Below are 246570 nucleotides of genomic sequence, written 5' to 3'. Positions count from 1 at the left end.
AAATCTTAAAAAAAAAAAATCCTTGTTTTGGGGCACCAGGGTGGTTCATTTGGTTAAGAATCCACATTTGGCTCAGGTCCTTATCCCAGGGTGCCTGCCTGGATTGAGCCCCACCCGCGTGGGGTTCTCTGCTCATCAGGGAGTCGTCTTCTGCCTCTCCCTCTGCCCTTCTCCCTGCTCAGGTGTGCATGCGCACTCTCAACTAAAATCTTTGGAAAAATATTAAAAATCCTTGTTTTTCTTTCCTCCCCCCCACCTTTTTTTTAAGATTTTATTTATTTGGGGCGCCTGGGTGGCTCAGTGGGTTAAAGCCTCTGCCTTCAGCACAGTTCATGATCCCAGGGTCCTGGGATCGAGCCCCACATCAGGCTCTGCTCAGCAGGGAGCCTGCTTCCCTTCTTCGCTCTCTGCCTGCCTCTCTGTGATCTCTGTTAAATAAATAAATAAAATCTTTAAAAAAAAAAAAAGATTTTATTTATTTGAGAGAGAGAGCACAGGCAGGGAGAGGAAGAAGCAGGCTCCCCATGGAGCAGAGAGCCTGTCATAGGGCTTGAACCCAGGGTCCTGGAATCATGACCCGGGTTAAAGACAGACGCTCAGTTGACTAAGCTCCGAGGCACCCCTACCCCTCCCTTCTTCTGTCAGCCTTGTTGTCGATACTGAGAATGTGCAGTACCAGGCATCATGGTGAACTAAAGATAAATACAGTTTATGTCTTTAAGAAGCCCCCACTCTGGGTGACTGGGTGGCTCAGTTGGTTGAGCGTCTGCCTTTGGCTCCGGTCATGATCCCAGGGTCCTAGGATCGGGGACCATGTTGGGCTCCCTGCTTAGTGGGGAGCCTGCTTCTCCCTCCCTTACTCCCCCGTGCGCATGAGTGCTCTCTCTCTGTCAAATGAATAAATCCTTTAAAAAAGCCCACAGTGTAATAGAAAACATACTGTGACAACTCTAATGTAATGTAAAGTGAGGGTGTTTTAGTAAAGAGGTGGGTTGTTTCAGGTGACTTTTATAAAAGAGTGTAGGAGCTCCTTTGTTTTCTCCCTCAAAGCAATGGGGAAAGAATTAAATTATTATCTATGTAATAGACTGATGGGATTATTATATTATTATTATTATTGTGAAATTAAAGTGCCTCAGGTGTCTTTTTATTTATTTACTTATTTTTATTTAGAGAGCAGGGTGAGGGGCAAAGGTTGAGGGAGGGAGAATATCAAACAGACTCCTCACTGAGCTCAGAGCCTGGCACTTGGCTCAATTTCATGACCCAAAGATCATGACTTGAGCCAAAATCAAGAGTCAGATGCTTAACCAACACAGCTATCCAGGCGCACATGTGCCCCCCCACACACTTCTTTTTAAGATTCTCTTTTTAGGGCACTTGGGTGACTCAGCCAGTTAAGTGTCTGCCTTTTTTTTTTTTTTTAAAGATTTTTATTTATTTATTTGACAGAGAGAAATCACAAGTAGGCAGAAAGGCAGGCAGAGAGAGAGAAGAGGAAGCAGGCTCCCTGCTGAGCAGAGAGCCCGATGCCGGGACTCGATCCCAGGACTCTGAGATCATGACCTGAGCCGAAAGCAGCAGCTTAACCACTGAGCCACCCAGGCGCCCAAGTGTCTGCCTTTGACTCAGGTCCTGATCCCCAGGGTTAGGGTCAGGGCTTGGGTTCCTTGTTCAGTGGAACCTCTTCTCCCTCTGCCTGTCACTCCCTGCTTGTGCACTCACTCACTCTGTCAAATAAATCTTTAAAAAAATAAAAATAAAAACCTTAATGATACAAGTAGAAAAATAGGGAACAAATTAAGATCATCTGAATCCTAATTTTAGCAAAGGAGGGGGGAGCCTTACCGATATCTGGAGGAACATGTTAAATATAGGGAACAGCAAATATAATGGCCTTACAGCACTAGAATACCTGAAATGTTGGAGAGAAGGGAGGCCTGAGAAGACAAAGCTAATAACCAAGGGCTGGATTTTGCTGGGGAAAGAGGAAGAGGTTGGGAAGTGTGGCTTCAGCAGTCAAGAGGTAAATGCCTTTATAGAAAGGGGAGCTGCTATCAGAAGTCGTATATTTGTAATGTTATGTATTAGATACTAGGATAGATATTAGGCTTAAGAACTTTAAAGACTAGATGTGTTAAATTGTGTGAATGTCCACACTAGGTGAGCCTATTTTAAAAAAAAGTTGTCTTTCGGCGTATGAATTTTCTATTTCCCACAGAAGTAATTCAAAATTAATTGGATTAAATAGTCAAAAACAGTGCATTTTTGTATTATGAAATACACATTGAAAGAAATATACCATAGATGGGAGTCATGAATACAGAAAACAAGGAAACTAACTTCCAAGAAAGCAAACATGGGCAAGTGGAATAACAAGTTTTGCCAATTTAACCTCCCACCAACAGTATAGGAGAGGGAGGTCTTTTCCTGAAACAAAAAGTGTTGCGATCTTAGTAAAGGAAAATAAGATATACTCTTCATTAGTTACAGCACAAAATTGTTTCAAGATGAAATTAAGGTAACAAAAACTGTATGACAAGATAAAAAGAACTAATGGAAGAACTTCTGGCTGACTCAGAATATGTGATTCTTTTTTTTTTTTTTTTTTTTAAGATTTTATTTATTAATTTGACAGAAATCACAAGTAGATGGAGAGGCAGCCAGAGAGAGAGAGGGAAGCAGGCTCTCTGCTGAGCAGAGAGCCCGATGTGGGACTCGATCCCAGAACTCTGAGATCATGACCTGAGCCGAAGGCAGCGGCTTAACCCACTGAGCCACCCAGGCGCCCAGAATATGTGATTCTAGATCTCAGGGCTGTGAGTTCGACCCCTGCGTTGGGTGTAGAGTTTACTTTTAAAAAGCTAATGGGACTGGGACGCCTGGGTGGCTCAGTTGGTTAAGCAGCTGCCTTCGGCTCAGGTCATGATCCCAGCGTCCTGGGATCGAGTCCCACATCGGGCTTCTTGCTCAGCAGGGAGCCTGCTTCTCCCTCTGCCTCTGCCTGCCATTCTGTCTGCCTGTGCTTGCTCTCTCCCCCTCTCTCTCTCTGATAAATAAAAAAAAAATAATAATAATAAAAAAAAAAAAAGCTAATGGAACTAAGGGGTAAAGTAAGACTATAAGATGTTAGTACAAAGATAGATACTGTGGAATCCTGTATACTTGAGATGATGCCCTAATTCTTGTGTATACTTGTAATTGATCCCTAAAAACTTGTCCACTTAAGAAATCCACACATGGTCATAAAAAGCTGTTGCTCAACAGTCATGAGTCCCCATCGTATACTGTGCTGTGGAATCCAACTTAATTCAGGGATAATTTTTCATGGCATAATTTTCAGATGCCTACAAATACTGTTTCTTTGTAAATTTGAGAGGATACTCCCTTGATGCAGGAAGTGTAACTGGCATTTTAATGAGTTGGGAATAAAATTGACAGATTTGGGGAAAATGAGACTATCCAAAAGAGGATCTAGGGGCACCTGATTGCTCAGTTGGTGGCGCCTGTTGACTCTTGATTGGCAGGATTGTGAGTTCAAGCCTCATGTTTGGCATGGAGCCTACTTTTTAGATTTTATTTGAGAGGGTGCAGGCAGGTGGCAGGAGCGGGGGCAGAGAAAGACTCTTGAGCCAGGAACTCCCCACACAGCTCCATCCCAGAACCCCAGAGATGGTGACTAGCCAAAGGCAGATGTTTAACTAATGGAGACATCCACACGCCCCTCTGACCACTCAATTTGAGAAAATTCAAAGTATGTATAGAGGAGAGAATGGGGTGTTTGTTGGGAGATGGATGGTAGTGAAGTTTGCACAGTGTGAATACTTAATGCCACAGATCCGTGCACAGTTAAAATGGTAAATATGTGTAATTCACCATACACAAAGGCATAATAAAAAATCAAACTCCCTAAAATAATATAGATCCACACATCTAATTTGGTATTATTTCTCTCTAGTGTATCCTGTCATTTGATGGTTGCCAAATGATTAGGTAACCAGTGAGGTAACTTGCTTCATGACTTGCTGTACCGTTGGTGCCTAGAACAGTGCCTGACATGGAGTAAATGGCCCAATACATGTTTGTACAAATGAATGAATGGGGATAGTAAAAGGAAAAAGATTGGTAGGGTCCATAACTAAATTCCCAATCAGAAAGTTACATCAAGTTAAACCAAAGAGCTAAAGTATTAAAGTATACAAAAGGTAAGGTATAAGCTGAAGTATGTTCAATCATGATGATCCTATAAAAGAATTAAGCATCACTTTTGTTACAAAACCCTCTAATAAAGGAAGAGAAGTGACTATAACAATTATGAAAGGATTGGGTCTTAACTCACCTTGAAAGTTCATTTATATGGAACACTGAGATCCCTGATGTCAGATAAGTGAAGCATTCTGATATTTACAAAATCAAGTGCAGAGAAGTCACAGTGGAAAATGTTCTTTTTTTGAAAGACATGAATTTTGTTTTCTGAGTACTGTACATTAAAAATTATTTTTGAGGGTGCCTGGGTGGCTCGGTAAGCCACTGCCTTCGGCTCAGGTCATGATCTCAGGGTCCTGCGATCGAGGCCCACATTGAGCTCTCTGCTCAGCAGGGAGCCTGCTTCCCTCTCTCTCTGCCTGCCTGCCTCTCTGTCTACTTGTGATCTCTCTCTGTCAAATAAAGAAATAAAATCTTATAAAAAAAACAAAAATTTTAAAATTCTTTTTGAGGGGGCACATGGCTGGCTCAGTTGATAGAACATGCAATTCTTGATCTCTGTGAGTTTGAAACCCAGGTTGTGTGTAGAAATGTGTCTTTGAAAAAATTATTTTCAGGGTCCCCTGGCTGGCCCGGTCGATAGACCATAGGATTCTCTTTTTTTGTTTTTAATTTTATTTACAGGGGCGCCGGGGTGGCTCATTTGGTTAAGCAACTGCATTCTGCTCAGGTCATGATTCTGGAGTCCCGGGATCAAGTCCCACATCAGGCTCCCTGCCCAGTAGGGAGTCTGCTGCTCCCTCTGACCTCTCCCCTCATTCTTCTGCTCAATCTCTCATCTCTCAAATTAAAAAAAAAAAAAAAAAAAAAAAATTTTAAGATTTTATTTGAGGGAGAGCATGAGCATGGGGCCGAGGGGGCAGGACTGACAGAGGGAGTGGGACATGCAGACTTCCTGCTGAGCAGGGCCTGATGAAGCACTGTTCCAGGATCCTGAGATCATGACCAAGCTGAAAGCAGACAAATAAGCCACCCAGCTGCCCCAGTAGAGCATGGGATTCTTGATTGTGGGGTTGTTAGTTTTAATCCCACATTGGGTATAGAGATTACTTACATAAAAATCTTTTGGGGGTGGGGGGGTGGGGAATCTTCTGGGGGTGCCTGCATGGCTCAGTGCTGAGCGTCTACCTTCAGCTCGGGTCGTGGTCCCAGGGTCCTGGGTTCAAGCCCATCATCGGGCTCTCTGCTTGGCAGGAGTCCTGCTTCTCCCTCTCCCACTCCCCCTGCTTGCATTCCCTCTTTTGTGTGTGTCTCTGTCAAATCTTAAAAAAAAAAAAGAATGGTTAAAACATTTAAAAAATAAATATATCTTTTAAAAGTTATTTTCAGCTCTTCCACAGGAGGCGTACACGCTGCCACTGGGGCCGCTGCCATGTCTCTAGTGATCCCTGAGAAGTTCAGCACATTTTGCGAGTACTCAACACTAGTATCGATGGGTGGTGGGAAATAGCCTCTGCCATCACTGCAATTAAGGGTGTGGGGCAAAGATAAGCTCATGTAGTGTTAAGGAAAGCAGACCTCAATCTCACTAAGAGGGCCGGCGAGCTCACTGAGGATGAGGTGGAACGTGTGATCACCATTATGCAGAATCCTCGCCAGTATAAGATCCCAGACTGGTTTTTGAACAGAAGGATGTGAAGGATGGAAAGTACAGCCAGGTCCTGGCCAATGGCCTGGACAGCAAACTTCGTGAAGACCTGGAGAGACTGAAGATCAGGGCCCAGAGAGGGCTGCACCACTTTGGGGGACTTCTTGTATGAGGCCAGCACACCATAGGGTTCTGGGGCCACACTGTGGGTGTGTCCAAGAAGAAATAAATCTGTAAACCTTGTCTGTTAATAAAATAGATTATACACCTAAAAAAAAAAAAATATTTTCACTAATCTCTTTGTAAAGGTTCAAGTGTAATTAAACTTTTTTTTTTTTTTAAGACTACTTATTTGACAGAGAATACATGCAGGGGTAATGGGAGGGAGAAGCAGGCTTCCTGCTGAGCAGGGAGCCCAATGTGGGACTCAATCTAGGACCTGAGATCATGACCTGAGCCAAAGGCAGATGCCTAATGACGGAGGCACCCATACAAATGTAATTAAACTTTTAATATAATTTTTAAATTTTAAATTATTGTTTCTATGTTCTGATTCCTCAAGATTATGGCTGTTTACACTTATTTTTTTATTTTTTTTTAAAGATTTTATTTGACAGATTACACGTAAGCCAAGAGGCAGGCAAAGAGGAAGCAGGCTTCCCACTGAGGAGAGAGCCCAATGTGGGGTTCAACCTCAGGACCCTGGGATCATGACCTGAGGCAAAGGCTTTGGCTCACCCAGGCGCCCCATGTTGTTTGTTTTTAAGTAATCTCCGTGCCCAATGTGGGGCTCAAACTCAGGACCATGAAATCAAGAGTTGAATTCAGAATGAGCCAGCCAGGCATCAATAATTAAGTACAAGACTCGAAGAAAATAAATACTTATCTTGTATACATGGATCCTGAATCCATTTGTACACCTCTGAATGAGAAGCCTAATATAAATATTCCAATCCATACCCTAACTTTGAAACTCAGTGGAGTTTGGGAATGCTCTACTACAACGATTAAGGTGTCTTCTTAAGTTCCAGCAAACAGGAGCACCTGGGTGGCTCAGTTAGTTAAGCGTTAGACTCAATTTTGTCTCAGGTTATGATCTCAGGGTCCTGGGATTGAGCCCCACATTGGGTTCTGTGCCCAGTGGAAAGTCTGCTATTCTCTCTGTTCCACCTATCCCCACTCATCCTCTCTCTCAAATCTTTTTTAAAAATTCCAACAACATTCAGGGATGCCTAGGTGGTGCATTCAGTTAAGCTCAGCTCATGATCTTTTGGGTGGTAGGATCAAGCCCCGCATCAGGCTGCCAGAAGTCGGCTTGAGATTCTCCTCTCCCTCAGGCCCTCCCGTGTGCTCTCTCTCTCAACTCTTTTTCTTTTCTTTTTTTTTTTTAATTCTAGCAAACATTCAGACATAGAAAATTATATTAGGGGGTGCCTGGGTGGCTCAGTCAGTTAGGCGTCTGACTTTAGCTCAGGTCGTGATCTCCGAGTCATGGGATCGAGCGCCGTGTGGGGCTCTGTGCTCAGCAGGGAGTTTAGAGATACTCCCTCCCTCTCCCTCTGCTCTTGCCCTGGCTTGTGCTCTCTCTCCGAAATAAAATTTTTTTTAAAGATTTTATTTATTTATTTGATAGAGATTACAAGTAGAGAGGCAGGCAGAGAGAGAGGAGGAAGCAGGCTCCCTGCTGAGCAGAGAGCGCGAAGTGGGGGCTCTATCCCAGTACCCTGAGATCATGACCTGAGCCGAAGGCAGAGGCTTTAACCCACTGAGCCACCCAGTTGCCCCATCTCTGAAATAAAATCTTTTTTTTTTTTTAAGATTTGTATTTATTTGACAGAAATCACAAGTAGGCAGAGAGAAGAGGAAGCAGGCTCCCCGTGAAGCAGAGAGCCCGATGTGGGGCTCGATCCCAGGACTCTGGGATCATGACCTGAGCCGAAGGCAGAGGCTTTAACCCACTGAACCACCCAGGCGTCCCTCTGAAATAAAATCTTAAAAAATAGTTCACATCTAGCATATTCACTTAGGAAAATATAGGGTGGGAAGCAACATGCAGTAGGGCAAGTTCAGGCATTCCACAAGTTTGTGTAGTAGTCCTCACCGCAGTACAACGTGTACAAAAATGATGAAATCTGCAGTGTGCAAGTGCAGGACTCTCCTGGAAGTTTTATGTTTCAGCACCCAGTATCTCTTGTAACAACTCTGTAGTATAGCTTCCAAAGTTCCTGGAAGAGCTACCCAGTTATGTTACTGCATTTGAAAGCTTCCAAGTATAGTGTCCCCACCAGATACAGTTTCTTCTGGTTCAGATGCATTTTACAAATCAGGTCACTTTTACCATATGCAAATGTAACAGAGATGACACCATAGTTATCAGGGTGCCAGAGAAACCAGTGTAATAAAAGGTCAAATTCTCATGCAGAAAGGGGCAGGGTTTTGTTAAAGGAATAGAGTCCAGAATGGAGCACCTGGGTGGCTCAGTGGATAAGCATCGGCTTGGGGCACAATCCCTGGATACCAGGGTCAGGCCCAGTATGGGGCTCCCTGCTCGGCAGGAAGCTTGCTTCTCCCTCTCCCACTCCCCCTGCTTGTGTTCCTTCTCTCGCTGGGTCTCTCTCTGTCAAATAAATAAAATCTTTAAAAAAATTTATTTCAGAGAGAGCACGAGAGGAGAGAGGGTCAGAACGAGAAGTAGACTCCCTGCTGAGCAGGGAGCCCAATAGCTCGCTCTCTCACTGTCTCTCTCCCCAACAAATGAATTAAATCTTTAAAAAATCTCCCCCAAGATATACTGGTAAAGTGAAAAAACATCAAGGTGTATAGTAGTATGTGTTCTATGCTGCCATTCAAATATTTATGTGTGGTGTGTACATGTACTTGCATAAAATGAAGATATGTTTATACTTCTGTAAATACTTCAGAAATACATGTGAGGGGCGCCTGGGTGGCTCAGTCGGTTAAGTAACCCACTCTTGGTTTTGGCTCAGGTCATGATCTTAGGGTTGTGGGATTGAGCCCCATATAGGGCTCCATTCTCTGTGGGAGCCTCTCCCATACTCTGATGGATTTTTTCCCTTTCTCTCTGCCCCTCCACCAACTCATGCTCTCTCTCCCCCTCAAAATAAGTAAATCTTTAAAAAAAAATAAAATACGGGCAACTGGGTTGCTCAGTGGGTTAAATCCTCTGCCTTCAGCTCAGGTCATGGTCCCAGGGTCCTGGGATCAAGCCCCTCATCACGCTCTCTACTCAGCAGGGAGCCTGCTTCCCCCTCTCTCTCTGCCTGCCTCTCTGCCAACTTGTGTTCTCTGTCTGTCAAATAAATAAAGGTCTTAAATAAATAAATAAAATACATGTGAAGTGGATATGATAGTTTCCTCTGGGGAGGGAAATTAGTTTACTGGAGGTTGTATATTGAAGGGAGACTTAATTTTCACAGTCCATTTTTTTTTAAAGATTTTATTTATTTGACAGAGATCACAAGCAGGCAGACAGCAGACAGAGGGTGGGGGTGGGGGTGGGGGGGAGCAGTCTACCTGCTGAGCAGAAAGCCTGATGAAGGGCTCCATCCCAGGACCCTGAGATCATGATCTGAGCCGAAGTCAGAGGTTTAACCCACTGAGCCCCTTCACAGTCCATTTTTTTTAACATATAATGTATTATTATTTTTTTAACATAATGTAGTATTATTTGTTTCAGGGGTACAGGTCTGTGAATCATCAGGCTTACACCTTTCACAGCACTCACTATAGCACATACCCTCCCCAATGTCCATAACCCAGCCACCCTATCCCTCCCCCACCACCTCCCAACAACCTTCAGTTTGTTTCCTGAGATTAAGAGTCTCTTATGGTTTGGGGCACCTGGGTGGCTCAGTGGGTTAAAGCCTCTGCCTTCGGGTCGGGTCATGATCCCAGGGTCCTGGGACGGAGCCCCGCATCGGGCTCTCTGCTCAACAGGGAGCCTGCTTCCTCCTCTCTCTCTCTCCTCCTTTCTCTCTCTCTCTACTTGTGATCTCTGTCAAATAAATAAAATCTTTAAAAAAAAAAAAAAGAGTCTCTTATGGTTTGTCTTTCTCCCATCTTGTTTCAATATTTTCCCTACCACCCCCCGTGATTCCCCTCCCTGCCTCTCAAATTCCTCATATCAAAGAGATCATATAATTGTCTTTATCTGATAGACTAATTTCACTTAGCATAATACCCTCTAGTTCCATCCACTTTGTTGCAAATGGCAAGATTTTACAGTCCATTCTTTAGCACTGTTCAAATTTTTTAAAAATCATATGTGTTTATTGTCTATTTAAAATAATTTAGGGGCGGGGCACCTAAGTGGCTCAGTGGGTTAAAATCTCTGCCTTTGGCTCAGATCATGATCCCAGGGTGCTGGGATTGAGCCCCGCATCGGGCTCTCTGCTCAGCAGGGAGCCCGCTTCCTCCTCTCTCTCTCTCTGCCTGTCTCTCGGCCTACTTGTGATCTGTCAAATAAATAAATAAAAATATTTTTAAAAAAATAATAATTTAGGGGCACCTGGGTGGCTCAGTGGATTAAAGTCTCTGTCTTCAGCTCAGGTCGTGATCCCAGAGTTCTGGGATCGAACCCCACATCGGGCTCTCTGCTCGGCGGGGAGCCTGCTTCTCTCTCTCTCTCTGCCTGCCTCTCTGCCTACTTGTGATCTCTGTCAAAAAAAATAAATAATTAATTAATTAAATAAAATAATTTAGGAGCACCTGGGTGGCACAGTTGAATGAGCATTCAACTCTTGGTTTCAGTTCAGGTCATGATCTTGGGGTTCTAGGAAAGAGCCCCACATCCGGCTCTTTGCTATGTACAGAGTCTGGGTGAGACTCTGGGTGGCCCCCCACCCTCCTCAAATAAATAAATCCTTAAGAAGAGATTTAATAAAATAAAATAGTCAAATTGTGATTTTCTTTTTAATTTCCAAAGATAAAATGTATAATTTTAAAACATGGAGTGATATTTGTCACCTAGTTTACTGGAAAATTATTCTCAGTGTATGAAAAATTATTCTCAGTGTATGAAAAACCACTGGGGTGCCTGGGTGGCTCAGTGGGTTAAGCCGCTGCCTTCGGCTCGGGTCGTGATCTCAGGGTCCAAGGATCGAGTCCCGAATCGGGCCCTCTGCTCAGCAGGGAGCCTGCTTCCTCATCTCTCTCTCTGTCTGCCTCTGCCTACTTGAGATCTCTCTCTGTCAAATAAATAAATAAAATCTTTAAAAAAAAAAACTGTAATTCTTAGAAATAATAATTTTTAAAAGTATTTATTTTTTTGGCAGCCAGAGATCACAAGTAGGCAGAGAGGCAGGCAGAGAGAGAGAGGAGGAAGCAGGCTCCCTGCTGAGCAGAGCCTGATGCGGGGCTCAATCCCAGGACCCTGGGATCATGACCGGAGCTGAAGGCAGAGGCTTTAACCCACTGAGCCACCCAGGCGCCCCTAGAAATAATTATTTTAACAAAATAATTAAGTGTCTGCCTTCAGCTCAGTCCCAGGACCTGGGAAGAGAGCCCCACATCAGGCTTCCTGCTCAGCAGGGAACCTGCTTCTCCCTCTCTGTGCCACTCCCCCAGCTTGTGCTCTCCCTCTGTTGAATGAATAAATAAAATCTTTTTTTTTTTCTGAAGATTTTATTTATTTATTTGACAGAGAGAGAGATCACAAGTAGGCAGAGAGGCTGACAGAGAGGGGGAAGCAGGCTCCCTGCAGAGCAGAGAGCCTGATGCGATGCGGGGCTGGATCCTCGGACTCTGAGATCCTGACCTGAGTCGAAAGCAGAGGCTTAACCCACTGAGCCACCCAGGTGTCTCAAATCTTTTTTTTTTTTTTTATGATTTTATTTATTTACTTATTTGTTGGGGGGGGGCACAAGCAGGCAGAGTGGCAGGCAGAGGCAGAGAGAGAAGCAGGCTCCCCACTAAGCAAGGAGCCCAATGGGGGGACTCGATCCCAAGACCCTGGAATCATGACTTGAGCCAAAGGCAGCAACCTAACCAACTAAGCCACCCAGGTGTCCCCAAATACATAAAATCTTAAAAGCAATAACAACGAGAAACTCTTACCTGGAAGAACCTCCTAGTTACCATTCTTGAATTCATCTAGCCCTTTTAAAATGGATTACTTGGATATGTGTACATACATGCTTGGTCAATCTTTTATGCCCATTATTTTTTTTTTCTTCTCCTCCTCCTCCTGATTTTTATTCTTTTTGTTTTTTAAATATTTTATTTATTTGACACACAGAGACACAATGAGAGAAGGAACACAAGCAGGGGGAGTGGGAGAGGGAGAAGCAGGCTCCCCATCAAATGGGAAGCCCAATGTGGGACTCGATCCCAAGACCCCAGGATCATGACCTGAGCCAAAGGTGACTGAGCCACCCAGGCGCCCCTGATTCTTATTCTTATTCTTCTCCTTTTCCCTCTTCTTCCTCTTCCCCTTCCCCTCCTTCTCCTTCTTCTTCTTCTTCCTCCTCTTCTTCCTCTTCTTCTTCCTATGCTGCTGCTGCTTCCTGCTTTTGCTTCTTCTCCTGCTGCTTCTTCTGCTGCTTCTCCTTCTGCTCTTTCTTCTGCTGCTGCTTCTGCTGCTTCTCCTTCTCCTGCTGCTGCTTCTCCTTCTGCTGCTGCTTCTGCTTCTTCTCCTGCTGCTGCTTCTTCTGCTTCTTCTCCTTCTGCTTCTTCTTTTGCTGCTGCTTCTGCTGCTTCTCCTTTTGCTTCTTCTGCTTCTGCTTCTTCTGCTGCTGCTGCTTCTGCTCCTTCTGCTGCTTCTTCTGCTGCTGCTTCTGCTTCTTCTCCTGCTGCCTCCTCTGCTGCTTCTCCTTCTGCTTCTTCTTCTTCTGATGCTTCTTCTGCTTCTTCTTTTGCTGCTACTTCTGCTGCTGCTGCTTCTGCTGCTTCTCCTTTTGCTTCTTCTGCTTCTGCTTCTTCTGCTGCTGCTGCTTCTGCTCCTTCTGCTGCTTCTGCTGCTGCTTCTGCTTCTTCTCCTGCTGCCTCCTCTGCTGCTTCTCCTTCTGCTTCTTCTTCTTCTGATGCTTCTTCTGCTTCTTCTTTTGCTGCTGCTGCTGCTTCTGCTGCTTCTCCTTTTGCTTCTTCTGCTGCTGCTGCTTCTGCTTCTTCTCCTTCTGCTGCTTCTTCTGCTGCTGCTTCTGCTTCTTCTCCTGCTGCTTCCTCTGCTGCTTCTCCTTCTGCTGCTTCTTCTTCTGATGCTTCTTCTGCTTCTGCTTCTTCTGCTTCCGCTTCTTTTGCTTCCCTTCTGCTTCCCTTTCTCCTCCTCCTCCTTCCTTCCTCTACCCCCTCCCCCTTCCCTGCACACCCCCTCCTCCTCTGCTCCTCCTCTTCCCCCTCCTCCCCCTCTTCTTCTTTCTCCCCTCCTCCTCCTCCTTCTTCTATGGTTTTATTTATTTGAGAAAGAGAGAGAAAAAGAAAACATGAGCAGGGAGTGGAACAGAGGGAGAGGGAGAAGCAGGAAGCCCAATGCAGGACTCAATCCCAGGACCCCAGGGTCATGACCTGCTCAAGGCACACACTTAACCAACTGAGCCAACCAGGAGCCCCATTCTTCCTCTTCTTTTTAAGATTGTGTTTATTTATTTGAGAGAGAGAGATCAGGGGGATGAGCAGAAGGAAATGGACAAGCAGACCCCTTGCTGAGTGTTGGAGCCCGACATGGGGCTTGATCCCACAACTCTGAGATCATGACCTAAACCAAAACCAAGAGTTGGATGCTTAACCAACTGAGCCACCTATGTGTCCCTTCTTATTCTTTTTTAACCATTTAGCTAAATATTCTAGTTTGAAATCTCAGAATTAAGTAAAGCTTTAGAATTATTTAATGCAGCTCTCTGTCTAATGATGGAATCCCCTCTAGAACAAGTTACTCCTTAGATTAGGTAGTTTAAGGAAATGAGTCTTTTTTTAAGATTTTTTTCTTTTGAGATTTTTTTTTTTTTAATTTGACAAAGAGAGAGATCACAAGTAGGCAGAGAGATAGGCAGAGAGAGAGGGAGAAGCAGGCTCCCCGCCGAGCAGAGAGCTTGATGCGGGGCTTAATCCCAGGACTCTGAGATCATGAACCGAGCTGAAGGCAGAGGCTTAACTCACTGAGCCACTCAGGTGCCCCAAGAAATGAGTCTTAAACTAGAGTCCATGGATAGGAGTAATGGATGAACTTTAAAGAGATCCTGAACCTTTGAATATATATTCAGAACTAGATGTGTTTGTATTTGTGTTTATTTTCTCTAAATACATTAATACTCCTATCAGATTCTAAAAAGTGTTCCAAACACTCCCCAAATAAAAAATCTTGGTCTTTTTAGGTTAACAGAATTGAAGCTATGTTTTGGTTTGAAAATCATGAGTGGAAATATGAACGTTGGGAACCCACATTTTTCACTATGAGAAAAGAAAATGGACTAAGAGAAGGTGAAGAAGATCTCTGTCAAGTAGGGTTTGAACTGTAGGTATTAGCTTGCACTTACTCATATTAAAATGTTTCCTTTTTGGGGCGTCTCAGTGGCTGAGTTGTTAAGTGTCTCCCTTCAGCTCAGGTCATGATCCCGGGGTCCTGGGGTCGAGCCCCGCATCAGGCTCCCTGCTTGGCAGGGAACCTGCTTCTCCCTCTGCCTCCTCCTTTGCTTCTGTTCCCTCTCGCTGTGTCTTTCTCTGTCAAATAAATAAAAATAAAATAATGAATAAATGTTTACACTCCCTCCATAGAGACAGAAAGCTTAAACAGACCAATATCTGGAAAAAGTAGATAAATTTACTAAAGAACTATCCCAGGAGAATACATTTATTCCTTTTTATATTCTTTAAAATCATCTGTAAGTATAAATTTATTTTTTTTTTAAAGATTTTATTTATTTATTTGACAGAGAGAGATCACAAGTAGGCAGAGAGGCAGGCAGAGAGGAGGAAGCAGGCTCCCTGCTGAGCAGAGAGCCCGATGTGGGACTTGATCCCAGGACTCCGAGATCATGACCCCAGCCGAAGGCAGCGGCTTAACCCACTGAGCCACCCAGGCGCCCCTGTAAGTATAAATTTATTTAAACAAAAACTGAAATGGGGGCACCTAGCTGGCTCAGTTGGCAGAGCATATGACTTTTTTTTTTTTTTTAAAGATTTTATTTATTTATTTGAAAGACAGAGATCACAAGTAGGCAGAGAGAGAGGGGGAAGCAGGTTCTCCGCTGAGCAGAGAGCCCGATGTGGAGCTCGATCCCAGGACCTTGAGACCATGACCCGAGCCGAAGGCAGAGGCTTAACCCACTGAGCCATCCAGGTGCCCCAAGATGAAACCATTTTGAATTTAGGGTGGGCCGAAGTCCAGTGAGCCGTGTCCTCAAAAGATGAAAGGTGCAAAGACACGTGGAAAAGCCACATGACTGACCACAGAGGGGCTGACTGGAGGGATGTGACAGAAGCCCAGGATGTCTGGAGCCACCAGAATTGGAAGAGGCAGGAAGGACCCTGCGCATATCTTGATTTTTGACTAGTGGCTTCTAGAGCTGAGAGAATAAATTTTGTTGTGTCTGAAGTCACTGTTTATGATAATGTTGATGGCCCGAAGAGAGGGACGCGCCTGCATGTACGGATCAGCTGTGTGTTCATGAGTTTGACCCCGGGGTGTGGATCTGTTCTTGATGAGGGCCATGTCCTGTGGGGTCTGCGGTGCTGAGGAGCACCGTCGGCTCGGGTGGGGAAGTCACCTGTCAAACAGAACTCCGGCAGCTGGGCCCGGGCCACCAGCTGCCAGCCACCTGCAGGTCTGTTTTGAAAATGTTTCATCCTGTAATATTGCAGGAGAGCATATGACTCTTGATCTTAGGGTCATGAGTTTTAGTCCCGTGTTGGGGTTGAGTTTACTTGAAGGAAGGAAGGAAAGGAAAGGAAGAAAAGGAGAAGAGAGGGAAGAAAGGAAGGGAAGGGGAAGGAAAGGAAAAAGGGCAAGGAAGACAGACTAAAATGTTTAAATGTTTCAAAACTACCATTTGAAAGAGGAGACAGACCACTGTGGTTAAAGTATATTCAATTATGATAAACAAAAAACTGGAAAAAAAATCTTAACCTTTAAGATAAGAATCATTCTGGGTTTCGACACCAAAAATCTCGTGGAGGCACATGTGTTATTTCCACTATTGGTAATGCTAGATTTGATGACGTTGTTAAAGTGGTGACTACCCCAAGCAGGGAAAAACAACTATCATATGATCTCCCTGATATGAGGAAGTGGTGATGCAACATGGGGGCTTAAGTGGATACAAGAAGAATCAATGAAACAAGATGGGATTGGGAGGGAGACAAACCATAAGTGACTCTTAATCTCACAAAACAAACTGAGGGTTGCTGGGGGGAGGGGGTTTGGGAGAAGGGGGTGGGATTATGGACATTGGGGAGGGTATGTGCTTTGGTGAGCGCTATGAAGTGTGTAAACCTGGTGATTCACAGACCTGTACCCCTGGGGATAAAAATATATGTTTATAAAAAATAAAAAATTTAAAAAAAAAAAGTGGTGACTACCAGACCTCTCCAATGTAAAAGAAAATTTCTGTTTTCTTTTAAAGAAAGAAATGAATGTCCCAATCTCCAAAAACATTTTTTTGTTTTTTAAACTGGCCATGGAGCATAATGCCTATTTGAACTCACAACCCTGAGGTCAAGCCCTGGGCTGAGATCAAGAGTTGGAAGCTTAAACAAACAAACAAAAGTATTGGATGTTTAACGGATTGAGCCCCTAGGTGCCCCTCAGAAACACTTCTTAAATGGGGTGGGCTGGCTGGCTCAGTCGATAAAGCATTTGACTCTTGATCTTGGGGTTGTGAGTTTAAGCCCCACCTTGGGTGTGGAGCCTACTTAAAACAAACAAACAAAAAGCATTTCTATAAATTACTACTCCTGGGCTTGTTGGCACATGGAATTTCACTTTTCTAGCTATAATACAAGTAGGCTTAGAATATTTTTCAGCAGATTAATCCTTTGGAAAACAAATCCTCGCCTCATACTATGAGAAAAATGCAACTAGTAGAATATTGTGTGGTTTATAAACAGAAAAGTTAAAAAGATTTTGAGGGGCACTGGGTGCTGCCATTGGTTAAGCCTCTGATACTTTTTTTTTTTTTTTTTTTAGATTTTATTTACTTATTTGATACAGAGAGAGAGACAGCAAGAGAGGGAACACAAGCAGGGGCAGTGGGAGAGGAAGAAGGAGACTCCCCGCCTAGCAGGGAGGCTGATGTAGTGCTCAAACCCAGGACCCTGGGATCATGACCTGAGCAGAAGGCAGAGGCTTAACACCCTGAGCCACCCACGCAACCCTTAAAAAAATTTTTTTTAAAGATTTTATTTATTTATCAGAGTTGGGGGGGGAGAGAGCGAGCATAGGCAGACAGAATGGCAGGCAGAGGCAGAGGGAGAAGCAGGCTGAGCAAGGAGCCCGATGTGGGACTCGATCCCAGGATGCTGGGATCATGGCCTGAGCCGAAGGCAGCTGCTTAACCAACTGGTTAAGCCACCCAGGGCATTAAGGGAGTTAAGCCACCCAGGCGTCCCACCCTTAAAATTTTTATTTTTAAATAATTTCTATACCCAGTGTGGGGCTCAAACTCACAACCCTGAGATCAAGAGTTTCATGCTCTACTGGCTAAGCCTGCCAGGTGTCCCTAATATGTACATTTTAGTATCACTAAAATGGTGAATTAAAAAAAAAAAAAAGATTTTATTTATTTATTTGAAAGGAGAGAGAGCATGAGTAGAGGGGTGAGATAGTGGGAGAGGCAGAAGCAGGCTCCCCGCTGAGCAGGAAGTCCAATGATGCGGGGCTCGATCCCAGGACCCTGGGATCATGACCTGAGCCAAAGGCAGACCCTCAACCACCCAGATGCCCCCACCACATGATGAATATTTGAGAAGAAATTCTTCTAAATAATATCTAAAGACTGGTGCCTAGAAACAAAAACCCACTCATTCCTTTTCTCACCCTTATTTGTAAGGGTTTTTTTTTTCTTTTAAAGATTTTATTTCAGAGAGAGATCACAAGTAGGCAGAGGCAAGCAGAGGAGGAGGGGGAAGCAGGCTCCCAGCTGAGCAGAGAGCCTGATGTGGGGCTCAATTCCAGGCCCTGAGATCATGACCTGAGTCGAAGACAGAGGCTTAACACCCTGAGCCACCCAGGTGCCCCGGGGATTTTGTTTTGTTTTGTTTTGTTTTTTAAGGAATTCTGCCACATTTATAATTCTAAATGGAAATGCATTACCCTCTTCCATACTCTGCACTTCTTCCTAGCAGAATTACCCAATTATGATCTATATCCCCATGTTAGCTGTAACATATGTTTCTTCAAACAATATTTAAATAGTAGATGACAGGAGTGCCTGGGTGGCTCAGTGGGTTAAAACCTCTGCCTTCGGGGCGCCTGGGTGGCTCAGTGGGTTAGGCCACTGCCTTCGGCTCAGGTCATGATCCCAGGGTCCTGGGATAGAGCCCCACGGCGGGCTCTCTGCTCGGCAAGGAGCCTGCTTCCTCCTCTCTCTCTCTCTGCCTGCCTCTCCGTCTACTTGTGATTTCTCTCTGTCAAATAAATAAATAAAATCTTAAAAAAAAAACAAAACCTCTGCCTTCAGTTCTGGTCATGATTCCAGGGTCCTGGGACCGAGCCCTGCAATGGGCTCTCTGCTCAGTAGAGAGCCTGCTCCCCCCGCCCCCACCTGCCTCTCTGCCTACTTGTAACCTCTGCCTGTCAAATATATAAATAAAATCTTTAATGACAAAAACTAAGTGTAAAGAAAATCATCCTGGGGTAGCAGTTTCCTGTTTCAGGAGAATCAGTAAAATTTCACAGCTGGAAAGGGCTTTAAAGATGTTTTAGTCCAGGGCACCTGGGTGGCTCAGTCAGTGAAGCATCTGCCTTCAGCTCAGGTCGAGATCTAGAGGTCCTGGGACCAAGCCCCACATCAGATTCCCTGCTTAGCAGGGAGTCATCTTCTCTCTCTGCCCCTACCTCTACTCATGCTCTCTTGCTCTCTGTGTCTCAAATAGATAAATACAATATTAAAAAACAAAAAACAAACAAAAAAACAGGGGTGCCTGGGTGGCTCAGTGGGTTAAAGCCTCTGCCTTTGGCTCAGGTCATGATCTCAGGGTCCTGGGATCAAGCCCTGCGTCAGGCTCTCTGCTCAGCAGAGAGCCTGCTTCCCTTCCTCTCTCTCTCTGCCTGCCTCTCTGCCTACTTGGGATCTCTGTCTGTCAAATGAATAAATAAAATCTTTAAAAACAAAAAAACAGATCACTTGGTCCAGCCCGTTCATTTTCAAACTAGGAAACAGCCAGATAAAATGTAAAAGGCTAAAAATGTCATTTAGGTGAATCTAATTTGTTTAATCATTAGTAGGCAGGAGTAGCCTACATCTGGCAATGTGACAGTGGGTTGATGTAACTTCTGCTTATTGTTTGAGCACACTGGTCAACAATTACCTGTTTTTTTTTTTTCCTCCATCCATTTGCTTAAGAACATGAAGAGTGCAAAATAAGCTTCAGCCTAGGTAAGAGTGAAGAGGAAAAATTAGGGGCTCTGCTCTGAGCCAAAACCCGATACCCTGGAAAGACATGGAGGAGTCATCATGTATAATTGCACTTAAATGGCAGCCAGAAATGCAGTTTCAAGAAGCCTGAAATTTACCATCCTGGGTGATACTCACAAATTACTGAAAAACTTTTAGAAACAGAGCTTTACGTGCACAAAATTATAGTGAATCCATGCCTGGACGTTGAATATTGCCCCCAAAACAATGAATGGATAGGAGTCTGGAAGAAGGCAATAAATGATCAATGGCATCTATCAGTGAATATTTTAAGACACAAGACTACGAGAAACAGGATACTGTAATCTAAGAAAGTCAGAATAAAAGGATATATGATTGAGTTTCAAGAATTGGCTGAAAGGGACGCCTGGCTAGCTTGGTTGGTAGAACATGGAACTCAGTCTCAGGGTGGTGAGTTTGAGCCCCACACTGGGTATAGAGAGTACTTAACAAAACTTTGTTTAAAAGATTTTATTTCTTTATTTGACAGAGAAAAGTGAGAGAGGGAACACAAACTGGAGGAGTGGGAGAGGGAGAAGCAGGCTTCCCATGGAGCAGGGAGCCTGATGTGGGGCTCAGTCCCAGGACTCTGGGATCTTGACATGAGCTGAAGTCAGACATTTAACAACTGAGTCAGTAAGGTGCCCCTTAAATAAACTAAAAAAAAAAAAAAAAAAAAAAAATTGCTGAAAGGAACTGGTAGGATGAATGTGAACTTGTTAACCAAATCCTGGTATTTAGAATGAGAAAGCATGCTTTCCATCTTGAGAGATGCTTGCAGGGGATGGTTCTTTGAACAACAGATAGTGAGCTTCTTGTGGCCCCTTCCCCCCAATTTCTGTTAGGACAAGAAAAACCAAGAAACCTCTGGGTGACAACAAAAAAATGTTTTATTTGATACAAGTGTTGTTGTACGGGATACCTGCCTGACTCACCTCATGCAGCATGCAACTCTTGATCATGAGTTCTTGGTCATGAGTTCAAGTCCCACATTGGGCATAGAGTTTACTTAAAAAAAAAAAAGTGTTTTATGAGGCACTTTTATTTTATTTCTTTTAAAAGATTTTATTTATTTGACATATCACGAGTAGGCAGAGAGGCAGGCAGAGGGAGAGGAGGAAGCAGGCTCCCAGCTGAGCAGAGAGCCCGATGTGGGGCTCGATCCCAGGACCCTGGGATCATGACCTGAGCCGAAGGCAGAGGCTTTAACCCACTGAGCCAACCAGGCGCCCCAAGGCACTTTCATTTTTATAAAGGCACTTGAATATTTTCATATCATTTAGATACGTCCAAGAAGGGTTTATACAAATTCCCAAATAAAGGCTTTAAAATGGGCCATAAAGGGGCTACCTGGGTGACTCAGTGGGTTGAGCCTCTGCCTTCGGCTCAGGTCATGATCTCAGGGACCTGGGATCGAGTCCCACATCAGGCTCTCTGCTCAGTGGGGAGCCTTCTTCCCCCTCCCCCTCTGCCTGCTGCTCTGGCTACTTGTGATCTCTCCCTCTCTCTGTCAAATCTATTAATTAATTAAATAAAAATAAACAAATAAATAAATAAAATGGGCCATTAAGGAAAATTAAGGACATTTTGGATAAATCACTGATATTTTTAAGGATCACATGATTGGTGTTTATATGCTGCCTCTTAAAGCGTGGCAGGCAAGGACCATGCTGTATGCATCAATCTCTATCCTCCACAGTGCCCTAAACCTTTTAGAGTCCAAATAGTTATTGAAAAAAATAAGTAAGCACTACTTCACCAAGCTTTTTATTTTTTGAGATTTTGTTGATTTTTTTAAATTATCATTTTTAAAGATTTTATTTATTTATTTGACAGAGAGAGATGACAAGCAGGCAGAAAGGCAGGCAGAGAGAGAGGAGGAAGCAAGCTCCCTGCTGAGCAGAGAGCCTGATGCTGCCTCAATCCTAGGACCCTGAGATCATGACCTGAGCGGAAGGCAGCGGCTTAACCCACTGAGCCACCCAGGCGCCCCCAGAGATTTTTCTTATTTTAGAGAGAGAGAGAGAGAGAGAGCATGCAGGCGCCAGAGAAGAGGGTCAGAGGGAGAGGGAAGAATCTCAGGTAGATTCCTTGCTGAGCGTGGAGCCTGACTTGCAAGGCTCTATCCCAAGACCCTGAGATCATGACCTGAGCCGAAATCAGGAGTCAGACACTTAACCGACTGAGTCACCCAGACACCCTCTACACCCAACGTGGGGCTCAAATTCAAAACCCCGAAATCAAGACCTGACTGCTCCACTGACTGGGCCAGCCAGGTGCCCTACCCCATGCATTTTAGAGAGTGAGGTAGCATATGCATTTGCACAAACATCCTAGCATTTGTGTGTTCAACAACTTTAATTGAGGACTTGCTTCATAGAAGACTGAAAGTTATATAGTATCATGCATTCACTCACAAATATTTATTGAGTATATATTACATGTCAGACAAAATTTCAAGTATTGGGAAATTAGCAGTAAGCAACATAGACCTTAAAAAAAAAATCTCTGACCTTGTGGAGTTTACTTACATACAAAGATAAAGCAGACCTTGCCAATTGGTTGACACTCTTAATAGAGGAGATAAGTAAAAATTTTTTCTGATGTCTTATTTTTTTCAAGGATTTTTATTTCTTAATTTATTTAAAAAATTATTTTTATTTTAAGAGAGAGCATGAGCAGGGCAAGGGCAGAGGAGAGGGGGAGAGAGAAACTTTAAGTAGAGTCCCCAGTGAATGTGGAGCCTGATGTGGATCTCCATCCCAGGACCCTGAGCTTACGATCTGAGCTGAAACCAAGAATTAGCCACTCAATCAGCTGAGCCACCGAGAAGCTCCAGGTTTTGTTCTGTTTTTGCTTGTTTTGTTTTAAAGTAATCACTACACCCAACCTGGGGCTTGAACTTACATCCCCAAGATCAAGAGTTGCATTCTCCATTGACAGAGCCAGCCAGGTGTCCCTAAAAATTTTTTTAAATGATAAATGTCTCGCAATATGTAGACAAAGTGCTATGTCAAATTCAGACTTTATTCTTATTTTTGCTTATGAAGCTATGAATAACTGAATCACAATTATTTTAAGTTCACTATATTACAAAATAAAAAGAACAAAGAAAAAGTTTCAAACATAAAGTGAACAATGGGTCTACTTTTGATTGTGTCATGGACATAAAACATTTTTAACCTGAAAAAAAACCAGCTTAGGAATTGAAAGGAAAAATCAACCCAAATTTGATTGTCTTGTTTTTCAAAGAACTATTAGTTCTGATTTAGACCATGGTGACTTTTCTCATTAAAAATATATTAAAATTTTGCAGTGGAATAAAAGTTTTACCAAATAAAAATCTCTTATCTCATATTGTATTATTAATAACTCCAAAGGAGCAGAACCAGATTAAAAGCTCTTATTTATTTTTTTTAAAGGCTTTTATTTTTATAAGACGTGGGAGCTATAAACTAAATAAATAATCTTTTCAACTAAGTTATCATTGGAAGTCTTCATTTATTTTCACATTATAAAATTTGTGTTAACGAAATATCCTTTCAATTTGCCTAGATTCTGAAAATTTTAGTCTCTGCAAAAATTTGCAATATCATAGGTGAAAGCACCACTCAAATCTGTTTCAATAAATTCCAATGAACTGCTTTTTTTTGGCATTAAATTTTATTATTTTAAGTAAGTGAGAAATAAGAAATGTCTTCTGAATCACTAAGTTTGCTTCATCAAACTTCTCTCGCCTTCATTTTACAAGAACAAATTAAACACATAAAATGCACAGGGATATTGACATCACAGAGTATTAAAGTCTGAGTCCTATAACTGTGCTTATTTTTAATATTTAAAATAAAGATTCATTGGCAGGATTTTTTTTTCTTAGAGCGCTGCTATTGCCATTATTTTTGCTAGTTTTTCAAGTGCATCACTGCTAAAGCTATTTTGCAAGGAACAACTATGCTGAAGTTCTTTAATTCTATTTCTATGGAAAAGTTCCTTCTGAATGTTGCTCAAATGAATGTTTCAACTCTAGAGGGGAAAACCTCAAGTCAGAGATAGTCACTGCAGCTGAAAAGAGAGTTTTATGCCTTTTTAAAATAATCCTTACAGATTTTTCCAGAAACCACCTAGAATCGAAGTAGAATAGAAGTAAATATAAATATTTACCTAGAAGTAAATATAAATATTTAAACTGAGCCCTTTAAATTCTTTAAATTCAGTACATATGTTTTAAATCTAACGATATTTTGTTTCCCTTTAGTTTGAGCTAGAGTAACTTCCAATTGGTCTCAAGAAGCTCCAGGTTTTGTTTTTTTTTTTTAAGTTTTAATTTTTTTTTCTTTTTTGTAATCTCTACATACAACATGGAACTTGAACTCATGGTCCTGAGATCAAGAGTCACATGAAGAGGCTTCAGTTTTTGTTCTAATTATCCTTAATTTGTTTTTATAAAATTAAGGTATCTAAATTGATATATTCTTCAGAAATCTAAGGGAAACAGAAAATTAATTTAGAGACAATTATTAATAAACATTCATATTGATTGATCATCTAATTTGACATTTAACTCATCAGTTTTTAAATTCTTGACATTTTTGTTTTCCTTTTATATGTTCTTTACCCCATAAATTCTGTATAATGGTAATAATTTCTTACCTAATTTCATACGAAGCATGAGGATCCAATTCTAAAAGAAGGAAACCCTTTGATGAAAACAAATTGTGGGAGCACCTGGCTAGCTCAGCTAGCTGAGTCATCCAATGTGGGGCTCGAATTCACAACCCTAAAATCAAGAGTCACAGGCTCCACTGAGGCAGCTGGCTACCACAAATCAAAATTTTTTAAAAAATGATGTATATATTACATGCCGGACAAAATTTTAGGTATTGGGAAATTAGCTGTAAGGTTTTTTTTTTTTTTTTTTAATTTGTATATCTTTTGGTCAGGACATTGGCTCATGTTAAGTGGTTGGACTCAATAAAGGATTCCTTTATAGGGAAGATTTTTGTTTTTATTCTATAAAACAAAGATATTTGTTTTATTCTCCTCTCACTGTTACTGATCTGTGGTATTTAAATAAGCTTTCTTATTTAAAGAATATCCTTCCTTGGGGCACCTGGGTGGCTCAGTGGGTTAAAGCCTCTGCCTTCAGCTCAGGTCATGATCCCAGAGCCCTGCATTGGGCTCTCTGCTCGGGGAGCCTACTTCCTTCTCTCTCTCTCTGCCTGCCTCTCTGCCTACTTGTGATCTCTGTCTGTCAAATAAATAAAATCTTTAGGAAAAAATAAAAGAATATCTTTCTTTGCATCATTTTCCAGTTCCAAGCAGTAATCTCTTCCCCTCGTGCATTTTTTTTTTAAGATTTTATTTATCTATTTGACAGACAGAGATCACAGTAGGCAGAGAGGCAGGCAGAGAGAGAGAGAGAGGAGGAGGAAGCAGGATCCCTGCAGAGCAGAGAGCCAGATGTGGGGCTCGATCCCAGGACCCTGGATCATGACCCGAGCCGAAGGCAGAGGCTTTAACCCACTGAGCCACCCAGGTGCCCCCCCCTCATGCATTTTATAGAACTTTCTGAAGTTGTCCAATCATTTCAATGATATTCCTAGTCCTCCTCCTTTTTCTGAAACGAAATTCCACTAATATTTGTAGAAAGTCTACTCAGTACTCTGTTGTGAAAAAGGTAAAGAATGGTGTAAGTAGTTTAAACTCTCTTTACAGCTGTGGAAACAAAGGCCAAGGAGGTTAAAAACAACAACAACCGACTGACTCAGGGTCACAGGAGGGTCAGCGGCATACATAGGAAACAGGTGTCTGCCGTTGTAGCATCCACAGTTTATGAAGACCAAAAGATCTCCAGGTAAACAAAATGATGTAAGGGCAGCTTTTAATTCAAAGGTGCAGCCAAGGACTTTGAGCTCTTAGGTTCATGTATCTAGTTAGGGATGGGAAGCCAGGATTTATGGCCAGTGACCACCACTCCACACTGGCATGAGCAAACAAACGCTGGTGGCATGTGAGCCTCTGCCAAATGTTTAACAATCCAATAGGTGGGAGAGGAGGGAAGAGTCTGAATTACTCCACTGGGAGATATGTGTGTGTGTTTGTGTGTGTGGTAATACACAGCTCTTCCCACTCCTAAAATCTCATTAAAGCATAAAGAAAAGAAAACCCAAGCCCACTGTTAAACTGCTGTTATATGGAGTAAATTTGAACATCCCATTTTTGAAGTTTGATACAAGGAGGAATTTCTTAGGGGACCACTAAGAGTGTGTCAGGTGCTTATTAATGCAGATTTCATGGCCTCTAGAGGTCCTGATGTAGCTGGGCCTTGACTCTTCAAGATTTTGAGAGACAAAAAACAGAAATCCTGGGTGAAAGAAATAATGGGCTCTTCTTCCATACCAGCCTTTTACATTGAATTGCTTTTATCATTTTGGGATAGTTTAAATGAGATTCTGAGCAGAGTTAATGAAATGAACCCCTTCTTTCCTCCCCAAGGTCTCTTCTACCTCAAGGCTTTTGCCTTTAGCTTTCAAGGACTCACAGAACCATGCATTAGCATAATTGTAGGTGTGTGTGGTTTTTTTTTTTTTTTTTAAATAATGGTATTAAGTCTAGGCAAACATCACCTTGGGTCTGTTTCCTTATTACCAAAAAAAGGGAAAAAAGTATTTGTTGTATCTCCCGCTGAAGACGGGCACATGGTTTCCTTCAGTGATAAGCAATTCTCAGCCTTGCCACTGAACCTGCACTGTACCTTCCCTGACCTCAATTTCCTCAACTGTAAAATGGAAAACAACCAGATCCCTAATAATCCTTCCAGTCTGCAAATTATAGAACTGTTTCATTATGAAACAGGTTCTTCTGCAAATCATATGAAAGAGAAGATACTCTGTACAATTCCCTGAACATATTTATAAAGGTATCCAAGAATTTAGAATATATATACAAAGGGGGAGATGTTTTCCCACATGGAGTCTTTTAGACCGCGTCTCTAACATACTTTGCCTCAATCTCTTTCTCTTTCCATTAAACAAAAAGTGCTAACAGTATATGCTTCCAAACACAAAATATTCACTACCAAAACCACATTTTAGAGAAATTTTAACTATTTACTGTAGTGAATCTAGATATCTTCCGGTTCACACAGCCTTTTCCTGTCACAAGTGCTTTAAACACTTTGACTTCCCTTTACACCAGACTCTGCTTTCTTGACTTTATCCACTCAAGTCTGGATTTTTGAAAATAATAATTTATTTGCATATTTATATTGGTATATCCACGCTGAATTCAAAATTCAGAGCCCTATAACTTCGTATTACATTGCATAATCACTTGGATAATGCCACTCTGAGGCAATCTGCCTGAATTGTATTGCTTTCAAAATGAATTTATTTGAATATTCAACCTAATCAGTTTTATACACATAAAATCAAATTCTCTGATATACCTAATTTACTTGTAAGATTATTTTTAAAAAATTAGCAAAACCTGTTTCATGGACTTATAAATGCCATTAAGTCTGTTGGCTTTTAATAGGTTATGTTTCAAGCTTTCATGCAAAAATTAAAAGGAAAAGAACAATATTTTAGTCCATAGATAACAGATATTTAACTAAATAATAGTCTTTAGCTTAACTTTTGGGCTTTTTAATTTTCTGCAAGGAAACATGAAAAAAACCTTTAAAAAACAAAGTAATTGTTTTTATATCACATATAAAGTTACATTAAACCAAACTACAAACTGTTCAAGAGATTCTTCCCAAGTTCTTTAGTAAGTAATGTCTGCATACTATCCATACATTCAAATTTTAACTATTAATAATAAAAACTAGAAACCTGATCACTAGATTTGGTTGTGGGAAGATACTTTCAGTTTTGGCTTAATCAAGAGTTCCACAAGAAACAAAAACAAAAACAAAAACAAGTTCCACATGATTTTAATATTTTTTCCTTGCTTAACCATCTTCTCTGTGCTTGGCTATATGTTGCCATTAGCTGCCACATCTGAGAGTAATTCAGCTTATTATTAGCAAAACAATGGTATAGATAAGAAAATATATGCAATACTTATTGTAGACTAAATCATAATAAACTGATTTATTTATCTGTTTAAAAGCTCAGGATCTTAAAACATATGGATATTCTAATACAACATGACCCCATCCCACCTCCTTGGTAATGAAATAATTTAGGGATATTTAAAATTCAAGGAAAAAGAATATTTTGCACAAATAGTAATAGGAGGGGCTATCATTGGTTGAAACAACATTCTTCATTTATAGCGCCTAAAAGCTTTACTTGTGATCAGTTCTGAAACAGCATTGCAGTTTAATCCATTTCTCCATCCCTCAATAAATATGAAAAAGGCAGTAAATAACATGACCCAGCTTTCACTTAAAATCTGTTTCCTTTCCACATTTAGGTTTCAAAACAGCAACAGACCATATCTTTGGCTCTTTTTATTGTAGAGACATTTTCTCAAACAATGCTACTTACTTTGACTAAAAAAAATTATCAACGTACAGATCATGTGCACAAACAAGTGGTAGAACAATCCAACAGAAAGGATTTGTGATAATTTCGTATTTTGTAAATAAATTCAACACTATTTAAAAAAAATAGGTGATCATGTTATTGTGACTTTTTACATTGATCCCATGTATGTTTTAATAATGCTACTGGATATTTTATGGGTATAATAAGTCTTTTACAAACAGAACACAAGGCACAGAAAGAGAAAAATTAAAACATTTTGAATTACTTAAATTTTAATGTTGATGTACTAATAGCATCCTAATTCCAGTTCAGTCTGTATTGTTACTCTGTATTGTTTGTTTGGTGAAGAAACAAACTTTAAAAATTGTGCTTACATTGCCTGTTTTACCCTGCAACCTCAGAATTTGAATACAAGTTCTGTCTTGCTTTATTCCTTTGCAAATCTCCACAAGACTTCTCAACAGGAATATGTGTATATATTCTCCTGTCCAATTGCACACATTGACTGCATTCCATACCCAACAAAACTGCCCTCAACCGGATCTGTTGCTCTTGAGGGGAAAGACTAATGTTACCTATAATTCTGTTACCTCTTTCACTAGATGAACACACTCAATATTTTGTTGTTTATTAATATTTCAAACAAAATTCAATGTAATGTTTTGTAAAGTTTACAATACTGGCTCCAAATTAAAATAAAATTTGAATAGAACTATGGTTGCCAGGGGGAAGCACCAATAATGCATTACACCAAAATTTTAGATTTCTTAGTTTTTCTATTTGGCTTTGTAGAGATGGCCATTCACTTAAATCAAAGCTAAAAATGTCATTTTGTTCTTGGTAGTAAAGAAATATAAGATGAAAGAAATAACCGTTAAGAGATACGGTAATAAAATTAAGGAGCAAAATCCCAGCAGTTTTCAACAAACGAAAACAAAACATGGAGACATCATTATGTATTTAATTGTCCCAGAATGAAATGTCATCAACATAACAGAGACTATACCTATTTCTGATGCAACAGAATTGGTATTTTTTCTTTTTTTTATGTCCTTTGTTAGTGTCATTTTATGAATTAGATTTTTAGTAGCTAGATTAGAATTAGGGTGTATTAGAATTAGAAAGAAGGAAAATAGAGTTATGTTAGCTTAATGGAAAATATTCAATATGTTTCCTACTTGTTTGTAGGAAACTATACACATTTTAAAAAGTCTTTACTAGTATTTTGGGCGGTAGATATAGTTACGTCTAAATTATTCCCCAAGTCTTGGAAAGTGCAAGGAAAAAACATTTTCAGATTACAACAAATACAATATAAATAGTTAACAAAGAAAAATAACTTAAAAAAAGAAAACTTACTTTAATGATTGGCACAGGACACCCTCCCTGCCAAAATTAAATAAGGGGAAACTACCAAATAGGTTTAATTGATATTAAACCAGTTCAAATAAAACTTTGCCTTAGAGAAGGCACTAGCACTGTCATTTTAAAAATAATTGATCAGTAAATTTGTCACTTGAGAAAAGCAACAAAAATACCACCAACTTTTACATTTTTGAGCAATCTACCACAAAAAAAGAGGTAAATGTTTCAAAAGAACCATTAGGCACAAATTCTACGACAGTACTTCATAGTGTCAATTTTGATAAAGATTTCAGATTAGTTTTGTTTTCTTTCCTGCTATGTCTTATGTTCTCGGATTCTTATGAACTTCAGCTGAGATGTTTTGAAATAATAATGCTCACCTAGCCTGCTGCTCCCGTCTTTAACATTGGTATCATCATACTAAGAGAAGTTCAGGACCCAAATGTAAACTGAACTTAAGGAGAAATGAATCTTAATGAGCCAAAGTGGAAATGGTAATGATCTACTATTACTCCTGCAAGTAAGGAATTTACAAATATATTCTGCCTTATTAAAATCAAAAAATATATTACTTACAGACAGCATGTGAAATTCCTCAGTTTATCACTAAAATCACCTAGGAGCTGATTTGTATCTACATGTCACAGAATCTATTTCATGAAGGGGACTTACTTCCTGAGTGTTTTGGAATGGGATTCTGGAAGAGAAATGGTCAGGAAAAGAAAGGATCCCAACAAGAAAATAGGACCTTAAAACGTGTCTTTTAAATGTACTTGTTAGCAAATGCTAAAAACTAGCTATGACCTCAGCCTGTGCTTTACTTTCCGATCATTTGAGTGAGGACAGTATGTTCTTATTGCTCTTTCCAGTGGGATTTCATGCCTGGATTACTGTCCCATTTTACTCCATTAGGTAATACATTCTCTCTACCACCTTCCCTCCACCTTTAGCAAGGAAACCTGAAGGATAAAAGAGTTACAACCAAGAAACAAGTTCAAATGCCCACCTCTTCTCAGCCTCTCCACACCCCTCCCCCCACAGACAAATGCCTATCTTCTTTGTTTTCTGTGGTCCCTCAGCAAATAGTTATGTACACACACCAATTACCAAAGACTCTTTCCACTAAAGGTCTCATTCCTCCCTCCTCCCAGAAGAATGGTAAAAATAAAGGAATATTTTTAGTTTCACTCAAGTGAAGCAATAATATAAAGGATATAACTGCAATAAGAGGAATCATGTTTATCTACTACTTTAACAATCATGTATAAAGTTTACCAGATAGATTAAGATTCTTAATCCTGACTTACTTGAAAATTTAATGAATCAATTTCTCCCAAACAGAACAAAGTTTTTTTTAAGAAAAATATTGGTTCTATAAATCTCAGAATTTCAGAAAACATTTGAAAATATCTCAGGTTTTAGAGTTTTTGCTCATTCAGATTAATTTTGGAACTTTTTTATTCAATTGAAATCTACTCTAAAAATTCTTTATTTTTTCTACTATATCATTTTCAAAAAATACAAGTTAAAGATCATGTAAATCCCAACCTAGAATCACTCTACAAATATCATCTTCGCATTTTAAATTTTTTAAGGTGTTTAAGGGTTAGCTAAATTATTAACTCTATAATCTTCAGCATTACACTATAAATTTAGTTTCTAAGATTTAATTTGTTCAACTCAAATCATTTGTAAGTTACTCTGTTTCTGAGAAATAATTTTACACGAAAATTTCAAAAACACCTATTAACCACATTACTAAAATATACTTGAAATATATATACAAAAACAAAATCTGTCTGTATTTAAAAAATTTTTCCTTACTAATGTAGTCAGTTTTAAAAATTTGTTTTAAAGAGCTGCTCAAATAGCTTGTAGTATTATGATAGGTGGTAATTTATCTTACTTCAATTAGTTGGCTTTTGTAGATTAAAACGAAAAAACTAAATAGCTTTTTCAAAAGGCTTAGGAGGGTGATGTAACATCATTACTACCTAAGAGTTAACAATATAGAAAAAAATTTGAACTCACAGATTTAAGCCGACTTTCTTAAAGTTTTTAATACAATTTTTGTTTTACTGTTTTTTAACTAAACGAGGTATTTTGTCAAGACTTAAGAGAATGAACAATTATATTATCTGGGAACAATTTATTAAGTTGTATTTCTAACTGGCACATTTCATTTTCTTCAGATAATGAAAAAAATTTGAGTCTGTTATGAAATTAGATATACCAAACAAATTTACACTTCCCTCTTTTCTGTTATGGCTAGAGTTCTGATCTTTATTTTTGAGAAGAACAATAGCAACGTATGTATATAAATACAAACCCACCAAAGACACCACTGCTTAGAATACAGCACTATAGCTGTTAGCTTTTTCAGTTAACCAAATTAAATATGATTATTCGTTTGTTTTGTCCTTTTCCAAGCCAAACTCTTATTTATTTTTTCTCACCGTCTCCACCAAACGTCAGTAAAATTTGAACATTTCTGTTAACAGAAATCGCTAATCCTTCAAGGTCGGTCTCGGCTTCTTTTGGTCTTAGGGCAGCTTCAACGAAAACGTGGTCTCGGCATAGTTGATTTTACCCGGAATTTTTCGTTTGCTTTTTTTGAAGGGGTTGTTTAGTTTTGCTTAAAACAACCCTGTGGACCACAAAAGGGGGTTAGAAAGGGAGGGGGCAGAATGAGTCGCTTTCTCTAGAAGCCCAGGAAAAATCAGGCATCTGAAAACCTCTTCTGTGGTTTTAACTAAAAAAGAAGTATAAATTCTAAGATGTTGGAAACGAGCAGGGAAAGATGTGACTCCGGCTGCTGAGCATGGCGTAAACCGAGGACCTCCGGGTGCTGGACGTTGGGGGAAGGGAGGGGACTCTGCGGGCACCACGCGGTCAGCCCAAGGGGCGGGCTCCACACGCACTCCAACTATTTTTTACTCTTCCTCTCTCTTTCCTCCTTGGGGGTTGGGGCTGGGGGCTCGCAGTTAAAGGGCAGGAAAAATGAGAAGACGAGAATTCAATCCCACCCTCAACAACAAAACCAATGAGAGGGAGCAAAGGGTTATTTTCGCGCCACAAAAGATGGAAATCCAGGGGCGGCTCAGGGTCCAATGAATGGAAACCAGCAAACGGCTCTGGCGGCGGCAGCCGACGGTGATAGGCTCCCTCCATCCACCAATCGGGTGAGAGAAGAAGCCCCCCCCGCCCCCTCCCCAGCCAGGGGCGGTGTCTCACTCCACGCCGGTTGCTCAACTTGGTCTCGGCGAGTCGGCCCCGCGGAGCGCGAAACCCCGCCCCGAGGCCGCGTTTGCGCGCCGTGTGCGCCCGTCTCGCGGCCCCGCCCCGCCCCGGACCCGCGCTCCTTGCGGTCTTTCTCCGTGGGTACCAAACATCCCCCAGCGCCATGTAGCCCCTCGCACCGTCGACAAAGGCCTGAAGTGCGGGAGGGTCGCCAAACACACGCTGCCCGGTTCGTCTCCGCCGCCCGCGGGCGGACGCGCGCTGGAGAAGAACCTCAGGTGGTGTCGTGTGGCGAGGGGAACCGTAGAGGGTCTCCCGACCCCTACATCTAACTCATGCACAGCTCCGCGCGGAGGCACAGAATCCGCGGCGGAGCCAGAAAGCGCCTGTCCAGCGGCAGGGCCAGGACGGTTCAGTGGTCGAGAGCCTCCGAGGGAGCTGCAAGAATCCCGCCCTCTTTTTCCGGGCAGAGCCAGGGGAAAAAGGAAACAACCCCATCTTCTCGTCTCCTAGGGTACTATTTTTGATTTTAAACAAAAATTACTGAAGGCAGATTCCAGAGTGGGCAGAGTCAAGTTACCACTTATCACGCATCGGGTTTAAACACAGGAGTCCGGGAGAGCTGTTTGAAGGAGCAAGAATATGATAAAAAATACCTCCTATGGGGCCCAGACGACGCGGCGGGCATTGCGTGCCCACCCGCGGTAAGGACTTCGGCTCTCCGGTGCTCTCAGGAGTGGCCGGGGGTTAGGGGTAGCAGCAAGAACGCCCTTTCCTTCGCTTCTACCTGCTCAGCCTTCGCTCAGAACCTGTGGATACAGCAACGGTAACCGACCTTCCAAACATAGTTTTTCCTCTTTAAATAGTACACTGAACCATAAGAAACATTTTTATTTTCCTCAGGAGATACGGAGTAGGTGCAGCTGTCCAAAGCGTAAACAGACTGCAGTTGGGTGACACTCAGCCGCATCAGAGCACACACAATGGGTGGGATTCTCTCGTGGGGTTAACATTAATTAGGAGCTGCAACTGCTTCGGGAAGAACTCGGAAGTAGCCCATATGCAGGGTTAATTTCTGTGAGACTCCCTGAAAGGCTGGAAGTTAGGGTGACCTTATATTCATTTTTTGAAAATCCACCAAAGATGTTTTTGCATTTGAAATGCCAGTAAAAAGACAATTACCCGTGCTCTTTTTACTCAGCCAGTGAGTATAAACTTATCCCTCAAGTGGTTGGATGACTGGAAGTGGAGTGGACTCTACCTACCACCCTTCTATGTCTCAGTTTATTTAACTCCTGTATGTTTTTAAGGTCCTAGACGGAGTATCCAGTTTGTTACAATAATACACAGATTAAGTTCTCAAGTCCCAGAAACATATTTCATCAAAACAGCACACACTTGTCTTAAATTCCAGGTGTTAGATGTGTTTGATAGTGGCAGACAAGCATGGTCTAGTATTTATGGAAAATAAACAATTTATCCCATGCTTTAGAAAGAGATACTAACTTAGGTCTCAGTTTTAATACGAGCAAATACACTGAACAATCCAGAAAGTACCATTAAGTGACTCTGGAAGCAAGCTGAATATATATAAATTGTTCTTAATGAAAAATTACTAAAAGTTAAATGATGAAAAGACTAGTTTTTATAAAGACATACTTAGAAAAGCAAATACTGCTAAATGAATGAAAAGCACATTTCTCCAAATAGCTTTTGATCATATGCAACAGGTACATGGAAAATAGTTCATAATTTTTGATATTTACATTTTAAATACCACAGAAGTTAAAGAATACATATTTTTTTAGAACCATGATTTCATTTTTAAAAACATGAAAAGTAAAAATAAGTAAGCTCTCTTAAAAAGTTAAGCCTAACTATAAACTTAAAACCTCACCCCGAAATGTTCTTTAAAGATAGAGCTCCTAATATGGTTCTGAACATTATTACACAAGAGTACATTTGTGTCCTCGACCTCATAAAGTACATTTCACTAAGTAAAATGTCAATGAAAATATTGTGAAAGTGAGTTTACATTTAAAAAGTTGGATTTGCTTAGCAGAAAAAGAAAAACCTGTTAGAACAGTTGCATTTAAAATGGATGATCTGACACCTTCCGGTTCAACACAAAACTATAAAATAAGTTCCTTTTAAAAGAAAAAAATGCAAATACTCTATATCGTGCAATAGTTCCTACATGTAGAAAAAGTAATTTGTCATTCATCTTTTAATTGTAAAATATACACTTTTAAATGCCATATACGGATTTGACAAAGAGAAACGAACTCTATCAATTTTAATTACTAAATGTTTCAATGTAAATCACAATATTTTCTCTGTCGCACAATACATTTTCTACTACTAGCAGTACCAGATCATTAAAGATTCCTGTTTATATTTCCATGCTACATAGAATTTCATTGACTTTAAAAATAAACATTTTTCATCTTTTCCACGGAATACCTGTTAAAAAATGTCACAAGTAACTGGTGCAAATGAAGCTTTCGAATGGAGTACACAATCAATAAACACTTGCAGACTTCCACAAGAAACTCAGCACTATGTTCATTTCCGTATTCCTCTTCTCCAGTTTACATTTTGTTGGCCCAGTAAAGGCTTCACCGGGCCCAGACCCTCCCCCACACACCCACCATTGTACTTCTTACATACAGGGGAAATTATGAATGGCTCTCATGGCCAAATGCGGGCAGAAAAGAGGCAGAAAGGGACTCGGACAATTTTCAAGTGCGAATATCACCTTGGGGTAACGCAGAACGGTCTTCCTGTTTTAAGAGTCCCAAGTTCTCCAACTAAAATTCTTTAAAGAAAAGTACCAGCCTACCCCACTCCTTCTCCTCTGGAAACTACAGGAAGAAATGGTTTCTGTTTAGATACCGACTTTTCCCACTCTGACTTCTCTTCTCCGGCCTCCGAGGTTGCGGACGCCCCCATCCCCACGCCAAATACCTCTGCCTCTACGCTCCCCTCCCCCACCGGTGGCCAAGCCCGCCCCCGGCCTCATTTATCTCTGAGCCTTTTCTGAATCGCTCAACCAATCGCAAACGCGAAGCCGAGAGCCAACGCGAGCGCAGGCGGAGGAGGTGTCGCCCAGACACCCGCCCAGGACGCCGCGGGCTCCCATCCCCCACCGCCCCCGGCTCCGGCCGCCCCACTTCCCCCGTGCCCAGGCCCGTGGAGGGTGCACCGGGTGGGGTGCGTCTGCCCGCCTCTCCCGCTTCCTCCCACCCCACCCGCTCGCTGCGTTTCCGCCCCTGCCAGTTCTGGAAACGTGCTTGCGGCTTTGCCGGGGTTACACTTCAAATGTCATCAAAGCCACAAGGCGGGTTCGAAATTGGGACTCTTTGGTTTTGTTAATTACCTATTTTAAAAAATCGAATATTTGAAACTCCGGTAACTAAAGCTGAGAAATTGCCTAGTTAGCACCTCCACCCATATCTCATTAAAAAAAAAAAAAAACAACCTCCCTTTTTTCCCTCCCCTCCCCCTCAGGATCCGCCCCGACCAGATAACCCTTTCTAAACTCTGTTGTGACAATCAGGGCCGCCAGCCGCGCTCCCCTCCGCACCCCGGCTGAGGCTCCTTTAGCATTTTTCGCCTTCTGCCTCCTCCCCCTCTCAGGGTCCCTCGCTCAGGCTCATTTCCCCTCCCCCTCTTCCTCCTCTCGCTTTTTTTCCCCCGAAACCCACTCTAATTGAGGCGCTGGGATTCCTCACGTGAGACGTTGATTTGTAGTTTGAACACGTGGCTCATTCAAAAAGCCGGACACTCGGAGCGGATTTTTTCCGCCTCCTGCGCCTTCCTCCCTCCACCCCTTCCCCCCTCCCTCCTGCCAGTCACCCTTCTGGGTTTTTTTATGGGGAGGCGGCGCCTGTCTTCACGTAGTGTGATATTTTCACAGTCCGCTGGCCGATGCCAAAGGGGTTGGGGAGGAAGAGACAAAAAGTAGTTCTTCCCCCCTCCTCCTCCTCTCCTTTTTCTCGCTAATCCCGCCTCCTCCTCAGAGTTAGGAAGACTCGTTGATACGTTTGGGTTGCTGCAAGGCTTTTCTTTTCTTTCTTTCTTTTTTTTAATACCCAGAAAAGGAAAAACAAGAACCTTCGGATTTGATTTTTCGCTCCTCGTTCTTGTCCTTGGTTCTGACTGTGTTTGTGTGTTTTCACGGCGAGAAGACGAGGGGAACAAAACCCGCCGAAGCCCTCCATCACTGTGGGTGGTTTTAATTTTTCGTTTTTCTCCGAATTTTAAAAAAACAACCACTCTTCACAATGAACAAACTGTATATCGGAAACCTAAGCGAGAATGCCGTCCCTACGGACCTGGAAAGTATCTTCAAGGACGCCAAGATCCCAGTGTCGGGACCCTTCCTAGTGAAGACGGGCTACGCGTTCGTGGACTGTCCGGACGAGAGCTGGGCCCTCAAGGCCATCGAGGCGCTTTCAGGTGGGCCCGCCCCAGCCCCGCCGGCGCGCCTGCCCCAGCCCTGCGCCGCCGGCCCGGGCCTGCCGGGGTTGGGGACCCGGAGCCAGGCCCGCGGCTGCCGCCGGGGGCGTCCACGCAGGGCAGGGCCCCAGGCCCGGGGGAGGGCGGCGGGGAGGTGGGGCGAGGCCCGGGCGCCCACACGCGTGAGGTCTGGGGTGCTCTCTTCAGCTTGGGCTCCAACCCGGCCCCCCGCGGCTCCCCTCCTCCCGCCGGAGCTTTGCAGGCGGACGGCGGACGCGCTGTCAGAAAGCCGCCGCGCGGGCTCCGAGGGGAGCGGGGCAGGGGGAGGCGCGACCGCGAGCGCCGGACCTTCCCCGCTCGCCCCGCCCGGGCCGGGCCCAGGCGCGGGCTCCAGTCCCTGGCACGCCGGGCCTTGGGGGCCGAGCGGGTTCTCCCGCTTCTCTCCCCGCCTCCTTTCTCTCTCTGCACATTATTATTTATAGTGTTGGTTTCTCAGTCTCCCCCGGTTCGCTTTAGACCCCAGGCGTGGGAGAATGCAAAGTGGCCTCGACCCTGCTGCGGAGTGAGGACGCGGGCTGGTTGGTGCCTAGCACCGGCGGCCCGGCGCTTCCTCTGGATCCTGAGGGACGCAGGCCAGTGCGACCCGGGTTCCACGCTCACCGTCCCCGCGTCCTACAAGCCAGGGGGCAGGTGGGCGAGAGCGGCCAGTGGTCGCCGGCAAGGGAGCCCCAGCCGCCGCGCCCGGTCCCCCGTTGCTCTCTTCGTCCTGGCCGTGGCTCCGAGGTTGGCGGGGCAAGCTCGGCGCGGCGGGGAACCGTGAGTGGCGAGGCATGCTCGAGTCCCCCTAACCCCCCGCCCCCCGGCAGCCCGTGTGGCAGGCGTCGCGCACTCCTTCGCGCCTTGTTCGTTCTGTGCTGAGATGCGTCTGGCCGTGCACTCTTGTCTGCGCCAACCCTGCGGTCCTCCAGCCTCTCCACCCTGTTCCTGGAGGGCCTGGGCTAGAAGCCGGGAGAAGGGTTCGGGGTCCCCTCCCGAAAAAAAAGCCAGTGTAGCCCCCTCCCCAGAGTTTGTCTTACGGGAGTGCGGGGGGAAGGTGGGTGGAAGGGCCGCGTCAGTCCTGCGGCTGCGTAGAGTTGGGTGAACCCTGAGCTGGGCCTGGGGCTAGAATGTTACCCAAGTGGTAGGCCAGCCAATGGACCCTACTCCTCACCCACCTGTAAGCTATACACAGCTCTGAGGGGTCAGCTTCCCTCCCGCGCGTGGCCGGGCTGCCCTCCCTGCCTGAGACGCGGGCGGGGGGGGGTATCAGGAAATCACTTGGGTCCTTCGGGAAGAGCCGCTACACCCGGCCAACTGTCTTGCACCTCTTGTGTATCTGCAGGTAAAGTGGAACTGCACGGGAAATTAATGGAAGTTGAGCACTCTGTCCCAAAAAGACAAAGGTGAGCTTATTTATCGCATTTTCATTAATTCTGTTCTCCCTTATTGGGAAGAGAGATTTCAACACAGCTGAAAACAACTTCTTTTCCTCTGACGCTTTTTGGATTACTGTATGTTGAACGGCTTGGCTTTTCCGTCGTTTATTCCTTGCATTGAAGTTTATGGCAGGTGTGTGTGCGTGCGCTGGTAGGGAATAAAGGTCTCGTCCGTGGCTCCTGCCACGGGGTTATTGGTATAGAAGCTCTCACACCTATACGTTCTCTAAGTGGCTACAATAGGAAATCAAAGTCTTGAAGAGCAGTTTTGGGAATCTGTAGGAATTAGGAAGTAGTGGGTGACCCTAGCCCACTTCTCACCTGTAAGTTCATGGTAGAGGAAAGCAGCTGCAGACACGCGTGGGTGTGGAGTGTCTTTTCTTCGCTGTCCAGAGTTGGCGGCGATGAGTCTGAGAGGCCTGGGAGGCCGTCTGTATATCTGAGAAGAGGAATTTGCTGATTGGAACACGTGAGTGAACGACTGGGCTTCTCCTGCCCAGAAGTGCCTTTCAGTCACTCCAGAGTTACACAGGTTGCTGCAAACCAGCCTTTGTCTTACATCCCCTTCACGCTTCTCCCCGCGTCGTGGTCCCCCAGCCCCCCATATACTTGCTTACAAATAACCACCAAGATATCGTGAGGACTAAAGACTTGTACTACTTAAGCAAGGGAATTGCACTTTTTGGAGTGCAAGTGTAGTGTGTCACTTTACAGAATGTTTGCAGACTGTTTTAACCGCTGGTGTATTTTGAAGAAATGGCTCCTCTTCTCTTCAAGAGCAGGCCGGATCCCTTCTCTGTAACTAACTGGAGAGGCACGGTTTCCTTACAGTTGGGCTGGGTTTAGTTTGTGCTTTTCTGAGTTGTGCAAGGTGGGGTTAGGGTTTCTGCCTTTCTCTCCCTTATCCCTCCTCCTAACTCGGGCTAAGTAGTAAGCTGAAAGTTAATCTTAAGTAGGGCTGCCTGTGTCTGTATCTGGTTAGGTGTTTGGTGAGTGGTGTGCTAGAGGGCGGGAGAGGTGTGCTGTGCATTTTCCTGGTGCTCTGCAGAGAGGTGGCTACACAAAATGTCATCCTGGGCCTATTTCTATATTGAGCTCTGTTTCAGGTAAAGCGTTTTCACAAACCTTGTTTTTGTGAAGAGAGATGGATTTTTGAGGATTTCTCTTGTTCATGTGCTTAGTTTTTATTAGGATAGTTGAGAAAGGATTTGTGTGATGAGACAGATTTAGTTCTAGTTGGGAATTTTGGTGAGGTCAAGTTATTTCACATAGTAGAAGGGAATTATTTTTTAAGAGCTTTTAAAATAATAGAACATGTCCTAAAAAGTATCTAAACTGGTCTCCATTTAATAGGAAGTGGAAGATTGAGGAAAAAGGCACATCTCCTTAAAAATTTAAAGGCATAGTCTGAGTTGTATATCTAGGGTGGGAAAAATGTAGGTACATTCTGCAAATTCTAATTGGTTTCATGTTTAGCCCCTGTGTCCTAATTTTCTTCAAATGTTGAATAAAAAAGAGGCACATGGTTGCGTCGAAGGACTGGCATTTTAACATTTGAGAGTTTCTGATAAATTTAAACATTTAATGTCTGGCATTTTTCAAATACAATTTATGGACCTGCATGAAAATGTAGATTGCTTTGCTTTGCTCTCCTGATTTTCTTTTCCAGCCTGGTGTGAATTTCCCTCCACCTGGAGGGAATGAAATTAAAAACATCTGGTAACCTCTTGTTTTACTCTTAATGTCTTTTGCCCAACCTAAAAACATACTTACTTGTTACTTTATAATGAATAGGAGTTTGTTTTAGGAAAGCATATAAGGTACCATGCCACCAGGGGCAGCAAGTATTTATCAATGGGAGTTTTTTTGTTTTAACAATGTAAATTAAAATTTCAGGCTGATTTTGCTTACATTGAAACACTTAGGATTTTAAATGAGATGTTACTAACAAATAGAAATGAGGACATAGGAGACAACTTTCTACTGATAGGGAGAACAAGTAAGTCCTTTTCTAGGATTGAATTGGCAAAAAAGGAAAGTAGAGGTTTCTTTTCCCTGCCCAGGGAAATCTAATTATATTACAACTTTGTTTTAACTGAAACTTGAAACTGGGATGCAGTTCCCTTATCTGGACTGTTGAACTGTGTGAATAGGCTTTGGGAGCGGGCTGAGAAGATCACTTTGGTGAGCCATGCCTAGCTCCTATAGAAAGGTCAAGAAGTGTTATATCGGTGACAGTGAAGCTGAATGCTGTAGACCAGTCTTTGCCAAGTGAGCCTGCTGGACTTCTGGGTGGAGTTCTTTTGTGCTTAACAGTCACTGCATTCCATCCCATCATCATATGGGCATCTGAGACAGTCACACCCACATGTGCAGCAGTGACCTTTATACCTGCTGTGCAAGGCATGTTGGGAGCCTGGTGCTGAAGAATGCTTATGGCAGCACTCTGAGATGGATGAATGGGCTTGCAGCAACTAAATAGGGGAGCAGGCCCACGAGGCGATTTGATGCTTGGTATGCTGGCCCAACTGTGACTGGGAGCTGAGCTGGGCACAGAACCTTTCAGGAAGGGGCACTGTGGAGCTTGGTTCTGACCAAGCTTAGCTCCTGAATACCGAAGTCTCACGGGAATGTGGAAGGAATGTTGCTTTTCTGCATTCAGATACCCCTCAGTTGGGGGAAGATTATAGCATTATTTTACCCAGCTTGAGATCCCCTGTGTCCAGAATGAAGAGAAGATTGAGGTGAATATCTGTGATAGTCTTGCACTCTCTGTTGCTAAGGTAAAGAATACAGCACATGAGTACTTGGCGTCACTCTTTTTTTTTTTTTTTTTAAGATTTTATTTATTTATTTATTTATTTGACAGAGAGAGAAATCACAAGCAGGCAGAGAGGCAGGCAGAGAAAGAGAGGGGGGAAGCAGGCTCCCTGCTGAGCAGAGAGCCCGATGCGGGGCTGGATCCCAGGACCCTGGGACCATGACCTGAGCCGAAGGCAGCGGCCCAACCCACTGAGCCACCCAGGCGCCCCTTGGCGTCACTCTGAAGTATAACTTTTTTTTTTTTTTTTGGCCGAAGGCAGACATTTAATGACCGAGCCATCCAGGCACCCCATGAGGTATAATCTTAAATACTCACCCCACTCCCCACCCTGCCTTGGGGGCAAGGGTGACCTTGAAAATTGTGATTTTTGAAGAATACAGCTCAGTTTGGTTGGAAGAGCCACTGGTATCTTGTGGGACTGCATATGTGCCCCTATGCGATTATGTAAATAGCACCGATTTCCTTTTTTGTTATGTTGTGGGCTGTTGGGCATGGGAGAGAGAATGGGAAAGTCGCTGACACTGGGGAACTGACAGGATGGTGGTTTTAGTTTGTTTTCCATTACTTTTTTAAGTTATGAAAAATTTTCACATTTTTTGTTTTTTATGGTTTAAACTTGCTCATGATTTAGCTTTCAGCATTGAGTAAGATTATATGAATCCAAAACATATTTCAATGAAGGATAAACAAAAAGGTAGGATATCGTTGTTAATATTTTTCCAGGAAGGCTCCATTAAAAACAGACTGGTTTCTAAGCTCACATGATTTTGTTCTTTGTTTCCTCAAAAAAGAAAATAAAGCCAACAACTTATTTCAGTATTAGAATAATGTTTTAACAGTTAAATTAGATAGACATAGCATGTATAAAAGTTACTAGGATTTTAAATGTATCTTAATTTAAATGTCTATTTAAAAGTGCTGCCCTTTTTTTTTTAATTTATTTATTTGACAGAGCGAGAGAGGGAACACAAGCAGGGGGAGTGGGAGAGGGAGAACAGGCTTCCCACGGAGCAGGGAGACGGGATCATGAGCTGAGCAGAGGGCAGATGCCTAACTACCAGGCGCCCTAAAAGTGCTACATTTTAACAGCTGCTGTATATGGAGTAGGAAGATGGTGCCACAACCAGCAATGTGTCCATTAGCCAGGCACATGATCCTGTTGGCTCAGGCCAATAAAAGCTGTTTTTTGTTTTGTTTTGTTTTTTAAGATTTTATTTATTTATTTGACAGAGATCACAAGTAGGCAGAGAGAGAGGAGGAAGCAGGCTCCCTGCTGAGCAGAGAGCCCCATGCTGGACTCCATCCCAGGACCCTGAGATCATGACCCGAGCCAAAGGCAGCGGCTTAACACACTGAGCCTCCCAGTCGCCCATAAAAGCTGTTTTTAATGCTGAACATTTAAACATAGGCACGAATAGCTGTGCTGCTTCTTGCTTATCAGTTTGGGACTGGTGAATCTTGTGAATTAGAGCAGTTTCTCACACATACAGAGACTTGAGGTTCTGACTGTTAGGATTCTTTACCAGCCATGAAAGTTTCCTAAGCAGTGTCGTTGGAACGCTCAGTTTAAGGTCAGTAATGCATGACTGCTTAAGTAATTGTAGCCAACAAGATTTTTCTTGATTTCATGTTGTTCTTTTAGTACAGCTTGAGAGAGAGTAGATTTCTTAACTTTGGCATTATTTGAATTAAGAAAATATATATGTATAAATGAATGTTGATAAGTCGCTTCTGTGGGACTGTCCACAGTAACAAGGAAGACATTATGGAAACATGACATGTGCCTGGAGCCAGTGGGAATTGAGAATCTTGGCTTCTGTTTCTGGCTTCTCTTGATTTGTGTGATCACTTGCATTCTCTGTTCATGCCAAATGCCACTATAATAAACTAACAGGGGGCATATTTTGTTCTGAGTTTTGCCATTCTGCTTGAAATGAGTTACCAGCTGGGGCTTAAAAATACCTTTTGGAATTAGAGAGATGTGGGGACTTCCCTGTATGGAACTTGTATTTTCTGTAGCATGGCAGTTCAGTTGCTTGTGCACATGTACTTCTTTCTGGCAGTCAGCAAGAGCGAAATGATCTTTGTCATACTTTGAAATCCTTTAATGAGCCATACCATTGCAGTTAATGTGTTGTTATATAGGTCTTGGATTTTCTATTAAAGTGAAGCTGTTGAGCTTCCTGGATATTTATTTAAATAAACAGTTCTATTGTAATTGTCTTTAGCAGTCACTTTCCCTAGAAATAACTAATTTTTGAATTGTATGATTTATCCATTTATTATGGTATGATTTATTTATCCACCAGCTTTGGTGGTGGGTTTGTTCTGGGAGGATGGAGAATGGCTGTGCTATTCTTAGCCAAGTTTCCTTTATTGACTCTTGCCTCTGATTCAAGCTTCTAGAGTCACAAGACAGGAGGTGGCAGTGTGGTAGCGGTGACCAAGGGATGGGATTGGCGTTTTTAGTTAGGAACTCTGCCCCATAAATCTGATGTTTTAAAAACTGGCTTGGTCTTGCAGGGTTTTGCTTGAAAGCTGGTGGCAAATATAGTTTCCAGTGCTCCATTAAAACTGAGGGTGTAATTTATCATGGTCTGAAAGTGCTGTTTGGCAAGTATTGGTAAATAAACAGTTATAAATATTAATATAGTATGTGGACTTTGTTGCCCTGAAAGGGAATACATAGTACATAAATTATGCATTTTAGAGAATTATCATGAGACCATTTAACTTGACTAGGAAGTAGTTTGATATTATTATAGATGTATTCTTTGAGGAATCTAATGAAACAATGTTTTGTTTTGTGTTGTTTTTATTTTTAAGTGACCTCAGGGCAGGGCTCAAACTCACAACCTTGAGATCGGTAGTTTCATGCTCCACTAGCTGAGCTTACCAGGCACTCCAAGTGGAGCTATAAATTGAGAGTGGTCTTAAGTCTTTAGCTGGCATTATCAGTTAGTTGTTTAGAAGTTGAGTCCATTGCTATCATGGTGTTTCAGTAATTTCTTGCTTCATAGTAAACTACCCCAAAACCTAGTGACTCAAAACAACTTATTCTTCCTCATGATTCTGTGGGTCTGCTTGGTGGTTCTGTTCTACATGGTGTCATGTTCGGTCCTTGGCAGAGCTGGTCTAAAAGGTCCAAGAAGGCTTCATTCACATGGCTGGCCTCTTCGTGCTGATGCACATGACTTCTCCCCACATGGTATCTCAGTGCTCTGTAGTAGCCCTTGGCTACCAAGTGAGAGTAGGTAGAAGCTGTTAGACTTCTTAAAGGCTAGGCCCAGAATTGGCACATTATCCTATCCATTTTGTCAATCAGGGCAAGTCACAAGGCCAGCATGGATTCAAGGAAGTATGGAGATAGTCTCCATCTCTTGATGGTAAAGTGGCATGAATGTATGGAGAGGAAGGAACTGATGGTGACCATCTTTGTAAATTCTCTTACATAAATGGAAGGAGAGCAGGACTAGTTTCCTCAAAGTGATTGGAACCTAAAATATCTGCAAAATACATTTAACACTAGAAATGGGGAGGCAGTTCTCATTGTAATATCCTGGCAGGAGATCATATTAATTAGCTTTGGATGTGATGAATAGTGGTCAGTGTCTGTATATTTCTAAGAAAGAACTAAGAGGATTTGCTGATGGATTAGATGAGAATTAGGAGAAGAGTAAAGCAGGACAAGAAGATTTTTTTTGGTGAGAAAAACTAGATGGAATGGAAGGTAGTGCCATTTACCAGAATGGAGAGTATTGGGGAAGAAACAAATTCTTGGGTAGAAATCAGGAGCTTCACTTTTGGCATATTATGTCTCTAATTCTTGTTGGGTTTTTTTCTTTTTGTTTTTCCGTTTAAGATTTTACTTATTTTACAGAGAGAGAGAGAGGGAACACAAGCAGGGGGAGTGGGAAAGGGAGAAGCACGCTTTCCACTGAGCAGATAGCCTGATGTGGGGCTCGATCCCAGAACCCTGGGATCATGACCTGAGCCAAAGGCAGATGCTTAACCGACTGAGCCACCTAGGCACCCCCACTTGTTAGAAAGTTGAGTGAAGAAATCAATAGGTAGTTGGAAATACCAATTTGGAGGGTAGGAATTGGAGGTGAAAATTGGAGATGTCACTAGTTTGTGATGTTTAAAATCATGGGATCAGACAAGATTACAAAGGGACTGAGTATGGGGCTTTAGGAGGAAGGAAAGGCCAGCAAAAGAGAATGAGAGAGGCCATTAAGGTAAAGGAAAGCAAGCAGAGTGAACGGTTTCTGGGAGATTCGTGGGAAAAAAAAAAAAAAAGAAAAAGCCTGTGGATAAGGAAGGTGTCATCAGCTATATAGAATACCACTGAAAGTGTGTGATTTAGATGGGTTCATGTGAATGGGGTTGGTAAGTTGCAGCCTTTGGGTTTGACATTAGATAGATGGAGAGTGATTTATGAATTTTGGAGCAACCTGGAATATAGCCTTTCTTTCAGGATTCATTTATTAGTATCTCATTTTTTTTTTTAACTTTCTAGAAATATCTGTGAGCATGTTCTATTTATAACTGCTAGAGATGGAAGAGTCCTAAGTTTAGTAGATCCTCTTGCCAGTGGACAAGACTTGTTTCAGTTGACCTGCTTTCTGGCATCTGTTTCAACATTTCTGGTGACTGAGCTTACTTTCTAGGTTACCTATTCTACTTTTTATTAAATATACATTTGGAAACTCCTTTGAGGCTGTCTTAGGTTTCAAGGCAGTGTAGATCAGGTGCAGTGCTTTTCTGTGGTTATCTAAAGACTTGTTTTTAGGGGTGCCTGGTTGGCTCAGTTGGTTAAACGTCTGCCTTTGGCTCTGGTCATGATCCAGGGTCCTGGGATCCAGTCCTGAGTCAGGCTCTCTGCTCAGTGGAGAACATGCTTCTCCCTCTTTCTCTGTTGCTTCCTCTACTTGAGCACACACTCTCTCTCTGTCAGAAAAAAAAAAAAAGGGGGGGGGGTGCCTGGGTGGCTCAGTGGGTTGAGTCTCTGCCTTTGGCTCTGGTCATGATGCCAGGGTCCTGGGATTGAGCCCCATTGGGCTCTCTGCTCAGTGGGGAACCTGCTTCCCCCTCTCTGCCTGTCTCTCTGCCTACTTGTGATCGCTCTCTCTGTCAGATAAATAAATAAAATCTTAAAAAAAAAAAAAAGGACCTGATTTGAGTATTTTAACTAACTGAAATTAAAAAGTTAAAGACTTGATTTGACAAACAAGGTTGAATCTATTGGCCAGTACATTTATGGATATCCTGGGCTAAGTTTAAAATACTTCAATCACTTTGTTATTTTAGGATGCTGGAATAAGTAAAGCATTCCTTCCATTTTATTCATAAAAATTTAGCTATAAGAAATGCAAGAAACCTTTTGTAAGTACCCTAAATTCCCTCATTTTTGCATATTGAAAAACCTGGTCTTTGGTAAAGCAGCTTTCTCCTCAAATTATGAATCCTGGTTTTGGCCTCAGTGGTCACCAAAACTAGGTGATCTGTTATAATCAGTTGATTTGAAACCAGTGACTGGATCTCAGTAACTCTTTTTAGGATTTGGTTTATGCAAGTCCTTTGATTAATCAAATACTACTTTCAAAATGTGTTAAATATTTGCTATTTTAAGAAAGGAATACCAATAAAAATGAGACACTGTAACATTTTTTTAGTACTGTTAGTTCTACCAAAGGATTCTCCATAAAGGCCTGAGAGAAGTGACTTGCCCAGGGCACTGCAGGTAATTAGTGGAACCCATTTTCCCCTTCCTTTGACTCTGCCCTGCCTTCATTCCTCTCATTTAAGTTGTCAAATCCTGAAAGTAGCTTACACAGCAGCCTGATCATGTTTGCAGCGTGGCAAGTTGGAGCAGAGATGTCCTGTTTCTTGCTTTCTCTGAAGAAAAAAAGAAGTCTTGTTTGGCTTCTTTGAAGGTTGATTTATTGTCTTCCTGTAGGAAAGAGACAAGTTCAGGTAGTCTGGAATCTGGGGCTTACTATAGAACAAAAAAAAAAGTATCTGGACATCCTATCGTAAGATGGAAAGGCAAACCACTTCTTCCTTGAAGGTATATATATTTTTAGCAGCATAATCTTAATACAAATGAATTGCAGAGAAGCTGGAGGGGGCCCTAAGGAGGTATGAGAGTAGAACAGAGGGCACGAGGAAGTAGATGCCAGGGCTTTATCTCAGGCATGTGATTGTGACTCACGGGGTATGTTTAAGATTGCAAAAGAGGTAGAAGTGTCTGGAGTGGAGTCCACCGTGCCTGGTTGTCCCCACCTCCTTAACAATTTTAGTAAGATCCTGGCTTGCAGAAGTCTTTTAAATTTGGAATATTGTTAAGGATTGAGAGAGAAGAAGAGGGAGAAATTGTGCTGGAACTTTTTGATGAGGAGCTCTGGTGCTTGTGCCATGGGCCTTTGTTGAACTGAAAGGTATTGCCAGAGAATGTGGGATGTGAGGTCTGAGATCTGGGTTGAATCCCAACTCCATTTTCTAAATACATGATGTTGATTAATGCTGAGGAAATTGAGGTCTGGGGAGGTTTGAATGGTGAATACTGCCTGATAGCATCCTGGGGACAACGTGTATAAAGCATCAATGCGGTATTATTCCATAGTAACTTCAGTGACAGCTGTTGTATTTTTGCCCTTGGGATTTAAGTATGAAGGCTGGATGTAGATGATATTTGGTGATAACAGAAATACAGAAAACTTTTGTTCTGGTTTTGGTTATGGACTCATGTAAGTAGAAATCTGTGGTGGTGTGTTTGTTTTTATTTCACTGGGTGTGTAATACCTTTTTTTTTTTTTAATTTATTTGACAGAAATCACAAGTAGGCAGAGAGAGAGAGGAGGATCAGGCTCCCTGCTGAGGAGAGATCCCTATGTGGGGCTCGATCCTGGAAGCCTGGGATCGTGACCTGAGCTGAAGGCAGAGGCTTTAACCCACTGAGCCACCCAGGTGCCCCTGTAATACCTTTTTTGAAATTACTGTATAACCTAGCTACAGTAGTATATATCTTAAGTAAACAACTTGAATTTTTATATATATATTCCATTCAAATGAATTCAAAACACAAGAAAATCATCTCCATGTATTTCCTTGGTCTTAGAGCTGGTAGTTTCATATATTCCAGAAATTCTTTTATGCATGTATCAACAAACTTTTTTTTTTTTTTTTAAGATTTTATTCATTTGACAGCACAGGCAGGGGGAGCGGCAGACAGAGGTGAGGGAGAAGCAGGCTCTGTACTGAGCAGGGAGCCCGATGTGGGGCCTGTATCCCAGGACCCTGAGATTGTGACCTGAGCTGAAGGCAGAGGCTTTAACCCACTGAGCCACCCAGGCGCCCCGGTATGCAACAGTTTAACTGTTCTTTTCATAGTAGTCTCAGTTGAGTGTTTTTATGTCATAGAACTCTTGGTTAGATATATATTTTTTTAATTTTTTAAAAATTTGACAGACAGAGATCACAAGTAGGCAGAGAGGCAGGCAGAGACAGAGGAGGAAGCAGGCTCCCCGCTGAACAGAGAGCCCGATGCGGGGTTACATCCCAGGACTCTGGGATCATGACCCAAGCCGAAAGCAGAGGCTTTAACCCACTGAGCCACCCCGGCGCCCCTTGGTTAGATATTTTTATAAGGTAAATTCTTAGATTGGGAATTGCTATGTCAGGAGACCCGCACATTTAAATTTGTAAGTGCTCTGCCAAAAACACTTAACTTATATTGACATGGTTAGTCATAAGACACCAAGAGAGCAGTTTTCTTTTTCTTTTTTGTTATGAAACTCTTTACAAAATTTGTGGGTCATCCTTGCACACGGGCCATGCTAATCTTCCCTGTATTGTTCCAGTTTTAGTATACATGCTGCCAAAGTGAGCTCAAGAGAGCAGTTTTCAATGAAGTATGCAATAAGACAGTTTGGTTAAAAATTGTCTTTTCAAGCATGGATGACTGTATGAATCTAGGTACATACATATTTATATCATGGGTATTGTGCTAATAACTCTGACAAGTCTAGGTCCTTATTCATTTGTGCCCTTTGTATGTGAAAATTAATCTAAAAACTGTAACAATTAAGTTCTGATAACTTCTAGCTCGAATACATAGGGTTTGTATTCTCCCATTCTTAGCACCTTGAATTTTAGATTGTACCTCAGGGACTAGTAATATTTTATTGCAGTGAGAACTCAGTATACTAAGTCATATTTTGAGGAAAAATTTGATTAAAAACTAGTTTCCAAAGCAGAGTGCTACTCAGCTTTCTTAGGCGGGCAGATGATAATTGGGGAGCTTAATTAAAAGAACCTGTGTGTTGGGGCGCCTGGGTGGCTCAGTGGGTTAAAGCCTCTGCTTTTGGCTCAGGTCATGATCCCAGGGTCCTGGGATCGAGACCCGCATCCCGCATCGGGCTCTCTGCTCGGCAGGGAGCCTGCTTCCTCCTCTCTCTCTGCCTGTCTCTCTGCCTACTTGTGATTTCTGTCTGTCAAATAAATGAATAAAATCTTTAAAAAAAAAAAAAAAAAAAAAAGAACCTGTGTGGCGTCCAGTTAGGGAATAAGTCATGGGGATGCAAGGAGGCCATAGGGAATGTAGTCCATGGTACTATAGTAGCCTTGTGTGCTGGGAGATGGCTACACTTGTGAGCAGAGCACAGCCTAGAGACTAGTTGAATTACCGGAAGCTAATGTAACGTTGCACATCAACGTTTAAAACATCGTTTAAAACAAAAGGAATCTATGATGGTAAAGCTGTTTGAAAAGTGATTGTGTTCTCCCCCGTGACTCCCAAATGTCTGTTTTAAGGGCACCTGGATGGCTCAGTCAGTTAAACATCGGGCTCTTCATTTCAGCTCCAGTCTGGATCTCAGGGTGGAGAGTTCAAGCACAGCATTGGGTTCCATGCTGGATGTGGAACCTACTTTAAAAAAAAAAAAAGTGATTACCAAATGTTTTTTTTTTTTTTTTTTAAAGATTTTATTTATTTGACAGAGAGAGATCATAAGTAGGCAGAGAGGCAGGCAGAGAGAGAGAGAGAGATGAGGAAGCAGGCTCCCTGCTGAGCAGAGAGCCCGATGCGGGATGCGGGTCTCGATCCCAGGACCCTGAGATCATGACCTGAGCTGAAGGCAGTGGCTTAACCCACTGAGCCACCCAGGCGCCCACCAAATGTTTGTTTTAAAAGTTAGCTGCTCTTGGAAAAATGTTGAAGCTCTTGTATTTTGTTTTTTGAGAGAGAAAAGTGTGGTTGAAATTTTTAATTTAATTTTTTATAGATTTTATTTATTTATTTGGCAGAGAGAGGTCACAAGTTGGCAGAGAGGCAGGCAGAGAGAGGGGGAAGCAGGCTCCGCCCTGAGCAGAGAGCAGATATGGGGCTTGATTCCAGGACCCCGAGATCATGACCTGAGCTGAAGGCAGAGGGTAACACACTGAGCCACCCAGGTGCCCTGAAAATTTTAATTTTAAAATAATCTTAGAATTTTTGGGGTGCTAATTTACCAACTTCTGCATTTTTGGGTTTCAGAAATGAATTTATTTCCCATGGCAGATGTAAATTTTTAGTTTAACAAGCACAATTTGAGCACTTATACTCTAGGTCAGTTGAATGCTAGATTTCAGAAGCTAGAAAGAAGAATAAGATACTTGTTCTGAAAAAAAGTACATGGAGTATAGTGGCTCTCACTTTGTTCTCCTTCAATGCCTGGGTGATATTTTTATCTTGAACACCAGCAGTGGCTCACTGTGGCATTGATCCAGAGGGTGGATGAATATCTCTGCAGGGAAAGAGAAGGTGTAAATATGTGATGAGTATGTATGGTATGCCCCAGAAACACAGGTTGGGGGGCACTAGGCTTAGGTGAGTATTGGTACAGTCAGCCATGCATAGGTTCAGAAGAGGGATGTGAAGGTAGATGGAGGCTCTGTGCAGTGGGAATGGAAAAGGCAGGAGGGACAGCAGGAGCCAAGGCTTATGAGTGTGAAATATCCTGGTGTGTGCGGGGGAACTACAAGCTGTTTGGGATTAGAGACACTCAATGGTGAGGCTAGATAGTGGTTGAGGCTGAGCCTAGAAGGGGGGTGAGAACAGCCTGGGTGCTTGAGGAGTGACTATTACTTTAATTCTTGATGTGTTTAACTTTCAGAGGTCAGTTTAGTTACTGCCATTTAGTAGATGGTTACTTGGGATCATCATTCAAGACTTGATACCTACATTACTTCGGGGTTCTGCTCCCCAGAGATCATTTTGAAATGTTTTTACCTTTGAAGTACTCCATGAGAATTACTGTGCCCCAATAAACTGTGGGATTTAAGGCTGTTCTTAGGACACCCTCTGACAGGGTAATTAACGGTAAATCGTGATATAAGGAACCCTGTAGTAAGACTGACTGAGCCTTTGTTATATTACCTTTTTTAGGTTGTGTATGACAAGACAGTCATCAGTAGTGATGATTAAAACACCTGGCATTCTGATATTTATTTGTTAAGGCATTTCAAATGATAGAATGAACCGTTGGAGAAAAATGAGACACTTCTGTGTGCACACACGATTAACTGAGCAAAATTAGGGGCCGCAGGAAAGCACAGCAGGAGGGAGGGCCAGTGACATTTTGCTTCAGTTAGAATCCTTGTTCAGCTCTGTGATCCTGGGCACACGGATTAAACTTGCCACACCTCTCAGTTTATCTAGAAATGGGGGCAATAAAACTTAATACACAAGGTTGCCAGGAATTAAATTATGTTTGTAAAGGATTCCTTGGAGTATCTGATACCTAAGTGGTATTGTCTCCTATTAATAAGCTTGTGTATTTACATGTGGCAATTGAAAATAAAATATAATTATACCGGCATTGCTGGGTGGCTCAGTTAGTTAAGCGGCTGCCTTTGGCTCAGGTCATGATCTGGTCCGGAGATTGAGCTCTGCATCGGGCTCCTTGCTCAGCTGGGAGCCTACTTCTCCCTCTGCTGCTCCCCCTGCTTGTGCATGTTCTCTCTCTCTCTCTCTGTCAAATAAATAAATCTTTTTAAAAAAGGTAATTATTCCTGCATAAACCCGTGGTTTGTGTCTCATATGCACATAAAAAGTTTCACATTTCTTCTTAGAATATGAGTGTGTTGTGAATACTTTGTATTTTGGGTCTAGATTGGTAGCTTTTAGGATCCCTAAAATCTATCTAGTTGTGAAATTGACTTGGGATTCTGTTTTTAAAAAAATAGATTAGGGAGGGCCACCTGGGTCAGTCAGTTAAGCATCTGCCTTCAGCTCAGGTCATGATCCCAGGGTCCTGGGATCAAGCTCTGCATCACATGGTGCTCCCTACTGTGGGGAGCCTGCTTCTCCCTCTGACCGCCCCTCCCACCTCATGTGCGTATGTGCTCCCACTCACAAAAATAAGTAAAATCTTAAGAAAAATAGGAGATAAATAACTATTAATTTCAAAGAGGGAGAAAACACAATACAAAAAGGTACAGAAAATAAATGTAAAATATTCAAAAAAAGTGGGAGTTCAGAAGGAAATATCTGAAAGGCCAATGTACTTAGGAAAAGATGCTTAGTTTTACTAGTTAATAGATAAATGACAATTGTAATGGCAATTTTTGCCAATTATGTTGGGAAAAATGAGTAAGATTGATAATATCTGGCGTTGGCAAGAGTGTGAAGGAATGGGCACTCATAAGCTAGAGAGTAAATTGGCAGACTTCTGACCTTGGTAGGTCAGTATCTGGTAGAACTTAACATGTAACTGACTACCACTCAAACAAGTGTATGAAGTGTATGAAGAAAATCCAGCCTCCCACAGATGTATAGATGGAAAAGGAAAGGGATATTTTAAACATCTTTTTAGATAATTGTGGGTATTCTTTGCTCCCACATCAAAACTCAACAAGTGGTAGTTCTTTAAAGGCTAGTTGAAATGTGGGATATGGTATCAGTGTGAAATCCTATCAGTGAATTCTATACTAATAGGTTGGAGTCCACTCTACTCTCTTGCACTCTGTATGGCTCCTTTATCCTTAAATATTGGGAAACTGTCAAAGCTTACAGTTGGCCAAAATTTTGATTTTTTTTACTTAAAATCCCCATCTTAGTCACTGGCAACAAATACTGTCAGTTTTTCTTGAAGTGACTGCTTGACCTTACTCTCTTTTGAGAAAAGGTCCGCCGGATATGCAAGCTTAAATAAACATAATTTGTCTGTAGCTCTTTCAAGCAAAAATGGTGCTCCATGAAGAAAAGAGGCCAATTCAGTCTTGCATCTCAAACCACACTGCAAGGTGCTTTTTCTCCAGGAAACGCTGTGAGAGATAGCAGGAGCACTTTATGCATACTGTTTGACAAGATGTGTACCTAAGGGTTACTGAAGAAAATCAATAGTTTTTACTGCTTCATCAAGGACATTTAAAAATGAAACTTGGATGGTATTTTACTGTGAATGCTTGTGAAGAATGTAACGATGACTACAGCTGAGTGCCGCTGCCTTGATTCTTGCCAAGCCGCCAGCAGTTTACCAACCGTTGTTTTTGCCCCGTTTGCTTCAGTGCAAATGTCAACAGTGAAAAGGGCAAATAACATCTTAGTGTTATAAAAATAGTTTTGACGGGATGCCTGGGTGGCTGTCAGTTAAGCATCTGCCTTCAGCTCAGGTCATGGTCCCAGGGTCCTGGGATGGAGCCCTGCATCTGGCTTCTTGCTCAGAGGGGCGTCTACTTCTTCCTCTGCCTGCTGCCCCCATGCTTGTGCTCTCTCTCTGACAAATAAAATCTTGGAAAAAAAAAAATGCTTTTGATTCCTTCCCTCTTGACAGTCTCAGGGGCCCCCAGGAGTCCACATAATATATAATGAGAATTGCTGCTCTACACTAATGTGATATTTGAAATTATTTGGATTAGGTTCTCCTGTGGATATGTATTTACATCATCACACAACAGATGGCAAGAACAAGTGAGGATTTTCTGCAATTCCATGGCATGTTAGTCTCCATAGGGAGTTTTATACAAGTTGGTTTGTGAAAAACAGGTGGGGGGAGAGAAAACAAAACAAAAAAAAGAAAATAAGCACAAAGGAAAAATCTAGGTGTTTGTAGGATAAAATAATTAGAATAAATAGTTGAGGAGTACTTAAAACAAATGCACATGAGTGAAATGAAATGAGTTTGGAGATTTAGGGACCCACAGTCATGCTTGAAGTTGCTTAAACCGAAGCGAACCTCACATGCTGTTGGCTACATGTCTTGCCTCAGGAAATGAAAAGTCTTCAGTACCTTTGTTATTCATAGGACTTTGAAATCTAATCAGAATCCCCATGCATCATCAGTTTCTTTTGACAGTTGAGGTGTTTTGAGGCTGGTAGTTGGGGACTCACTGTGTTTATAATGATGACCAAGTGAAGAGTCCTACCTTTGACCTATGTCAGCCAGCCTTCCTTGCCCTAAGTAACTGTTGGTTAAATATAGAAAATAACTGGGGCTCCTGGGTGGTTCAGTGGGTTAAGCCTCTGCCTTCGGCTCAGGTCATGATCCCGGGGTCCTGAGATTGAGTCCCGCATCGGGCTCTCTGCTCAGCAGGGAGCCTGCTCCCTCGCCCCCCAGCCTCTGCCTGTCTCTCTGCCTGCTTGTGATCTCTCTGTCAAATAAATAAATAAAATCTTAAAAAAAGAAAAAAGAAAAGAACTACCTTTGTTCGTATCACAGGAGGGATACTTTTCTTGTCTTAGATAATTTTTTTTCTTTAAGGATTATAATACAACGAATGACCTTTCATGTTATTTCACCAAGTCTTTTCCGTTCTGTATATTTTTCTGGTTTGAGAAAGCTTGGTAACTTGCCATTATGTTCTGTTTTTTGCAAATGGTTCTGTTTTGCTGATCTTAGATCTTAGCAGTTTTTATTTTTTATTTTTTTAAGATTTATTTTGAGAGAGAGCCTAGCCTGTGTGTGTGTGTTTGAGTGTGCCTGACTTAGGGGAAGGGCAGAAGGAGAGATTCTCAAGCAGACTCCCTGCTGAGTGTGGGCCTGTGGTGAGCCTCCATCTTACAACTAGATCATGACTTGAACCAAAAATCAGGAGCTGAACACTTAATCAAATGGGCCACCAGCTACCCCTGATCTTGGCAGTTTTTAAATGACTGATTTAACAGATTTTTAAATGTTTACTACTAAGGAGTGCTTTAGGTTCTTGGAGAGAGAATTAAATGGAAGGTAGGAACTTAGTCCTGAAGCATAGGCTGTAGAGTGACACTGCCCATTAGAGCAGCCACTGTCCACAAAGTGCCTCTCTGAGCAATTGAAATGTGGCTAGTCCAAGGTCAGTTGTTGGGTATGTATAAAATATACACTGGATCTTGAAGACTCTTGAAAAAGAATATAAAATAGCTCATGGATAATTTTTATGTTGATTTCACCTATTTCTTTTTACTTTAAGTTGCTACAGGAAAATATTATATATGTAGCTTGTATTTGTATCTTGTGTTATTTCTGTTGGACAACACAGATACAGAGAGGAGATATGGACAAAATAAATAAGTAATTGAGGCATATTGAAGACCACGGAGAAAGATAGGGTGAGGAAGAATGAGACAACTGGCAGAGGGTTGGTTTTGATTTTTTTCACATTGGATGATTGGGAAAGTCCTCACTTATATGGTGCTGCATGAGCAGAGGCTTACAGGAGGTAAGGGAATGAGATGACCAGGCAAGTAGGTGCCAAGTGGGGATGAGTGACCCAAGCAGAGGGGGACAGCCAAAGTCCATGCATGCTCACTGCCTTTCTAGTCAATAGGGAGGCCATCATGGCTGGAATAGAGCAGGAGGAGAGCCACAAAAGTTGTAGGTTGGAACAGAATGAGAGAAAGCCATGGATAGTTTTTTTTTTTTTTTTTTTTTTAAGATTTTATTTTATTTATTTTACAGATCACAAGCAGGCAGAGAGAGAGGGGGGACCCAGGCTCCCCGCTGAGCAGATCGGGACCTGAGCCAAGGCAGAGGCTTTAAATCACTGAGCCACCCAGGCACCCCCACGGATAGGCTTTTCTTTCTTTCTTCCTTTCTTTCTTTCTTCGTTCCTTAAAGATTTTACTTACTTATTTGGGAGCGAGCACGTACACACGCAGTAGCCAGGGAGGAGCAGAAGGAGAGGGACAACCAGACTCTGCTTAGAGCAGAGAACCATGCAGAGCTCATACTCATGACCCTGAGATCATGACCTGAGCTGTAATCAAGAGTTGGACCCTCAACCAACTGATCCACCCAGGTCTCCTGGAAGGGTTTTTAGAAGGGACAGTTGTGATGAGATTTATCTTTGAAAGGGAAATCTCTCAGATTAGACCAAGGTGAGCTGGTGAGATGGGATCAGGGAGACTAGTTAGGAGAAGATTATAACTGTAGGTAGAGATGGCAATAGGGGACCAGAGCTATTGTGGTGTTTGTGGTAGTGGTGATGAATGGTTAGAATCTATTTTTCTTTCTTTTCTTTTCTTTTTTTTTTTTTAAAGATTTACTTATTTATTAATCTGAGAGAGGGGCAGCGATAGCGTGAGTGGGGAGGAGCAGAGGGAGAGAATCTTTCAAGCAGACTTCACGTTGAATGTGGAGCCCAGTATGGGGCCAGAGCCCAGTGTGGGGCTTGATCCCATGACCCATGAAATTGTGATCTGAACTGAAACCAAGAGTCAGAGGGTTAACTGAACCACCCAGCCAGCCCTAGACTCTTCTATTTTGAGCAAAGATGGAAGAACTGGGTGTAGGAAGTGATGAAGGAACCAAGGATACCTTCACAGTTTATACATCTGTAGCAACTGGAAAAATGAAGTTTCCACTGATTGTGATGAACAAGATTATGGAGTGCTATGACGAGGGATAGGGGAGACCATGAGTTCAGTTTGGCCAGGTTAAGTTTGAGATCCCTATTAGACGTGTAGAGATAGTGGACAGTGAATGGATAGTAAATGGAGGAGGGGGAACCAGTGATGGATGGAGCCCAAGGACAGGTCCAAGAGGTAGGAGGAGAATCTTGAAAAAGTACCTGGAGGTCAGATACTTGTTGACTATGTTTAGTAGAAAGAGTCATCAGCTGTGACAATTAATGTAGAATAGGGTGAGAATGGAGTTGGCAACATTATCTTATTGGTGTTTTGATAGGTGAGCAGTAGGACTGAAACCCTGAATTGTGTGGGTTGGTGAGCAGACAGAAGGAGAAGAGGTAGAGACTGTGAGCCTGGATAGGCATTCAAGTAGATTGCTGCAAAGACATGAGAGAAATGGGATGGTAGTTGGAGGGGTTGTGGTCTAAAGGGAGAGCTGTAAAAGCTTTTTACTTTAATGTATAGTACAGTTGTAAATACAGTACAGATAATCCATACTCCCTCTATCTACCTGTCCCACCTTAGTTTGGGCTACTGGGTTTTTTCTGGAAATTTTGAGGGTGAGTTGCAGAACTGCCATTCACCTCTAAATACTTCAATACGTTTCCTAAAAACAAGAACATTCTATTACATGACTATAGTAAAATTACCAAAACTAAAAGGTTAACACTGATAGGATAGATTTTAATCTACAGATGTTTAGATTTTGCCTATTGTCCCACTGTCTTTTTTTTTTTTTTTTAATCCAAGATTATATATTGCATTTAGTTGTGATGTTTCTTTGGTTTTATTTATTTATTTGACAGAAAGTAAGAGGGAACACAAGCAAGGAGGAGTAGGAAAGGGAGAAGCAGGGTTCTGGCTGAGCAGGGAGCCCGATGCAGGGTTTGATCCCAAGACCCTGTAGTCATGACTTGACCGTTAACTGAGCCACCCAGACACACCTCAAATAAAATCTTATATAAAAAAAAAAGTGTCTTGGACGTTGGGAGGGAGGAAATTGTGGTAATATAGTATGTTCAATACTATTAAGAATAGTGGAGTCTTTCTTTTTTTTTGTAAGTAAACTGTGTCCAGTGTGGGGCTTGAACTGATAACCCGGGATCTAAGAGTCACATGATTCAAGGACTGAGCCAGCCAGGTGCCTCCAAAATAGTGAAGTCTTGATTGAGGAGTAAAGTATGTTTTCTTATATCTGGGCTGATAATACATTAAAACTTGTTTATTTTAAATTTTAATTAATGTATTTATTATTATTATTTTTTTAAAGATTTATTTGAGCAAGAATGTACATGGCAGACGGCATGAGCAGAGGACGGGCAAAGGGAGAGGGAGAAGCAGGCTCCCTGGTGAGCAGGGAGCCTGACCCTGGGGTTTGATCTCAGGACCCCAGGATCACAAATGTCTTTGTTATTAATAAGATATTAACACTGTTTCATTTCCTTATTAGTGCTTGTTACAGATTAACATAATTTTCTGCAAATTCCAGCATGTGCTTTATTCCCATCATTAGTTATGGGAACAAGAAATGTTTTGTGCAGTATTGACCCAAAATAAAAAAACTAAACCCCCAAACCTGGGGTGCCTGGGTTGCTCAGTTGGCTAAGCATCTATCTTTGTCTCTAGTCATGATCCCAGGGTCCTGGGATTGAGCCCTGCTCAATGGTGCTCCTGGCTCGGCAGGGAGCCTGCTTCTCCCTCTTCATTTCCCTCTGCTCATGGCATCCCTCTCTTTCTCAAATAAATCTTAAAAAAAAAAAAAACCAAAAAAACAACCCAATCCTATGAAAATTTTAGATCAGTCCATTTAAAGGGCATGCACATAATTACATTAACTGGAATTAGTTCAGTGCTCTAAATTTAATTCTTAGTGTTCTTTTTCCCCCAGCTTCTTTGTTTTTAAGATATTACTTTTAAAAAAAAATAATTTATTTATTTGACAGACAGAGACCACAAGCAGGCAGAGAGGCAGGCAGAGAGAGAGAGGGAAGCAGGCTCCTTGTTGAGCAGAGAGCCCAATGTGGAACTTGATCCCAGGACCCTGAGATCATGACCTGAGCCGAAGGCAGTGGTTTAACCCACTGAGCCCCCCAGGTGCCCCTAAGATACTACTTTTAAGCAAATCTGTACACCCGATTTGGGACTTGAACTCAGAACCCTAAGATCAAGAGATGCATGCTGTAATGACTGAGCCAGCTGGGTGCCCCTCAACTTTTTTTTAAGATTTATTTTTTTATTTATTTGAGAGAGAGCGAGAGAGAGACCCCAAGTAGGCAGAGGCAGGCAGAGAGAGGTGGGAAGCAGGCTCCCCGCTGAGCAGAGAACCCGATGTGGGGCTCCATCCCAGGACCCTGAGTGAGATCATGACCTGAGCTGAAGGCAGAGGCTTACCCAACTGAGCCACCCAGGCTCAGTTAAGTTAAGTACACTCTATACCCAACATGCAGCCCAACACAGGGATTGAATTCATGATCCTGAGATTAAGACTTCAGCTCAGATTATGATCTGGGTGCCCAACTGATTGAGCCATCCAGACACCCCTTTAAAAAAAAATTTCTTTGAAAATGGGGTGCCTGGGTGGCTCAGTCAGTTAAGCAGCTGCCATTAGCTCACATTCCTGGGATTGAGCCCCGTGTGGAGCTCCCTCCCTGCTCAGCAGAGAGCCTGCTTCTCTCTCTCTCATGCCTGCAGCCTCTTTCTCTTTTTCTGTCAAATAAAGAAATAAAATATTAAAAAAAATAGGGACGCCAGGATGGCTTAGCGGTTGAGCGTCAGCCTGCAGCTCAGGTCATGATCTCAGGGCCCTAGGATGGAGCCCCACATCTGCCTCCCTGCTCAACAGGGAGACTTATCAAATGAATAGATAAAAATCTTAAAAAATAATAATAAAAATTTCTTTAAAAATTTCTTTGGGGCACCTGGGTGGCACAGTGGGTTAAGCCTCTGCCTTCAGCTTGGGTCATGATCTCAGGGTCCTGGGATCGAGCCCCGCATGGGGCTCTCTGCTCAGCAGGGAGCCTGCTTCCCCCCTCTCTCTGCTTGCCTCTCTGCCTGCTTGTGATCTCTCTCTCTCTCTCTGTCTGTCAAATGAATAAATAAAATATTAATACACACACACACACACACACACACACACACACACACTTTTCTTGGGTACCTGGGTGACTTGGTTGAGCTCTGCCTTCAGCTCAGGTCATGATTCCAGGATCCTGGGCTTGAGCCCTGGTCGTGTTCCCTGCTCAGAAACTGCTGCTTCCAATCCCACTCCCCCTGCTTGTGTTCCCTCTCTTCCTGTCTCTCTGTCAAATAAATAAATAAAATTAATATTTTAGAAAATTTTAAAAAGTTGTTTTAGAAAATTTTAGAAAGAGTTGGAGGCTTAGCCAGCTAAGCCATGCAGATACCCCTAACAGTATTTAAAATATCTTACTTTAAATGTTTATTTTTCTAATGGTGTTCTTAAAATTGCTTTTTTGGGTTCCCAACCTGCTGTTCTGTTTTTAAAATTAGAATTTTTGTTGAAAAATCTTTCTAAAACAGTCGAGAAAAGACTGAAATTTGATTTGTAAACTTTAAAGAAATAGTTCAGGATTTTAAAGAAAAAAATTTTTTAAAAGATTTTATTTATTTATTTGACAGACAGAGATCATAAGTAGGCAGAGAAGCAGGCAGAGAGAAGGAAGCAGACTCCCCGCTGAGCAGAGAACCCTACACGGGGCTCGATCCCAGGACCCTGGGATCATGACCTGAGCTGAAGGCAGAGGCTTTAACCCACCGAGCCACCAAGTCACCCCAGAAATTTTTTTTAATAGATTTTATTTAATTGAGAGTGCTTGAGCATGAGTGGGGTAGAGGGGAAGAGGGAGAAGCAGACTTCCCACTGAGCAGGGAGCCTAAGGTGGGGATCATCCCAGAACCTGGAGATCATGACCCAAGCCAAAGGCAGATGCTTAACCAACTGAGCCACCCAGGTGCCACTTTTTTCTTTTTTTTTTTTCTTTTTTTTAAAGATTTTAAGTGATCTCTACACTTAACATGGAACTTGAACTCAGCCCTGAGAGATCAAGGGTCAACACTGAGCCAGCTAGGCACCTCTATTTTTAGCTTTTAAGCTGTTAACAGAAATGATATAAAGTGAAATTTACATTAATTAATTTTTAAGAAATGAAATCTAGTGTGATTTCGTTCCAGGTAGAAATTTAAAACATTTAGTTTACATCGGTCTGGCTGATTCTGAATTTATAGACTTGTTTCAAGTGATAACTTTTATATAAACTACATAATTAAATGTTATTAAATGTAATGAAATTACAGCTAGTAATTTGATGCTGTGTAATATATCTGATTAGTTATGTGTCTTCAACTTAAACAAGTTTATTTTATTTATTTATTTATTTATTTTTCAAGATTTTATTTATTTATTTGTCAGAGGGACAGCGAGCGAGATCGAGCACAGGCAGACAGGGAGGCAGGCAGAGTCAGAGGGAGAAGCAGGCTCCCTGCGGAGCAAGGAGCCCGATGTGGGACTCGATCCCAGGATGCTGGGATCATGACCTGAGCCAAAGGCAGCCGCTTAACCAACTGAGCCACCCAGGCATCCCAAACAAGTTTATTTTAAAAATAACACTGTTTATACTGTTAAAATACATAGATCTGACATTTGAGGTTCGGTTGTGTTTGATTTATTTGTGTGAATGTTTAACTTTTTCAGAGTAAGTTCTAAATTTTATAATAGTGCAGGGCTCCTGGCTGGGTCATTGAGTAGAGTGTGCAACTCTTGATCCTCAGGGTCATGAGTTGGAGCCCCACAGGGGTAGAGATTATATTTAAAAAATTTATTTTGGTGGCTCAGACCTCTGGCTCCTTATTGCCTCTCATGATCTCAGAGTTGAGGAATCCAGCCCTGCACTGGCCTTGGACTCAATGGGGAGTCTACTTTGGGATTCTTTCTCTTCCACTCCCTCTACTGCCCCTCAATAATAAATTAATCTTAAAAAAATTTTTTTATAACAGTGCAATCTTAAAAATGTTAAATTTTACTAAAATGTTAAAATCTTACTAAAATGCTTTCTAATGGCTTGGTTCATCATAAAATTTTGGTAACTAGTTTTAATTTGATTTAAATAGTGCTATCCTTCATCTAAATTTCTCAGTAGGCTAAGGTGGATGTTTTTATAAAATAACCTCAAAATACCTAAAACCTAAAATAGATACTTAAATTTTTAAAGAAGATTTTGTTCTTTTATAGTAATCTCTATACCAAACATGGGGCTCAAACTTAGAATCCCAAGATTGAGAGTCCCATGCTCTTCTGACTGAACCAGCCAGATACTGCAGGACTGAAACTTTTTTTTTTTTTTTTAAAGATTTTATTTATTTATTTGACAGAGAGAGAGATCACAAGTCGGCGGAGAGTCAGGCAGAGAGAGAGAGAGAGAAGCAGGCTCCCGCTGAGCAGAGAGCCCGATGCGGGGCTCGATCCCAGGACATTGAGATCATGACCTGAGCCGAAGGCAGCGGCTTAATCCACTGAGCCACCCAGGCACCCCAGGACTGAAACTTTTGATTAACTTTGAAACCTTATATAACTTCTTGAAATCTGGGGTTGGTCTCAGCAAAGTTTGAGTATGTATTAATTTTTGTTACTCCAGTAATGAAGCAAACACAAAAATGGCGAATTAATAATTTCAAAAATAATAGTTCTTCATTATTAGAACAAAACTTTAAAATTCCCAAGATGCCATGAATCTATAGCCAACTGATAATAAATCTGTTTCAAGAGACTGTTTTAAAGCTATTGGTATTTGCAGTTTGACTTCTTGGCTTATTTGCAGTTCGATTTTTCTTTCATCTTAACTATTGAGCCAGTGATAACCCATATGCCCAGGTGGTAGGAAGACAGAAAAGCATTATTTTCTCTTTTGAAGGACAAAGACTAACATTTTATGGTAATTTTATTCAGTTAAAACAGATTTATACAAAACGTGCATTAGCTTCTTTTTAGCGGTTGTCTTAATTGGTAGTAACTTTAAATGCAGTGCTGCACTTAATCTTTCAGACTGATCATTTACAGTTTCTGGAGGAGGTGGGAGCTGTTAAGATTCTGTAGTCTTTTCTGTCTGTAGAATTTTAAGATGCCTGTGTGTTATAAGTAAATTAGATTTGGTTGTTTGGTTGTTTTGATCCTATTTGTTTGGTCTCCTAACTGTCAAGACTCTGAATTTACAGGCTTTTAAAGAGATAAACCAAATTACAAGATAGCATTTTTTTCTGTTGCTTTCTCTTCTTGTATCAAAGTGAAAATAGAATTGTGATAGTTTCTGGTTTCCCACTTTCTATATTTAAAGCCTTCCCAGGTCCTGAAATACTTAAGTTCTAAACATAGGAGTAAATAAATACTTAAAGGCTGTCCCAACAGATAAATCTGTATGGAAAGGAATCTGAGTCCTATATATTTGTAAATGACATCGTAGTCTCAAATTTAAGATGAGTTCTGGTTTTAATCATCAGTATAGTATGCTAAATGTAAGTGTATGTAAGACCTCTTTGAAACTCTTTTTAACTCCGAAAAAAAAGTTAAAACTTTGACTTAGGTCCTTTCCCAGCCCTTCAGAAGCCTGGGTGAGAATTAAAATGACCTGGTAAAGTAGACAAATGGTGATTAAGGGTGTGTTTGTGTGCTGCCCCCTGGTGGACGGCCTGTTCTGATTTACATTTTGCATTTGTCTCTACCAGTCTGTCTTAAGGCAATTAATTAAAGTGCTTTACCACTTAACACGTTCTTAAGTGTCTTGAAAATGCATAAGCTTTTTTTCCCCCCTAAGATTTTATTCATTTATTTGACAGAGACCGAGAGAGAGGGAACACAAGCAGGGGGAGTGGGAGAGGGAGAAGCAGGCTTCCTGCTGAGCAGGGAGCCCGATACCCAGCTTAGGGCTCCATCCCAGGACCCTGGGATCATGACCTGACCCAAAGGCAGACACTTGATTACTGAACCACCCAGGTGCCCCGAAAATGTATAAGCTTTTATTCCAACGTCTTTATAAGGTGTTAAAGTTTAAAGCCCAGCCCACTAAAATTTTAATGCCCTGTACAGATTGTTAATGACAGATTTAGTTTGTGATAGTTTTTCTAACAGTAAAGCTAAGGATTAGAACAAATATTTAGGAAAGGGCTGGACGGCAGGATAGAAAGGACCATTTTAAACTCTTGGTGTCATTATTATAGAGAATGCCTGAGGGCAGGTAGATGTGCTGTGGGTACACTTGAGGCTATGTACTGTATGTACTGTGCAAAGGTGAGAGCCTTGTATAGTTGTATACCTTTGGTGCTCAGTGCCCCACCTCATTTTGGCTTATGCTAAACTTTTTGGCTAGTTACATTAACATGGTAAAGAAGACTGAGAGTTTCTTCCTTTGAGAGCCTGTCTTTGAGAGCCTGTCATTCATGGTTTTAGAGATGTGAGTCATAGATAGTGTGTGTTTGGGTATAATTTTACTGATTATTATTATTTTTTTTTTTAGATTTTATTTATTTATTTGACAGAGAGAGATCACAAGTAGGCAGAGAGGCAGGCAGAGAGAGAGAGGAGGAAGCAGGCTCAGAGCCTGATGCGGGACTCGATCCCAGCACCCTGAGATCATGACCTGAGCCGAAGGCAGTGGCTTAACGCACTGAGCCACCCAGGCGCCCCTGATTTTTTTTTAATTATTATTATTTTAAGTAATCTCTGTGCCTGACTTGAGGCTTGAACTCAGGACCTCGGGATCAAGAATTGTGTGCTCCACCAACTGAGCCAACCCAGGTGCCCCAATCAAACGGATTATAAGCATGATACTATCTTTTTTTTTTTTTAAGATTTTATTTATTTATTTGACAGACAGAGATCACAAGTAGGCAGAGAGGCAGGCAGAGAGAGAGAGAGGAGGAAGCAGGCTCCCTGCTGAGCAGAGAGCCCAAAGTGGGGCTCTATCCCAGGACCCTGGGATCATGACCTGAGCTGAAGGCAGAGGCTTTAACCCACTGAGCCACCCAGGTGCCCCATGATACTACCTTTTAGATTGTGTTGACTGAGCCAGCCAGGCACCCATGATAGGCAGTTTTAACATGTCCCCTTCTAAACACTGCAGAAAGTGGAGCTGTTGCATTTTCTAGCATCTGGATTCTTTAAGTTTATTTAGATTTTACCATCGCTGCTTGGAAATTTGTCACCTCCCCCCCCCCCCAGATTGTAATTGGATGTAAGAGTATAATTTGGAAATGTGAAATATAGTTACTGAAGTCCTAAAGAAAAAACACAGATTATCATAAAGCTTTTTTTTTTTAAGTTTTATTTAAGTAATCTCTGCACCCAAAGTGGGGTTCAAAGAGTTGCGTGCTCTTCCAACTGAGCCAGCCAGTGCCCCTTTTATAAAGCTTTCTTAATTAAAAGGCTAATGCCTAATACTTCTAAGATTATTTTACTAAACAGCTGTTACATCTAAGCATATTTGGCTCTTGAAAGGACTTCCTAGTAGAAGAGAACTTCATGAAATATATGCATTGGGTATTTTATTGTCAGAGTTATTTGTCTTATTCATGTCTCATAAGCTCCTGGGTGAAGCTGGATATTTTGGTTACTTTGAAATGATCCACTCTGTTTTGATGTGACTTCTTTGATGATCCTCTATGAGATATGGATATAAACTAGCTAATTTCAGGGGTGCCTGGGTGGCTCAGTGGGTTAAGCCTCTGCCTTCGGCTCAGGTCATGATCTCGGGGTCCTGGGATGGAGACCCCTGTTAGGCTCTTTGCTCAGCAGGGAGCCTGCTTCCCCCCTCTCTCTGCCTGCCTTTCTGTCTTCTTGTGATCTCTCTCTGTGTCAAATAAATAAATAAATAAATAACAATCTTAAAAAAACAAAACTAAATAATTTCTAGAATTTTCTCCAGGAGATTGGGATTGATACTATAATTATATTGGACTGTTTTCTTGAACATCTGAGTAAATGGTTTTTTTTCTTACATAAAAGTCAAATAATAGGCACTTACAGTTAAGATAGAAATAGCGTGGAAATTGGAATGAGAAGTTTGAATTTGGATTTTCATTTACCTGCTTTTGACTTTGGTTAAAAGAATCTCATGAGGGCGCCTGGGTGGCTCAGTGGGTTAAGCCGATGCCTTCGGCTCAGGTCATGATCTCAGGGTCCTGGGATCGAGGCCCGCATTGGGCTCTCTGCTCAGCGGGGAGCCTGCTTCCCTCTCTCTCTCTCTCTTTGCCTGCCTCTCTGTCTACTTGTGATCTCTCTCTGTCAAATAAATAAATAAATAATCTTTAAAAAAAAAAAGAATCTCATGAGACTGTTTCCTTAATCTATGTAGTGGGAATATTAATGCCTACTTGGCTTGGTTGTTGGTGAAAGGCCACAGCGAAAATACATTTCAAGTGCCTGGCATGATCTTTTGCCCTTTAGAAGTCACTGAATAAATGATAACTCTTATTTTAATTCTCAGGATCACTGAAATTTAAAAACTGATTAAATTGTAATTGTGGCAGAAATAATCTGAAAATGATTACTCTCCCTGGATGTTGCTGACTTTAATATTAATACCAGTAGAAAATGCAACTTTTCATTGCAGCATCTTTTGTTGTATAAATGCAAGTTGTATAGAATTGTTGGACCATGTAACAAAGAATTCTTTTTGTTTATTTTTTAAAAATTTTATTTGAGAGAGCATGTACACTGTGTACATGAACAGGGGAAGGGGCAGAGGGAGAAGCAGGCTCCTAGGCACCCCCAAAGAATTCTTTTTAAATGAATGATACAAATAATTTCATTAATATACATTGTTACAAGAAAGTTTTTTGTGAATATTCCATATTTGAAGTTACATTGTAGTTATTATAGCAAAAGGAATCTTGTGCTATCTACCCCAGGCAAGAGACTGTTGTCTAAAGCAATCTGAAGGGGCGCCTGGGTGGCTCAGTCAGGTAAGCATCTGCCTTTGACTCAGGTCATGATCCTGGAGTTCTGGAATATGAGATCCACATCAGGGAGTCTGCCTCTCCCTCTGCCCTTCACCCTGCTCTTCACCCTGCTCCTGCTCACTCTCTTTCTCTCAAATAAATGGGTAGAATCTTTAAAAATAAATAAAGCAATCTTAGGACCTTTTAGTGTTTCTGCAGTAGAGGAAATGCGGATGTGATTGAAGGTTATGTGAGTGAAAAGTACTTAGGCTTCTTCACTATCAGACAATTTAGATAAACTTAAATCCTATTTTTCTTCTGAAACTTCCTTTCTCATGTGATAAGTCCTAACAACCCCAGGGCTGGATTTTGATGGAATTTGTCATTTGTGAAGATGGTGACTTCTAAATACTAGAGAGCAAAAAAATGGGGAAATTTCAAAAGTACTAGAGTACAGATGATAATCCAATTTTAACATTTTATATAAACAAGCAAATAAAATAAGCAAACAACTGTTAATTGCTCACAAGACAATCAGTATGAAAATTCTCAGTTTCACATAAGTCAAGACTTCCTGGGGTGCCTGGGTTGACTGAGTCAATTAACTGTCTGACTCGACTTCAGTTCAAATCATGATCAGCCAGGAATCTGCTTCTATTCCTCTCCCTCTCCCACTGACTCTCCTCCAAGTCACACCCTCTGTCTCTCTCCGTCTCAAATAAATTTTAAAAAGTAGTAATTATGTCTTTAAGAATTCTTATGTATCAAGAAAACAAAGAAGGTAGATAAGTTTGGTTCAAACATCTTGGTCTAACATACCTTGTACCTAGGCAACCCAACTCTTGCTTTTCCCTAAGATAGAACCATAAATCATATACAACCCACGTGGATTGTATAACTCTACTTCTTAGAAACAAGGCATCTATACTTTTCTTTCTTCAGACTTTCAGTGGGATAATTGTAGTTTCTAGAGTTCATGAGTTGTGATAGAACTTAATGGTAAATATCAACCTTTCCACTTAAAAAATAAAAATAAAACAACCCCCTTCCCCCAACAACAAAACCAAACTCCATGAATTTTGGATTGTCTTTAGGTAAGAACCACATCTAGTTAGTAGTAGCTTAAAAAGCATTAATGTGGGGCACCTGGGTGGCTCAGTGGGTTAAGCTCCTGCCTTTGGCTCGGGTCCTGATCCCAGGATTGAACCCCAAATCGGGTTCTCTGCTCAGTGGGGAGCCTGCTTCCCTTCATCTCTCTCTGCCTACTTGTGATCTTTGTCTGTCAAATAAATAAATAAAAATCTTAAAAAAAAAAAAGCATTAATGTAGGGGTGCCTGGGTGGCTCAGTGGGTTAAGCCTCTGCCTTTGGCTCAGGTCATGATCCCCGGGTCCTGGGATTGAGCCCCGCATCGGACTCTCTGCTCAGTAGGGAGCCTGCTTCCCTTCCTCTCTCTGCCTGCCTCTCTGCCTACTTGTGGTCTCTCTCTCTGTCAAATAAATCTTTAAAAAAAAAATTAATGTAGAGATACCCCTATATTCAAAACAGAGCACTTCTAAAAATTTAGTCACCTTGGCTTAGTCAGTGGATCCATGTGGCTTCTTCATCTGGGGTCTTGATTTCGTGTTCCACATTGAGGATAGAGTGTACTTAAAAAAGTAATTTAGTCACTTTAAAATACTTCTTCTTGGAGGTACAATTATAATTTTCTTAGTGATGGTGAATTTTAAGGGAGAATAATTATTTCCTACGAAGCTTTTTTCCTTGATTTTAAAATTCCATTGAAAGCAAATAAAATTTGATTAGTTAGTTTTGTCTTTGAATGTCAGGTTTTAAACAGCTCTCTCTGTCCAGCTGGAAGATGTGACCTGTATATGTATGCAATGTTAACTTTTCTAGTAGCCACAGTAGGAAATAAAAAGTAACAGATAAAAGTAATAGTAGTACTTTATACAATTCAATATATCTAAAATTTTAATCTTTTAACTTGTGATCAGTATTAAGTTGTTGAGAAATCTTTTTTTTTAAGATTGTGTTTATTTTAGAGTGAACACAAGAAGGGGGAGGAGCAGAGGGAAAGTGACAGACTCCGCCCTGAGCACAGACCCTGATATAGGGCTTGATCCCATGACTCCAGGATCATGACCTGAGCTGAAATCAAGTGGACACTTAACTAACTGAGCCATCCCGGCACCCCATTTGAGAGATTTTATACTTTTTTGGCATGAAGTCTTCAATATCTGTTAAATTTTAATACTCCCAGAACAAATCAATTCAGACTGGACTGGCCACATTTCCAGCCTCATGCAGCTAGTGGTTATTCCATTGGACAGAATTGTTTTAATTCAGACAGCTTTTAAAATCACTTTTTAAAAATGAGTCTTGCTGGAAAAAATGTATCGGTATTTATAAAATTAACTGGAAAAGTATGGGAATGAGTAATTTGCTTTTTGTTGGGGGGAATGTTTAATTTTCAGTGTGACTCAAACATATTAGACATTTTGTATCTGAGTATTTCCTTATGATCTCCTTAATTTTCAAGGAAGATATGTGTAATTTGGTATATTGTGTTAATGCTGTACTTTTGAGTTTTCCAGGTAGTGAGCTTTTTATTTAAATAGTAACTCCCTAATGTTCAACTGCGTGTGTTTCTGTGGCTGGTTGAAATACTGGCGGTGACTTTTTTGTTTAAAGTTAAGTTTCAGATTCAGATTGAAGACTACAGAAATCTTTACTCAGGAATTTGTGCCCTATTAAGTCAACCATTTTAGAACACTGTTCTGGGGGCTCCATCGTTAAGCATCTGCCTTCAGCACAAGTCATGATCTCAGGGTCCTGGGATCGAGTTCTGCATCTGGCCCCCTGTTTGGCGGGAAGCCTGCTTCTCCCTCTCCCTCTTCTCCTGCTTGTGTTGTCTCTCTCTGTGTGTCTCTCTGTCCAGGAAATAAATAAAATCTTAAGAAAACAACAACAGCAAACACTGTTCTGTTGTATTGCCTTGCACTTTATCCTAAGGAAGTGTAAGGATTTTGACTATATTCCTTCATTGATGGGACATTGTCTCCTACAAGAGAGGTAGGAGTGTATCTAGCTAGCAAACATTAGTAATAGGAACAGCACACAGAAAAACATTTAGCCTTTCTTGGACTCTACCAGCCTATACCCTTGGCTTTGGTCAAGTTTTCATCCATACAGTTATGGCTGTGAGACTATAATACATAGATGAAGATAGGGTGTGCAACTTTAAAACATAAGTACACTTGTTTTATTTAAGGGGACTGCAACACGATGTGGTTCCCATGGGAATCTGGGAGTTAGGAGATGACGAAAGAAAACGCTTAAGATTTTCACTTGTGACTTTTATTCATTTATTCCTTATTTAAACAATATAGCTTAAATTGCTCATTATGAGCCAGGCAATTTGCTAAGCACTTGTTTATACAATAGTGAATAAGATAGAAATAATTTAGCCCTCACGGGACTTGACCTGTAAAATAGACATTAGTGGTCCCCAGACTTAAGTGTGTGTGAAACCATATTTCTCCAGCCCACCTCAGAGAGATTCTGATTTAGGAGGTCTGCACTGGGACTCCGAAATTCTCATTTTATTTTATTTTTATTTATTTATTTTAAAAAGATTTTATTTATTTATTTGACAGACAGAGATCACAAGTAGGCAGAGAGGCAGGCAGAGAGAGAGAGGAGGACGCAGGCTCCATGCTGAGCAGAGAGCCCGATGTGGGGCTCGAGCTCAGGACCCTGAGACCATGACCTGAGCCTAAGTTCCATCTCAGGACCCTGAGACCATGACCTGAGCCTAAAGCAGGGGCTTAACTCACTGAGCCACCCAGGCGCCCGTTGTTTTTGTTTTGTTTTTAAAAGATTTTATTTATTTGACAGAGATCACAAGTAGGCAGAGAGAGAGGAGGAAGCAGGCTCCCTGCAGAGCAGAGAGCCCGATGGGGGACTCGATCCCAGGACCCTGAGATCATGACCTGAGCCGAAGGCAGCGGCTTAACCCACTGAGCCACCCAGGCGCCCTGTTTTTTTTTTTTTTTTTTTTTTAAACAGTACTTGTGGGGCGCCTGGGTGGCTCAGTGAGTTAAGCCGCTGCCTTTGGCTCAGGTCATGATCTCAGGGTCCTGGGATCGAGTCCCCCATCGGGCTCTCTGCTCTGCAGGGAGCCTGCTTCCTCCTCTCTCTCTCTCTCTCTCTCTCCCTCTCTCTCTCTCTCTGCCTGCCTCTTTGCCTACTTGTGATCTCTGTCAAATAAATAAAACCTTTAAAAAAAAAAAAAAACAAAAACAGTACTTGTGACCCTTGTCAATCCAAAAAATGGGATTCAGTTTTTAAGTTGTTTTTAAAGATTTCATTAATTTTTAAAAATTTTTGTTTTCATTAAATTTTTTTTTAAAAGATACTTTTTTATTTATTTGACAGAGAGAGACACAGCAAGAGAGAGGGAACACAAGCAGTGGGAGTGGGAGAGGGAGAAGCAGGTTTCCCGCTGAGCAGAGGGCCCGATGCGGGGCTCCATCCCAGGATCCTGGGATCATGACCTGAACCGAAGGCAGATGTTTAATGACTCAGCCACCCAGGTGCCCCATTTCATCAATTTATCTGACAGAGCAAATGAGAGTACAATTAGGGGGAAGCAAAATAGGGAGATGCAGACTCCCTGCTAAGCAGAGAGCCCTGTGCAGGACTTGATCCCAGGATCAAAGTCAGGCTTTTTTAACTGAGTCATGCAGGCACCCCTTTAACGGATTCTTAGTTCTACTTGATTTACTCCTAAATTTTCATGTTGCTCCCTCCTTTCTGTTTTTACTGACACTTCTTTAAGACTGCCCTAAAATGTCTGTTTCTTCTGCTAGACTGTAAAATCTGGCGGAGAGAGCACTGATGTTACAGAGTTAGTTAGAACTGTTGAAATTTAGAACTGGTTTCTCTTGCTTTATCTTGGGTTCTATACTTCAGGTTGGAAATAAGGCTGATTTCCCCCTCAACAATAAGGAAGTTTTATTTTATTTGTAAAACAAAACCAACAAATCAAAAGCCACCTGTGATTCTTCCAGCCAGAGTGTGTAATGGTCCCTTTTACTTGGGTTTCTGGGTGCTTCGTAGTTTTCTCTATTTACAAATTTAAGGCTAGGTCTTTGAGCATGCTACAGCTTTATATGAGGAAACATAAGAGAATCCTTCATAGACCTGTATCTCTGGGGCATATAATACATTATATGTTAATAAAAACAAATAAAAAGAATCCTTGAGTTAGAGGCTTTGGTAAGAGACTGTCAAGTCAGTGATGAGGCAAGGTTAATGCTGGTTGCTACTTTTAACCTGCGATGTGTATTAAACTCTTTAAAACTTGAGATAGACCTTTAAAAAGTCTACTTCTTTAAAAAAAATCTTAATTCATAACTGTATAAAATAAAATTATATATATATATCACATTGAATGCTATTATTATTATTTTTTTAAAGATTTTATTTATTTATTTGACAGAGATCACAAGTAGGCAGAGAAGCAGGCAGAGGGAGAGGAGGAAGCTGGCTCCCTGCTGAGCAGAGAGCCTGATGCGGGCTCGATCCCCGCCAGGATCCTGGGATCATGACCTGAGCTGAAGGCAGAGGCCCTAACCCACTGAGCCACCCAGGCGCCCCTGAATGCTATTATTAATATAAGTAATTAGCAATATTAAATTTGGCCAGGTTGAACAAATTCCTTTTAGGGTTGAATTGGTTGGCCCAGCTGGAGTGATAGTGTGCGGTTGGTACAGAGTGCCTCCAAGTGGTGGGTCAAAGAGGCCACACTGTACTGCTCTAAACCTACAGGCTTGGCTTCTTTTTGGAAAATGACTGGTCCAAACGTGGACCGTGTATCCCACTTCGTTGCCTAAAGAAACAAGGCGGAGGGAAACCTGTTACAAGGTACACTTGGTTTTTCTCTTCCCGCCTTCTGGTGTTAGCCTGTTAGATTGTCATAGTCTTACTATGAAGTGAGAAATCAGTGAATTCCTTAATTTGTATAAGTGTTGGTAGAAAGAAGGGAGTGCAACAGAGCCTTTTGGGGGAAGTAAGATGAACAAAATGTACATTCAGGATTTGTAGGTCATTTGGACAGAATGTTGCAAGTTTAATACATTTTTATTTCTTGCATTAGGACTTACCTGTGAAATGTCTGGCTTCCTAAATGCCTGGGTGCCTGTGTATGCAGTTGTCCTGCTATCTTGAGGCAGTTGAGTTATGTTTTTAGCACTGCTGTCTTCCTTGTTATAATATGTAACTTTGTCCATTTAATGTCAGTATTGAGTCTTGATATGTAATGATCATTGTTTGGTTAAAGCAGTGGGATAAAGTGAAGATTTTGCATAGGGTTAGCCTATATTTGACCTTGAGAATGTAATAAAAATTACATCCTTTTAATCTTTCTGAAATCATTCGATATGGTTACATTGTTGGTTGGATTATAAGTGAAATCAGTGATTGAATATAGTGTAGTTAAGAGAGTAGTCTCTGGAGCCAGAAAGTGTGGGGATTGGTACTGATCCTGCTACACTTGAGCGGTTAGTATTTGGGCAGGTTAAACTTAGGCTTTGTTTCCTAATCGATAAAGTGCTGACTGTGAAGATTGAGTGAGATAGACACTGTCTTAGGCAGTGTGGCTGCTATCGCAAAGTACCACAGACAGGGTAGTTTAAACAGCAGACATTTATTTCTTAAGCACCTTTCTGGAGGCTGGGAAGTCCAAGATCAAAGTGCAGTCAGATGCTTCGGTTCTTGGTGTAAGAGCCCTTTCTTCGTGGCCTGTGGAGAGATGCCTTCTTGCCTTGGTGCCGTGGCTCACATGGCTTCACCTCAGCATGTACCAGTGAAAGAGCCGTGGTCTGTCTTCTCACAAAGATAGTGATCCTGGGGTGCCTGGCTGGCTTAGTAGAGTATGCACCTCTTGATCTTGGGGCTGTGAGTTGGAGCCCCATGTTCAGCATAGAGATTGCTCTAAAAAAACTCTTCAAGAAAAAAAAAAAAGATAGTAATCCTCTGGGGACTTCATCCTCATGACATCATCTAACTAAGCCTGAGTATTTTCCCAAAGGCCCAGCTTTGTAATACCGTCATGTTGGAGGTTAGGGCTGTAATGTAGGAATTTGGGGAGGCTTGGGGGACACAAGCATTCCATCTGTAACAGCATTTCCTTGTTTATATTCTTAGCTGCTATCAAACTTTACAGTGAAGTAAAGACACAAATAAGAAAGACACTTGGCAACAACCTAGTAATCTGAAATTTGAATTGGAAATAATCTGCGAGAATACATGGTTTATTTCTCTTGGAAACAAAATGCCTGTTTTCCAGCTGTGGCCTAAGAGCAATGAGCAACTTAATGAGCACTCTAGTGACTAGATTGTGTCTCTGTGTATTATTTCTGACTAATAATAAGGACTAGCGGTTTATGTAGAAAAAGCTGATTGTAGAGGGACTAGGAGATGTACCAGTTGAACCCGGATTATCATGCCATAACAGAAAGCAGAGGCGCAGTCAGAGATGACTGGAGTCTTGTCACAAGGTGCCGGAGTGAGTATGACTAGCCAAAGATGGGGCAATTTGAGCATCAGGAGGAATTAATGCAATGGATTGATACACTCCAAATACCCAGGACTCTGTGAATTTATGATGATACAGAAAAGAAATAAACATTTGGTTATCTTAGGACAATGCCAGAGCACCAACTCATTATTCTGAAAAGTTTGAAATAGCCATGTCTTTGAACTCCTGGGAGAAGAGATGGAGATGAAGATTTGCATGAAGCTGATTTATTTTGGACAGGATTCCAGGAAGCAAGAGTGAGGGAATGGGGAGAGTGTAATGGAAAGTCAAGAAAAACCAACGAAAGGTGCTTTACTGAGATTGCCATAAGGAAGGCAGACCTTAGAGGAATGTATAGAATCCCTCCTAGCTGAAGATGGGCATTTATCTGCTGCTTAGTTCCCTTCCCTTGTAAACTGGATTGTCTTGAGGGTTTCATCTCTCCGTTGCTTCCAGACTCCTCCTGTACTCTTCTGAGGCTTTGGAGAAAGCCCTGAGGTAAAACAGAGATGTGTAAGATGTGTGCCTCGGGGTGGAGGGAGGCAGGGCAGCCTCATGGTACATGGGTCTGTCCACTACAGCTGTGGATGCAATCAGAGGTGAGTGAGGGGATGTGATAAAGAGCGCAAAGCCATCTGCAGAAGGGCAAGAATCGAGGATTTATCCTGTCTTCACTGTACTGACTCTGTTCAGAGTATCCAGGTATTCAACAGGGGAAAGTTGTTCTTCATGGAAGAACTCAAGCTGAATAAAGTCACAGAAGACATAAATGAGAAAACCACTTTCAATCCTGAATGAAATAATGGATTTTGGCAGTGATCGTTGGTGATTGCAACATCACAGGAGGATAGCTAGAGACAGATATCTCTTCCTAGAAGCACAAGTCACTTTCTCTTTCTTTCCTTTTTTTTTTTTTTTAATTTTATTTATTTATTTGACAGAGTGTGAGAGAGAGCACAAGCAGGCAGAGGGAGAGGGAGAAGCAGGCACCTTGCCAAGCAAGGAGCCCGACATGGGGTTTGATCCTAGGACCCTGGGATCATGACCTGAGCCGAAGGCAGTTGCCTAACCAACTGAGCCACCCAGGCACCCCCCCCCCTTTTTAAAAAAAGTTTCATTTATTTAATCTTTACTCCCAACATGGGGCTTGAACTCAGGACCCCAAGTTCAAGAGTTGGATGTTCCTCTGACTGAGCCAGCCACGTACCCCCAGTATAAGACACCTCTTGTGGTATATTATTGTCTCTCCCCCAAACAAGCAGCAATAAAAAAAACAAATGGAGGGGTGCCTGGGTGGCTCAGTGGATTAAGCAGCTGCCTTCGGCTCAGGTCATGATCTCAGGGTCCTGGGATCGAGTCCCGCATTGGGCTCTCTGCTCAGCAGGGAGTCTGCTTCTCTCTCTCTCTCTCTGCCTGCCTCTCTGTCTACTTGCGATCTCTCTCTCTGTCAAATAAATAAATAAAATCTTAAAAAAAAAACCACACACACAAATGGAATCTTCAGCTCTAATTACAGAGGGGATGGAGGAGAATATGAAACACCATCATAGGGCTATAATTAGCAAAATCCAGGCAGTGAGGAACTATAGGACAAATGACAGGTTTGCACCCCCCACCCCGTAAGTTGCAAGGGGGGAAAAAAAAAAAGGAAACCATGTAGATTATGAGACTAGAATCATAATCAACCAAATGCAGTATATGGCTGTCTTGGGTTACTGATGGACTTCCCTACTGAGCAGGGAGCCCAGCGTGGGGCCTGATCCCAGGACCCTGGTACCATGACCTGAAAGCAGCCGCTTAACTCAACCAACTGAGCCACCCAGAGTCTCTTTAAGATTCATTTTGAAAGAGCTACAAATATTGATGTACATTCCAGGAGGCAGGCATTTGGGGTGGGAGAGAAGCATGGGTAGCTTTGATTGTCTTGCTCTAATTATTTGGGTAGGTAGATTGGTAGATGTGTAATATTTTTATATTACAAAAGATAAAATGTATATCAAATTCAATATAGTACATAGTTTATTGAAAATGACACAAAAAGGATACTATGGATAAAATCCACAATGAGTAATGATGCAGGATTTGTGACCTTTCCACCAAATAAATGGCAAAAAGAGTGAAGACCTAAGAGAGATCAAGTCCACACATGTCTATCTTTTGGGGGTGTTTTTTGGTTATTTTTAATTTTATTTTTAAAAAAGTTTATTGGACAGAGAGAGACACAGCTAGAGAGGGAACACAAGCAGGGGGAATGGGAGAGGGAGAAGCAGACCTCTCACTGAGCAGGGAGCCTGATCTGTGGCTCTATCCTAGGACTTTGGGATCCTGACCTCAGCTGAAGGCAGATGCTTAAGGACTGAGCCACCCAGGTCCTCCTTGTTTTGTTTTTAAATGTAAGCTCTATGTCCAGGGTGGGGCCTGAACTCCCAAAGCCAAGATCACAAGAAGGAAGCTCTACTGACTGAGCCACCCAGGCTCTCCTTCTTAGTACCTTGATAGGAATAAACCAGTTGTACAAGGATATTTATTGAGAAGTTGGAAATAGAATAGATATCTGATACCAAGGAATTTCTGTAAATCACTCTGAGGAGCAATGATGGTTTTATACTTTCTTTTCCTGTTTAGAGAGAACACATGCTGGTGCTGTTCTCAGTCTTAAGAGCCGTAGGAAAATCATTGGAAATGCTAGTAGTTTCTGATTGGCAGATCTGTGAGTCTTGTGTTTTTCTCCCCCAAGTGTAGATTGTAACAAATTTTAATGTAACTCTCAGTGGCGTGCTTCTTAGGTGCCAAGCACTGTTCAGGTTCTGAGCACAACAGAGAATGAGGTGGCCTAATTAATTAGTTTTTGTGCTACGGTGTGTAATCCTGATGTTACTTAGGTGTACTTTAGGTGGAATAGAACACCAGCTCACTTTGCTGAGAGTTAAACTGAATTTGAGTAATTATATAATCATGTGGTAGAAATATGTTCGTATTGATTTTCTCGATTCTTAACTATTTAGAATCAAAGCTAAATATAACCTAATTTTAAAAGCTGGGATGGGAGATCAGTAAAGCAGGTAATAGTCTTTTTTTCTTTTTTTAAATATGAATGAACTTGATTTACTTCTATCATTTTTTCTTAATAGAATTTAAACTTGTTTTATTTATTTGTTTAAAGTAATCTCTAGGGACCTCTGGGTGGCTGAGTGGGTTAAGCCTCTGCTTTCAGCTCAGGTCATGATCTCAGGGTCCTGGCATCTTGCTTTCAGCTAGGAAGGGGCCTGCCCCCCCCCCCATTTGTGATCTCTCTGTCAAATAAATAAATAAAATCTTTAAAAAAAAAAGATTAAAGTAATCTCTACACAATGTGGGGCTCAAACTCCTGACCTTGGGATGCAGAGTCACACAGTCTGTCACCTGAGCCAGCCAGGCACCCCTGGATTTAATTGTATTATTAGGGAAAATCTAAAAACATAATACTGAGCACGAAAAACAAAAAACCAAGGAAAATTTATATACAATAAACTTATAAAAGTATGGAATACAGGGTGCCTGGGTCACTCAGTCGATTGAGCATCCAGCTCTTGATTTCTGCTCAGGTCATGAATTCAGGGTGGTGAGGCTGAGCCCCACATCATCCTCGCTCTCAGTGGGGAGTCTGCTGGAGGTGCTTGTGCACTCTCTCTCTTCCTCTGCCCCCCTTCCCACTCCTAGGCACACGTGAGCACACAAGCTCTCTCTCTCTCTTCTCTCTCTCAAATTCTTAAAAATATGGAATGCTTCGTGAATTTTGTGTGTCATCCTTGCTCAGGATCTAGGCTGATCTTTTCTGTACTGCTTCAATTTCAGTGGATATACTGTGGAAGGGAGCATGCAGGTAATATAGTGCTTTAGTTGTGCATGGCTAACTCGGTGAGTGCAGCAGAGGGATGGATATTCTCAAGGACTTCTCAGGTCAAAAGTTTGTGTTTATGTGCTGGATGGTCAGAATTCATGCCTTTGCTTGGTTTCTTTTAGTGTTGAGCCTTTTGGCTTTTGGACTGTTGAGGAAGGAGCATGGGGTTAGGAGCAGGGGAGAAACTGCAGAGGTTAAGATAACTTTACTGTACGTGGGAAAGAACAACTCTAGATGTGAAAACACTATATGAAAATAATCCCAATGTTTGTCTAAAATGAAACTTGAGAGAATCAGATAATGGAAATTGGATAGCCATTCAAGGGAAATAATTATTTTGGAGTAACTTCCAATAAGTAAATGGGCGTTGGATGTACATTTTGAAGAATGTGTTGGGAGAACATGGGTAATGGATTACTTCCAATGTACAAAAGATGGTATTGTATTTAAAGAATTTCTTGGGAGCCCTGTGAAGTGGTATTTATTTTTGTGATATGAATAATCACCTGCTAGTTGACCTAAACTCTGTATATTCTCTTAAATGTCTAGTTTTTGGGGAAATTTCTATAATAGATATATATGCCCAGGAAAGAGTGAGTGGGCATGAATACTTAGTTTCTTAATACTGTGCTGCTGATTCTTACTGACGGGTGTTTGAATAAAACTTAGTACTTGCAGGGATGCCTGAGTGGTTCAGTCAGTTAATGGTCTGCCTTTGGCTCAGGTCCTGGGATCTTGTCCTTGATTTCAGGGTCCTGGGATTGAGCCCCGCATGAGCTTCCCGCTCATTGGGGAGCCTGCTTCTCCCTCTCCCTTTGCGGGGCAGGGGGTGCCCCCCCCCCGCCCCACTTCTGCTCTCTTTCTTGCTTTGCTCTTTGGCTCTGCCTTTTGGACTTGCGCTCTCGCTCTCACTCTGCCCTCTCGCTGTCGCTCTGCTCTCTCTTGGTCTCTCAAATAAAATCTTAAACAAAAAAAAAAAAAGACTTAGTACTTGCGTATGTGTATTTACATGTATGTAGTAAATCTTACTTCCTTGGTTACGCAGGGTAAATATTACACAATGTTGAGCAACTTTTCTGCTAGCTAAAGCAATATACAGCAATTGTGTAACTTGTGTATTAGACCTCTTAGAGGAGAGAGAGAGTGTTTAAATTTGGGTGTGGAGCTCAACTCCTGGCCCAAATTCATGACCCCAATATCAAGACCTGAGCTGATGTCTAGAGTCTGATGCCTTACTGAGCCACCCGGGTGCCCCAGTAGAGTATATTTTTAAAGGCTTTTATGGGAAATTGAGCATTATATAATGACTGTAGAAACTATCAGTTTAGGTGTACTCAGTAAGTAATACCGAGCTAAATACATTCATTAAAGATCTTTCATATAACTACTAATTAGAAAATTCAAACTATCTGTTTTAAATTTTTATCTTAATTTGAGTTAGTTAAGATACAATGTTAGTAAGGTTAGTCAGGGATTTTTAATGTTTTCTGTACTTGGTATCCTGAAACTTACGGACCTCATAGGATGTTTTTCAATGCATAACGTCAAGTACATAGGATTATGAAGGAAATCACTTATTTTGAAATACAGTTAACAAAATGTTAAAACTTGTAGTAAATATGTACTGCTTTACATAGTAAGTTCTGGCAACACATCTGAACTTCAGCGATGGGTGTAGATGATAAACATCTGCAGCAAGTTAATGTGATATGAAACTATCTGATGTATATTAATGTCAAAATTACAAGTAGTATGATTCTACTGTGGTTTAATGCAACATTCACAATTAAAGGAGGTACTAAATTTCAGTTAAGGGGTGCCTGGGTGGCTCAATCATTGGGCTTCTGCCTTGGGCACAGGTCATTGTCCCAGGGTCCTGGGATTGAGCACCACATGGGGCTCCCCACTCAGTGGGAAGCCTGCTTCTCTCTCTCTCTCCTCTCTGTCTTTCTCTCTCCCCCTGCTTGTGTTCTCTCTCTGGCTGTCTCTCTCTGTCAAATAAATAAAATCTTGGAAAAAAAAATTTTTTTTTTTCAGTTAGGGGATAGTGGAAAATAAATAGGTGATCTTTATTGCCCCATCTAGGTTCCCTGTATCTATCTATGGACTCATTGGCTGTGATCTCAGATTAAGAACAAGTATTGTATGGATTTGTTTGTGTCCTGGTATGCTTAATTTGAGGCCTGAGGGTTTGAATTTAGAATATAGTCACCAGGTGAAGTGTTTATCAAATATTATAATTTTTTAAAAGATTTTATTTATTTATTTGACAGACAGAGATTACAAATAGGCAGAGAGGCAGTCAGAGAGAGGAGGAAGCAGGCTCCCTGCTGAGTAGAGAGCCTGATGTGGGCCTCAATCTCAAAGACTCTGGGATCATGACCTGAGCTGAAGGCAGAGGCTTTAACCCAGTGAGCCACCCAGGCGCCCCTCAAATATTATAATTTTGAAAAGCCAATTTTAGGGACACTGGCTGGCTCAGTAGAGCATGCAGCTCTTGAGCTTGGGGTTTTAAGTTTGAGCCCCACATTGGTTGTGGAGATTACTTTAAAAAAATAACCTTAAAAACTAATCTTAGTGGCTTTTAATTATATATATTTTAAAGATTTTATTTATTTATTTATTTATTTATTTGAGTGAGAGAGGAAGAGCACAAGTAGGGGGAAAGGCAGAGTGAGAGAAGCAAGGCTCCCTGCTGAGCAAGGGAGACTGATATGGGACTTGAGCCCAGGACCCTGGGATCATGACCTGAGCCAAAGGCAGATGTTTAACTCACTGAGCCACCCAGGTGTCCCTTAATAGCTTTTAAAATAAACTGTAATAATCCAATGATGCTGGATCTCCAAATAGTCTTAATGTGATCCTGTGACCAGCTTGGTCTCCTTTTTCCTCCTTGGGCTGCGTTTTCTTATTATACATTGGTTTGTATGTAGTTAATAAAAAGATTATATGTTAAGTAACTTCAAAAAATCTTTGTTGGCTATTAATGTCTTTTGCTTTCATATTTTTTTCTTTTATAAAACATTTTAATTCTTCTGCAGGATCCGGAAACTTCAGATACGGAATATCCCACCTCACTTACAGTGGGAGGTAAGAATTTACATATTTAAAGTTAAGATTTCTGTATTTAAGCTTACTGTTGTTAGTTTTTCCAAGCATTTCTCTCCTTTCCCCAACTCTGGGTTGTTCTGGAACACAAAATTCTTATGTATTGTCTGTCTTTCTATGGTCTTTTTTTTCAGGGTCATATAGTATCTTTGTTAAAAAATCTGCTCTTTGATGTACTTTAGGTAATTTCCCTCATTTGGTTCCATCCTAACAAAATCTTGTTTGAGATTTTTCTGATAAGTTCACCAGTTATATTTAAATATAAAGTTTCCTCCTTAGCAGCATTTTGAAAGACACATACTTGCTACTTATGCTTTATTTTACAATGTGAACTCTGCTTTCTTTTGCTCAGATGGTGGCACTGTAGCAACTGTGTATAAACAAACCGTTTAGCACAATTGAATAGCCATTGTCAGTAACTTCCAAAGCATAATAATGATGTCATGGTGAGAATTTGAGACACCAGTGGTTGAGAGATTAAAAAAAAAAAAAAGTTGAATCTTCCTGATGATGGAAACTGAAAATTCTTAAAACCTACCCTGGAGAGGTGGTACAGGGAAAACTGCTCAGCTTTTATATATTTTCTAATATAAAAATCAAGAGTAGCTAGCTTGGTGTGTTTCACATTAGTCTTCCGAAATGACATTTGATGAGACAGTCACTAAGCCCAAAACCTTCACCAAAATGCGAAGTATGGTTGAAGGTTTCTTTGGTGGTAAATTAAGGTAGGTTGGTCTGAGGTGTGATTCTCCCAAGGTCCCAGTTGGTAACAAATCATTTATGCTCATAATATTCTAGAGAACATTTATTTTCAGAACAGTGTAAGAGTTTAATCTTTGCTGGAGTAGTTGTTTCTTTGGTTTATGCTAAATATTTTCCAAGTTATAGGATGTATAAAAAGTATATTTTTGTAGATGAAAGACAGTGACTTTTAAGATTAAATGTAAGGCATTTTCCTGTTTCAGTTTAGGAAATTCACCAGCTTGGAGGATGGGTGCTGAAATCAAGTTCTGTGCTAGTCAAGGTTACTGATTTGGTTCCCCTATTGTATTTTTATTGATTGATTTATTTCTTTGATCCTCCTATTTTAACATGGGCCATGTTAAACATGATTTTTGTTTGAGAATTAAATCTTGTGTAATGTAACTTTCAGTAAAATAGTCAAATGGTAGCAGCCAGTTTTCAGTAAGTGAATTCCAGGAGTGCTAGCATTGATATGCTGATGCTGCAGGAAGCGGCGGTTCTCTAGTAATTCATAGCATCTTTTCAAGTTTGGATTGCACTAGCTTCTGAAGCATTTACTTTATTGTCTTTCAGTGGCTTCACAAGCTTTTTTAAGGTTTTTTTTTTTTGTCAGAGAGAGGGGTAGAGAGAGCGAGCACAGGCAGACAGAATGGCAGGCAGAGGGAGAAGCAGGCTCCCTGCTGAGTAAGGAGCCAGATGCGGGACTCAATCCCAGGATGCTGGGATCATGACCTGAGCCGAAGGCAGCCACTTAACCAACTGAGCCACCCAGGCGTCCCGGCTTCACAAGCTTTTAATTTACTTTATTCTTTCTCATTCTGGATAAAATTTAATTCATGAGAATAAATATTTGCTGTGTCCAACTTTTTCTTAACTTTCGTATTTCATTTTACCCTCCTCCCAAATCGTTTGAAGTAAAGTGGAATTGGGGACGTTATCTCTGTTTTCAGATGGGCAGGTATGCGCAGGATTCAAAAAAATAACTAATACTGAACTGTAAGATGCTTAAGATTGGACTCTGAAACTCTTGACCTTTGATCTTAAATTTCTTCATTTTTTTAGTCTTTTTTTTTTTTTTAAGATTTTATTTATTTATTTGACAGAGATCACAAGTAGGCAGAGAGGCAGGCAGAGAGAGGGGGGAAGCCGACTCCCCGCTGAGCAGAGAGCCCGATGTGTGGGGCTCTATCCCAGGACCCTGGGACCGTGACCTGAGCCGAAGGCAATGGTTTTAACCCACTGAGCACCCAGGCGCCCCTTACATTTCTTTAAATGTTTGAAATACTGAATAAAAAATGACTGAGGGCTTGTCAGGAGCAGAATGAGCTATTGGGATGTTTTCTTTTACTTGAAGACTTGAATAAACTCCATCTGTTATTTTCTATTTGAGATGAGTCAGTTTGTATAACATTGTATTTGTACACACTGAGTATATTGGCGGTGTTGTGCCAAAGCCTTATAGACAGTGATGATTTTGGATTTAAAGGTCCAAATTCCCTGTGTAATGGAGGGATTAAACTTTGAATCCACTCGTTAATCTTAGATTCACTGACAGTGGAGTGGCCAAGCATTTGTGCCTCTGTTTGGATGCAGTAAGGAAATAAACAGAAACACGGATGAAATATTCTTACCTTAAAATAAAATTAAAAAATGACAGAGATTTGGCTGCTTTCAATTTCAGTATAACTTTGAATCACCGAAAGTATAGACAGTGGAGGCACAACTTTAAATGATGCCATGAAGAAACCGCTAGTCAAATCCAGAATATGAGACATTCTCCAGGACATGTGATACTGTTCTAGTCAAACAAGGGCATGTTAAAAGGGAAAATAACTGTCAGGAACTAAGACCTAAAAGGGTAACAAACAAGCATCTGCTTACAGTAAGTTATTTGTGAATCATGTCAATAATCCTTCAAAGCAGCATGAAGTATTTTAAAACGCCTTAATTTTTTGCAGGTGGGCTTTTGGGGTTGGACCTGGAATGGTTTCCCAGCTCCACTACTTTCTAGTTGTGTGGTCTCTGAGCAGGTTTTAAAGCTTTTCTAGCCTCATTGTCTTTATTTCTAACATGCAGATGATGATCGCAGCTACCTCATTGGGTTTCTGTGAACATTAATATGATGATGTATGCTAAAGCCTATGAAAATGCGTACATGTAAGGTCACACTACATTTTAGCTGGGACATGAGCAACAACTCACCTCCTCTTTTTTTTTTTTTAATCAAAAAAATTTTGGGGGACCACTGGGTGGCTCAGTCAGTTAAGCCACTGCCTTCGGTTCAAGTCATGATCCCAGGGTCCTGGAATTGAGTCCCACATTGGGCTCCTTGCTTGGTGAGGAGCCTGCTTCTCTCTCCACCTCTGCCTGCTTGTGTGCTTGCTTTCTCTCTTCCCCCCCGACCCCGACAAATACATAAAGAAATAAAATTTAAAGGATTTTATTTGACAAAGAGAAAGAGAGATAGCACAAGCCAGGGGGAGAGGAAGAAACAGGCTCACCACTGAGCAGGAAGCCTGATGTGGGCCTCAATCCCAGAACCATGGGTTGTGACGTGAGCTGAAGACAGTCGCTTAACTGACTGAGCCACCCAGGTGCCCTCAAATTCATGTCCTCTTAACCCTATGTTCTGGGGTTTTTCTTAGTCAGGTCCCTCCTGGAGCTCAGAAAACACTAGGGTTTTCACCAGGGGAAATTGAGTATAAAGGATTACCTAGGTGCTAGGGCACTGAAAGGGCAAAAAGGGAATCCATAGGTGGTGACTGCAGGGAGTGTGGCTACTACTCTGAAGGCTAAGGGGTCAAATGGAAAGGCTGAGATTCCGATCTTCGAAACTTGGAGGGAGAGTCCTGAGTAGTTGAGACTCTGAGCAAGGGTTATGGCTGGTGCCTTCAATGGGGGAGAAGGGAGGTGATAAAGCTGGTTCTAGGAGTGCCCTTGGTAGCTGGAGACTGAAATGCACTGCTGATAGGAACAGCTAGTAAATGGGAAGGAGCCGGTCCTGTCTTCTCATTCCTGTTTTCCAGTCTCTGAAAGTAAAAGGGAACTGTGGCTAAAGGAGTGATAGAGGGTGTAGAGTTCTAGCACTGAAAAAGTTGAAAGGTAGATCTGGAACCAAGAGCTTAATATTCACTCACAGTTGTTTATTTTTGGAGTGTGTGTGTGTGTGTGTGTGTGTGTATGTTTTAATTCATTTGAGAGAGAGGAAGAGAGAAAGCATGAGCTTGGGGGGGGGCAGCAAGGGAGAAGGAAAAGCAGACTCCCTGTTCAGTAGTGAGCTTGGCTTGGGGCTTGATCCCAGAACCCCAAGGTTATGACCTGAGCTGAAGGCAGATGCTTAACTGACTGAGCCACCCAGGTACCCTTCAGTGAGAGTTCTAACCCAGAAGTGAAAATTCCTCCCCTGTTCTGCCAGTCAAGCCATTTTCTGTGAGGTCACTGAAGGGGTGACAAAATCTGGGACCAGGACGGAAACACGGAATGTGATGCTCTGTGGCATTTTATCAGATTTGTATCTGGATTGTTAATTATTCATTCCACTATGATATTTTTATTTTTTCCTTGTATTCATGTATTGTTTATATTTTCATTATGCCACCATATTTTGAACGATCAGAAGGGGATTCCATTCCGGTTCTGTGTAGTGTATCTTCCATGCTGCTTGTGCCAAGCAGGTATTGAAACGGTTTCTAACCATGTTGTTTTGGACGGTGATAAAGCATGTAGGGGTACTGGATTGGCCAACTGTTTCACCGAGGTGTTTTTTTTTTGGCCAATAAAAATACAAGGACACTAACTTTTTGAAGGACCTGCTGCTGGAGAATCAGGTAGTTTTTTCTCCAAGTATGTGGAATGTAGAAGGGAAATAGGAGAAATTGTTGCTTTTTTACCTTTCATTCCCTTGCCTGAGATACTTGGAGAGCAGACTTTTGGTGTGACCAGAAAGATAGAATGGCTACATCTGTACTCCTGATGTGTAGCAGACCTGTGTCCTCAGATGCCCTGAGGAGGTGAACATGGGTGCTAAGGATTTGCAGAGGCACCTTCTTAGACAGATAACACAGGAGTGACGGAGTAACAGAGTCCCAGCAGTATACTTCACTTTCAGCACCTTTAAGAACATGGTTTCTTCTTACTTAGTAGCTCAGATGGGCCACATTTCCTAAATTTAAGGACTGTCTTTCTGCATTTAACAAATAAATTGCCAACCCTTTAGGAAGGACTTGTTGAAGAGAGTTTTTCCTAATCTCATAGTCTACTACTCTCCAGTCTAAATAATCAGAATTCCTAAAAAGTATTTACAGACACTGAAAGGAGTACCTTCTCTGAAAGAAACAGAAGACTCATTACTTATGTAAATGAAATGTTGCAAAGGACATGTTAGGTTCTCATTTTGGGGTTGGGCAATAAAAGTAGAGTGATGTTTCCCCAGAGTTCACTGTCTGGGAGAATAATCTGAGCTAGTTATCTTCATCTGAGGGGTTGTACATGATGAGGCCCTGACATTGCCCAAGACTGAAGCCACCATTCCTTCCTTCCACCCATCCATCCATCCATCCATCCAGATTTTATTTATTTGAGAGTGAGAGAGCGTGAGAAAGAGCATGAGCTGGGGGGAGGTACAAAGGGAGAGCAAAAGCAGGTTTCTTCTGAGCACGCGGCCTGTCCTGGAGTTCTGTTTCAGCACTCTGAGATCATGACCTGAGCTGAAGACAGATACTTAACTAACTGAGCTACTCAGATGCCCTACTACTATGTTTTCTAAGGCAAAGATTTGAATATGCTTAGGAGGATTGCATACTTAGATATCACAGTCTCGGTGGAAAGTCCAGAATATATTTTGGCTTTACCTCAAGGATTGAATATCCAGTTTTTCCTGGACTTAACTGAGCTAGGAAGACAGGTATCTGGGAAGAAACTCTGAAGAGATTTCCACAGTGTAAGATCTGTTTCTGCCATGTGTGTAGTCTGGTGTGATAGAGTAGAGGAAGCAGAAGTGCTATCATGGGCTAAATATAAGGGAGGGGTAAAGGGAGGGTTTTGTTTGTTTGTTTGTTTTTAAGATTTTGTTTATTTGACACAGAGATCACAAGTAGGCAGAGAGGCAGGCAGAGAGAGATGAGGAAGCAGGCTCCCTGCTGAGCAGAGAGCCCGATGTGGGGCTCAATCCCAGGACCCTGAGATCATGACCTGAGCCGAAGGCAGAGGCTTAACCCACTGAGCCACCCAGGCGCCCTAAATAAAATCTTTAAAAAAAAAAAAGAATTTGGGGTGCCTGGGTGGCTCAGTGGTTTAAAGCCTTTGCTTTCAGCTCCGATTATGATCCCAGGGTCCTGGGATCAAGACCAGCATCGGGCTCTCTCTGCTCAACCTCTCTCTCTCTGCCTGCCTCTCTGCCTACTTGTGATCTCTGTCAAATAAATAAACAAACAAATAAATAAAATCTTAAAAAAGAATTAAAAATTTATCCATTTTAGAGAGAGAATGAGAGTGCAAGTAAGCGCATGAGTTGGGGGAGGGGCAGAGGGTGAGACTCTTCAAGCAGACTCTTTGCTGAGCTTGAAGCCTGACCTGTAGCTCTGTCCCGTAACCTGTGAGATCACAGCCTGATCCAAAACCAGGAGTCAGACACTCAACAGACTGAGCCACCCAGGTGCCTCTTAATAGTATTTTGGTGTTTTTGGTGCTTCCGTATGTGTTTGAAGCAATTTTTGGAAGTATGTCTTGTAGAAAGTTTTAGGAGACTCTTTAGAAAGAAACAGGGAAGTAAGCAAGAGAGTAGTGATTACCTAGTCTGGAAGGAGGAGAACAAAACTATAGCATAGTCACCTAAAGTAGTTCATAGAGAGCCTTCCTACTAAGCCTTGCATGAATGTGTGCTGAGAATTACGAGGCTGTGTTGGAGACTGGCGAAGTGGCAGGACTTCCCAGTAGAAAGATAGGCCAGGGCCATGGGGTCAGTTAGGTGAAGTCCCTGGTGGATGTGCAAAGTGGCAGAAACTCCTTTGTCTGTCCAAGTGCTGATTACTGTTTGGTGCTCTGGTCAGATGCTGTCTGGCCTATGGTGAATACATGAATTAATGATGAACAGAAGTTGGGCGTGACCAAACCATTTAAGTACAATTGGCAATGAAAAGCTATCAAGATGAGGTACTGAATAAAACAGAGGAAGACCTCTTTAGACGCAGTGGGGTTGACATTAACTGTGAACTGAATGAGAAATCACAGGAGGCGTTGATGTTGAGTATTAAAAATAACCCATTTAAAGGTTGGCTTTTGGAGGAGGTATCTTAGAGTTGTAAATAAAGTAGTAGCAGATAAACAGTGTTCTTGGTAGGTGATTTTCTGACTTTTCAAGGGACATGGTATGGCAGAAGCCTGGTAGGTGAATATAAATGCAGAGCTGTTTGACATAGGACCTTGTCTGCTGGTGCCCTCTTTGGCCCCTGGGGAAGTTTTGTGGGAGTCTTTGAAAATCACTATAACATCAGTTGTTAGAGCTACTTGATCTCTGACAGATCAATCTGAAGGACCATAACAGGCAAGTTGAGGAGACCATTGACACAGATGGGTGATCTTTCTTCACCATGACCTGACTCTGAGCACTGGCCCATAAATTGCTGACACTTAATGAGCAGTTGTATGGTAGGCCCCGAATGAACTCCTTTTATTTTCACAACAGTCCCATGTCCTCACTTTACAGATGAGGCAGCTGGGTTACTGAGAGGTGAAGTAACTTGCCCAGGGTCACACAACTGGAAAGTGGTAGTTTCTGCTCTTAATCAGGTAACTCAAACAAAACTTCCCCCAAAGGTACGTTTCTCTTTCTTAAAATTGTCTTTTATTTGCTTTCAACATACCCCTAAAATTTTGACGGTGAACCCAGTAGAAAAAGGATTCTACCCAGGTTTGGAGGAAATACATGCTTATGAGTGATGAATGGGGTTGAACAGATTATTTGGCTAAGTCAAGTCACTGGTAGACCCTTCCTTTTAGAGAACGGGACAGTAGTGTTCTTTGTGCACCATTGCTCTGGGATGGGTTACATGTGGTCTCATTAGAAATGGTTTGGTGAAAGATATGCAGGGGAATGAATACCAGAGTTATTCTTTGACCTGTATGTAAACAGTATATGTGAAGTATTTTTGGTCCCAAGCTGCTACCTCCATGTGTTTAAAATGCCCTTGCATGGCGCCTGGGTGGCTCAGTGGGTTAAAGCCTCTGCCTTTGGCGCAGGTAATGATCCCAGGGTCCTGGGATCGAGCCCCATGTCGGACTCTCTGCTCAGTGGGGAGCCTGCTTCTCCCTCTCTCCGTCTGCCTGCCTCTCTGCCTACTTGTGTTCTCTGTCTGTCAAATAAATAAATAAATAAAATCTTAAAAAAAAAAAAATAAAATGGCCTTGCACCATTATCCTGGACTTACATCCTGTGTTTCTGTCGTTCTTCTGAGATGGTTATCTCCAAGGTCTCCAGGCCCTTCATTTAAACCTTTTATTACAAAAAATATCAAACATAGAAATAGGTTAATATAATGTTAATATAATATCCACTTCCAACTGTTTTAAATACATGGTGAGCCAGTCTTGTTTTGTTTATAGTTCACCCTCTTACCCTTTTCCAGATTATTTTGAAGCAGATCCTAGACATCCTATTCATTTTGTTTAGTAAATAACGACAATATATATCTCTAAAAAATGGTATCTCTGAATTACTTTGCCAGGGCTGCTATAACAAAATACTGCAAGGTGGATGGCTTAAACAACAGGAACTTTTTAATCTCCTAGCTTTGGAGGCTAGTATGATAACAAGCTGTTACTACATTTGTATTCTCCTGAAGGCTATGAGGGAAGCATCTGTTCTAGACTTCTCTCTTGTGGTAGTTCCCTGGCTTGTGGCAGTGAAACTCCAATCTTTGTGTGCTGTTCTTGCCGTGTGTATGTGTGTGTCCAAATTTCTCCTTTTTATATGGACATCCGTTCTATTGCATCAGGATCCACCCTAATGCCTTTCACCCTAATTGTCTTTTCCTTCTTTTTCTTTCTTTTTTGAGGGTGGTGGTGGTGGTAAGCTCTACATGCAACATGGGGCTGGAACTCCTAACCCGGGAGATCAAGAGTCACATGCTCTATTGACTGAGCCAGCCAGGCGCCCCCTAGTGAACTCATTTTAACTATTTCTGTAAAAACCTGATCACCAAATACGGTTGCAGTCTTAGGTACTGGGAGTTAACACTTCATCATACAAATTTTGAGGATACACGTTTCAATCCATAACTGTCTCTTTTAAAAATTCACCACTGGGTGGCTCAGTTGGTTAAGCGTCTGACTCTTGAACTCAGCTCTGGCCTCCATCTCAGGGACATGAGTTCAAGCCCTGCACTGGGCTCCATGCTGATTGTGGAACCTACTTAAAAAAATTCACATTATTAAATTGATAGTAACTCAGATACCTAATCATTTGTATTTCCTTGATTATCTCAACATATGAATTTTGTTTGAATCAGGATCTAATTTTTCTTTTTTTTTTAAAGATTTTATCTACCTATCTGACAGAGATCACAAGTAGGCAGAGAGGCAGATAGACAGAGAGAGAGGAGGAAGCAGGCTCCCCGCTGAGCAGAGAGCCTGACATGGGGCTCGATCCCAGGACCCTGGGATCATGACCTGAGCCGAAGGCAGAGGCTTTAACCCACTGAGCCACCCAGGCGCCCCTTGAATCAGGACCTAAACGAGATCTTTTTTAAGACATTTAATCAGTAGGGAACCCCCCTGCCCCCCACCAGCATGCCCATCTACTGTTTTGGTGCTGTGTGTTTGAAGTTGGTTTATTCTGTAGAATGTTCTGCATTATTATTTTGCTGAACTACATTCATGTATGATCCCTTAACATGTTCCTCTGACCCTTGTGGACTTGGATGATATGTAAATTCAGTTTTTGTTTGGACAAAACAAAGTAATACATTGTTCTAGGAGGAGGTTTATAATGTCTGTATGAGGTGAAGTGCCATTGATTGTTGCTTAGATTCTTGTGCAGTTATAGGATGGTAATTTGGGGGGGTAATATTTAATTCTACAGTTTTTTCATTCAGTAATTGGGATGCATTTGTAGACTTGTTCTCATCACTTATTTGATAACCCTGAGGTAAAGTCTGTGTAAGAGAGAAAGGAAAATTGCTGAATCGCTCATTTTCTATCTTTTATAAATAGGGGAGTCTTGGCATCCTACCAATGAGTTTTTGTGTATGTAATTATAAGCTCATGGATTTAAACAGCTTTGGGTTTCAAAGTTATTGGAATCATTCATATATTTTTTTAAGATTTTATTTATTTATTTGATAGAGATGACAAGTAGGCAGAGAGACAGGCAGAGAGACAGGAGGAAGCAGGCTCTCCAATGAGCAGAGAGCCCAATGCGGGGCTCGATCCCAGGACCCTGGGATCATGACCTGAGCCGAAGGCAGAGGCTTTAACCCACTGAGCCACCCAGGCGCCCCTGGAATCATTCATATTAATGCTCAAATAATTCTAATCCTGAGAGACTTGTGAAAACTTAAAAGACCATGCCCGTGTCCTTTTCATGCTATCTCAGTAGTTGAGATCTTCCTTGGTTTGGGGTTCAAGAAGTCCCAGGTTCATCTTGTATGTTTTTTGCTCCAAGGATCAGGATCAGCCCTTTCTCTCAGGAGCCTAGCCCCTTGTGAAATGGGGTAGAGAGATCACAGAGTGATCATGCCTCTCTTGGGACCAAATCCATCGGCCTTCTCTTGGTTGTTCATTTTGCTTGCAACAGTTACGTCCTCAGTTTCTCTGCCTAATGGTTTTAGTCTTGGCCACTCTTCTGTGCCCTTACATGTGCTTTGCCATTCCTAAATGTGAACGTTTCTGTTACTCACTCCTTTGTTTTTTCTCTTAGAAATTCCACTTTTGCTATCTGTTTTTTGCTTCTTGCTTGGGAACAAATGTTCTGTGAACTATTCTTTGAATTTAAGGTGTCCAAAACAGAGTTTCTTTCCCTCTCAAATCATTTCTTTGCTTTCCCTGTGAATTTAAATAATGCTTACATCATATGGGCTTGGCCTTGAGGTCACCCTTCACTCTCTCCTATTTGCTTTTTGGCCACAGGATACTAGGTGTCCTGTCCACCCACACCCCACTGCCTCCCACCATGCTTCCTTTGGTGTGTTTTTCTATACCTGTGGCCACCACCCTGTAGAAGATTCAGTCGTAAGTCAGCTATTATAAACATCTTATCATGTGTAAATGGAGAAAACAGAATGTGAGCACAGTCATCATCTGAGGGCTGACCATGAGAGCTCTTGCTTTGTGGTCTCAAGCTTTAAAACTAACTTTAGAAAGGCCTGAGCACTAATTTTAGGATTCTGTGTTAGTGCCAAGTTGTGAAATAGCTCTTTCAGTTTCATAATCTGCAAATGAATCGTATAACTCTTCAGATGAAAACAATTGGTCTTTTCTGTTCGAGTTATATGAAACTACCAACAACGACAAACGGATCGCTCACGGTTGTAAACAGGAATGTTGTAAAGAGAGTCTTTGGTTTCAGGTCTGTTCACTCGCAGTCCTGGCAGATCCATGAAGAAATAATTACTAAATAAATCTCTTTCATTTGTATTTCAGGCAGAGCTTTCTGGAGGATTCCCATACTGCTTCCCAGTTCAGATTGGTGGTTTAGGAATAAGTGTGATCCTATGAATAAAGACTGAGAGGAAAGGAAGTTAACTAACTACTTGGGGTGGGAAACAAGGCAATAGTGACTTTAATGCTTCATGACCAAACAGCCAATAAGCAAAGTAACTTTTACAAAGCCTATTTAAAAACTGTAATCTTTTTTTCTGCAGTGGGGTTGATAGATCTTCATGTTCTAAAGTCTCAGGAGCCCTCAAAACACCCTTATCCTTGCTGGTTTTTTGTGCCAGATGGTACCCTAAGCATGAGGGAAGAGTTTTGTCAGCTTGATTGAGAATGTTGAGAGGGGGTGATCTGTGTCGTTATTACTTAGAACACTTCTTACACCAAGTACATGGTATCTCTTCCAGCACCATTCTCCCAGCTCTTTCACACAGAGTGTCTTAGAACTTAATTCAGTTTGGACACTAACTGTTGGATTTAGTATCAGACTCCAGGTTAAGGGCTCCATCTCACAAGACTGTCTGGACCTCAGATGCCACGTGCAGTGGGATGCCCAGGTTACTCATTTGGAGGGTCGCCCAGTGGCATGTTCCTCCCTTCTCCCCTTGGACCAGTAAATCACTAAAATGGCTCACAGTTACCAATTTATGATAAAGGACATAACTCGGGAACAGCCAGATGGAGGAAGTGCACAGGGCAAGGTGAGGGGAGAGGGCTGCAGAGCTCCCACATCCTCTCCAGATGCACCGTTCTCGCCGCATCTGCGTGTGTTCACCAGTCTGGAAGCTCTTCGAACCCATTCTTTTTGGGATTTTATGAAGGCTTCATTACGTAGGCATGAATGATTCAATCATTGGCTTTGGTGATTCAGTCTCCAGCACTCCTCCTCCAGTTTGGGAAGTGGGGCTGTAAGTTCTAAGTCTCTAGTCATGCCTTGGGCTCTTGGGTGACCAGCCCCCAACATGAAGCTGTCTAGGACACAGCAAGAGTCGGCTCATCAGAACGGAAGACATTCCTGTCACCCTTAGCAGTTAGGAAACTCTAAGGGATTTAGGAGCTCTGTGTCAGTTTTTTTAAAGTTTACTTTAAAAAAAAAAGAGTAGATTTTACCCCCTAGATATCAGATGAGGTTTGAGAGCTAGCCTATAATGCTATAATGATATCTGACTTTTGCTCATTTAATAAAGTGAGCAATACAGAACACCTGTGAAAATTTTAAGGAAAAAATGAATATTTTAAAATGTTGAAAAAGTTTAGAATGTTCAATTTACTCATATAAACCATTTAAGAAAACATGAAAAGGGACAAGCCCAGAAGACCCAAAGTCAAAACACTAGCAAGTGGTGGTAGGCTTGTTATTTTTGTACCTTATTCAGAGGATAGCATGTTTTCACCAATGCATTCCTTTATTTTGTTTGTAAGGGGATTTAACTTAAATACTTTGTTTAGAAACTCAGATTGAGTATATTATAGGGATGAATATGGGGCTCTTTTTTATTTTTAAAATAGGCCCCATGCCCAACATAGGGCTTGAACTCATGACCTTGTGATCAGGATAGACAAAAAAATCTCACAACATCCTTCATCATAAATGAGTATTGAAATCCATTGAAGGTGGCATGTCATTCAGATAAATGGGGGGCTCCTAGATTGTAAGGTCTAGCAGGAGAGCATGTGACAAAGGCTGGGGGCAGTAGTGCTCCGGAGAAGATGTTAGTCTTACTGACTTTCTTTATGACTCTGTTGTTCTTGATGTCTTCATGCCCATTCACTTGTTAATAATAAAATATAGGACTAAATTTGTTTGAAATTAACATACATTAAAACTAACCCTTTTGTGGCATTACAGTTCTTTAAATTGTAACATGTATGTATGTGTGTGATACAGTTGCCATCAGGATTTAGGATCTCTCATGCCAAAAAGACAGCCTAATGATACTCTTGTGTAGTCTTGTTCCCCTCACCTACATCTAACAACTAGTGATTTTTGTGTCATATGGTAAATATGTTTGTAAGAAACCGACAAACCGATCTCCAAAGTGTCTATATCATTTTGGCTTTCCCACCCGTAATTTTTTTTTTTTTAAGATATTACTTACTTATTTGACAGAGATCACAAGTAGGCAGAGAGACAGGCTGAGAGAGGGGGGAAGCAGGCTCCCTGCTCAGCAAAGCGCCCGATGTGGGGCTCGATCCCAGGGATCATGACCTGAGCTGAAGGCAGAGGCTTTAACCCACTGAGCCACCCAGGTGCCCCTCCTACCCGTAATTTTTGAGTGATCCAGTTGGTCACCGTCCTCACTAGCATTTGGTTTTGTCAATAGTTTTTATTTTAGCTACTCTAATATATATGTAGTGGTATCTTATTTGTGCTTTATTTACCTTTCTCTGTTGGGTAATGATGTTGAGCATCTTTTCGTGTACCTAATTACCTTCTGCATATTCTCTTTGAAGTGTCTGGTTAGTCTTCTGCTATTTAATTGGGTGGTTTTCTTACCATTGGGTTTTCCGAGTTCTTCATGTATTATGGATACAAATCCTTAGTCAATTATGTGATGTGCAGATATTTTCTCCTAGTGAGTAACCGTCTTTCCATTCTTTCACAATTGTTTTACCAATAAAAGTTTAAAATTTTAGTGAAGTCTAATTTATTTCACTCCCCCTTTTATGGATAGTACTTTTGGTGTCTTATCTAAAGACTCATCATCTAAATCCAGGTTATGAAAGTTTTCTCCTGTGGTAAAGTGTTATAGTCTTAAGTTTTACATTTATTTATTTATTTATTTTAAATTTTGAGAATATGTGCACATGCACAGGTGGCAGGGCAGAAGGAAAAGGAGAAGCAGGCTCTCCGCTGAGCACAAAGCCCCACTCCTGTTGATCCCAGGACCCTGAGATCATGACGTAAACCAAAGGCAGACCTTTAACCTACTGAGGCTTAATTTTTTTGGTGTATAGATGTCCAGTTAATCCAACATGATGTGTTGAAAAGACTGTTATTTCTCCATTAAATTGCCTTTTCATTTTGTCACAAATTGGCCATATTTGTGTGGGTCAGTTTCTGGATTATATTCTATTCCATTGATATGTCTATCGCTTTGCCAATACTGTACTTTCTTGGCAACTGTGACTTATATAGTAAGTCTTAAAATTGGGTAGTGTGGTTTCTTTGATGTAATTCTTTTTCAGAGGAGTTGTAGCTGTGCTAGTTACTTTGCCTTTAGATATGTATTTTTATTTTTTAATTTAGATTTTATTTATTTGAATGAGAGAGTGGGGGCATGTAGGGGGAGGAACAGAGAGTGAGGGACAGGCAGATGCTGCTTGAAGAGTGGAGCCTAGTGAGCCCAGTGCAGGGTTTGATCTCACGACCCAGAGATCATGACCCCAGCCAAAACCAAGAGTCGGACCCTTAACCACTAAGCCTACAGGCACCCTTACATAAATATTTTAGAACCAGAATGGATATTTATCTATACAACATCCTGCTGGGAGCAAATAGGTCCTATGTATTTTGTGAGAGTCCTAAATATTTCAACTTTGAGGGGAGGGGTTATGCTATTGTAAATGGATTTAATTTTTAATTGTAGTAGAAAACACAAATTTATATTAACCATTTTTAAGTAGATAGTTAAGTAGATAGTTGTATATTTACATTGTGGTGCAACCAAGCTCCAGAGCTTTTTCATCTTGGGAAACTGGAACTCATACCCATTAAACAACAACTCCCAGTTTCCCCCTTCCTTATTAGCCCCTGGCAATCACCTTTCTTTCTCTTTCTGTGAATTTGACTATTTTAGATATGTGAGTGGAACCATACAGTATTTATCCTCTTGTGACTGGCTTCATTTTACTTAGCATACTTTCAGGTTTCATGCAGGTTGTAGAATGTGTCAGACTTTCCTTTTGAAGTCCAAGAGAAAGACAAAGACCATGTGATTTCACTCATATGTGGAATTTAAGAAATAAAACAGATGAACACAGGAGAAGGGAAGGAAAAATAAAATAAAAACAGGGAGGCAAACCATAGACAGTTAATCGTAGGAAACAAACTGAAAGTTACTAGAGGGGAGTTGGGGGGGTGGAGTAACTGGGTGATGGGCATTAAGGATGGCACTTGATGTAATGAGCACTGGGTGTTATATGCAAGTGGGGAATCCCTAAATGCTACCCCCAAAACTAATAATACCCTGTATGTTAACTAACTAGAATTTAAACTTAAGAATTTTTTAAAGATTTTATGTATTTATTTGACAGAGGATGAGCAGGGAGGGGCGGAGGAAGAAACAGACTCCCTGTTGAGCAGGGAGCCCATCCTGGGTCTTAATCCCAGGACCCCGGGATCATGATCTGAGCTGTAAGACAGACACTTAACTGACTGAGCCATGCAGGCTTCCCTTAAATAAAATTTTGAAAGAAAAAAAAAAAAGAATTCCCTTTTGAAGTCTAAATAACATTCTATTTTATAGTATATACCACATTTTATTTATTCCTTCATCTGTTGATGGATACTTGGGTTGCTTCCACTTTTTGTCTATTTTGAATACTGCTATGAACATGGGTGTACAAATAATCTCTTTGAGACTGTGCTTTCGTGTGTGTGTGTGTGTGTGTGTGTGTGTGTGCGTGCGCGCGTGCGCGCCCTTAAGTAGACTTGCTGGATGATAAAGCAATTCTATTTTTAATTTTTTGAGGAGCTGCCATACTGTATTCCGTAGCAGCTGTACCATTTTACATTTCTACCAGCATTGCTCAAGTGTTGTACATCCTTGCCAACACTTGTTATTTATTGATTTATTTAAAAAAAAAAAAAGGTTCCCTCTACAGTGGGATTTCTATTTTATTTATGCAATCTCCACATCCAGTGCAGGGCTTGAACTCACAACCCCAAGATCAAGAGTTGCATGCTCTACCAACTGAGCCAGCCAGACGTGCCTAAATTTTACTGTTTTTGCTTTTTTTTAAAAGCATTGGTTTCTATTTAGTTGTTTTTAATATGTAGAAATGTGTTTAAATATTGGGTGTTGACCTTATATCTTGTAACACTGCTAAATGACGAGTTCTAAAAGTTTGGTTTTTTAAATTTTTTTAATAGATTGCTTGGGATTTACTACCTAACCAATCATGTCATTGCAAAATGCAGAGTTATACTTATTTTCCAATTTATGCCTATTACTTCCTTTTCATGCCTGTTCCATTGCTTAGGACTTTGAATGAAAGTAGACATACTTTGCTTTTTCTCAGTGTTTGTGAGAAAATACTAACATTTTGACCATTAAGTTAAATGTTAGCTGTAGGTGTTTTGTAGATGGTCTTTGTCAGGTTGAGGACTTTTTTTTTTTTTCTTTCAAAGTTAGTTATTTAGGTAATTTCTACAACCAACATGGGGCTTGAGCTTGTGACCCCAAGATCACAATTTGCTTGCTCTTCTGATGGACCCAGCCAGGTGTCTTGAATATGTTTTCTTCTATTCCTAATTTGTTAACAGTCTCTTCACTTGTATGAATGTTGGATTGTGTCAGATGCTTTTTCTGTATAAATAAGATCATTTTTTTTAAGGTTTTATTTATTTGACAGAGAGAGATCACAAGTAGGTAGAGAGGCAGGCAGAGGGGGAGGGGGAAGCAGGTTCCCCACCAAGCAGAGAGCCCGAAGCGGGGCTTGATTCCAGGTCCCTGAGATCATGACCTGAGCCGAAGGCAGAGGCTTAACCCACTGAGCCACCCAGGTACCCCAGTTTATCCATTTTGTTGTCCCCTCTCCCCAGAGAATCAGCATTTGGTTTCATTGACGGCTTTTTCAGTTTTACTGATTTTGCTTTTTGTTATTTCTTTAATTCTGCTTGTTGTGGGTTTATTTTGTGCTTCCTTTTCTAGTTTTTGAAAGGTGGAAGTATGGATCATTAATCTGAGAGCCTTCTCCTTTTCTTTCTTTCCCCCCTGCCCAAAGATGTTATTTATTTATTTGACAGAGAGAGACAGTGAGAGAGGGAACACAAGCAGGGAAAGTGGGGGAGGGAGAGAAGCAGGCTTCCTGCTGAGCAGGAATCCTGATGCGGGGGTTGATCCTAGGACCCTGGGATTATGACCTGAGCCAAAGGCAGCACTTAACTGACTGAGCCACCCAGGGCCCTCCTTTTTTTTTTTTTAAGTTTTTTTTAATTTTAGAAAGAAATAAAAAAGGGATGGCTGGTCAGGGAGGGGCTGAAGGAGGGAGAGAATCTCAAGCAGACTTCCTGCTGATTGTGAAGCCTGGTGCCAGACTTGATCCCAGGTTCCTGAGGTCATGATCGGAGCTGAAATCAAGAGTTGGATGCTAAGCTGACTGAGCCATCCAGTTGCCTCCTTTATCCTTTTCTTTTAAAAAAAAATTTTATTTAAAAATGAACTATTGGGATTTCATCAAGATCAAAAGCTTTTGCACAGCAAAGGAAACAGTTAAGAAAATCAAAAGACAACTGACAGAATGGGAGAAGATATTTGCAAACGACATATCAGATAAAGGACTAGTGTCCAAAATCTATAAAGAACTTAGCAAACTCAACACCCAAAGAACAAATAATCCAATCAAGAAATAGGCAGAGGACATGAACAGACATTTCTGCAAAGAAGACATCCAGATGGCCAACAGACACATGAAAAAGTGCTCCATATCACTCGGCATCAGGGAAATACAAATCAAAACCACAATGAGATATCACCTCACACCAGTCAGAATGGCTAAAATCAACAAGTCAGGAAATGACAGATGCTGGTGAGGATGCGGAGAAAGGGGAACCCTCCTACACTGTTGGTGGGAATGCAAGCTGGTGCAGCCACTCTGGAAAACAGCATGGAGGTTCCTCAAAATGTTGAAAATAGAACTGCCCTATGACCCAGCAATTGCAGTACTGGGTATTACAAACGTAGTGATCCAAAGGGGCACGTGCACCCGAATATTTATAGCAGCAATGTCCACAATAGCCAAACTATGGAAAGAACCTAGATGTCCATCAACAGATGAATGGATAAAGAAGATGTGGTATATATACACAATGGAATACTATGCAGCCATCAAAAGAAATGAAATCTTGCCATTTGCGACAACATGGATGGAACTAGAGCGTATCATGCTTAGCGAAATAAGTCAAGCAGAGAAAGACAACTATCATATGATCTCCCTGATATGAGGAAGTGGTGATGCAGCATGGGGGCTTAAGTGGGTAGGAGAAGAATCAATGAAACAAGATGGGATTGGGAGGGAGGCAAACCATAAGTGACTCTTTTTTTTTTTTTTTTAAGATTTTTATTTATTTATTTGTCAGAGAGTGAGCGAGCGAAAGCGAGCACAGGCAGACAGAGTGGAAGGCAGAGTCAGAGGGAGAAGCAGGCTCCCTGCGGAGCAAGGAGCCTGATGTGGGACTCGATCCCAGGACGCCGGGATCATGACCTGAGCCGAAGGCAGCTGCTTAACCAACTGAGCCACCCAGGCGTCCCCATAAGTGACTCTTAATCTTACAAAACAAACTGAGGGTTGCTGGGGGGAGGGTGGTTGGGAGAAGTGGGGGTGGGGTTATGGACATTGGGGAGGGTATGTTCTTTGGTGAGTGCTGTGAAGTGTGTAAACCTGGCGATTCACAGGCCTGTACCCCTGGGGATAAAAACACATGTTTATAAAAAAAAGAAAAAAGAAAAAAATTTTTATTTAAATTCAGTTAATTAATATATAATTTATTATTGGTTTCAGAGTTAGAGGTCAGTGATTCATGAGTTTTATATAATACCCAGTACTCATTACATCACATGCCCTCCTTCATATATATCACTCAGTTACCCTATCCTCCTACTTGCCTCCCCTCTGCAACCCTCAGTTTGTTTTCTATGATTAAGAGTCTCTTATAATAAGTGCCTGGGTGGCTGAGTTGGTTAAGTGTCTGCCTTGAGCTCAGGTTATGATCCCAAGGTCCTCGGATCCAAGCCTGTGTCCAGCTCCCTGTTCAGTGGGGAGACTGCTTCTCCCTCTCCCTCTGCCTGCTGCTCGCCCTGCTTGTGCTCTTTCTCTAAGAAATGAATAAAATTTTAAAGCCTCTTATGGTTTGTCTCCCTCTCTGGTTTTTGTCTTAATTGTCCTCCCTTCCCTTATGATTCTCTGTTTTGTTTCTTCAGTTCTACATATGAGTGAAGTCATGTAGTATTTGTCTTTCTCTGACTGACCTATTTCACTTAGCATAATACCCTCTAGTTCCATATACGTTATTTGCAAATGGTAAGGTTTTTTGTTATTGTTTGTGGCTGAGTAATATTCCATTGTGCATATATACCACATCATCTTTATCCATTCATCTGGCGATGGACATCTGGGCTCTTTCCATATTTTGGTTATTATGGGCATTGCTGCTATAAACACTGAGTTGCTTGTGCTCCTTTGGACCACATTTGTATCTTTGGCCTTAATCTCTAGTAGTACAATTGCTGGGTCGTGGGGTAGCTCTGTTTTCAACTTTTTGAGGACCCTCCGTACTGTTTTCCAGAGTGGCTGGAAAAGTTGGGAGTTGCATTCCCATCAACAGTGGAGGAGGGTTCCCCTTTCTCCACATCCTCATCAACATTTGTTGTTCCCTGACTTGTTCATTTTAGCCATTCTGACTGGTGTGTGATGGTATCTCATTATGATTGTGGTTTGTATTTCCCTGATGCCAAGTGATGTTGAGCGTTTTTTCATGTGTCTGTTGGACATTTGTATGTGTGTCATCTTTGCCTTTTCTCCTTTTCTAATACAAGCATGTGATGCTGTGAATTTCCTTATAAACACTGAATCCCCTAAATCTTGGTATGTTTAAAATTTTTCATTCAGTTCAAAATATTTTCTTATTTCTCTCGAGACTTTTCCTCTTTGACCCATGGTTTTTGTTGTTGTTATTTTTGTTGTTTTTATTTAGTTATGGTATGTAGTTTAAATTTCCAAATGATTGGAGGTTTACCTGTTACCTTTTCGTTACAGACTTCTAGTTTCATTCCGTTATGGCTAGTGAATATACCTTGTATGTGTATACTTCTTTAAAATCTGTTCCTTTTTATTTTATGTCTGAGTTTCAGGACAGATACAGTGTATCTTGGCAAGTGTTTCATGCTGTTGTTGGGTGGAATGTTTTATAAATGTCATATAGTTCTGGTTGGTTAATGCAAAGCAGTTTTGTATATGAAGTTATTTTTGTGTGTCTTTATTCCATCCGTTCCTAAGAGTGAAGTATTGAAATCTCTCAGTATAATGATGGATTTTTCTATTTCTCTTACAGTTGTGTCACCTTTTCATGTGTTTTGATGCTCTGTTGTTAGGACTTTATATATTTAGGATTGCTTTGTCTTCAAAGTGAATTGACTCTTATCCTGATGTTATGTTTTTTTTTTAATCCCTGATGGCTTTCTTTGCTCTGAAGTCTGCTTCAAGATTAAATACCACCCCAGCTTTCTTTCAAGTACCTTTGCGTGATAGATGTTATTGTATCCTTTTGTGGCTACCTGTAACATTAGAGTTTTGAATTTCTTACAGATGGGTTTTGTAGGCTCATTAGTAGCACCCCATCTCTGTTAGATGTCAGCAGCCTCCCTGCCTTCCTACGTTGCGATCATCAGAAATGTCAACAGAGGATTAAATAGGTTGTGGGGATTAAGGAGGGCATTTGTGATGAGCACTGGGTGTTGTATGGAGTGTTGAATCACTATATTGTACACCTGAAACTCATATTACACTGTATGTTAACTGGGAGTTAAAACTGAAACCAATAATACATATTATTTAACTGAATTCAAATAAAATTTTTTAAAAAAGATAAGGATAGGGGCGCCTGGGTTGTTCAGTGGGTTAAAGCCTCTGCCTTCCGGCTCAGGTCATGATCCCGGGTTCTGGGATCGAGCCCCACATCAGGCTCTCTGCTCAGCGGGGAGCCTGCTTCTTCCTCTCTCTCTGCCTGCCTCTCTGCCTACGTGTGATCTCTCTGTGTCAAATAAATAAAATTCTTAAAAAAAAAAAAAAGGATAAAGGAGGCAACTGGGTGGCTCAGTCAGTTAAGCATCCAACTCTTGATTTCAGCTCAGATCATGACCTCAGGATCCTGGGATCAAGCCAGTAGACATCGGCAGATCCCCCCTTAGGGACAGCATAATCCCCGGCTGAGAACCACTACTCTAGAAGTAATGTATTTTTCTCTGGCTGCTTTCAGGGTTTTCCTTTGTCTTTCATTGTCAACAATTAGTTTATGATGTGTCTGGAGATAAATTTCTTTGGGTTCACTGTTTGAGGTTGTGGAAGGAAAACAGCCCAATTTTCTCCCTGTGTAGTGAAAAACCCAATTCTTCCCTCCTGTGTGTTTTTCTTTTCTGTATGTTCATTTTATTACATAGACTTCACTTCTGACATTACTCATCACCAGATGTGTAGCGTTTTGTCCCCACACACAGCTAGCAGTTCTCTGTGACACCAGCTGGGTATCCTATAATTTTAACTTAGTTCTAACACTGTCTACCTGGAGGTAGTGTCAGATCTCACAGGTTAAGGCTACCTCTCTTAAAGGTAAGGCTAAGACTGCTCTCCTGATCCTATCAGATGCCAGTTAGAAGCCCAGGTTATCACTGTGTTGTTTCTTCTTATTCTCTCTCTCTCTTTTTAAAGACTTATTTATTAATTTGGGGGGAGAGAGAATCTCAGGCCGACTCCCCACTGAGTGTGGAGCCTGATGCAGCTTGATCCCATGACCCTGAGATCATGACCTGAGCTGAAATCAAGAGTGCAATGCTTAGCTGACCAAGTCACCCAGGTGCCCTATCACCTGTGCTTCTGAGCAACTGTCTATAGGTAGGAGATTGAAGAGTCCCTCTTTGGATTCAATTAATTTGCTAGAGTGGCTCACAGGCCTCAGGGAAAGAAGCACTTAAGTGTTTACTAATTTCTTAAAGCATATGGTAAAGATTATGGATGAGCAGCCAGATAAAGAGATCCATATAGGGTGAAGTCTGGGAGGGTCCAAAGTACGGGATCTTCTGTCCCTGTGGAGTTGGGGTGTGTCACCCTCTTAGTGTGGGTTTGTTTACCAACTTGGAGGTTCTCTGAATCCCTAACACTTGGGATTTTATAGAGGATTCCTCATGTAGGTATGATCAATTATTAACCCCATTTTCAGGTTTACTCTCTGTGGAGGATGGGAGGTGGGGCTAAAAATTCCAAACTTCCAATCTTAGCGTAGTCTGTCATGATCAGCCCCCATCTAGGAGCTCATCCACAGATGCCTTAGTAGAACAAAAGGTACTCCTAGTCCTCTAATCACTTAGAAATTTACAAGGGCTTTAGAAGCTTGCGTCAAGGATCGCATCAAAGAACAAATATTAAAATAAGAGCTGCTCCTAGTGTTCTTATCACTGAGGAAACGGTAAGGGTTTTAGGGCTCCGTACCAGGGAGTAGAAGGCAGAGACCAATATATATTTTCCACTGTCTCACAAGGGTTCACTGCACTTTTCAGATAGGTTTATATCTTTTGCCAAATTTGGAAAATCTTCAGCCATCATTTATTCAAATATATTGTCAGCAAACACTTTTCTTGTCTTTCTAGGATACCAATAATGTGAAAGTGGGGCCTTTTGGTATTTTCCCACAGGTCTTTGAGCCTCTTGATTGTATTGAAGCTTTTTTCTCTCATTTTTTTCTGATTGACTAATTACTATTCACTGGTCTTCATGAGCAGCGACAGTTTCCTGTTTCCAATTGTCTGTTGAATATATCCAGTGAGTTGATTTTGGTGATTGTATTTAGGTTCTAAATTCTTATTTGTATTTCCTAGTTTTTGGACATTTTCTCTCTCTCTCTCTCTCTCTCTCTTAAAGTATTTATTTGACACAGAGAGTGTGCAAGTGTAGAAGCAGGGGGAGCAGTGAGGGAGGAGAAGCAGGCTCCCCACTGAGCAGAGAGCCCGATGCGGGGCTCCATCCAGGACCCTGGGATCATGACCTGAGCTGAAGACAGATCCTTAACCGACTGAGCCACCCAGGTGCCCCTTTTGGCCATTTTCTGTCCTTCTTTTACAAGAGTGCTCACACTTTGTGGAACACTTTTATAAATGTTTCTTTAAAGTCGGATAATTTCTGTGCCTGTGGATTTTTGGCATTTACATTTAATTGTCCTTTCCCATATGAGTTAAGGTTTTTGTATTTTCATATGCTAAGCAGTTCTGGATTATATCTTGGACATTTTGATTATAGCATTTATGAGACTCTGGGTCTCGTTCAGATCCTATGGAGAATGTTAATAATTTCATTTTAGGATGTAGTTGACCCAGTTGGCTTCAGGCTGAAAGTTGCAGCCAGCCTTTTGTGGATTATGGATCCAATTTCACTTCTATTTGTGAAGTCTTTAAAGTCCTCTTTGGATCAGTCTCATGTGTGCACCACCCAGTGGTAGCTAGTTTGGGACCTGCGTGGTTATCTTTCCTGGGTCTCCGCTCTCAAAGTCTGTTGAGGTTCAGAAGGCAAGAATGCATGTATTGAGACTAAACCCAGGACTTCCTGAACAGCTTCATGCTGTTGCTTTCCTGAGCTCTTCCCTTTCCATGGTCTAATTAGTACTTTCTTACTTCCAAGGGCTTCTTCCCTTTTTGGTTCTTCAGCCAGAAAAGCTGGGGCCTTTGTTGTGCACTTGTCTCTGCACCCATGTCTGGGGCTAAGTGGCTGGCAGATAGAAGAAAGAAGCAGTGGGATTCAGCCCATCCCCTTGGAACCCTAGCTCCTTCTCTCCAGAGTTCTGGGCACTGCCTTCCTGTTCTTGAGCCAGAGCTACGGGGCTTCTCTTAGAGTTCTGTCTTTGCGTTCGGAAACAGTGTCCAGGTTTTGAACTGTCCTGAGTCCAGGCTGTAGCCCACCGAGGGAAGCAGGAGGAGTGATAAATTACCTCAGGTGCACTGTTATTTCACATCGCCTTATCCATCTGCTGTCATTTACTTTTCAGTTTTAGGCAGTTGCTTCATACATTCTGTCCAGCTGTTTCACTGCATTTCATGAGAGAAGCAGGGTAGAATATGCCCACTCAATTTTTTCTGGATCTACTCAAGTTTGAATCGTTCCTTTGACTATAGTGTTTTGTTCCTTTTGAATTTCAAAAGCGGTGAGTTGAATCACTTATTTCTCAAGAGTAGAATAACTACTCACATACTTAGGACCAGGGTTGCCCTTGAATTGAATTAAAGCTGAACAAAACCTTTGCTGTCATTTAAAAAAAGAAATGTATTTAAACTGTCCATGCAGTTCAGCATTAAAGATGGGCTTGTAATGCTCAAAGAGAAAATTTCAGAATTATGTGTGTAAAAACCTCCTGTTGTTGCTCTTTTCCTGTTGCTTCCTACCTCTGATGTGAATGAACAAAACATTCAGGGTTAACACGGGGGAGGGAGAGGGGCCCAGGCACGGGTTTAGAACAGTAAACCAATTGGGAATGGCAGGGCACTCTTTTTTTTTTTTTTTAAAGATTTTATTTATTTATTTAACAGAGAGCGATCACAAGTAGGCAGAGAAGCAGGCAGAGAGGGGGAAGGAGACTCCCCACCGAGCAGAGAGCCTGATGCAGGGCTCCATCCCAGGACCCTGGGATCATGACCTGAGCCGAAGGCAGAGGCTTAACCCACTGAACCACCCAGGTGCCTCTTCTTTTTTTTTTTTTAATTTATTTTATTTTATTTTTTTAAGCGGGGCTCATATTTGATTCATTTGTTTTTACTCAGTGTTAGGCTTGCTATCACAATCCTAGCTGTCCCTTTCTTCTTCGTTTACTACTACTATGCTTAAAGTTTCATGTCAACTTAGCATTTGTGTGGGGGAGCCTAGATCATGGCCAAGGCAGTATGCTAATCACTTAAGATGGAGTGAGAAATGCAGAGACTTGACAAGGTCTTGCAGCTAGCATGGGCCGAGGGGGACTCCAGACTCCAGCCAGGCAGTCTGACTCTAAAGCCCCTGTTCTTAGCCAATGCTCTCCAGAAGCTATGTAGTTCTGTCATCTCTCATGTAAACATAAGCACGTTAAAACTTTGAACACTAGCTTCATCAGTATGTTTTTATTTAGATAAACGATGGTTTCTTCCCATGTTTGACTTGTAATGAGCACTTACATATTTATTTAAATAGACTTGCTGCATTTTCAACCCTCAGAACTATACCCTTTTATTTATTTCTTTTTTTTTTAAAGATTTATATGGGGCAGAGTGAGCAAGAGAACATGAGCCAGGGGAAGGGGCAGAGGCAGAGGGAGCGGTGGACTCCCGGCTGAGGGAGCCTGATGCTGCAGGGCTTGATCTCAGGACCCATGAGATCATGACCGAGCCGGAGGCAGATGCTTATCTGACTGAGCCACCCAGGCGCCCCTTTTCCTTTTAACAAATACTTTCTAATGTTCCAATTATAGTCCTGAAATGAAATTCACAGAAAATAGGACCCATTTACATATATAATTTAAAAATCAATATAAGGTTGTAGTAATGCCAGAAAAGAGAAATTTAAAAAAGGGAAATAGTTTATACAGAATAATATTTCAGTGCATAAATGCTTGGGCATGACTGGAACTTAAGGCATAATGAAGTAATCGTGTGCTCATACCACACACAGAATAAACCTCAGTGAACCACTAATGGACACTAACATATGGGTAGGATATATAGGCTACTACAAGTTACGTTGCTCTTAGCTAAGTGATTTTCTTTTTTCTTTCTTCTTCTTCTTCTTCTTTTTTTTTTTTTTTTTTTTTTTTTTGGCTAAGTGATTTTTGTATTGTGGTTATAAGCAGATCAGAATACAAGTGCATCTTGATTTACGTGATAGTTGCAGTTTTGGAAAATAGAATATAAAAACTGGGGCACCTGGGTGGCCCAATGGGTTAAGGCTCTGCCTTCGGCTTAGGTAATGATCTCAGGGTCTGGGATTGAGCCCTGCATTGGGCTCTCTGCTCAGCGGGGAGCCTGGTTTCCGCCCCCAGCCCCTGCCTGCCTCTCTGCCTACTTGTGATCTCTGTCAAATAAGTAAATAAAATCTTTAAAAAAAGAATATAAAAACTGAGCAGTAAATACTTAATTAGGTTATACGCTCAGGTAAATAGGCTTTTTTCATATGTGAATGTCAAGAATTCTTCCAAAGCAGGGCTTGGGGTATATCTGCAGGTGTGAGACTGTCCTGCACACTTCAGAATGTTTGACATCTCTGGTCTCTGACATTCAAGAGTCCATGAAACTCCCTTCCCCACCCCAGTGGACTCAAAGATTTCTAAAACCACTCCCTAAGTAGTGAAGTTTTCTCCAGTGAGAATTACTGCTCTAGATCATTGCTTCCACAGTTGTGTGGAAGGACTGTTTTTCTCCCCCCAGTCAGTCACTGACTTTGTAAAATATGACAGTTACTGGAGAAACAAAATTTTAAAGTCCATCAAAAAGACAAGCCCTGATTTTTATTAATAGAGCAGTCTGGCAGTCTGTAAAAATTTCTAAATGCTTAATCTCCATTTCTGAACTTACCTTGTCACTGTGTGGTCTCTTCATTTTCCTCTCTATCTCCTCAGAAGAATTCTTCCTCTTGGAAGATTTTAGTCTCATTCTCCTAGCCAAATGCTCTATTCCCAACACCTCCTTTGTTGTCCATAAATATTACTTTCAAAAAATGTTTATTTTTTAAACAGATTTTTATTTTGCTATTTCAGAGAGAAAAAAAAATGAAGTTTTTCTTTTTTAAGATCTTAAAAATTCATTTATTTGGGGCACCTGGGTGGCTCAGTGGGTTAAGGCCTCTGCTTTAGGCTCAGGTCATGATCCCAGGATCCTGGGATCGAGCCTGGCATCGGGCTCTCTGCTCAGCAGGAAGCCTGCTTCCCTTCCTCTCTCTCTGCCTGCCTCTCTGCCTACTTGTGATCTCTGTCAAATAAATAAATAAATAAATCTTAAAAAAAATTCATTTATTTGACAGACACAGTGAGAGACGGAACACAGGAAAGGGGAGTGGCAGAGGGGGAAGCAGGCTCCCCTCTGAGCAGGGAGCCCAGTGCAGGGCGTGATCCCAGGACCCTGGGATCATGACCTGAGCTGAAGGCAGACGCTTAATGAATGAGCCACCCAGGTGCCCCGGGTTTTGTTTTTGTTTTTTACGATTTTTATTTATTTTAGAGCACGTGAGCATGAGTGAAGAGGGGAGGGGCAGAGGGAGAGAGTCCTTCAAACAGACTCATCGCTTTGCAGGGGTGGATCCCACTACCCATGAGATCAAGATTTGAGCCGAAACAAGAGTTAGATGCCCAACTGACTGAGCCATCGAGGCACCCCCATAAATACTACATTTTACCAAACTGTTGTAGTGTGAAATCATGGAAATGAGTTTAACTGCCTTTGCTACTATGCTTTTTTTTATTCTGTGATACGAATTTGCGGTGTAGTTTAGCAGGCATAACTCAAACTGTTTTTGATTTCACTTTAGTTTTATATACTGAAAATCCACTGTTTTCTCCGTGCAAACCCAGAGGGGAGCAGTGACTTTTCTAACCTTAATTTCAGAAGACTTCCTGCTCTGTTTGTTCATACTGTGAGTGTCATAGTGATTGAAGATCATTCCCATTACAAGTCAGGAATGGTCCAGGATCATAAAAGTGCTTCAGCAGCTCATGTTGGTGGCACCGATGGCAGAACCCCTCAACGGCGGCCCGCAGCTGCTCCTCCTGCAGGGAGAAGGCGAGCACTGCTGGGGAGGTGAGCCAGTTTTGCCAAAGTGACTCCGTATTCTCCATGACCATCTTTGTTTTCTTAACCTTCTGGGTTCCTCTTGAATAGCAGAGCAATGATCTGGTTTTCATAGGGACCTTTCTTTCAAAGGTGGGTTACAAATCTGAGTTTGGTTTTAGTGTTTTGAATACCTCCCCTCTTCCAGCCGACTCCGTTCTGTGCCATCCTTCTGTGATGCATCGGGTTGGCTCTGGCGTGTTCATGGAAGTATTTTTGCAGTGAATCTAGGCAGAGTCCCAAGGTGGCTTTTACAGTTGTTCTTAAGTGAAATGGAGATGCTGGTGCATTTAGGTGGTGCATAGAACAAACACAATTCAGTTGAAGGATGTGATTTTATTACCTGCCCCCCCGCCTTGCTGGAATGGCTTCCTTTGGTTGTGCTATGTGTGTGACAGAGGTGATGGTGGTCTTTGAAGAAGCCCTGTTGCTCTCAGGATGTGGGCCCGGGAGGAGCAGGACAAAGCCAGTGATGGTTCTGAGGCCAAAACTTGGTTCAGATAGAGTGCAGAGGCTGTTTTGTTGTTCAGCTTCTATGGAGTTGAGCTGTGTTAGAAATGTGTTCATTTTAGTTGGATTTATGTATATGTGATGAGCAAAAAAAAAAAAATTTGGGTGGAGAATTCTTGTACATCGTTTTGTTCCATGATTCTCCATCCTAGAGAAATGGGTTATGGGAAGGAGGACTGTTTCTTCAGTTACTCAGCCTCTCTGTGGCCTCTCATACATACTGAGAGCATGTTTAAGGGTGTGTGCTTTTTAAATCGCGTGTATCCAGTGTGTGTTAAATACAGAAATAACCTCTTGATCCAGTGTTGGACGAACAGTTGGCTCATCTGGCCTTCGTGGGTGCTATGGACCGAATGTTTGGGTCTCCCCAGAATTCCTGTTGAATCCCCAATCCCTGTGAGGGTATTTGGAGGTGGAACCTTTGGGAGATGATGAGGTCATGAGAGTAGAGCCCTGGGAAGGGAATTAGTGCCCTTATGAGAAGAAACATAGCGGTGGTTGCTCTCTGCCACGTGAGGATGGAGCAAGAAGGGGACTGTCTGTAAACCGGGAGCAGGGTCCTCACCAAGGCCCCCACCATGCCGGGGTCTAGTCTTGGACTTCCAGCCTGTAGAACTGTGAAAAATAAATTTCGGTTGTTTAAGTCATGCAGGCTGTGGTCTTGATTAGAGCACCCCAGGATGTTGGGGAAGTTGTAAAATGTGGTACCTTCCTTAGGAATTTAAAAATGGCTTCTAAAATTCTGTATTTGGGGAGTTTTGAAATATACACACCTAGAGAAAATAACATAATGAACCTTCATGTATCTAGCTTTAAAGATGATCAGCGTCCTCATTCTAGTTTTATCTGTATTCCTTAACTTTGTTGTTATTATATTTTCTGGATTATTTTTAAGCAATTTGAGGTGACTGATGGCACAGAAAATTTCGTTTGACCTGCTACACATGAACATAGGTGTATTAGTTTCCTCTTGCTACTGTAATAAGTTACCACAAACTTGGTGGCTTAAAACAGCAGTCATTTATTTACTTACAGCTTTAGAAGCCAGGAGTCTGGAGTGAGCCTCACTGGGCTAAAGTCACGGTGTTGGCAGGGCTGATTCCTTCCGGAGACTCCAGAGGAGAATACATCTCCTTGCCTTTTGTAGCTTCTAGAGGCCACCTGTGCTCCCTGGCTTGCGGCCTCTTGCTCCGTCTTCAGACGGCATCACTCCGGTCTCTGCATCCTTTGTTACCTGACCTTCTCTCTGACTTTGGACTCCTCTTGTGCCCCTTTGATAATGATCCATGTGATCACTTGGATGTTCTCCTTGTCTCAAGACTTGTTAATTACGACTGCGAAGTCTCCTCTGCTATACGAGATAACATTCACAGGTTTCAGGGACTAGGAGGGATACACATTTCAGACCATTAATTCAGACTGCCACAGTAGGGCCTCCATGTGGTCAGCACTCGAGGTCAGGTAAGGGGTTGGGCTGCGATCCCAAGCATGGGGACTCTAATCACAGGGAAACACATCAAGACTAAGTTCTTCAAAACTAGAGGGACCTCTGATCAGAGCATAGCTTGTCATTTTGTGTAGAGGATGTGGCATTCCCTCAGATAACAAGGGAGAAGGGGACACATGTTTGTATCAGGCCAGTTAATAACTTGGTGCCTTTTGACGTCTAAGAGAAAAGACTGCAGCAGTCCAATGTGAGGTTCATGTGCCTCATCTCTGGTTTTGCCTTGGCCAGTTGACCAAACGGTGCTCTCCTGGGCCTAGTGCCATTTTGATCTCACTTCCCAGAGCTGCTGAGCCTTGCCTCCCATTCCTGGCTCCTCTGTGTTTTGTTTGTTTATTTAAGATTTTATTTATTTATTTGATAAAGAGAGACACAGTAAGAGAGGGAACACAAGCAGGGGGAGTAGGAGAGGGAGAAGCAGGCTCCCCATTGAGCAAGGAGCCCAATGAGGGTCTCCATCCAAAGATCCTGGGGTTATGACCTGAGTTGAAGGCAGATGCTTAAGGACTGAGCCACTCAGGCACCCCATGTTTTTTTGTTTTTTAAAGATTTTATTTATTTGAGAGCACAAGTGGAAGGAGAGAGGCAGAGGGATAGGGAGAGGGTAGAGCTGGAAGCCTGACATGGGACCGATCCCAGAACCCTGAGATCATGACCTAAGCCGAAATCAGACACTTAAATGACTGAGCCACCCAAGTTCCCCAAGTCTGTAATAGATTTTAAAAAATGATAATAATCCCACTGGATTTGGGGAAGCGGTAGAGAAGGTAGATATAAAAAAAAAATGTTATAAGGTAGGGGTGCCTGACAAGCTCATTCAGAGGAGAGTGTGGTCATGAGTTCAAGCCCCACATTGGGTGTAGAGATGACTTCAATAAACTTAAGAAAAAAAAGAAGAATGTGAATTTTTTGTCCCAGGTCATTGAGTCTTATTGAAGTACAGATCAGCTCACTGAAGTTTTGTTTTTGTTTCTTCTTTTTAATGATGTATTTGTGTATTTTGTGGGAATAAATTGAAATCTTGTTTCAATTTATTGAAGCTATGTTGGGCTCTTCACAAGCAGGTTGTGTTTGAGAGAGAAACCTTGCAGGTATTTTATCTTGCTTTGGCTACTTGTTTTCAGTAGTTGATGTTTTTGGCTAAACTTTCTGATAGAATTTACTTAAAATTTAACTTAATGTTTTGGAGGAAGCTTGTTTTTTTTTTTTTTTTTTCTCTCTTTTAAAGAAAAGCTTCAGACTTTAGTGTTGAAGAAATGAGTCACAATGAACTGAGAAGCATCACCCAGTGATGCTCACTATTGACTGTTACCGATTGGGCTGTGCCCCCAGATGCCGGCCTCATTAGGGTAGATTAATGCTAAGCCCTCCTGAATTAACACCCGTCATTACCTCTGTGCTCTCCTTTCTCAGCAAATCTGGTGCCCGTCAGCCTTGAACATGTTCTATGTTCTGCACACTTCCAGTATTCCAGTGTTGTTGAACAGGGCCTGAAGTTGCCCAGCTGAACAAGTATTTCTGATTTCAAGTAATCTTCATGATTTCTTTTCCATGAAAGACATGACTTAATCGTGTTGGTTTCTTGCCTAACTAAACACGGGCGAGTATTTCATCAGACACAGCTTTGTTTCTGTATGCTAGGAATTTTACTCTGACTTGCTGTTAGATTAATGTTTGTTTAATAAGAGGACCTATGCTCATATTCTTCCCTCTGCTGCAAGAGACAAAGCTTGGTAGTACATGATAGAGGCTTTCTGCTTGCAAGAGCTATTTTCTGCTGAGTGCGTTCTCAGCTTGCTGTGTTGTTTCTTCCTGCGTCTAAGGGTCACCTCTACCTTACAGTATAGAATTTTAACTTTACCACTGACTTCATACTAATCCTTTTTAACCCTGAATTTCCCCTGGCTTTATTTTTCCTTCACTGAAATTAAAAAAAAAAAAAAATCTTGTGTTAATTGTCTTTTGTAAATTGCTTTATCCTTTTGGTAAGTAGTTGTTAGTTGGAGCGCCTGGGTGGCTCAGTCATTAAGCATCCTCCTTCGGCTCAGGTCCTGATCCCAGATCAAGTCCCACATTGGGCTCCCTGCTCTGCGGCAAGCCTGCTTCTCCTTTTCCCACTCCCCTGCTTGTGGTCCCTCTCTCACTGTCTCTCATTCTGTTAAATAAATAAATAAAATTTGGGGGGGAAAAACGTAGTTGTTAGTCATGCAAGTTTTGGTATCTAAAAGATCTTGGTGTGTGAACTGGATTGACGGTTTCCTCCTTTCAGAAAATGAGACTCTCAGTAAGCCTAATTAGTTCCTAAAATCAGATACACCCCCAAAATTGTGGTATACACATGTGTAAGATTCATTGTTGTTCCGTTTATACCAAAAATTTATAAAAGTGTGTGTAGGTTTGTGTACCTGTTGCATGCAGTTACTGTGTGGCCTCTCTAGGATCCAGTCCACTGATAAGGATCAATGGTGGGAAGTCCAAGGTTGCCATGCCTCCTTCCTTCCATAGCGGGGGGACTCTAGCAGAAACTCTTTTCCCACTGAGCCTCGTTTAAGCCTCAGAATCCTCATTGTATGTTTTAATCTGAGAGCGCTATGTTTTTTTCTTTTTCTTTCTTTCTTTCTTTTTTTTTTTTTTTAAGTATTTATTTGTTTGAGAGAGGGTGTGTGGTGGGGAGGGCCGAGGAAGAGGCACAGAGAGAATCCAAAGCACACTCCCTGCTGAGGGCTTAGCCCTATTTGGGGATTAATCCCAAAACTCCAAGATCATGACCTGAGCTGAAACCAAGAATCAGAGGCTCAGTCGACTGAACCATCCAGGTGCCCCGGAGAGTATTGTATTTTATGCTGTAAAATCCTAGGATGCCTATTTTTAATTTTTTTTTGATTTATTTATTTATTTATTTATTTGACAGAGAACACAAGTAGGCAGAGAGGCAGGCAGAGAGAGAGAGAGAGAGAGAGAGAAGCAGGCTCTGCACTGAGCAGAGAGCCCGATGCGGGGCTCGATCCCAGGACCCTGAGATCATGACCTGAGCCGAAGGCAGCGGCTTAACCCACTGAGCCACCCAGGCGCCCCCCTAGGATGCCTATTAATGAGACTTACTGGGTTGTTCAATTTTTAGCTTTGTTTTCAGATGCTTAGCAATGAATGTACTTGCTTCTTGAACTAAATGCATTTACGAGTAAGGGCTAGAAGTGGTGGTCAGTGAACAGTCACATAAAAATAGTAAGGTTGGGGCGCCTGGGTGGCTCAGCGGGTTAAAGCCTCTGCCTTCGGCCCAGGTCATGATCCCAGGGTCCTGGGATCGAGCCCCCCATCGGGCTCTCTGCTCAGTGCAGAGCCTGCTTCTCTCTCTCTCTCTCTCTGCCTGCCTCTCTGCCTACTTGTGTTCTCTGTCAAATAAATAAATAAATAAATAAAAATCTTAAAAAAAAAAAAAAAGTAAAAAAGTAACGTTACTTTGTTCCTTCGTCCTTTACAGGTCCTTACTCCTCTTGATTTTATTCTACCTTGTGTGTGTTACAGTTTATCCAACAAGAGTATGTACTGGGCTTGTCTACAGACAACTGTTAGCTTTTATTTTATTTCTATGCACAGTGTGTATGTTGAAAATCATTTGGATGAAATATTCCTGTTATTTTGCCTTGGTTTGATGATACTTGATACTTCATTTCCTGAGTGTGTGTGTGTTGGGGGGAGGGGTGGGAGCTGGACAGAGGTAGAGAGAGAATCATAAGGGGCTTGATCTTACAACCCTGAGATTGTGACCTGAGCTGAAATCAAGAGTTGGAAGCTTAACCAACTGAGCCACCCAGGTGTCCCTCATGGTATCAGCTTCTAAGGAAGTAGTTCCTTGGTCACTGTTAACACAGTTCTCAGTTTTGTTTTTTGTTTGGGGCTCTACGAAGAAGGTAAAAAACAGATCCGCATGGGCTCCCAGTTATCCATCAGAATGTCTGAGTATCTTTAAAAGCCCATCACAGCCTTTGCATGCCCTGACAAACTGAGAGTGTTATGAAGGGAGTAAAGCTATTTCAGTAGCCACAAAATTGAGATTAAAGAAAGGCAAAGACCAAACCAAGGTGATTAGTTTTCTTTACAGAAGTGTGAGTGTTGTGTGCTATATTATTGTGACTCTGGGATCTGTGTGCCCACAAGGGAGGGAAAGGGATAAGGATGGTAGTGTACTTAAAGACTCTGTGTTTAGTTCTAGCTGACATATGAGAGATTTCATTTGTGTGCAAGAATGGGGATGTCATGGAGGGGTTGCCTGCCACCCAGATCTTCCAAGCAGCTCTGCCTGGTAGAGGTGTAGTAATTTACCGCAACCTAGTCGTATTCTTTGCTTGCCTTTGGCTCAGTTGCTTCATCTGTATCCTTTATGTGTTGGTCAGTCGAAGGGCAGGTCAGCTCTTAATCAGTTGGTATATTGGTTTTGAACAGCTTTCAGCTTTCAGCTTTTTTCCAGAGCTCTGATAAAAGGAATGACCTAAAATGTCCTCCCCCTCTTGTAAGGAATATAGATTCATTGGATAAAATTTGAGAAGTCAGTGATAAAAAAGGCTTGGTATATTCTCATTTTTATGCAGGTATACCATAATTGAAATAACATATTGGAGTGTGAACTTTTAGAATGTTTGCAGTTACAAAACTTTTGTATAAGTTGTATACTTTCTTAAAAAAGATTTTTTAAATTTGTTTATTAGAGAGAGTGTGAGAGAGAGCATAAGCAGGGGGAACAGCAGAGGGAGAGGGAGAAGCAGGCTCCCTGCTGAGCATGGAACCTGACTCTGACTTGTCTCAGGGCTCAATCCCAGGACCCTGGACTGTGACCTGAACTAAGGCAGACACTCAACTAGCTGAGCCACCAAGGCATCCCTAAATTCTGTACTTTTTTATACTTAAAGTCTTAGCCAATTTTATCTGCAAAAATCGGTAGTAGTATTTCATTTGACATGTTTACCTAACTTTGACCAGTAGTGAAACTTTCTAAATGCATACTGACCGTTTGTCTTGGGCTGTAATTTCTCTTTCTGGCCTCTACTCCAACAGTGTATGTCTGACAATACTTTCATACTAACTGGATAAACCGTATTTATAATGCAGATAGTAAAGATAGATCATCTAATTTCTTTTTCCACCTGTGTGAATTAACAATTTCATGAAACAGCACTGATCCAATTGCATGTGATTTCCTACATTTATTTTTCTCTCTTAAACCTTAGAGCCTTTTCTCATGTCAAACATTGGTAGCAATTCTCATTTTCTTAATGATTTGTAACAACTTAAACTATACTAGATCTTTTCTTAATAGTTTTATTGAGGTATGTTTGACAGACTAAATTACCCATTTTTAAAGCATACGACTTAAGTTTTGTTTTTGTTTTTTTGTTGTTGTTTTTTAAAAGATTTTATTTATTTGGAAGAGAGAAGGGATCATGAGCACAGGGCAAGGGAGAAGCAGGCTCTCTGCTGAGCAGGGAGTCGATTTGGTGCTGGATCCTAGGACTCTGGGATCATGACTAAGGCAGACACTTAACCAACTGAGCCACCCAGGTGTGCTCCTTAAAACATACAATTTAAATTTTGGTGTGAGTAGGGACGCCTGGGTGGCTCAGTTGGTTAAGCAGCTGCCTTCGGCTCAGGTCATGATCCCAGCGTCCTGGGATCGAGTCCCACATCGGGCTCCTTGCTCCACAGGGAGCCTGCTTCTCCCTCTGACTCTGCCTTCCACTCTGTCTGCCTGTGCTCGCTCTCACTCTCTCTCTCTTACAAATAAATAAATAAAATCTTTAAAATAAATTTTGGTGTGAGTATTTACCTGTGAAACCACCATCATAAATGATAATGAACATAGTTATTGCCCAAAGCTTCCTTGTGCCCTTTTGTATCGCATCCTTCCTCTCAAGCACCTACTATTCTACTTTCTATCGCTATAAGTTAGTTTGCTGGTTGTCTAGAGTTTTAGTAAGAGTCTTATGTACTCTTTAGGTCTGGCTTCTTTCAGTCAGCATAATTGGAAATCTGCCCATACTGTATGAATCAGTAGCGGATTCTTCTTCTTCTTTTTTAATTTAAAGATTTTATTTATTTGACAGAGATCACAAGTAGGCAGAGAGGCAGGCAGAGAGAGAGGGGGGAAGCAGGCTCCCCACTGAGCAGAGTCCAATGCAGGACTCAATCTCAGAATCCTGGGATCATGACCCAAGCCGAAGACAAAGGTCTTAACCCACTGAGCCACCCAGGCACCCCGGAGCGCATTCCTTTTTATAGCTAAGTTAGGATTCCATTGTGTGGATATACTATAATTTGTCCATCTGTCCATTGATGGACATTTGGGTTGTTTTCTACTATTACAAATGTGGTGTGACAATTTATGTATAGGTCTGTGTATGGATGTTTACTTTTCTGGGGACATAGTTGCACTTTGAAAGTTGGTATGAAGATTATTTTAAGCTTTAAGACATTTGAGATTCAGCAGATTTCAAAAGAAGCCTATTGAAAGCCTTATCTGACTAAGGGCAGAGACTTCTGGAGACTAACATAAATCCGTTTCCAGGGGAGTCTTACTGGCATGAAAAAAGATGGAAAAGACCATTTGCCTCTTTAAAAATGGACATTGTCACAAACCTTAGCTCCCATTGGTTCTAATATGAAGCCTTTTCTCTTCCCCCTCGCTTACTCTTCATCACCAGTGCCAATTTTTTAGCTAGTTAGAGAAACACTCCTTTTGTTTCATATACCACATGGGTATATGAATAAACTTTGTAATTTTTTTTCTTGTTAAATCTGTCTGTTGTCAGTTAAATTCACAGGCTCCCCAATCATGGCACTTAAATTGGTAGAGGAAAAATGTTTTTTCTCCCAACACTTGTTATTTCTCTTGGGTGAATTTTGGGCTGGAGTTACTAGGTCATAAGACAGGTATATGTTAATATTTAAGAAACTGCCAAACTATTTTCTGAAGTTACTATTCCATTTTATGTTCCCATCATTAAGTTCTGAGAGCTTTAGTCCTGAAGTGTAGAGCGTAGAGGGTTTTAATGTATTCTTTGAGTTATGGAACATCACCACTATGTAATTTTAGGCATTTTCATCACCCCCAAATCAACCCTGTACCCTTAAGATTCAGTTCCCTTTCACACCTCTCGCCAGTCCCTGGCAACCGCTAATCTATTTTGTGTCTTTGGATTTGCTTATTCTTGACATTTCAAATACACAGAATCATACAGTATGCAGCCTTTTGTGACTGTCTTCTTCCACCTAATAAAATTATTCAATGTTCATGTTATTGTGGGATGTATCAGTGCCGTGTGTGTGTGTGTGTGTGTGTGTGTGTGTGTGTTTAGGCTCCATGTGGGTCCAATGTGGGGTTAAACTCATGACCCTGAGTTGTGTGCTCTATCGAATGAGCCAGCCAGATGCCTACTTCTTCTTCTTCTTCTCTCTTTTTTTTTTTAAGCAAACTTGTAATTTTAGAATAGTTGGTAGGTTTATAGAAAAATTACAAAGGTAGTACAGAAAGTTCCCATATATATGTCCCACAGCCAGTCCTCCCCTGTTACTAACATCTTTCATTAGCATGGTACATTTGTCACAATTAATGAACCAACCTTTTTGGGTCCTAGTTTATAATAAACTGAAGTTAATACTTCATTCAGATGTTACTCATCTGTTCCTGGGTCCTGTCCAGGATACCACATTACATTTAGTTGTCATGTCTTCTTAGTCTCCTCTTGGCTGTGATAGTTTCTGGGTTTTTCTTATTTTTGATGACCTTGACAATTTTGAGGAGTACTGGTGGGTATTCTGCAAAATGTCTCTAGGGGACTTACCTGAAGCTTTTCTCATGATTAGACTAGATTGGTTCTGGGAGGGGGGGAGGCCACAGAGGTAAAATGCCACATATACTTGATAGTATATGTCAAGAGTATATACTATCAACATGACTTATCACTGTTGATGCTAAGCTTGATCACCTGGATAAAATAGTGTATGTCAGATTGTTTTACCGTAAAGCTGCTCCTCCACCTGTCCCCAGTCCCAGTCCCCTTTCCATACTATACTCAATGGAAGGAAGCCACTGTGTATAACCCACACTCCAGGAATGGGGAGTTATGCTTTACCTCCTTGAGGGCAGAATACCTAACATAAATTATTTGGAATTTTTCTCAATGGACATTTGTTTATTCTCCCTCATTGATTTATTCCGTCATTTAGATTTATGGATATTTATTTTGTATCTTGAGTTATAACCCAATATTTATTTTGTTGATACTGTTCCAGCTTTGGCTGCCAGGAGCTTTCAGTTGGTACCTGTCTCCCTGTGGTACTCTAACCGGTGTGTGTGTGTGTGTGTGTGTGTTTGAGAAATTTTTTTTTTTTTTACTGTCTGATAGCACACAGTATTCACAATCACCTTGTATAATTCTTGCTCTAGTCCTAGAATCTGCCATTTCTTTAGGGAGCTGTGGCTCTTTATATTGGAGAATGGAATTAGAAACCAAGAAACCTGGGCAGTGGGAATGACCATTACCACTGGGGTGTCATGGCTTCTGGGTTCTCCCAGCTGACAGCAAGGAAATACATTTGTATATACTACCCGGTGTATATACACTTCTATAAATATATTTCTGTGTAATTATATCAAATTAAATATTACTGGTACTTCATTCTTTCTTATTGCTGAATAGTATTCCATTACATAGCTACAGCATTTTGTTCATTCATCAGTTGATGGACATTTGGATGGTTTCCACTTTTCAAATATTGTGAATAATGCTACTGTGAACATTTGTATATGGGTTTTTATGTGGGCATATGCTGTTTCTTTGATAAAGACCTGTGGTTACCCTATGCTTAATGTTTTGAGCCTGCCAAACTGTTTTCCAAAGTGATTGCATCATTTTATATTCCCACTGGCTATTAATAATGATTCCAACTTCTTTACATTTTTACCATCCTTATTTTAGCCACCTTAAAGGGTATGAAGTGTTATCTCATTGTGGGTTTTTAAAAACTTTTACTTTTTAAAAATTCTAAACTTATTAGAGAGTGCTTGTGTGTGAGGGGGGAGGGGCAGAGGGATAGGGAGAAGCAGACTCCCTGCTGAGCAAGTCCCAGGACCTTGGGATCACTACCGGAGCCCAAGGGAGATACTTAACTGACTGAGCCACCCAGGTGTCCTTCTCATTGTGGTTTTAATTTGCATTTCCCTCATTACTAAAAAACCCATTTTTTTTCATGTAGCTGCTATTCATAGATTTTTTTGGAGTGTTCTATTTCAGTCTTTTGAACATTTGGGACACCTGAGTATGTCAGTCGGTTGAGCTCCAACTCTTGATTTTGGCTCAGGTCATGTTCTCAGGGTGATGGGTTCGAGCCTTGCATTGGGCTCTGCACTCAGTGGGGAGTCTACTTGAGATTCTCTCCCTCTCCTGCCCCTCCCCCCACGTGCATGCACACCTACACGCACTCTCTCTCGCTCTCTCTGAAATAAATATTTAAATCTTTTGGACATTTAAAAATTAGTTTTCTTATTGAGTTTTGAGATTTGTGAGATTCGCACACACACACCGAGATACAAGCTTTTTAGCAGAGGTGTGCTTTGCAATTAATTGCTTCCAGTCATCTCATTTGTTGGTTTTCTCATTTTCTTAAAAGTGTCTTTTAAAAAATATTGGAAGCAATTTTCATTTTCTTACTGATTTGTATGAACTATATGCTTATTCTTCAGCCATATTAGATCTTCAAAAAATGTTTCAGATTCTTAAAGCTTTCTAAAGTGGATAGTTTCAAGCAGATACAAATGTACAGAGTATGTGATGTGATAGACCCATGAGCCTATCACCGCACTTCAACAATGATCAGTTTATGGCCAATCTCATTTCCTCTGTATATCACCCCTCCAACATTATATCCAAGTAAGGTCCATATTTCACAGTTGGTTGATTTCTCTTAAGCCTTTTTTTTTTCCTTTTTTAAAAAGTAATCTCTACACTCACTGTGGGGGTCAGACTCACATTACCAAAGTCAAGAGTTGCATTTTCTACAGACTGAGCCAGGTACACCCCCCCCCTTTTTTTAAAGATTTAGTTTTTTTTAATTTTACAAAGCACAGACTGGGAACGTGGCAGACAGACGGAAAGGGAGAGGTGGACTCCCTGCTCGGGTCACTTGATCCAAGGATCCTGGGATCGTGACCTGAGCCAAGGGCAGATGCTTAACTGAGCCACCAGGGGTCCCCAAGTGCCCCACTCTTAAATCTCTCTCTCTCTCTCTCTCTTTTTTTTAAGATTTTATTTATTTATTTGACAGAGAGAGATCACAAGTAGAGAGGCAGACAGAGAGAGAGAGAAGGAAGCAGGCTCCCTGCTGAGCAGAGAGCCCGATGCGGGGCTCGATCCCAGGACCCTGAGATCATGACCTGAGCCGAAGGCAGTGGCTTAACCCACTGAGCCACCCAGGCGCCCCACTCTTAAATCTCTTAATCTTTGGGTTCTAACTCCATTTTCTTAACTTAGTTATATGTTGAATAAACTGGTTTCTTTAGGGCGCCTGGGTGGCTCAGTGGGTTAAGCCGCTGCCTTCGGCTCGGGTCATGATCTCAGGGTCCTGGGATCGAGTCCCGCATCGGGCTCTCTGCTCAGCAGGGAGCCCTCTTCCCTCTCTCTCTCTCTCTGCCTGCCTCTCCATCTACTTGTGATTTCTCTCTACCAAATAAATAAATAAAATCTTAAAAAAAAAAAAACTGGATTCTTTATTGTTCTGTCATAATAGATTAGTTGATTCTACCCTCATAGTTTGTAGTTTTGTTTCTTAGTTCTTTATATACCAGTGAATTGGTGGTTAAGTCTAGAGCAGGGATCTTCGCCATTGCTGCTTCTTAGAACCACCTGGGGAGTTTCATAAAAAATTTTAATGTCCAGGCTGTATTTTTGACTAATTAAATCATAACTCTAGGGTTAGGGCCCAGGCTTTCGTATTATAAGCTCTTCATGTGATGCAGCTGTGTTGCCAAGGTTGAGACCACAAAAGGCTTGGCCATATTCAGATTTTCTACCCATCCCCCACCTCCCCAACTTCTCTTTAAGCGAGAATACTTCATAGGTACAGACGTCTGTCAGGAGGCATGCATTTGATTTCCTTTTGTAGTTTAACATCCATAGTTTTTAAGAAATCTGTTTTATGAAGGGAAGCAAAAAGGGTGACTTTTCAGTTCTTTTCTTCTCATTTATTAATTGCAACACTTTTATAAAGAAAAACTTCTGCAGATATACTATTTGGTTACTCTGAGATTAATTATAAGAAAAGTAGCGTTTGATTTTTCTTATTTACCAGACTTGGTTTTCCAGCAGTAACAGATAGTTTTAAATATTTGAGTTTATATACTCGATACTTGAGTTTATAATACTAATTTGTGTCTCAAGTCTATTTTTGTTTTACTGATAGTCAGTTTGTCCCATTTTTAGCTGGTAGGAACTCTTTCTTGTTGGCTTCTGAGTCCTTCTGCCGGTACAGCTGTGTGAAGAAAGCAAAGAAGCTAGCTAGCATGTAAAAGTGTGAACTGAAAGTTCTCATTTCTGTAAACCAAAACACATGCTGCTTATGTAAAAAGCCAGACAAAGTCAAAGTGAAAATTTCCATTGACGAGGACATTTAAAATGTTAAAAACTTTCCATCAGTTAAAAACTTTCTGAACATGCTTTATTTTTTGGCTTTATACATGTGGTTATTGACATACGTGGAATGATACCATGAGTGCTGTTTTGCAGGCCTAGGTTTTAGTATTTAGCAGCTGTGTTTTACGGATCTGTTCATGGCCTTTTTTTTTTTTTTTTTAAAGATTTTATTTATTTATTTGAGAGAGAGAATGAGAGAAAGCACAAGTAGGGTCAGAGGGAGAAGCAGACTTCTCACAGAGCAGAGAGCTTGTTGCGGGACTTTTTTTTTTTTCTTTTTTTGAAGATTTTATTTATTTATTTGACAGAAATCACAAGTAGGCAGAGAGAGAGAGAAAGAGAGGAGGAAGCAGGCTCCCTGCTGAGCAGAGAACCTGATGTGGGGCTTGATCCTAGGACCCTGGGATCATGACCCGAGCTGAAGGTAGGCTTTAACCCACTGAGCCACCCAGGCGCCCCTCAGCTAACCCTTCTTATCCCCCACCTTCCCCTTAGCCCTAACCAACCACTAATCTTTTAGTCTGTATAGATTTGCCTATTCTGGGCATTTCATAGAAATACAAATCATTATGGTCTTTGTGTCTGGCTTTTTTTCGCTTAGCAAAATGTTTTCTCTGTGTTGTTGCATGTATCAGTATGTTTTCCCGTCTGTGGCCAAATTACAGTCCGTTATATGGATATGTCACCTTTTGTTTCCCTCTTCTTCTGTTGAAGGACATGTTGGTTGTTTCCACTGGTTTTGGCTGTTGTGAATAACGCTGCTGTGAGCATTCATGTACAGTTTTTTGGTGTGAATATGTTTTTATTGTTTTGGGGAGTGTACGTAAATTGTTGAGTCCTAAAGTAACTATTTAAGGTTTTGAGGAACTGCCATGGTATTCTAGAGTGGCTGTACCACTCTGAAATTGATGCTCTTTTTTTTTTTTTTTTTAAAGATTTTATTTATTTATTTGACAGAGAGAAATCACAAGTAGACGGAGAGGCAGGCAGAGAGAGAGAGAGAGGGAAGCAGGCTCCCTGCTGAGCAGAGAGCCCAATGCAGGACTTGATCCCAGGACCCTGAGATCATGACCCGAGCCGAAGGCAGCAGCTTAACCCACTGAGCCACTCAGGTGCCCCTGAAATTGATGCTCTTAGCAGTAGTATATGAGAGCTCTGCTTCCTCCACATGCTTTGTCCATTATCTTTGTGATTATCTAACCTTAGATTTTTTTTTTAAAGATTTTATTTATTTTATTATTTTACAGAGAGAAATCACAAGTAGGCAGAGAGCCAGGCAGAGAGAGAAAGAGGAGGAAGCAGGCTCCCTGCTGAGCAGAGAGCCGGATGTGGGACTCGATCCCAGGACCCTGAGATCATGACCTGAGCCGAAGGCAGCGGCTTAACCCACTGAGCCACCCAGGGGCCCCATAACCTTAGATTTTTTTAAAAAGATTTTATTATTTATTTGACAGACAGAGATCACAAGTAGGCAGAGCAGCAGGCAGAGAGAGGGGGGGATGCAGGCTCCCTGCTGAACAGAGAGCCGGATGCGGGGCTCGATCCGAGGACCCTGGGGTCAGGACCTGAGCGGAAGGCAAAGACAACCCACTGAGCCACCCAGGTGCCCCCGACCTTGTGATTATCTGACCTGGTGGTTATAGCCATTCTAGTAGATTTATTTTTTTTTATTTTTTTTTAAGACATTTATTTATTTGCAGAGAGAGATCACAAGTAGGCAGAGAGGCAGTCAGAGAGAGAGAGGGAAGCAGGCTCCCCACTGAGCAGAGAGCCCGATGCGGGGCTCGATCCCAGGACCCTAAGAGCATGACCTGTGCCGAATGCAGAGGCTTAACCCACGGAGCCACCCAGGCACCCCTATTCTAGTGGATTTAAAGTGACAGATCATCATGGTTTCGTTTGCACTTTACCTGATGAGTAATGTGGATGCCAAGCATCCTTTCATGTGCTTTTGGTAATTTGTATATCTTCTTTGGGGGACATGTCTTTTCAAGTCCTCTGCCCAGTTTTATTTTTTAAGTTTTTATTCTCGTTAATATATAATGTAATGTTAATTTCAGGTGCACAATATAGTGGTTCCACAGCTCCATACGTCCAGTGCTCATTGCAACAAGCACACTTCTTAATCCCCATCACCTCTGTCACCTACCCCACCACCCTCTAACCCATTTTCTTTTTTAAAGATTTATTTATTTTAAATAAATACACATACAAACACGAGGCGCAGGGGGCGGAAGGAGGAGAGAGAAACTTAAGCAGACTATGTGCTGAGCAGGTAGTCTGACTTGGGGTTCAGTCTCGCCACCCTGAGATCATGACCTTCGCCGAAACCAAGCGTCGCATGCTTAACTGACTGCACTATTACCCAGGTGCTCTTCTACCTGCTTTTAAATCGGGTTGTCTTTATTATTGATTTGTAAATGTTCTTTATATATTCTAGATATAAGGCACCAGATATGATTTGCACATTACCCTGAATGTAAGCATATAAATCTTTCCACTTACCTTTCCTGATTTTCGCCTTATACCTCCATCAGTGTTCGTTGTATGTGTGAATAATTAGTGCTAAAGATCTGTTGATCAGAACAACCTGTGTACCTAATGTTTCCACACATGGCTTTGGTCAGGGAAAATGAGTCCGTTTATTATGCGGTTCTGAATTTTGATTTTTATACTTGTTTGAGGTGTCATTAATGAGCAGGGCCATTAATGAGCAGAGATAATAATACAACAAGGACATAAACGGCGGTGGGAGGATAATTACTGGGGTGGCAGATGATGCACTCGTGAAATAAGTGAGTTTGTGTTTAGCTTAACTTTTGATTATAAATGAAATTCTGACAGATACATTGCTTGAGTTTAATTTCAGAGAAACTGCTAAAAAATAAAAACTTGGTTTTTGTTTCTAAAATATAAGAACATTTTTAAAGAAAGATTTGAGAGAGTGTGTGTGAGCACACACAAGAGCACAGGCGGGAGGGGTAGGAGGGACAGATGGAGAAGGAGAGAAGCAAGCTCTCTGCTGAGCATGGAGCCCTGTGCAGGGCTCCATCCCAGGACCCCAGGATTGTGACCCGAGCTAAAGGCAGAAGTTTAACCAACTGAGCCACCCAGGCACCCTAAAAGCTTTAAAATTACTTGAGCATTCCCATTTCTGGTCCCAATTCTTCAGTAATAGGTGCTATACAAGTTGGAAATCAAATATTTTCTAAATGGCACATAGCAGGATTATGTTACAGTCTGAGGGGTGAAAAGCTTGTGCAATAGAATTTTGGAGCAAAAGCAGTGCTCTGGAGCTAATGGGTGGCTTTTAAGTATAGCACATACATGGCTGGGCTCCAGGTTAGGCCTTGATCTTGAATAATACACTGCTGGTGACAGAATGGTGGGTGGGTGTGAGGGAAACCCTGGTTTGCCCTGTGGACACTCCTGCCCCACTGGACCCAAGAATTGCAGAATGAGGAAATTCCAGGAGCATTTGTAGGGGCACCTTGTATCATCAGTAGCTTGGCAGTATTGCCATGATTTGTCCACCCCACTGTTGAGAAGTGCTAAGGAAATGCAGGTCTGTCACAGGAAACAAATAGCAATGGAGAGAAGTATTCCACTTGACTTTTCTCCCGCCTTCTTGTCCTTTCCAGCACTGTGTCTTAGCAGGGTTCAGGTCTGTTATAGTGGGTTGGTATGGTGAGCATCTTTCCTCTGCCCCCAAAATTCATGCATTTGGCTCTGCCCTTTGTTCATTTCTTTCTCTAGAACTTTCTCCAAGTGAGAGCCCTAAGAATAGGAAGGGGAGACACACTATTTTCTTGGCATCTTTTTTTTTTTTTTAAACAATTTAAAGGTTAGTATAATCCAGTTTGATGTTCTCATTTTTTTCTTTCTTTTCTTTTTTTTTAAAGATTTTATTTATTTATTAGACAGAGATCACAAGTAGGCAGAGAGGCAGGCAGAGAGAGAGGGAGAAGCAGGCTCCCTGCTGAGCAAAGAGCCCAGTGCGGGGCTCAATCCCAGGACCCTGAGATCATGACCTGAGCCAAAGGCAGAGGCTTAACCCACTGAGCCATCAGGCGCCCCTCATTTTTTTCTTGATTGTAAAATTACATATTCATTGTACAAAATTTGGAAGGAGAAAAGAAAGAAGAAAAAGTCTTTCTCCCCAATGGCAATGTGGTTGAATTACTCATAGTTCACTTTGGTATGATACTCATTTTTCAACATGGTTGGATTGTGGGGTGTGTGTGTAAGCTGATATCCTGTTATGTTTTAAATGTGCTTTTTAAGAAAATTGAGCTGTAATTCATGTACCATAAAATTCATATTTTAAGCGTATAATTCAGCATTCTTTTTTTTTTTTTTTAAAGATTTTATTTATTTGTCAGAGAGAGAGCGAGAGCGAGCACAGGCAGACAGAGTGGAAGGCAGAGTCAGAGGGAGAAGCAGGCTCCCTGCGGAGCAAGGACTCCGATGTGGGACTCGATCCCAGGACGCTGGGATCATGACCTGTGCCGAAGGCAGCTGCTTAACCAACTGAGCCACCCAGGCGTCCCTAATTCAGCATTCTTTAGCATATTCACAAGGTGTAAGGAACAATCACTGCTATTTAATTCTTGAACATTTTTCATTATCTCAAAAAGTAACCCCATAGCCAGTAATAGTCCCCGCCTTTCCTCCCTGGTGGCCTCTTGCAGCTCCTGGCAACCAGGTCCTGCTTTGTCTCTATAGATATGCTTGTTCCGGACACTTCATATAAACGGTACTATACAATATATGGTCTCTTCCTCTTAACATTTTGAAGGTACATCCATATTGTACTATGTACTTCATTCCTTTTCGTGCCCAGACAATACTCCAGGGTATGATTATATACCATCCATTGTTACCCACTCATCACTTTCAGTATTTTATTATGAAGGCCCCATAAAGCCCAGGAGAATAACTAATGCACATCTGAAGGTCTAATTCTTAAGGGAGATACTCTCATCAATACTGACTTTGGAATCAAACTCTCTTCTGCAGCTGTTTTTATTTTTTCATTTTTAAATAAACTTCAGATAGGGGTAATGGATAAAATGTCAGCTTCTGGGATTGTTACCACTTTGGGAGGCCACTGTGATCTTGGGTATTTTTCACTTCAGTAGATGAGTCACTTTCTGGTTCGTGCCTTCACCCATAATAGTGTTGGAATTGTAATTAGGCTTTTGAACTGCTCTCTTTTCCTTTAGTCATTTGTAGCTCTTTGGCTAGATAATCCCTACCTTTCTGCTAAAGGAGTAAGTAAGTGAGTAACTGAGCCTTGTGTTTACTTCTAGGATTCCCTAGCTTTCCATGTTTGGTTGGGGAGTGGGGGGCCGAGGCCTGGGAGGAAGGCTGGGCAGTCACTGCTCTCAGTTTTCTGCTGGGCTCTCCCCAGACCCTGTGACATGTTGGGGTAGGTCACAGACAGCTTACGGTTCGAGGTTTGGAGGATGCTGTAATTGCAACTGAAGAAAAGACAGCAGCTTCATAGTTCGTACTGTGGAAATCCATCTTTAAAAAGAATAATGTAATTTTGTGTTTACCCGCATAGACTGGTCACCAAGATGACAGATTGGAGGGGGGAAAGGCAAGACAAGTAATATCCTACTTTAAATTACTTAGTCTGCCTCAGTTTATTCATCTTCAAAATGGGGAAAGTAGCCACATTGAGGAATAATTGAGAAAGTATATATGAGCTGTTTTAGAACTGTAATCAACAGTCTTTTTTTTTTTAAGATTTTTATTTATTTATTTGATAAAGAGAGATCACTAGTAGGTAGAGAGGCAGGCAGAGAGAGAGAGAGAGGGAAGCAGGCTCCCTGCTGAGCAGAGAGCCCAATATGGGATTCGATCCCAGGACCCTGGGATCATGACCTGAGCCGAAGGCAGCGGCTTAACCCACTGAGCTACCCAGGCGCCCTGTAATTGATAGTCTTTATGAAAATTAACTCAACAAAATCATCCTCTCTATGGGTGGATATGTGAATACATAAACATCTACACATACTTAACCAACTTGAGCCAAAATTCACATAATTGTGAAAGTAACTATGTTGGAGTGTACAGCTCAATGGGTTTCAGTATATTGACAAGATATACAACCCTCACTACAAATTCCAGAACATTTTTATCACTCCATAAAGAGTACCTCTGTCAGTAAGCTGTGACTCCCTATTTCTCCATCCTCCAGTCCCCGGCAACCACTAGTCTACTTTCTGTCTGTACAGATTGACCAATTCTGATAAATGGAGTTGTGTAATATGTGACTTTGTACGTCTGGCTTATTTTCCACTTCACGTAATGTTTCAAGGGTTTATCCACATTATAGCACATATCAGTACTCCAATTCCCTCTTTGGCTGAGTAGTAAATAGTCCATTTGTATGTATACAACACATTACCTTTCAGCAATGGTGAATGATGCTGTTAGGAACATAGGTGTACAAATATCTCTTTGGGTACCTGCTATCCGTTCTTTTGGGTATATATCCAGAAGTGCAATTGTTGGACCGTGTGGCAATTCTACTTTTAATTTTTTTGAGGAACTGCCATATTACTTTCCATAGAGACTGCTCTGTTTTACCTTTCTCCCAGCCAAGTATGAGAGTTTTAATTTTTTCACATCCTTGCCAAGACTTCTATTATTTTCTTTAAAAAAAAAAAAAATTATAGCCCTCTAGTGGGTGTGAAGCTATCTCAGTGTGGCTGTCATTTACGTTTCCTCAAATGCTGATGATAATGAACATCTCTTCATGGGACACATACTTCAAAAAACATTTCGGGGCACCATCACACTGACAGTGGCTTCTTTGAGAGTTTGGGGTCTGAAAGCAGGAAGTCAGAGGGCTCCTAACTGTATATTGTTTGGTGTGTTTTACAAGTGTTGCAGTTAGTAAAATGTAGAGTAAGTTAATCTGTTTGAGGTAATGGAAATACACAGTATTTAGTGCTTGGGACAAGGGCTAGGGAAGCTTGTTGACCTTAGAGTTGATACCAAGTTCTTCACCTACCAAAGGCTGCTTTTGGTCTTCCAGCAAAGAAAGGACTGACTGACTTCAGTCTGTATCATTATATTTTATTTTAATTGTGTGGGAAAATGAGGCAGCTTAGTTAGTTGACCAAGTGGTTAAAAGTGTGGGCACTGGAATCTGATAGCTGTGGTTTTAAATAATTTCTTTGTCATTTAACTATCCAAGTTAAAACAGTGTTAACTTCCCCATGCCATAATTTATGCATCTATAAAATGGGATATTCCTTTATGGGATTGTGTGGAATTAAATAAGTTAAAAACAGGTAAAATATTTAAGACAGCGCTTCTACTGGAAAGCACCCAAATGTTATCACCCATAATTCATGGGTAATGTAGTTGGAGAGGAGAGCTTGGCTTTAGATGATGAGCAGGTCACATGGGGCCTTTGGGGCACTTGTTAGGGATCTTGGATCCTTTCCCAAATACAAAGGGAAGCTCTTAGAGTTTGTCATAGGGTGTAAGTTGATTAGCTCAGCTTTTAAAAATCAGTCTAGGTTAGCATGGTCCAGTTGAAAGAAAACGCAGGCCACTTATACAATTAAGAATTTTCTAGTAGCTATGTTAAAGTGAAAAAGAAAACATGTGGGACACCTGGGTGGCTCAGTTGCTTAAGTGGCTGCCTTCAGCTCAGGTCATGATCCCAGGGTCCTGGGATCGAGTCCCACATCAGACTCCTTGCTCAGCGGGGAGCCTGCTTCTCCCTCTGCCTGCGCTCGCTCATTCTCTCTCTGTCTCTGACAAATAAATAAATAAAATCTTTAAAAAAGAAAAAAAACACGTGAAAATGAATTTTAATAGTACCCCTTTGCTTAACCTAATATATCCAAAATATTATAATTTTAACATGTAATCAGTATTTTAAAAATAGAATTTTATATATTTTGTACTAAGCCTTGAAAATCTGGTGTTTATTAACTGTTAAAGTAGATTCCACACCCTCTGTGGAGCCCAGTGCAGGGCTTGACCTCACCACCCTGAGATCAAGACCTGAGCTAAGATCAAGAGTCACACACTTAACTCCTTGAGCCACCCAGGCACCCCTGGTGTTTGTTTTACACTGAAGGACATAGCACATGTGGATTGGCCACATTTCGGGTGCCCAGTAGCCACATGTAGCCTGTGGCCAGCACACTGACAGTGTGAGTCTCGCTGTTTGAGAGTGAATAATTGGAAGCAGAAATGAATACGGGGAGACAGTTTAGGAGTATGTTGTGATAGTGCGGAGCGAGATGTTGGAGGCTGGTTCTACCATGGCAGATGAGAGAGCAGGGGGTAAGCCCAGAGCAATGTGGAGGTGGACTTTCATTAATGAGCTTCAGGGGGCTGAAGGTAAAATTTTCCAGGCTTGAATGAGCAAGGCTTCTTGCATTTGTGACTCTAGAAAGTATCACCACTGACTATAAAAAGCCATAAAGGGAGAAAAGAACACAGCGTTGGGTCTGGGCATGGATGTTGATCATAAGGTTTCTCCCAACAGGAGCTCCTGAGGCTTAGCTTCTGTGCCTTTTTTTTTTTTTTAACCCCCCAAACATTTTATTTATTTATTCGACAGAGATCACAAGTAGGCAGAGAAGCAGGCTCCCCGCCGAGCAGAGAGCCTGATGCGGGGCTCAATCCCAAGACTCTGGGCTCATGACCTGAGCCTAAGGCAGAGGCCTTAACCTGCTGAGCCACCCAGGCGCCCTGCCTTCTGTGACTTTTTGAGGTCTGTTTGTACTTGGTAACCTGGACCATTACCTATAGTTGCTCGATCACGTGATGTTGTAGAATCCTAAGTTATTCTCCTTCCCATGTTAGAGGATCTAATTTGTGGAAGTTGAGGGTGGCAAGAAAGTTGTGAGGCTTTGCTCTCTGTACCTCTGATGCTGAAACATTCATGGGGGGTGATGAAGGCTGAGATGCCCTCTGGGTGTTATCAGTGATAAAGACATGGGCCCTGTCTGTGCCTTATCAAAGATCTGATATGTGTATGTTGGCTTTCTTGAGTTGAAATTGTTTGCAGAGTTTGATGTGAGAAAATGGTTTGTTACTCAAATAATTATGGTAGTAACACTTTAAGGAAATCCTCGTTAAGGTGAATATTTCTTTAAATTTTTTTCTATCGGAGTTTTTTAACCAGTATTACAAATGCTTACTGGGGCCTGCAATGTAGAGTTGTTCTTGGTTAATGTAGCTAGTCCTCTCATAGATGATGTAAAAGAATTGAAACTTCTGGAATGATTTTTATCCATAAATATCAACAAGTGGGTTCTGTTTCTATGAAATGTGTTGAGCTGTATTTGAAGGATGTTTCTCACATACCTGACTCTCCAAAGTTGATTCTGTGGAGGTTTTTCTCCATGTTCTTGTTGACATGGGGATTAGTAAAAAATAGCTTCTTTCTTGGAGGGGTGCGGAGACGGGGTGATTGGGTGATGGACATTAGGAGGGAAAGTGATGTAATGAGCGCTGGATGTTATATACAACTGATGGATCTCTGAACTCTACTTCTGAAACCAATTACACATTATATGTTAATTAATTGGATTTAAATTAACACCCTCCCCCTCAAAAAAGAAAAAGGAAATTAGGTCTTTTTAGATGTAATCAAGTTAAGAGGTGTCCTATGGGATTAGGGTGGGCTCTGGGTCCAATGGCTGATGTCTTTATGTGAGAAAGGAGAGGCAGATTCAGCTGCAGAGACACAGAGGCCCAGACTTGGGGGAGAAGGGCCCTGTGCTGATGGGGGCAGAGAGTGGGAGGGTGGGGCTGTGCAGCTGCAGGCTCGCAAACAGCAGGGATTGCCAGCAGCGACCAGAAGCTGTTAGAGGCAGGGAAGGATTCTTGGGACCTAGAGAGGGAGCAGGGCCCTGCTGACGCCTTGATTTTGGACTTCCGGCCTCCAGAACTATGAGAGGAACACATTTCTGTTGTTAAACCTCCTGGTTTGTGGTATTTTGTAATGGCATTCCTGGGAAAGTCGTGAGTGCTCTTGACAGATACCGGAATAAAAGCGCTGAGAGAGTCAGTAACTTGCTTCCAAAGAAAAACCAGCTTCTTTCTGGGAATCTCTCTCCAGGGTCTGCGTGTGGTTTTGGTGTTTGGAATATTTATTATTGTGTGGGTGTGTTTGCATGTGTGTGTATTTTGGTGAAGTGTGTATGGGGCAAGAGAGCATTAAATATCCTGTTTTGAATTTTAATTTAACTGGTTTTTATATAATGCTTGTGACTGTAAACTTACATATCTTTTTGAATGAATTCATGATTAATACCTGTTCACTTATAACACTTTGGACTTGTAAAGGAGCCTGAAATTAGTTTCCTTTGCTTATAGGACAAAAACTATTTGGTGGCTTCCTTTTAGCCCTTTTATTTTTGTTGTTGTTCCTCATTGAGCTAAGTGTATGGTTCTCAGGTAACAAAGCTATGGTCTCTTTCCTTACAAGTTTAGAGACAAGCGGAGCTCTGTGGGGTGGAGGCTGATAAAGGTGGTGGGGCATTTCCAGAGGCATTTTAAGAAAAGAGTAACACACAAGATAGTAATATCCAGCATTGCCCTATCATCTTCTGAAACACATGCATGTAAGAAGGACTTGGATTCTATTATTGTAGATGTACTATGAGTTTTCTTAAGTGTGGAAGCCAGTATAACCATTAGGAATAGATTATTTGTGGCACACCTGACAATTACATTGCTGTGATTAATAATGGCTAGTCTAGTGGGAGAATAAAGATCAGTGAAGAGAGGATAAAATAACTTTGCTTTCATTTCTAGGATTAGGTGAGCTCAGGTGCTATGGAAACGAGGGTGCTTTACCCAAGTCTTGAGGGTGTGACTGGATGGGGCACTAGGTATGTGGGAAGTATAATGAAGAGGATGGAAGAGGAAGGCAGTACCAAATCATTGATGATCTCTTCCACCATGCTGAACTTGTGACAATTTCTGTCATAAATTTGAAGCCACCGAGGAGTAGTAACTTTAAGCAGAAGAGTGACAGGATATGGTGGTGGACTGGAGGCAAGATGTCAGTCGGACCCTCAGTTCAGCTAGTTCAGAGGTGATGGGACCTCATGAACTATGGGTGTAAAGAATCAGCAGTTAGCAGAAGGTTTATCTGCAGGGCATGCATTGCCCGTGAATGCCCACAGGGGAGCTGCTGAACTCCAGCTCGTCTGTTCAGGGGCAGGGGTGGTGGTGTTGAGGTGGTCTGCTGTGGCAGAGGAAGTCTGCTCTTGTCTGAGGCACAAAGATAGTTTTCCAGTTGTCTTTATCTCCGTGTTCTGTGTATGAATAAACCAGCCTACTGGGTTGAAGAGGGGCATGAAGAAACTTAGCTTGATAAGGGTGGGGGTCTCAGGAGAGTGTACATAATGGCAGAACTGATAAAATTTTGTGCAGTTCATTGCATTTCAGTAGCTCTTCAAGGCTAAAACATCCTAGACCATATATATATATATATATTTTTTTTTATATATAAAAAAGCAGGAGAAGGGAGAGGGAGAAGCAGGCTCCCTGCTGAGCAAAGAGCCCCATGTGGGACTCAATCCCAGGACTCTGGGATCATGACCTGAGCTGAAGGCTGATGCTTCATCGACTGAGCCACCCAGGCGCCATGATTTTAGTTACTCTTGACAGCTTTAATGACATTCAATTCACATAAAATTCACCCATTTACAGTTATGATTCATTGTTTTTTGGTGCAACAGATGCATGTACCCATCACCACAGCCAATGCTTATCAGCTTTCTTATCATCTCAGAAAGAAGCCTCTTCAGCTTCTACAGGTGAAGCCTCTTCACCCTCTACATTCCCACTCACCAGCCCTATGCAACCACTAATTTACTGTCAGTTTTTATAGATTTCCATTCTCTGGACATTGCCTACTAGCAGAATCACTTAACATGTTGTTTTTGGTTTTTGGTGATTGGCTTCTTTGACCTAACGTTTTCAACATTGATTCATGTGGCGTATGTTAGTAGTGAATTCTTTTTAATGGCCAAATAATATTCAGTTGTATGGTTGTACCACATTTGTCTCTCCATTCCTCACCTTAGATTGTTTGCACCCTGTACAGTTATGAATGACCTTAGTTCTCCACAGCTATGTGAAGGACACCGATAATCTTTGCATTTATTGTGAGATGCTATTTGTATATGTGGATGAACTTTTTTGAAAGGCCAAATATTTGAGATTTTTAAGTCCTGAATATATAAAAAAGGGACATTCCACAAAGACATTTCCTCGGAGGCTTTAATTTGCTTCGATGCCTTCTTTCCCCTCCGGTTGGAATTTAAAACTTAGTGACGCATAGAGACATGTTTCCTTTGTGGCTCGAGTAAAAGAAATTCATTTAGGATTGAGAATTGAAGAGATTTATGGAAATGTTAGAAATGTGCAATGGAAGTTGTTTTTTTTTTTTTTTTTAAGATTTTATTTATTTATTTAACAGAGAGAGATCACAAGCAGGCAGAAAGGCAGGCAGAGAGAGAGGAGGAAGCAGGCTCCCTGCTGAGCAGAGAGCCAGATGCGGGGCTCGATCCCAGAACCCTGGGATCATGACCTGAGCCGAAGGCAGCGGCTTAACCCACTGAGCCACCCAGGCGCCCCTGCAATGGAAGTTTTTATTTTACTTTTTACCTTCAAACAAAGCTGTTAAATTTAAAGCATGGGTGGTGGAAATAGATGGGATAGGTAGAAACTACAAGATGTTCTAGCAGCTGAAAAGAAACAAGAACCTAGGGCATGGTGGTTAAGTGACAGGTAACAGGAATGTTTGTCTTCCTAGTGAATGCAGGATGAATCAAAATGTCCAGACTTTCTTAGGGTTAAGTTATTTTTAGTCTTTGGAGGGTTGAAGGTTTGGAGTGGCGTGAAACAGTCTGGTAGTCCTGTTTGACATAGCATATTGAGACAAATGCTTGCCTGGTGCACTTAAAAGGAAAATTGGTTAGTATAGCACCATTTAATCATTTGGGGGTTGGAAGCTCTTCCAGGATTTGGGAATCAGATTGGGCTATTAGAAGTTCTTCTTCTGTCTCTCAGTTGTGATGACCCCCAAAATTTGTGCATAAAATTTTGAATTAAGACATCAAAGACCCATTGAAATTCATCTTTGGAGTCTAGATAAAACCCCTCAGGTTTTGGTGTTAACTTGTTTCTTAACTAGGTACCAAGACTGATGCTGGACCTGTTTTTTGTTTGTTTTTAGGATTATAGTGTTCTGTTGTTTTGTTTAGAATCAGGTTTATTTAAATACAATTTACATACAGTAAAATTCACCTTTTTAGTGTATAGAATTGTAGTTTCTAATTACCTTTCTAGAGATTTTACACACAGGATCATTGACAACTAATAGCATTTATTATTAGCGATAAATGATAAAACTATCAGCAGTTTTTTTTGTTGTGTGTGTTTCTTTCGTGAACTCTGTAGCCAACATGGGGCTCCAACTTAGGACCCTGAGATCAAGAGTTGCATTCTACCAGCTGAGCCATCCAGGTACCCCCAAGCAATTTTGTTACAAAAACACTAAGCTTTCTATAATATATGCAGTGCAAATTACATTTCCTTGATTTTTTAAGTTAAAAAATTATATCATTTATTTAATGCCTGTGTGTATGTATATATTATATATTTCCATATAAATGTGTGCATGTATATATATGTATAGTAGTACAAGTTAAGGTAGTGTAAGCTAAACTGTATGGAGACTAATGTACTACTGAACAAATTGCTTTTAGGAAAAATTAAGAATGATGTTTATTTAACATTAAATTGGCATTTATCCCAACTCCTTAAACCCCTTCTCTACCACTACTACATCAAAACTGCGGTATAAAAATAGGTAACTAGGGGCGTCTGAGTGACTCAGTGGGTTAAGTCTCTGCCTTCGGCACAGGTCATGATATCAGGGTCCTGGGATCGAGCCTCCGCATCGGGCTCTCTGCTCAGGAAGGACCCTGCTTCTTCCTCTCTTTGCCTGCTGCTCTGCCTACTTGTGATTTCTCTCTGTCAAATAAAATCTTAAAAAAAAAGAAAATAGGCAACTATTCCGTTCACAAATAGGTATTAGCCCTATTTAAATGGGGGAGAATATTAAAGTGCATCCCCAGACAAACCTTACTATAAATTTCAAACTTAAATCAGTAAACAAAATAAACCCCTGAAAGATACCACATGAGAGAAGTGTTTGTTATGAAGAAATTACGTAAAAGTTTAGTAGGGAATTAACAACAAAAAAAAGTTAGTGTTTCTTAATGGTTTACTGTGTTCTTGGGGGTAGAAAACATTCTCGAGGCATTGTCCTTTAATTTTGCAATTAAATTGTTGAGTAAGTGGTTCACTATAAATTAATAAAAACTTGTTTTACTTTTCAAGAAAAGCTTTACAATTCTTGGAAGCTAAGGACAGTTGAATTTGGTTTATACTGATGAGACCATGAGATGTACATCTGCAGTTTATACTAAAAAGAATTTAGTTACTGTTACTGTTTTAACAGCTTCTCTTTAGAAAAAACATGCACAGTGTAATAATAATGCAGCTGCAGGACAGATGGTAAAAACAGTTTCAAGCTATACATTTTCCAACAGTTTTAAATTAATTTCAGTTCCGTTAGGTTAATCTTTAACTTAAGACTCTGGTAGAAAATCAACTATTCTTTTTATTTTGCCAGTCTGCCTTGAGAGTAGTCTGTTCTGATTTGCTCGTAATAGCTGTAAAAGGAAGTTCTTTGAAAAGGAACATCTCAAAGATAAAACTTGACTTGGGACCTTATCTCCTAGGACGATGTGTTGATATATATGTATGAGAAATACGTAGCTCTTTCTCCTCCAGCTTTAGGAATCAGGCGGCTATGGTTTTGAATCCTTGGCTGAGCCACTTAACTTCTTGGTTAGCCGTAGGAAGTGAGTTAAAAACCAGGCATTTGGGAATAGGCAGGGGAGAGAAGCCCACTCTACCCCTCTATGGTACCCTTCCCTGCTTCTGTAGTCCCAGAACCCCAGTTAATTTTTTTTTTTTCTGCTCATTTCCATCACAATTACTTTGTGATTTTAAAAGGTATTTCTGCCCTTGTTAGTAACTTTGGGAAATTGAAAATCTGTAATTTTTTCTCGCCCTCCTGATAGGTGTTGGATAGTTTACTAGTCCAGTATGGAGTGGTGGAAAGCTGTGAGCAAGGTACATGTCTTCTCAATTGCTTTCAAATTTGTAAAAGGAAGAAAATAGAAAGAAAACTAACATTTTTTTCTCTTCACTTTTCTCTTCCTCTAGTGAACACTGACTCGGAAACTGCAGTCGTAAATGTAACCTATTCCAGTAAGGACCAAGCTAGACAGTAAGCAGTTTGGAACTTTTAATCTATATATAATAACTAGGTTAAGTACAGTGCTTGTATTTTGGGCTGTTGGGTAGCGGAAATAAGTTTTATTTTGCGAAGTTTGACCCTGCATTTTTTTTTTTTAAGTTTGAATGTCTAATAAGAATCAGCATTGGTAAAGATTTATTACATTTTTAATATGTCTTTAATGCCAGTAACAGAGTGACATAGTGTGAAGCTGAACTACATCCTGTTTGCAAAAAGCTCTGGGCCTGGGTATCCTTGCCAAATTATATAAAGACTTTTTTTTTCTTATCGGTATGTTACACACAGTATTGCTATTTTATGTAAAGCTGGTAAGTTGAGCACATGTTAAACTAACACCCTGTTAAATACTAAGTTTTCTTGGTAACTGATTTTTCTAATGATTACTATTAAATTTAGGAGTGTGCAGACATTGGATCAGTGTAATTTGTCTTTAGATTCAAAAAATAGATTCTAGTGCAACTGACAGGCAGAACTTCACAGATGAAAAAAACTCCTCTAGGAAAAGAGAATTCTGTAGGCTTTGGAGTGATCTAATGAACTGACTGAGCACTAGACTAGATGAGGATGTCACAAAGACTGGCTTGAACAGAGCTACTCAGAACACAAACACGGAGGAATGGCTTGCTAGGTGCCTATAGCCCAGTGCTGAGGGTCTGGAGACCATGGAAGTCTTACCCACCTCTAGATACACTACAGGCAGGAGCAGACTGCCTGTCCTCTGCGTGGGAAAAGGTGAGAGGAAAGACCATACCATGCTCCCTGACCCTGAGCCCTGAAAGAGAGAAGGTTTGCTGCAGGGGTGGGAATAGAGCTAGGTTAACCAAAGGCAGTACCCACTCAAGGAGGGACTATGAAAGGAAGGATAGGACTGGGAAAGAGATGGAAATTCACATAACACAAATGGAGCTGCTGCTGCTGCTGCTTCTTCTTCTTCTTCTTTTGGTCTTAAACATGTAATTTATTGGTCTTTTGGGGGCATTTGATGTATCTCCAGTGTATTACAACCGAACCATTAATCTTGTCGCTTCATCAAAATTAAGTGGTTTGTTTTCGTGACACTGCTGAGGAATCAGTTGTTTCTGCAGAGGTTCAAGAGAAGGGCCTTTTGAGAAATGTGCAAGTTCCTTTGTGTATCTACAAAAGCTTTATTCACTTTGTTAACGTTTTCATTATTCACAGTGTTTATCTCCTTAAGGTTAGTGGTAACTGGTTTTGCTTTGTTTTTAGACTTAAAAGTTTTTTTGTCTGGCTATATGAAATACATTCCTGGACTTCTACCATGTTAGTTTGTTCTTAGCCATTGTCTTCAGTATCCTCATGCTGCAACTCACGCTCCAGGTGACGCCATCTACACACAGGAACTTATTTTTTTTAATTGATAGTACTAACATGGTTCAAAATTTTAAAGGTGCAGACGTAAATCTTCCTCCCAGTATTGTCCCCAGTTACTTTGTTCCCTTGCTTGGAGGTAACTACACAGAAGACAAACAAGTATATATTTCCCCCTCTTCATGCACACGATACTCTAACATTTGACTGTTTCGTACATGTAAATATATTTCTTAGAGTTGCATAGAATTTAACTGTTGGGATATGGAATGACTTAGTGCCAGGTTGGGTATTAAGTTGTTTTAAGATTCTAACAGTTATGAACAATGCTATAGTGAATTCCTTTTTGCGTGTCATTTTGTATGTGTATGAGCACAGCTATAGGTTAAATTCCTGGAATTAAATTTGCTAAGTCTAGATGTATTTGCTTTCTTTTTTTGTTGTTGCATACTGACAAATTATCCTTCATAGAGTTTGAAATATTTCAAATTCCCATCAGCACTGTGAGAATCTGTTTCTCTTCATTCTCCCTGTCATGGGGCTTCATCAAACTTTGCTGATCTAGTGGGTAAAAAGTAGTAAATAATTATGTTAATTTCATATTTTTTCTCCTAAATGAGAATTTTTTCTCCTAAAAGTGAATGGGATTCACTTTTAATGTTTTAACATGAAACTTTGAATATGTTTAAAAGCACACATTTGAAAAAAGTTATTAAGAGGTGTTTGGATATTACAGAAATTGTAGTGTAAGTTATAAAACTGGCTTTAAATAAAAAAACAGGAAAAACAGGAAAGTAGATTGGGGCATCCAAGTGAGGGCAGTAAGACTACAGGGTTTCATTTTGTATTCTGTATTTCAGTTTTTACAAAGATCTGTATTGAAGACTCTGTAGAGTCAACTCTGTGTTAGATGGAAAATATGAGATAACATGTTAAACCGAAGGATATTTGGAGGTAGAGGTCTGTCCTAGTTGTCTCTTTGAAAACTTATGTGAGGCCAGGTAAAGGAGGAAGTACTTAATTTAACAGTTACTTAGTTGTAAGGAGATGTAACTTACATAGCTTTGAAGACCCCTAGAAGGAACTTAAGTAGGAACAGGTTGACATTTAGCACTTCCCTCCCTCTTCAAAAAAATACTCAACTTGTTAAGAAGAGTACGAATACAGGAAGTATAGACTGGCTAGTCAAGGCACAGTTACTGTGGACTAACATGACAGAAATGCGAATGCAGGGACAGTTTAATCTAAAGGTACTTGGTTAGTGGTTGTTGGAAATTGGCAGGGTCCTTTGGTACCAAAGAGGGAGTAAAAGACTAGGAATTTGTAATTTAATAAATTAGGTAACCTGAGCAAATAAATTGGGCATTTCAGTGAGGGAAATTGTCATCATATCCCTTATTCTAATCGTTAATCAATTAACAATTACTGATTACAACTTTGACCAAAAGATCCCAGCGAATAAAGGCAAAGTCACTGTCCTCCAGGATGAGCCTCCCTATGGTGAAAGAGATTAGCCAAGGGGGAGGGGCATCACTTGATTTCAATTCCTCTCCAAGTTGTTTCCTTATAAACGTATTGGGGCTTCTCCCCCTCAAGAATTCCTGAGATCTAAAAGAGTTAGAAAATAATGGCATCTTCAGAGAAAGTTAATAGATTAAAAAAATGGAAAAAAGTTTTTTGAAACAATGTTGTGAAAATTGTCCATTAAAAATCTCTAGAAAGTTTTTTTTAAAGATGTGGAGTATATTCTTACTCTGTGAGGAGAAATGATTTTGAGAGGCTTTGCATGTAATGAAGAAAGTATGGACTCAGTTTGGCTATCTCGGACATTGCTGCTGTGAACACTGAGGTGCATATGGCCCTTAAAAAAAAAAAAAGCAAGCAAGCAAGCAAACAAGCATGGACTCTGGAGTCACACAGCTCTGAGTGTAACCTTGACCTCTCTGATTCTCCATTTTTTTCATGAGAGTTGACAAGAAACAAGTAGATTCATGCATATACACATATACTTAGAAAAAGCAGTCTTATCAAATGGCCTGGCACAGAGATACCCAGTAAAGAGGGCCTCACCTTCAACCTTCTGTTTCTGGATTGTTTCTAGAGCAGCTTCCAGTAGACTGAGCTGGGGAAGGTTGGTCCCTTTGGTACTTGCTCCCCTCAACCCTGGTTGCCTGCTCTCTGGGCTCCAGAATGACTGCTGCCTACAGTGGCCTGATAGGATTTCACCAAACCCTTTCCTTGGCAGCCATCCAAAGCTCATGCCTTCAGGTAATGAGAGCTAAATTGATAATCTCATTTGACTTCTTTTTTAGCATCTGTTTCCAGAGAATACATGTAACTGAGATGTGCTTACCCAGGTGGGAGGAGAGGGTGGGGACTATATTCCAGAGTCCAGTTCCATGGAATGGGCTCTGCACCACCACTTTTCTCACTGTGACTCTGGCCACATTAATCTATTTTAGTTCACTCCCATCTTGTAAAGCGGGAGTCATTATAGTCCTTAGCTCATGAGAATGTTCAGAGAAACTAAAATAATGCCTCCAAAACACTTGTGATCATACCCAGAAGGTAGTAAGAGCTCTAAAGGTAGCCACTATTATGCATTTTCCTAACATTTTCATTGCTATTGGTAATACCCTATTATTTATTGTATAGTATACTTCATTTTGGATAATGACTGGCCACCGATATTGGGCCCTAATTTAGAAACATTTGTGGCTCCTCTTTGTTACTTAAAGCTCTATGAATGCCACTTTTAAGAGGATTCTTGAGTAAGACTGTGTCTCTAGAATTTAACATAGAACTTCCTGCCATCTTCTGGCTAAGAAAAATCAAAGGTTAATAATACATACATTAGGGATGCCTGGGTGGCTCAGTTGGTTGAGCTGCTGCCTTCAGCTCAGGTCATGATCCTAGGGTTCTGGGATCGAGTCTACATTGGGCTCCTTGCTAGTGGGGAGCCTGCTTCTCTCTCTGCCTCTGCCTGCTTGTGCACTCTCTCTCTCCTCTCTCTTTCTCTCTGACAAATAAAAGTGCATACATTGCTAGGAAATACATACATTATTTTTATTTTTATTTTTTTTAAAGATTTTATTTATTTGACAGAAATCACAAGTGGCAGGCAGAGAGAGACAGAGGAGGAAGCAGGCTCCCCGAGGAGCAGAGAGCCCGACGTGGGGCTCGATCCCAGGACCCTGGGATCTGACCCGAGCCGAAGGCAGAGGCTTTAACCCACTGAGCCACCCAGGCGCCCCCATACATTAGTTTTAATCTTAAGTCTTGAATTACTAATTTATTAAAATAATAAAATGGGTAGCAAAAATGAAAACTTTAAAAAAAAAGTCATTAGAAATAGAAGCACATAGCACATATTTAAGTATTTCTTGCGTCTCGGAGCAAGAGAGGCATGGTTCTCTGGATCCCATTTCCTCTATCCAGACGTTACTCGTTGGAAGGTTTGTAATGTGTGACAGAAATGACCCGTCAGAATTTGTAGGCATTTATTTAGTTCTTCTACTTCCTTTTCTGCAGGGTTCTTATTGTGATGTTGATGTTTTTGTTAGGGTATAGGAATATGGTCTGTTCATGGTTTGAAGCTTAGCATTGTAGATTCTCTTCTACCTGTTTGAAGAAGTGTTTGAAGCAGTGTGGCTGATGGCTAAGGAGGAGGAGAGTTACCCTTCAAGTTTGAAAATGATATAAATAGAAGATTTATTCTGGAAAAAGAAATGAGTGAAAAATTAGGAAAACAATGGGAATTCTTGCCATTTTGGCATTCAAGAGAATATTTGCCATGAAGTTTAGTAGACACTGTCCCATGTCATAACTTACAAAGTGACGAAAGGTGATTTTGTGGAGCTTTACAGATTATGTTGCCGTTAACTACTTTATACCATTTGTAATCCTGTAATATTTTGCTTCTACCACAGTCTGTTCGCAGCCCTCTGCTGCATAGCCAGGTTGTTGGAGGTTTCCTTTTTTGTTTTTAGAACCAGTTTAGTAATAAATCCTTCGTAGGTAAATATTTGGGCTTTGTCCGTAATATCTGCCTTAAGCTGCATCCCTGCAGTGGTATATTACCAGATGTTTACTAATCATGGCAGAATTGTGTGTCTCAACCTCTTATTTATTTTTTCGACCTCTTATTCTTCCTACAAGGAGAAAACAGAATGGTTTGACTTTCCAATAATGGCTTAACATCCTTTTGTTCAGAGTTATGTGATACACGCTAGGGAGGTTTAGAGTTTTAGAGTCTGAAGGGACTAGGAGTCTGATCTTTTAGTTTTGTCCATGAGGAGGCTAATGCCAAACAAGAAAATGACATTTCCAAGGTTACTTGGCTACTTATTGTTCAAGTTAGATTAGAATTCTGATCCCTGGTCCATCATCTTTTGTACTACTCAGAGCTGTATGTGTTTACTCTTGGATAAGTTTAACTTCTCTGGGCCTCAATTCTTCTTTATCTCCCTCTTCTTCATCCTTGAGTTAAACTACTAATTCTCTATGTCAAGGCCCTTTCACCTCTACACTGTGACTTACCCTGAAAAACTTCTTATCTATATAATTAAGTGCTACCAGCTAGCAAAACTACTTACTACCTTCTGATGACTCTTAAAATCGCATCAGAGCAGAGTCTTGTAATGATGGGAAACAGGATCCTGAGGTTGCCCTTGCTTGATAAACATCCTTGAGTTCTCTTGAACTGAAACACGTGTTTTGAGTAATTATGATAATTGTTTATCCTACATCTTGCATGAACAGTAGGTCTGGTGAAAATATTATAATGTTAGCAGACCCCCTGATGACATAGCTGAATTTTAAACTTTGGACATAAAAAGGCTACAGTTAATTGACCTTAAATTTTAAAAACTTACCATCTCTAATCATGATGAAGCCGTTGTTTGCAGTTAGGTTGCTCTTGTACCTTCTGAGCTATATCCAAGTTTGGAGCACTGTGGTTGGAGGGGTCTAGACTCTTGTTTGGCAGTTAGATAGGGGGATACACAGAGTATGTGCTGAGTGCCCTCTGATAGGAGCAGTCTGAGTTTGGAGCATTGGGGACCCAGCTATGGACTGGCTTCTGGAGCACCATGCTGTCTGACCTTCTGAGGGAGTTTTTTCTTTTCCCCCTAAACATCTTTTTTTAAAGCAAAGCAATGAAGTTTGGAAGTGAGTTTATGCCAGGTTGAGAGAGCTGTTTCTTGGGGACACGACTGACTTTATTTAGATAATCACCAGGCGCTTCTAAGTGTTCTGGGGTTAACATGTATGTCTGTTTATTCCTACAGAGGAGGAGGTCCGTGTCTGTCTATGGATGGTCCTCTCTCTCTCAAGAAAGAAGTTATTTACCTTTTTTGGGTAACATTACTGACTTATCTCCACCAATTTTACTTGTTTCCTTCTGAAGTTAGCAATACTCAATTGTATAGTGGGAAGGAATATTATTGCAAACTATACTGCCTTTATGCCCACAGATACAGTTGATCCCCTCATTACTGCATTCAGCTTTCCTTTTTTTTTTTTTTTTTTTAAAGATGTATTTGTTAGAGAGCATGGTGCATATGTGCGCAGGAGTTTTCTGAGAAAGGGCAGAGGGAGAGAGGCAGACTCCCCACTGAGCATAGAGCCTGACATGGGAATGCAGGGCTTGACCTCACCACCCTGAGATCATGGCCTGAGCCGAAATCAAGAGTTGGATGCTTAACTCACTGAGCCACCCAGCTGCCCCTTTCCTTATGGTTTTGAAAGAACTGTCAGTGATCTGTTTAACCATGGCCTTTGAAATAGTTAAAACTTGCTTTGAATGAATATCTAATTGGTTGAAACTCGTGTGCAATTCTAGCCTTTTTTTTTAAGATTTTTAAATTTTTATTCATTTGATAGAGATCACAAGTAGGCAGAGAGAGAGAGAGGGGAGGAAGCAGGCTCCCTGCTGAGCAGAGAGCCCAATGCAGGGCTTGATCCCAGGACCCTGGGATCATGACCTGAGCCAAAGGCAGGGGCTTTAACCCACTGAGCCACCCAGGTGCCCCCAATCCCAGTTTTCTATAATAAGTATACCTCATAAATGTTAATAAAATTTCTCAGCTGTTGTTATCTTTTAGAATAACCAAAATATTTTTTTAGTCCTTAATCCACATTTTCCTTTGAGTAAAAAGAGGAGAGGGAGAAAGGAACAATGTGTTAACCTAAGGTTCTGTTATCAGAGCATTGGTGAAAGTTGTGCTATATGTGCTGGTATTGCCCTATGAAACTTAGGATAAGAATGTCCTCTGGGGGCCCTGGGTGGCTCATTCAGTTAAGTGTCTGCCTTTGGCTCTGGGTGCTGCTCAGCGGGGAGTCTGCATCCCCCCTCTGCCTCTCCCTGCGGCTGGTGTGCACCCCCCAGTCTTTCCCTCTCTCAAATAAAAAAATAAAATAAAATCATTTAAAAAAAAAAAAAAAGGAAAACAATGTTCTCTGAAAAAGAGATCATTGAGAAATATCCCAAGATGTATTTGGTGGGGAGGGAGCAAAACCAAAAACTAGATTAAGATCTCAATTATGCTTTTATGTTTTTAGGTATCTTTTTTTTTTTTTTGAAGAATTTATTTATTTATTTGAAAGAGAGAGCATGAGGTGGGGGGAGGGTCAGAGGGAGAAGCCGACTGTCCGCTGAGCAGGGAGCCCAATGTAGGACTCCATCCTGGAACTCCCAAGATCAAAACCTGAGCTGAAGGCAGTCGCTTAACCAACTGAGCCACCCAAATGCCCTTTTTTTAAGGTATCTTAAAGCAATTTTTAATTAAAAAATTACTGAAATATTGTTAATTTAGAAGCCACACACTGTTTTTACTATATTTGTGTTCAAATTATGTATGTGTGCATTTGTCGGTATAATTTATAATTTTTATTACCAGTTTTACTGAGAAGTAATTAACAAAGGACTATATAAGTTTAAGATGTACATCATGACTTAACATATATGATGAAATGATTACCTACTAGGCAAACTAGTTAACATCTGCCATCTCAGATAGAAAAAAAAAGAAACCATTTTTCCTCCTGATGAGAATGTTCAGAATCTTCTAACAACTTTCAGATACACCACACAGCAGAATTAACTGTTATTATGTTGTACATTATATCCACAGTACAGAAAGCTAAAATTTGTACCTCTTAAATTTTCTTTTTTTTAAATTTGAGTATAGTTGACCCACAATGTTACGTTAGTTTCATGTTCAATTACGCTTTTAAAGGGGGTACTGAAAATATACACACGTGTGTACATGTGTGGAAAGTACTGGTCCGTTTGCAGACATTTTCACAGTTAACATTGATTGTGGGAAGGGTCTTGGGGGAGTTGATGCAGACAGAGAAATTTCTTGTTATTTGTATATTTCTGTTTGATACCAGCTTCATAATCTGGGTTCATTCTGTGCTCTAGGCACTGTGGGACAGTGATGCAGCAGAGGATTCAAGGAAGAAGAGAGGGCAGAATTAGGGGTCCTGAGAACATCTGCATGCCCTGGCTGCCAATTGCATGCTTACGGTGCCCTTTTTGATGTTAGAACTACTGCTTTTTTCCATCTTTGCATCCGAGTCAGAAACTGAATCTGCAAATAAGGAAAACAGTGTGTGAACTAGAAGTGACCACTCTGAGCAACTAGAGAGAAACGGCTTCATGCCTGTTTTTCTTTCCCTGCCTGGGCTAAAGTCAGTGCCCATTGGAACACAGTCTGAGCAAAGACTGTGTAACCCTACAGAAAAAGTGTGGGATCTTTACATGTTTTTAATTTTGTTATGCACTGGGGAGTGTATGTTCTTAGAAGTGTGCTTTTGAAATCTTGGCTATATCTTGTCTATCAATTTTTTGTTGAGTTGTCCACTTATAAAACATGTAGGTAAGTTAAAACACAATAATGTAGATGAATCTTGTAAGTAAAAGATGCCAGGCACGATAGTACTCATATATGTATACTCATATATACTTCTTAATATGAAGTTTGAAATAGGCAAAGTTAATCTGTTGGGTTAGAAATCTGGGGGAGGACTAATTACTGAAAAGAGGTCTTAGTGGGGCTTCTGGGGCATTGGTGTCTCCTAGTTCTGGATCTGGGTATGCACGTTCAACTTAAGAAAATTCATTGTGCTGTATGCTAAAGATTGGGTACTTTTCCATGATAAGGTTTAAAAATGAAGAAAAAAGTGGAACTCCTCTGAAAATATAGAGATGGGTGGATGCATGGATGCATGGATAGATAAAGAAGAAAATAGCTTCATTTGCTCTTTTTGGTTCACCAGCACCCCTGCCTCTCTGCCCCAAATCAGATCATAAACTCCACAAGGTCAGGGAATGCTGTTTTCTGAGGGACTTGCTCATGATGGGCGCTTAGAATTTATTGACTAATTGATTATCCTGAGAAATAATTTCTGTGACTCTCCTGTAAATGGTCTAGGGAGATTTGTCCTTAAATTCTTACAGTGTTTTAATACTGGCGTTTTTTTAGGAGGGTGAGGTGAGAGAAGTACATATTTGTAACGTCTTTTCTGTTCTGATTTGGAAAAACAGGACAAGACAAAGACTGCCCACTCACTTCTCTTGCTATTTGAGTACTCATAAGCTGTTACTAACCTTACGATAGTAACATTTTGTTAAACTCTTTCGATTAAGCTTTTTTATTTTCTGCTTTTCATTGTAGATGGTAAATATGTTCTCCTTGTAAGCTTGGTCTTTTGCGCGTTGCGAGTGTGTGTGTATTTGGGGGTTGGATTACGTGTGTTAAGGGGTTGCTGCTTATTCAGTGGCTTTATACAGAAGTTTTAGAACTAGTAACCCCGAGTGGAAGAGATGGGTATTGCTTTGCTGAAAGTTTTATAAAGCTCGATTTCTCTTCCCATACTCCGCTCTTTGTCACCTTCCAGAGCATTAGACAAGCTAAATGGATTCCAGTTGGAGAGCTTCACATTGAAAGTGGCCTACATCCCTGATGAAATTGTTGCCCAGCAGAACCCCTCGCAGCAGCCCCGAGGTCGCCGTGGGTTTGGGCAGAGGGGCTCATCGAGACAGGGGTCTCCAGGATCAGTCTCCAAGCAGAAACCATGTGACTTGCCACTACGCCTGCTCGTCCCCACCCAGTTTGTTGGAGCCATAATAGGAAAAGAAGGCGCCACCATTCGGAACATTACCAAACAGACTCAGTCTAAGTGAGTACTGGTGAGGCCGCAGCAGGTGTTGATGTTCTCCCCTTTGAATCTTAATAACAGAGTAAGTTCTTGTACTTGGTGTCCTTCTCCGTGTGGCTATGATCCTTCCTTGCACAGTAGTTGGGAATCCGGAAAAACCCTGTGATTTAATACCTTAGCGTTCACTTTATATAAATCTGAGGCTTAATCTCAAAGAAAAGTTCAAATTTGCACACATGAATGGAAAACAAATGATCCCTAATCCACTTCTGATGGGGGAGGCACTGATGAATAAAAGGGCCACTTCTTGGTTGTTTTCTGCTCCCCTATCCACACCCCCATCCCCAGGAATACCTGCCTGCAGTGTTTTTGGAAATAATTTTCTGGGTCCAGTACAGAGATGTTTTTTCAGTCTGGCTTTACTTAGTAAAAAAATCATCCAGCTTATGTTCCAAACTTATTCCATGTTTAAGCCTTGCAGTTAGATTGACTTTCTTTTTTTTTTTTTTTTTAAAGGATGTTTGATAGCTTTAATAGGCCAATTTTAAGGGATTGGAAGATTCTCCATTAAACATTAGTGTTCACTTTGCAGGAGTAGAAAGCCGTATAAACAGACAGTAGCCCCAGTGCTGGCACATGGTTTGGTATGTCATATTTGTCTGAATGAAATGACTGGTTGTAAATTATGTTCAGTGCCCTTAAAATATGGCTAAGATACTCTATCAATTTAAAAGCTTCAATGAATTATATATTAGTTGTTCTGCTTTATTAACCATCCTGTTCGGCTGTGTGTGGAGATTTTGACACAAAGAAGCTTAGGAATGAACTGTCTTCAACCCTATTCTGTAAAGTGCACTAGGCACATCTCTGGGCAGCAGCTGCCGTGTTTCCTGAAGAACACTGAGTGCACTGGGGAGAAGTGGCCATGTTACTCTATGCAAAAGAGTATGGAAATGGCCTTGGCCCAGCTACAGAGAGCTTTTTAAATTTAAAGTAAGGAAAATTATTTCATGTGGTCCAAGCAATTAAGCAGTCTTTTCCTGAAAGTACGGCTATGGTGCTGTGAGTATCTTGCTTATGTATGTTTGTTCCAATAGGCTTACGAGGATATCCATGTTTATCATAGGCACCATGACTTTGTTGAGCTAGCTGGCTCATTTCTCATGCAGAACCCAAACGAACTGTGCTTACTGGTGTTGTTGCACACCCACTCTACCTGCAGACTGATGTCTGACCCTGCTTTCCCCAACCTTCCCCCGCTTTGAAGCCGGAGATGTTAGATATGGATTACCTTTGTGCTAAATCAGTGGTCTTTGACTTCATAATATTGGGAGTGGGGAAGACAGGTGAACCAGAGTTGGGATCAGTTTTAATCTTATTTGCCTGGTTTTAATATTAAAATTCGAGGGATCCTTGCTTTCTTGATCCACTGTTACCTGCAGAAACTAATTATTAAATGGTTTCCCTTCCTTGTCGTGTGGCAGATTAGAGTTTTCCTTTTAAAGCTACTCATTTCCTTGTCAGAGGAAAGGGCTTCTGTTATTTAAATTGAACTGTTTGTTTTATTTAAAGCAGGAAGATGGAGGATGGAGAGGGAAGGGAAGCAATTTTAGTTATATCCGATGATTCATTTGCAGAGTTCTGCTGGTGGATTTAATTAACTCTTGCCATTGAACCTGGTCATTATTAGATCCTCTGTTTCTGGAATGGTCTCAGAGGGCTACCCTGATCTATAAAGCAGTATTTCTTCTCTCAGAGGATCAGAGTTTTGTAATCCTTAACACAGTGAATGGGTGGAAATAAACTAGAAGGAGGGAGATTAATATGTTACCTACTAGAAGATAAGCAGTACTTACAGTGGCGGGGGATTGAAACAGTGGTTGGAAAGATGATTCCTGAGATTGGGACTGTTCCCTGAAGCACTTTTTAATTATTTCTAAATGTCCCTATTTGTTTCATTTTTATATTGCCTTTTTCTTTTTTTCTAAGGGTTTGGAAATTTTTAAAAATTGAAGCATAATTACCATACAGCATTACATTGTTTTCATTACATTGTACAATATAATGATTCAACAACTGCATACATACTTAGTGCTTACCATGTTAAGTATCCTCTTAATCCCCTTTATCCTACCCATCCCCTCACCTACTTGTTGCCCTTATTTTTTAGTCTAGGTTTTTTTTTTTTTTTAAGATTTTATTTATGACAGAGAGATACAACGAAAGAGGGACCGCAAGCACAGGGGAGCTGGAGAGGGAGAAGCAGGCGCCTCGCCGAGCAGGGAGCCCGATGAGGGGCTTGATCCCAGGACCCCACAATCATGACCTGAGCCAAAGACAGAGGCTTTAACCCATTGAGCCACCCAGGCGCCCCTTCGTCTAGGTTTTAATTCTGAGATAAATCACCAGATTTCAAACATTTAAGATCGTGAAATCCAAACTTAACTTTATTGGTGTGATGAAGTGGTCATTCTTCTTATCTTTTAAACTAGAGTACATTTCATTTCATTTTTAAAAATTTCTTTTGGGGGTGAGTGAAAAGAGAATCTCAAGCAAAGACCTTGCTGAGCAAGCTTGGAACCTTGAGCCAAATTAAAGAGTCGGAAGTTTAATCCACTGAGCCAGCCAGGCACCCTTGAAGTGGTCATTCTTAACGGCCAGGAGTTCTATAGGTTTTCTAATGTTCAAGTGGTTTAGAGGGACTTACCAGTACTTGATTTTCCCCAGACACACTTTTCCAGATAGCTGATTTTCTTTCTTGTACGTTGTAAATAACAGAAGACTTATTTTTTTATTTAATTCAACATTTACAAGCATGAAAAATTTTTTAAAAAGGAGGGTTACCTTTTATCTTATTCCTGGAGGTAGTCATTGTTAAGGTGAGAATGTAACTTTGTAGGCCGTGTTCCTTATACCCACTAACATGTATAGCTTTAAAAGAGAAATTCTATCATGTTAAGTTTTGTGTTGTTTCTCATGGAAGATGAAGGACCTCTTTGTTAGTTCCTGTAATTTGACAACATGTTTTTACACTGCTAGATGACATGTTACTTAACAACCTCTTCCTGATGGGCATTTAATTTTTTTTTAATTTTTAAATTATTTTTTATTAACATATAATGTATTACTTGTTTCAGGGGTACAGGTCTGTGATTCATCAGTCTTACACAATTCACAGCACTCACCATAGTACCCTGATGAGCATTTTAAAGATAATTCCAATTTTCTTTCTGTGTAAATAGTGCCACAGTGAATATTCTTAGGCCAGCGGTGTTCAGGCAGTGGTGATCTAGCAGACATCATTAGGTCATGTCTGGAGACAGTGTGGTTGTCCCAACTGGATGAGGAGGTGCTACCGGCATCTAGTGGGCTGAGGCCAGGGATACTGCTGAGCCTTCTTCAGTGCACAGAACGACTCCCCCAACAAGGACTAATTGGGCCCAAAATGTCAGTAATGCTGAGGATGAGAAATACTACTTACAGGCCTGCATATGAGAGTGTATCTGTAGGAGATGTTACAAAAAGTAGTGTATTCTTAGGTCAAGAGATAAGCACTTCTGCTTTGGCAGGTCCTGCTTGTTTGGTCTACACTCCCACCAAAGTGTGAGTGCGCCCATTTCCATCCTCTTGCCAACACTTAATTTTATCTAAACTATTCGAAGCTCAGGAACCCTGTGACATCTTGTTTTGATGGATACGTATGTAATTACTAGGAAGGTTGAACATCATTTCGTTTTGATTAGCCATTTGGTTTTCTCGGAAGTAGAATTGCCATCTTCTGGAGTTCCATTGCTATCACTTCGTCTTCTTCTTCTTCTTCTTCTTCTTTTTTTTTTTTTTTTTTTTTGTGGACTTTCCTCTATCAAGGAGGCAAAATGTGGAAAGAACCTTGCAAGAAGAAACAGATGAGCAAAGTCTCTTAGGATGGATAGTGGATATTCTGTGTGGCATAATGAGTTCAGCCTGGCTTGTGGGATTCCAACTCTGGCCCTCTTGGTTAGAGCAGAAGAAGCCCTTTTGTCTGAACCAAGGTTCCCTGACATGTCCCTGTCTGTGACACCAAGATGAAAAATTAGGCACATACAGCTTGGGAGGATGAAAAGATGTGCCTACTTGAGGAAAGGGGATGGGGGGGGGTGGATATTCCTGGAATTCAAATTTTGTCTTTAAGACATCAAAAGTTGACAGCTTATCAAGAGTTTATACTCTTGAGGGAAGTGAGTCATCCACTCTTTCCCCGGAAGTCCTATGACTTTGAAGTTGGTACTTAATAGACTCTGCAATTGTGAATATGTGCTTACAGCTCTCCTTTCCTTCTTCCATTGCGCTCACCGTAAGAATTGATGTCCATCGTAAAGAGAATGCAGGCGCTGCTGAGAAGTCCATTACTATCCTCTCTACCCCTGAAGGTACCTCTGCGGCTTGTAAGTCTATTCTGGAGATTATGCATAAGGAAGCTCAAGATATAAAATTGTGAGTAAAGAGGATTAACCTGTGAAGATTTGATGTTCATGCTGTTTGATTTGGAAGTCTAGGACACAGTTCTTAGGAATTGCCAACAAACACAAGGAAATGCTGTCCTGAAGAATTACGGTGGTTGGCACTATTGATTTGGTTGGAAAGCATGTCTTTTAAATGTTTCATTTTCTGTCATGTTTGGATATGGAGTGACTGCTGTGAGTGTTGGAAAGTCTAGCTGTAGAAGAAGGCACTTATGGGATAGGAAGCCCACCTAAGGACCAAGAAGTGTCCTTGGGATTTACCCAAAATATACCTCAAATCCTGACTCCTTTACTCTGAACCCATTGGAGCTCTGTTCTTGTTGTGTGCCCAGCCATACTCTGCAGCAGCAGGGAGGCTAGAAGCAGAGAAATACGTCATCCTGTGCTAAGGCAAACTGAAGATTTTTTTGGTTGTTCTGGGTTGAAACTCTAAATGCCTGTCCCATAGGAACTTGGAGTGAGCGGAGTTTGGATTCTTTGCCACTTGAGCTTATAGCACAGTGTTACCCTAAAAGGAGGGTCCAAAATTAGGTACTGGCATTAGCCTGGGAACCTAATCAACAGCACTCAAGTTGTAGGGACCTTTAATATGTAGTAAATATATTTTAGTTATAAGATGTGATATGTTGCTATAAGATTATAATTCTTTTCAAAATAGAGAAAAAATTTAAAGAGCTCACCATCCAGATAATACCTGTGACATTTTAAAGTGATAGGTATCTATTAGAAATTCAAAAAGGTACTCATTGAAAAGTGAAAGCCCCCCTTCCTGTTCTTACACTCTTCTCCTAAAGAGTAATCACTGTTGAGTTTCTTCTGTTTCCTTCTATACATTTTGCATGTATTTCTAGGAATGCATTTAAAAATTTATGGCAAAATCATACTGTTTTGTGTTTATACATTGTGTTCTGGTATTGGGGATTTAGGGATATGGATTTGAGTAGATGGTGTTTTCAGTGAGCTAAGAGAATCTATCCTTCGAAGATATTCCCTAAGATGCATAAAAGAAAATGGTTTTAAAAATTAACTTCACATGCTTGTTAATGGTTTTGTGTGTGTGTGTGCTCCCTCTAATCACGCATTGCTAGAATGTAGGTCAGCAGACTTTAAACTACCTAACATTATGTTTCCTGTATGGTAGGTAGAAAGTAAATGTTTAATGAATGGATATTATCTTTTTATCTAGGAGAAGGTTTACTTACTTACCCTGATTCTATGACCTTTTTCTTTTTTATTTACAGCACAGAAGAGATTCCCTTGAAGATATTAGCCCATAATAACTTTGTAGGCCGTCTTATTGGTAAGGAGGGAAGAAACCTTAAAAAAATTGAACAAGACACTGACACTAAAATCACAATATCTCCGTAAGTGCCTCCTTGCTTTCTTTGAATTAGGAAATTCTCAAGCACTGCTGTTAAGCTAGAGGTTATAGATCCAGCAGAGCTTCTCCCATCTTGGAGGTGTGTGGGCCAGCCATACTTACATTTTGTTTCTCAAACTTAATCTGTTTTCGGCGTCTAACCCATATTGAAAGCATTATCTATTCCTACTAAAGACGCAGAAATCACTAAATACTTTATATTCGTATTTTCTAGCTGAAGTCTTAGGTTTTTGACATATAATCCCAAAGTTGAAATATATAACCCAGATTATTATCCGTCACTGTGTGACAAATTATCCCAATATTTGGCAGCTTGAGACCATAGTAAATATGTATTGCTCACCTGAATTCTGTGAGTCAGGAATTCGGGAGCAGCCTAACTGGATGGTTCTGGCTCGGGGTCTCTTGATGTTGCTGACGAGTCCATGCTGGCTGCCGGTGTGAGGCTACATCACAGGGTGCTTGGGTGTCTTTAAGAATTGGTGGTTGTCTTCCCCCACAGAGTGATTTATCCAAGAAAGAGCAAGATGGAAGTGGCAATGTCTTTTATGACACAGCCTCAAAATCACATGCTGTTATTTTTCTAATATGATTTACACAAGTCAGCTCTACTCAGCAAGGGAGGGGATTACACTCTGGAGAACAGGTCATCTTAGAAGCTGGAAGCTGTTGTAACGAAAAAAACACATATAATAAACAATCCTACCCTTCTTGAATTTTACACCTAGAAAGGGGAGGGCTTTAAGAGAAAAAAAAAAATTTAAAGCTCTTCTAAACAACTATTTTAAGAAAACCAATATGAAATCCTTAAGGGAGAGGTGAGTTGAGACCAGAGATGAAAAATACGCCTTTTTAGATCTATGAAATAGTCTTCCCTGTGTAGATGTTTACCTTTTTAGCAGATTAGAGAAAAACTTAAGGAGCACTAACCCATTCATCTGGCTCAAGTTTAACTTAAGACATTCTGCTGCTAAGTAGTGAAAGTGAAAATTTAATTTTATTTATTTACTTTTTAAAAAATTATAAAATTATAAAAAAAATTTTATATATTTATTTGACAGAGAGACCGTGAGAGAGGGAATACAAGCAGGAGCATTGGAGAGAGAGAAGCAGGCTTCCCATTGAGCAAGGAGCCCAGTGGGGCTCAATCCCAGGACTCTGGGATCATGACCTGAGCTAAAGGCAGATGCTTAATGATGGAGCCACACAGGCACCCCAAACATGAGATTTTTAACTATAGTTATGGAGAGCTACACCGGTTTTCTGTATCGTTTCAATCTATTTAGTCTTTTTTCCATGGCTAAGAGTCTCCCATTGCTTCCTCTCAAGGCTGTTAACTAGCTCCTGCTCAGGCAGCCTCAGATGTCATCTGAATGGATTTTGAAGCTTCAGAGGGACCTAGGTCAAGGAGAGAGTTGCTGCATATTGCTAATGCCTTCTAACTTTTTAGTGGTCTTAATTGTCATCAAAGGATCATATTTTTTAGTCAAGACAGATTGATTTATGTTATTTTCTCCAGCTTACTTTGATCCAAACTCTAAAATTATTGGCAAAAAGTAAGTTTGGACACGTGAATTCTAGTTTGCTTTTTGGGAATATTACCATGATTATTTCTTGCTTGGTGACCCAGAAGATGCAATTGCATGAGAATGCCAGTGATGTGTAGAATTGGTCAGTGCAGACTAGGAACATCTTTTTTAAAGGTTATGTACGTCTGGTTCTTGGTTTCCACTAAAACTGTACATCACTCTGATCATTTTCTTTATTTCACTGTTGAAGTGTGAAAAAGGTTCACCTTGAAAGTGGACAAGAAATAAGTACACTGTGTTGCAAGCATGGACTTTATTGAGCTGTTTACACTTAGTATTTTTTACTGAGAAGGTAGGAGGGGAGAAGGATTCTGTCTGCAGCTTTGTGGTTCTTGGACTCATGTCTTCTGGGGCTTACTCAGTGTGCCTTGTGTCTGACCATCCGCTCTTACATAGCGCCAGCCACCATGGTTGGGTTTAGTTGCCATCTGTGGCTGAACTGTTATGAGCTGTCCTCCTCCCGTAATTTCCATTCTTTTTCTTTCTCCTCTTTTTCATTCCACAGATTGCAGGAATTGACGCTGTATAATCCAGAGCGCACCATTACAGTTAAAGGCAACGTTGAAACATGTGCCAAAGCTGAGGAAGAGATAATGAAGAAAATCAGGGAGTCTTATGAAAATGATATTGCTTCTATGAATGTTAGTTTTGATATTGGAAGACATGCCTTTATTTTGATGAACAGTTAAAAGATGTTTCAGTTGCATTAATATTGATGTCCTAAATGGTGCAAGCATTAGATGTAGCCTCTTGTTGATTTTTAATACCATAGTCCGTGTTCCCTGGGGTAGTTGGGAGGAAGGCTTTGTTTGACATCAGGCTTGGCTATCTGTGATTTTAGCAAATTTTTTAGTCTTTGAGCTTTACCTTCCTTATCTATTACGTAAGGCTAATACCTACCTAAAATGGCTAATATGTTAATTTGAAGAAGATTAGTATAGTAGGAATGTAGGCTTAAGGAGTAGGTATGTGAACTGGGTTTGAATCCCAGCTCTGTCACTTATTAGCTGCAAGTCTGTTCTCTTGGTTTGTCTCCAAGCATTGGTTTCCTCTTCTGTAAAATGGGGCTACTGTGCCTACATTGATGCCATGATTAGGACTGGGATTACAATGGATAACATGCATAGAAAAGCAACTATAAAGAATTCAAATTTAAAACTCACTTGGTTAGTCACAAACCCTGGAGACAAAAGAATTAAAAATGACAAAATCATTTGTCTAGCACAATGAAGGCAATTAAAGTGAATGGCTGACATTTCTTAATGGATGGAATGGTGCAGAAAATATGACATTTCAAAAGTCGTTTTGATTTTTCAAGTAAATGATTGAAAAAGAAAAAAAACACTCCTCAATTGGGTCTATACATAAAGAAGGAAAATAGAGAAATGATACTACCTTTTGTGAGAGGAGCCTAGAAGAATGCTGATTGTTTTAGCCCACATGACTGGCTTCATGGCCTACCTTACCATCATCGCTGCTCATCTGATGTTTCAGAGTCCCTTGCAAGCAAATCCAACTCCATAAACCTTTTAAAGAGCTTCTCAAGTATGCTCACATCTCAACTCTCTTATCTCCACGTTACTTCCACAACCTTTATAAAATTGAACCAAAACAAAATTCCCTTTTTGGCTCCTGGATCTACTCCAAAGATAGGTTTAGTTGCCATAGTTACATGGAATGGGACCTGATTTCCAAAGATTTTGACTTTGTGGCATTTAGACCCATGGCCGCCAAATTTTATCTCCGCTTGTTCTATATATTTAATTTGCTTTTTAATGCATAAATCTTGTTTGATTACTTCTTCACCTAATGCATGTTTTTTAGTCTGTATTTACCGTGTGCCCATAGCATACAAAGTACATATTTGTTTAAGCACTCTTGAGCTGATCATTAAGGAAAGGAAGGGTGTTTCCTGCTTTAAGAAAGGTGGTGTAGCTTCACATCAAGGAGGGGGCAAATGAGCACCCGGATTTTAAAATACTAAGAAATATGAACAGATATCTATACTCAAGTATAATTACATGGAACATCTGCTTTGTTCTAAAGTTTGAGTCATAAAATGATTTTTTTCTTTACTAGACAAGAGATTACAATCTGAATATTATCACTTATAAATACTCATACTTGATTTTTTAATTGTAAAATGAGAGACATTTTTACTGTTGCAGCTTCAAGCACATTTAATTCCTGGATTAAATCTGAATGCCTTGGGTCTGTTCCCACCCACTTCAGGGATGCCACCTCCCACCTCAGGGCCCCCTTCAACTATGACTCCTCCTTACCCACAGTTTGAGGTAAGATAATGTACCTTGGCTTTCTGTATGGTTGAGTGGGATGCAGTCAGAGGGACACAATCAGACTTTGTTGCCCTCAAGCAGTGTGACATTAAATGCTAATCATGACAAATTCTAATGTAAAACCTGGTCCCCATATGGTAGGTTCAGAGTCAGCACTTGCTTTCCATTTCCTATCAATAGAGCCTTTTTACCTCCCTCTTTGTAGAGTGGACTTGTAAATTATCCTTTTGAGCTTTTGGGGTGGTAGGGTTGTCAACATTGGTTTTTAAATATTGAAAGAAAAGTTTGAGACTTTGGGTGGGGGGAGGAAGTTATTTCTAAAAGATGAAGGAAAGAACTTTTAAAAGGCTTCCTTCATCTTTAACTTCACTTGGAAGTTAACTGCTTTGAAAGGTCAATAAAGGAGCGCTTGGGTGGCTCAGTCTTTGAAGCATCCGCCTTTGGACCAGGTCTTGATCTCAGGGTCCTGGATTTGAGCCCCATGTTGGGCTCCCCGCTCACCGGGAGAGTCTGCATCCCGCCCCTGCTGCCCTCTTCCCCACGCCTCCCCCGCCCGCCCTCTCTACATAAGTGCTCTTTCTCTCAAATTAAAAAAAAAAAAAAAAGTCACTAATAAAGACATGTTTTCCATTTTGAGTGTGCTTTTTAAACAGTGAACTCAAGCTAGTTTTGTTCACAGGTCTGTTGTGTATATGTGTGTGCAACCATTAAACAGTTTTCATTCATTTGTAAAGGTGTAGACTGTTAAGAAAGAAACCTTACTTTTATATTTGCTTTTTAAGAAGAAGATTTTTCTGAGGTTTCAAAAATGGGAGACCAGTGATAGTATAAAAATAATTGCAGCATAACAGATACTTTACCTAGTAATTTTTTTTTGGAAAGTAGTCAAAAGTTCTGTTGTATAATTGGTGATAATTGGACGTAGACAGTCATGTGAAATAAATTTAGCAACATTCTAGGATCTTCTGTCATAGATTGTGTTTACATCTCTTCCTTCCTGTTTGACTCTTCCTTAATAGATGCTTTGAGTAGTACCTCCTCTACCAATTTACAAAAATGTCCAGCTGGAAATCATTCAGCGTTCCATCATAACATTGCCTAGACTACATGTAGAGTGAAATGCTTCTAGAATTGTATAGAGAACACAGATTGCTAAGGTTGTTCACATTTTATAAAAAGATTTTATTTATTTATTGGACAGAGAGATCACAAGCAGAGGCAGAAGAGAGAGGTGAGGAAGAAGGCTCCCCTCTGAGTAGAGAGCCTGATGCGGGGCTCGATCCTAAGACCCTGAGATCATGACCAGAGCCAAAGGCAGAGGCTTAACCCACAGAGCCACCCAGGTGCCCCAGATTGTTCATATTTTATCAAGGAAGAATTTCCTTGGCCTGTCCTTAACCACCAGACTGTGTTAAGTGTTTTTCACATTTGACCTCTTGCAATATTTCTGCCTTTATGATCAGCAACTTCTGCATCTTCCCCTGCAACTCATCTGCCACTCTGAACATGTTTCGTCCTGGAAGCCATATGACCAGCCCATTAATCTATGGATAGGCATCAAAATTTCAGCCCCACACCAGTGTGAATAGATCCACCAGGCAGTGTCTGAAGCTTTCCAGCACAGCTGAAGGTGCTGTGAAGTAGCTGACTTGTGTGTACCTTGATGCTTAAAGGGGCTGGGGGGAAGGATCCCTGGGGTGAGAGTGCAGGTCCAGCCCAGCTCTGCCTGCGCTTTGTATCGCCATAGGTCACTCTCCTCTTTCCTCTGTGTTTGTTTTCAAACCTGCACAATGAAGAAACTGAACTAGATGAATTATCTTTTAAGGACTCTTCTCTCGAGTCAGACTTTTCTAGTTTTTACAGAATTCAAATATAAAACATTTAATAGGAGAGTCAAAGTGAGCCTAAAATAGGAATTGGAGAGAATATGGACTTAACATCTAATATGGCTGCTAGTTTTCTTTATTATAAATAGATGGTATTTGTCATGTTACTGAGTTTAGGGCACATGTATCCATGACACTTTTGTGTAAAATAGCATTGATTACAAGTGACAAGGAACTGATTATTTAAAGTTACTCTGTGCTGAAAAAGTTCTGTAAGCTGCATCTCTGCTAGGTGCCTTAAACTAGCTTTCTCTTTGGGCACGCCCCTTAATCTGTCTGTTCCTCATTTTGCCAATTTGTAAATTGAGGTGTCATTTAAATTCATCTCTCTACTGGTTACATACCATGGTCAGTAAAGCTTCTCACATTGCAAGTGGTAGGATTATAGAACATTCTGTCCTTTACACTTAAGTGGCTGTTTCAGTGCGGAAATTCCTAAAGTGATTGTTAGGTAGCTATTTTTAAGATTCATAAGTAATAGGAATGTTATGTAGATTTGCTCAGTTTTGTAATTTAGTGATACAGTTCTGTGTAATGGGTTCTTGTGTTCTAAGAAAAAATTAAGATTGTTTTAAGACAAGTGAGAGTATATTAAAAACATTATTTCCAAAGGACTTTTATGATTTTAAATGTCTGAGTGACTTAAAGCAAGTAGAGATTTTGTTTCATTTTAAGAATGGGGAAGAGAGTCAGTGACCTTTAATAAAAGCGAATCAAAAGTAAATGTAAGGAAGATCCCACCTGGAATAGGTGGTCTTTGCTTTTCCTGGGATTTTAAAACTAAATCAGCTAGGTGTAGAAGCAGTCAGTGAGATCAGAAGATGGAGAAGCTGCCAGTAGTAATGGTAGAAATAGTGCCAAGGGGAAGGAGTTCAGAACCCCTGAGGGCCTGGTGGTTTCATGGGCAGGAAAAGGAAATTCTCTACTTAAATAGAATGTGGATAATCTTAAAAATCCAAGTTCTTTGCGGAATTCAAGTGGACATTTTATTCTACATGTATGTAGGCAGTGAAATAACAGAATCCCCAACTTCACACATGGACATTTATCTAAATGGGTTTAGGAGGTAGCACTCAAAACACTAAGTGCTGGGGCGCCTGGGTGGCTCTGTGGGTTGATACCTCTGCCTTCGGCTCGGGTCATGGTCCCAGGGTCCTGGGATCGAGCCCCACGTTGGGCTCTCTCTTCAGCAGGGAGCCTGCTTCCCTTCCTCTCTCTCTGCCTGCCCCTCTGCCTACTTGTGATCTCTGTCTGTCAAATAAATAAATAAAATCTTTAAAACACACACACACACACACACACACACACAAAGTGCTAAGAAAGACAAATCTATCTATCTAGTTGGAGTCGTTGAAATTATGGTTATATTGCATGGGTTTGTGCAGATGAATGTGTTCTTACAATTTTTTGTAGATTTCAACTTAGCTTTATCTCTGCTTGCTAGTCTTAAACCTCAAAGAATGTGTCAGAAATTATGGGGAGAACTATTCCTGTAATCTATCTACCCTTTTCTCCGGAATGGAAAAAAATCTTTGTTTTTGTGGATTTCAGAAATACGGGCTCACTATTATCTTTCTCTTTAGAAATACATAGGTATATAATCCTATCTTGGAAATTTGGTAATATTTTTACAAACGTTGTAATTAAAAGTAATTAATGGGAGCATTGTACTATTTTTAACTTAGTCTCCTCAAGGAATTCACCTTGATGTTCACCACAATATCATGATCACTCTTAAGAAACTTGGCAGAAGGGCTCCTGGGTGCCTCAGGCTTTAATCATCTGCCTTTGCCTCAGGCCATGATCCCAGAGTCCTGGGATCCAGCCCCGCATTGGGCTCCCTGCTGGCCTGGAAGCCTACTTCTCCCTTTCCCACTCCCCCTGCTGTGTTCCCTCTCTCGCGGTCTCTCTAAATAAGTAAAATCTTTAAAAAACAGAGATAGGGCTGTGCCTGGGTGGCTCAGTGGGTTAAAGCCTCTGTCTTCAGCTAAGGTCATGATCCCAGGGTCCTGAGATGGAGCCTGGCATCAGGCTCTCTGCTCAGCAGGGAGACTGCTTCCCTTCCTCTCTCTCTGCCTGCCTCTCTGCCTACTTGTGATCTCTGTCAAATAAATAAATAAAATCTTTATAAATAAATAAATAAATGAGAGATAAAGAACAAACTTGGTGCACGGGCCCCTGGTGGCTCAGTCAGGTTAAGTGCTTTTGGCTCTGATCCCAGATGGGATGGAGCTCCCTGCTCAGCAGGGAGCCTGCTTAGCCCTGTGCCTCTGCTTGCCGCTCCCCCTGCTGTGTGCGCTTGCTCGAGCTCTCTCCGTCAAATAAAATCTTAAAAACAAAGCCAAAAATTTGGGACAATACTATTATTTGATATGCAGTCTGTACTTAAATTTCATACTTACCCATAATGTTCTATTATATACCTGTGTTTTCATTAAAGAATCCAACTAAGGATTCTACATTGCAGTTGTCATGTCTCTCTAGTCCCTGCTTTTTGTTTTTAGCAGGAGTCCATTCCACGTGGTATCACCTACTGCCTACCCACCCTTGTTTTTTAATTCATGGAATGAAAAATTCAGCCTAATGGTTGGAATGCCACCTCATTTGGGTTTGACTGACTGCTTGGACATGATTAGACTCAGGGTTGTACCTTTTTTGAAGGCAGGAATACCTTCTCTGTGTCCCATTGGGAAGCAGATGATGTCATGTTGTTTCATTGTTCGTCATGTTGTTTGATCATAAAATAAAGGTAGTGTCTGAGTTCTGCATTGTAAGGGTACCTTTCCCATCTATGATGAAGATGTAATCAGTAGTACTTTGAGAATATGTGTCTTGCTCCCCAACATTCTTTCCCCCCGTGGGTTTTGTATCCATTACAGACATTTGCCTAATCATATATTACTCTTTTTATGTCTGTCATCTTCTACATTTCTTAGTTTGCAATGTTCTGTAAAGAGTAGGTTTCTCTACTATCTGCTTTACAAGGAAGAATTTTTGTTGTTATTGTTCTTTATGTTAGAATTACCCCAGACCTTTTGTGTTAGAGTCCATCCCCCAGCGCAGGAACTGGGGGTAATACTTTGTATTCCAAAGTAATACTTTGGAAAGCACTCTGGCTGACTCCAGTGTGGAGGTAGCCAAGGTTAACAACTGCTGTTCTGTTTGTTAACTGGTTAAGAACCTGTGTTTCTCCTTGGACTCACATGAATCAGAATCTCTGTGGGAGCAGATGGAAGCTCAGAAATTGGTGACTTTTGTAAAGGTCAGCAGGAGTCCCTTGTTACCCATTCATTGTCAAATTACTGTTCTGCAAGGAGTGCTTACTATTCTGTGGAAGGTGGACTTAAATGTTGGAAAAATATCAAGGGTAATGCACAGTAGACAATACTTGGGATAAGCATAAATATATACCACTCAGGTATGTCACTCTTTCTAGCTTGTTTGTGCTTTATTTTAAAGTGTGGGCAGGGGGTGCCTGAGTGGATTGGTCAGTTAAATGTCCAACTCTTGACTTGGGCTCAGATCATCATCATAGGGTCAGGAGATCAAGCCCCGCCTCGGGCTCCAGGCTGGTCGTAGAGCCCACTTAAGATTCTCTCCCTAGGCTCGCCCACCCCACCCCACCCCACCCCACTTGCAGGCTTTCTCTGATTCTTTAAAAACAACAACAACAACAAAAACCAGACAAACAAAAACCTGGTCAAAAACTTCCCTCCTTTCCTCTGGATCACCTATGATTACAATCCACAAATACCAGGCCAGAAATGTCTGTGGGATGCTGCCATATGTCTGTTTTCATGCCTTTAAATATACGTTGGCATGCTGTGTCTATCAGGATTAGCTTTGGCTGGGTGTTACAGGGAAAAAAAATTGGTTTAAATGAGTTTTCCTTCTTCATCAAGAGAGGTGAAGGGTAGACAATCCAAGGCTGGGGGTGGTGGTGCTGCATCATCTAGGACAGGTGCTCCTGTTGGCTTAGTTAGCATGCTGCCTCCCAGAACAGGATGACTGCTCAAGCTCCAGCCATTGAGTCTGATTCCAGCCAGCAAGGATGAAGGATAAAAAATCAGCACCCACCTCCTATATGGACACTACCTGACCATAGCTTTTTACACTTCCACGGGTTAGTCATGTTTGCCAGAACATAACATCGGGTACATCTGCTACAAGAGAAGCTGGGAAGCAGTGTCTGTAACCGTAGAGATGAGTAACCCTGCCCCACTGGATTTTGTGATATTACCTGCAAATATAGCCTGCGAGGGTGCAGGTGAGCTTTTAAGTCCTCTCAAAAACGAAACAAACAAAAAAAAACCCCGTCTCTCCTGCCCCCCACCTCACCCCCCGCGCTGCCCAAAAAAACAGCCCAGAATAATCTAAGTCGATTCTGGAGGAGAAATGGGATCTTTCAGATTCTATCCTGCAGATTATTTTCATATCGAAACAAAGGGGAAAACACCATTTTCACAGAATGTATTATGTTTCTGGATACTAGTTAGAATGAATTCTACTTCCAAATAGCTATGAGGTAATTTCCTGATTTATTGTTTTAGGGGAACAATTCTATGACAAGTTTTGTTTTAGTATAGAACTCTTTGGGGAAATACTAGGTTGGAATGGCTTTGCCTTCACTCTGTATTATTAGACTTGGTTCTTTGTCTAAACTCAGATCACTAATACTATTAAGTCTATCTACTGGTCACCACTTTTTGAAACACAAACTTGTTTTTAAAGGCAATAATTAAATTTGTCAAAGCTTGATCCATTTTCTTTCTTACCATTTCTTTTTATGTTCCTTTTTTTCCCCCCCTGGCTTCACTTTTCTTCTTGCTGAAGAACCTAGTATTGTAGGTCTTTGAGGGTCTGTGATGCCATTTATTGAAAAACTGGGTTAGAGGAGTAAAGGTTGGCTGGTACCTGCCCTCAGCACGCGAGGACGCTCCTCCGCCACGGCCTGGCGTCTACAGCTGCTGAGGAGAAGCTTGCTGGTCCTTAGAAGCTCTCACAGGGAAGTCGGTTACTCATTAAGGTTGACTCTTTAATCTTTGATGCCCTGTGGGTTAGCAGTGGATCTCTTTTACTTTAAGTGTATATTGCCTGGTAAGAAGTAGGTTTTGATGACTCAATGTTTCAAAGACTCGACTCTCTTTTTATGTATTGCTTCCTCTTTCTTTTAGAGTTGTTTCATTTTTTTACTCCTGTTTTCTCACTGCTGTTTTGTAACATGAAAGGGGAATTGATGCACCTTGACTTTGGATAAATCCTTTGCTTCTGTTCTATTCCAGAACTTTGCTCACCCTCCCACCACACCCCCTCAATGTATTCTAACTGGAACCTGCCAGGTGGATTTTTTTTCTGATAGAGCCAGAGTCGGTTCTTCTAGCAGACAAAAAGTCTCTAGTTCCTTCCTAGCAGCTGGCTCATGCAGTACTTAATTGGCAAACTTTGAGTTTAGAAATGACAAGAAACGCTCCTTTCAAAAATGCTCGAACAGTAGGGAAGAGGCCATTGGCAGTTCCTGAACAGAGCAAGAGCTGAAGTTGGCATGGCCCAGGACAGCATCCATAGCTGAATGTTATTTCCTGGCGTTGGGGTTGGCAGGAGTTAGCTCAAGTGCTGTTGTCTTCATAATTTTGATAGCATCTTTGGAATCTTCCCAGAAGTCTCCAGAACAATAGTGTGGTCTGAAAATTGCAAAGTTTCTGTTTATCGAAGAGGCAAGAAAGATGAACGTTTTCTTTGGTTTTTAGCTAGTTGAGGGTGCTCTTTAAGAAACAATATTTTATGAGTTGAAAGGGATTTTTGAATCTATTCTCTTAGCCTTACTACTTAGGATTTCTTATTATAGGTACAGCTCTTTTGTCAGAAAAAAAAAATCAAAGTAAATAACTTACTGTATACACTAGTACCTCTAGGAGGCCTTGGTTACTTAGCTATGGGGAGAAATTTTCAGTGCCGCCTTTTTTTTTTTTTTGAAGACTTCAGTATTCTGTTCAGGTCATGAAGTTGAGTAAACTTAATTTCAGTTCCAGACCAAAATCCATTAAAACAAAACAAACAAAACAAAGCAAAAATCCCCAATGCTATCTGTTGTACAAACCAAAGGGAAACACTGGCGTCCTTCCAGGTTCCTGAAGGCTGGTCTTACTAGCTGGCAGGCTTGCCTCCATGCCTTTGTGATGTCTTAGGTTCTGTTCCCCACAAAGGAAATACACTTAACCTTACTGTTTGCTCATTCTTGTATCTCCTCATGATAGATGATTAGGAATTACTCGTTGGCAGACTTCACCAGTTATGCAAACTTTCAGTTGAGCAGCTTTGTTCTTATGTTATTTCAAGCTATAACATAGAGTCGGCCAAGAAGTCCAAAGGGGGTTTTGCCAATAGGCATCTGGCAGAAATCCACTGGGAAGCTGCTTGGGTCATGTGACTATCCTTCACCTGAAGGTTTAGGAAGAAAGGTTCAGGATAATGAAGCTGAACATTAACTTAAACGCAGAGAATGTGTAACAAGGAAGGGTAATGCTGATGAGTTTTTTTTTTCAAGCTTGATCTCTGAGACTTGAAGTCACAGGTGCAAGAGGCTTATCATAACCCATTGTTCTGGCTTCTTAGTTTTATAAGTAAGAATTATCTACATATCCACATCCTGGAAACAGGGCTTACTATGCAGAACTCTACACAACAGTAATTTGTACCACAGCGCCAGTTTAATGACTGTCAAATAGGCAGGATAATAATGTGAGGTGCCTTATATTCCCAGAGGAAAGGTTCCTTTAAAAGGAACTTACAGTCAGGGGGCACCTGGGTGGCTCAGTGGGTTAAGCCTCTGCCTTTGGCTCAGGTCATGATCCCAGGGTCCTGGGATCAAGCCCCACATGGGGCTCTCTGCTCAGCAGGGAGCCTGCTTACCCCCATCTCTCTGCCTACTTGTGATCTCTGTCAAAAAAAAAAAGTAACGGTCAGGGAGGTGCTCGGTGGATGTGGAATTGGCGTGAAGGGAATTGGGTGGTGTTCAGAAATGTCTTCATCAAGCCTCAGACATCTGATGAGTCAACTTTTTATTAAGGTGCTGTTGCCAGGGGCACGCCTCACTGCCCATCAGCGCGGTACCTCCTCTTGGTACGCTTAGTTTGCTTCTTTCTGACACTGCTTTTTCTGTCGGATGGGCTCGGTTGGTCCTGTTTTTATCCCAGCACAGAAGAGTTTTCTGTCTGTATACGGATTTTTTATGTCTTCACCCCTTTTTTCTGTTAAAACTTGGTCCTTTTGGTCCTCTTCTACTGACCACCCCTACTTTTTCAAAACCTCACACAACTTTTAAGTTTGTTTTTAGTCTTCGTATTGGGTGTGTTGACTCCGGCTTGAGTCCCACCCTCAAAACGCAACAAAAAAAAGCACTGATGGCCTTTCGTCACTGTGTCAGAAAGATTATTTGGCTTTTGATCAGCTTTTGTGGCAGGAGCCTAGGTTTGAGCTTTTCTCCTGGGAGAGTTGTCTTCAGCATCTTCTAGGCCAGGACACATGCCCACACTGTGCCTGCGAGTCTCTGCAGCTTTTGCTCCAAGGATGCCTGTTAACATTACTCCTCTGAAGACAGAAGTTGCTCTCTGGGATCAGTCCCGGGAAAAGTGTTTTTTACTAAGCAAATGGATAGTTTTTCTCTTCCAGGCATACTCAATTATGCGGCTGATTTTCTTTTTTTAAATCAGCTGCTAGGAAGCTTAGAGCCAAGTGTGTACAAGAACAGCATTCCTGGCTTCATCTTTTATATTCAGGTCCCTATGCTCTTATTTCTTCACCTCCTTTGTTTTACTTCTAGATTATGTGTATTTTCTAAGCAGCCTAAAATTTTTCTGGTGCAGGGCCCAGAAAACAAATAATTACACAGTCGTGGCAAATCTGAGCGAATTATACACTGGGTTTCGTCTGATCATTAAAAAGGTCTTTATCATGTCAGGCCAAAAACAAAAGTATATTACTCAGAAGAACATGGTATAGATGTTCTCAGTGAGATAAAATACTTAGATCCTATCTTTACTTTTAAAAAGTTAATATTAATGTATCAATTTTACCATAAGGACCAGAATGACAAATTTTTATTGAGCACAATTTATGGTCAATGTCTGAATTAATTCAGTTATTAAAATAGGAAAGGTCCCCTGGAATAAGTGGTACATGGTCATTGCAGAACACACTGGCAGGCTGTGAGATATGGTGCTTTGCATACAGAGGCACTATTCTTAGCACTGGGAAATACTAAAGAACGAGTAACTAATGTTACTCGTTTAGTGTTTTAGTGAATAGCAGCAGAAGTGACTTGGCCAAGTGGTGCAGGGCAGGGCCCTATCACAGCTCTCATAGCAGAGAGTTCAGTGGCAAGTCAAACCCTCTTTTGGAGTATTTGTTCTCAGAGGGCTGGTATAGAGAGGCAGGGGGGCTTCATGTATTTGACGGCTGTATTGAGATCTGTGGTGTCGTACTATGTCCTGGGAAACGTCAGAAATACCAAGTTGTCAAGAAAGTAGTACAGCTCTGTGTACATATGTTGAAGAAACAATCCAATGGTTTTCCTCGGTAATATTTCCTGGAGTTGAATTTGAGGTTCACTCTTAACAGGAAATAGGATGTACCTCCTGGGGGTTACAGGTCAGTGAAGAGACTTGGAAAGAAGAGCACAGTTCAGATGATTTTCATTTGTAGAAAACTTGGCATGGGGGTCTCGAATCCTCTGTTGCTTTCTGTTTTGTAAGTGTGAAAGGCGTGGTTCAAAATAGGATTTCCCCCTTTAATATATTCGTTGGCCATAAAACACATGTATTAGTGTGAGAATTTGGAAATAACTGTCAACGGTAAATGTTAATACTCTGATCTGGCATTTGTGTTACATAAGATCTTGGAAGTATTTATATAGGAGCCTAAGATTTATGTTTAGAGATTTGACTGCAGTGTTACAGAAATCAGTAAAAAAATAGGGAAACCAAACTTTCTGCAGATCTTGAAAATAGTTCCTTCAGATACAACAAAATAATTGTCAGGTAAAGATGAAGGACTTCTGTGAAGGTTTTTTTTGACAACTTTTGCATGACATGGTTATTTTATTCTCACAGCAGAAACAAACATTGAGAATCTAAGTTATAAAGTACCTTAAATATGCCTAAGACAGGTGTGTGCAAATGAGACAACAAACCTGTTGCTGTCGGATCCCTGTTCTGTTGGAGCATCATCTTGTTTTTGGTGTCATTCAATTGAACTGTTCTTTTTTTTTTTTTTTTTTTTTTTTTTTTTAATTTACTTATTTGACAGAGATCCACAAGTAGGCAGAGAGGGGCGCCTGGGTGGCTCAGTGGGTTGGGGCCTCTGCCTTCGGCTCGGGTCATGGTCCCAGGGTCCTGGAATCCAGCCCCACGTTGGGCTCTCTCTTCAGCAGGGAGCCTGCTTCCCTTCCTCTCTCTCTGCTTGCCCCTCTGCCTACTTGTGATCTCCGTCTGTCAAATAAATAAATAAAATCTTTAAAACACACACACACACACACACACACACTAAGTGCTAAGAAAAGAAAGACAAATCTATCTAGTTGGAGTTGTTGAAATTATGGTTATATTGCATGGGTTTGTGCAGATGAATGTGTTCTTACAATTTGGCTCTCTGCTCAGCGGGGAGCCTGATTCCTCCTCTCTCTCTGCCTGCTTGTGATCTCTGTCAAGTAAATAAATAAAAAAATCTAAAAAAAAAAAAAATTCTTTAAAAACAAGTAGGCAGAGAGGCAGGCAGAGAGAGAGGAAGGGAAGCAGCCTGCTGAACAGAGAGCACAATGCAGGGCTCGAACCCAGGACCCTGAGATCATGACCGAGCCAAAGGCAGAGGCTTAACCCACTGAGCCACCCAGGCGCCCCAATTAAACTATTCTTAAAGTTTCTTTAAGGTTTTTTGAGGCATAATTGACATACAACATTGGTTTCAGGAGTACAACGTAATCATTTGGTATTTGTTGCGATTGCAAAATGATCACCCCAAGAAGTCAACATCCATTACCATAGTGATTTTTTTCCCTTGTGATAAGAGCTTGTAAGATTTAAAAAAAAAAAAAAAAAGAAAAGAAAAAAAAGCTTGTAAGATCTCTCCTAAACTTCAGATATGCAGTATAGTATTAACTATAGTCATCAAGCTATATATTATATTCCTGTGACTTATTATATAGCTGGAAGTTTGTGCCATTTGACCCCCATTACATCATTCTTAATCTTTAGTTATCCCTTTTCTTCAAAATAAGGCATTTTTCTTTTAAAGATTATTTATTTATTTATTTGACAGGCAGGGATCACAAGTAGGCAGAGAGGCAGGCAGAGAGAGAGGGGGAAGCAGGCTCCCCGCTGAGCAGAGAAGCCCCATGTGGGGCTCAATTCCAGGACCCTGGGATCATGACCTGAGCCGAAGGTATAGTCTTTAACCCACTGAACCACCAGGTGCCCCAAGGCATTTTTTTTTTTTTTAAGTTGGCTCTACACCTAATGTGGGACTTGCACTCACACCTGAGATCAAGACCTGAGATTGAGTTGGATGCTGTGCCACCTGAGCCCTTCGGTGCCCCCAAATAAATAAATTTTAGTGGACTACCTCTGATGCCATTTTTTGCACATTGATGATCAAAGGCTTAAGCTTTTGCCAACAATATGTGGGAAATTTCTTTTGCCTGAGGAAGTCCTACCAAGGTAGATAGAAGACTGATAGCGCCAGGGAAGGCAGCACTCCTCATGTGGGAGTTCTGTTGGGCTGTTACGTGGGTTCTGTTTTTGGTTTTGTTTTGGGATTTTTTGGTTTTTGTGGTTTTTTGATCTGTTTGTTTTGAGAGCCAGCAAGCTCCAGGGGGTAAGGGTAGAGGAAGAAAGACAAGCAGACTGCCTGCTGAGCAGAGAACCCTATGTGGGCCTGGATCCCAAGACCCTGAGTTTATATCCTGAGCTGAAGTCACTTGCTTAACTGATTGAGCCATCCAGGTGCCCCTGGGCTGTTCTTAGGAATCACTTCTGCATCTCTGTATTATAAAGCACATACATACCTATTGGAAGCAGGGTATGTCCTTTTTTTTTGTTTTAAGTAAACATGGTTTAAGAGAGAGAGATGTCCAGTTCTGAATGCTCGCTGCACCACTAGTCAGTATATGACCATGTACAAGTCCCTTACTCTGTTTCTTCCAGTTTTCTCTTTATAAGATGGAAATGTTGTTTCTCTTGTTTGTATGGACTGTGAGATCTAGATGAGGTGATGCACCTCACAGAGAAAACACAAACTCTCACCACACAGGACTCCTGTATACCACTGCTCCCCCATCATAGGTACCTCCTCCTTAAACCTGAATTTTGACCTCAGCATGCTTTTTACCCATCTCCCACTATGCTAAACACAAAGGTAACACCCACACATTCCATGAATGTCTCAACTGGGATTCCACCATTCTGTGTGAACAGAGTGGGAAACTTTTTGTATAACTTGATGATTATTAATTTTAAACGTCCAGAATCTTTGACTCAAGCAGTTTTACTAAGAATTTATATAGTAGAGGTACTTGTACAAGGGCACAATTTTTTGTATAAAGATTTGATGGCAGCATTACATGAATTGGTTGAAAACTGTTAAACACACATGCTCCTGCATGGAGAGGAGACAGCACTGGTGAGTCTAGCTGGAGGAATGCCCTGTTTGATGGGATGAGGCAGGGCCATATGAATGACATTGGGAAGAGATCTAAGCTGTATCCTTACAGTAAAAAAAGAAAAAATGTTATTTGTAACACGTTACCATTAATTTACTATTTTGGTTTATTAAATCCATTTCCCCCCATGAAATAGGTCTGCCTGTCCTTACCTAGTTTCTTTTCTACTGGGTTTGGTAATTCTTCTTGAGCATTTTGCCTGGAAGAATTTATACTTATTTGGGCCTGGTGCTTTATTTAGGTGATTAGTTGATTATAGAGGTAACAGTTGCTTAGGTCAACGTAAATTTCTCTGATTGATTTTTGGTAACTCCTACTAGACAGATTTTTGACACTTTCAGATTTATTGACGTATGTTTTTACATTTCCCTTTTCTCATTTCAATTTCTTATCTGTTACATAGACAAAAAGGTTTTCCTTTAAAGAACCAGCCCAGCGCTCTTGTTACTTCTTTTTGTTACTTCTACTAATTCATTCTTTAAAAAAAATCTTTGCTTCAGAGGAAAGAAACTATAGACCATTAAGAAAAATTCCTACCAGATAGTGTGAGTAAACAGTGTTCTGTGGTGCAACGGCCTTCTGGTGTGTGTTGAGGGGCAAGTGGAATGGCTGATTCATCCAGACGTGAGTTTCTGCTGTTGAGCAGCATGTTCCCCATAGATCCGTGGTACCGAGTCTTCTGTGCTCTCTGCTTGCACTCTGGGCTTAATGGGGAGAAGATGGAGCTGCTAATGCCCCTGGAAATTGGTGTGTTGTGAGAGTGGTAGTCATTTGGTGGACCAACATTAGGTAGCACATAGTTTGTTTTCATATCCAGTAAAAATGAATGGGCCCAGTGCTGCTGTTTCTTTTTATTAAGATTTTCAGAAACTGCTTAAAATGATCATTTTCTCAAGATTTTCCTAGTTCCTGGGATGCTTGAAAGCAAAATTGTTGACATGTTTGAGACTTTACAAATTTGTAGATTGGTAAATGAGAAATTAGACTGAAGCTGTTTCATGGCTCTGTGTGAACAGACTACTTGAGGGACCAACTTGAGTACTTGGAATTTACAGTATCCTCCGTAACAGGAATGTAAGAAGTAATGTAATGTAAGAAGGCTCGAGAGTGTTTCATACCAAGTAGTTAATGTGTACATTTCTGACTGCAATAGATTTTCTAATATCTCTATAAATCTTAATTGGTAGGTGTACTTTAAAAAAAAACAACAAAACAAACTACTGCATATTAAGTTAGTGTATTCAATGTAGTTCACCTTAAAATAGCTCTTTAAAAAAGTCTTAGAAAATAAAAAATATTTCTTGGAATAAATTTCTTAGAATTGACTTCTCCTTGGATACATGTTTAAATGTTGTTAGAAATTAAGCAAGTATTGGAGTGCCTAGGTAGCTCAGTCAGTTAAGCATCTGATTTCAGCTCGGGTTTGATCTCAGGGTTGTAAGTATGGGCCCCACATGGGGCTCCACAGTAGACAAGGAGCCTACTTAAAAAGTAAGCAAGTATTAATGTATGAACATGTGAACTGCTTCTGCATTTTAGAAACTATAGCTCACCAGTAAGATCACTAAATCTTGGTTTAGCCTTTTTCTTTTTTTTTTTTTTTTAAAAACCCAGTGTTCTCTGGTGTGTGTTTGTTCACCCTACAGGAGTGACCACTTAAAGGGAGATGACTCAGGAAGGACATAGTTGGCTTGAAGTGGGAAGTTGAGAAGTATACAGATAAAATCCATTTTTGAAAAATCTTTGAGTTAGTCTTCAAAATGTTTTCCAATTTTTCCATGTGTTAAGTGGCAAAGGAAGGGCAGAGATGGGAGGAATAATAACTATATGGGAAAGAATCCTAGGGCTTTTTGCCACTAAAGTGATATATCAACCTGTCCTTTGCTTGGGTGTGGTTGTGTACTGAACAGTGACAGTAAGGTTTTACACGATTCAGTCCTATATAATGAGAGACTCGGGAATTCTTCCTTTTGAGAAGAGTTCATCAGGTGTTTACAAAGCAAAACCTACATGGCTATGGTGTAGACTTGGGTCCTTGGATACATTGTTGATGTGTGGCCCACAACTTCATTTGTTTGTCAGGAATCTAAACTTTGTGACTTTGACTTACCTTTTAAATCTGTAGATCAGGGACATCCTAAGGTCGAAGAAAATTGGTGTAAAGTAACCTTTTAAATAAAGTCAGATGTCTTCAGAAGGAACAGATGTTCTCAACTTCAGGTTAACTCTTGTCAGCTTCCTAATATTTCTACTGTATGAGTGCCCCCATCCCTCTGCCAATGGTAACAGCCTACTTTTACCAAATACACGTATGTCCTGTCTTTCCAACAGCAATCAGAAACGGAGACTGTCCATCTGTTTATCCCAGCCCTATCTGTTGGCGCCATTATCGGCAAGCAGGGACAGCACATCAAGCAGCTCTCTCGCTTTGCAGGAGCTTCTATTAAGGTACTGTTCTGCCGACTGTGGCTCTTAGTGCTTTACTGACAGTAAGTTACAGGAACATGAGTCATCCTGCCACTTCATAATCGAACTGAATATGGCACTCTATCCTGGGGCTACATAGGGTGTGGCTATGATGGAAAGCCCCCAACTACAGCTTCAACAAAGTTGACTTTCAGAAAAACGTATTCTGGAGGTAAGCAGTCCAGTGCTGGTGTGGTAGTTTTGGTCGACTAAGTCCCTGGACCTATGTTCTAGCTCATTTTCCCCAGGCTTTGGTCCCTCCTGGTCCCACGTGACAGTGTTCTGTGCTCTCACGAGTCTGTGGTCCAGCCAGCTGGAGGACACTAAGAATCTTCCTCTTAGAGAGTTTTCTTATTAGCTGCCATAGAATATTTTTATCTCTATTTCACTGCTCAGAAACCACATCACAATGCCAGACATAGTTGAAAGAGCCAAGAGGGGAATGTTAGAGCTAAATACTTTATTATTATGGAAAGTGGGATAACAAATATCAGAGGCCACCAACTGGATAACTGTACTCTGAAGATTCTGTATTTTCATACGCTGAAAAGCAATTTAGTAAGAGTGCATTGTGTTTTAAGCTATGTACAAATTGATAATGGCTTAATACAGTGACAGTTTTCTTTAGGAAAGCATCAGTCCAGTGGGGTGGTTTTTTGGTTGTTGTTAATATTTTATAAAATTTTTTATTTAAAGGAATACAGTATGGGGCCCCTGTGTGGCTCAGTCCATTGAGCTTCTGACTCTTGATTTCAGCTCAGGTCATGGTCTCAGGATCCTGGGATGGAGCCCCGTGTAGGGCTCCATGTTCAGTGGGGAGTCTGGTTCTCTCCTCTGCATGTGCACTTTAATAAATAAATGAATCTCTAAATAAAATCTTTTAAAAAATAGTACATAAAAAAGTTGCACGCAAATCTTTATAGTATCTTTATTTCCAGCTGTCCCCCCATGGGAAGCAGCACATATAGGCAATGGGCAAGTTGATAAAACTGTGGTCCCTCTATACAGAAGATATTAAGAACAAACTATTGATAGGTACAGGTTGGTCGGATCTCGTGTTGCATGCTAAGGGAAAGAAATAAGACCCAAAGGCTATATACTTTCTGATCCATTTATATTTAAAATCTGAAGGCAGAAATACAGGGATAGAAAAAACATTCAGTAATTGCTAGGAATTGGAAGTGGAGAGGCTTGAATACAGAGACATAGCAGGAAGAATTGTCGACAGTGACTGAGCTACTGTTATTTTGATTGTGGTAGTGGTTATCTGCCAATGCATTTGTTACCAAAGAGTGAATGCTACTGTATGTAAATTAGTTAATAAAGATGCAAAACACAGAAATAGGTTTCATATGGTCTCTTGTAGCAAAAGATAACAAAACACATGAACAGGAAATACAGCCAAGATAAATAGGTAACGGAAAAAGAGATAGTATAAGATAGAAGCGTGAACCAACTTTACGGTCCTGCAAGTTTCCTGATTGGGTTAAAAATAAAGTCTTTGACACATGCATAAAGAACCTAGTAGTCTGGCTTTGGAAAAACTGCAATGAACATTTCATGAATGAGAACTATTTGGGTATTCAGTTCTCTTGTTTTCAGGCTTCACGGAGGTTTTATAATGAGGGTAAAACGTTTTGTTTCCAAGAGAGTCTGAAACACGCATAATCTGAGAGATGCACCACCACTCTTGAAACTTGACTGGATTTACATATCCATAAATTTCCTATATGTACTTAATGGGCATATATTTGGTATTTGCTAATTATTTGTGTTCACTTATTGGACATTTAGACTGGTCCTAACTTATTCTGCACAAACAATGCAGTGATGGACAGAGTTCTTCTAGCCAAATTTTTATATACAGCCTTATTCTTTAAGGTAAGTCCATCAACGTAGATTTGGTGAGTTGTGTGTTTTCAGGCTTTTCAGAGACTAGAGCAATTTTTACTCTTAAACTCCATATATGAGTGCCCTTAGCCCCAGCCCTCCCTCACCAGTATTGACAAATCTAGTCAGAAAGATAAAAAAGTAGACTATATTAGTAACTGACAGGGATTATAATGAATGGTAGAATTTGGGGAAGTTTTTATGTTTTTTGCTTCCCATTCTTACGTAATAAATTTGGTAAATAATAAGAATTTGCTTCTTACACAGCATCTGTCTTAGCAGATTTTTTTCTTTTAAAACAACTACCAGCTGGGTCCCCAAGTCCTGTGACTATGGAAGACTGCTGGGTTCTTCTCCCTTCAATAGCCTCTGGAACATTTCCCCCGGCCCAGGCTTTTTGTGTGATTTCATATACTCTGCAAAAATAGGAAAGCCATTTACTTTCCTTCTGCCACATTGTTAGTTTACTTCACGTTACTCTCCTGAGCATACTTCAGGGGAATTTACCAATAGTCTTAGATCTGTGAACATAGCAGTTTCTTGCACATACAGACCTGGGGGTTCTGATGCATATGGGCCAAAGACCACACTTTGAGCACCATTGGTGTAGTGATGAGGAACATGGGTAGTGGAGACAGACCCAGTTCTCCCTCCCGTTGGATTAGCTGTGTGATCAGGGACGGGCCACATAACTCAGCTTCTTCAGCCTTCGGTTTGCCCCCTGTAAAGAACACGCACCACTTCATTGGAACCCAGCGAGGATTTCCTGAGATCACACGTGGACCTTCACATCAGGGCCTGGCACAGTGTAAGCACACAGTTCATGGCAGGAGCCAGGACTGATGAACCCATGCTAGTCACTGCTGCTCTGTAACTTCCTTCCAAAGGCTTCCACTCTACATTTCCTTAAGTCGTGCACAAATGTCAGGCTGGTGTGTGGAAGGTTTCTATCAGTGGCACCTGAAAGTGTCATCCCCCCCCTTGATGTGCCTGTTACAGATTGCTCCAGCTGAAGCCCCAGATGCTAAAGTGAGGATGGTGATTATCACTGGGCCACCAGAGGCTCAGTTCAAGGTATGTGTTCTGGAGTGTGAGCACAGGTAACCGATGAATGGACTCAAAGATTATGTTAATGCCTTCTCTTCAGGAACTCCGTAACCTGGCTTCTCCCTTAAATACATCTAAAACCCGGTAAAAAAGATCTCCAATAGAAAATCATAAAACTAAAAACAGAGTAGAAACATAACCAAAGTTACATTTCCAATTTCCATTTTCAACTTTGAGAGTTTTGTAGTGGTTGTTGGGTTTACCTATTCCCAAAGAAGAATCTGCTCAGTGCCTTGTTACTATGCGAAGGGGAGACCTTTAAGACAAATTTACAATGGAAAACTTGTTCCCTAATTTTTCCTCTTGTCCTTGAGAGGCCTTAACCTTGAATTAAAATGTCCCCCTTTCCTCTTACCCTTGTAATTAACTAACTCTGAGCCCTTGTCCATAGACTGACAACAAATCACTCTAATCCTTCCAATTTTAGAAGTAGAAATGGTAGGAACTCTTCTGGCATTTGTCCTGGTGTGAACCATTGTTAGGGACCTTTGCAGCTGAAATACCCTTCCCAGTATACTGAGAGTTGATGAAGAGTAGAGACTGAGCATCTGTGTTGCTGGTTCAAATCCTAGTTCTGTCATTCATCTTCTTAACCTTTTTCTGGCTACTCAGCTATGAAATGCTGAGAATATTGCTTGCCACATAGGAAGCACAATATAAATAAGCTGGTGGTGGTTTTCAGCAGACTTGGGGTGAATCAGCAGGGCTCTGCCAAATTCTCAAACACATACTTTCAAGTACCTGATTTCTCCCATAAAATGTAGTACAAGTGATGTAAAAGTAACTACTGCATTAGAATGTAACTAATTCATCCCAAACCCATCTAATTCTTGCCACCTGTGTAAATGGACAACTCTTGAACCTTAAGTTCCTTAGCCTTAAAATGTAGCTAGTAACGGTGCTTACTTCTCCCCAATCCCCCCCCCTTTAAAATACCACTTAGATCTCTCTTTTCTGTGGCACATTTTTCAGTAAAAATCCAAAGCTTTTTTCACTTCATTTACAGGAAGAACAGGAAACAAAAGGAGATGCTTTGAGAGGTGGGTGCAGTTTGGCTAGGCTGACTCAGGTGAATAATTTAGTCTCTCACACCAGCCTTCTGGGCCAGGCAGTTGAAGTCCTAACTCAGAAATGTTGTGAATTGATTCCTATCCCAAACCTCTGGGGTCAGTCCCTTTTAGTTTGAAACCTTAATAGATGAACATGGACATCAATTATTTTATGTTTCTTCTTGGTGCTGAGCTACATTTTTATGAATGGAACTACTATCTTATAATTCCTATAATTGTATGTTGGGAAATTCAGTTTGTTTCCCTGTGTTCTTCAGTGCCCCTGTGGGATGGTATGGTCCTCTTAAATGGAATTAGTTAAGAAAAGCTATAATGCTTAAATATTTATGTGATCAGTAACAGTTACAAGTGAATTATTTTAGAGATCCAAGGAGTGGCAAACCTCCTAACCCGTATTTTTTCTGATGAATCTGAAAGCTTTTTTTTTTTTCTGAAGAGAGATGTATATCTCTATGTCCTTTGTGTTAATACCTAGATCTGCGGCTTTAGACTTTGAGAATGAATGGAATATAGGGTACCAAGATGGATTTTGTTTTTCCTGTAACCCCTATAATGAACTTACCATTTCTGCACCAGTGAAAATTTAAAATGTTTTGGGTACTTTTGTTTTTAGGATTCACCCTCATAGTTTGTCAGATTAAACCAACTCTGACTTCTTTATCCTTTGGTATATACTAGAGTAAATTAATGGTTGTATATAATAAGAGAAGTTTCTTAAGTATAATCTCTAGTTGTATGCAGTAGGTATCAAGATGTGTTGACTGTTAATATCTTAAGTATGTGTTAACCTGATTTTGTCACCTCTTTATTCAGAGTAGAAGCCACTTGGCTAAGATGAAGAAACCTGTTTGAACCCAAAATGTCCTTTCAGGTGTGAGCCTGCCATCTCTTATCCTCCAGAAAAAACACAATTACTTTCTTACTGAAAGCAGGAAAGGTTTTACCTTTTAGGATCAGGGAGCAAATGGCTATTTGCCCACAACAATGGTTTATTTTTAGTTAAGCTGAGTACTGATTGCCTTTAGCTCTTTTTGTTCAAAGAATAAATCGTATTCTTCATTCATTCAGCTGCCACCTCTGTGGTGCCTGGTTATTACTGTGAACCTTCCTAACTTTGCCTCTTAGGCCATCTGCACCAGTCTATCAACCTGCAGATGTGTCCCTGCCAAGGGCCATTCCAGTGGACTGGGGCCATCTCTGAAGTTAATGGACCGTCTTTCCCTTCATTAATGACACTGATAGGATATGTTCTCATCTGTAGGCTCAGGGAAGAATTTATGGAAAAATTAAAGAAGAAAACTTTGTTAGTCCTAAAGAAGAGGTGAAACTTGAAGCTCATATCAGAGTGCCATCCTTTGCTGCTGGCAGAGTTATTGGAAAAGGAGGCAAAACGGCAAGTACATCAGCAAAACCTGTGCAGTGGTATGAAAGGGAAAGCGTTGAAAGGTACTTAGGAGTTCCAAGTCCCTGAATTTGGGCTAATTTATAAAAAGCAGGATCATCTGGGCCAAGGTTTGGAGATCACTGCCTTTTGTTCTTCCTGAGTGTTGGTATCAGCCACCAGTGAAAGTAATGTCTCGCTTTCAGACCACTTTATGTGAGAGGAGCGTCTCATGTACAAGGGGTATTTAGCATTTTTGGTTGCTGTAACTTCAGCTTTTTACTTTGACACAGCTGATGGAAAGAAAACTTTTAAATGTCCTCTACCTTTATAACCTACCTCTTTAACAAAAAAGCAAGTGGTTTCCAGTTTCTCTTTAGCACATGTAACTTCTTTCAAAGCTATTTACAATTTTGAATTGAGAACATCTACTTTGGAATCAGACTTTCAGGGATTCAGTCTGGTTCTGCCATTCACTTCTATAATTGGTCAAATCGGTTTTCTGGGGTAAGTCTTAATTTACTATCATCTTGTAATGGGCACAGAACTGATAACCTGATAAAATTATCAGTGGATTAGATGAAATTTATAAAGCCACAAAGTAAGTGCTCAGCAAACGGTAATTTTTTTAAAACCTCAATTTAACATGATCTCTGCTTATCTTGTTCAGGTGAATGAGCTCCAGAATTTGTCAAGTGCAGAAGTAGTTGTCCCTCGTGATCAGACACCTGATGAGAATGACCAAGTGGTTGTGAAAATAACTGGTCACTTCTATGCTTGCCAGGCAAGTGGGATCTCATGTCCTAAGCAAGCTCTTTTGCTTCTTTCCCAAATGGAAGCAATTCTCCTATGGGTGTGCTCCCACCCCACACAGAGATTGATTGTTGTTTGGTGCTTAACAGGATAAATCCCTTTTTAGCAGATAATTTCAGACTCTACTAGCAAACTTAACCTTCAAATCTGAAGTTGCTGAAATGGAAGAGTAAAATAACTTTTAGTAACCTCTGATTAGATAGAAATTTTAAATCTCTCTCCTTTTGCAGGTTGCCCAGAGAAAAATTCAGGAAATTTTGACTCAGGTAAAACAGCACCAACAGCAGAAAGCTCTGCAAAGTGGACCACCTCAGTCAAGACGGAAGTAAAGGCTCAGGAACCAGCCCACCACAGAGGCAGATGCCAAACCAAAGACAGATTGCTTAACCAACAGACGGGCACTGAACCCCTAATATCCAGAGTTACGTGCACAAGTTTTTACCTAGCCAGTTGTTTCTGAGGACCAGGCAACTTTTGAACTCCTGTCTCTGTGAGAATGTATACTTTATGCTCTCTAAAATGTATGACACCCAGCTTTAAAAAAAAAAAAAAAAAAAAAGGAGGGGGGAGGGAGGGAAAAAGAGGAACTCTGCACTTCCCTTTTGTTGTATTCTCAGTGTAACAAATATTCTAATTTTTCTTACTATACCCTCCTAATGCCAGAAATTGGTATAATGATGCAGTACTAAATCAATAAAATGTAGACTGCTCCCAAATCCAATTGTTAAAATTGGATCAGAATAGAATGATTATAGGAACTTAAATGTTAAGCTATTAGCATAGAAAAACTGTTGTCAGTTTTATTTTTAATGTAACACTAACATGAATAACCTAAGGGAAGTGCTGAATGGTGTTGGCAGGGGTATTAAACGTGCATTTTTACTCAACTACCTCAGGTATTCAGTAATGCAATGAAAGCAAAATTGTTTTTGTTTTTGTTTTTGTTCTGAAATTTTATATACTTTATAAAGATAAAAGTCCAACAGTTTTTTAAAAAACTTTAATTAGCTAACAGGAGAATAACAGAAAATTTTTACTTCTGGTTAGTGACCGTAAAGCTGGAAAATTAATTTCAGGTTTTTTGAGGCTTTTGACACCATTAGTTGGAAAATCTAATAAATGTTCAGTGATATGGAGCAGTGCCTATATTTGGAGAGCAGCAATACCATTTAATTTTTTGTTTATGGTAGGGAACTTTTTTGATGGTACTAACAGAGCAAAGTGGTTGCAGGAGGTTTTGGAACGGCTAGTTGAAATGGCTTCAGAAGACTTCAGTTTTTTTGTTCGGCTGTGTGATTAAATGCATTAAAATGCTTTGTGCTTTAGACTATCACTACCTAATGAAGAGATGCAGCCCCTGTGGACTTGAAACTGGCCAAAAAGCAAGCTTTCAGCTTGTCTTATAGGATGCTTAGTTTGCCAACACGCTTCAGACCAGTTGGTCTACATGTTGAGCAGACCCCAACAGAACTGCTTTGTGAAGACCAGTGGGGTACTCAGAGGGTGGGGCAGTGTTCAAAGGCAATATCAAGGCTACATCTCCATGTGCCAGGCACTGTCATGAGCCTCGCTAAGCTATTTTGAAGATTTTTAAATAATGATAAATCAAGAAAAATGTAAAGCCACCTAAAATATTACATAAAATATGCCCATTCCTTAACTTGATGGCAAAGCCCGGTATGTACAATTATGTGGGTGTGGGTGGTCTCCAAGGCCACACTGCTCTCAGAATTGTTTTTTGCTTTTGTTCATTGAATGATCAGTCATCTTACTACACTGATCTGAAGGGCGTATATAATAAGCCTTTGAAAAATATGGCCTCCTTTGTATTTCAGGATGAATTTCTACAGACTAGATAAGTTTTTCTGAAGATCACTGTTATCAATTAGACATTTTGAAATGACTTGAAATGTTTTCCTAAATGTTTTCAGAAAACCAGTTTATTTTGTAGTTTTAGCCAAAAAGTGCCCTTTGTCATACAATTAATTCACTTGGCATTCATAATTTTTTCATATGATGAATTGCAAAAATAAAATCATAGACTGGCTTTCTGGTTGGATTTCAGGTGAGATGTGCTTAGGCCAGAGCTCTTCCTCAGTGTTTGATTTTTCCCATATTTGTTGTTGTTGTTTGTGTATATACACATATATACACACACACACACAGATAGGTGCTGCATTTATATATGCTGGTTTAAAATTCTGTCATATTTCACTTCTAGCCTTTTAGTGTGTCGAATCATGTTTTACTTTTAATTAAGCAATGGTAATGGAGTATCTAATTCTGTAATTGAGTTTTGTACTCACCGCACATGGATCATTCCTCATCTGTAATGTGCCCCAAATGCAGCTTCATTTTCCAGATACCTTGATGCAGAATAAAGTTTTTCATCATTAGGTGCAGCCTAGCATATGGCATGTTTTATTTCTGGTTTTTCAAATAAATGTGAATGTTTAAATTTAATTGAACTATAAACTTAAATATATTTTTAGTAATACTATGTCAATCTTAACTTACCACTTGATATTGGTGCTTACCTTATTTTCTCCATTCTGTAGCACTTACTGTGGATCCTGCTACTATTGGTGCCGCTTTTGAAGTAGGAACTGTATGTTTTAAGTAATAAGGACCAGTGGGGTAGTGATGTGCTGTTTGCTTTATTTTTTAAAAAATGGCTATTCCATCTAAAGAATAAGATTTACACTGAGGCAAAATCAAACTGAGCAGAGCACAGGGGCCACTACTAACTCTGTGAAATCCTGCTGAGATATAAGGAATAAAAACAATGTACTAAAATTTTAGTTTAAATATACTGACTTTTGGTGTTAGAATCAGCTCACTTACCCACAATTTCCACACTCATTTAGCATGCATGCCTACAGATAAGGCTTTGGATAACAACCTGACCAATGAAGTGGGGTTTCAGAGCTGTATTTTTAAGAAGTAACTCAACCCAAATCTGATAATGACAAAATAGTTCATATTATTTTATTCTTATTTGAACTCCACTGGAGTCAGGGATGAAGTATCATCTTCTATTCCAAGAATGAAGTCTTCAGGTAATGTCTCAGGTGCTATCTGTGCTAACTGGTCATCATAAGAACGTAGGGTCCATAATTTCTCTAATTCATAGGTTTCTCTGGTTTCTGGAAGCATCAAATGAATCACCATGCTGCCTATCAATCAAGGACAGATAAGAGTTAAAGAAGCAGTTCATTAGCTTTTATTCTTGTGCTCTCACAAATCTCTGTGATAGAACAGTGATTGCCAAAGAATGGATCCATATCCAAATTAGGATTACCTGGCGATTTACTAGAAATGCAAATTATGGATACCTTTCCTACAGAAATGTCATAGAATTTGTTAGGTCTTTTCAAAATTCCAGTCCTCTGCTCTTGTCCTTCTCAGTACCTGAAACGCCCTTGACCTTCACCTCATCTGAGTCATTCTGGGCCAACGTTATGTATACCCAAGCCTTCTACCACCACTAAGACATCTCTCCCACCTCTACTACGTTATCCACTCTGTTCTCCACCATCTTTCTGACCTGCGTGGCTAGTTATATACTTACACATTAGGTGAGGTTTTCTCATGTTAATAAGACCTCCTGGGTTATAATTAAAACTTTAAACAAGTATCAAAAATATCACATAAAAAAAGCAATCTGATCTCAATCCTTTTACAACTGAAAATAGTTCAAGATTAGGACAAAATATATACTTACCTGTAAAATATGTCAAAATAACTTACCAAAGTCCACACAGAGCCAGTCATCAGTGTCCTTCCCTTCAATCTTCACATGAGGCTCACTTTTACATTTCAGGTATTTATACTGAAAAAAACCAAATTATATATTAGGAGAGAGGTGGAGGAAGTCTCTTCTCACTGAGGATGGTCTGTGGGGCTATTTTTCTTGATCACAAGAGGAATGAGTAGGCTCGTTCCTAAGTTAACTATACTCCATAGTAAGTTGAGGAAACTATTCCTCCCCCACCACCCAAATCCTACCTACCCTCCTATACCTCCTCTCTACTGAATACCTACTGCCCAAACCCTTCTGAAAGGGCCATTCTACTCATATCCACCAAGGTGTGTCTGAGGCAAAGAGGACCAAGCTCACTCAACATCTGGTTCTCACCTACATCACCTTCAGGACAATATTCATGGGATTTTACCATCCCATGGCTCTATTCTCAATAGGTCTTATGAATGGTCCAAAACAACTGATACACTAGTATCAGGCAAACAGACTTTAAATCAAAAACGATTACAAGAGAAAAGGATACTAATACAGTGATAAAAGGATTCAGTACTCCAGATGATTTAACAATTATAAACATGCACCAAAAATCAAAACTCCTGAACATACGGAAACAAACATTGACAGAACTGAAGAGAAACTGAGAAACAATAATATGGAAGACTTAATGCTCCACTTTAAAAAAAAAAGATTTTACTCATTTATTTGACAGAGACAGAGAGGGAACACAAGAAAGGGGAGTGGGAGAGGGAGAAGCAGGCTTCCCGCTGAGCAGGGAGCCGAATGTGGGGTTTGATCCCAGGACCCTGGGATCATGACCTGAGCTGAAGGCAGATGCTTAACGATTCAGCCACCCAGGTGCCCCAATACTCCATTTTCAATAATGGATTTAAAAAAAAAAAAAAAGGACAAGATCAGTAAGGAAATAGATGACTTGGACAACACTACAGCTAATGGGACCTAACAGACATTAACAGAACATTCCATCCAAAATAGAACACACATTTTTCTAAACTGCACATATAACATTCTCCAGGATAGATATGTTAAGCTACAAAACAACTCAATGAATTTAAAAAGCCTGAAATCACAAAGTATATTTTCTCATCACAATGAAATGAAACCAGAAAGCAACAAAAGGAAAAACAGAAAAGCCATAAAAACAGTAAGTCAAAGAAGGTATCACAAGGGAAATTAGAAAATATCTTGAGACAAATGAGATTAAAATACAACATACCAAAACTTAATGGGATATAGTAAAAGTAATGTGAAGAGGGAAATTTATTTATAGTTATAAATGCTTCTATGAAAAAAAAAGAAAGTTCCCAACTCAACAACCTAAATTTACACCTTAAAGAACTAGGGAGTAAAGAAATTAAACTTAAAGCTAGCAGAAGGAAGGAAAAATGATTAGAGAAAACCAAAACTGACAAATACCATGAAACCAAAATTTGGGCCTTGAAAAAGAGAAAACTGACAAATCTTTAATTATACTTACTAAGAGAAAACAGAAGATCCAAATAACTAAAACTTCTTTAAAAAGGCATGATGAATAATATGAACAACTATATATCAGCAAATTGGACAATTTAGACAAAAATAATACATTATATGTTAATTCAAAAAAAAAAAAAGAAAGAAAGAAAACCTCCAAACACTATTATACCTCAGGAAACAAACAGGGTTTCTGGGGGTGAGGTGTAGGGATGGGGTGGCTGAGTTATAGACATTGGGGAGGGTATGTGCTATGGTTAGTGCTATGAATTGTGTAAGCCTGATGATTCAGAGACCTGTACCCCTGGGGCAAATAATACATTATATGTTAATTCAAAAAAAAAAAAAGAAAGAAAGAAAGAAAACCTCCAAACACTATTATATCTCAGTTAAAAGAATGAAAGAACAAACCAACCAACAAGACAAGACCGAACAGCCAACCTCCCAACAAAGTAAAGCCCTGACCAAATGATTTCACAGATGAATTCTACCATTTAAACAAAAGCTGAAAACAAATAAATGAATGAATGAAAGAATGAATAAACAAAAGCTAACACAAATTCTTCTCAAACTCTTCTAAAAAACTGAAAAAGGAATCCTTTGTAACTCATTCTATGCAACTACCATAATTACCCTGAAACCAAGGCCAAAGACACTACAAAAAAACAAAACTACAGACCAGTATTCTTGATGAACACTGATGCAAAAATCCTCAATAAATTATGTGCAAGCCCAATTCAACAGTATATTAAAAGGATATACAACAGGACTGAGTGAAATTTATTCTCAGAATGGAAGGATAGTTCCATAATCAATATAATAAACCACATTAACAAAATGAAAAACAAAAACGACAGGATCATCTCAAATTTATGCAGAAAGCATTTCACAAAATTCAACACCCTTTCATGACAAAATTGCTCAAAGACAAAAATACTAAAAGATAATAAAGATCATACATGAAAAGCCCACAGCTATTGTCCTACTCAATGGTGAAACACTAAGTTTTTCTTCAAAGGTCAGGAACAAGACAAGAATGCCCATTTTTGCCACTTACATTCAACATAGTGCTAGAAGTTCTGGCCAGAGAAACTATAGCAAGGGAGGAAAAAAAAAAGGTAATCCAATTGGAAATGAAATAATGAAATTATCATGGTTTACAGACAACATGACTTAAATACATAAAACCCTAAAGATTCCACAAAATCACATGTTAAAATAAATGACTGCAGCAAAGTTGTAGGATACAAAATTAACATACCCAATCAGCTGTGTTTCTATACGTTACCTAATCAATAACCTGAAAAGGAAACTAAGAATTCCATTCACAATGGAATCATAAATAAAATACTTACCAATAAATTTAACCATGGAGACAAAAGACTTGTACACTGAAAACTGTAAGATGTTACTAAAGAAATTAAATAAGACATCAATAAACAGACACTGTGTCCATGAACTAGAAAACTTAAATTGTTTAGATGTCAGTACCAGGCAAAGCTATCTACAAATTCAATGCAATCCCTGCCAAAATCCCAGTGAATTTTTTTTTTGGGCAGAAATAGAAAATTCCATCCTAAAATTTATACCCCAAATAGCCAAAAACAGTCTTGTGAAGGAAGAACACAGTTGGAGCTCTCAACTTACTGTTATCAGAACTAACTACAAAGCTACAGTAATCAAAATAGTGAGCAAGCAGGGCACCTGGGTGACTCAAGCCAGTTAAGCATCTAACTCTTAGTTTCAGCTCAGGTCATGATCACAGAGTTTTGAGATTGTGCCGTGGGACAGGCTATGCACTTAGCGCAGTCAGCTTGAGATTCCCTCTGCCCACCCACCCGTGTACTGTCTAATAAATAAAAATCTTTAAGAAGGGTGGGGCACCTAGGTGGCTCAGTGGCTTAAGCACCTGCTTTAGGCTCAAATCATGATCCTGGGGTCCTGGTATCAAGCCCCACCTCAGGCTCCCTATTCAGTGAGGAGCCTATTTCTTCCTCTGCCCCACCCCCAACCCTGCTTGTGCTCTAATAAATAGATAAAATCTTGAAAACAGTGAGCAAGGGAGACCAATGCAATAAAAGAAAGAGCCCACACAATCAAGCGATTTTCAACAGGGGTACCAAGTTCATTCAGTGGGAAATGGGCAGTCTTTAACAAACGGAGCAGGGAAAACTACACATCCACGTGCAGGAGAACAAAGCTGGACCCTTACTTTACCCCATCTACAAAAACTAAAAACCGATCAAAGACCTAAACATAGTACCTAATACTTTTAGAAGAAAACACAGTGGAAAGGCTTCCTGATACATGACACTGAATTTGGCAATGACTGCTTGGATAGGACACCAAAGGCACAGGCACAACAGAAGATAAACTGGACTTTATAAAAATTAAAAGCTTTTGTGCATCAAAGGACACGATCAACAGTAAGACAACCTAAAGAACAAAAAAAATATTTACAAATCACATATTCGTTTTAGGATTAATATCCAGAATATATACAGAACTACAACTTAACAACAATGACAACAAAAAAACCAACCTGATTAAAACACAAACAAAAGACTTCATTAGGCCTTTTCCCAAAGCCATACAAATGGCCAGTAACATGTAGGTGGATGCTTGACATCACTAATCATTAAGGAAGTGCAAATGAAAACCACAATGAGCTGCCACTTCACACCCATTAGGATTACTATGATCCAAAACCCAGAAAATAGGAAGTGTTGGCAAAGATATAAAGAAACTGGAACTGCTGGTGGGAATGTAAAGTGATGTAGCCACTAAAGAAAAGAACATGGTGGCTCCTCAAAAAACTGAAAGCAGAATTACCATGATCCAGCAATTCCGCTCCTGAAATTAAAAGCAGGGACATGAATAGACATTTCTACACTCACGTTTATGGCAGCAATATTCATAATCTCCATAAGGTGGAAGCAAACCAAATGAAAATTAACAGATGAATAGATAAAATGTGATCTATACATACAGTAACATAACAGTCTTAAAAAGATGAAATTCCAACACAAGCCACCACATGGATGAACCCTGAAAACATTTTGCTAAGTGAACTAAGCCAGTCCTAAGTGGACAAACAGGGTATGATTTCACTCACATGAAGTACTTCGTTGAATTCAGAAAGAAAGAATGGTGGTTGCCAGGGTACAGAGGGAGAATGGGAAATTACTACTTAATGTAGAGAGTTTGTTTTGCAAGATGAAAAACATTCTGGGGATGGATGGTGGTAAATGACTGCACACTGATGTGAATGTAACCACTGCCACTTAACTGCACATCTTAAAAAATGGTAAAATGCTTAAAACGTAAAACCTCTCATTCCTGGGCGCCTGGGTGGCTCAGTGGGTTAAGCCGCTGCCTTCGGCTCAGGTCATGATCCCAGGGTCCTGGGATCGAGTCCCGCATCGGGCTCTCTGCTCAGCGGGGAGCCTGCTTCCTCCTCTCTCTCTCTGCCTGCCTCTCTGCCTACTTGTGATCTCTCTCTGTCAAATAAATAAATAAATTCTTTAAAAAAAAAAAAACAAAACAAAACCTCTCATTCCTTTTATATCTCCAAGTACAGTGGTCACTTCTAAGTCTTCATCTTCCTCTGTCCCACCAGAACATCTAACAGATCTCTAACAGAGATCCTGGGACCCTGTCTTGTAACTCTTCTCTATGCCCTCTTGGTTCTCTTTCTTATCTCTCCAACTACTTCTTTGGCATCTCCCTTTGCTTTGCCATATTGCAGCAAGGTTCTGTTTTCAGTCCCCTTTTTATTTTACCACCCTTCTAGGCAAACCTAACTTTTGTTTTGGTCTTAACCATCCCTTTTATGACCAATTTTCAACAAGCTGAGAGAGGTTATGTTCCCCTGTGGAGTATTATGAGAATCAACTAAAGGTCTCCAAGTATATTCCTCACTCTGATTCCTGTTCAGTCTAATTAAAAAATGAACTGCCTTCCCTTTCCTCAATTAGAGGAATGAATTCAGAGGGTGAGGACTAGATTTTTTCATCTTTCCAATACCCACCACAGTGCTTGGAAACACTGGACACATTCAAACATTTGAATTAAACCACAGGCCAACATGGTCCAAAAGAACTTTTTGCAACTATGGAAACATTTTATAGTTGTGCTGTACAATATGGTAGCCATTAGCCACATGTGGCTATCAAGTACCTGAAATATGGCTAGTACAGCTGAAGAACTGAAATTTTGATTTATAATTAGTTACATGTGGCTAGTGGCTACCATAATGAACAGTGCTACTCTAGAAATTCCTCTGGGTCTTCTAGCCTGCCTCAAATTGTTTTATACTTTTTATATTTTTTTATTCATTCATTCACCCATTCATTCAATGACCACAAGAGACAAGAATTGAAGGGCATCTGGGTGGCTCAGTGGGTTAAAGCCTCTGCCTTCGGCTCAGGTCATGATCCCGGGGTCCTGGGATCAAGCCCTATATCAGTCTCTCTGCTCAGCAGGGAGCCCGATTCCCTTCCTCTTTCTGCCTGCCTCTCTGCCTCCTTGTGATCTCTCTCTCTCTCTCTGTCAAATAAATAAATAAATAATCTTTAAAAAAAAAAAAGAGAGAGAGACAAGAATTAGAAATATCCTGACTCATTTGTCCCCTTGTCAATATCCTTGTCATTATCAAGGAATATCAAACACTCAGGCAAATACTGAGAATCTGGACTTCTTATATCATTTCATGATGGATGTACTTTGTAAGTGTTGCTCATCAGCATGATGCCCTGACACTCTTCCATTAAGTTAATGATTCCAAAGAGAAAAGAAAGCATCGTACCATTTTGACAATGTAGTAGGCCATCGCATGCAAGTGTCGGGTGGAAGTTCCACTACCAATCACAAAGTAATCTGTGTATTTCAATTCTGGAGGAACCTTGATCACACAAATGTCTCTTGCATTTTCTTGCCTCAGAAGCGAAACCAGCATATCGATGTCAAACTTGGGACCAGTATGATCTGAAATGCACAAAGATTCACTTGTGTCAGGTGGCCAAACAGAAGATTCTGTATGCATCCAGATGCAGCAGCTAACAATGAAACTGTTCCTCCATGACGGTGTTGAGATCTAAAATGTTTTGTAAGACAGAAACGTCCAGGCCTCCTGGAAGCTAAACCTGGGCAGTGGTTTCATACAGCATTGCTCAACTTTTATGGTAAGAGTGAATGTTCAGGTTACACAGAGCCACCACACATTCTTCGATATTACCACATGCTAAGTAAACCTGAACATCCACAACAAATGGCTTTCTGTTCACTAATACTTGAGGAAACGAGGAACACACCTCAAACATACACAGCTGAGCTGAAAAGCCTCTTAGGTAGTAGCATCTGGTCCACAATCTTAACACATGAGAGATGAAGAAAATGAGGCCCAGAAGAATAAGCGAACGCGCCCCACGCCAACCAATGAGAGCTAAAAATTTAACACTGATCTTCATTTTGAAGCCTCAACTGTTAGCTGTGAAAACTTAACTTTCTCTTTTCTGTAGAGATTTGCATATTCTGTTCTTTACCTCGGAGTATCAGAACCTGTACATTTAAAGCTCTCACGTTCTAAAGCTGACTCCCAAGAACCTGGTGGCTGAGTCCACCAAGACCTCTCCCTCTCACCCACCCCAACCTCTCACAGATAAGATCTGTTTACAGTCTCTCAAATTTCTAAAAACTTGAAATAATTAGAGGAACTTCAATTGGCGCCGTCCCCTGTTAGCGCTTCTTATGCACCTCTCAGGCCCCAGACCCAGCCCTTCCTCAGAATCCTCACGCCCCAACACTTTCGGCAAGTCCGCTCCTCGGGACTCTAGGAAGAGTGAAGGCAGCTGAGGACAGTGAGGTTGTGATGCAAGGGTCCGGTGCGGCCACTCGGACGTCTGGGGGTTTGGAGACGTCAGTTTCTCTCTCGCCGCGTTAAACGCAAAGCTGGTGCCAATATCTCTGGACATCCTTCCAGCTCTGGAAAAAAAATCTTTCCCTTCTCCAAGGGAAAGGCATAAACAGGAGAACTCAGAGGCTCCTGGGCCGAGAACCAGCTCCCGGCTGCCGGCAGGGGCCCCCGCCGCCCTCCTCCAGTACCTGCTGTGCCTGTCTCCGGGCGCTTCTGGCCAGCTGCCCCCTCCGCCCGCTCCTCTAATCCCGGTCCGCCGTGCAGGCCGCGCGCGCGGTCGGGGCTCAGGCAGGTCAGGCCCAACGCCGGCCCCGCCTTAAGCCGCCCCGCGGCCAGCAGACGAAGCCGTGGCCCCCAGCCCGCCGAGAGCCCGGCTCCCGGGGATAGGGCCCTGCGCCACAGCAGCGACCCGAATCGCCGCGCCACACAGCTTACGGAGCCCATCCGCTTTCCCCAGCTACGACTCACCCGGCGGGCCTTAATGGAGCCCGAGCAGGTCGGCTTTTCATTGGCTAGGCCAACGCGTCAAGGCCTCGAAAATTGACGTAAGGGGCGTGGGCGGGGCCACAGCCCGGAAGTGGGCGGAGTCCGAATGCCAGTGGGCCCGGCGGTGACCCGGAAGGGCTGATATGGGGGTTAGGTTTTGCGGGAGTGGAAGGGCTAGTTGTTTGACTGCCTACCCTTGCTTTCCCTACGTTGTAGTGCAGTGCGGTATGGTGTCCGCTGTCTCTTTTTTTAAAATGTGTTCCTCCACAGGAATGTAAGCCGCACGAAAGCAGAAATGTTTGTTTTGACGTGGTCTCCGCCAAACCTAAAACAGCTGGTACTGAATGTGGGGAAGTTGCTGCTGTTGACTATGGTGAGGGAGAGAAGCAAAGAATGTTTCCCTTTAGCCCAAAAGGCTGGCCTATATATAGCCTTCATAGTTCCGATAAGGATCAAATACTACTAGTTGCTACTTTCTTCAAGTGTCTCATCACTGCCTATACTTCTCACCAGTAGTTAGTATCTAGTTGAATGATAAGCAACAAAGAAATCTTATGAAAGTAGTGTTTATAAGCAGAAGTTTGAAGAAGACATTTATGATCAATGAGTCCTTGCACATCCCCTTCCGCACCGCACCTCCCCCTTGAGCATGATGCATAGAAGGACCAGCTTCATACAGCAAAAGTGCGGCTCTTTCTGCCCACCAGTCCTGTCCCCATGCTACTTAAATAAATTTAGTAAGTTGCACTGTAAAATGTCTCGAGAATTCTTTCTTGACCATTATGCTTATAAATCCTGCAATAATTACTGGCATTAGGACATAAAATTTCCTACTCATTGCCCATTACCAAGAAAATTATCAAGGTTCCCTTGCAAATTTGAAATCCCATGAAGAAAATCTGTTATTCTGGGCTGGGGTGAGGTGGGAGACAGAGGTGTAAAGGACCATTTGGAAAACTTCCTTATCAGATCAGTCCTTCCTGTACATTCTCTGTGGTGCTGTTTAGGCCAAGAGCAAATACAGTTTTCCAGATAGAAGTTAAGTCGTATCCTCTTCACCACCACTTCCCAGAACATATGCTTGGATTTGGTGCTCCCCCTAGCTTTTGCCATCAGCTCTATGTTACTACCCTTTTCTCTGAACATCCCAAACCTGATTTGCCATCTTATTTAATGGATTATCATTCCTATATCCTAAACTCTGGGTTACATTCACTCAGCCTTTTCTAGTTTAACCCCTGGACTCTGCTCTGTCCCAACCTGCTCTGTTCTTCACCCCTGCGCCCCCCTCGCCCACCGCCCATGTATTTTCTTTGAAGCAGGTCCCTGAGGCCCCTCTGGTATTATCTCCCCCAGTAACACCATTATCCTTTTCCCAGTCACTGGAGCTAGCTGCCGAGGACATCTCTATGACTGCAGCTTCCTACCTGCTTAGCTTCCCATGAAGCCCCGGGAAACAAGTGTGGGAGCCTTCTGACTGCTACAAACAGGAGGCTCCTGAATGAACACACCAGGGATGTTATTAGGGTTCATAATCTTAGGAAGTCTTTTTAGTCATGGACCCTGGTTAACTCGTAATTCCCAAAGCCTTCAGTAAGTTGCTTCAAACCCTCCGTTCTCAGCACCCCAAAGGTAGAGATTATCAAACAGTCATCCCCTTCTGATTCTGCCTTTTAAAAAGCAACCATGGGGACGCCTGGGTGACTCAGTGGGTTAAGGCCTCTGCCTTCAGCTTGTGTTGTGATCTCAGGGTCCTGGGATGGAGCCCCACATCAGGCTCTCTGCTCAGTGGGGAGCCTGCTTCCTCCTCTCTCTCTGCCTGCCTCTCTGCCTATTTGTGATCTTTGTCTGTCAAAAAAATAAATAAAAATCTTAAAAAATAAAAAAATAAAAAAAAATAAAATGCAACCACGGACAGAAAACAAAATCCAAGCCTAAGAGCAGATGGCTCCATTCTCAAATGGGGGACATTTTGGTTTTCTGTGGACCCTGCTAATGGGTAACATCCCCACCACCACCAAGTCTTTACCTCAGGCAGGAGGGAAAATCTGTAAAAACAAAAACAAACAAAACCGAAGAACTTCTGTTAATTACCATGAAGGACACAGTGCTGATAAACCTTGTCTCTGAAATCATGGATTATGAGAAACTGCTGCTGGGAATTATTTTGATGAGAATGGAACATCTCACTCTTGCCTGAAGTGTCAGAGGCACACAGTCATTTCACCCTGAGAAGCAGTTTGGATAATGCTCCCCCCTACCCGCAAGCCCCGTACACTTCAGAGAAAGGGGCTTCAGATACAACTCTCCACATTTATCTCAACTTTGTCTTTCTGAGGCACAAGGCCCCTGAGTCTGCATTTTAGCTTGACCTTGTCAGACGCGCATCCCTAATGGCACCTACAACAATGGTACTAACGGGACATGTTTCTCCCCAGGCCCACACCCCTTCTGACTAGTTGGAAGCACAGCTCCATGAGCTTTCTCCTGTGGCATTACAAAATGACTGTGAAGCTCCATGGCCCTCCTGACCCAAAAGGCAAACCAGAGCTCCACTCCCCAACGATACCGTGGGCCGTTTTCTTTCCATCACAGCCTGATTTCTGACTAGCCTCCGATTTCTTCTGTTCTGATCTGTTGATGATAAAGGTTCTGTTTGCTTTTTCTTTTTTATAAGCCCAGGTTTATGAATTTCCTCTATTTCCAAATTACGATGAGCCGAGTAATTCTGAAGAGCCCACGGGTGTAAGCCCTGATGGCCGAACTCCAGCAGGCTGCTTCAGGGCAAACCCAGGGCCTCCTCAGCAGCAGGTCCGACCCCTTTTAGGTCCCACTGTGGCTCATTTCCAGCCCGGTGTCAGGTCACCACCTCAGGAGGGTGCCCTGAGGTGGTGAGTGGCCAAGTTTGAACCTGGGATCTCCTCTTTACAATGGCACAGTTTGGGGCCACCCTTAAGGAAAGCAAGTAGACAACAGACATTCAGGCCCACAGTGGTGGCACATCCATTCTCCTGTTTTCCTGGGGGTGTCCCAAATCCACGCCAAATAGAAATTCTGAGAAATATTATATATAAAACTATTAGGAGCAACACAGGCTGGTCTGTTCAAGCTTCTTAAAGTAGAGAGAGGCTATCTTAGCTCCCTGGGGAAAGATCCGAGGCCCAGGCTAGCCATGATTATGAGCGGCTTCTGGGGACATGGCGTTTCCTCCAGGCTCTCTTGGCTATTTCCTGCTTCTGATTCACGAAGCTGCTGTCTGGAAAAAGGTGATAACATCAAAGGCACAGCTACTTTCAGCATCAATAACGTTGGTAGCATTTGGTGCCTTTATTATAAAGGCAAACCTCATGGTATTGTGCTTCTCTTGGCTTCACTTCACAGGTCCTGCCTTTTTTACAGATTCAGGGTTTGTGGCAACCCTGAGTTGAGTAAGTCTGTCAGCACCATTTTCCCAATGGTGTTTGTTCGCTTCACATCTCTGGGTCACATTTTGGTATCCTCAAGATGTGTCAGACTTTTTCATTATTATTATACTTGTTATGGTGATCTGGATCAGCAATCTTTGATGCTACTATTGTACTGTTTTTTCGGTGCCACAGAAAGCACCCATACACGACGGCAAATTTACTAAATGTTGTGTGTTCTGAGGGCTCCACTGACTGGGGGTGCCCCACCCCCACTCCCCACCCCGCATCTCTCTCCCTCTCCTTGGGCCTCCCTACACCCTGACAAACAGCAACATGGAAATTAGGCCAGTTAGTAAGCCTACAATGGCCTCCAAGTGTTCAAGTGAAAGGAAGAGTTACACGTCTCTCACTGTAAATGAGAGACTAGAAATGATTATGCTGAGGCATGCGAAAAGCTGGGTTTGGCTGGAAGCTACGTCCCTTGGGCTCGTTAGCCAAGTTGTGAATGCAACAGAAGAGTTCCTAGAAGGAATTAAAGGTGCTATTCCAATGAACACAAGAATGATAAGAAAGCAAAATAGCTTTATCGCTAATGTGGAGAAAGTTGTAGTTAGATGTAGTTAGAAAGATCACACCGGCCACAACATTCCCTTACACCAAAGCCTCACCCAGAGAAAGGTCCGAAGTCTCCTCAATTCTGTGAAGGCTGAGAGAGAGGAGGAAGCGTCACAAGAAGAGTCTGAAGCTGGCAGAGGTTGGCTCCAGAGAGAAGACTGCCTGGCTTCAAAGCGTCAGAGGACAGACTGACTGACTCGTTGGGGGCTAAAGCAGCGGGTGACTTGAAAGAAGTTGAAGCCAGTGCTCATCTACCACTCTGAAGATGCTCAGGCCCTTCAGTGTTATGCTGGATCTACTCTGCCTGTGCTCTCTCAATGGAAAAACAAAGCCTGGCTGGGAGCACAACTGTTCACAACATGGTTTCCTGAATATATATTTTTTAAAGATTATTTATTTATTTATTTGACAGATCACAAGTAGGCAGAGAGGCAGGCAGAGAGAGGGGAGGAAGCAGGCTCCCCGATGAGCAGAGAGCCCGATGCGGGGCTCGATCCCAGGACCCTGAGATCCTGACCTGAGCTGAAGGCAGAGGCCTTAACCCACTGAGCCACCCAAGCGCCCCGGTTTCCTGAATATTTTAAGCCCGCTGCTGTGACCAACTGCTCAGGAAAAGAGATTCCTTGTTTTAAAGTTTTTATTTAAATCCCAGTTAGTTAACACAGTGTAGTAGTAGTTTCAGGTGTACAAAATAGTGATTCAGCACTTCCACGCAACACCTGGTGCTCATGATAACGAGTTCCCTCCTTATCCCCCATCACCCATGTCTCCCACCCCGGCCCCCAGCGTCCCGTCTGGTAACCATCAGTTTTCTCGCTATCGCTAAGAGTCTGATTCTTGATTTCTCGCTCTCTTTTTTCCCCCTCTGCTCATTCGTTTCTTAAATTCTACCTATGAGTGAAATCATATGGGATGTCGTTCTTTGACTAACTTATTCTATTTAGCATAATACTCTTTAGCTCCACGCATTTCATTGCAAATGGCAAGAATTCATTCTTTTAAATGGCTGAATATATATTTATATATGGCACATCTTCTTTATGCATTCATCAATCGATGGACAATTGGGCTGTTTTCATAATGTGCTACTGTAGACAATGCTGCTATAAACGATGGGGTACAGGTATCCCTTTGAATTAGTATTTTTTGTAGTAAAAGATTCAAGATATTACTGCTCACTGCTAATACACACAGTCACCCAAGAGCTCTGATGTGGATAGACACTGAGGTTAATGTTTCATGACTACTCATACAACGTCCATTTTTCAGCTTATGGATCGAGGAGTAATTTTGACTTTCAAATATTATTATTGAAAAAATATATTTTGGGGGCACCTGGGTGGCTCAGTCAGTTAAGTGTCTGCCTTCAATTCAGATCATGATCCTGGGGTCCTGGGATCAACTCCCACATCGTGCTCTCTGCTCAGCAGGGAGTCTGCTTCTCCCTCTCCCTCTCTATTCTCTCCTCTCTCTCTAATAAATCAATAAAATCTTAAAAATATATTTTGTAAGGTTGCAGCTGCCGTAGATAGTGATTCCTCTGATGGATCTGAGCAAAGCAAATGGAAAACCTTCTGGAAAGGATTCACCATTCTAGATGCTGTTGAAACATTTGTAGTTCGTTGAAAGTGGACAAAATTATTAACATGAACAGGAATTTGGAAGAAGTTGATTCCAGCCCTCATGGAGGACTTAGAGTTCAAGACTTCAGGGGAGGAAGTAACCGCAGATGTGGTAGAAATAGCAAGAGAACTAGAACTAAATTGTAGTTGGAACTGAATTGCTGCAACCTCATGATCAGACTTTAATGGATGAGGAACTGCTCCTTAGGGACAAGCAAAGAAAGTGGTTTCTCAAGATGGAATGTATGTACTCTCGCTGAAGATGCTGTGAAGATTGTTGAAATGACAAGAAAGGATTTAGAATATTCCATAAACTTAATTGATAAAGCAGCAGCAGGGTTTGAGGGGACTGACTCCAATTCTGAAAGAAGTTCTGTGGGTAAAATGCTGTCACAGTCTGGCATTTCATGGAAGGAAGAGTTCATCTGGGAGGCACACTTCATTGCTGTCTTTTTTTTTTTTTAAGATTTTATTTATTTATTTGACAGACAGAGATCACAAGTAGGCAGAAAGGCAGGCAGAGAGAGAGGGGGAAGCAGGCTCCCTGCTGAGCAGAGAGCCCGATGCGGGGGCTCAATCCCAGGACTCTGAGATCATGACCTGAGCTGAAGGCAGAGGCTTTAACCCACTGAGCCACACAGGCGCCCCTGGTGTCTTATTTTAATAAAGCGCCACATCTACTCCACTTTCAGCAACCACCACCCTGACCAGTCTGCAGCCATCAACATCCGGGCAGGACCCTCCACCAGGAAAAGGTTCCTCAAAAAATCGCTGAAAGCTTGGATGATGGTTGGCACTTTTTTAGAAACAGAGTACTTTTAATTAAGGTATGCACATAGACATGAGACTTTTGCACACTTAATAGACTATACTATTGTGTAAACACAGCTCTTAGATGTGCTGGGAAACCCTAACATTCATTTGATTCACTTTATTGCCATCATCTGGAACCGAACCTGCGGTATCTCTGAGGTGTGCCTGTGTGAGGGCAAGGTGAGGTAATTTTTTGGAGTAGCCACCCAAAAATGTGGACCCAATAAGAAATAACGTATTTAAGTTGGAGGGTAGATTTTGTAGGAAAAAGCAAAGAAGGCAGGGTTTTGAGTTTCAAACTCTAGACAATTTTGAATAGAAATGGCTTAAATTTCATTTCTATAAGGTTGTCCAGACCACACATGTGGAATGAAAAGATTGTTAATAATTCATTCTTTTTTAAAAGCTGTAATGCTGTATTTCAAACCTTTAGAAGAGTGGAGAGAAAAACAAATGAGCTACCAAGGTTTACCAGGTCTTCATTTTGCTGTTTCAGATCTTCCCTCTCCTCCTTTTTAAAAAAAAAATATATTATTTATTTGTCAGAAAAAGGAGAGAGAGAGACAGAGCACAAGCTGGGGGGCGGGGGAGCGGCAGGCGGAGAGAGAAACAGGCTCTCCACTGAGTAGGGAGCCCCATGCAGGACTTGATCCCAAGACTCCAGGATCATGACCTGAGCTGAAGGCAGACACTTAACTGAATGAGCTACCAAGGTGCCCCTCATTTCCCTTTTAGACACGTTACAAGAATCTTCATGTAGATTTACATGAATCTACATGATTCATGTAGAGCATGAAGGAGCTCAAGCCCCTTCACACCCTCCCTAATCCCATGTCTCCCTCCCCTCATTAGAGACAACTGCCACTCTGAACTTTTTTTTTTTTAAAGATTTATTTATTTGACACAGAGAGATCACAAGTAGGCAGAGAGGCAGGCAGAGAGAGGGAGGAAGCAGTTTTCCTGCTGAGCAGAGAGCCTGATGCGGGACTCAATCCCAGGACCCTGAGATCATGACCTGAGCCGAAGGCAGAGGCTTAACCCTCTGAGCCACCCTGAAATTTTCAGGCGCCTCACCCTGAAATTTTAAAAAGATTTTTATTTTTTTATTTGACAGAGAGCACAAGCAGGGTAAGCGGCAGGCAGAAACAGAGGGTGAAGCAGACTCCCCACTGAGCAGGGTGCCCAATCAAGAGGGGCTTGATCCCAGGACCCTGGGATCATGAAGCAAGCCAAAGGCAGCTGCTTAACTGACTGAGCCACCCAGGCATCCGGCTCCTGACTTTGCTGTGTGCCTTTCCCATGCATCCTTCTGTTCTTTATCTCTGTGTGTATCCATACAGAATTTACAGTATTGTTTCGAATATTTTTAAATTTTACCCGAGTGTTATCATACCCTACTAATGGTTTGTTGTTTTTCTTTTTTTTTTTTTAAAAGATTTTATTCATTTATTTGTTAGAGAGAGAGAGAGTGGGAGAACACAAGCAGGCAGAGAGGCAGGCAGAGGCAGAGAGAGAAGCAGGCTCCCCACTGAGCAAGGAGCCCGATGCGGGACTCGATCCCAGGACCCTGGGATCATGACCCGAGCTGAAGGCAGTGGCTTAACCAACTGAGCCACCCAGGTGTCCCTGGTTTGTTGTTTTTCTACTTTTCTTCTTTTCAGTGGCATTTCCCCCATCTCTGCTGTGGCTGAACATCTTTCCATGTGTGTATTGGCATTTGGATTTCTTCTTGTGGACTGCCTGCTCATGAGCCAATTTTTTTCTACTAAGTTGTCTTTATCTTCATATTACTTTTAGAAGTTATTTTATTCCACTTGAAAACATTTGCAAACTACTAAAGAATACACAGGACATGCAGAGAAAATATAACAGATAATAGTAAAACAAACCTGTTGTCAGCCCAACTACTAAAGCACGGCTAGCACTACTGAAGCACTACTGAAGCTCTGAGTACTGCTCCAATAGCACCTTCTTCCTCCTCCCCAGGGACAGTCACGGAACTCAGTTTCATAGAATAATGATTTTGCTTTTTTCCTATAGGTTTAGGACATATTTTTATGCTTTAGTTTTATAGTTTAGTTTTCCTTGCTCTTGGAAACTTTAAGGACACGGTGTCATGTTGCATGTATTCTTTTGCAATTTGCTCTTTTCTGTCACGATTTTGTTGGTAAGTTTTTCTTCTTGGTGTTTATAGCTGTAGCTTCGTTCATCTCTACTGGTGATTAATCTTTGTTGCATATCACAGCTGCTGGATGCATTGAGGAGCATTTGGGTTGTTCCTCATGCTGCTCTGAATGTCCTTGTCTTGTCCCCAGGAACACATGGGCAAGAGTTTCTCTGGAACATTCTATACCTAGGAGTGAGGGGGCTGGGTCACAGATATGTGCATCTTCAACTTCACCAGATAATGCCAGATGGTTTCCAAAGATCAGTGTTTCCCGTTTAATCTCCCAGCAGCAAAGCCCAAGTGTTTTGGTGTTCGCTCTTGCCAACACTTGGCTTCGTCAGATTTTTTCATCTTTGCCAATCTACTGGGTGTGAAAGGATGTCTCACTGGTGCGATGCCTACTGGGTGTGAAATGATGACTTGCGGTTCCCTAACAGTTCTTTATGTAAACCCTGGGTACTAATCTTTTATCGGTTTACATGTATTGCAAACATACTCTTCTAGTCTGTATCTTTCCATTTTTTATCAACTTCACTGCAGTACAGTTATATAAAACACACATAACCAAGCCTACAATTTGATATTTGAGAAATGTATAGTTACGTAATTACTACTGTTTTGGTTTAAAAAGTGTCTCTTGTCCCAAAAGTTCCTTTGTGCCCCTGGTTAATCTCCTTGTTCCCCCCAGTCCCAGGCAAGCACGACCTGCTCTCGGTCACAATAGTGTTGCCTTTTCCTCAAAATCGTATCAACAGTCTCATTCAGTATGTCTGGCTTCTTTTCTTTAGCATAATGCTTTGAGATTTATCCATGTTATTCCATCTATCAATAGTTTACTCATTTAAAAAAAATTATTTATTTGGGGCGCCTGGGTGGCTCAGTGGGTTAAAGCCTCTGCCTTCAGCTCAGGTCATGATCCCAGGGTCCTGGGATCGAGCCCCGCATCGGGCTCTCTGCTCAGCAGGGAGCCTGCTTCCTCCTCTCTCTCTCTCTGCCTGCCTCTCTGCCTACTTGTAATCTCTGCCTGTCAAATAAATAAATAAAATCTTTAAAAAAAATTATTTGATAGAGGAGAGACAGCGAGAGGGGAAACACAAGCAGGGGGGTGGGAGAGGGAAAGCAGGCTCCCTGCTGAGCAGAGAGCCCGATGAGGGGCTCCATCCAGGACCCTGGGATCATGACCTGAGCCAAAGGCAGACACTTAATGACTGAGCCACCCAAGCACACCCCAGTTTACTCATTTTTAAGTAGTATTTTGTGGTATGGCCATAACATATCTGCTTATCTATTTCACCAACTGATGGAAATGCAGGCTGTTATAAATAACATTATTATGAGCATTTCAGTACAAGTTGTAGTGCGAACGTGTCTTAATTTCTCTTGGGTAAATACCTAGAGGAAAAGGGCTAAGTCATATGGTACGTGTATATTTAACTTCATAAGAAACTGCCAAACTGCTTTTTCCAAACAGCTGAATTCTTTTCCATCTGGCACTTTGACCAGCAATGTAGGAGAATTCTGTGTGTGTGTGTGTGTGTGTGTTTTAAGCAAGAAGTTTATGATGTCTTTTTCATATAGAACTTTAAAATTAGAACAACTTCCAATACAGCGATCTTTTTCTTTATGGCTGGTACTTCTGGGGATTTATGGAATCCTTCTTCACTTCGTTCTTTATGTTGTGATTTTCCTATTTGAAATTTCTCCTGAGAGGATTATTAGGAATTTTTTTCCAGAAAGATCTATTCTGACATCTCCCCACCATGGCTCATAGACAAGGTACACTTAACTTACTGTGTCTGATAATACAGCATTTGTTGTCATTACAGAATAATGTGACATGAAATTGAGAGTAAGAACTCAAAGTCTTCAGTTAAGAAAATTACATTTCATGTAACTGAAATTCTCTGAAGAATTTTTGTTTTTCAGTTGAGTTCAGAAGGGAGTTGAACAATGCTTTAAAAACAAAAATCAGTAAACTTTTTTTCTATAATGGACTAAGGAGTAAATATTTTAGGCTGTGCAGACCATAGATCTCTGTCCCAGCTACTCAGCTCTGTTGTTTTCATGCAAGAGCAGTTGCTGACAGTATATACATGAACGAGTGTGGCTGTGTTCCAATAAAACTTTATTTATAGACAGACATTTGAACTTCATGTAATTCTTTTTTTTTTTTTTTATTTTATTTATTTATTTATTTATTTATTTGACAGAGAGAAATCACAAGTAGACGGAGAGGCAGGCAGAGAGAGAGAGAGAGGGAAGCAGGCTCCCTGCTGAGCAGAGAGCCCGATGCGGGACTCGATCCCAGGACCCCGAGATCATGACCTGAGCCGAAGGCAGCGGCTTAACCCACTGAGCCACCCAGGCGCCCTGAACTTCATGTAATTCTTAAGTGGCACCAAATAATATTACTTTTTGACCTTTCCTGAACATTAAAAAATATAAAAACCAAGTTTTGCCAATGGGCCACAGAAGAACAGACAGACAGCCAGATTTGATCCATTAGCCGTGTGTGCTAACGCTTGATTTAGAATACAATCCTCCTGCCACCAGTGTTAAGGAAACTGGGTAATATCATCCTCCCCTTTTGCCCAGCAGAACGTTAGGGACCCAAAGACTTCAGAGTTCACCCAGTTTAGTTTCCCTCCCTTACCTTTTATAGTTGAGGAGGTTCTGGTGCAGAGAGAAAATCACTGGCCTCAGGGCACGTAGTTAGTGAGTGACAAGGCCAGGCTGAAGCTCAGGTGTGTCCACTGAAGCCCTACCTACCTTCCTCAACTCCAAAAGGTACAACCTAAAACTAGATCCACAGCCACAAAATCCTTCTCCCACTTCTCAACAGCCACTTCTCAAAAACCTTCAAAATAGTTAAGTTTTTTTCTTTTTTTATCCCAAAGGAATTTATTCTAATAAACACCTTAAAATTAAGGACTTCCCAAACTCCAGCCCTGGTACTTAATTTACACCATTTAAACCTATACAGTGCAAGTAACAGTGACAACTGAATTAGAAATTTTGATTAGGGAGATGACATGATGTTATCTGCGGGAAAATTATACAGAGAATTAAAAGCGGTTAAATTCTAAAGTACCACTAAGACACCCAAATTCTGAAGGGCCCGTGGAAGTTGTCCAAAGTAAATTTTATTCCAGAATTTCAAAAAGGAATGGAAGTTCAGCTCTAAGTCACAGAGGACTAGCCTCTGCAGATTAGACTGAAGCCAATGAGGGACTGGCCAGGCTGTGGGAGGGGGATCCAGGCCAGAGATTAGGGCTCTCATTTCAGTGAACATTTGGAACCCAAACTCTAAGACAGCAGAGTCCTTGTCTCTGGTTCATAGCAGTGTCCCCTCCAGACCAGAGCCTGGGACATACTGAGGATCAGTAAATAATGGTTGAGGGATCAAAATCAGTCTGCCAAGAAGGATTCCTGGGAACTGACCCCTGACTTTTAAGGGTATATAATCTAGCAGCTTTGGGATGCTTCTTTGTAAAAAACCTTAAAGGATTCCTCCCCACCAGGAGCCCCATGGGAAGCCCCATGGTCACCTTCATCCCCTGGAGGACTGTCTTTCTCATCTGCTCTTTGTCTGTCACTTAGGTCTGGAGCTATCCATTCAGGATGTAATGAAGGCATTGAAAGTACTGCCCTCTAAACTTTAAACAATTGGAAATTCAAAGTGGCAACCAGTGTTTATGAATGAATGGGAAGTGTTCAAAGGGCAGACATTTATAAAAAGTCCTAGAAATAAGAAATTCCCAGAATAATTTATTACCTACATACTTCAATTTTCTTTGGAAGTTGTAATTCTCAGCAAACATTAATCAAGTGATCCCACTATCTTTCAGGTTGTTTCCCCATTTCACAGAGAGCGATTCAGCCAAAGTTAAATGACTTGTTACCAAGGTCACATGGAGTATATACATCTAAGTAATTCATGATTTTGGCTCTCTCTCCTGCCATTTGTTAGACTAGAATAGAGGGAAGTTGGATGGGGATTTCCACTGGCTTCCGAGGTGACCGTGGATTTGCTGCTCTCTGCTACCCCCTATTGATAGGATAAGGGAAGAGCGGATCTCAAGACCAGTATTTCTCAGGTCCTGGACCAGCAGTATCCACATCACCTGGGAACTGGTGAAAAATCCAGACTATAGGTCCCCACCCTGGAACCCTGGATTAGAAGATCTAGGGCTGGGGTTCAGCCGACCTGTAACAACCTACAAGTGATATTGTACAACCTACAACTTGATATTATATTTTTGCTTTAGGAACTAACATCCTGGCCTCCCCATCATCACAAAAATGACTAAGCCCCTTCACCTTGCTCCTGTCCTTGGGCCTCAGACAGAGAATATACCACTATTGCCATATACAAAGTGCAGTCAAGTCCATTCGTTCTTTCAGGTGGACTGGTAGCAGCCCGGTGAAGTATGCCAGGGAAGGACTGCATACCCACTTTACAAATGAGGAGACTAGGGCTCAGGAAAGGCCAGGAAACTTGCCTGGGGGCTACTCGGCTTCAAATGGGAGGGCATGGGGCACCTGGGTGGCTCAGTCGCTGGGTGGCTTCCTTCAGCTCAGGTCATGATCCCCAAGGTCCTGGGATCAAGCCCTGCATCGGGCTTCCTGATAGGTGGGAAGCCTGTTTCTCCCCCTCCCACTCCCTCTGCTTGTGTTCCCTCTCTTTCTGTGTCTCTGTCAAATAAATAAAACCTTTTTAAAAAATGACAGGGCAGGGCACCTGGGTGGCTCAGTGGGTTGGGCTTCTGCCTTCAGCTCAGGTCATGATCTCAGGGTCCTGGGATCGAGTCCTGCATTGGGCTCTCTGCTCATCAGGGAGCCTGTTCCTTCTCTCTCTCTGCCTGCCTCTCTGCCTACTTGTGATCTCTCTCTGTCCAGTAAATAAATAAAATCTTTAAAAAAAAATGACACGGCAGGAGTCAAATCCACATCTTCTTTCTTTATATGCATGTCCTGGACCTTTTCATTTAGTCCACAACAGGGTTTCTGAGTTTTGGGGTCACATAACATGGGGTGCTTTGTTGTGGGGTGCTGTTCTGTAGACTGTAGGCCATTTAGCAGCACCCCGGTCTCTGCCTGCTAGACCAGCAGCACTCACACCCTAATGATGGCAATCAAAAATGTCTCCTAATATTGCCAATGCACCCAAGGGGCAAGTGACCTGTGCTGAGAACCACCTACAGCCAGCACATAATTAGAAAGAAATTTCAACTATTTGTGTTCTGCAAATTTTGTACTCTTTGGAGACGATTTCAGAAAAAAAAAAAAAGCTTATTTTTGGCCTCCAGGACATCTGTGAAGTAAAGGAACTAGGTTAAACATGGGTGTCCACCCACTGCGTAAGAAAATCTTGACTACTCCTTAAGAAAATTCACAATTCTCTCATATCATCTAGTATTCAGTGTTTTCAAATTTCCCTCAGCTGTCACAAGAATACCTTTCACAGCAGCTTTTGTTTTTTTAATGCTAACAGGCAAGCTTGCTTATTTATTTATGTTTTGAAGATTTTATTTATTTATGATAGAGAGAGTAAGAGAGGAAAGCATGGAGGGGTGGGAGAGGGACAAGCAGGTTCCCAGCCCATCAGGGAGCCCGATGCGGGGTATAACCAGAGCCAAAGGCAAATGCTTAACTGACTGAGCCACCCTCTTTGGCCTTTTTTAGTTTCAAACACTAGTCAACAAACTGTGGCCCATGGGCCCAATCTGGCCTACTACCTTTCTTTGTAAATATGCTTTTGCCGGAACATAGCGCGCTCTTTCATTTATATATATGGTTGCTTTCGTGCTACAATAGCAGAGGTGAGTAGTTACAACAGAAACTGTATGGCCCATGAAGCCTAAAATATTGACTCCCGGGGTGCCTGGGTGGCTCAGTGGGTTAAAGCCTCTGCCTTCAGCTCAGGTCACTATCCCCAGGTCCTAGGATCGAGTCCCACATCAGGCTCTCTGCTCAGCAGGGAGCCTGCTTCCCTTCCTCTCTCTCTGCCTACTTGTGATCTCTGTCAAATAAATAAATAAAATCTAAAAAAAAAAAAAAAAAAAAAGACTCCCTAGCCCATGACAGAAAAAAGCTTGCTGATCTCTGACCCAGAACGCTCCTCTTGCCTTTGTTTTTAATACAATACTAACAGTCCAGAACATTTGCTCACAGAAACTTTTTTTTTAGATTGATCTGATTAATATACATTTATTGAAACTGAACATACTATACTTTAAAATACAAAATCCTTGTGAAATTATCAGTGCTCCACAGGGCAGCATTAAACAACTCTTTATGTGTCCAAACTATAAACACAATAGAAAGGCAAACAGTAAATTGGAAAAATAATTACAATTCCAAGATCTTATCTCTTTTCATACTTTATTTTTCAGGAAGGAAGAAAAAAAAGCATGTCCTGTCTGACATCTGGTAGAGAGTTTCAACGACAAATGGAGGCTTTAACTGATCAAGTCCCTGTATCATTTAAATAGAGAAACCAGTAGGAAAAGCAGGAGTCTCCTTCTTCAAAAAAATCGTAACATATAATTTCAAACACATGCCCCCAAGTGTACAGAAATTGAGATATATACACAAGACTGTCAGCACCCTGAGTGTAGGGCTGGGTCCCTAGCATGCCTGATACACAGAAAGTAGTCAATGAAGGTCCACGGAATAAAGAAATGAGTAGCATTCTTTTACACATCTGGGCAGGGTAGGTTGTCATGAAAATATTCACACCCATGTATTAGACTAGTCGATACATATTTTTTTTAGCATAAGAAGCATGCACATCACACTAAATGTCTGGCCTGTTACTGTTTTGCTAGGAGCTCACACGTGTTCACCTGAAGTAGCATTCAATTAGCTCAGAACACAGAGAGCCAGAAAGCATCTGGCCTCCCCTTCCAGTGAACTGAGGCCAAACTCTAATGAATAGTACCTTCTCCCCTTACTCTTTGGATACAGTGTGTCTATCCCACTGACCACCTAAGACATTATAAGTGAAACATAAATCATAATGAAAGAAAGCTCTGCTAACTGGTTTTATCAGTTCAATAACGAGGCTGAGGCCACGCACGGTGTAATTCCTCCCCACTTCTCTGAGATGTCATTTAGCCTATATAAAAAACCCTTTGGACCTCCCTAAACCACAGTATATATTTTAACAGTAATCTTTAGGAATAGAAGTTAATAGCCATCAACTCTGGCACAGCTCACATAAATGGCCCTGAAGAGTGAGCTGTTGATCACAAATAAAGCTGAAGATTTAAACAGTTCCTGGTTGATGCTTGAGCAAAGGATCTCTTTCCTGGTTCCCAAGGCGGAATATGGCCTTTGCATGGTTGAGGAGGGCATTCAGGCCCTGGCCTTTGAGCACAATCCTAGCACTGTGGCCGACCAGTTTGTACTCCTTGTGTTTTCTGAAAACAACGTGTTAGACAGATTAACAAAAGATGTCCACCTGGACTATGTTACTTTCTATGATCTCTTACATGCCAAATACAAGAGGATTATTCCATTTAACCCAATCCACAGCTTCTAAGACATTGATGTTTTACGAAAGTATAGTTTTTTCCCTTCTTCATGGAAGAAATGTGCTTGCCTATTCTAATTTGTGATTACATGGTAAATAAACTGACACAATTTTGTAAAGGTACTGGTATCTAGTAGCATTTTTAGGACTAAAAAAAAAAAAAAAAAACCACAGCAAAATTAATAGTCTAGTTTGGTATTCATCATTCACTAGAAGATTTTTCTCCCCTACCCAAACTGTTTAAAAGCAAAAGAGGGAAAATGGCCCATTTATGCAGAAATATGCAACTTATTTTTGACAATATACTATAGCAATTTAAAGTGTTAAAAGTAGCAACTTACTTGTATACCAAAAGGGTTATCACAGTGACAAATATGGCTAAGCAGCCCACCGAGACCAGGGCACCATTTGCCATTCTTGAAGGGGAAGCTGGGTCTTAAACAGAAGCAAGACAATATTAGTGACATCCTCCGCCTAAGGGACAGGCTACTTGTAATGCAATTAAATAAATGAGGAAGGGAGCTATCCAAAGATATATGGCTCCCTCTGGGTTTTCAGTAATCTTTTCCATTAAATAATACATAGTCTTTGGGTCAGCTTATCTTCCATTTAGAGAATGAGTTAGCATGTCTGGAACACTGTGTTAAGGGCTCAGAAGAGAGATGTCATGTCCTGGAGACACCTGCTCAGGTCTCAGCTGACCCCGCAGCGCCCACATGGTGAAGGGCTCCATGACCCTCCCCACCGCTCCTCTGGCCGCATCTCCCACTACCTACCTTCCAGCTGTGCTAAAAATCCTAGAGTGGCCTACGCTTCCCCTGCTCTTTCAAATCTCCAGGCCCTCTACCAGGAACGTCCTTCCCCTGGGCTCATTTCAAGCGTTCACCCCTGTGGGGTGACTTCCGGACATTCATGAGGGCTGAGGGTTCTGGGTCAGGACACCTGCCTGTGTCACTCCTCTACTTGCCTCTCTTCCTCTGCCTCGATCACACTCTGTGGCAATTACTGCTTTATACACACGCTTCTTTCCTTCTCCCAGACTGTGGGATTGTATCTTCTCTGTATTCCCAGAAACCAGCAAATTAACTCGTCTTATCCCTACTGTCAAAGAGGAACTGGAGTTCATCTTTCTTTCTCCATTCCTTCCACCACTGTGCAGTTCCAGCCACCAGCCTCCCCCCACCCACCCCCACAAAAGGACATCTTGTCTACCTGCTTCCACTCTCACCTTCCCATGATCTTCGCTTCCCTTAGTAGTTCAAATGATCTTTTTTTTTTTAATTTTTAAAAAAGATTTTGCTTATTTATTTGACAGACAGATTACATGTAGGCAGAGAGGCAGGCAGAGAGAGAGGAGGGAGCAGGCTCCCTGCTGAGCAGAGAGCCTCATGTGGGGCTCGATCCCAGGACCCTGAGATCATGACCTGAGCCAAAGGCAGAGGCTTAACCCACTGAGCCACCCAGGCACCCCGTTCAACTGATCTTTAAAGGCATCTATCAGAGCATTGCTTCAAGCCTGCCAGAGGCTCCTTATACACAGAATAAAGCTCAAGCCCTACCCGTGGTCTACAACCATCTAAATGGACTGCTCATTCCTGAAAGTCAGGCTTCAGTTCAGAGGACACTTTTCATAAGCAGATGCTGCTGGGTAGGCAGGACTGTCACTGACCTCCCCAACCTGGAGAGCCAACCTCTGTTCCCTCTCTCCCCCATAAGCATGGGAGGACATGCCGGGACATTCTTCACAATGTCATCTTATGTGTGATCTCTTTGAGCCCACAAAAGCAGGGCTCACAAAAGCCTTCTTCCTCTTGTTCCCCACTCTGTCTGGAACTGTGTATCTCAGGCCTACAGCTCTGCTGGGCACGGAGGAGATGCTCAATGAATATTTGTTTAAAGAATTGCAGGTGCTTCATGAACGTTCATGGAATCAATGAGTAAAAGTCATTCCTCCTAAAAGTCTCTTGGTTTGCTTTTGATCAAAGATCTGTTTCTGAAATTCTGATTTTGAAGCCCAAGCCATCAGGTTACAATCCCCCCTGGGTTGAAAGCTCTCTTTTGGAGCTTCCTTTATTTGGATTTTGAAAATGGCTCAGGTCACCTAAAGTTCTCACTCACTGTAAGAAGAAGGAAAGGAAAGGCAATATCTAAATGTCTAATCTGGTAAGAGAGCAGTGGTTTGCCAGCTCCTAGGAGGTTTCGTAGAATAGGGTATGACCCTGAAAGGCTGTTCTAAGAACTCCCCACAGCTGCCCAAGAGTAACCCCAGCAGCTTCTGGGGTTCATGTCTTTGCCTAGGTGGATTCTTAGGACAATAGGGTACCAGTCTCCCTGTTTTATAATTTAATTGGAGAACACTGTTATTTTTTGATGTTTGGCTTCATACTTTTCCCTTGACATATAAATCTCTTCGAGCACACAGTGATCATATCCCATTATTACTGGTCCATGATCACAGCTGATTTTTTTCATCAAAAGACTTAACTTTGGTCATTTCACTGGGTCTCTCTCTCTCTCATCCCTCCCGTAAGTAGATTTGCTGTGGGACTTTCATGCCAGTTGTCAAATCCACATTAACGACAGTTCAGTGATTTTTGCAATGAAATAAAATTAAACACTGACAGTGAAGCCTTGAAGGGCTTTAGGACACATGGTACCTGTGATATGAAATGTTCGTACAACCACAAAACAACACTTACCTCTTGCAGAGACAGAGACGAGGGTGCTCGTGAGGGCCAGACTTGTATTATCACTGAGGGTCAGGTTCATACAGTATGTCCCTGACCCACTGAAGGCTCTTCTCACAGTCAGCAAGCAAGTGTCATCTGTGTCTACATCTACAGGGTCACAGACTGTGTTGTAGGTGATCTGGCAGGTAGGGTCAGAAACTATGGTACAGACCTCTGTGGGCATGCTGAGGGGACAGACGGCACCAGGGGAGGGAGATATAATATTAGTTTAAAAGGAACAATCATAATCATTACCTGGCCATAAAATTGACTAGAATTCTATTTGAATTCCACTAGAATTAATTTGGAACCTTATTCTTTGATTCTTGCATACGATGTAAGAATATCAAACCATTTGATGTCAAACTGTCACATATAATTTACTCCTAAACAAGCCTGGGTATGAGCTACTATTTCCCCTGTATCCTCAGTAAGATGTGGCTCTGGGGGTAGAGGAGGAAGAAATTATGACCGCCCCCTTTCCAAAGGCAAGGGGCTGTTGGAAACTGTGTGAAGCCCAAGTCATTCCTCCCTAGAATGCCTGCAGGTGTGGTCCGCTGAGGTGTCGGGCAAGGATACTATTAAATGCCAGAGTTGGCCCACCTGGGTCCCCACAGAGGTTAAACAGTGACAGCAACAGTGGTGGTTGAGTCACGATTTACTACATGCAAGACACAAAGGGGCAGATGTGTGACACGGCCTTGATTATCCCTCTCATAGGAAGATGAGGAAAGTAAAATAAGCCTAGTATAGCAGGCGACAAACCAGCTCAGCGAGTGGGAGGCAACTGGGAGACTAACATGAGCCATTAGGGGTGGAGCTGGGACTTGAATAAGTGAGGCTGGATGACCACGAGGCGACACGGCCGCGCATTACTGTCATCAGCTCTGTTTCCCTTGTGGGTGGACCTCCTGGATGGAGACCTGCACAGAGGACACCTGCTCTTCTCAGCTGGGCTCGTTCCTCCATCAGCTTTTCCTCAATTTTTCTGTCATCGTCACCCCTCACCTCTCCCTAAGATGGAGAGCTTGTTAGCGATCCCTTTTTATCAAATAAGGCCACATTTTCATACCATCTCATTCCCTTCATTAATTTATACATTTACATACATACATGTTAATTACTTAATTTATCTATTACACAAATATTTGTGATGCTTTAGCTTACTCAGTTAATTAATGTTATATTTATTAACTTATATTTAGTCTATTAACTTCTAGTAGTCTATTATGTAGTTCTAACCAAACCATAGGAGGTCACATTATATAATGCATTAGAAAAAGCTTTGTCGGGGCGCTGGGTGGCTCAGCTGGTGTCTGCCTTGGCTCAGGTCATGATCCCAGAGTCCTGGGATTGCACTGGGCTCCCTGCTGGGTGGGGAGTCAGCTCCTCCCTCTCCCTCTGCCTGCCTTGTGCTTGCTCTCTCTCGGGCTCAGGATCTCTCTCTCAAATAAATAAAATCTTTTAAAAAAGACTAAAATATAAACCTTGAAAAAAAAAAAAGAAAAAGCTTTGTTAAGTTTAGAGATACAGGATTATTGGGCAATGCTGTTAATTCATGCTAGGACATGGTCATTCCACACTGGCTTCCCACCACTTGGAGGGACCTCAAGAAGCCTAGGATCTGGGCTCTGAGACAGACCACAGCCTGTGAACCATGCTCTGTGGGTACCCACCATCTATGGGGCAAGTTCGGTAATCACTGTTTGCTTCAGTGGACCCATCTGTAAAACGACGAGACTCCGGATTGGGTAAGGATTCAATAGGAGAACCGATGTAAAATATTAAGAACATAGTAAGTGTTCAATTAATAATTACTCTTCAATTTCATCAGCGATTTAAAGGTAGTGAGCATTGCCCAATCTAGCAAAACTGAGGGCTTCTGAGCCCCTCCTGGGCCCCTTCCTGGTTGTGGCTGACTGATGAGCTGGGAATCTAGATCAGCTTCAAAGGGGAGCTGGTGTGACAGCCTCTGCTCAGGCCTTGGCCTGATCCTCTGACTGAGATGTACTCACATCCCTTGACAGGTCACAACAAAATCCATCAGCGACTTGTCAGGCTGTGGCACGGGCGTCACAACGTCTGTCATCTGGATGATGTTGACCTCCAGGATTCCATCTAACAAAACGCCCACCCAGAAAAACACATCAAAGTACAGCAAAAACCAGACCGAATTATTCCTTCACAAACCAGAAAGCCACACAAACAGAGACACGGCATTCTTGCACTCCTCTGGGAGTCTACCCCACAGTGTGGATAGGTGTCTATGCAGCACGTTCAAAGTGAAACCGAATTGCTCCTCATTCCAACCTGGCCCTTGGTTTCTGGAGCTTGTGAATGTGTTAGAAGGCTGCACTCCTTCCGGGCAGGAATTCCAGAGAAAGGTAACCCCCGGGGAAGACGCAGGCCTCAGGCTCCGGCCCAGCCAGCTTCCCTCAGCCTTAGGGTGCAGAGTCGGGGATTTACCCCCATCTCCAGAACTGGGGTGCCTCGGCTGGGCTTCGGCCCCCACCTGTCTTCTCTGTGGGGTGTCTGAGGGCAGTGCCCACGATACATAGCCATCTGTGGTAGCTCTGCTCATCCCTGTTCCTTACACACTAGGCAGGCGACTTTGTGAAATCAGAGAGAGGAAGGAAGTGGCAGTTGTGGGAACTTGCTACTGGCCTTTCTTCAAAGGCAAGTTCCTTCAGATTTCTGGAATGCGCGGGGTGGGGGATGTAGGGCTGGAGCAGACTCATTAGTAGGTGGGCCTCACACTGGGCTCGTTTCCACCAGAATGTCTAAGGAAGGCTGGCGTAGGCCAGTCGGAATCTAGAAACTGGTGACATCCTGGCTTTGTGCCCACGTGGCATCACCTTGAACAGAGAGCAAGGGCCCCTGCTCCCACCCCTCCAGAGTCAAGAGGGTGAGAAGGTGGCCCGGGGTAGATCCCAGCATCCTGCCCCTGCTACTCTTACCGACAATCGTGATGGTGGCTTTGAAGTAACCGTATCTGTTAATATGGCAGGTTTCCTCAGGAGTTGCCCTCAGCTCGGGGGAGGGGTCACCCGCTGATGCTGGAAAGTTGGATTAATAAGATTTTAGATGAGTTGCTGAGAATGTAAAAGATTTACATAATAGATAATAACCCCAAATCTAAACAGGTATTTGATAATCAACAATCTAAACATCTACCTGCCCTTTAGAAAAACATCAAGATTTCTGAACTATTAAATTATTGCAGAAATTTGAAGTGAATATGAATGATTCACAGAGATGTGAGAACTAGCAGGAGTTATAATTGTTAAATTATGTAAGTGAACACAATCCTGTATCTTCTTTAAACACGGCAATCAAATGAAAGGTAGAAGCCATATTAAAATGTATGATACAACAATCATGACAAAATCAAGCAGGGTGTGACAGATAAAATCGTATGTTGGGACGTCTGGGTAGCTCAGACGGTTAAGCAGACGGTTAAGTGTCTGCCTTTGGCTCAGGTCATCATCCCTGGAGTCCTAGGGTCAAGTCCCTCATCTGCTTGTGCTCTCTCTCTCTCTCACGCTCTCTCTCTCTCAAATAAAATCTTAAAAAAAAAAAAAAGACTAATGTTAAATAAACTAACATTAACCTTTACCATTTAGGAATTTTTAGACAGTTCTAGATATTACAGGAATCTACAGTTTATTTTGAATTTTACACCTGGTCTCCTTATTTGTAAAGAAGACCATGGATACTTATAGAAAAATAAATTCTCCTACAGTTGGGGCACCTGGGTGGCTCAGTGGGTTAAGCCTCTGCCTTCAGCTCAGGTCATGATCTCGGTCCTGGGATCGAGCCCCACATTGGGCTCTCTGCTCAGCGGGGAGCCTGCTAACCCCTCTCTCTCTGCCTGCCTTTCTGCCTACTTGTGATCTCTCTCTCCCTGTCAAATAAATAAATAAAAATCTTAAAAAAAAAAAAAGAAATTCTCCTACAGAAATATCAGAATGAAGCTATATGATTAAGTTGTTCAGTGCAGTTATATTTGTAACTGGAATTAAGATTAATTTAATCAACCATCAATAAGAGAATGGTTAAATAAATTATACATTTATACATACAATATTACTTATATTCTAAGTTTATACATACTATAAAATACTATGTAGCCATTTAATAATGTGAGTTAAATTTTATGTGCTTACAGATGTCCATGATATTTGTTAAGTGAAGAAAAACAAATTATAGAACCATATGGACAGCACAAGACCATTTCCTTAAAAAGCAAAACAACACCTATGTATCTGTATAAAATATGTTTGTAAAGGCGTAGAAATAGATCGGAAAAGAAACGCTTCCAGCTGTTACTAAGGTTTAACTCTTGGGAGGAGAATGTGAGTAGGGATTTTTCACTTTTATTCTAGGCTTCTCTATTGTTAGAAATTTTATTAAGGAACATGCATTAATTTTGTAATTTAAAACATTTCAAAAAATAATGGATCAACATCAGTAATAACTTAGTGTCTTGATTAGATATTCCAGATTTAATGAGATCTCCTTTTATTAATAACACACTGTTACAACAATTTATTATTTATAATAGGTTTTGGAAAAAACAAGTGCAGCAAGTCTGGACATCAGGTTGGACTATTTACTCTGGGTTTGGTGATGGCGCCCTCTTGTGACCAGTGGGAGGATGGCAGTATGTTACCATCCCCTTCAAATTGGGGTGCTGAGTACTCATGGCACAGTGGGGTGGGAGGGGGCATTAGGTGGAAGCTAACACTTTCCAAAGTAGACTCTTAGGAACTTTTTAAATGGCCTCATATACTATATATTACATATACTATTAGTAGAGAATGGGATTTAATTTATTATGCCTTATATCCAGAACAATCTTAATGTCTGGAGTCTTTACTCTCAAGGTATATTCTTTCTTGGGCCATTTGGAAACCACTTCCAAGTACAGCTGTGTTTTGATGGGACACTGGATGGATGTGGGCAGGGAAGGGAGGAGAATGGAAGTAGGGAGAAATGTGGGAGGAGGAAGAAAGACAGTGGGGATGGCCTGAATGTTTATGAAGGGCGAGATGTATTCTCATAATGAGAAAAAATGGGAGAGAATCAGAGATGTGATGGGGGACACTTGGGTGTCTCAGTCAGTCAAGCATCTGCTTTCAGTTCAAGTCAAGATCCCAGGGTCCTGGGATTGAGTCCCGAATCGAGCTCCTTGCTCAGCGGGGAGCCTGATTCTCCCTCTGCCTGCTTCTCCCCTGCTTGTGCTCTCTCCCTCCCAAATAAATAAATCAAATCTTAAAGAAATGTGACAGGCCAGACAAGGAAAGCATTTGTACACATAACAAGGACCAGTACAAATTAGAAAGGTCAAAGAATGGCACTTAAGTCATGAAATTCTACTTGCAAAGTGGAATTTAAACATACTCTCCTTTCTTCCATATTCTAACAGCTTAAAATGGTGATAAAGTGGCTCAAGAATGACATGTACAGAATTGAATCACAGCAGACTCAGCACATGGTTCTTTAAGCTAGGGATCTAATTATGTAACCTATATTATTAGATTTAAAAAAAAAAAATAGCTGTTAAGGAACCCCCCTCAAAGATGACCTGGAAAACACTTACATAAAGGAGAGGTGGGTTTTGGAGGTTTGGGTGAAGGTGAAGGACAAGGTCCAGGCACTGCAGCTTGCACGGTGAGGTTAAGGCTGAAGGTTCCATTGAGCACATACGTGTGATTCAAAGTTGGGTTGTTGGAAACAAACAGACCAGTATTATCCCCGAAGTTCCACTTGTAGTTGACGGCCGACTCATTGAGGAAGTGACTAGGGTCGTGAATCAGGACACTGAACATAATGGGGAGGTCCCTGAGGAAGGTTTCATCAGATAAATTGCGATCATTCTTCTGGTACATAGTCACAAATACAGGAACGTGATCTAAAAGATACACCCCAAAATAGAAAGAACACACAATTGCTTGATTTTAAGTAGAGGACTTCGATAATGCTTTTAGGTTCAAAAATTAAAAGTAAAATGAAGGCCGCCTGAAGGGTGGCTCAGTTGTTAAAACATTTGCCTTCAGCTCAGGTCATGATCCCGGGGTCCTGGGATCCAGCCCTGCTTCAGGCTCCCTGCTCAGCGGGAAGCCTGCTTCTTTCCTCCTACTCCCCCTGCTTGTGTTCCCTCTCTCACTGGCTCACTCTTTGTCAAATAAATAAATAAAATCTTAAAAAAAAAAAAAACAATAGAAACTAAAACTAAAACTAGAGATAATTTAGCATTATTTCTCCTCTTCCTATGCAAGTTTGCTAGGGTTTTTTCCAAGTTATTCTGGAAACACAGATGGAGTAAAATATATTTAAATATATAAGCGAGGGAAGGAACCCATACAGATTGTAAGCCAACACTTAGCTCTCTTACTTAATCCACTAACATCACCAGAATGAAATGCCTCACTACCAGTTAACTTCAAGTTCACACCACTCACTCACCTGTTACCACGTACATGTCTTTCACTTTTGCGATGGGGACATATACGTGGTGGTGTCTTCTATAAACAATTACTTCCATGAGTTGGGGGCCAAGTGTCACATTGGCTGTGTTTATAGAAACTCTTGCTGAACCCCGTCCTAACTTCTGCAAATACTGACCTTTGAGAGGATGGAAATTTTTAGTTATTGGCCACATTACATGATCATTATAGAAAGTTGTTGTTTCTTTACGACTAATCACTGACACTTAGAGAACGCTCTTGGAAAAGGAAAAACAGGATGAGGATGTAGGTCCTGGCTGCTTCAGAAAGGGAGATGGTGCTCATTTTATATAAAACCTTATAACATAAACTCACTGTTCCATAAATATAATTTGTATATAGTTGGTTAAAATGGGAAGAGAAGTTTAGTGGGAAAATGCTGTTTAGTTCTTAGTTTACAGATAAAAAATGTTTGTAAGTAAGACGTCTGGCACTTGAAATACATGTGTTTCCCGGAGAATACCCATTCAATGCAATAGTGAGGTGTCTAAGGGAGCTAAAAAAATTTATCCAATATTGTTGTAGCAACATTACCATTTCAGCTATATCAAGCAGTTTCTTTCTTTCTTTTTTAGGGGACTAGAATCCTCCATTTTCTAATAGAATTTGTATATAATAAAACAAATTAAATGGTGAAAAAAGAGGTAGGGTATGGTAGACATAAAAAGTAATGTAGTGGTTCTATAAACACATTTCTAGGACATTCTTGACTCACTCTTTCTCTTTCTCCAGCCCGAACCTGAATCTGATTGCCACCAGCTAGTGAGTAAAAATGATTCCTATCCCTCAGGGTCCAAGGATTTTTCTAATGCTATTGAGGCACCCAACACAGATGTGTGACTGAACAACAGGGATGCTGAGACGGATTGCTTGTGGGCGTGTTTAAAGACCATGTTTAACACATGGTCAAAGATATCAGAAAAATACACTAATCTCAGGGATATGTGATTTGGAATCCCCTTTACCTGGAGCCTCAGAGGCAGTTCTTTTGCAGGTTGTAGGGGAAAGAGGTGTCTCACAGGGGGCTAGTTACACATGAGGAAAATGTTAGTCCTGGCATAGGGAGACCACAGAAGCAAGTGTTAGTTGAAGGACAATATCAGTTAACTTCAGATAAGGAAATCCAAAACAGTCTTGTTAGAAAAACAGCAATTTCTGGGCTAAAAACTGGTTTTAATAGATATCTTAACTAAAAAGAGGGGTAACGAGAGACCGGAGTGCTAGTGAGCATATATGACTCCCTGCAGATGGTCTGGTCAAAAAAATCGTGACATCTGGGGAGTTGATTGGGCCATGAAGGCACTGAAACAAGGTCAGCCTTCAACCCCTATTTAACTAGATGGGCATAATATTTGATATATATTTTGTACTTTGTTAAGCTGATGGATATTGCTAATGTGTTGTTCTGATTTATAAATGAGTTAACTGGACAAAGAAACTTTCTCTAATTCATGAAAAAGGACAAAACATTTAGAAGTTTGGAGCCTGCATGGTTGGTGGCAGTTTTCAAACTGTCAGAGCCAGATGGCACCTGCTGACATATTTAAGAACTTAGCAGCTTTGCTAATCATAACCTAAATTTGCTCCTCCTAAAAATAATCACTTCACCAATAATAAAACAAGAGTGGATACCATTTGTGGTTAAAAAAAAAAAAAGGGTAAGCTTTGTCAAAGAAGAACAGGGGTTAGATTATGTTATTTCTACACAGTGGAATATTATGCAGTCATTAAAATAATGTACATAAGGAATTTTAATGACACGATCAAGTACTCATGATAACAAGATTGGGTATACATTCTAGTCTTAATCAAGGAATACTAGCAAAAAAAATACTATTGTGTTAACAGTGATAATCTCTGGTGTCAATTACAGGTGATTTATTTTTCATCTGTACTCTTCCTGCATTTTCCAAATTTCCTACAAAGAGCGTAAGTTTCTTTCTTAAAAAATCTTTTGATAATAAAAAAATTAAAAAATAATCAAATGCCCATCCGTGTGCCATTTGAACAAATATTCCTATTTTTTGTATTACTGTTTTAGACAGAAAGAAACTGAATAGTTTTCTTTTAAGAAAGAAAAATGAATTATTGTTTTTCCCCTTCTTCTAATTCCTTGGTGTTCTGAAGATTTGCCAAAGCTAAATAAGATTTTCATTTTTATCCATCATGCTCCACCCCAGCTAAGGAAAGTTCACAGAGTAACTGTTGTTAAACTCTTAAGTGTTAGCATTCTTGCTTATAGAATAAGAAAGGTGGAAAAAAATGTTAAAATTTGAAGGGCAGGTGAAGAAGCAGCTAAGGGGGTTTTGTAAAAAGTCCAACCAAGTGTGTGAAAGACGTAGACAAAACTGCATCTCCTCCATCCAGGGTGGTGAGGGAAAGGCTTTCCATCAGGGAACATGTGGTGATGGTGTTGGCTGTGGTCATTTCCCCAACCGCCTTCCTCGGTCCAGTTGTAAACGTACAGGTCAGGAGATGGATCAGTATCTAAACAGAGAAAGAAACAAGCCAGGCTTGTCATCTGGGCTCAGAATGCCCAATGCTCATCACTGAATTAAACACCTTTTCATATTTTCATAAATATAAACATAGTTGGACAACGAAAACCCTAATTTTGAGAATTCATCTAGTGGTGTGTATTTATGACCTGTTTTCTGCCTATAGGCTGTATTTCAGTAAAATTTCACATAAAGCAATTATTCAGGAAGAGCCAATCTAGAAATACTAGAATATATTTATTTTTAATACTGGACCTCACACAACTGTACTCAAATCAAAATGAGGGATGCTTTATCTTTTTATGTTGATACTGCTATCTGTAGTTGTTTTTTGTTTTTTTTTTTTAAACCCTGAGTCATTTAGCATCAAACAACTCTCAACTCCTGGAGATTTGGCACACTCCTAAAAATAAGGACATTAACCTACATAACCACAGTATCATTACCACTCTTCCTATAGTCTGATCAAGGGTCACATACAGTATTTGACTATTTTGTCTCTTCAAACGATTTGGAAAAAAAGATAGATAGAAGTAAATATGGCAAAATGTTAAAATTGTTGAGTCTAGGTAGGAGGTTTTGGTAGACTCCGTGTACCCTGATTTCAACTTTTTTGTATGTATGACAATTTCTTTTTAAGCAATCTCTACACCCAATGTGGGGCTCGAACTCACAACCCCAAGATCGAGAGCTGCACGCTTTCCTGACCGAGCCAGCCAGGCACCCCAACATATTTCATTGTGAACTAGTCATGACCAGTATCTTTTCATCTAGACCAGTTCTCTCACCCTCTTGGTTTTTTTATATCATTGACATTTTTGAAGAATCTTTTTATTTATCAATATATTAGAGCCATTTTAATTTTTTATTCTTAAATTGTCCCAAATAGCCAGGAGGACTCCCTGCAAGCTGGCTTCTGTGTCCTTGTGATGCGTCTCTGTTAGTCCGTATTTACTTACTTGGGGACACTAAAATATGCCAGACTCACCTGGTACTTTCCCTGCCCTAGACCTGCAGTCAGTATTTAACTCAAAGGTCCCTGGTTCCTTTTTGTGATGACAGGTATTACATAAAAATTTTCCTTAGACACAGGGATTCCTTCATATAAAAATGCTCAGAGGACTAAAATGCCATTTTAGGGGCGCCTGGGTGGCTCAGTGGGTTAAAGCCTCTGCCTTCAGCTCAGGTCATGGTCTCAGGGTCCTGGGATCGAGCCCCACATCGGGCTCTCTGCTCAGCAGGGAGCCTGCTTCCTCCTCTCTCTCTGCCTGCATCTCTGCCTACTTGTGATCTCTTGTCTGTAAAATGAATAAATAAAATCTTTAAAAAAATAAAATGCCATTTTAAACATTCATAAGAATTAGCATTTTTAGAAAGAGAAAAATTACTACAAATTTTAGACACTTGACACTTAAGAAATATCAAACCCTTTTTATATAGGATCTAATGTTTTCCTAATAGAACAATGATAAATTAATAAGGAATGAATGCAGACAGTTTAATAGAAGTTCTAAGTCAGAAAATCAGATCGTAAGTGTATTTAACAGTCTTGTCACTGATTGAAGAATCTCAGTTATTAGCTCCGAGTTTTGGGGAATGTGCAGTTCTTGAGACAATTTCCTTTGAAGCATCTGTGTTCCTTTGTGCTCTTTAACATGTACAAAGAGCTTACCTGCCTTAAGGGCAAAGCGAAACTACAACATACACATCTTAGCATTTGTACCAGCCACAAAAACACTGGGTTAAGCAATAATTGTAAGCAGAAATCAGTCTGATCAGAAAATGTTTGACAGATCAGCTATTCGTCAAGTATCCAGAAGAAGTTCAAGTAACCAAACCAAAATCCGAGAATCAACAAGGTATTCTCTGGATAATCAACTAGACCCTAAGAAAGAGCCGAGCACGACGACGTCCCTCTTGAAGAAGGTTCCAAGTGGCAGAAAGCCACCAGTTTGCTCAAGTGGGTTTGGCTAATGTTGATACAGGAACTGGACGGAGCAACATGTCCCTGTCATCCAATTTGAGGAGAGGATGACATGGGGTGACAGCAAAGCACCTGTGAGTGTTTAGGTTTATGAGATGGGTCTCCAGTAGTTAGGAAAACTAGCCTATTCCTGTGGCGTGGGTAATATTCCTTACCATTTCTGCAGTTATTCTCATAAACTATGTTGCCATTGACATCTTCCTTCTGGCATCTGGGGAACACCAGGTCTACCACAAATGTGATGGTTGAGCCCACAAGTGCTGGTGAGTCACTGGTCAGCATCGCCTGCACGTGGCCTCCTAGCACATAGAAAAGTGCAGTTTAGTAATCAAGCATCTTTTTCCTTTCGTTGACAAATAAAGTAGAGTTGAATCCACCAATAAGGACCAGAGCATCCCAATGTCTCTCTCTCTCTCTTTTTTTTTTTTTTTAAAGTGAACACTATGCCCAGCGTGGGGCTTGAACTCATGATCCAGACATCAAGAGTCACATGCTCTACTGACAGCACTCCCATCCTTACACCTCTTAGCAATAAATTATTTTCTGGATTCCTAACTTTTGCTTTCAGAGTACATTCTACAAGGGGGGAAAAAGGAAGTCAGACCAATTAAAGAGGTCTTTGATCATAGAACATTTACATAGAACATTTACTTAAGACAAAAAAGAATCTGCTCAACTGGATTGAAGAAACAAGTTTTAAAGGTTTGTATTTTTTAGACTCAAAACCGATGACTAAAGGACTCACTCTTTCATGCAAATGGGAAGATACTCACTTTCTGATAAACCACATTTCTGATATGGTCAAAACTGCTTGAGTGTCTCAGCTCTTCTGAAGAGGACCATTCCCAGATTATGTAGAGGTTCAGGGCGAAATCTGTTTGCTATCCAAAATCTTCCAAGAATTACGAACTTGTCAATTTCTAAGTGGATTAATGTTGAGTGTGTGTGACTTAGAAAGTGACAACGTTGAGATAAAAAAAGATTGCCAAATCCAGGTGCCTCCCACTTGGTAACTACAGTACAGTCTTAGAAGCAACGTAAGCCATGTGATCTTCAAGTCTACAATGTAAGAGACTAAGTCAAATAGGAAATGACAGTTGTTTATCTTGAATATGTGATTTACCTCTCCAGGAGTTTTTCCACCTTGGGTCTTCCTTCTTCCATACTGGGTAGAGTTTTTCATTCCATTCATTCTCATCTGATGACCAACCAGTTAGTTGGCTGTGCTCCCTCGTATAACCAGAAGTTCTTTCATTGCTCAGCACGTCATGAAATCCTAGATCAGTATTTAAATGATCAGTATTTAAAAGCAAATAATTTTGCTTACTCCTTTCCTCATTTAGTACTTAACAATACCTAAGTAGTCAAAGCAACTTCTCATTTCATAAGTTTGGAAAATCCTACTTAATATTTCCAGTAAGTCAAACAAATAGGTTTTTATTTGAATGTCTCCTGAAATAGTTTAAATAGTTTAAATACAACTATTTAAATAGTTAAATAGTTTAAGTACAACTATTCAGACACTCTTTATGTACTTTTTTTTTTTTTTAAAGATTTTATTTATTTGACAGACAGACATCACCAAGTAGGCAGAGAGGCAGGCAGAGAGAGGGAAGCAGGCTCCCTGCAGAGCAGAGCACCTGATGTGGGGCTCGATCCCAGGACTCTGAGATCACAACCTGAGCTGAAGGCAGAGGCTTAACCCACTGAGCCACCCAGGCGCCCTCTTTCTATACTTTAAATAGTCAAAGAGGGGCACCTGGGTGGCACAGGGGGTTAAGCATCTGACACTTGGCTTCTGCTCAGATCCTAATCTCGAGTCATGAGATGGAGCCCCATCTTGGCTCTGCGCTCAGTGCAGTCTGCCTAAGACTGTCCCTCCCTTTCCCTCAGCCTCCCCCTCCTCCATGCTTGCTTTCTCTAAAATAAATCTTTTTTAAAAAATAATTTACTTATTTGACAGAGAGAGAGAGCACCCAAGCACAAGCTGGGGGAACAGCAGGCAGAGGGAGAAGCAACTCCCCAAGGAGCAGGGAGCCTGACACCGGACTTGATCCCAGGACCCCAGGATCATGACCTGAGCCTAAGGCAGATGCTTTTATTGACTGAGCCACCCAGGCATCCCGTAAATAAATATTTTAAAAAAATTAAATGAGTCAAGGAAAATTTCTGAAAGTTGGTATTTCTGAGCTGTTATTTAACTTCTCAATACATCTTCTCTGATTATTTGAATCTGATATGCTAGAATTAGGAAAACACTGATGCCAATGATATTCAGATCAGTTTTGGCATCTTTTCCCATTCTTACCTGTTCTCTTGGCTAAAAGAATGTCAGGCTCAGGAATGCCTCCAGGTTTCCAAGAGATGCAAACCTGTATTGGAGAGCTCACTGTTGAACAATCTAACTTTTTTATGGCCCAGTATATGTTCTGAATTGGTGAATGTCCCATATGTACTATGTAATTTACAGTGCTTTTAAAAATATTATGTTAAGAGCTGGTTGGTAATGTTTTGAGACGTCTATGTTCCTGCTGATTTTCTATTTGCTATTTCAATTACTGAGAGAGGACTGTTGAAATCTTCAATTATAATTATGGATTTGCCAATTTGCCAATTTCTTCTTACAGTTCTGCCAGTTAATGTATTTTGAAACTCTGGAATTGCCAACTCTTCTTCATGAATTGATCCTCTTGCCATTAGGAACTGACTTTTATCTTTATTAATAGTCCTTGTTCTTAGGGATACTTTGATAGTAATGTTTAGTGGTTAACAGGTAGGTCTTTTTCTATCTTATTTTTAATGGATATACATTTTTAGATTTGAAGTGGGTTTCTTATAGACAGTATATTGATTTTTTTAATGTAGTCTAACAATCTCTACCTTTCATTCAGAGTGTTTAGGTAATTTATATTTACTGTATTTATTAATACCGGGGGATTTAAGTCTACCATCTTATTTTTCTATCTGTCCCATTTGTTCTCTATTCCTTTTTCTTCTTTTCCTGTACTTCTTGGGGTTATTTCTGGAGTCTATATTGGCTCCACTTCTGGCTTATTAGCTGTATCTTTGTGTTTTGTGTGGTTGCTCCAGGGTTTATAAATTTCTAGTTCTTCTGAAATTCTTTCTAATCTCAAGTTGATGTCTTTTTACTTTGCCTGACAACTCCAGTGGTCACATGGTCTCTCCTCTCTTTGAGGATTGTACAGACTGGCTGGCTGCCTACCTAACATTTCCAGGCTGCACTCCTACTCTTTTTTATGCTTGTCGCAGAGCTTCTACTATAACTGCACAAAATTCCAACAGCTGACTTTCCTAGATTTCCTTACAGTATGGGCAGAAGCAGCTGATTAGAACCTGGTCGGTCAGAACTGAAAGGAAGTCTTCTGCGGGCTTCTGTGAAGTTTCCCTCTCTGTCATCTGTCTATCCATATACACACACATACACACACGTATATAACAAACTCCATTTTGTTCACATCAGAAGTGATTTTGGGGACAGTAATGTAGGGACGTGACGCTCAGAGCTGGGACAGCCATACTTAACCAGGAGGGCCCAAATCTGAAGAGGCAAGCCAACACACTGAGGAGGTCAGAGTGGATGGAAGAGAAGAAAGAGTTCTCAATGTTGTCGAGTTCTTGCTCTTTTCCTGCCTCTGGACTGGTTACATAAAAAAGTGTCTTGCTCAACCTATTTGAGTATTGTTACAGCCAAGAAGTCAATTGTCTAGAACCCACAGCTAATCCCTAACCGTTCATTATGATAAACTGTCCTCTCATGTGGCCTTGTGTTGTCTCCTGAATACTGGAGGAGGACTGCCACAAGGTGTGGTATTTGGCAGGTGCTCAGAGAAGCCATTTTGAATGGATACCACCAACCTCTATCTTCTATTTATCCTTTTTGGTAGAAGGAAGCAAAAGCCTGTCGTTTCCTTCTTATAAGGGAGACAGATGGAATGGGAAAGAATATTGAAATGAATATTGAACAATGTAGATGTCTCACGCTGGGTGAATGTTACAAGACTTGGTTTCTTGATTTTGTTGCTAAACAGTCTGTGTTGACCTCAGATCATGTTTTCTCTGGGTCTCCAAATCAGACAAAAATCAAGTAAGACAAAACCAAAATGTCTTATGATTCTGTAAGATTATTTTTATTTGGAAACAGATACTAAGTGAGGGTAGGAAATGTAGCTTTATCAATCGATGTTTATAACTGGATATTCATTCGAATTGAGTCATGGAGTGGTAGAATATTCAATTTGGAAAAAACAGTTCAAATCGCTTCATTTGACAGATGAAGAAATTCAGGCCTAGAGAAATGACAGAATTTACTCGGGGTCACTTTTAATGGAGTGGAAATGAAGATTCACATCTTTGGATTCCCAGGACTAATTTTTTCCCACTGTTCCGAAGAGTCTTCCTCTTCCACAGATCCTGAGAGAAAGTGAGTGGTTCCAGGAACAATCAAAACACGGGTGTCTCCTCTGATAATAGATGGCAGAAGTCAAGGAAAGTCCAGGAAAAACATCTACTTAAAAGAGGGACAAGGAATAGATACCTGGGTCCAGGGAACAGAATGGAGAATGTCGAAATGGACCCACACAAACAGGCCTTACTGATTTTTGACAGAGATGCAAGAGCAACCCAATGGAATTTCAAAAGATAGCCTTTTCAATAAATGGTGCCATCGGAAAATAGAAAGCATAGGAGAAATTTTCAGGCTCTAGGCTAGGCAAGAATTCTTTGACTTGACACCAAAGACACGATCCATAAAAGAAAAAAAATGATATATTAGACCTCATTAAGGTGAAAAACATTTGTTCTGTGAAATAGCACGTGAAGAAGATGAAAAGGCAAATTACGAACCGGGACAGAACATTTGCAAACCACATTTCCAGTAAAGGACCGCAATCTAGAATATATAAAGAATTTTTAAAACTCATTAAAAAAATCCAATTAAAAAAAATGGATAAAAGACCTGAATAAGCATTACACTGAAGAGGATACACAGATGGCAAAGAGACACATGAGAGGATGTCCAGTTTCATTAACCAGTAGAGAAATGCACATTAAAACAACAGTGGGGCATCACTTTACACCTATCAGAATGACTAAAAAATAAAAATAAAAAAATAACAGGGATATATCAAAAGTAGGCAAGAATGTGTGAAGACACTGGATTGCTCGTACACTGCTGGTGGGAACAAAACACCGTACAGCCACCCCGGAAAACAGTTTGACAGTTTCCTGAGAAACTAAACATGCAACCAAAACATTGTACTCTTGGGCATTTGTCCCAAAGAAATGAAAACGTATGGTCACCCAAAAACCTACATACAAATGTTCGTAGCAACTTTATTCACAGTAGTGCAAACTGGAACAATCCAGAGGTCTCAAAATGGGTGAATGTTTAAACAAACCGTGATATATACATATTGTGGAATCTACCAGCAATAAAGAACTATTCAGACATGCAACACTTCAATAAATTATGTTGCATAAAAAAAGCCAATGCCCCTAAATTACCTATTGTAATGATTCTATGGATAACATTCCTGAAGTAACAAAATTATAAAATTATGAAAACGGGAGAATGGATCAGTGGTTGCCAGGGCAGGGGGGTGTGGTGGGAAGGGGAAGTTGTCATGATGGAACGGTTTGGTATTCTGACTGTAACAGTGTCAATATCCTGGCTATGATACTGTGCAATAATTGTTTAAGAGGTTACCATTGGGAGAAACTGGGTAAGGTATACAGAGGAATCAATTTGCATTTTTTCTTAAGTTACATGTGAATCTACAATGACCTCAAAAAGCTAAGTTAAAAAAATAGAACAAAAGACTCCCAAGAGTAAGCAGGTTTTAAAAGAAAAAAGGTGTGGGGGAGGGGGAGTTAGACGTAAAGGGAAATGGAGTCACAGCCGGCACCGATGTGGCTTTTCTCTCTCTATTCTAGAATCTCACCCCAGCAAAGGGGAGGTGGCCAGGTTGCTTGTGAACTGCTCCGTCAACACCTGCAGGCCTGCTCTCGCTCTGACCACGCCCCTTCATGCTCTCTCAAATAAGTAAATAAATTTTTAAAAAAGAGTTGGACGCTTAACCCACTAAACCACCCAGGTGACCCACAAGAGGAGCTTTTGAAACAAGGAGGCTCCAACCTGACCTCCCCAAGGGTCTGCTTTCATCAGTCTGGGCATGGGTCGTTAGAAAGCCCCCAACCTCAAATGTGAGACTAGAACAGAGCCTTGGGGCCTCGGCTCTTCTCTCAGTAACCTCACCCGAGTGGCAGCAAACTCCTGGAGGTCTGTGAAAAAGGTCCCAACAGGCCTAGGCACAGCTTCCAGGGGGGCGGGGGAATGATCTGTGAACTTGGTTCTAGATTCGGGGCCCTGTTTCATTTGAGCCCTCTACACTGCTGGATAGAAACTAGACGAAGTTTAGTGGGTGGCACTGCTTTGTTTCAGGCCAGAAAGATTGTTCCTCACACCAGCACCCTCCCTTTGTCTGGTGAGAGACAAGGTGGCAACTACAATGTGGGCAGGGGGGAGCCCCCCAGAGGGGCACCTGAGTGGCTCAGTGGATTAAGCCTCTGATCCGGTGATGATCTCAGGGTCCTGGGATCAAGTCCCGCACTGGGCTCTCTGTTCAGCAGGGAGCCTGCTTCCCCCTCTCACAGCCTGCTGCTCTGCCTACTTGTGATCTGTCAAATATATAGAATCTTAAAAAAAAAATTCCTCCCGAGAGAGGGGCCGGCATGGTTGTTGCTTTCCCAGCACCTGAAGCCAAGAACGAGCGGGAGGCATTCTGCTGTAGGGTGAATGTTCCCAAAGGTTTCAAGCACGAAAGCTTCCTGAGAACCTTCATGAAGCCCACCTTCTGGCATGGACAGCGATACCTCAGACAACCCATCATTTCCGCCGACAGAGAATGGGTCAAAACACACTCGTGTACTCACGTCTGGCAGCATCAAGCGGCAATCTTGCAGCCAGAAGCAGAAACCCCAGGAAACAGTGGAGACATGCCATGCTGCGAATTCTCAAAGACCAAGGCAATCAAGGTATAACTTTTAACTCCCTGGGCTCCATCCGCTGAGAACGGCAGCGGCTCCTCTGGCCTCTCCCTGCCCTGCTCCTTGTTTTAATTAAATACAGGGTGCCTCGGGGCAGATCATGTGATGGTATTAAGCAGTCTTGCCTGATCTGGTCTCCCAAGTTCAAGCTCTTAAAAACTCATGTGCTTCTGACTCACTCACTCTTAGCCTCCGTTTTCTCTTTTTACCAGTACACTGTTTGCGTTATGATTTCACATTTCCAGTGAGAGAGACTTCCTTTCCTATGGACCCATTTTCATATCCTTCACCAAATAATATTTCGAACTCCAACCTCATCAATTCAACTTGCTGCAGTTCCTTTACTGATCCATTCACCCAGCTCATTTAGAGGGCCAGCTCTTCCCAGAGCTAACTAAGGCTCGTACATTCCCTTCTCCCCGGAGGAGACACAACTGGGGCAGGGGGGTGGTCGTGGAGTTACAGCTTCGATCACTTGAAATTCGGGGTTACAGATGAGTAATAGTATATGTGGTGCCAGAGGGTGCTTGAAACACATGCCCAGGCCACCGGTTGCTAAGAAATGTCATTATAGGCCCATTGAGGACACCCAAGCAGTTCCGTAGAGCTTCTGGAACGACCTGCCTGATTTCCGGTCACTGCTCTAAAAGTATTCTGTGTTGTACCTCCCAGGGCCGATTGCTTAAAACATAGTGCATGTTTATTTCATGTCAAAGAAAGCAGGCATTAGATGAAAAACCAAGCTTGCCTAGAACAAATCGTTTCTGGTTATACAATGTGTAGAAAACGTGGCAACATGAACACTGAACAGCCTGGGATCTTTCTGTAAGTCCCAGCCACACAACCATCTTCAGTATACATGGAAGTCCTAACAGGGGGCGGGGAAGATAGGTTGGAGGCATTAATTTAGGTCTTGGCGGTGCTAACAAGGCATAGGAAGAAAGTCTGTGAAACTGCCGTCGGCCAAGCAGGTGTGGGCAGCTCCCTGCCCAGGGCCACGTGCAGCTCTTTAAAGCTCCTCTTACTTTGAAGCACGCATGAAGAGAACAACAGCACAGAAATAAAACTATTTTCAAAAATGGATGAATAAATGAACAATGGAAGTATTTATTTTATGTAATGTGAATAATCTACATCGTTGTGTTTTTTTAACAACATGTTTAACTTTTTTTTAAACATTTATTTATTTGACAGAGAGCACAAGTAGGCAGAGTGTCAGGCAGAGAGGGGGGGAAGCAGGCTCCCCACTGAGCAGGGAGCCTGAAGTGGGACTTAATCCCAGGACCCCCGAGATCATGAGATCATGACCCGAGCCAAATGCAGACGCTTGACCCTCTAAGCCACCCAGGTGTCCTGGGAGTTACCACTTTTAACTGTAGAAATTTCCCAGTTCAAACTGGTGTTTTTAAGCAAAAATATAAAAATCCAGGTCCTCTTTTCCCCAAATCTTAGAAACAACTGTCGGATTGCCACCATAACAAACTGCAGGAAGTTGGAAGCTTAAAACAGATCTATTACCTTACCTTCTGGAAGTCAAAATTCCAGAATGCATCTCACTGGGCCCAAATCAAAGCTGCAGTAGGGAAGGTCTAGAAGAATGTTTTCTTACGTTTTCAGGCTTCCAGAGGCCCCTCCGTATTTCCTGGCTGGCTGGTAACTTGTGTCCATCATTAAAACCAGCAAGAGCCATCTAATCTCTTCTCCCAGGAAATGAGTCTGACCCTGATTCTCCTTCCTTTCGCTCTCACTTATAAAGAAGTTTAGGATTACACTGAGTTCACCTGGGTTATCCAGTTTAATTGCCTTGTCTTAAAGTCAGGTGATTAGCAACCTTATTCCCTCTGCAATCTTAATCCAACCCCCCCACTCCTTGCCATAGAACCTATTCACAAATTCCAGGGGTTAGGATGTAAACATCTTTAGGAGCCGAGATTCTGCTTTATCACGGTTAAACAGCAGATGACTTAACAAAAATTCTGTTTATGAAGAAGCGTTGGTGATGAGAGCAGTCATGGGAAATACCTCTCAAAGATTACAAGACTTGTTGAAACAAAGGCTTTGATATTTGGCAGACCAGAAAAGCAAGAAGAAACTAAAGATAAAGGAATCCGTTCAGAGAGAGAGAAAGCCCATGTGACTGCCTTGTCCTAATGTGGGGTTTTTAACATGTTATAATCAGAGTCATGGTTTTCAGATTTAAGCATTAACAAAGGACTCGGAGACTTCTGTTTGTGTCTGCTTCTTTAGTCTCTCCTGTCTGGGTGCTCTCCACATGAATAAGTAAACTCCCTTGCTTCCAGGTTTATTAAGTTTTAAAATTATTCTTCCACCAAAATATTTTTCCTAGCCTTTCAAGGAAGGAAGAGAAAATGAATCACCAAGGTCAATCTTTTCTGATCACTTCTGAAATCACAAAGTATCAGTGGCTGTTGTATTTTTCAGCCTGATTTTCTACCTGAAGAAACTGGACACTAGATTTTGTCAAAGGAGTTTTCTTCTTCTTTTTTTTTTTTTAAGATTTTATTTATTTGACAGAGATCACAAGTAGGCAGAGAGGCAGGCAGAGAGAGAGAGAGAGAGGAGGAAGCAGGCTCCCCGCAGAGCAGAGAGCCCCATGTGGAGCTCGATCCCCAGGTGCCCCATGAAGGGGTTTTCTTTTTGAGTGCTGGCTGCAAACATTCATTTTTTCAGAGAGGGAGGGGGGGGGATAGAGGAGCAGAGGGAGAGAGAGAATCTCAAGCAGACTCCATGCCCAGCGCAGAGCCTGATTCAGGGTTTGATCTCATGACCCCAAGATCATGACCTGAGCTGAAATCAAGAGTCAGATTGAGCCACACAGGCACTCCATGCAAATAATTTGTGACATGACTCTTCTTATGGAGTTATTGGCTCCGTTTGAAATTAAAAAGAGCAGTAGGTGTAGAAACATACGGGTCATCACACTATCGAAGTCCTAGTTTCTCTTTTTGGTGTGACAGGAACATAAGACATGAAAGTTTGTTGTGAACGCAGAAGCAAAGATAAGTATGCCCCTTTGGTGCCCACAGAATAGTGGGACAAAGAAGGGAGAAACAGTATGGGTTTATGAAGGATGAAAGGAAGGAAGGGCCAAAACAGAATTCCGAATGGAAACCTGGCTTCCAGTTTTATGATAATTAGGGATTATCTAGAAATGGTTTAGAATACTGGAGTAAGTGCATTCTGCTTATTCATTGGAGATCAATTCTAAGTCCAGAAAGAAGAAGCTAGAACAGAAACCAAAAGGAATTTTGACTTTAGAAGAAAGGTCACAAAGCCAAAGATAGAACAACATTTTGTATCTTCCCTAAATTCAGTTTCTTCTCAATGAAAATTTTAAACACCTCAGATAGAATTTAATTCAACAAACAAGGGTGGTGTCCACTTTTTTGGGGTAGCCGTTACCCACCAAGGCATGAATGACAATCTGTGACCTCAGAAGATCTCACTGGGAGGGTAAGACATTAACCTCAAACGAATAAAAGCATGAGATGCTATTTGAAGTTTTTTAACCTGGAAATTTTTAAACATCCACAAAAATAGAATGATACCTCCATGTATAGAATAGAAATCAACCATGTATTGAATAGAAATCCATCAAAAATAGAATCAACCTCCATGTACCCATCACTTGCTTCAACCATCATCAATATCTGACCAAGCTTGTTTCATTCATCCTCCTCCCCACACTGTTATCTGCTGGATTATTTTAGAACCAATCTTTTTTTTTTTTTTTTTTTTTTAAAGATTTTATTTATTTATTTGACAGAGAGAAATCACAAGTAGATGGAGAGGCAGGCAGAGAGAGAGAGGGAAGCAGGCTCTCCGCTGAGCAGAGAGCCCGATGCGGGACTCGATCCCAGGACTCTGAGATCATGACCTGAGCCGAAGGCAGCGGCTTAACCCACTGAGCCACCCAGGCGCCCTTTTAGAACCAATCTTAACTATCACCGATGTGTGGCATTTAACCTAAATTACGTAGACAGAGCTAAAGGGGTTCAGAGACGAGGAGAGACGAGGCGAGGCCTCTTGAGAAAGTATGAGCTGACTTAGTCTTAACTGCTGAGTTAAGCTGGATGAGTCCAGCATGGGGATGGCACATTCCAAGGAGGAAGGAATAATATGAATAGAGAAAATATTAAAAAAAAAAAAAAGGAAAGAAAGACTTCTGATGCCTGCTACAGTGTGGAGCTTCCTCGCAAGCATTCTGTGAAGTCAAAGAAAGCAGACACAGAGGGTCACGTATTGTGTAATACATCATTTATACTAAATGTCCCAAAGAGGCACCTCCAGAGAGAGGGCAGACTGCTGGTTGCCAGGGTCTGCTGGCAGGAGAGAATGGGGGAAAACTGCTCAGTGGGTATGGGATTTGACTGGGGCATGATGAAAATGGCGGGGAACCAGACAGAGGCTGTGGTGGCACAACATCGTGAAGGTATTAAATCCCTCTCAGTTGTTTACTCTAAAATGGTTGGTGAGGGCGCCTGGGTGGCTCAGTGGGTTAAAGCCTCTGCCTTCAGCTCAGGTCATGATCCCAGGGTCCTGGAATCAAGCCCCACATCGGGCTCTCTGCTCAGCAGGGAGCCTGCTTCCCTTCCTCTCTCTCTGCCTGCCTCTCTACCTACTTGTGATCTGTCAAATAAATAAACAAAATCTTAAAAATATTAAAAAAAATAAAATGGTTGGTGGTATGTTATGTGAATTTCACCTTGATTTAAAAAGTTTTCGTGATTTAAAAGTTTAGGTGTACCAGGGATAGATACAAAGAAGAATAGGGAACCTGGCTTTCTGGGGCTTACAGTCCTGTCAGAGGCAGCAGCCCAGGGAGGAAGCTTAGGTAGGTGCCAAGAGGAGGAATTCTTTAGGGTGCTGTATGTCAAGGCCTGTTCTGTTCCACCTGGGTAGCGCAATTCCATACAAATATTATGTGAGCCACATATGTAATTTAAAATTTCCTACTAGATGCATTAAAAAAGTAAGGAGAAACTGTCAAAATTATTTTAATACTATGCACTATTTAACTCAATATACCTAAAACATCATTTCAGCATGTAATCAATATGTAGCATTATTTTTTTTTAAAACAGCTTTTATTTTTACTTACTTGACAGAGAGAAAGTACGAGCAGGGGGGAGGGGCAGAAGGAGACGGAGAAGCAGACCCCCAGGGGCTGCGCAGGGAGCCCAACACAGGACTGGATCCCAGGACCCCAAAATCATAACCTGAGTAGAAGGCAGACGCCAAACTGACTGAGCCACCGGGCGTCCCAATGTATTACACTATTAACAAGATCTTTTACCTTCTTTTTTCCCTGCAGTCTTTGAAATCCAGTGTTCGCACTTAGAACACGCGTGTCACCCAGGCCAGCGCATTGCGGAGCTCACTGGCCCCCGCGCCCGTGGCTGGTGTAAGGGACAGCACCGCCGGGGAGGGACGGGAGAAGCCTCTCCACGGGGTGCGGCAGGGCCCGGGACTTGTGCGGCTCCAGGCAGAGCAAGTTGCAGGGGGGCGACGGCCCCCAGGGGAGCAGTGCCCGGAGGAGTGGGCGGTCCACCGGCTGTGAGGGTAACGCGCAGCCACAGTGGTGGGTCCAGCCCGATTTTGATGGAAATTGAGTGTTGTAGTGAGTATATTTTAATGTACATGTGGTATTTTTTTTTTTTTCCTGACTGATTTCTCAGGAGAGGAGTTAAAGAAGAGTTCGAGCTGTCATTACAAATAATTGATTTAATGACTATTCCTCGCCCCCAACACCCCGACTGTCCGACTCCCCGTCTCCAGCTTTCTTTTCAAGGTCGAAATAAATCTTGCAAACCCTGGTTGTAAAACTTGTTCATCTCAACTTAATCATCAGTGTCTTGCTCAAGATAATGTTTCAGTGTTAACCAAGCGCGGAATCTCTCAAGGCAAGGGATTTCAGGAGTGTAAGGTACCCATCAACTTTTTTTAAACTTTAATTTCATTTCAGAATAATTGCAAACACACAGGGGAGTTACAAGAAGAGTACAACTTCTCCGTATACTCCTTACTCAGATTTACCAGTCTTAACATTCTGCTACATGTGTGTGCAAACTTACGTATACTTGTGTGTATAGGCATCTGCATACACATTTCTTCGTGTTTCTATTTTTTTGTGAAACAAATTGCAGATATTATGCTCCTTTACCCTCCTTCTCTTCGGCTGGTATTTCCTGAAATCAAGGGCATGTGTTAACAATAAGTACAGTGCAATTACCAAAATCAAGAAATCTAACATGAACATAATATATACTATCTAATTCCTAGTTCATTTTCAAATCTTTCCTGTTATTCCAGTAACATCCTTTAGAGCAATTCCTCCCTCTCCCACCCTCCCCCATTCCAGATCCAATCCAAGATCATGCCCTGTATTTAGTTGTCACATCTCTTTAGTCTCACTTAATCTGGAACATTCCCTCAGGCCTTTTTGTCTTTCACATCATTAATATTTGGGAAGACTATTGGCCAATTTTTTTATGGAGCACCCTTCCCTTTGGAGTTGTCCTATGCTTCCTCGTGTTTATGTTCGAGTTATGCATTTTGAGCAGGAATGCCACATAAGTGATAGCACTCCCTTTCCTGCGCATCTTACCTTCTGGTAACTGTTGATCACTTTTGAGTTCTTGAAATTGGAGAGGATATGGTTTATCCAGAAATACATCCAATCTCTTAGCACAGGGCAAGGCATGGGGCTGGTTCTGAAACATTGCTGACTGAGGTTTGGAGACCTTATGTCAGGAAGAGAGGCCAGTCAATCTGTCACATGAAATTTATAATGAAATTAAAGTTTCATTCACCTTAAAAGCAGCAAGCTTATTCTGATTTTAACATATATGAGAAAATCCTGAACATGTTTAGAATGTGATGTCACTGAAAATACAAAAATGTAAGGAGACATAGCTCACACACACAAGAACCCTCTCTTTCTTGTTAGAGCAGATCAGTTCTTTTTTTTTTTTTTAAGATTTTATTTATTTATTTGATAGAGAGATCACAAGCAGGCAGAGAGGCAGACAGAGAGGGAGGGGGAAGCAAGCTCCCCGCTGAGCAGAGAGCCGGATGTGGGGCTCGATCCCAGGACCCCGAGACCAGGACCTGACCCGAAGGCAGAGGCCCAACCCATGGAGCCACCCAGGCGCCCCGAGCAGATCAGTTTTTACAAGAGGCTAGGTTGCAGAAGTTTCCCAGCTTGCCCTCTTTACCTTCAGCCTTTTCTTAATTCACTGGGTTTGGACGGTTAACACCCTTGCGTGTCTACTTACTGTTCATTCATGCATTCAGCCTGAGGGGGTGCAGTGTGTAGAGGGAGATGGAGAGAGAATCTTAAGGAGGCTCCATGCCTAGCACGGAGCCCACCGGGGGGGGCTCAATCTCAGGACCCTGAAATGATGACCAGAGCCGAAACCAAGAGTCGGACACCCAACTGACTGAGCCACCCAGGCGCTCACCCCTTTCTTTTATTAATCCTGTGAATTGTAAAGCTTTTCTAGCTTTGTTGCTAAATGGTGTGTATTCATTCATCCTTTATAAAATGAAAGAGGGGGTTTTGCTCAATACCTCTAAATATGGAAATGCAAAAGTAACACAGCTCAGGGCAGACGGCCCAGCTGTACGAAGTAAAGCAGGATGGTATTCTAGAGCCTAAGACCTCTGAGCAGAATCTGATTCAAGGCCCAGCACGACCACAATCTCACCCTCGCTTCTTCTTGGACCCCCCGGAGCTTCACAGTCACCAATGTTTTAAACATTTAAACATGTTTTGTTGTTCTTTTGACTAATTCCTCACTACCTTCTGACATTAAGAGACATCTACTAAGTCAGGACTAGGCACCGGACTGGTCAAGGCAGCCGCCTTGGTGAAACAAAGTGTTTTATTTGCTGTGTTTAAGTGTGTAATTTCTCATCACACCCCATTCCCTCCAGGTTTCTTGGGGTGGACTGTGTGGGTGGACCTCCTTACTCCTTACAGATCTAAGGCCGGTGGGGCTGTCGGCATAGGACAGGGAGAAGGTGTGGGGACAGACCCCGCCAAAGTCACAGACTGAACAGAAGCTGGGGGACCGTGATATGGAGTCAGCAGAGCAGCCAAATATTTTTAAGAGTATATAAAACCCATGAGATCAGAACTCTCTCTCCATGGAGTTGGCATTTCAGGGTTTCTATCTTTCTTTATTCTTTAAAGACCAATTTTGTTTTATAGTTTTTGAAGATTTTATTTTTTTATTTGACAAAGATTGGGACAGCACAAGCAAGAGGAGCAGCAGGCAGAAGGAGAGGGAGAAGCAGGCTCCCCGGCCATCAAGGAGCCTGATGCGGGCTGATCCCAGGCTTCATCGACTGAACCACCCAGGCGCCCCAGGGTTCCTAGCTTTAAAAGTTGTATTACTTTCCTTGTCAGTCCTTGTTGGACGGTGCCCTCACTTGCCCATCTGCAATGGAGCACAAACAGAACGTGTAGTTCAGGAGTCTGGAGAATCCCAGGAGCCCTCTGTCGGGGCATGCTCCCGGCACCCCAGGCCACAGGCTGGGCCCTAGCTCCTGCCTGTGTGTCCATGTTCAAGTCTTTCTTTAACGCACACCGCTGCGAACTTTGGCTACAAGTCATTACTTAACACTTGCACGTTGTGGTTCTGTTTGATGGCTGTTTCACCATTGCAGACGATGAATCCAGTGATCCTAATGAGCCAGCCGTTAAGAATATGAGGCTTTTGACTCCAGGAAGTCTGCAGGACACTATTGAACCCACGAGTATGAAGCGGCAGAAGGGTCCTGACTGGGGAACATTGCATTTGAAGAGAAAAGGCCAAGCAGAGGGGTGGTTGGGTTGTGCAGTCTGTTGGGCATCTGACTCTTGGTTTTGGCTTGGGTCCTATCTCAGGGTTGTGAGAGCCAGCTTTGTGTCCACCGCCTACCCGCCCTGCTGGTATGCTCTCTCTCCCTCTCAAATAAATAAATCTCAAAAAAAGAAAAGAGAAAAAAGAAAAAAGGAAAGAAAAAAAGACGTAAAGAAAAGAAGAGAAAAGAACAAAACAAGCAGAGCTTGTAAAAGCTACTCAGCTGACTTTGGCCCTTCTGTGGTTTGAAAACCATCTGAAACTATTTGGGAAAGTTATGCTATTTTAAAACAAGTTATAGTCTCAGGAAAGATTGGAATTAAGCTACTGCTTGGTTCTGCTCACAAGAAAGCATTCACATTTCTGGGTTGCCTTGCCAAAGTAAAAAAAAAAAATCAGCGTCCCCATGAGCCTTGGGGCAGACGCTATTTATTGCCTACCCTAAAGCCATTCTCTGATTCCTCCTTCCCTGAGGCTGTCTGAGTTCTGGGGTTATCTCTAGTTCTCCAAGACCAGGGGGTCTAGCACTGTGATCGGCTTCTGCCTCAGACCATGAGGGGACGTCTGCTGGGGAGCCTCAGGGACTATTTTCTTCTCCCTAAGAGAGCATCCTAGGTTGAGTTCTTTGTTTACAGACACAGAAATTTGTATTTTGCCTATTGTTAAAGTGTCACAGAATATTCTTTTTTTCCTCAACCATTTAAAGATATAAAAACCTTTCTTAGCAGACTGTACTAAACTAGAAGACAGGCTGGATTTGGCCCATGGGCCGTAGATTACTGACCCCTGTGCTGTGCAAAGGGGGTGCCTACAAAAGAGAAATATTTTTGAGTTACAGGAAGGGAAAACTAAAAGTAGGGAAAAGACCGGCTTTAAAGGTTCGTTGTTCTTCTGGTTTTGTCCTGACACAAAAGAAAACCTCTGGGCGGTTGCGAAGGGCTAAGCGATAGGAAGAGGATTGAGTAGAAATGTTCAAGGACTTTTATGTTCTTGAACTGTGGTTGAAGGTCTCCCGAGGGCCCCGGCCACTGAGATATTTACCCACACCTTCTTTTACTAATCCCGTTCTTTCAGCTTTTGGATTTTGGTCTTTTTTTTTTTTTTTTTAAGATTTTATTTATTTATTTGACAGACAGAGATCACAAGTAGGCAGAGAGGCAGGCAGAGAGAGAGAGAGAGAGAGAGAGAGAGAGGGAAGCAGGCTTCCTGCGGAGCAGGGAGCCCGATGCGGGACTCGATCCCAGGACCCTGAGATCATGACCCGAGCCGAAGGCAGCAGCCCAAACCACTGAGCCACCCAGGCGCCCCAGATTTTGGTCTTTAATAGCGCTACAGTTCACTTTGCATGCAGTGTTAGGTGAGTCCATTTTTTTTTTTTTTTTTTTAATCCGTGTAGTAGCAAGATTTCCCAAAACCATCTTTGGAGAAACCCCCTTTTCCCCCATATTGTTGTGGAGGATGGTTGGGGGCAACCTGGCTTTCTGTCCCCCGGGGAAGGGGAGCATCAAGTATCAGGGTACGCACCCCGCGTACCAGGCAGCTCCGCGAAGCCTTCAAGTCCTCCTAGACACAGGAATCTTAAGACTGTAGGGAAGAGGTACAGGCAACATGTCACGTAATGGAAGAACACGTGCATTCACCAGCGCACCTCCTTTACCAAACACCGGGAAACCAAGAGTCACCTTAAACACAGAACAGTGGGTAGGGGACTATGGTAGTGAGGGAAGTGACTAAGAGAATACAGAAATAACTAAATAAAGCAAGGGAACAGACATGTGGAGATTAATGCTAATTATATACCTCAAAAGGAGGGATAAAATTAACTCTATTTATATAGGTTAATATTTTTTTAAAAAAGTAATGAGCATCTCGAGAAACCAGATCTGGTTCATGTTGTGACCTGGAGTTTCCTGATCATGCCTGCCTTCCAAGTGAAAGTTTGCTAATCTGTCACGCCACAGCACGGCAGCTTCTCCTAGGTGGAGTGGCGGGCCACTTGATGAATGAAAAAATGCCAGAGGTTTTTTTTTTTTTGTGAAGCAAGGGTAAGCATTAGGAAGCAACAGTGCGAGGAAGGATTGGAGAAGTGCTACGGGAGGACATCCTGGCAGGACTGTGAGGCCAGAGAGAGACAGAGAGTGATCATTGATATCAGTGACAGTGCTGACTGCTTTTCATACACTAGGCCGAAGTCTAAGTATTTTACATCCTCATAGCAACCTGCCTGGGGTAGGTTTTTGTTTTTGTTTTGTTTTAGAGAGGGAAGGGGGCATGGGGTGGAGGGAGAGAGAGAGAGGGAGGGCATCTCCAGCAGACTCCCCGCTGAGCGCGGAGCCCACTGCAGGGGTAGATCTCAAAATTCTGAGATCACACACCTGAGCCGAAATCACGAGTCCAAGGTTTAACCCATGAGCCACCCAGGCACCCCTGGAGTAGGTACTTTAAGTGTTCTGATTTTTCAGAGGAGAAGACTAGGGCGCAGAGAGGTGAAGTAATTGGTCCAAGATCGCACAGCTATAAGTGTTGGAACTGGAATTTGAACCCTCGTCGTCTGATTCCAGAATCTGTCACCGAATCCTCTCCCTGCCCTGAGGGTTTCACTCTGTCACCTGCAGCACGTACGCTGTTGGTATTAGCAGATTAATTATAAAAGGCTTAATTTGTTGAAAAATATGGAGGCAGTCAGTATTACAAGGAACAATATGCAGATGATTTTTTTTTTTTTGCTTTAACTCTTTCTTCAAAAAGACTTGTTCTGTGGCTTTATTTTTCAATAAATTAATATACCAAATAAAAAAAATAGAGAGGGCCATGTTCTCTGCTGGTGTCACAAAGATACTGTGAAGGGTCCCCCTACCTGGGCCGGGATATTGAGAATGAAGATGGTGAGAGGAGTCCCTTTTGACGGAGTTACAAATTGGACAAGTTAACAGGTTAGCTGGAGCTTTTAATCTCGAATTTTATCATTTATAACTTAGTCCCTGGAAAAGATGTGGCATGGCTTCATTAGTCTTGGAAATAAATGATTGCATTTTACACAAGCAAACAGATAAAAATACTGCCAGTGAGCAGAATAAAATGTAGAGAGGAAAAAAAAAAATGATTCGAATAATGCCAGGGAGTGGTATACAAGGGAAAGTTAAAGATTCTTGTGTTCAGGGCGCTCCAGCGTTAAATTGATCTTTCAGGCCAATGTTTTGGAGTGTGTTCAAACCCAGAAAAAAGAGCGACATTCTTCATTAGCTGGAGATAACAAGAGGCATTTTCAGTGGGATTTAATGCTGCGAGAGACTGCAGCAAGCATGGAAATAATTGGGAGTCTGAACTCATTGAACTGATTTGTGCTGTTTACTGGTGTTCAAAAATAAAAAGACCCCATTGATTCAAGTTCTCTGCCCCTGAATCCTTTCATCAAGTGTGCAAGGAATTGGCATGACGCTCAAGGCCAAAAAGAGTGACACCATGAGAAAGAGACGCGTAAAGGAAGTGGACTTTTCTGGCAGGAACACCTCCGAGCCTGTGAAAGGGAACAGTGAGCGTCTGTGGGGCCAGGCCAGGGGCCACAGCTGTCAGATGGGGCCTGAGTGGAACACGTGGCTTCTGCCGAAGGAATGGGGTTTCTGAGAAAGAATGAAGGCCCCGGCCGAGGTGGCGGAGGAGAGCTCAGAATGGTGAAAAAGACAGCTGGGGTTGGCACCAGGAGAGGACCCCGGCCTCCTGAAAGGCGGCCCTACTGCGAATAAGGGCCATTGTTCCGGGACACTTCAGCCCCAGGGCCTCGAGCAGACCTGCTGCGGAGGTGCCTGTCCCTCCGGGTCAGCTCTCACCAGACTCCGAGACATGCAGGGCTGCAGTTTAAAGCTTAATCACACTTTTAAGAGGAGAGAAAGATGAGAATATTATTTATTTATTTATTTGAGAAAGAGAGAGAAAGCTCGAGTGAGAGGCAGAATTAGAAAGGGAGAAGGAGACTCCCCACTGAACAGGGAGCCTGATGCGGGACTCGATCCCAGGACCCTGAGATCATGACCTGAGCCAAAGGCAGACCCTTAACCAACAGAGCCACCGAGGCGCCCCTGAAAATATTTAATAGGTACATCCTTCAGAAACACAGCAGGACAAAATGGGACACCTTCGTAAGTGAGACAAACTGAAGCAACAATTAGGAAACCACCTGAAGAAGGAGGAGGCGGAGAGGAGGGAAGGGAAGCGAGATTTAAGCCTGACCTCTTTCTAAGCACACGTGTCTACAGGAAATATGCTCACATTCTATTATGGGAAATTTCAGACTCCAGTGTCTTCTTCCAAGCTCGTGTGGTCATAGCAGAACTTAGTCCCTGCAGTTACAGGACGGAGGTTCTCGGGCTTGCTGGCCCGCTGCTGTCCTGGTTCTCTGCTGCTCTTGGTAGCAACAGCTCCTGGAAAGCGCGTACAAATTTAGTGCATCCACCACCTCTCCTCCCATTCTGAAACCACCCACAACCTCCTCTTTCCTTCTGAAACCATTTCGTTCAGGGTTTTTACCCCACCATTGTGTTGGAACAGCTCTTATCGAGGTCACCATGACCTCCATATTGTCAAATCCAATGGTCCATTCTGAGTTTTCCTCTTATTTTACCTAACGGCATCATCAAACACAACCGATCCCCTTCCTCCTCGATGTACCATCTTCTCTTGGACTCTAGGACCCCACCCCCTCCTGTCCTCTCCCTCCTTCACAATCCTTTTTGCTGGTTCCTTCCCAACTCCTTGACCCCTAGCTGTCACAGAGCTTCAATCCTCTGCTTGTGTGTATGTACCCTTGGTTGAGCCCATCTACTCCCATGGCTTTTTTTTTTTTTTTTTAAGATTTTTATTTATTTATTTGACAGAGAGAGAAAGAGAGAGAGAGAGCATAAGCAGGGAGGAGCAGCAGAGGGAGAGGGAGAAGGAGACTTCTCACTGAGCAGGGAGCCTGATGCGGGACTTGATCCTAGGGCCCTGAGATCAGGACCTGAGTCTAAGGCAGCCACTTAACCGACTGAGGCACCCAGGTGCCCCCACTCCCATGGTTTTAAAGGCCTGGTGCATGTTGATGACTCCAAATGATCTCCAGTCTGGTCCTTTGTGCTAAACTTCAGACACATAAATAACAATAACTGAATAATAGTAATAGTAATAATAATAATAATAATAATAAAAATAGCAACAACAAAAAAACTAATAAGATAAACAGTGTATTGTGTATTTATATTTGCTATATTATTCATTAAAATGATAATTAGGAATTAAAATAATAATTCTTATATAGCAAAAGCAAACATATATACAGTGCTTATTTTGCGATAGGTACTGTTTTAAACACTTTATAAATATTAACTCATTTACTGTGCCCTCCTCATTTTCTCCAGGTTTTCACAAGGATGTCCATCCTGCCCAGGGCGGACTTCATAGGTGTGTGACTTGGGCAGTCCCACAGGCTCCACCCCTACAAGGGCCCTGTGGTTGCTTTACAGCTCTGCTGTCGCCATCTTGAAAGTCTTAATTTTTAAACAAGGGGTCTTGTGTTTTCGTTTTCCATTCGGCCCACACATGATGTAGCCAGTCCTCATCCTGCCCCCAGCCAGGGAGCACACAGCACTGTGGTCTGGAAGAGCCACATCCTAAGCTGGTTCAGGGAGGCCTTCACTGAACCTGTTGATGCTGAAAGGTTTGCAGAACTGGCTCAGAGGTGCTATCTGACTGCTGCACCAGGCCCTCCAAAACCCACGCAGGGATTAAGCTAACCAGCTGAGATGTGTTCCCAAAGAGCGTAGTTTTGGTTCCCTGTAGCACTGGTTTCCAACGCTCGCTTTGGCCTGAGGCCCCCTCTGATTATGGATGTGGTACAAAACAGCCCTGTGAGGCCACTCCGGGGCATGCCAGACAAATTATTGAGGACCCCATTGGCCGCATCACACGTACACCAAAACCTTCTTTTTGGTCTCAGCACATGGGATGGTTAGCCTTCTCCTGAGCAGTAGTTTGTGTTCTATTTTTAGAAAAAATGGTAGGGTCGCCATGGACCAGTTATGTCACTGTTCCCTTCGCTGTCCTGCTGCGAGGAAGCTGAGCCACCCACCCGGCTACCACCGCTCTACATTGTAATGACAGGCCTCATTCTTGGCTCTACTTTATCTTTCCCGCCCCCATGTTCCTTTGGGCCCATTTTCCTCATCTATAGAGGTTTTATCTTACTGTATGTATTTTTATAAGTCCTTTCATACCCTGTCTAGAAAAAAGTTACAACTCAGTAACTTAAATGACAACTGTTGAAATAAATCAAATCCTGTAAGATCAAGTGCCCTCTTCTCATAAAATTTCTTGAAGCTAAAAAGATTTTTCTGGACCTGCTCACTTAAGCAGTATCATTCACAAGAACATTCTGGCACAACAGTGACCCGGGTAGTCCCATGGAGTCATGGGATTTGCTGTGTGCAGGCCCGAGCCTGGTGCGGAAAGGCTGCCAGACCAACAAGCCCGTGACACTGAGTCAGCTGTTCGGGGCCCCCGGGGAGAAAATCACTACCACCCTCTTCCTCTTTCTCAAAAGTAAAACAAATCCAAATCAGCTCACTGGCCACTGACCAGATAAATGCCTAATGGCCTTCTTTGAGCGCCAGACACATTTAGTGCAGCAGGTGGGTTCTGCCTTGCTGCACCAGCCATGCAGGAAGGCGGTGCACAGGAAGCCAGCCACCGGGCTAACTGACCCGGCCTCTGGGAGCTTATTCACACTATCGATGGAGGAAGGACAGGTGAGGGTCAGGCATCACATTAGTGAGCTCTGATGAAACACCATGATGTTTTAGGCAGCATGAAGCAGACCAGGGTCCTCAGCTTCATTCCTGTATCACTTTCGGGGATTTTCTCATATCTTTGTACTTTATTTAAAAATATATATTTGGGGCGCCTGGGTGGCTCAGTGGGTTAAAGCCTCTGCCTTCGGCTCGGGTCGTGATCTCAGGGTTCTGGAATCGAGCCCCATGTCAGGCTCTCTGCTCAGCAGGGAGCCTGCTTCCCTTCCTCTCTCTCTGCCTGCCTCTCTGCCTACTTGTGATCCCTGTCAAATAAACAAATAAAATCTTTAAAATATATATTATATATAATATATATTTTATTTTATTTTATTTTTTTAGAATTTTATTTATTTATTTGACATAGAGAGATCACAAGTAGGCAGAGAGGCAGGCAGAGAGAGAGGAAGGGAAGCAGGCCCCTGCGGAGCAGAGAGCCCGATGTGGGACTCGATCCCAGGACCCTGAGATCATGACCTGAGATGAAGGCAGTGGCTTAACCCACTGAGCCACCCAGGCACCCTATAATATATATTTTAATTTACTTTTTTGAGAGAGAGCACGCACAAGCAGGGGGTGTGGCAGGAGAAGCAAGCTCTCCGCTGAGCAGGGACCCAACACTGGGCTTGATCCCAGGACCCTGGGATCATGACCTGAGCTGCAGGCAGACATTTAACCAACTGAGCCACCCAGGTGTCCTATATATGTGTACTTTTATTACAGTTTTTACTTGATATTTATCTTTGAATCTATGTCAATACTTTAATC

General features: G+C 41.5%; 3 protein-coding genes, 2 non-coding genes and 2 pseudogenes across 8 annotated transcripts; 2 read left to right on the top strand and 5 right to left on the bottom strand.

The window, feature by feature from the left end:
• The first annotated feature begins 5515 nt into the window (after nucleotides 1-5515).
• On the top strand, nucleotides 5516-6228 carry LOC101690686 (annotated as a pseudogene).
• A 30197-nt stretch (nucleotides 6229-36425) lies between these two features.
• IGF2BP3 (insulin like growth factor 2 mRNA binding protein 3) lies at nucleotides 36426-183913 on the top strand. Of its 4 annotated transcripts, XM_004743337.3 has the most exons (15): nucleotides 36437-37001; nucleotides 38383-38443; nucleotides 81619-81667; nucleotides 138693-138744; nucleotides 138838-138901; nucleotides 149165-149446; nucleotides 153764-153898; nucleotides 155169-155291; nucleotides 157403-157538; nucleotides 159066-159191; nucleotides 175122-175238; nucleotides 178146-178220; nucleotides 180585-180716; nucleotides 181375-181488; nucleotides 181748-183913. In XM_004743337.3, exons 1-15 carry the CDS (start codon nucleotides 36827-36829, stop codon nucleotides 181844-181846), a joined length of 1740 nt encoding a protein of 579 aa, XP_004743394.1. In that variant the 5' UTR covers nucleotides 36437-36826; the 3' UTR covers nucleotides 181847-183913. The 4 variants fall into 4 exon arrangements, with proteins under 4 accessions (XP_044918713.1, XP_004743393.1, XP_004743395.1 ...); XM_004743336.3 differs by lacking the exon at nucleotides 181748-183913 and having other exon boundaries at nucleotides 36429-37001; nucleotides 181375-181723; XM_004743338.3 differs by lacking the exon at nucleotides 181748-183913 and having other exon boundaries at nucleotides 36430-37001; nucleotides 180585-180769; nucleotides 181375-181489.
• LOC123387089 lies at nucleotides 49085-49192 on the bottom strand. The gene has a single exon (XR_006601451.1). It is a non-coding gene; the product is annotated as a U6 spliceosomal RNA (small nuclear RNA).
• LOC123387090 lies at nucleotides 78448-78555 on the bottom strand. Its single transcript, XR_006601452.1, has one exon. It is a non-coding gene; the product is annotated as a U6 spliceosomal RNA (small nuclear RNA).
• On the bottom strand, nucleotides 139930-140232 carry LOC106004905 (annotated as a pseudogene).
• Nucleotides 183914-184155: 242 nt separating the features above from the next.
• MALSU1 (mitochondrial assembly of ribosomal large subunit 1) lies at nucleotides 184156-193192 on the bottom strand. Its single transcript, XM_013051663.2, has 4 exons — nucleotides 192874-193192; nucleotides 191579-191757; nucleotides 185268-185349; nucleotides 184156-184693 (listed from the first exon to the last, which is right to left on the bottom strand). The coding sequence occupies exons 1-4, from the start codon at nucleotides 193127-193129 to the stop codon at nucleotides 184512-184514; spliced, it is 699 nt and encodes a 232-aa protein (XP_012907117.1). The 5' UTR covers nucleotides 193130-193192; the 3' UTR covers nucleotides 184156-184511.
• A 14970-nt stretch (nucleotides 193193-208162) lies between these two features.
• On the bottom strand, nucleotides 208163-230228 carry GPNMB (glycoprotein nmb). The gene is made up of 11 exons (XM_013051664.2): nucleotides 230004-230228; nucleotides 224176-224328; nucleotides 223208-223351; nucleotides 220893-221057; nucleotides 218530-218688; nucleotides 217664-217975; nucleotides 215019-215117; nucleotides 214077-214179; nucleotides 212032-212246; nucleotides 209674-209767; nucleotides 208163-209219 (listed from the first exon to the last, which is right to left on the bottom strand). The coding sequence occupies exons 1-11, from the start codon at nucleotides 230071-230073 to the stop codon at nucleotides 209066-209068; spliced, it is 1668 nt and encodes a 555-aa protein (XP_012907118.1). The 5' UTR covers nucleotides 230074-230228; the 3' UTR covers nucleotides 208163-209065.
• Between the last annotated feature and the right edge of the window lie 16342 nt (nucleotides 230229-246570).

The sequence above is a fragment of the Mustela putorius genome, unplaced genomic scaffold, assembly GCF_011764305.1.
Source record: "Mustela putorius furo isolate JIRA1106 unplaced genomic scaffold, ASM1176430v1.1 tig00003845_pilon_pilon_pilon, whole genome shotgun sequence".
NCBI classification, from domain to species: Eukaryota; Metazoa; Chordata; class Mammalia; order Carnivora; family Mustelidae; genus Mustela; species Mustela putorius.
The sequence above is the reverse complement of the archived record's forward strand: the minus strand, read 5'-3'. Positions and strand labels throughout refer to the sequence as shown.

Coding starts and splice junctions, on each gene's coding strand:
- MALSU1 (XM_013051663.2), bottom strand. CDS start 193,129: ATGGGCTCCGTAAGCTGTGTGGCGCGGCGATTCGGGTCGCTGCTGTGG. Junction 185,350..191,578: donor CCTACTACATTGTCAAAATG/GTACGATGCTTT, acceptor GGTTTTTTTCAG/TATAAATACCTGAAATGTAA. Junction 184,694..185,267: donor CTGGCTCTGTGTGGACTTTG/GTAAGTTATTTT, acceptor CTTGATTGATAG/GCAGCATGGTGATTCATTTG.
- IGF2BP3 (XM_004743336.3), top strand. CDS start 36,827: ATGAACAAACTGTATATCGGAAACCTAAGCGAGAATGCCGTCCCTACG. Junction 37,002..38,382: donor GGCCATCGAGGCGCTTTCAG/GTGGGCCCGCCC, acceptor GTGTATCTGCAG/GTAAAGTGGAACTGCACGGG. Junction 175,239..178,145: donor TTGCAGGAGCTTCTATTAAG/GTACTGTTCTGC, acceptor TGCCTGTTACAG/ATTGCTCCAGCTGAAGCCCC.
- GPNMB (XM_013051664.2), bottom strand. CDS start 230,073: ATGGCATGTCTCCACTGTTTCCTGGGGTTTCTGCTTCTGGCTGCAAGA. Junction 218,689..220,892: donor CTACGTCTTTCACACACTTG/GTTGGACTTTTT, acceptor ATCCTCTCAAAG/GTCAGTATTTGCAGAAGTTA. Junction 209,768..212,031: donor CGTCTCTGTCTCTGCAAGAG/GTAAGTGTTGTT, acceptor CTTCTGTTTAAG/ACCCAGCTTCCCCTTCAAGA.